The sequence below is a fragment of the Canis lupus genome, chromosome 14, assembly GCF_011100685.1.
Source record: "Canis lupus familiaris isolate Mischka breed German Shepherd chromosome 14, alternate assembly UU_Cfam_GSD_1.0, whole genome shotgun sequence".
Classification (NCBI taxonomy): domain Eukaryota; kingdom Metazoa; phylum Chordata; class Mammalia; order Carnivora; family Canidae; genus Canis; species Canis lupus.
The window spans coordinates 9,990,715-10,279,072 of NC_049235.1; the positions used below are offsets into that span (position 1 = coordinate 9,990,715).

The 288,358-nt window shown below is 34.5% G+C and overlaps 1 protein-coding gene, 1 long non-coding RNA gene and 1 pseudogene across 4 annotated transcripts; all 3 read right to left on the reverse strand.

Moving 5' to 3' along the window:
* Positions 1-18,607: 18,607 nt before the first annotated feature.
* LOC100688839 lies at positions 18,608-23,746 on the reverse strand. The gene is given in 13 exon segments (XM_038557536.1): positions 18,608-18,675; positions 18,678-18,935; positions 18,938-19,091; positions 19,093-19,294; positions 19,296-19,463; positions 19,465-19,618; positions 19,621-19,695; positions 20,366-20,446; positions 20,449-20,765; positions 20,767-20,953; positions 20,956-21,232; positions 21,234-21,459; positions 23,742-23,746. Coding segments are annotated over 13 exon segments (2,172 nt in total).
* Positions 23,747-23,981: 235 nt separating this feature from the next.
* Positions 23,982-25,566, reverse strand: LOC100688913 (annotated as a pseudogene).
* A 38,851-nt stretch (positions 25,567-64,417) lies between these two features.
* On the reverse strand, positions 64,418-228,632 carry LOC111098663. 3 transcript variants are annotated; one of them, XR_005369160.1, is made up of 7 exons: positions 228,354-228,632; positions 91,714-91,774; positions 85,336-85,445; positions 70,593-70,641; positions 69,536-69,617; positions 64,927-64,980; positions 64,418-64,813 (listed from the first exon to the last, which is right to left on the reverse strand). It is a non-coding gene; the product is annotated as an uncharacterized LOC111098663 (long non-coding RNA). The 3 variants fall into 3 exon arrangements; XR_005369158.1 differs by lacking the exon at positions 70,593-70,641; XR_005369159.1 differs by lacking the exons at positions 70,593-70,641; positions 91,714-91,774 and having other exon boundaries at positions 85,336-85,442.
* Positions 228,633-288,358: the final 59,726 nt, after the last annotated feature.

Genomic DNA, 288,358 nt, shown 5'->3' on the forward strand with positions numbered 1-288,358 from the left:
TCTGTCACTGATTGCTAAAATCAATCAATCAATCAATCAATCAAACAAACAAACAAACATTGTAGCATGGCATTTAAGAACTTTGACTTCGGGGGCACCTGGATGGCTCAGTGGTTAAGCATCAGCCTTCAGCTCAGGTCATGAACCCCAGGTCCTGGAATTGAGTCCCGCATCAGGCTTCCTGCATGGAGCCTGATTCTCCTTTTGCCTATATCTCTGCCTCTGTGTGTGTGTGTATGTGTGTGTGTCTCATGGATAAATAAATAAAATCTTTTTTTTAAAGAACTTTGACTTCTGATTTCTATAGATTCTATCCTATACTCTTCCCAACTTAATTATATCCTGATACTATATACATTAAACTTTTTCTAAACACTTTATATATTTTGTGTGTATATTTTTCTCTGCTTTTAATTCCCATTCTCTTTTTATTTTCCTATCTGAAGAATGTTATATGTCTTCCCAATTCCACCATTTCTATGAAGCTGTTCCTTGTCTAGAACAGGTTATGAGAAAAAAAACAGTTCCATACTCCCCTGGTAACTTTGTATATATCACAATTGTGCTACTTGACATACTCTATTTTTTTCATATTTCCTTTCCTTACAAACTGTGAGGTTATTGAGGGTAAGAACTTAAGTCCTATTTGTATATTCTGTGTCTACCACAATGGCAGAGACATAGTAGCATGTTTAGTAAACGATTAAATGAACTCATACCATAAGTTTCTTGATTCTAAGACTAAATATGGAAAACGGAAGTTCCTCTAATTCATGAATTTGTAATTTTTAAAAAAACTTTGTCTCATAAATTTTTTTCAAGAAGCAGATCAATATTTACCATTTCCTCCTATAATCCTAATATATTCTTCATAGAATGACAGTCACAGATGACCTCCCTGAATAGATACTCTTCCAAACCTCAACCCCTCCCATAAAGCTCCTGCACTTAGGGACTCTATACTACATCATGGTGATACGAGGTTTCTAAGTATGGAAGGGAAATTATTAGTTTGATAGATCCTGGAATCTAATATTTTTCATAGGAAATCATACAGGCAATCAGTCTACCATATATGCCACATGATATGCTAACATATTACACAATTTACAACAGTTATATAGTTTCTCCTTGGAATGCTTTCAAGCATCTTAAGCAAGTGTCCCTTATTCCTAGTAATTTATCTACTTGTCTACTTCTAGATCGTCAGATAAATTTATAATAACAACTGGTCTAAGATACCACAGGTGTTTTTATTGGTTGTAAATCTAGTATTAGTTAATTATGCCTCTATATAGGAATCATTAATGTTTCAACAATTTCATAGTGGGACTGTCATTACTTTCTCTTTGGAGAGCAAAGCAAATAACTGTGTCTCTAAAATGTTTTAATGTTTAAGATACTTTTTGCCCTATAGACATTGCTAGAACTAATTGACTTTTCATCATGAGAAATATTTAAAGAGCAAATTTGTTGGGGAGATTTAAGAAGGTATCTTCTAAAGAGAATTAGAGTAAACTATCTGATGGCCTAGACAAAATGGAAAACACACATGAAGCTCACTATCTTGGCCTATATTTCTTTCTTATGTGATTTTCTCGGTATAATGCCTTTTATATTATCGCTGCCAATATTTCTTTAATTATGGCGCTTCCTTATGTAATTTGACTTCTTCTGTTCCTAGGAATATTAACATTTCATTTTCATTTAGGGCATACCTTTAGTGAGATAGCTCAAATGGGAAATCTTTACCTTACACATATATTTGCTATGTAGGATTTTTGTAAAACTGATATTTGACCCACCATTAATAGATAGATACTTAGCAGGATCTATTTCCTTCAGCCTTCTGAGGTACCCTCTTAGATGTGTTAAATGGGTGCATAGAAAGGTTCAGGAGATGAACACTCTCCTGTTGATAGGTCTCCTGATGACACCCTTGACAACAAACATTCAATGCATGTTCTTTTTCAGTATAACTTCCTTATCAGAGTTCTTATGGAAGAGGGAAAACTGATTTGAGAATTATAAAATATATTAAAGTGTAAAAGAGTGAATTGGTTTGTAAAAACTTTTGTAAAAGGCTATTTCAAAATCCAGACTTGTCAAATTACAATATACATACTTCCATGCTACCAGCATGAAACATGGCATTATTAATACCTTCCACAATTTAGTTAGTCCTATTGTCTCTGTGTTAACCAATTGCATTTGTGATCCTGAGGAAGGTTTCAAGTTTTCAAGGAACCCATAGCTTTTTATACCCATCCTATACTAATTTAATTTGGACTCACTTTCAAATCATACTTGCTTCATGATCTTTGGTAGTACTATTTGGAAATTCCTCCATGATGGCCTTTTTCTTTGGCTTTTGACTATTTACGCACTCTATCTTTTGATTCGTGAAATGGCAGTGCCATTCAAAATGTAAGGAAGGATAAAAACTTGCATTGGTTCAAAATTATCGTGATCACTAATATTTGCAGATGAGTAAACAGCATAACAGAATTAGTGTAAAATAAACCTATCCAGATCTTTCATTTTTTATTTTTCTTATGCACAGCACTACTAAATAGTTATTTTCATAATTGAAAAATCATGTCTTTTCAAAGATTTTGCTGTAAGTGTTCAAAGTTGCCTATCTTTTTAAAATCTCCCTTAATATTATTCACCTAAGCAAATACTTCTTCTTTTAAACATAATTGTGACATCTAACATATTTTTCATTCTCAAAAATAGCCATCATAGCTTGCATGAGATCATTTTTCCTTAGCCTTCAGAAGACTTATCTGTGGTAGGCAACATTATTATCTTAGATGAATTAAACAGAAATTGAGAAATCTTATTATTCTAGTACATTTTTTAAAGCATGAGATCTCTTTTCACTTTTTGATCCTTACATAATGGACAAGTATTAATATTCTAATAATAATTATTATTACTTAAAAAGTGGGAGATGTCCCTCTGTAGGAAATTGCTATTTTGTAATATTTCACAAGTAATATTCTGTGTAGAGATTGTCTACAGTACATTTTTTGTTCATGAATTTCATGCTTCTATTATGGGAGTACAACATGTATTTGCTTGTTAATAGCTTTCCAAATATTTAATGTTTCATTTATTCATTCAAAACACAGCTTCCCAAACTTATTAATGTCACACTGAAGCTGAATTGCACTCATCTACATAACTAAAACATTCACCAATATCTGGAATTAGGACTTAAGATATTTTATAACCACAGAAGTTATTTATCATCTATAGCATGAAATGCATTATAACAACTCATAGAATTAAGACTTAGTAGCAGTCGTCTTCATCCTATTTATTCAAATCCCTCCTTCCTTTCCATATATTTCAGGAAGACATCTAATTAGAAACTCTTCCCTTGGATCTAGAATTTCAGACTCATAATATGTAATTTGCTGAGTTAATACTCATGAGGCAAGGAAGGGAAATTCTGACTGCTGGAGTTCTTGACATTCTAGCATGAAGTTAAATACTATAAGATGAATTAATTACTTTTACTATCTAATCACAATCCTCTCTTGTCACTAAAGCAAATTGATTCAAGGGGACAAAGCCACGTTGCTACTTCAGGTCTGCTAAATGCTGTGAAAGATAGACTTGTTGCTAAGTAGAGTCACCTAGGCTAGGGGATCTCAGATACCTCTCTGGAGGAAAAACAGATAATTTCCAGTGAATGCCAGGGCCATAGGAAAAGAATAAAACTTTTTTTTTTTATTTAAATAAAGAAGAATTTTAGCAGTGCAGAAGAGGAAGCCATAAGTCAACCAGGTTACAAAATATAATGCATTAAGGTAGAATCTAATCCATTGTTCATGTCAATAAGTATTACAGAAAGTCCCCATTAATATATTGTCAGTTTTCCTGCTCACCTATCCATTAAGACTTAAAGATATAAAATTACATTTTAGAACTAATAGTTACAATAAAAAACACTGATGAATAAATAATAGGAGAAAATATTTCTGTTCACCACAATTAGAATTTATAGGTCATGGAATTAGTGATAAGGGTAGTAAATCATTATAGCCATTGAGTTAAAACCAAATTTTAATTACTTATAAATTAATACATCAGAAGAAGAATTCTGTTATATATCATAGTATGATCAAAGTGGTATATTTTGTATTGAACAACTTGAATTCTTTAAGTATTACACTCAGAATTTGGTCAACACCAAATGTAATTATCTCAATTAGCAAGTAGGGATTCAGTAGAGACATAAAAGAGCTTAATTTAAGTTTTTTTGAAATAAAAATATGACTATACATTAGATCCAGTCTTAACAAGGAGACTATTAAAAAAGATAAAATTAGATGTAGAAGAAATACCGGTAGACATAGTATTATCAAATATGAGAATGGCAAAATACAAGGAAGTGCATAAAAAACAAGATGAATAGAAAAATGTAAAAAGACAATATTTTAAATTTCACAAAAAGATGGGAAATTATTTTTAACTTTAATAACTTACTTTAATATTTTAATAATTAGGTATGTTAGACATTTATTAATAAACATTTTGTTTAGAAATTATAAATGTGTTTTTATCTTTTCTGGGCTGATGGAATTAAGAGTGGGATAGTTCTAAGAGGATAGGAAATGTACCAAGAACAGAAAGTACTGATCAAGAAAATAGCAACATAAGAGTAGATTTCAATGATGTGTTTCAAATTGATGAATTAGCCATAGTTTCATAAGGAGACCTGCTGTGTGGAATCAATGTCATCCCTATATTCTAAGGCATGAAGTCTCTAGAAGACACTATTCAGTAATTATAATGAGATGTAAGTGAGTTATAACAAACTTACTAGTTGTGTTAGAATGTAGGTATATTCTTCCAATTAACTGACACACAATTCTTCCCTTACTTTTTATGCAAAAAGTATGACTTTCAGTCCCTTTGCATTCAGGTGAAGCCATCTGACTAGTTTTGTGAACTAAGTGGAAGATAAAGTAATGTTTGTCTTCTGGTCTTCTTGACTGAGACAAAATGTCACTATGGACTTGCTAACAAGCCACAATAACCCAGTTTTCTACCCTGCTTGCAGGTGCTACGTACCATCAAAAACTAAGGCCGGATGCCAGAAGTCACAAGCTCCAAACAAGCCCCTGAGACCCAGTTTTTGACTTGTTCCATCCAGTTCAGACACCCTGCCAGCCCTCCAGATGACCTTGAGATCATTATCATATAATTGTCATAACAGAAAACAAACCTACCAGTTCCATAACAGATCCAACTGCATCCATTTAAGGGAAGAAAAGAAGTGAGACTCTAATTCTAAGAAGGCCCTCCTTCCCCCCAAAATCTCTGAGATCAGTTTTATTGCTGGCCCCTTAATTACCCTAATCCCATAAATACCTAAATGAGATCTAATCTGGGGGAAGGTACCTTTAGAGCCTGAGCTCTGCTTCTCCATTCTCTGGCCATTGAATTACCTGCTTGACATCAAATACTGGTTTGTTATCTGGATGTTTGGCGAATGGTACTGTGTAGAAAAAGAACCTACCACTTTGGTAACAAGAAGCTCATCCTCGTCTGGAAGTACATGTTAAGATGTCTCCATCACAAGATGGTAGTGTTCTATCAATCTGGGTCCCTAAATAACATCTTGAACACAGTCCCATTTATGTCACAGATGTTTACCATGAGTAAAAAATAAATATTTATTTATAAGACTATGAAATGTTAGCTTATACTGACTAATAACAGAGTAGGAATCTTTAGTGGTCAAGACTGTACACAATGGAAAGCAAGAAAATAAGAGAAGGGCCAGGGCAAGTGTAATAGGGGGGAAAGGAGGCAAGAGTGTACAGTTCTGAATTATATATGAGCCAGAAACTCCAATATATCATTGGCTTTCTTCTAGGCAGAGGAATAAATGATTACTGGTTCTTTCTGAGGCAAAACCACCAGTGGGAATATAACAACAACAAAAAAAATCAAATGTCTATGATTCTGCAATTAATTCATTTTTTCTCATGTTGATACTTCTGAAATCTCATTATGTCTTACAATAAATGTCATAAAATACAACTGTATCATTGCCTACTTGGTCATTTCATTTAGCAGCACATAGTGCTACATCTTACAATTAGGAATGGCTAAGATTCATTGAAATATGTTAATTTTTGCTACTTTGTCTCCAATTTTTATTAGGGAAGATAGCCTACTGAATATAAAGTTCTGTGACCAAAATAGAGAAGATCCAAACATTGAGGTAATTAACATCAGATTGTAAATGCATAAACACCTATCTATTTAATTTTGAGTTTGCTGAAAACCCCTGCCCAGAAAATGATCATTTTTGTTATCTGTAGTCATAAGAGTACATATATGATGAACTGCTTGGATATTTGTGACTATACCAAATATACAAATTCCACAGTGTAATGATTTATTATGCTTAAAAATATTGATTTTGTGATAGATTGTGTGTGGCAGACATGAACGTACATCAATCCGACTGTCCTTCAAGATTCTCCTTTACTGTCCATTTTCTAGGAACGTGGGTAGTAGGCAGTTTCTAGCTGTTAGCTCTTTTATATTTGGCCTCATTTTTGAGCTAAGGTTAGATTCTTCCAAGGATAACTCCCAGCTAATGACTAAGCAAGGTGGAGCCACAAAGGCCTAGTCATTTCCACCCAAAGCAAGACTTCTCTAATAGACCTTTTTTTTTTCTTTAGAGCTCCTCAATGAGCTGACACAGAGTTCAATGTGTCTGTGTAATGGCACAATGACTCTGCCCAAGTGTATTTCCTCCTTTTTATTTCATAGGTGTTACATCCAATAAAAGTTTGAACTCCTAAAAAGTGTTCCTGTCTATTTCCCAAAGAATTCAACTGGCAAAACATGAATATACAATTTTGATCACAATCAGAAACAAAGTATCTATTATCTTCCACTTTGCAAATTGCTGGCACTTTATATTTTCACATTATTTTTTGTTTCTGAGTTCTGGATGTTACAAGTAATGTGAATAAGGATTACAAGTTTTTAAAAAATAAACTGATACAAATTGTTATTTAAAATGGTGGGTATTGGGATCCCTGGGTGGCGCAGCGGTTTGGCACCTGCCTTTGGCCCAGGGCGTGATCCTGGAGACCCGGGATCAAATCCCACGTCGGGTTCCCTGCATGGAGCTTGCTTCTCCCTCTGCCTGTGTCTCTGCCTCTCTCTCTCTGTGTGTGACTATCATGAATAAATAAATAAAATCTTAAAAAAAAATAAATAAAATGGGTTATCTTAAAAATAAAATAAAATAAAATGTTGGGTATTTGATTATACAACCTAGAATCAAGAGACATATTCTGATATGCATATAGTAAAGTATGCAGTGTACTATCTTTTATATTTAAAAGACTGGAAACTAGCCAACATATGCTACAAAACAACTCCTCCCATGTGTAATTCAGTGTTTATGGGTTAGCTAATTAACCTCTTTGTCAGTGTCCACACTCTAAAAATATGGATAATACAACCAGTATCAAAGTTGCTATGAAGATAAAATGAGATCATTAATACGAAGGGCCTCTGAAAATTTAAGAGAACCCCATGATTTCTCCCATCTGTGTAATGCATGTTTGAATAAAACTAACAAGTAGAAAATACAGCACCACTTGTACTTCTTGTGAACAAAGAACACATTTATGGAACTGGGAATATTCTACAAAACCTTAATGTAGCCTGAGACTCTCTTTGAACAAAACACAATAAGCAACCACTAATTGGTACCTAACATTATAAATTGGCAAATGGGAATTATATGCCTGAACTCCTAATTTTTGCATTCAAGGCCTCCTAAAATTAAGAGTCAATTTATTTTTCTAATTTTATTTCAAGACTACAATAATGTGAATGCTCAAGAGTGCCAAATTACAACCTAAGCCTTTTGTTCGTCAGAAACAAAGTTAATTGTGTGACTACCCTGACCCGCAACTGAGAAACTCAGATATTAGTGGACCTGACAGTCCAGAGGAATAAATAACTACCCATAAGGAACTAACAGTTTATTATCCAAACAATTACTTGATGGGCAATAAAGTAATATTTTTGAATAGGCCTGTCTAATAAAAGATTCTGTGTCAATGAAAATAACCTATCTACCTAATAAGGTAGCCACTATTAAACTTTTTAAAAATAAGTAGTGTAACTTCGGAAACTGAAATTTTAATTATATTTAACTTCAATATAAATTAAATAGACAGGGATATATTTCTAGAATGGCAGAGGAAAGAAATGTGAAAAACCACTTCTCCATAAAATAACAACAAGGGGCAAAAAAGTCACAATCGATATTTTTCAGAACTCTGTTAATTAACTGAAGTTGCAACAATCACATGAGTATTTACTTAAGAAACTTAGCTAAATGTCAGATCAATGAATTGTGCTGTATTTTAATTTGAAATATTACCATCCCCTCTCCTCAGCTCTGAGGTAGCTAGGAAAAACAACATCAACATCAAACCCATAATAACTGTAAAAATAAAGTATAGCTGCAACAAAGAAGTCAGAATATGTTTGATATCCCACAAAGCCCATCCCCAGAAAGTTCACTGTTTAATCTCTCTGGCAGCTCCTTAGTAAAGCAGGGTTCGCTTTTTTTTTTTTTTTATTTGACTGAGGGTTCATACTGAGCAAACAGCCATATCCCCAGAAAGCTTGGTGTAAACAATCAGCAACAATTGTTTTAATATTGCATTAGACTGAGGTAAAAATACCAGTTGGGGCTAAGAATAAATTGATAAAAAAAAAAGAAAACTTAAAAAACTAGGGAATTAGATGTCTGTAGGAGCTTTTGAAAATTTCAATATGTTCCTGGGAACCTGGAAGGCACAAACATATTCACAGATTTCATGCATAGGTGAGGTCTCAGAAAACCTAATCTTTTACCTCAGGCTGACTGTGAGCCCTGTGTAAGCAGGAAGTAAAAGCTAAGGCAGAGTTACAAACTGTTTGATAAAACATTAAAATTGTATTATAACACACAGAGGAAGTCCTGTCAGTCTCAAATAACAATTGGTTTAGTCATTTAAGAAAAATTTCTGTCCAGTTATTAACAGATCTCTAAGATAACTGATTTGAGACTTCAGCTGACACACAATTTAAAGAATATAAGCTTTAGGAAATTAGTACTGGAAGGTCACTAAACAAACATCAAGAGAAGCAAATAGTAATGACAATAAACTCTGAAGAGAGGGAGAATTTGATTTTCAGAGATGCCATGTTATATTACTTAAATTTTAAAATTACTATACTTATAAAAAAGACAGGAAAGTGTGGGAGATACACACAAAAAAGAAATATGTTCAAAGCACTGACGGAAGCCATATTTAAATAATTAAAGGAACATATGGGAATTATGTAGAGAATATCAATAAAAAGAAAAAAAACAAAAATTGTAGAGTGAAAAAATACAATAACTGAAATGAAAAATTCACTAGAGAGTTGCAAGAACAGATATCAGCTGATTGAAGAAGGAATCAGTGAACCTGAAGAAAGGTCAATTGCCATTACTCTGACTGAATACCCATACCCAATGTCCTCACTCCCTTAAAAAAGAAGAGAAAAAATGAACAGAATCTTAGAAAAATATGGGACATAATCAAGTGTACCACTAGGCACACAATGTGAGTTCCAGAAAGGAGGGGGGAGGCAGAAAAGATATTTGAATTAAAAATAGCTGAATAAGTCCCAATTCTAATGGATAGCATTAATCTACATATCCAACATGCTCAACAAATTTCATGTAAGAAAAATTCAAAAAGAAATACACTTGGATGCATCAGAGTAAAACTGTTCAAAGCTTAAAACAATGACTATTAAAAACAGAGAAAGTGATAGATCATATGAAAGGAATCCTCAATAAAATAACTGCAAAGCATTATATATATATATAACATATATTTATATATATTATATATTTATATAAAGATTTTATTTATTTATTCAGGAGAGACACACAGAGAGAGGCAGAGACACAGACAGACGGAGAAGCAGGCTCCACGCAGGGAGCCCGATGCGGGACTTGATCCTGGGACTCCAGGATCACGCCCTGGGTGGAAGGCAGGCGCCAAACCGCTGAGTCACCCAGGGATACCCTGCAAAGTATATTTTCAAACCACAGTGCACTATATACATCCACAATAAGCTATCATAACTAATAAATCAATCCATCAAAGTTTCAGGATGCAAGATTCATATATAAGTATCACTTGTAATTCTACACATCAGCAATGAACAATCAAAAAATGATATTCCAATTTATAATAGCGTCAATAAGAAAAAAATATATACATAACAATAAAGAGGAAAGGAAGCCCAAGATTTTTACATACAAATCTTCCGAAATTAAGGAAAGTAAAGAAAGTCTAAATAAATGGAAGGAAATTCCATGCCCATGGATTGGAATACTTAATAATGTTAAAATGGCCATAATTCCAAAATTGATCTAGAATCAACATAATCCCTGTCAAAATCCTAGGTATATTATGTGTGTGCATGGAAATTGACAAATTGATGCTAGAATTAATATGCAGATACAGGGACCCAGAACAGCAAAAACAATCTTAAAAAATGGAATAAGTTGGGGCAATCATGCATTCCAATTTCAAAAATATTACAAAGCAAAAATAATCAAAAGACAACATGGCAAAAGGAATGACACATAGACGAATAGAGTTGAGAGTCCAGAAAGAAGTTTACATTTATAGTCAATTGAATTTTGAATAGGATAAGACAAATCAATAGGAAAAGATTAGTCTCTTCGAAAAATTATGCTGGCATAATTGAGTCCACAACTGGCATAACTAATTATATTGGCACAATTCAAAAATGAAGTTGGATCCCTAACTTATACAATACAGAAATATCAACTTAAAATCAGTCATAGACTTAATTGTGAGAATCTAAAGTATAAAATTATTAAAAGAAAACAAAGGGGTAGATCTTCATGACCTTGGAATTAACAAAAATAAATAAATTGGATTTCATCAAAAGTAAAAACTTTTGTGTTTCAAAGGACACTGTCAAGAATGTTAAAGACAGTGCACACAATGACAAAAAATATTTTCAAATTATATATCTGATAAGAATATAAAAAGAATTCTTAATATAAAGACAACCCAATTGAAAAATTATCAAATTGTAAATTGACACTTCTCCATGGAAGATACACAAATGGCCAATAATCACATGAGACAATGTTGAACATCACTAGTCGTTAGGGAAATATAAGTGAAAACTAAATGAGAAACCATCTCACACAAACTAGGAAAGCCAAAATTAAAAAGACATAGAATAATGATAATTGGAACTCTAATACATTGCTTGAGGAATGTGGAAAATAGTCTGATAGTTTCTCAAATTGTTAAACTTAAAGTTACCACATGACCCAGCAATTCTACCCTTAGGTATATACCCCCGAGACCTGAAAACCTATGTTCACACAAAAAATTGTGCAAAAATTTTCTTATTAAAGAACATTAAAATGTTCTGTATCAGTCTTAATATTGAAAAAGGAAAAATAGTAAATATGTCCATCAACTGATGAATGGATAAATAAAATGTAGAGTATCATACAATGGAATATTATTTAGCCATAAAAACATGATATACTGATATGCACTACAACACGGATGAACCTTAAAAACGTTTGTTAAATAAAAGAAGCCAGTCACAAGAGGCCACATATTGTATGGTTCCATTTAAACAAAATATTCACAAAAGACAAGTAAAAATAGAAAATAGTTTGCCAGGGGCTGGGGAAAGGGGAAATTAGAGAAAGGCTGCTAATGGGAACAGGTGTTTTTTCGGAGTAATGAAAAATGTTCTAAAATTGATGGTGATCATTGTACAGTTCTGTGATTATACCAAAGACCATACTGAATTTTACATTTTATTTAAAGGAATGAATTTTATGCATGTGAATTATATCTCAATAAAGCTGTTAGTAAAATGAAACATTTAAATAGATACATTGACTCTCTGTTGGACAGAGCTATTATACAGAGGGATGGTTTTGTGGGAAGATGGTAACTTTGACGTCTGTCAGAGAAGATATTTCTGGGGAGATGAAATTCGATCTGCAACCTGAATGATGAACAGGAGATAAATATGTGAAGATCTGGGTAAAGAATGTATAAAAGAAAAAATGTGCAGAAGTAATTAAGACAAAGTGAAAGGCCCTGGCATATTTAAAGGAAAAAAAAAGAAAGCAGTATATCTAAACCAGAACAAAAAAGGGGGAGAGTAATATAAGGTGATATCTGAGATATAAGTGGATGTCAACCATGTGGCTCTTATAGGTATCAGAATTTGATCATTCCAACAAATATCTATTAACCACCTTGTACCAGGCACCTGCCTTAGATGTTTGGGTGATATCACAAAAGAAAGCAGCCAAAAGCTCTTTGCTTCAAGGAATTCACATTCTCATGGAAGGAGAAAGTCACAGGATATCTTTTTAAAATGCAGATTCTGATTCAGTAGGTATTGGGAGAGGGCATTTCTAATAAGCTTCAAGATAAGGGGGCTGGTGCTATTGCTCCACTGCCCAGACTCTGAGTAACAACCAGTCTATAAACAGAGAGAATGCAATTATTAATGAACTCCACTGAGAGTTTACAATCCTGAAAATTTTAGAAGTAGGACTCCCAACCTTTATGCCTCCAGCATTCTTCACCCTATGCTGATTCTACTAACTCGTGTTTAAATTAGAACTAAAAAATATTCAACCAAAATTGGCTTAAGTAGAAACAGAAAATCTATGATTTCCTAGAGCTGAGCTGCTTTCTTGCCCTCTTGAGCTCCAAAGACTCAAAGGATGTCATCATTAACTAGTCTCTTTTGATTCTGATTTCCTTTGTTGTGGGTTTCATTTTCAGGCAGATTTTCTCCACATGGTTTCCCCCCAGCAACACAGGCTTAAATCAAGACAGCTCCAAGTTCATGGAAAGAGAGACTCTCTCCTCTCAATATTTCCAAAGAGCCCCAGGATTAAGTTGCCTGATCAGCCTGCAACAACTGTCTATCCTGGACCAACTACCATTACCAGATGATATGATGCTCTGTTTGGTTATGACAGGGTCAGATAAGCTCCTGTGTGATCAGAGTTGGTTCTAAGTGCCCCTAAACCATATAAAAAGGTATTGGGAAAGGGGATGCCCCAAGAAAATTCTGTTATTGGAAGAGGGAATAGATAATGGTAAGGGAAAAAAAAAGACAACCCCAAATGCTGATTACAACCTAGAATTGTCTGAAATACATCTGGCTCTCAACACCATAGTAACAGAAGAGGAACAGTGACAAACTTCAGTGAGCTTAGATGAGTATCTTTATTACATGAAATGAAAGCCAACCCTAACAAAGAATGGATGAATAAACATGATGTGCTAAAAGAGTAGATGAAATGAAAACAGAACCACAAATAAACATAATATCTAAAATATTTGTAAGAACATTAGGGAGAAGATATTTACATTGTATGTATGTTAACTCAGAAGGAAGAACTAACAGATCAAAGCCAGTGGTTTGAAGTTAGGAAGGAATGGATTTGGATACAACATAAAGAAATCTTTTTACCATGAATTAGAGTTTTCCATTATATTCCCTTCGGTGAAAATATCCTGATTTTTCTGAAGATACTAGAAATTTTATTTTTTATGTAAGATGCTAAAATAGTGATGATTAAACTTTTTGATCACTATGAAGAATCTTTCAGTCTTATATTTAAATTATCACATATAAATTAGGAGAACAAAGAGGTTATTTTATGTGCTAATTTACTGAATTAACACATCAATGTACATCAGCTCTAAGTGTCTTGGATCTGTGTGAAAATCTATATGCACAGGCTAGCTTTTTCACTGGCCTCCACAAGAGGCCCAGTTATATCTGCTCTATGATGAAGAGGTACCAGAGAGAAGTATGATTACATTGCATAGAATTTCACTGGAAGCTCTCTAGTAGAGGTGATTCTTTTCCTGGCCCCAGGCCACTGGATCACTCCATACAATCCTTTCCAGTCTCTTTTTTCCTCCTTTTCTTCAAGCTTTTAAAAAATTTTTTTAAAGCTTTCATTTATTTATTCATGAGGCACACACACACACACACACACACACACACAGAGAGAGAGAGAGAGAGAGAGAGAGAGGCAGAGACACAGGCAGAGGGAGAAGCAGGCTCCATGCAAGGAGCCTGATATGGGACTCAAAACCGGGAATCTGGGATCACACCCTCAGCCAAAGGCAAACACTCAACCGCTAAGCCACCCAGGCATCCCTCAAGTGTTGAATTCAGTGATTTCTCACAACACCCATGGCTCATCACAGCAAATACCCTCCTTAATACTCATCACCCTTTTAGCCCATCCTCCACTTACCTCCCCTCTTGTAACCTTCAGTTTGTTCTAAGAGTCTGTTTTCTGGCTTGCCTTTTTCCCCCCATGTCCATCTGTTTGATTTCTTAAATTCCACATATGAATGAAATCATGTGGTATCTGTCTTTCTCTGGCTGAGTTTCATTTAGCATAATACACTCTGGCTCTATTCACATCATTGCAAATGGCAAGATTTCATTCCTTTTTTTTTTTTTTTAAGATTGATTGATTGATTGATTGATTCATGATAGACATAGAGAGAGAGAGGCAGAGACACAGGCAGAGGGAGAAGCAGGCTCCATTCAGGGAGCCCGACGTGGAACTAGATTCCGGGGCTCCGGGATCGCCCTGGGCTGAAGGCGGCGATAACCGCTGAGCCACCCGGAGTGCCTGCAAGATTTCATTCTTTTCGATAGCTAGGCAATATTCATATATATATATATATATGAATTCATATATATATATTATACATATAATATATATACATATATCACTTCTTTCTCTTTATCAGTCAATGGACATATGGGCTCTTTCCATAATTTGATAATGCTGCTATAAACATCAGGGTGAGGGGGATCCCTGGGTGGCTCAGTGGTTTAGCACCTGCCTTTGGCCCAGGATGTGGTCCTGGAGTCCCGGGATCAAGTCCCACATCAGGCTCCCTGAATGGAGCCTGCTTCTCCCTCTGCCTGTGTCTTCTGCCTCTCTCTGGTGTCTCTCATGATTAAATGAATAAAATCTTTAAAAAAAAAAAAAAAAAACATCAGGGTGCATGTAACCCTTTGAATCTGTATTTTTATATCCTTTGGGTAAATACCTAGTAGTGCAATTGCTGGATTATAGACTAGTTCTATTTTTAACTTTTTGAGGAACTTCCATACTGTTTTCCAGAGTAGCTGAACCAGTTTGCATCCCCATGAACAGTATAAGAGGATATCCATTTCTCTGCATCCTCGCCAACATCTGTTGTTTCTTTTGTTGTTAACTTTAGTCATCATGACAGGTGTGAGGTGATATCTCATTGTAATTTTGATTTGTATTTCCCTGATGATGAATTGAGCATCTTTTATGTGTCTGCTAGACATCAGTATGTCTTTGGAAAAATGTCTGTTCATGTCATCTGCCCATTTTTTAACTGAATTATTTGGTTTTTGGGTGTTGAGTTTTATAAATTCTTTATTCTTTTTTCCTCCTTTCTCCTTTATTACAGTAAGTTCCTCTGCATAAAGTGTGGGAGCCACACTTCTGGCCAGTCCTATAAAGCTTCTGGCCAGTCCTATAAAGCTCATCCCTTTTTACAATGGAATTCCTACCAGCACTAAGAAGATAACATTTTCTTCATATTATCACTGAAGCATGGGAAAAAATGATCATTTTGTTTATTATCTTAAGAGACTCAGAATGAAAGACCCTAAAAACCCTTACCTATCCTTTCAAAGCCTTCTTTATCATCAACCCTTTAATCAATTTATATTTACTGCATTAATTTCTTAGCCATACACATATACTTGCAATTTTTTATGCTATTAATGTCATTAATTGAACTTACTAAATTCTAAATCATTTGTAGGATAATTAAGGAAATCAAATATGCTAAAACAGGAAATCAAGTTGTCAGTGCTCAGTACTTATTATTCCTGAATACTCAATTATATTTGACATTTGGACCATCTCATCTCCTTGGAAACTTCTACTTATCTTCCATTATACTCTGTTGCAGTGGTTCTCAAAATGTGATCTCCAGAATAGCATTACCTGAAAACTTGCTTGATATTCAGTGTATCTGGCCTCTTCCAAAACCTACTAAATCAGAAATTTTGGTGGTGGGCCCAACAATCTGTGGTCTAATAAGGCCTCTAAGTGATTCAGATTCAGTGTAGAGATTTGGTTTGAAAAATAAAATATACAATGTCCCTGACTCTTCCCCCTTCTTCTCCTTCCATTCCTTAATCAAGGGAATTAATCAGAAATTCCATTCCTGACTTCTTGTATAAAGCTCAAAACATGTGTCCTCATGCTAACTCCACAAAAAGAGAAAGGAGAAAGAACACATCTACCAGTCTGTCAACCACTTTCATTATTTTCAGTAAAATTCATTTATACTCCAATGCTTTATTGAACTTGGTTATATATTTTAAATAATTGGTATTATTTCCTAAACTCCTGCCTTCATGTCCACATACAGAAATTTGGTGAAATGTTATGTGCCAAGCAAGATAGGAGAATTACTTTGATTATTAAATTATTTTTTGCATCTACACTATATTTTTGGGAGTGCTAGGTTTTATTTTATCAATAAATTACATTTTTTCAGATCTTTCTTTTGTTGCTAGAGGAGTTGAACTAAATTCATCACACTTCACATAAGACCTCAGAAAGTTCCATTGGCAGTTCTGTGGATTTGGTTCACTTGCCAGAAAAAGAAAAGGAAATGAAGTAATAAAGTGAAACTTTGAAATAAGATTTGGATTTATGAAGGAAACTAGTTTTGAGAAGGTCATAAAAATCTTCTTGGTTCAGTAGAAGACTGATATACAAATGAGAAAATAAATGACATCAGTTTCCTGGTTAAAAGATAAGTCTTGGTGGCATTCTTGACTGACACTTTTCTGTCCCATGCTCCTACATTTTTAAAATTGTCCCTGGCTTCTTCTCTAATTTCCTAACAACAGTTGTGTTTAAAGACTATTTGAAAGAGTTACATCATTTATAAGGGTTCTATTGAGTCTGCATCCCATCAATGTGAGGGATATCAACTTTAAGTTGCAGCCCAGCAGCAAACTCTCTGAAATGAGAGGTGATAAATTTATTCTATATTTTAGTATTTTATTTCCTTAGAAAACTATGATATTTTCATAAGCAAAATGCATATAAAAGTTAAAGCAAAATTTTAAATAAATAATTAGAATGTTCAGTATGCTCTGTTCATGAAAACATGCTATAAAGAAAATGTCCAGAAATATTGCAAGTTTGTTTATAAAAATTAAACAAGCAAAAAATTAAAAAAAACACAGAAAGATTCAGATAACTACTTTGACACTGCATTCAGAGACAATGCATTAGGAGAAAATGCAAAAGGAGAGCACATCTCTTTCACCCATTTCTCAGTGGGAGTCACTCTTAGCTCTAAGGCAAGCAACATGATTATAGTAGCATGGTGTAGAGGTTCTTCCTTCAAGACAAGAGCTAGTGGGAAAAGGGTGCTAGGATTGCTCTGTTTAATAAGAAAAATAACTCAAAGAATCAAAGAGTTAAGAATGATTATGCACTTGTATTAGAGTTCTCCAGAAAAAGAGACCAATAGGATATATATCTAAAATAAAGTTTATTATAAGGAACTGGTATATATGACTATGGTGGCTGCAAAGTGCCATGGTCTCCCTTCTACAATCTGGAGACCCAGGAAAGCTGGTGGTATGGTTCAAAGACCTGAGAACCAGGAGCCAACGGTATAAATTTCAGTCTGAGTCTGAAGGCCTGAGAAGAAGGAGCAGAGAGGGCAGAAGAAGAGTGATTCCCCATCTCATATAGTCAGAGGGAAACATAGAGAAAGGGGGAGATGGAGAGAGATAGAGAGGGAGGGAGACACAGAGGGAGCAAATTCTCTCTTTCCCCACCATTTTTTTTTTTTTCTATTCAGGCCCTCAATAAATTGAAATGGGGAGGTCAATCCACTTTACTCAGACTGCCAATTCAAATTCTAATCTCTTCGAAAATATTCTTACAAATATACTCAGACATAATATTTAGCCAGATACCTGGCCATCCTTTAGCCCCCTCAAGTGACATATAAAATTCTCCATCACAAGTCTATACCTTGTCACGCTGGAACATCTCTTTAAACTATATTTAATCTCTAAATAATGGCAATAATGAGGTCATAGTTCCACCATAGTTCCATAATGCAACTATTCTGCATACAACTAAAATGCCCTAAACCTTCCCTAGAAAAAGACGAAAAATCTGAGTGGTTTATCCTTCTTGATATCTTATAACTTAAATATTAGGATACAGTATTAATAATGCTTAAATACTATGATATAAAATTCAATACATCTTATGTTATATAAAGGGATAAGAGCAAGAAAAAAAGGATATTTTATAACTATCTATTCAAATGTGTTCAGAACAAAATAAAGAGAAATACCCATGATAATTACAACCCTCATTTCTATAACTGGTCATATGGTTGTAGCTAGTATTTTAACATTCTTCCAGTACACATTCCATATTCCCTTTGCCTTCAGAAAGCACCTCAGCTGTTCATGGTTTTTTCCTGGTGAGGTGACCCAAACCTTCATTCTTGACAAGTCTGAGTCAATGGTATTCCCACAGGTACTGGGTTGTAATTTCTACTGACCTTGTTCCCATGGCAAGGTAATACTGAGACAGCCTAAGGGATCTCCTGTACTCCAGTCATACTGTTCCTCACAGTATCTATTGCGGAGTAGTAGTCCAATTTCTCCTTGGTAGTCAGGATAAATCACCCTAGTCAGCAAAGCAACTCTCTTCTTTGCCTGTTAATTCAGAAGATGAGAAGTCCAAAGCAGCTGGGCAGCAGTCCTAACTTCCAGTTTAGTGGAGTCACTGTTATATCTCCTGGTGGAATTATTCTTCGCTCTGGAATCTTTAGAGCAGGAAAGCATATGTTCACAGGAATAGAGAGTAAAAATTTTTCTAGTGAACCTGTTAATCCTGGCTATGGAAGAAACAGTACCATATACTTGTTGCTAATTCAGAATACACAAACCTTTCTGGAGAACACTGCCCAGCCTTGCAAGGTATTGCATCTACCTGGTGTTGTAATAAGTCTTCAAAAGACTTTTCCACTGTTCTATCAAGCCAGCTGCTTCAGGACAGTGAGGAACATGGTAAGACCAGTGAATTCCAAGAGAAAAGCCAACTACCACACCTCTTTTGCTGTGTAGGAGCAATCCTAGGTGGAATACCATGACAATGAATAATGCATTCTGTAAGTCCATGAATGTCAGTTCTGGCAGAAGCATTGCATTCAGAGAATGCAAGTCCATATCCACAGTAAGTCTCTATTCCAGTAAGAAAAACCCTGCCACTTCCACGGTGGAAGCAGTCCAACATAATGAACCTATCATAAGGTAGCTGACTGATCACACTAGGAAATGGTGCCTTTCTGGGGACTCAGTGTTGGTCTCTGCTGCTGGCAGAGTGGGCATTCAGGGACGATCATAGCCATGCGGCCTTGATGAGTGGAAGTCCATATTGCTGAGCCCATGCTTGACCTCCATCCCTGCCACCATGACTTTATTCATGAGCTGAGTGGTATCCACAGACTATGTCATCCTATCCACTTAATTACAATTCTTCCTCTGCTGAGATCACACTTTGGTAAGCATTCACATATAAAACAAATTCTTCATTTTTTCCCTTCCATATATTAGGTATATCCACATACTTATTTTCTAGGTTTTCTTGTAACCAATATTCCAATAACATTCCTTCCAAGTCCCTGACCTTCCAGACAAACCACCAGCCATAGCCAATAAGTTGGTACATAAGCACATGTATGGCTGTTTCTCCCTCCAAGTGGAGTGAACAACCAGGAACGCTACTTGAAGTCCTGCCTGTTGGGAGGATTTACTTTCACCACTTATGCTTCAGGGATATTTCAGGAAAGAGTGGGGTGGTGCTGCAGCTGTCCACTTTTGATTGGTGCCACATATTGTACAGAATAATCGGCAAACCAGTCCAAGGCCTAGCCTTCCTCACAAGGAACTCACCATGAAGCCACAGATGCAGCGTGGGAGAGAGAAGGCAGCATAGCAGGAGTTGGAAAATGGGCATTTGAGCCACTTCCTCACATCATCCTATTTATGCCTTGAGGGTGTGTTTGGGTCCAATCACTTACATTTCACTTCAACTCATGATGGAGTTTGGCTGTGCACACCCAACTCATGGCTTAATGGGTCAAATAAGAATGTATAATGGGTAGCTCAGGCCACATAGTAACTTACTGGTCAATGGTGAAATGTCTAGTCTCAACCAAGGCCCAGTAGCAGCCTAAAGCTGCCTTGCAAATGGAGAATAGTTATCTGAGGATGATTTCAGGGCTTTGCTCCCAAATCCTGTGAACCTGTGCTGTGATTCACTGAAAGGGCCCTACCGAAGGCTCCAAATAGTATCCTTATCTGCCACTGACACGTTAAGCACCACTGGCTCTGCTAGATCATATGGCACAAGTGGCACAGCAATTTGTACAGAATCCTGGACTTGTTTCAGAGCCTTGTCCGATTCTGAGCTCTAATCAAAACTAGCAGCTTTTTGAATCACTCAGTAAATGTACTGGAGTAACACATCCAAATGAAGAATATGCTCTATATAAAATACAGATGCCCAAGAGGCTTTGCACCTCTTTTTTAGTTGTAGGAGGAGCCAGATACAACAATTTACCCTTTACCTTAGAAGGGATATTTCAGCATGCCCCATACCTTTGGACCCCCAGAAATTTCACTGAGGCAGAAGTCCCCTTAATTTTTCTTGCATTTATTTCCTACCATCTGGCTCTCAAATGTTTACCAGTAAGTCTAGAGTAGTTACTACTTGCTCACTAGGTCCAGTAAGTATAATATCATCAATGGAATGGACCCATGTGATAACTTATGCAAAGGCAAAGTGATAAAGATCTGTGCAAACTAAATTATGACATACGGCACAAGAGCTGATGTATAAATGAAATAGGACAGTAAAGGTGTTTTGTTGGCCTTGCCACCTAAAAACAAACTGTTTCTGATGGACCTTATTGACAGGGATGGAAAAAAAGGCACTTGCCAGCTCGATAGCTACATACCAGGTAATCAGGGGGTGTGTTAATTTGCTCAAACAATTAAACCACATCTGTCATAGCTGCTGCAATTGGAGTTACCACCTGGTTCAGGCTATGATAATCCACTGTAACTCTCCAAGATCCATTTGTCTTCTGTACAGACCAAATAGGCAAGTCGAATGCGGATGTGGTGGAAATCATCAACCCCGTAAACTTCAAAGCCCCTTGAAGTGAAGTGTCACTACTCACTGTAATCCTTCCAGGAAAATGGAATTACTTTCATTTACCATATTCCAAGATAGAGGCTGTCCTAAGGATGTCCACTCAGATCACCATAAGAGTCCTAACTGCACAAGTCAGACCAATGTGGGGAGTCTGACGGCTGCTGAGTATATCTATTCTAATTATCCATTCTGAAATGCAGAAGAGAAATCCTCAAAAAGGATTGTGGAACCACTGGGCCCACTGTGACATAGGCCTAAGCTAAAATTACATTGATCACCTGACCTCCATAATGCCTACTTTAATTGGTAGATCACAGTGATGTTTTGGGTCTCCTATAATTAGTGTTAGTGCAGAGCCAGTGCCCAGGAGTCACTGAAATTCCTGATTATTTTCTCTTTCCCATGTACTTTTACCCCAGTAAAAGGTCATAGGTCACTTTGGGAAAAGTTAGGAGAATGATTAACAATATAAATTATTTGTAGTCTACTGGTGTCCTTCCTCAAGGAGACCTGGCTTCTCCTTCATACAAGGGCTTTTATGTCTATAAATGGATTCAAATCAGTAACTGATTGAGTGATTCTGACTTTGTTTTTATGGTTCAAGTTAGGCTTCTGTTCACTTGACCCCGACCTAAAACTTCTCTGCTTATACAGATCAAGTAAGAATTTATTGGGCTTATCTGCTTCACTTCTAGAAACACCATGATCAATTAGCCAGTTGCGCTTCCCTAATGATCCTCCTATGAGTGCCGCCAAGGCCAGTGGGCAGGAGTTGGCCACTTTGAAATAGACACCACAACTGCCTCCCGGAGAACTTTTTTTTTTTTAAACTTATTTTCACAGCTGATAAAGGACAAGTAAGTGTCTGTGCCAGCAAGGTGCAAGGCAGCTAAAAATTCATTTAAAAGGAGAACAAACATTAAGAAGAACAAACAGTTCCTAGAAATTTGTCACCAACTGAGGTATGTGAAGTTCAAAACTGTTCTTCCTTTCTCTTTTCCAGTCTCTTCCTCTCATTGCCTCAATGCTATACATTACTTTTAAAGCTTTTGTCTTTTTTTTTTTTTGAGATTTTATTTATTTATCCAGGATAGACACACACTGAGAGGCAGAGACATAGGCAGAAGGAGAAGCAGGCTCCTTGCAGGCTGCAAGGAGCCTGATGCGGGCCTCAATCACAAGACCCAAGGGATCATGACCAGAGCTGAAGGCAAATGCTGAACCACTGAGACACCCAGTGCCCCAAAGCTTTTGTGTTTATTGAAGAGAATATACCAAAAACTAAAACTTGGTGTTATAGTGAATATGTCTGGAATTGAAAGAAGAGAAAAAAACATAAACCGTATGTAACCCCAAAATTTTATTCGTTGTCATGCCTTCATAAAAATAAGAGCATAATATTTACAACATTCCACAAATTATTATTATTTTTTTCTTGAAATAAAGAATTTTATTTAGAAACTGTTTAAAGTAGAAAAAAACCCTGTCAAGAAAGACCAGGCGGAAAATGGGTTCCCAATAAAATGGAATTTTAGGGCAACAAAAGTCTAAAAGGCCACAAAAGAGAAATAGCACCACTGTTATTTGAACAATAGCTAGTTACTTGCATTTTTTGGCATTGTTAATCACTGAATCTGGGTTTTCCTTTGAATTCCACACAGAGCATGCACTATACAACAATTTTATCATAAAATATCTGCTTTCTACATACATTTTAGGACCAGCTACCACCAGGAACAAATCAATACAAATACATCAGGGGCTGAACAATCTCAGTAGTGGGTGACACACATTTTGCAGAATTCTGCCAAACAAAGGAACTGAATAGGCTAGGGGCAAAGCAATGAGGAAGAGTTAAGGAATTAAATATTTTAAATATTAATAATTAATTCAGACACGGTACTTATCTTCTGCAAAAGAAAATTAACATTTAGTAACATGCTAACGAATTTTATCTCCAAAGAGATTAGTGCACTGGCAAAGTATTCCGATAACAGTGGAGGGCGGTGGACAGCAGGTACCGAAAACAGCCAGCCTTGCAGATCCTAAGGTAGCAATGGCCTTCACTGGTCACTCCCTTTGCCAGAGGTCTGGAAAGAACTTGCGGCGTGACTACCTGCCTGCTGAACTTACACTCTAAGCAGCAAACTTTAAGGAGCCAAAGAGGAGTCCCCAGTGGGCATGGGGAGCAGAGAAGAGAAACATGTTCAACGTAAACTTAAAAGACAGTAAAATGGGACATGACCCCCATTCAAATTCCAGAGATCTGGGCAAGTCCCCAAAAGTAGTTGTTAGATTTAGAAACTGGACATACCTCATTTCCCAAAAACACAATACATAGAAATTTTAGGGGTAACTGGAAAAATCGTCAGAGAAATGTTCAATGAAATTCAAGCTCTTCAACGCAAACATCTCAGGGCTGAAACATGCCCTCTATTCATCCAGGCAACAATGCCTCTTGCTTCTTAGAGGAGAGATACGATTGGTCAAGGACACCAAATGGCTTTACAGAGCAACTTTTTAAACTTCCCTTTTGAGCCAAGGTCTAGACACTTCAAGGATTCAAGCAGCCCTGCAAGGCCTGTGAACAGCAGATTCCAAAGGTCCAGAGGTCTGGGTCCTCCTTCCCAGACACCATATCAAACATGTAAAATCTCCTGTCATGGTACATTTTATATTTTGAAATATGGAAGCATATTTTAAATACTCTTAAGGCATTTATTTATTAAAACGTTCTCTGCCAAGATTTCACATTAGCTTAAAACTCAAATCAGTCTTTACATATCTCTACTGAGGACTCCACCTCAGTGTAGGACATAAAAGCACCTTCTCCAGCAGTGAGTGTTATCAGCATCCACACAGTGAGCCCCATGGTCAGCCTCTCTGTTCCCCAGGTGACCCAACTAAATGCTAATACTGCTCTGCTACAGGGTAAAAGCTCCTAACTCAAACTCATTGGAAAAGGGGTGAAACTTCTGCAAAGTGCACTTTAAGCAGAGGTACTGTTTGCTCATGAAAAGAAACCAGTGAGTCCTCTAAGAATAATAAAAGGGGATATTTTACAGTTAAGCACATGATTTGGAGTGAAGAATTCGGATGTTGCTCTGCTGGTCCAGGCTGTTAATAATACTCTTCTTGTTCCGGGACCCCTGGGTGGCGCAGCGGTTTGGCCCCTGCCTTTGGCCCAGGGCACGATCCTGGAGACCCGGGATCGAGTCCCACGTCGGGCTCCCGGTGCATGGAGCCTGCTCCTCCCTCTGCCTATACTTCTGCCTCTCTCTCTCTCTCTGTGTGTGACTATAATAAATAAATAAAAATTAAAAAAAAAAAAGAAAAATACTGTTCTTGTTCCTCCTGTGGGCCCCCTTCATCAGATATCACAGAGCCTTCATCTGTGGCATAGAGAATGTCCACAATCTTCTGCAATATAGGGTTGTTTTCCCCTTCTTCTCCTGGCAAATCAATTCAATGTTTCTTAGCTTTCCAAAGTAGAAATCTCTCTCTCTTTCTCCAAGTCTTCAATGGTGTTTCAATACATTGACCTGCTGCATCAATTCAGCTGCTTTATCATCCCTGTTGCCCACACCAGGATTTTTTCGCACCACACTCAGGCCAGCCTTAGGGGTTGCAGTAGTTCTGTGCGTTGCAATGGGCCTGTGTGGAACTGCACTGCTAGAGCTGAGAGGTTTCTTCGGTTTGTTCAGAGCTGGAGCAACAAGGGAGGGAGCCACTGCAGTTTCTTGACCTTGTCTGGCAGCTACAGGGTCATAGTCTTTTCCATCATAGTTTGCATCAAAAAACTTCTTGAACCACTGAACAAATTCGAAATTGTCCTGAAACTTTCCTTTTACTAATTGGTCCACAGGAATTATTTTGTCAACATCCATTCTCTTAAAACCTGCTTGTAGTATTTTGAAATTCTGGATGTATTCATGCTCTAGTTTAGCCTGGAATTTCACTTTCTTCAAGGCGATGGAGCCAGGGAATAGCATGTCCATAAACTGACAATAGGCAGCCCCTGAGCACAACTGTTCAATCTTTATCAGATTCAGCTGCAAAGACTCATTGATCCAGGCCAGCGTATCATGTCGACTTAGGTTATCACTGGTGACGGACGTTGAGTATACGTTCACTGCCATCTTCGGCTCCTGGCGGGACCACGTCCACTGCCTGTGCCTGGCTTCGGTTCTGTCTTCGTCTGGTTCAAACCACCCGACCAACATTTCACAGATTATTAAAACGATGTTTTTACTTCAATGAATGGCATTAAAATTGAGTATCTTAAAGTAGTAGATAATTTTACTCCTTTCTTGTATTTGAATCAAATTATTTCCTTAAATGGTGTATTACTTAAATATGTATGACATGCTATTAAGAGGCTTTGGCTCAATGTATTACTTATTTATTTCATTTGTTTAAATTTATAGTATTTATTTTAAGTATAGTTTATATTGTGACATTTTATTTTTATTTTGCTTATTTGGACACTCAAAAATGTAAGTTCTTCTTAAAACAATATCAGTATTTTATCTATTTTTCATCTCAACTATGTTTTACCTGGATGCTTTAGGATACCTGGATATTTATCAAAGATGCACATTGGGAAGAAGATAAGTGTGTGAAGTAAATATGTCCTGTTTATGAGTAATGTTTGCACTAGAAAAATTTTGGGGAAAAAAACTTGACTTTTAAAGTTCTGATTTCCTTGGTTATCAACATTATCATCCTTTACTAAATGTATTTCTTGTGACATATATGTAAAATAACACATTTCTGGCTGTGTTACAAGTTTATAATATAGTTTACTATATTGTTTTACATGTATGCTGTGCATCATTTAAAATATTTTAGTTAAGAACAGATATAAATGTAAAATCTACACTTTTAATAACTAAAAACTGACAATTACTCTATACTCTTCTATTTAGAATTTTGCCTATCATGAGCTTTTATTACTAGTAGGTAAATTTATTAATGGATAGGAAGTTTGGGGTTTTTATTGGGATCTTACTTGCATTTTATTTTGATTTTTTGATGTAATAACAGCACTGTTTTACAAAAAATATGATACCAATCTTCAAAATGTAAGAAAATAGTTAATAAACCCAAACTATACAGAGTATCCATCTCATATCAAAGATATAGAGTCACATAAAAAATTTTTATAAAGTGACTAAATTTAAAAGAAATAAATTCTAGTTATTATTTTTAAAACATGACAAAAACAAAAAATATTTACCTATCTGGATTAATAGTACTATTATTTCCGTCACTTTGCAGGAGCAAAATATTTTTTATGGCTACAGCCATAAAATGAAATAGCATGATTATGTGCAGTTGTGCTTCCTTAGAAATACCTTTTATTAAAATATTTGGCAAGTGAATAGGTTCTGGAGTCAAAGATCTTAACAGACCTGCAGTATGATCAATGAAGAGGGAGTCAAACACAAAAGGCAATGATTATTTATCACTGACATATAACTTTAGATCTGTGAATGCCTTTGAAATATTTTATTTTAAACTTCTTATAAAGAAGTGTTAGGTAGGTCAATATAATTATTTTTGTTGAAAAATGGAACAAACATATGCTCTGGTATTGGCTTCAGGGAAACTCATTTGGCTAGCCAGAGGAAAAACAGGGAAGCAGGGTAAATTGTGCAAAATTCCAACTATAATTCTGCACTGATTTCAATTACCTCATTTTTTTTTTCTCTAAGAAAGATTCAGACAAACCATAGAGACTCTTAATCATAGGAAACAAACTGAGGGTTGCTGGAGGGGGGCGAGGCTGGGGGATGGGGTAACTGGGTAATGTAATGAGCACTGGGCATTATATAAGACTGATGAATCATTGATCTCTACCTCTGAAACTAATAATATAGGATATGTTAATTAATTGAATTTAAATACAAATATAAAAATAAAATGATGCCATCAAAAACAAACAAAAAAAAAAGATTCAGTTTGTCCATAATACAGTGATTTGACAATATTATAAAGCTGAGGCTCACTTAGGAGTTCAGATCCTTTAAAACAATTCTTAACGCATAATTCTCAGTTAGTTGAGTTTTGGTTGATAAAGTTTTGGAATATAGATGAGGTCCAGAGCCAACGACAAAGAAAGAATTCCTGAGATGTCTTTAGTGCAAAATGGTGGTTTTATTAAAGTATGAGGAATGGACCAGTGGGCAGGGTGAGTGGCTGCCCAGGTCTGTGAGGCGTGGTTGATTATATAACTGGGAGTTGGGAGGGGTTTGAGGATAGCGTACTCTCTAAGGAATTTCAGAAGCAAGGTTTCCAGGACCCTGAGGGCTAGCTATTGTTGGGAAAAGGTCACTTATTACCATCTGATAAAACCTGAGTCATGAGACCCTTCAGATGTTTATCAGTGGGCAACCTGCTTAGGGGATGAATGCCAAAACGTAACTTGAGGGTTTAGAGATAAAGGAAGTTTCTAAAGGAATTTTTATTTATTAAAGTAGACTCACAAGATCCTGGGAGTTGGGCTAAGATTCCCTTTTGCCCTTAGTAAAGTATGAACATCGAGGCAGTAGTTGAGTTCCTAGAGGAAGGTCACTCTGCCTGTTTCAAGGACTTGTTAATATGCTTTGTCCTCAGCTAGTCCTCTCTTCCCCCACCAGTAATGTTAGTAAGCCAGCTTTTACCTAAGGCAGTCATTCTCAAAATCTGCATGTTAATAATCATCTGAAGAACTTCGAAAACTTCAATGCCCAAGCTTTGCCCTGGTGTGTCCGTAGACATGAGATCCAAATATGAGTGTTTTTAGAAATATCCCCCAAATGATTCCAATTGCAATCACATTTGATCACTGTTAACAGACACTAGACAAAACACTCACTTGAATCAAGAAGTAAATCACACGGAGTCAGAATCAATCCTTACCTATAAACAGGAAATGCTTTTCCAAATACATGGCTAATCCTACACTTCACCTAACTATAACTGAATCATAGAATGTTAATGTTATACCTGATGTTAGATGTGATTTTATTTTCTTACTGATTATAGCTGACATGGGCTGTGAGTTATCTGTATTTTTCTGTAATAAAGATAATTCTGTTTTTTTCTATGAAAAAACATGATCAAATGATAGAATTTATTTTCTTTCTTCTTTGTTACATTTTCTTTTCCTAAATATTGCTTTCATTTCGTTTTTACACCACATAATTTATTCTGTCTAGGACATCTCCATCCTTTAAGACACTATTTATCCAAATGCAAACTGTGGACAAACTGCATCGGAATAAATAGGATTTAAAAAGCATATTCAGGGCAGCTCCAGGGGCTCAGTGGTTTAGCGATGCCTTCAGCCCAGGGCATGATCCTGGAGACTTAGGAACGAGTCCCACATCAGGTTCCGGGCATGGGGTCTGCTTCTCCTGCCTGTGTCTCTGCCTCTCTCTCTCTCTGTGTGTGTGTGTCTTTCATGAATTTTTTCTTAAAAAAAAAAAAAGGATTAAAAAAAAAAAAAAAGGATTCAGGAGTCCTACCAAAGAACGATTTGAAAGAACTTCTAGAGTAAGACCTCATTTACAATTTATATAAGAGGTGATTTTTATGCACATGAGAACCACCACTTGCAGCATTCCTCATACTCGAAATCTCACTTTGTGCAGAAGAGCAAAATCATTAATAAGAAAGGTTTGAACATAAAATTACTGACCAATATAACTTTCTTTTGTTTTCATCCTTCAGTAGCTCAAGGTAATCCATATATTTTTTTTTCCCCAGGGCTGCCAATCATGGCTGTCTGTCAGCTGATTATATTGCTCCTAGTGTGCTCGTTTTAGTAATAATTGGGATTTTTTTAAGACTTTATTTATTTATTCATGAGAGACAAAGAGAGAATGAGAGAGAGAGAGAGAGAGCAGAGACACAGGCAGAGGGAAAAGCAGGCTCCATGCTGGGAGCCTGACGTGGGACTCGATCCTTGGACTCCAGGATCAGGCCCTGGGCTGAAGGCAGCGCTAAACCGCTGAGCCACCCAGGCTGCCCCAATAATTGGGCTTTTATGCCCACCTGTCTGCTCCCCACTTGTATCCTCTGATGTGTTCAGGTATCAATATTTAGTGTTTGTTATCAGCAAATCTAAACCCTTGTAGCACAATAAAATCAACTGATAAGGTTTTAAAAATTGCTGATGCCTTAGCATGACTTCCTAGATCACAATTAAATTCCTTTGGGATGAAACTCAGGCTCTTTATTTACTTATTTTTAAATCTTTGCTGATTATAATAGGCAGCTATAGATTAAAACCACTGAGCTACTTGTTAGCACAATAGTTTGGACTCCAATTTTATCAGGAACTCCAGTTTTTGGTTGATTATGATTTCAAGCCTCAGATCTAAGGTATAATTACTTAGGAATTAAGGCATGATAGATACGTAGCCTTACCGCACAAATAGTAGCATACTGGAAAGAATAATAACATCTTTCAGTTTGAAAAGTCCTGTTTCCAAGTTGCTATTACATCCATCTTCAGAATTTATTGCCTAGGGGTTGCAGATGGTAGAGTGCTACTTAGAAGAGACACCCTGTTGGGAAAACCACATTGTGGTGCGATTAATAACCAGAGGAGTTTTATCCTCCACACTCTATTAAGTTTTCAGTTGAAAACATCTCTATTGACTTAGGAGGTTAACTAACCTTATTAACTTAATAATATATAAAATACATTTACTTTTTAACAGGTTTTATTTAAACAGATGTTGAAAAATATTTTTACCAGGGGCAAGTCACTGGACACTCAGTCTTATTGTTCTTAAACAAAATATTTCAGTATCCTGTGGTATTGTTTTACCATATCAGATAAGAAAACTGATTCTTCAAAGCAGATATTTCATTATTTTTGTCGACATTCCATCTGACAAATCAGCAGTGACCAAGAAGTATGAAACTTTGCTACAGCAGCATATGCCTTTATATTGTTTCAGATCCTATGGATTTAGAAATTCAAGATTTGCTTCTTAATTACTGCTAAAAGAAATGCATGGATTTTAAGCAGTGTTTTAGATTAGTTTTTAAAAGATCTATGAAGCTATCACTCAAACAAGATGCAGTACATTTCCATTCTTTTTTTTTCTTTTTTCTTTTTTTTTCTTTTTTTTTTAAATTTTTTTCTTTTTTTTCCATTCTTTCCAACAGAAAGATCCTCTGTGCCTCTTTCCTTCCCATGATATTATCTAATTTGAAATACCATGGATAAATTTTGACTTTGGATCCATGCAATATATACTTATTTTTTCTGGCTTTTTTTCTCTTATAAATTTTTTAAGATTAATATCATTAATATCTCAAATAAATTCATAAATAAATAAATCTTAATTTTTTTTGGTCCAGTCCTTCTGGTTCATTAAAGTGGTATTTCATCATTAATGTAATTAATTTAATTAAATTAATTCATGATTGATTTAATATGCATATTGACTGTCTTGAGCATCTTTTCATGTGATTATAAGTTATTTGTAACTTTTGAAGTGTGTATCCATACCTTTTATCCATTTTATATTCAGTTATTAATCATTTTATTATTGATTTGTATATGTTACATATTTGGATAAATGCTCAGTCAGAATACATTTTGGGATATGTCCCTCAGTATTCTGTTTTTTTTTTTTTTTTTTAAGATTTTATTTATTTATTCATGAGAGACACACACACAGAGAGAGAGAGAGAGAGAGAGAGAGAGGCAGAGACACAGGCAGAGGGAGAAGCTGGCTCCATGCAGGGAGCCCGATGTGGGACTCGATCCCAGGTCTCCAGGATCAGGTCCTGGGCTGAAGGTGGCACTAAACCACTGAGCCACCAGGGCTGCCCAGTATTCTGGTTTTGTATTAATTTTATTAATTTTTTTTTGGTGAATAGATATCTAATTTTTTGTTGTTGACTAATTTTTTATTTCATTTTGTTTTATAGTTTATGATTTTTGTTTCCTGTCCAATAAAATATACTCCTTGTTTCCTCTAAAATCTTATGGTATTTTGATGTTTTGAAGGGTTATAGGAGAGCTTCATTTATTTCTAATATGGATATCCAGTATTTCAACATTTGTTAAAAAGATTTTTCTTTCCATATTGGATTTAGAATCTTTGTCAAAATCAGTTTATTGAATATGTGAATATAAGTTTATTGAATTTGAATAAGAATGTCTATTTTTGGACATTCTACTTAATTATACTTCTGTAATTCCATATACCAATATATCACTCTCTTTTTTTAATAGTTTCATAATTCTTGAAATCAAGTAATTATATCCTTAGATTTTTTTTTAAGTTTAAAGAAAGCTGATAAGTTAAAAGAAAGCTGAATTAGTTATTCTATATCCTCATTTTTTCCACATAAGTTACAGAATTACCATGTCTGTTTCTTCAAAACAAGTGACCAGAACTACATATCAATTTGGGAGAAAAGTCACCTTAACAATATCAATTCTTCCAATTCCTAAACTTGATACATTTGATACTTGATTCATTAATTTAGGTCTTTATTAATTTCTCTCAGTAAAGATTTGTAGGTTCTAAGTTAAAGTCATTTCACATTAAAAAGATTTATTCCTAGACATTTGATTTTTATGCTAACATATTTTACATTAAAAATTTCATTCCAATAATATAGAAACAAAATGGATTGCTGTGTACTGTCTTCTGACCTTATTAAACTCCCTTATACATTTTAGTAGTTTGTATAAAGAAAATTTTTATCTTAAACATTGACAATAATGTCTTCTGTGAATGAAAAGATTTGCCTCATGTTTTCTAATATTTACAACTTTCTTTATCTTTCCTTAGTATATGGGTTAAAATCTATAGAAAATGTTTAATAGAGATGGCAAGAGAAAGTATCCTAGCCATCTCCTTGAACTTAGGAGGAAAGTGTTTATGTCCCAACTTTATAGTGTTGTTAAGTGTAGATTTTTTATAAATATCCATTATCAGACTGTCAGGCTTGCTGACAGTTTTGTTATTGTATTATTTTTTACATAACAGTACATAAAAAGTGAATTTTTCAAGGTTTTTGGAGGCAGTTATTGAGATAATTACATAATTTCTCATTTATTCTAATTTGATCTATTTATTACATTTAATTTTCTATAACTAAACCAAACTTAAATTTCTGGGATAACACTGCTTATTTATTTTATTATTGTTGATTTTTATTTGCTAGTATTTTAAGAAATTTTGTATCTATATCCAAGTGGAATAGTGTTTTCTAATGTTTTTCTTGTATTACTTTTCATGTTTTGAGATATGAATTATGCTGGCCTACCTTAGTCTATTCAGGCTCCTATAGCAAAACACCACAGATGAGATTACTTGTGAATAACAGAAATATATTTCTCACAATTCTGGAAATTATAAATCCAAGATCACATGACACCATGGTCAAATGAGGGCACTTTTACAGGCTGCCAGAGTGTGGACTGTCACTGTGTCCTCTCATGTTGGAAGGGGTTATGGAACTCTGTGGGAGCGCTTTTCTAAGAACACCAATTCCATTTGTGAAGGCTCCACCCTCATGACATGCCCTCCCAAAGGCCCAATCTCCTAATATTTGCTGGTGGTTAGGATTTTAGCACATGAACTTTGTGGGAACACCAACAGCCCATAACATGAATTTCCCATTTTTACATTTGTTTGATATTTAGCAATTTGTTCTTTGTTCTTTCTTTTTACCTTCTCATGAGTGAAGTATTCTATTTCATCTCCTATCTTGATATTTTAGCTGTCTTTTTTTTTGGCTGTTTTTAGTGATTTCCATATGTATTTTTAATATATTTTTGTTTTAATTCCAGTATAATTAACAAACAGGATTTTATTACTTTTAGAGGTATAACATACTGATCAACAATTCTATACATTAACTCAGTGCTCATCATGGGAAGTATCTGTTTAATCCCCATCACCTATTTAACACATCCTCTCACCCATTTCCCCCCTTTTGTAAGTGTCACTTTGTTCTCTATAGTTAAGGTTCTGTTTCTTGATTTTACTTTTTTAAACTTTGCTCATTCATTTTATTTCTTAAATTTCACATATGAGTGAAATATGGTATTTTTCTCTCTGACTTATTTCACTTACCATTATACTCTCCAGCTCTATCAATGTCATTAGTAATTGCAAGATTTAATTCTTTTTATGACTAATAATATTCCCTTGCATATATATATATTCCATTGTATATGTACACACACACACACACACACACACACACCACTTCTACTCTCTCCTTTTATCTATCAATGAATACTTGGTTTGCTTTCATAATTTGGCTATTTTAAATAATGCTGCAATAAATATAGGGGTGCACATATCCCTTCCAATTAGTGTTTTTGTATTCTTTAATTAAATACCCAGTAATACCATTACTGGATCATAGGATTTTCTATTTTTAACTGTTTAGGGACCTCCATATTGTCTTCCATAGTGGTTGAACCAGTTTGCATTCTCACCAACAGTGCAAGAGGGTTCTTTTTTCTACACATCCTTACCTATACTTGCTGTTTCTTGTATTTTTGATTTTAGCCATTTGACAGGTAGTGAGGTAATAACTGACTGTGGTTTTGATTTGCATTTCCCTGTAATTAGTGGTGAGGTTGAGCATCTTTTCATTTGTCTGTGGGCCATCTGTATATCTTCTTTGGAGAAGAAGATGTCTGTTCATGTCTTCTACCCATTTTTTTTTTTTTTTTTTTTTTTTTTTTTTTTTTACTTTTTGGTTTTGTGTGAGTGTGTGTTGTATTGTATAAGTTCTTTATATATGTTGGATACTAACCCCATGTGAGTATATGCATTTTTTATGTTACAACACTGTTGCTTCAAACAACATGCTACTACATCCATGGTGTAAAAAACTTATTCAAACTTTTATGCTTATGTTATTTTATTAGTTGTTTTTATGTATGCCATAAATGCTATATTATAATGTTAACACGATTTTTTAATCACTTATTAATCTTTTAAAGAAACTATGAAAAGTAACTATGTTTGCATAATACCAGTTATTTTCCATTTCCTGTGCTCTTCATTCTTTCTTACATATCCAGTATTTCATAATTTTACTTCAGCAAGAAGTACTTCTTTCCACATTCCTCATAGTAAAGATCTATTAAGGAGAAAATCACATAGCTTTCATCAGTCAGAGGACGATTTTGTGAAGATTATTTCACTACAGTTAGAATTCTATTTTTAGAGTTATATTTTCTTTTTTGGTACTTAAAACATTCAAATATTATTCATTATTTCTGGCATGAGTCAGTCTTTATTGTGTCATTTTTCTCCTATATATAAGAAGGTTTTTTTTCTTTTGATTTTATCTTGAAATTTAAGCAATTTAGCTGTGTGTGTGTGTGTGTGTGTGTGTGTGTGTGTTTGCATGTAAGAATGAGCCTATATATTTTATATTTATCTGTTTACATTTTTTGGGGGAATTCACTGAACTTCTTTGGGGTCTGGGTTGATTTTTTAAAATCAGTTTATCAAAGGCTCTTTTAGTCATTCTCTCTAAATATTTATTTTTTCTCCTTGTCTTACTTCTGTCCTTTTGCAACTCCAAATACATATATAGTAGACCACTTGATATTTTCTCTCATATCCTGGATGATGCCCTATTTCTTCTTCCCCTTTTATATTTATATTTCAGTTTGTATATTTTCTCTTCAATAATCCTTTACCCTATTGTATAGAGTCTTAAGTTAAGCACCTTCATTGAATTCCTATTTTCTGATGTATTTGTGTACATGTGTGTATGTGTGTGTATGTGTAATTTAAAAGTTTCTATTTGTTCTTTAATGTAGTTTCCATATCTCTGCTAAAATTCCCATAGCTTTATTCTTTCTAGCTTTCCCACAAAGTTTCTTTTTCATTTTTATTACAATAATTTTAAATTTGGTGTGATAATCCCAACATCTAGGATATCTTAATATCTGTTTGTAATGATCATTGCTACTCTTGACTATGGTCCACATTTTCCTGATTTTTTGTATGTTTATTATAATTTTTTACTACATGCTGGTTTTGTTGCATTATATCAGATAAATTAGATTTTAAACCAGAGTGTAATAAAAGATGAGGAAAAACACTATATCATAATTAAAGGCTCTATACAACAAGAACTAACAATTATAAACATTCATGCCCTTAATATGGGAACAGCCAATTATACTAACCAATTAATAATAAAATTAAAGAAACACATTGATAATAATACAATAAGAGTAAGGGACTTTAATACCCCACTCATTGCAATGGACAAATTATCTAAGTAGAAGATCAATAAGGAAACAAAAGCTTTGAATGACACACTGGATGAGATGGACTTCACAAATATATTCAGAGCATTCCATCCTAAAGCAACAGAATACACATTCTTTTTAAATGCACATGGAGATTCTCCAAAATAGAGCACATATTGGGTCATGAATCATGTCTCATCTGGTACCAAAATATTGTGATCACTGCCCACATATTTTCAGACCACAATTTTATGATACTTGAACTCAATCACAAGAAGAAATTTGAAAAAATCTCAAATATATGGAGGCTAAAGAGCATCCTACAAAAGGATGAATGGGTCAACCAGGAAATTAAAGAATTAAAAAAAAATCATGGAAACAAATGAAAATGATAACACAACTGTTAAAACTGTTGGAATGCAGCAAAGGCAGTCCTAAGAGGGAAGTATATACTAATACAAATCTTTCTCAAGGGTCTCAAATACACAACCAAACTTTATACCTAAAGGAGGTAGAGAAAGAAGAACAAGTAAAGCCTAAAACAATCAGAAGAGAATTAATGAAGATTAGAGCAAAAATCAATGAAATAGGAATCAAAAGAATAGTAGAATGGATGAACAAAACTAGCAGCTGGCTCTTTGAAAGAATTAATAAGATTGATAACCCCCTGGCCAGATCAATCAAAAAGAAAGGACCCAAGTAAATAAAATCATGAATGAAAGAGGAGAGATCACAACCAACAACGCAGAAATACAATTATAAGAACATATTATGAGCAACTATATGCCAACAAATTAGGCAATCTGGAAGAAATAAATTCATTCTTAGAGACATATAAACTACCAAAACTGAAACATGAAGAAATAGAAAACCTAAACAGACACATAACAAGCAAGGAAATTGGAGTAATAATCAAAAATTTCTCAAAAAAACACAAGAGTTCAGGGTTGAATGGCTTCCAAGGGGAAACATTTAAAACATTTAAAAAATGTTTAAACATTTTACCAAACATTTAAAAAAGAATTAACACCTATTCTGAAGCTGTTTCAAAATATAAATGAAAGGAAAAGTTCCAAACTCTTTCTATAAGGCCAGCATTACCTTGATCCCAAAACCAGACAATGACCCCACCAAAAAGAAGAATTACAGGCCAATATCCCTGATGAACATGGACACCAAAATTCTCACCAAGATAGTAGCCAAAAGGATCCAACAGTACATTAAAAGGATTATTCACCACAACCAAATAGGATTTATTCCTGGCCTGCAAGGTCATTCAATATCTGCAAATCAATCAATGTGATACACTACATTAATAAAAGAAAGGATAAGAACCACATGATCCTCTCAATAGATGCATAAAAAACATTTGACAAAGTAGAGCATTCTTCCTTGATTAAAGCTCTTTACAGTATAGGGACACAGGGAACATACCTCAATATCAAAAAAGCCATTTACAGAAAGTCCACGTGAATATCATTATCAATGGGGAAAAACTGAGAACTTTTCCCATAAGGTCAGGAACGTGGCAAGGGATGTTCACTATCTCTACTGTTTTTCAACATATTACTAGAAATCCTAGCCTCAGCAATCAGACAACAAAAAGAAATAAAATGCATCTGAGCCAGCAAAGAAATTGAACACTCACTCTTTCCAGATAACAAGATACTCTATGTGAAAAAGCCAAAAGATGCCATCCCCAAATTGCTAGAAATCATACAGGAATTTCATAAAGTAGCAGGATATAAAATCAATGCACAGAAGTCAGTTGCATTTTATACACTAACAATGAGACAGAAGAAAGAAAAATTAAGAAATTGATACCACTTACAATTGCACCAAAAAAAAAAATGTAAGATCCCTAGGAATAAACCTAACTAAAGAGGCCAAGGATATGTACTTAGAAAACTACAGAACACCCACGAAAGAAATTGGGGAAGATATAAATAAATGGAAAAATGTTCCATACTTATGGATTGGAAGAACAAATATTGTTAAAATGTGTGTGCTACCTAGAGCAATTTGTACATTCAATGTCATCCCTATCATTGGCCATCAAAATGCCATCAACTTTTTTCACAGAGCTGACAAATAATCCTAATATTTGTATGGAACCAAAAAAGATCTTAATAGCCACGGAATTTGAAAATGAAAACCAAAACTGGTGGCATTACAATCCCAGACTTCAAGATCTATTAGACTTCAAGATCTATTACAGAGCATTATGTAATTATCAAGACAGTATGGTACTGGCACAGAAAGAGACATGTAGATCAATGGAAGAGAATAGAGAACCCAGAAACAGACCTTCAATTCTATGATCAACTAATCTTTGACAAAGCAGGAAAGAATACGCAATGGAAAAGAGACAGTCTCTTCAACAAATGGTGTTAGGAAAATTGGACAGCTACATGCAGAAGAATGAAAACGGACCATTTCTTTACATAACAAGGAAAATACAGACCCAAAATGGATGAAAGACCTAAATGTGAGACAGGAATCCATCAAAATCCCAGAGAAGAACACAGACAGCAACATCTAAGACCAAGACTGCAAGGTCTTAGATCTCTCCAAAGGCACCTCTCCAAAGGCAAGGGAAACAAAGGCAAAAATGAGCAATCGGGACTTCATTCAGATAAAAAGTTTTTGCACAGTAAAGGAAACAGCTGACAAAACCAAAAGACAACCAACAGAATGGGAGAAGAGATTTGCAAGTGTTTTATCAGATAATTGGCTAGTATACAAAATTTATAAAGAACTTATCAAACTCAACAACCAAAAAACACATAATCCAATCAAGAAATGAGCAGAAGACATGAACAGACATTTCTCCAAAAAAAGGCATACAAATGGCCAACATATACATGAAAAAATGCTCAACATCACTTGGTATCAGGGAAATACAAATCAAAACCACAAATGTGATACCACCTCACACGGCTCAGAATGGCTAAAATTAACTACTCAGGAAACAAAAGATGTTGGTGAGGATGCAGAGAAAGTGGAACCCTCTTACACTGTTGGTGGGAATGCAAACTGGCACAGCCAATCTGGAAAACAGTATGGAGGTTCCTCAAAAAGATAGAAATTGAGCTACCCTATGACCCAGCAATTACACTACTGGAGATTTACCCCAAAGATACAAATGTAGTGATCCAAAGGGACACCTGCACCCCAACGTTTATAGCAACTATGTCCACAATAGCCAACCTATGGAAAGAGCCCAAATGTCCATTGACAGATGAATGGATAAAGAAGATGTGGTAATATACACTACTGAGCCATCAAAAAGAATGAAATCTTGCCATTTGTAGTGATGTGGTCTCTTATGGGGGACACCTGCATGGCTCAGTGTTTGAGTGTGTGCCTTCAGCTCATGGTGTGCAGAAATCTCACAGAGGAAGACACAGACATGGCCAACATGCACATGAGAAAATGCTCCGCATCCTTTGCCATCAGGGAAATACAAATCAAAACCACAATGAGATACCACCTCACACCAGTGAGAATGGGGGAAATTAACAAGGCAGGAAACCACAAATGTTGGAGAGGATGTGGAGAAAGGGGAACCCTCTTGCACTGTTGGTGGGAATGTGAACTGGTGCAGCCACTCTGGAAAACTGTGTGGAGGTTCCTCAAAGAGTTAAAAATAGATCTGCCCTATGACCCAGCAATTGCACTGCTGGGGATTTACCCCAAAGACACAGATGCAGTGAAACGCCGGGACATCTGCACACCGATGTTTCTAGCAGCAATGTCCACAATAGCCAAACTGTGGAAGGAGCCTCGGTGTCCATCGAAAGATGAATGGATAAAGAAGATGTGGTCTATGTATACAATGGAATATTACTCAGCCATTAGAAATGACAAATACTCACCATTTGCTTCGACATGGATGGACCTGGAGGGTATTATGCTGAGTGAAATAAGTCAATCAGAGAAGGACAAACGTTATATGGTCTCATTTATTTGGGGAATATAAAAAATAGTGAAAGGGAATAAAGGGGAAAGGAGAAGAAATGTGTGGGAAATATCAGAAAGGGAGACAGAACATGAGAGACTCCTAACTCTGGGAAATGAACAAGGGTTGGTAGAAAGGGAGATGGGTGGGGAGTGGGGGTGACTGGGTGATGGGCACTGACGGGGGCACTCGATGGGATGAGCACTGGGTGTTATTCTATATGTTGGCAAATTGAACACCAATAAAAAATAAATAAATAAATAAAAAGAAATGTAACTAGTATTCCTTAGGTGATTAGTGAATATTTTGTAAATAGATACTGAAGAAAATATACAAGATGTTGAGGAAAATTCATACTTAAAAATCTTTTTAAGAGATATATTAAATAGGATATTATTTGAAGAGAAAATTAGATACTTTCTGAACCCTGAAGCTTCATTATCCCTTATTCTTAATATTTAATTTGTTTTCTCATTACCGCTTAAACTTGAAGCTATTCAGGCAGCTAACAGATTCTTTTGTAAAACTATGAACATTATTATTACTTAAGAACTCATTTCAGCAATGCTAAAAATTAGTATGTATTTAATCAACAGGCAATTGAGAAGGATAGTTAAAACTCTTAAATTCAGAAGAAAAATTTGTAACTACTGAAGACATTTCCTTAGATACTGGGTTATTTGAAAATCTTCATTTTGGAAAATAATCATTCAAATTTTTATGAAAAACACATTAAATATATGTGTGTGTCTGTGTGTGTGTCCGTGTGTGTGTCTCTCTGTGTGTATGTATATATATATATATTTTGCAGTGATGTCAGGGCTAAAACCAGGGATAACCATTATGGTTATCTCTATTTGAAAGATAGCATGCTGGGTGTAACTATTACTCTGGATAGATAGTAAAAACTTGTGTAATTATTATTTATTTTATCTTACTAGTTTTGAGGAGGCACAATCTGTTGAGATCAGACCACCAAACCCCTACTGACAGGTTTTTGATGATTTCAGTAAATGGACATGAGAATTTAATGTTTTTTTTGTGGTGCATGTTGGTACCTTTGTAAAGAAAAACTGGGGGAAAATGTCCTGATTTTCTTTATTTCCTTTCAGAATTTTGCAGGAATATTTATTCATATTCCCCTTTAACTGCATTTAAAGAACACAAGAAAGATTTTAGGGTAAGATCAGCTTCAATTCTGTGAAAGAGGAAATACTACATCACAGATATAAAAAACTGCCACTAGGCTACAGGCACAATATTTATACTATTCTGCATATAAAATGACCCTATCTTATGTAGGAATTATATTACTGTCATTGAAGTTGTATTACTGTCATTGAAGCTGACTTTATAATTAATTTCTATTAAACAAGGATCTCTTTTGTTTTGTTTTGTTCTGGAGCTTAATGCAGGCTGAGGTTTGATGAAAAAATGTCCAAATATTTTAGCAGATTATAGCTCACATTTTTTCATCATACTATTTACATGATAATTCAGTAGTATTTTTAAGAAAATAGTTTTCTCAGATAAAATTAATAGACCTGAGGAGAGCCTCAGATGTAGCTATTCATGTTTAAAAGTGGATAATTTATACTTTAAAAAATCAGTGTATCATGTAAGTCTCTCAGTAAGAAGACAAGATATCTCTTAGATTATATCTATACAGAGATTGTTTCACTTATTTCATTCGAGTTAAATGGCAGTTTTAGTTGCATAACTAATTAGTTCAAATTAAGCAACTAATTGGTTATAATAGTAGTTGCCTAAATTGACTAATTAAATACTGAAAAATGAACAATTAATCCTCATGTGTCTTATATGTATTTAATGTATTTAATTCTGGCCACTCCTTTGCTTGTCTTAAAATAAATTTTAGTTTTCTGTTGTAATGAAACAACAACATATTTCAGGCTGCTTTAACTAAATACTACAGACCAGGTGGCTTAAACAACAAAAATTTATGTCTCACAATTCTGGAGGCTGAAAAGTCCAAAGCCAAGATATGAGCATGTTTGGGTTCTGGTGAAAGCTTAGTTTGCAGATAGCTATCTTATTATTGTAGACATACATGGCAAAGAGAGATATCTCTGTCATGTTTCTTATAAAGGCACTAATCCTATTCAGGAAGTCTCTGTATTCATGACCTAATTACTTCCCAGAGGCCCCACCTCCAAATACCATCACCAAGTACCATTAGGGCTTCAACATACGAATTTTGAGGAGACATAAACATTCACTCTATAGCAAATAACTTTTTTAACTGACATAAATTGACATATATTAGTCTAACATTGCCAAGGCAATTATATACTGGTACCTATGAAATACAATGAAGTACTCTTTATATAGTATTGAAGTTGCTTTAATAAATATCCAGACCTTGATATATACTGTGTTATATTACTTTTTAAATTTGGTCTATCCCAATAATTATATTTAATAAAACATTTTACCAGAAGCTAAAAAATAAGAAGCAGCATTTAGGAGAAATCTCATGGTAGGTTAATTTTCAGGTTTAGAAAAACAGAAAATAAGAGATGAAAATTTTACAAATGATATGGAATTTCAGAAAAAATGACTTTAGAGCAAGGATAATGGGAAATAACACATTGCTGATTATCATCATGTTGTATATGACACATTTAGATTGCAAACTTTGTAAAAAAATTGAAGTAAATCAACTAATTTCTAAAACTTCAAAATATACTGTTATATACTATATAATAAAATCAATTAAGTTAGACATAACCACCTCTGCAGATAAGATAATGAGTAATATAAACATAAGTTCTAACGTTCGTGGTAAAAACTGTCCTTTTTATTTCTATATCTTTTTTAATGGATATTGTTAGGCGATAATGTCATTTTTTAGAGATTTGTTAGATTGTATCATTTTCTTACAATATAACTTCCCCTCCCCTGACATAATTCATTATAGGCAGGACTCTTCCCCACCCCACTTCACCATGTCTTTCTTTGCAGGCAGAAATAAGAGAAAAAAGAAAAGAAAAGAAGAGGAGAAGAAAGAGAAGAGAAAGAGAAGAGAAGAGAAGAGAAGAGAAGAGAAGAGAAGAGAAGAGAAGAGAAGAGAAGAGAAGAGAAGAGAAGAAAAAAGAGAAGAGACATCGAGATAGAATTAGATTAGAGGATAGGAATTCTCTTCGCATTGTATATAGTAGTAAGGAGGGATCGCTAGTCTCTCCCCCTCCCTCCCCCACCCCCCTCGACGAGAAAGAAGAGAGGAAAGAAGACAAGAGAAGACAAGAGAAGAGAAATAACAGCATTCCAGTTCTGAGCCAAGGCTTCTTGTGTTCCTGTTCTGTTATATTGAGTTTCTGAATACCAGCAAGAAAAAGGTATGTTTCAGGAGCCATTTCTCCTTTAGTGTAAGGCCCAGAATGAACACAAATAGAGCGCCCTGAATCTAAAGCCTGAAGTCAGGCTGAGTTTATCTCAACCAGCTTCAAAATCTGCCCAAACTGAAGCAGATATCCATATCCATGCATAAAAAAATAAATATGAACTTTCTTTAGCTACCATTTGAGGGTCTTTTATTATGCAGCATTATCAAAGCACAGTCATGGAGGCCCGAGAGATGAGGGCATACTTAGAGCAATGCAAGTGCATAAGTCAAACTTGCTGATATCAAGGGCATGAGTTGGGATGTAATGAGATTAAGTAGAAGAAATAGGTTTAGACACTAGGTTCAGTACTTCTTAATTTATCTTAAAATCAAAGTGATCCACTGAAAGATTTTACTCATATAGGTCAAATAATCACATTTTTGAAAATTTAGAAAGATTGCTTGCTTAAATTTGCAGCAAATGCTGACTGAATTTCCTGAGGAAATCCTCTCAGTCCAACACACTAAATAATTTCTCCATAAAATATGTTACAATTTTTTTATTCCATGGTTGGAATGGCAGGGAAACCAATTACACAAATGTTAAGAAAGCTGTGTAACAAAAAAAAAAAAAAAAAAAAAAAAAAAAAAAAAAAAAAAGGGGGCTCTGACCCTGGCATTTTTCTTGGGGATATTTGGTAGGATAAAGCCTGGGTTTTAAAAGGGGTCTGGCTGGGATCCCTGGGTGGCACAGCGGTTTAGAGCCTGCCTTTGGCCCAGGGCGCGATCCTGGAGACCCGGGATCAAATCCCATGTCGGGCTCCCGGTGCATGGAGCCTGCTTCTCCCTCTGCCTTTGTCTCTGCCTCTCTCTCTCTCTCTCTCTGTGTGACTATCATAAATAAATAAAAACTAAAAAAAAAATAAAAATAAAATAAAAAATAAAAGGGGTCTGGCTTAGAGTACAAGAGAGACAGCTTTAATATTGTCAATATTTTAGGGTCATATTAGAGAGACACTCCACTTCTACCTCTCATGAAACTTGGAACCCCAAAGAATAACATTTTGCAGAGAAAAATCACCCTTTACAGAGTGAGAATATATGCCTTTCTCAAATTCTACTTACAACAGAACAGGCAAAATAAAATAAGCATCCCTTAAGACTATCTAAACATATGCACATATGAACCTGAATCTGGTCCATGAATTCATGCTATCTGTGTGGTTCAAAGCACACTAGTTAATATTTTATTTTAGTGTAGCACCAATTTGGCAGTGCTCATAGGTGCCTGATAGAAACAAATATACTGAGGAAAAGATCCTCAAATGAAAACCTCCAGAAACTCCAACCAATTAAAAATTAAACAATATGACATATTTTAAAAAATCATTAAACATATTAATGAGCCAGAATGCTAAAAATAATAGTGATGATAATTATTAGTTACAGAATATCAGTTTCTTAATAATATTCTTAAAATTTTAAAGAGATATTGGAATCATAATGAAAAGTAATGATTTTATAAAAATTGAACAAGATGATTTTTTTGAAGACAAAATGTCTACGATTTTAATATATAATAAATTAGAAACCCAAAATGGGGAAAGAAGTAACAGATTTGATATTGCTGAATTGTGAATTACTGAATAAAAAAATGTCTCCAAAAAATGCCAGGACTAAACGTCATTACTGGGTAAAGTGAAAATATATATACTATATATTATATTACATATAATAATATGTTCTCTCTGCCTGACTCATCTGTTAACTCTTCTTCCGTCCTCAGACTGGATCTTACAGCATTGGTTCTTTGGTTCTCAAGACTTCAGACTTGGTATGGAACTTAGACCACTGGCTTTCTTGATTCTCCAGCTTGTCAACAGTGGACTGTGGGGCCTCTAGGACTCCATAACAGCATGAGCCAATTCCTTATAATAAATATCTTTGTGTATATGTGTGTTTATGTATGTATGCATATATGCACATACTATGTATGTGTATATAAATAACCTATTGGTTTTGTTTTTCTAGAAAACCCAAATAATGTAGATAGAGGGGAGAAAAAGGACAAAAGGAAGATAGATAAATTATGTCAAATTATTCACATTTTTAAAATATTAACAAGTTTCTGTCTTACTAAATTATCTCAAGAGAGGCTGGAGTTGTTAGAGCCTCCCACAGTGACTCTTATTACTCTCTGATATGTCAATTTTCTCTTTTTCAGGAAGAAGTGATGAATCTTTGAATTCAGTCAAAATACCCAAAAACAAATTGTACATATATAGTCAAATGAATTTTCCTAAAGTGAACACACCTGTGTACTAAGCACTCTGATCAATAAATAGTATTATTACCAGCACACCAAAAACTCTTCTCATACTCATTTCAAACCATTTAACTCCTACCTATTCAAGGTGCACAGTGTCTACCTTTGGTCACCAAAGATAGGTTTTTGTGTTATTGAACTTCCTATAAATGAAACAATAAGGTATATATTGATCTGTTCCTGGTATCTTTTGCTTAACACTCCTTGTATGAGGTTCATATAATTTGTTGTATGCAGTTTTAGTTTGTTCACGTTCCTTTTTTTTTTTTTTTGTAGTTTCAAGTTTTTATTTAAATTCTAATTAGCATACAATGTAGGATTAGTTTCAGGAGTAGAACTTAGTGATTAATCACTTACATACAACAACCCAGTGCTCATCACAACAAGTGCCCCCCTTAATACCCATCAACCATTTAACCCATACCCCACCCCTCCAGCTATGCTCAGTTTGTCTCTATAGTTAAAAGTCTCTTATGATTTGCCCCTTTTTTTTTCTCCCCTGTATTCATTTGTTTGGTTTCTTAAATTCCACATATGAGTGAATCATATAGCATTTGTCTTTCTCTGACTTATTTCACTTCCCATGATAGTCTCTATCTCCTATATTATGGCAAATGGTAAGATTTCATTCTTTTTTATAGCTGAGTAGTATTCCATTGTATAAGCATATTACTTTTTTTTTATCCATGCATCAGTCAATGGACATATGGATTCTTTCCATAATTTGGCTATTGTTGATAGTGCTGTTATAGACATTGGGGTTTTTGTACCCCTTGAAATCAGTGTTTTTGTATCCTTTAGGTAAATGTCTAATAGTATAGTTGCTGAATCATAAGGCAGTGCTATTTTTAACTTTTTAAGGAACCTCCATATTGTTTTCCAGAGGGTTGCCATCAGTTTGCATTCCTACCCTATCTTCACCACCTGTTGTTTCCTGTGATGTTTATTTTAGCCATTCTGGTTATATATCATTGTAGTTTTTATTTGTATTTCCCTGATGATCAGTGATACTGGGCATCTTTCCATATGTCTTTTAGTGATTTGTATGTCTTCTTTGGAAAAATGTCTATTCGTGTCTTCTGCCCATTTTTAATTAGGTTATTTGAGTGTTTTAGGTGTTAAGTTTGATAACTTCTTTATGGATTTTGGATACTAACCCTCTATCATATGTCTTTTCCCATTCCAAAAGTTGCTTTTTAGTTTTGCTGATTGTTTACTTTGCTGTGCAGAAGATTTTTATCTTGATGAAGTCCCAATAGTTCATTTTTGCTTTTGTTTCCCTTGCCTCACGACTCCTACCTAGTAAGACATTGCTAACATCAAAGAGGCTACTCTCTATGTTCTTCTCCAGGATTTTGATGGTTTCCTGTCTCACATTTAGGTTTTTCATCCATTTTGAATTAAAGTTTGTGTATGGTGTAAGAAAGTGGTCCAGTTTCATTCCTCTGTCCAGTTTTCTTGCCACCATTTGTTAAAGAGACTTTTTTTCGATTTGACATTCTTTCCTCCTTTGTTGAAGATTAGCTGACCATATAGTTGTGAGTCCATTTTCTATTCTGTTCCATTGGTCTATGTGTCTATTTTTGTGCCAGTATCATACTGTCCTAATGACTACAGCTTTGTAATACAACTTAAAGTCCAGAACTGTGATATCTCCAGCTCTGTTTTTCTTTTTCAAGATTGCTTTGGCTATTTAAGATCTTTTGTGGTTCCATACAAATTTTAGGATTGTTTGTTCTAGCTTTGTGAAAATGCTGCTGATATTATGATAGAGATTGCATTAAATGTGTAGATTGTTTTTGGTTAGCACAGACATTTTAACAATATTTTTTCTTCTAGTCCATGAGCATTTCTTTGTCACCTCAATGTCTTTCATAAATATTTTATACATTTCAGAGTATATATTTGGTTAGGTTTATTCTTAGGTGTCTTATGGTTTTTGGTGCAATTGTAAATGGGGTTGATTCCTTGATTTCTCTTTCTGTTGCTTCATTATTGGTATATAGAAATGAAACAGATTTCTGTACATTGATTTTGTATCGTATGACACTACTGAATTTTTGTATCAGCTCTAGCAATTTTTTGGTGGACTCTTGGGTTTTCTACATAGAGTGCCAAGTCATCTGCAAATTGTGAAAGTTTCACTTCTTCCTTGACAATTTGGATGCCTTTTATTTCTTTTATTGTCTGATTGCTGATGCTAGGACTTCCAAGTACTTCCAAGTACATTATAAAAGTGGTGAGAGTGAACATCCTGTCTTATTCCCAACCATAGAATAAAAACTCTCAGTTTTTCCCCATTGAGGATGGTACTAACTGTGGTCTTTCATATATGGCCTTTATGATGTTGCAATATGTTCTCTCTAAATCTTCTGTTGAGGATTTTTCGATCTGAGGACTGACAGAACAAATTGTACAACTTGAGGGAGAGAAGAGGCCACATTATGGAATGTAGGAGGTGTGGAGCTGTGGCTTGGGGGAGAAATGGATCATGGGTCCTCGAGAGGAGAGGGAGCCTTGGTCATAGAGAGAAATGATAGAGAGAGAGAGAGAGAACATGAGACAGAGGAACACACAGGGGATTGCACAAGGAAAACATTTCCTTAAAACCACTGACTGGGAAATGAGAGGGGCTGACTTTTGGGAGTTTTTATGAACAGTGGGTATGATAGACTGGAGTTTTAGAAGTCTGCAGTGTAGCTGGTGTAGAGCTCTGAGGGCACTGCAGTGCTCCTGTGGAAAAGGAGGGCAGATAACCCAGAGGGCAGACAGTGCTATCTGCATATCCCCTGGGATGCATTTCAAGAGGTGCTTCCCTATTCTTGAAGCACATCTAAGAGAGGTGGCATTCTCTCTCAGGGGACAAAAGAGCCTTGGGCACTATTTTCTCCCCCACCTCCTAGCATAAGTGCAGAGAAACTGGTTGAGGGTGATTAACCTGGACACTGGCTCTTTGCTATGCTTTACTCCAAACTCCACTTCCATGTGCTTTGGTGCAATTGCCCTTCTAGGACAAACCTATACCAGTCCCAGTGAGGCAAGACCCATCCCCAGAGGACGAGCATGGGTCCTTGCCATCCCAGGTACTTAACATTTGGAGTTTTAAAATTCAGCCAGCCTGCCTGGGATAGAGCCCAAGGTGGACTGTGCTGCCAGGAAGGTGAATGTATCAGACAAACAAGGTGAAGGCAGTGAGCTGAGGGACACCTGGGACACACGAAGGGACACTGTTCACCTTTCTGTGAGGGCTTTCAGGAAAGATGTGAGGAACTCCCCTCTCCAGGGATGAGGGAGCTGGCTGGCACCAACCCCCCCACCCCGCCCTTAGAATACAATAAGCACACTCGGTAAGCAGCACAGAGTGAGCAGTGGCAGGCTAGACCACTTACATCAAACCCTGCCCTCCTGTATTCTGCAGGTGCTACTTTTCTAGGGCAGGTGTGCCTGAGAACCAGAGCAGGGGACCCCTTTCCCAAAAGACCAGCAGAAAACCCCATGCCATGTCTATTAACCATGAGCTCTGCAAAGCTTCATCTCCACTGTAAATACCATCAGGTCTCTTTCAACAAGCAGACCGGAACACCCCTAGTTAAAACTTGCCACACTCTGGTCAAGGTCCAAACACTCCCCACTGCAGGCAAGGAGACACTCTGCAGAGAACTGACCTGAGGAAAAGATCAGCCAAATCACAGCAGCAGAGTGCACACAGCATATATCAGAGACACTTCTTGAAGCACAGGGTCCTGGACAATATATGACCTTTTCTTAATAAAGACATTACTCTCAGGGGCAGGAAATGTAACAGCCTTTCTTAACACAGAGAAGAAAACAAAAACCTAGACAAAATGCCAAGATGGAAACATTCATCCCAAAAGAATGGACAAGAAAAGGTCATGACCAGGGGTGTATCAAAACAGATAGAAGTAATATGAATGATTCAGAATTTAAAGCAACAATCATCTGGCTTGAGAAAAAGCTCAGAGGATACCAGAAAGCCCTTTACAGCAAAGAAAAGAGACCTAAAAACTAGTCAAGCTAAAATGAATAATACAATAACTGAGATTCAAAGGAAGGAAAGAGACATCCAATTCCTGTAGGCACAGAGAACTCTCACCAAAATCAACAAAAGCAGGCTGACATCAAGGCATATTGTAGCAAAATTTGCAGACAACACAAATAAGGAAGGAATCCTAAAAGTAGTTGGGCAAAAGAAATCCCTAACTTACAAGAGAAGACAAATAAGATTAGCAGCAGATCTCTCCACAGAAATTTAGTAGGCAAGAAATCAGTGGCATGATATATCCAACATGCTATATGGGAAAAATATGCAGCCAAGAATACTCTATCCAGCAAAGCTGTCATTCAGATTAGAAGGAAAGATAAAGAGTTTCCCAGACAAACAGAAACTAAAGGAGTTCATGACCACTAAACCAGCCTACAAGAAATATTAACTCTTTGAGTAGGAAAGAAAGACCAAAAGTGACAAAGGAACAGAGAAAATCTACAGAACTAATGACAAAATAATAAAATGGCACTAAATTCATATCTATCAATAATTACTCTGAATATAAATGGATTAAATGCTCTAATCAAAAGACACAGGTATCAGAATGGATTAAAAAATATCAGTTCAATAGTAGAAGGAAGAATAAGTTGGCAGAACAGAGATGCATTAGTCAAATTGTTGAGGAAGTATCTTCATAATGTCGTATCTTAATGTGACCCCATAAGTCAAATTAGCTCATGAATAAAATAACGGAAATAAAAGCTTTACACATAGTAAAAAATACATACAAATAAAAGAATATATAATAAAATATCATGTGAACACAGGCAGAGAACTAGGCCTTTTATTTCCTCCCTTGGACTCCCAATTCCATGCACACTTTTCTTTTGTTCAGGGAGAATAATTTTCTGAACTTTTGTAGACACAGATTATGATAAGAATTAACCAAAATACTTACTTAAGAAAGATCAGAGAATTCAAAGAATTAGTTAAGATATATCAATACTTTTATATGGAACATGGGGTTAGCTTGGATAATGGCAGCCATCTGCCTTGAAAGTAAATTATTTATCCCTTTAGCAATTCATGCATTGCACAATGCAGCAACCTGAAGTATTTACATAACAAACAGAGCAGCAGTTAATAATACACAGTGATTTGCCAGTTTAGACCACTGAATAAGTTTCTAATTACTGTACAATAATTTCAGGGTCACTTCATTCAAATGCAATCAGTCTTAGAGGGAGTTCAAAACATTTCAGAATCTGAAATGATCTTACTAAAAATGCCAGGTAAACATAATAGCAGCATTACTTTGGGGTTAATCCTTTCAATCTACAATCAGGTCTCTTGAGTTTTAAATGCTCTGCTACAGAGATCTACACTCCGCAATCCAGGCAGAAAAAGATAAAGAACAAGAGAAATCTATCAAACGTTTTGGTATGTGATGTAAAACTGGAATTAACATTTATAATATCATCAGACACATGTAATTTTGTTTTCTGAAACAACATTTCAATCTAGAATGTTGCTTCTTGACTAATCTTAAATTACGTTAAAAAAAGAAAACAAGCAGAAACATTAATTGTGAAAGGCACCAAAAAACTAAAATTTTATGTGGCATACTGTAATCATGACAAAGCTCCTAAGTAATTCCAATCTTCCCTTGTTGACATAAAAGGAGTATTGGAAAAGAAGCATACTATACAGCTGAAGACCTTGGAGCTGAAGGATAATTTTCCTTTATTTAAGTTTCCTGGGAAAAGTGTGGACAGTCCAAAGTCTGCTACTTCAAAGGGTGTGATTGAAGGGACAGAGGACAGACAGAATTTTAATGTGACAACTAGGCACTATAGTGGCAGCTTTTTCTTCTGCATCATACAACAGTCTGAAATAAGCACATCCAATTATAGTAAGTGAAATAAACCACCATCAAAAAAAGACAAATAGTGTAGGATTCCATTTGTACATGAGCTACTTAGCAGAGTCAAAATTATAGAGGCCAGGAAGCAGCATGGTAGTTGCCAGGGACATGGGGGAGGGAGAGATGGGGAGGTACTTTAATGGGTGTATAGTTTCAAGATATTTCTAGATGTTGAAACTTCCTAGTTGCAAGTTTTACAACATGGAAGAGTTACAGAGATTGATGGTAGTTACTGTCCCACAACATTATAAACACATTTAGTGCCACTTAACTATACACCTAAAAATAGTTAAGATGGTCAACTTTAGGTATATTTTGACACAATGGAAAAAATAGGAAAAATAAAATAAGTGAGTCCATGAATTAAGCTAGCTTTTTTTCTGATTTCTGGCATCCACATTTCAATAACTGATTGGCTGCTAGTGTGAGCTGAGGGTTGAGGGAGCTGCCTAATCCAAACATGTTATTTAAGGGCACCACAGTGGCAATGTCAAAAGGTGCATATGGTGAAGATGAGGGTCAGACTTACTTATAAACTGGGTACAGTGGTTTAACTTGAGGCAAGAGAAATCGTAGGTACAGACTTAAAAACTGCACATTGTTACGTGAATATGGCACAGCTCAATTGGATGGCTGACGTTCATAAGCAGTCGTGAGTTTTAATGACTGTCCCGGAGATACTTTCCTTACACAATTTACTGAGGTTATGCCATGGAAAAGTGACAAACATCAAGAGGTCTCGTGATTTTTCAGGCATTTTAGCCTTCTATCTCAAGGCAGCAGAAGAATATTTTTCCAACTCCACTGCTTGTTGGGGAACAAAACAGCCAACTAAAGTCAATTCCAAGGCAAGGAATATGTATATATTAACTGTAGATAGCTCTAATTAGGATATGGTGGAATTGGTCTTTACAAAATTTAAGAACATAATAATACATGCCCTTTATCAAAAGCGGATCAATTGATAAACACCAAATTGATGCTTATTACTATATGCACTGGCAAAAATATTTTTGAAATTTCTACTTGCTGCTATAATTTTTAATAGATTTAAACATGATATAAAGTTAATTTAGTTTAAAATTTAGTGCAATTGATATTCTCTCTCCTCTTTAATACCATATTAACTATGATATTCTTCTTAAACCACTGAACTTTATATACTTTGCATCCAATTTATCAGTAAGTTCTCACAACTTTATCCCTTAAATTTTTCTTTCCTTCTTCATTGCTTGTCTAGATTATTATAGTAGATAACTGTCCTCAATGTTTTAACGTTCATTCATTCACACTTGTTATCCAAATAAATACATATTTTAAAAAGTGGGCTGCCATGAACATGCTTAAAATACCTCTTAATTTTGCCATTATTAGGGATTAAAACCAGAATCATTTACATACTCATAAAATGATCATTCATGGTTTAGTTCTGCAGACATCTCTATACTTTTTAAATGCTTTATTACTAGTTTATTTTCCAATGTCCAGGATTTTTTTCTGAAGATATTTTTTCTTCCAAACTTTATTGAGGAAAAACTGACAAATATAATTACATATATTTAAAATGTACATCTTGAAGATTTAATATACATATACATTGTACATGGTTATTCCAAGATCAATATAATAAACACTTCCATTCCCTCATATAGTTAACTCCTTTATTGTCATTTTGACAATGCTTAAAATCTACTCTCAGTAATTTTCACACTCTTCTTATTCACACCTCTTTTGCTCACCCTATTACAGCCACACGTCTTCTACTCCACTCATACCAGCTTCAAGGCCTTCTCACACAGAAGAGCAGTATCTGACATAGTTTATATTTCACAACTAACACACTGTCACCCAATAACATTGTTTAATAAATTGATGAATGAATAAATAAATGAGCACAACATCCCTGGTGTAAAAACTATATATTATATAGTATATATAAGAGACTATAAAAAATTCTTTTGGACAATGTTAGAAAACAAAATTTTTTGCAATAGGCCTTTGTTGAATAATACTGATAGTATGATTTAATATTCATTACAGTAAATTTTTTCTCTTTTGAAAAAAGATAGGCCCATTTTTCCCTGTCATCTGGATTTCATGATGAACGATGATTTGATAAGTATAACGCTACCAGGTCTTTTATATTTCATCTTATTATGCCCATTTTGAAATCCTGTAGACAATTTATTCATATAATTGACAAAAATATATTGAACCCACATTATGCGTTAAGCACTCAACTATGGCATTTTTAAAGATGAAGAACATGATCCTCAACATTTTAGACTTTTCATCTAGTAGATGTAAACAATTATGACAATACAATGTGTTAAAGGATAAACATGTAAGGATGACAGCTATGTAAGGGCTTCTAGAGCTGACAGCTGAGTATGCAGCATACTGCTATGAGGTTTCCGAGGAAGGTGATAACTGACTGGGTAGAGAAGGGTGAGCAGAAGCTTTTCATGCAGAAAGGACAGCAAATGACATTCAAAGCAGAGTAATATCATATATGGATGTCAAAGTGTGTGTCACCATTTTGTAATAGTCAGCTATGAGAGTTCAGAATCTTGAATTTATGAAACCACTAATAGGGGTTGAGAGGAATGACATAATTAGAACCAAATTGTTATGTGATTTATCTACAAGTCACTGTTAACACTAGGATTATGTCTTCTAAGTACTGAGAGTCCATTTCTAAGTGAGAATGAAAAGATCAGATAAAAATTTCAAAGTGCTCAAGTTGTGCATCTCACAGGTGCATAAAACAAAATAAGACAAAATAATTAAGAATTCCCTTGAGAGGCCTATGACAGTATAGAGAGTAGAGTAAGTGTAAAAGAGGGAACTTACAGACACATCTCATTCAGAACTTTTCTTTTCTTGTCTCCTTTCCTCCTTCCTTCTCTCCTCCCTTCCCTCCTTCCTTCTTTCCCCCTTCTCTCTTTTCTTTTATTCAACAAGTATCTACTTCACATTTTCTACATTACCAGTCATTATTTTAAGGATTGGGAATCTAGAATTTACCTTTGGGTGAAGGGAGCAAAAAATAAATGAATAGATAAAGACAGTTCAAAGCTGGGAAGTTATAATCTCTTCGTAACACCTGAGAATGAAAGCTTTGGCGTAAAAGGATTTATTTTAGCCTCATTTCTACCACTATCATGTGACCACATGCAAGTTATTCAATCTCTCTTGAATTCAGCATCCCAAACTATGTAAGGGGGGTGGGGGTATCTGTACTTACACCACGTTTGACTATTAACTGATATTTTATCTTGTGTCTGACACATCTCAAGTGCCCATGTTAGTTACTGAACTAGCTACTCATGTATTTGCTAAAGAAGTAAACTGGAGCAGAATAGAAATAAAACTAGAGAAGTATACATTTTTTTTTAGAGAAGTATACTTTAATAAAAACTAAGAAAATAAAAAACTGGAAGAAGGGTAACTTCACTAAGAAAGAATACTTTTTGCAAACTATTACCTTTCTTGATTTTCCCTTCTTGATTTCTATCTCTTTCCAATTCGAAACTTTCACTCTCCATCTCTTCACATGCTTTCCTTACTATTAATAAATAGAGTAAAAATACTATGAGTTAAAAGTCTTTTCAAAACTTTTCCAACTTCTCAATTCATGTCATTATTTCCTAATAATTACTGACTTCTCTTACTCTTCCAAGAGAAATGGCTCAATTTATTCCATTTTTCTGAAAACTAGAACCCAATTAATCAATTATAAGCAGCAAATTCTTTCAATAAATTTTTGGTTACTTCATTGACTTCTTAAAGACTATTTCTATTGTGCTCTATAAAAACACATATATGCCCAGAATAACATTATTTCAGCAACAAATAAAGTTCTGATTTATGCACACACCTTTAATAAAGGTGCTGTCCTACAATATGTTTTATAAGTTATTTGCTATAACCAGATCAATAGTTGTTAAATACTTCCTCTTCTCTAGAAGACAAAGAATCAGCCTATTAACCAAGAGAACACTTCGCTCCTTGTTTTCCTAGAAGTTCTGAGATGAATATATATTATGTATTAAATATATCTATATTTATTATTTCTTTATATTTTTAAAAGATTTTATTTATTCATTCATGACAGGCACACATACACAGAGAGAGAGAGAGAGAGAGAGAGAGAGGCAGAGACACAGGCAGAGGGAGAAGCAGGCTCCATGCAGGGAGCCTGATGCTGGACTGATCCTTGGTCTCCCGGATCACTCCCGAGGCTGAAGAAGGCGCTAAACCACTGGGCCACGGGGCTGCCCTATATTTATTACTTCATATACAATGGCTATATAATAGCCAATATAATAAAAAATATATATATTTTTTATGTAATTGAGATTTTATGCTTTCATATACACTGACTACATAAACCTGTTTACATCACTGAAATTTATACTTTTGTTTCTTATTTTACTTTTAGAATTACTTTCTAGAAGCCCATAAAAATACTTGCTAAAAAAGTAAATTTTCAATATTTTTAAATGAATGAATCTTCAATGACTTATGCAATGACCATGTACTGAAAACCAAGCTTCTATACTATAATGATATATATGAAGACACTGATCTATTATGAAGCTCATAAACTGTTAGTTCCTGCATATTAGAGTGCAGTATGAATGGGTAAACAAATATACGAATACAGTATATGGTAAAAAGCACACCTATAAAAAAATCTATCTATATAGATAAAAGCCTTATGGGTTTCTGAAGACTAGTGAATACATTAGTTGGATAGAGGTAAGAAGATTATAACATTTGGAAACATATGCCAATATACAACATTTGAAAACACACAGACATGGTACATGGTTTATTGATATTAAATCACAATACATGATCTTTCCTTGAACACATCTTTCCGATGTGTTGTCCCTCATTTCTTCAATATGCTTTGCAAAACTGGAATGAATGTAGTACATTAACACAGCAGTTCTGTAAATCTCAGCAAATGAATCCATGATATATTTCCTTAGACAAAATGTCTCTAATTTTTACTTGAAAAGAAGTTCAACTTTAGCATACTCTAAAAGGCATAATGAGAGTACTTAATCTATAAAGAAATATAATGAGATCATTTATTTTCTATATTGTATGGTCACTATTCACAGAATCTATAAAGCCTTCTTCACTATATACAGTTGCCTTCGAGATACCATATTTTTCAAGTATTTGTTTTTTATTCTTTATGCTGTTAAAATTCCTGAAATATGATATATTAAATTAAAATGTAACTAACTCACTGGCTAACCACACACAGCTTTCTGATAATATTAAAAATAAAAAAAACCTCTTTATTTCCATTAAAAACAAAGCATCTTTTATGTTCAGAGTGGTGTACATGGTACCAGGAGATACATGTTGACTAGGTTAGATACCCCTCATATCCAGAGCAAAAGACATTGCGCTTCTCTCTAGCACCCAAATCAGCTGATTTCTGTAACTAATATTGTTTATTTTCTATCTCCTTCTCTAAAATACATACTTCATGACTGGAAGGTCTGTGTGTTTCTTTTTCCCTCTATTATCCCAACTGCTTAGCAGCACGTTTTTCATACTGAGAAAGTAAATAATTATCTGTTAAAATTTTGATTGGTTTGAAAAAAGAATTGTCCCTGTCCCTGAGAGGAAAGTGCACATGCATGACTGTGTCTTAAGTCTCTAAAAAGGAACTGAATTTTATCAGATTAGGGGTATGGAACCCACTTTTGTATCTGACAATCTTGGTCAGAATGCCAGCACTGTCCAATACAAATATAACTGGTGCCACAAATGTTAGCCATGTGTGTAATTTTAAACTTTCTATTACCACACTAAGAAACTTAAAGAAACAGGTAAAATTAATTTTGATGTATTCTATTTAAACTGATTATGAAATATTATAATTTTGCCATGTAATCAATATAAAATGTTAAGATATTTTACATTTTTTATACTAAGTCTTCGAAATGGAGCATTTTACAATGACACATATCAATTCAAACCAGATACATTTAAAGTACTTAAAAGCAATATATGGCTAATGGCTATCATATTGAATAGTAGAGCTCTATAGTGAAAGGGAGGATATTTAAGTAATTGTGTTCACTTTAGTAGAAAGATCACTAAAACATTTATTTAAGCAAATAAATCTATAAAATTTTTCCAAAATTTGAATTATATTATTGGAAACCTAGAACTCATTTTTCTGAGACTGATTGCTTGAAGTGGAATTACAGCCCTCTTCTGGTGGCTTTGATACCACTTTTCCATTTCTAGAGGGGAAAACTACTATCCTTTGATGCCTTCCTCTGCTATCTTTTTCTTTCTTCATGTTTTCAAATTATTCTTCTTCTTTATTTCTTCCAAAGTAGTTAAATGAAAAGAGAATGAGGAACTCTTGATTTCGGAGATTTAATTATTGCATTTCTGATTTTCACTTTTTATGCCTAGAGAGAAATCATTCTTCACTGAAAGACTTTTTCCTTCATAACTTCTATGACAAGTTTGTTGACATTATAACTATTGTTTGACACATTGTACCCAGAAACACACTTTTAGAACTCTCTTATTCACAAAAGTTGCCCAAACTTATACCTTCAAACAAAAAGAATGAGTTCGTCATGCTGCCTACTCTGATGCTTTTGATTCAACTTTAATTATTTATAGTTCAACATGTTGGATTGTTCGCAGTGCTCTAATCATGCTTCTTCCCAAGAAATATTGGTGTGTAACAATCCCTACTCTTATTTATTTGTGTCCTATAACGATATTTCAGTTATTTTTATGTGTATACTGTATGGTCATAAATCAACAAAGGCTGTTTCCTCAGGGTGTTTGAGCATTGGTTTCCCACACTAGATTTATTCCAGGGGCATCATACAGAGTTTTACAGAATTTGGGCTTTTCACTGTCCCTGCCTCTCTCCTTTCTCTGTTCATTAAATTAGGTTTAGCAAGCTGTGCCAAGCAGAGAGAAGGATTACGTATCTCTCTTCAAAACGGCCCAGTTTTTCAAAAATATTAAAAGGCAAAACTGTAGGCATTTTTAAACGCCCTGAAGTTTAAAAGGATGGTAACCATCATTTCAGTTGGCCTACTTAACATAAACCGTAGCAAGTATCTGTTGTTATAGTCCCGTAAACAGTAAGTAGAATACTAAAATAGCACATATTTTGAAGTACCAAAGCTTTGAAAGAAATACGAATTTTGTTTGGCATTTAATCTCAATGTTATTGATTTTAGGCTAATGTTATCTGATTTCATTCTGTTTTTTGCTCCTCTAAAATTTGCATTTTATAGTTGGCTTTTGAAAAAAAATCACAATTTTAGTGTAAATAAAATTTCCTGTATTTAGGCAACAGAAGTGTGAAATTCAAAGAAATTAGCTTCCAAACTAGTATTAGAAATATTTATTTTGGTCCATGCACAACAAACTCAAATTATCTCTAGCAAATTATGCAACTAGCAATTCTATTTAGCTAAGAAACACAATAGAAAAATTCTAAAATAGTCTCTATTAAATATTTAAATAGGCCCAGCTATGTACAAATAACATTTTTGTCTTTCTTTTATTCTTCACCTCCAGGCTGTCACTATTTTTCTTATGCACAAACACTGAAATTATAATACATTATTTCTGAATCAATAGCATATGTAGTACTTATAATTAAATAATCCTAATTATTTAAAAAAGTAGTAAGTGGAATTTTCAGCTTGGTATTTTAAAATGATAGCTGACAAATATTAATTCTGAGCAGAGAAAGCAAGTCCATTTTCAATGCTGTCATGACATTATCTGTTCTACAGTCTGTTCTAGTAATGCTATCCTAATTCTCATAATCTCCCTAATTATTTTATAGTAACAATTTGATGATATAAGATTATTCTAGGAGTCTATAAGAAAATGATATTTATTTCTTATATAAAAATAGAAGGAACTATTCCGCAGCACTAGAATTACAGTCACAGAAGGTAGCTATACTTGACCAGCTGTTCTATGACACAGTGCAAGAAAGGATCCAAAATAAGCAAATGTGTGTTTGGGGCAAGATTCTTGTGCTGCATCACTGACTGGGGAGTGGAGTAGAGACATATGGAACTGAAAGCAAAAGGGAATGGAATTTTACTTTAATGAATACAATGAATATGTTTATATAAGCCAAAGAGTTTTCAATGTCACTGTATGACTAATGCTGAAGGAAGACTTGTTTTTGTCTATAAATGACATTGGCAGAATTCCTCAAGGCCATTTTATTATGTAAAATAGTACTACTTAGGAAGAACTGGACTTTTCCTAGTAAGAAAAGAGAATAGGCTAAAAACTGTTACTCTTATTCATGAATTAATATATTTTAGCTTCTATCATAAATTTAAGATGTAAACTCACCATTTACTAGCCACCTGACAGCATTTTTTCCAGAGTACAATGTGCACAAAATGTAAGTAGTCACAACTTTACTGATTCCATTCTATTCAGCATTCATTTTAGCAATTAAAATATAGTTGCTTTAATAAGAACTCCACTGTTATGGAGTTACATATTTATGTGGTAGGGTGCCACATAAGACAAACAAGAATGCAGAACAGCCTTGGGTTATTTGAGGAATGGAAAGAGTATCAGCACATGTCCACAAATTGAGAAAATCATCCTCTTGGCATTCAGAAGACAAGGGCGACTTTTGCTTTGAAACATAAATGGTTTTTAAGGGTTTTATATGAATGTCAGGCATTGGTTTCACTATCGTATTATTGTAGAGTTAGTAAAAATATATTACTCAAAGTCTCACAAATCTTAAAATTAGTTGTGCTTTTATACACAAATTTTTGTTGTAAACCGATAGAAATAGAAAGATGCTATTTTCCTCATTCAGGGCTTTACTAACATTAAAGATATTGGAGAAGTCAAGAACTAAAAAATAAATCCTTTCTTAAAGAGCATGTGCTGGTCATGAACTACTACATATATTTTACCCACAAATCCTACTTTCCAGTTGATTATCCAAGATTATTTGTATAGATCAGTTACAAGTAGTAAACTGGCACATTTTGTCATTTTGTGAGGTTAATTTGATGTAAACTTTAAGAGTACAGAGATGGAAATACATCCATCATCAACTGTCTCAAAATTAAATTTAAATGATTGAAAGCCTACTCTATTTCCTAAGGGGGCTAATTCCAAGGCAGGGATAAACTTGACTACTCTCAAAGAATGAAGAGCTCATAATGAGCTCTTGGTCAAACCTGATCAAAGTAAGCAGAATGTTGTAATCATCAGTCTTATCACTGTGAAAAAATGGTACAGATATTTAAAGCTTTATTACTCAAAGTGTAGCTCATGGACCAGCAGCATGGGCAAAAACAAAAAGTGCAGAATCCTAGGCTTCTCACAGAGCTACTAAATTTTAACAATATCTCCAGATAACTAAAGAAGCATTAGTTAAAAGGAAAATGACAGAATAATTATAAAATTCTCAAATTCGCTTTTATGATCCTATGATTTCAGGAAGAAATCTTATCAACTACAGGCCAGCAACAGAAAAAAAAATATTGTAAACATAATAAAAACATAAAACCAAACTGATAAACAAGGAACAAATGAAAAGGCTGAAGCAGAAGTAGAATACACGTTTGGAGAGGTGACATGGATGGTGGTATAAAGTTACAATTCTAAACCCAGTAGAGATTAGAGGTTCACTGTTTAGGTGAACAAGGCCTATGTCACTTCATGTGTAACAAAGCGCCTGAACTAGATTTCAGAAGAAAATGATGCTTTGGCTGTCTAAATGGAGTCTGAAAAATAAATTTGTAAAATAAAATATGCATTTAACATATATAAGTCAATATTTCCTGTAGGGGCACCTGGATGAGTCAGTAGGTTAAGCCTCAAATTCTTGTTTTTGGCTCAGGTCATGATCTCAGAGTCATGTGATGGAGCTCCACATGGGGCTGTACACTCAGTGGGAGTCTGCTTGAGATTCTCTCTCTCCCTGTACCTCACCCACGCATGAGCATACACACACACACTCTCTCTCTCAGATAAATAAATCTTTAAAAAAATCAATCAATTAATCAATATTTTATGTAAAACAGAGACTGCGTAAAATTATTTTATGTTTAACTAATAGAAAACTATAGGCAGTAACAAGGAATATGGGAGGTAGTATTTTAGTGAGTAGTTTAAGCATGCCAAGGTCATTGTTTTTTTGTTTTTTTTTTTTTTGTGAGGAAGACAGATATGCTGAACAACTTTAATTATTTTAGGAGTGATATACAATGTTAGAACGTAAAGTTAACCACTACAAAGAAAATTAATTTATCAAATGAAAAATACATTATGACATGAATGGAAGGTCAGAAATGAGAAAGTATAAAGTTAAGACAACTTATAACAAATAGAAAACACAAGCATGGTGCAATACAGTTTAAATATATCAATTTTCCCTAACATGGATTAAATTTACCCAAAATGTATAAAATCAAATAAAATAAAAAAGTGCAAGGACACACTAAAATTATGTGACTCAAAACTCCAAGAACATAACAGATAAACACTAAAAAAAAGAAATCTCTAAAAGAAGTACTGCTATCAGAAGAGATAGAGAAAAAGTAAAAGTATTAATGAAAGCAAAGTCATGGTTTACTATATAATGAAAAAAGAAACAAGTTTTCAAAATTAAAGATAAAAACTAAGATGTTACATTAACCTAATAACAAAGCTTGAACTCTATAACAAAAATTTAAGAAGAATATCAAGGAGAAACAAACTCACCCATAATTTAACAGTGACATTGTAATATAACACAGTGATCATGAGATTAAAAAATAAATTTAAAAATCATAAGAATATATAAGATTTCAACAAACAAGTTAATAACTTTTATCTATACACATTTAGAGAGCTACCCTAAACATAACAGTGATCAATTGTCAATAGCACACGAATCTTTTACAAAAAAATGAGTATGTTTAAGGCCAGAAAGTCTTTAGCATTTCCATATAGTAATACCATTAGTAAAGTTTTCTAATAATAACAAATCAGAAGTAATAAAAATAAATAGATGGTTTTAACACTACATTTAAAACTCAGGGAGGGGGCAGCCTGGGTGGCTCAGCGGTTTAGTGCTGCCTTTAGCCCAGGGCGTGATCCTGGAGACCCAGGATCAGTCCCACGTCAGGCTCACTGCAGGGAGCCTGCCAGTGCCTCTCTCTCTCTCTCTCTCTCTCTCTGTCTCTCTGTGTCTCATGATTAAATGAATAAAATCTTAAAAAAAAAAAAAAAAAACAACCTCAGGGAGGTTTATGCTTCGATCTAAATTCCAGTTAGTTAATATACAATAGAATAGGGATGCCTGGGTGGCTCAGTGGTTGAGCATCTGCCTTGGCTCAGGGCGTGATCCTGGAGTCCCGGGATCAAGTCTCACATCGGGCTCCCTGCATGGAACCTGCTTCTCCCTCTGCCTGTGTCTCTGCCTCTCACTCTGTCTCTTATGAATAAATAAATAAAATCTTTATTATCATTCCACTATATATATATATATATATATAGTGGAATATTAGTTTCAGGTGTACTGCATAGAGATTCAACACTTCCATACAATATCCAGTGCTCATCCCAGTGAGTGTACTCCTTAATCCACATCACTTATTTAACCCATTTTAATACTTAATTTATTAGTAACAATAAAGAATCCTGAGGATTACATATATAAAAAAAAATCTGAAGTGTGAAGAGAAGAAAGACCAGCTAAGGACATCAGTACACAAGAAACAGCACAGTAGTGAGTTCCCTGGGGTTTCCTTTTATCTCTTGGAGCTGAAGAAGGTGGCAATCTGGAAATATCAACTGAGTATAGACCCAAAACAAGAACATAAAATCTGTGTTATAGTTAGGCGAAGGATAAGATAAAGGGGCATCTACCAAAATAAAAAAAAAAAAACAAACTTTTCAATGATAGCTATTTTCCTCATCTCAAACACCATCAAAAAAAAAACAAAAAAACAAAAAAACAAAAAACAAAAAACAAAAACAAACCAAAAAAAAACTCTGTGACATCTAACTTGTCTAATTTATTAATATACTGTTGTTGACACTGCTCCCTTTCCCTTATAATCTTTCTATTTCTGTAATGCCAGGACCAATGTTCTGTCTTTCATTTTCTATTTTAATAATTTTTCTATTAGTATTTTTTCTATTTAGTAAATCTTTTTTTCTTGGTCAGTCTAAAGATTTGTCAAATCTGCTAATATTTCTTTAATCAGTATAGTTTTTATTGCAAATCTGTTAATATTTTGAAGAGCTCTCTTTGATTTTCATTATTTTCTCTATCATTATTTTCCTCTTTGTTTTATTTACTTCCATTCTAGTTTTTCTCATTTCCTTTCCTATGTTTGCTTTGTGTATAATTTACTCTTTTCCTTTCTGTTTTCTTCATGTGGAAGTTTAGATCATTGATTTAAAATCTTTTTCCCTTTTATAATATGGGGATGTTGTTTAGTTACATATTTTTCAATTCTCAATTTTGCTTCATGTATGTTGTGGTCTGTCCCTATATACATATATGGCTATAATTGTTACATATTCTTTAAATTAATTGTTACATTTTCTTAATGGTTTACACCATTTGCCTTTATGAAATGTCCTTTCTTTCCCTAGTATTAATATTTTCTTAATATCTATTTCATCTGATGTTAGGATAACCACTCCAGCCCTCTATGAATCTAAAGCTATTTCTTATACATAAGATACAGTGAATAAGATTTTTAAAAACCAATTCTACCAATCTCTGGCTTTATGTAGATGCTTATTTTAAGCAGACATTGTCTAGTATATCATTCCAATTCCTGTGTTATTTCTTCTCTACATTTTTTAGACTTTCTTTCTTAGTAATTGCCCTTGGGATCCCAATTAGCTTCCAACATTTAAAACAACATCATTTAATTAATACCAACTTACTTTTATTAGTACACAGAATCTTCTTCCAATACAGTTCCTTTCCTTCCACCCTCCTTTGTAAAACTATTTGTCACACTAATTACATCTTTATACATCATAGCCCATCAATATAGACTTATAGTTACTGCTTTATACAGTTATCTTTTCAATGAGAATAGAGAAGCTAAGAGTTTCAAAGAATACTATATATATTCTATCATTAATACTTACTTGTGCCATCATCTTTACCACTCTCTTTATTTCTCCATGCAGATGTGAGTCATCATCTATTGTCCATTCAGTTCAGCCTGAAAAACTCCCATTAGTATTTCTAGGGGGGCAGATCTGCTAACACTGGATTCTCTTAGTTTTTATTTGTCAGTTAATATCTTTATCATTCTTTTATTTTTGAATAGTAGTTTTAATGGAATAGATTTCTTGGTTGATAGTTCTCTTTATTTACTTATTTTTATTATTTTATTTTATGTTTTAAAACAATACTTTAAATATGTCATCTCCCGGCCTTCTGTTATCTCCTTGCCTAAGGATGTATCTCCAATGGGATGCACATTCTTCATAAGCTGGTTTTGCAGCAAAAAATAGTTATAAAATCTTGGAGAGAATCTTAAGTGAGAGCTAAGGAAAATGAACAAAAGCAGAAAGATTTTAGGAAAGGGGGAATAATAAAAAATTTCATATAAAAATTATAAATTACATAAACATGAAACATAATAGGGATGATAACTTACTTCTTATCAAATGTCACATAGGTTGAAAGATAGTGAAATAATATGTTTGCAGTCCTGAAATAAAAAGATAATAAGTGTGTCAATGCAGAATTCTGTATTCAGTGATATTCTTGAAAAATAATAAAAATAATAAATTAAGAGTTACTTGAAAGGATTAAAGGGGGAAACAACCCCAGCTCACAAACTACCAAGAATAATGTCTGTTCATAACAGCCAGATTAGAAAACCTTGCATTCCATCGGATACTGGCATACTCAGATGGGTTTTGTCTCAGATGGGAGGGCAAATAAATCTTAGATAAAATAATCCACTGGTCCCACTGAGAAGCTTACAAGCAAGACCTAAAAGCTTTAAGTTGCTTTTGAGGAAGTTAACAGCATCCCAGGACAAACTCAAGAATGTTTATAGCATGTAGATATATCTAGCACCCATAAGGAAAATCTACATTGTCTGGTATCCTGCTAAAAACCATCAAGTAGGCAAAGAAACAGACAATAGGACTCATTATTATAAAAAGAAAATAACAAGAATTGACCTTAGTATGATACAGCTGATATAATTAATAGAAAAGGATATTTAAAGTTAGAATATCTATATTCCATTTGTAAGAAAAGGAATGTATGCTTTTTAAACTAGCAGAAAACAACTGAAAAATAAAATTTAAAAGTTTCATTTACAATAGAAAAATGAAATAAAATACTCAGGAATAATTCACTAAAGCCATGCAATATCTCTACAGTGAAATCTACAGAACACTGCCAACTCAAAGAACATTAAAATTGAACATATCTTGTTATATTTGGGGAAAATCAATTGTATCGATTAAAGGTAATAACTGTCAAAATTACTACAGATATTTTTGGAGAAATTAATGATAATTCTAAAATTTTATAGATATATAAATACCCAGTAGAGCCAAAGTGGTTGTGAAAAAGAAGTACCCAGTGGTCTGATTACACTACCCAATTTCAAGGCATAATATTAAAGTACAATTAGCAAACAGTATGATATTGGTGAAAGAATAGACATACAGATTAATGGAACAGAAGAGAATTCAGAAATAGACTAGGCCCAACAATATATTTTCAATTAATTTTCAACAAAGTTGTCAAGGCAATTCAATGGCAAAAGAAAAAGCTTTTCAAAAAATTTTGCTAGAACCATTTGGTTATACATCTAGGAGAAAACGAACATATAGAAAAATTAACTTAAAATGGATCAGACCCTAAATTTGAAAGCTAAAATCCTAAAAAACTTCCTGAAGAAAACATAAAAGAACATCTTTGTGACATTGGGTAGACAAAGATTTCTTAGGAAAGAGACAGAAATGCAAGTCATAATTGAAAAACTGAGAAATTGGAGTCTCTTAAAATAGGAATATTTTATCTTCAAAAGATGCTATTATGGAAACAAAAATGCAAGCCACCAAATGGGAGCAGTTTCAGTACATATATGTGACATATCTGTAGCCAGATATATCAAGAAATCTTATGAATTATATGAAGGTAAACAAACTTTCTTAAAAAGTATAAATATTTTGACAGGTAAGTTGGCCAATAAACACATGAAAATGTGTTTAACATCACTTTCATCAGGGGGATATAAACCAAAATCATAAGGGACTCCACACCATTACACATTTATAAGAATGGCTAAAATGATAAGTATATTTGTCAAAGTTTTGTAGTAGGTGTGATGCTGCTGAAATGTAACGCATTGCTGGTAGGAACTTAAAATGGTACAACCACTTTGGAAAAATATTTGGAAGTCTCATAATATATTAAGCATATGTTTGCCATAATTTCCAGGCTTTTACCTCTATGTGTTTATTCAAAATAAATAGAAATATTTTTCAACATAAAGACATGTACATATGCCTAAAACTGTTCCACTTTTAGTAATGAAGGACCTGAGTGCTAAGAAATTCCCAATCCTGGGCAAACTGGGATTTGTTTTTGTCACCCATAATATAGCTATCACAGTAAATAAATAAAATAAAGATGAAAGTTTGATGAGTAATGTATTTTCAAAGTGCCTCTCTCTACATTTACAAAGGAGCAAAAATAAGTTTTCATTGTAGAAGTCTAGCAGACCCTACATTAATCAAATGATCAAAGTGAACATCATCAATCATGGTACAAATGGAAATCTTGTGCCACTTGATAGGATACAATGAAAACTACATAGCACATATATGTGACATTCTCGCCTGCATATAATCGTAAGGGAATATCAAGCAAATTCAAATTTAGAGACATTCTTTAAAATAATTAGGCTGCGATTTTCAAAAGTATTAAGCTACTGAAAGTCAAGGAAAGCCTGAGAAACTGTTACAAAATAAAGATTAAAGAAATATGGCATTTAAATTCAGGATGTGATTCTTAAGTGTACAGTTTTCCTACTAACAAACATTAGTGAGGCAATTGATAAAATGGAACAGGTTGTAAAGATCGGGTGATAGCAGTGTTATCGATGTAAATTTCCTTATTATATTGGTCCCACTGTGGTGATGTAGGAGAATGTCCTTTTATTTGTAGAAAATATACCCTGAAGTATTCAGGAATGGTGAGCATAAGGTTAGTGATTTACTATCAAATAATTTGGGAATAATTTTTCTATACTCTACCTCTTGTTTTTTTAAGTTTGTGATTGTTTAGATATACAAGAGAAAACTTAAAATCTTCTAAATGAAAAAAATAACACTATATCTAAGGCTTGTAAAAAGTTACAGTTTAAGAGAAGATGAATGATCAGAAGCTATCTCTCTCTAATGATGAATTCCTCTAGTACACAAAACTTGCTAAAGAATAGTCTGGGGCTGCTAGTATGAGAAAAAAAGGTATCTCAAGCTCAAAACAATATGAAATGTTAAATACAGTAAAGCAACTAAAACAAAAATATATTGACCATCAAAGTTTCTTCAAAGTACTTCCATTTTCATATATAAACTTGTGAAATACAGTTTTATAATTTAAAAACTAAATGTATGGAAACTAATCCAATAATATTTACACTCTTTTAAAGGTTATTGATTAAACTTAATATTAAATTTCACATGTTCCCACTTTAGTAAAGTATTCCACTTCATACAAAATAATTTTTTTAGCATTTATGTATAATTATTACAATTTGGATAACTAATATATTTTTCCTAACCACAGATAACATCCCTTATGAAAAGATTATCACAATTTCAAGTGTATTTAACCTCTGTGAAGTAAACACAGTGATGTGGAAATTCACTTAGGTCCCAAAAACATTCCAGAAGTGAATCAACAGTAGCACTGGCACAAATTATTTTCTCTAAGTTATACACTAAAATATTTTGAAAAACTAGGAAAAATTAAATGAATTCCATGAGAATATTGTAATTTTCCTTATTTTTAACTACATTTCAAAGGAAGAATGGGTGATTTGAGGAAGGAGAGCTCACCTTCATTAGAAAGCCAAATTAAAAGTTCAAGGATGGCAATAAAAAAGGTCTTTGCCATTGAATATGATTTGCATTTTCTTCTACATAAATAGAATAAAATTTAGGGGGAATAATAAAGAATAAAAAGAAAGTGAGTGAAAGAAAAAAGAAAAGCCATTCAATCGGGGCTTCTGGAAGATAGATACATTGTATGAGAAGCCCAAGGGCAATTTAAATTCTTCCAGCATAGCTTCCTGGGGACCCTGCCAATAGGAAAATGCTACAGCTAGAAAAACTGCCTTCACAGCTTGACATCAGAACTCAGTGAGAGCCACTAGAGATTCAATGGTGACCTGAGGTCCTGACCTTCCCAACAAAATAAGAAGGAAAATTTAGGGGGAAAGACTATGGGTTGATACACATGGTCCTCACAAGTCATTCCACATGGATATATCAAAGGTATTATACCCTTGACATATTAGACACAATTACAGAAGTTTAGAAGACAGTCTATTTTATACAAATTGGCTTAAATCTTTAGAATTCATACTTTATTAGGTACCTCCAATATTAATATCCTATATTGTAGTAAAGAAATAATACATTCATATTATTTTATCTTTTCAATATGTTTTAAGTTTAACCACTACACTAGTACTCTCCAGGATCCTTTGTCAATTACCATTTTGTTAATATTAATTTCCCTCAATTAATTATGTTTCATTTTGTTTAGAGTAAAATAGTTCTGTGTTTTCATTTCCAGAAGTTATTTAAAGTCCCAGTATTTCCTTTAATGGGTTCCTGCAACACCTCTTAGAGTATTTGGCATTAAAGGGGCACTCAGTTCTGTTTATTGGTAAAGTTAAAACAACTACTACATGAAGGGACTTATATTCTTAAGATATAAAAAGTTATTTGAAATTTTTTCCCTAATCATCTGGACTTTCCCAGAGGTGGGATATACCAACAAAAAGACAGATGAATTTAGGAGTGCTTCCTATCTAAAACACATAGATTATTATATTTTATTCTATCACTATTATAATGCAGATTTCTGTAAACACAAAATTACCGAAAATAAATGGAAAGAAACAAGTACTACTCATCCTATAGCTTTTATGAAATAGAATTGGTTTTGTTGAATGTATTTTGAAATACAGCTATACAGTATGCATGCTTATCTAGAGAAGGACTTACCGAACCAAAGTTAAGGAAAACAGTATACAAGGTAGAAGCATCCTCAGAAGGTTGGGGAGAGCAGATGTAGAAGAAAAGAAGGCTATGAAAGGAAAATGGCAGAGAATAGCGTTAAGTGAAAGGCAAGTGAAAACTTTACCAATAAAAACAATTTTCTAAGTTTTCAAATTTTCATTATCAAATTTTCACAAAGTAATGATTTGTCATATCTCTCTGCCTTTCATTTCAGTCTCCCTTAGGTATCTGTCCTCCACCGTGGCTTTGGCTTTTTAATAGATCTGTTGGATGATATATTAAATCAGATAAAAGAACCCATACTGTCAAATAGATGTTGGTGTTTAAAAGCTATTGTTGGGAAGGAGAGGTGGAAATACTGAAAATACCAGAAGACTACTTGGGATGTTACTGATATTCTGAATTAAGATACCTCCGATATATATATACACACACAGTGACGCTACATGCTGAATAGTCTCTGTATCCATGCTTCTTATTTCACTCTCCTAGGACTCAAGGGACCACTGAAGCATGAGATGGATGATGTACATGAACATACTTTGCTGCAGAGATTCGATGTGAGGTGTTTAGAAATAGGATGAAAATTAATTGACTATTTGGAACTCTAATTATCTATAATGTTTTATCCCAAAGATACTACTTTTGTCATGATTTTACCAACAAATACATTTATATTAGTATTCTAAAAATTATTTTCTATTTTGAATGGTTTGAAATAAATTTCAATGACTTTTGGTCCTTACTCTTCTGATTCCGAACCAAAAGATAAAAGAGGCAGTATTTAGCATATACATCCCAAGTGCATTTTTATTACAATTGGTAAGATAACTGAATGTGGTTATATGCAAGATGCTTGCAAAATAAACAGAACTACATATAGCTAGCAATTACATTAAAGAAACTAGACTGTTGTGTTTAATCGGTTATGTAAGAGATATATTTTCTAATGAAAAATTGCTAGAGCCAGCATCAAGACATTTATGAATATAAAAATAGCAAATAAAATATCTTTCAAAAACAAGCAATTGTTCCAACTTACTCTTTGCGGTAAATTTGTTGTGATATGTTGTTGAGTAAGGATAAACAAGCTAGCAAATGGGAAAACATATATTTTACTAAATGTCACTTGCATGAATTAAACTTTCACAAATACCCTAATAAACCAATTCAATTAGGACGAGTTTCACATGTTTACAATTCACTTGAGGTACAACTAGATGGCCCTCTTAGGAACAAAAATGTCACATTTTGATCATTTTATGGTAGATATTTAAAAGTATCAGACCTATAAAAATTGTCTTCAGTTCTTTTGCTTCATTGACTTTATAAAACACAGCTTACATAATAGTTTAGTAATTAAGTTATTTAAAATTGAAGTTTAGTGTAAATTTGAATAATATATAATTATCTATGCTATAATCTACATTATTTGATAGTCTTCATTTTGTTTTTAAAAAATTACAACTTTTAAATTATAAAAACGATTCTTTTAATGTTTGTTAGGTACTTTTAAGGCTATTTAATTTGAGATAATTATAGATTCATATTCAGTTCTAAGAAGTAATACAGAAAAGATACATCCTGCTTAGCTAGAATAAGATAATGCAACCAGGAAACTGCACTGATACAATCTACCATCCATGTTTGCATTCACCAATTTTAATTTATGTGTACATATGTGTGTTTTTGTATTCAGTTATGTGCCATTTTATTTTACATATAGAATCATATGACTGCCACCACATTCAATATAAGAACAGCTTCATCACAAAGATACCTTGTGCTACCCTTTTAGAGCCACATCCACCTCTCTCCTTCTTCTCCCTAACCCCTACCAATTACTAATTTTGTTCTACAGCTCTATAATCCTATAATTTCAAGAATGTTATATAAATTTAATCACATAATTATATACAGTATTTTGAGATTGGCCTATTTTACTCAGCTTAGTTCTCTTGAAATTCAAACAAGTTTTGTGTTACCAATACTTTTTTTTCCAAGTAGAATTCTATAGTATGGATTTATAGCAGATCATTTAACCATTCACCTAATGAAGGACATTTGGGTTGCTTTCATTTTGGGGATATTATAAATAGAGCTACTATGAGCATGTGTTTATAGGTTTTGTATAAATGTAAGTTCTTAGGTGTCTGGGATAAATGCCCAGTATTAAATTCACTAGGCCACATGGTCATTATATGTTTGTTTGTTTAAAGACTTTATTTATTCATGAGAGAGAGAGAAAACACAAGCAGGAGAATGAGCAGAGGGAGGAGAAGTAGGCTTCCATTGGATCCCAGGAACCCAGAACCATGACCTGAGCTGAAGGCAGATGCTTAACCAACTGAAACACCGAGGGGTCCCATTATATGTTTAATTGTTTAAGAAACTATTATAATCTTCCAGAGTAGATATGCTATTTTACCATTCTCACCAGTAGTATATATAAGTGATCCAATTTCTCTGAAACTTCATCAGAATTCAGTATTATTATTCTTTATTTTTAGCCATTCTGACAGGTAGTGATATCTATGTTTTTAATTTGTTTTTCCCTAATGGTATATGATGTTTAACATCCTTTCATCTATATATTTACTATCTGTATACTTCACAGTTAAATATTTATTCATGTATTTTGCTCATTTTTAATTGGATTTTTTCACATTTTTCTATTGAGTTTTAGGAATTCTTCATATATTCTAGATACTAGTCCTTTGTCAGAAATGTGGTTTGCAAACATTTTCTCCAAGACTGTAGTTTGTCTATTAATCCCTTTAAGAGAGTTTTTCATAGAGTGAAAGTTGTGAATTTCAAAAAGGGAAATTTATCAATTTTTCATTTGTAAAAATCATGTATTTGAGGTTGGGTCTAAGAACTCATTGTCTAGGCTTAAATTTTCTTTTTTCGCTTTTTGTAAATGTTCTATATTTTCATGCTTACCTTTAAGTCCATGATCAATTTTGAGTTAATTTTGTTATAAAGTGTGCGGTTTAGTCTGAGGTTCTTTTTTAGGGAATGGAATACATTCTATGGATGTCTAATTATTCCAATACCTTTGGTTGAAAGTGCTATTTTTCCTCCATTGAATGGACTGCTATTTCATCTTAGTAAAAAATCAGTAGAGCATATTTGTGCAGAACTACTTCTGGGTTTTCCATTTTTTTCTGTTGATCTAACCCAATGATCTATATGTGCCTCTTCTGATACCAAAATACCTTAATTACTCTAACTATAGAATATACTTTAACAAAGAACACATGTGCTGAGATTTTAATAAAAATTGCATTAAGCCTATAGATCCATTTGGAAAGAATGGATAGTTTGCTAATGTTGAGTCTTCTAATCCATGAACATATTTCCTTCCATTTATTTAGGTCCTCTTTGATTTCTTTCATAAGGATTTTGTAATCTTCAACATATAGATCCTAAATGTTTTATTAGATTTATATCCAAGCATTTCATTTTCATGGGATCAATCGTAAATGGTATTTTCTTCTTAATTTTGGTATCCATATATTCATCGTTAGTGTACAGAAATGAGATTGATTTTGTGTTAATCTTGTATCCTGGGAGCCTGCTGAATTTACTTGGTTGTAGGAGTTCCTCTGTATATTACTCGGGGTTTTCTATGTAGACTATCACATCCTTTGCAAACGAGAATAGTTTTATTTCACCTTTGCAATTTGTATATCTTTTATGCTTTTTCTTGCCTTGCTTATTGTGCTGGTTAGAATTTCTGGAACCATTTTGAATAAGTATGGTGAATGCAAGTATTGTCTTGTTCCCAATCTTAAAGGGAAAGCATTCAATTTTTCAGAATTAAGCATGCTGTTGCTGAAGGTTTTTACATGTGCTGTTTTCCAAGTCGAGAAAGTCCCCTTCAATTCCTAGTACCCAGAGTTTTTAGTCATGAATGGGTATTGAATTTGGTCAAATACTTTTTTTCTACATCTACTAATTTTACCAAATAATTTTTTAGACTATTAATAAATCCCACTTGGTTATATTATATAATTCTTTTTATGTATTGTAGGATTTGATTTGCTAATTATATTGTTGACAATTTTTCCTCTGTGTTCATGAGAAATAATTGGTTTTTAATTTTCTGTTCTCATAATTAATCTCATTTTAGTTTTAGGGTAATCCTAGCCTCATCAAATGATTTACAATTTCTTCTGAAAAGTAATATGGAGAATTGATAATTTCCTCCTCAAATGTTAGTAAAACTCACTACTGAGACCATCCGGGGCTTAGTATTTTCTTTTTTGGAAGATTATTAATGATTGTTTATTAATATATTTAGACGAATTAATATTATCCATTTCTCATTGCATGAATTTTGGTAGACCATTTCGTATCTTTAAGGAATTGGCCTATTTAATTTAAATTATGAAATTTCTGGGCATAGAGTTTCTCATTTTATTTTAATTTTAATGTCTGTAGGATTAATAGCAGTAATCTCTTTCGTTTCTGATATTAGGTGTGTGAGAGAGAGAGAGGGAGAGAGAGAGAGAAAGAGAGAGAGATAAAGACAGAGAGATCTATGGAGAAGACTGGCTAGAGGTTCATTATTAATTTTATTTATTATTTCAAAGAAGTATCTTTTGGTTTTATTCATTTTCTCTACTGTTTTCTTGTTTTCAATTTTACTGAGTTGTTACTCTATTATATTCTTCATTCTGCCTACTTTGGGTTTATTTTGCTCTTCTTTTTCTGCTTTCTTAAGTAGGAACTTAGATTATTGACTTGAGACCTATTGTAAACATATAGTCCTATAAATATCCTTCTCAGTACTGAGTTAATTGCATTAGAAATATTTTGATATATTTTCAATTTCTCTCAGTACTATATTCCCATTATTTTAAAAAGGAAATAATTGCACCATCAAAAAAAAAAACTACTATAATGGGTGATACAGTTACTAAATACAAAAAGAAATTCTCCCTTTCTTCTCAAAAATAGTTAATGGTGAGGCAGCCTGAAAGCTTCACCCTAGTCATGTAAAAATGAATTGCCATATAAGCATGTATATAATGCTATTTTAATAGGAGGGCCAATATAAAAGTTTTGTTTAACATTTCCTATATTAATGGTTGTTATTCCAGGTAGTGAGAGTGAAGTGGTTTTTTTGGGGGGGAGGTTGAGTGGAGTATGTCCATTCTACCTAAGCAGTCAGAAACTGAGGAAACAATAGGGGGTACAAAAGTCACATGACTATATTGTGAGTAAATATAGTCAAATTTCAATTGATCAATTCAACTTTATAAGCTCCCATTCTGAAAGGCGAACAGGTGTTGCATATAAGATTAGTGTAAATTCAGAGTAAGAGCCCAATCACCGCCACAAAGTCTACATATGTCCACGTTCTTAGTGTGCAAACACTTTGGTAAAGGTTATGTGTTTCTTTAGAAAGACCAGGAAAAAGATTTACCTGACTCAATAGAGAACTTTGGTCTAGCCCAATGGTATTAATTTATTCACTTATGCAACTTGCATTACAAGTGGGCTTGGGATGAATTGTTGACAATGAGACATATGAGAAGCCTTTTGAGAGTCTCCTATATAAAGTATTTCTCCTTGATAAAAAGATAGGGTCCTTGTATTCTGACTTGTATGCTAAAACTTGAAGACATGATACACAGTAAGGAGGCTTTTGTAGCTGCTGCTGCTGCTGTTTTGTTTTGTGTTTTGTTTTTTTGTCACTAGATAGCCATGAGAGACAGAATAATTGACAGAGGCCTACAGAATTTAGCTACTCTGTGTGGTCTGTTTCTAGACTTTATGTTAAATGAAATAATTAAATGTTCTTATTGTTAACATAACTTCCACTGACACGTCATATTGCTAGAAGCTTAAAGCATATAAACTGATACATATTAGCAATTCTTTTGCTCTTTTTCAACTTTAACCTTTCTTAAAAGAAAAATTATGAAAAATAATGTCATATCATAATTTAATAAAAAAATTTACAACTTAAGATAATGAATATGCTATTAAATATAAGATGCAATCAAGACAGCAGATGGAACATATAGAACTATATCCTATTTTACCCTGAACTCTGACAACCAAAAAAATCAGTTGGAAATAAAAGCTCTACAAAACAAAAATACATGGCACTCTCATCCCATAATGATTTTCTAGGAAAATACATGCACTCAATTTATTTGAGAAAATCTTAGTATGCCAAATACCATGGGAAAACTGAAAACCTACTAAAACTGATTTATCAGTTTACCTATTAGAAATGGAATTCATAGGATTCATAGTATTTTCGTATCTTTCCCAGAAGTTTCCAAAAAGTTTCCCATCATTTCCCACTCCAACACAGCAAAGACCAGATTCATATTATGGGTCTTTGGGACCTATTATTTAGCCTTTCATTGTCTTCTACTATAGGCCATAGCATTCCTTCTGTCAAAAACACAACTGACCATTTTGACATTACTAATGCCAGTAATAGTCCCATCTCAGGGCATTCACATTTGTTATTTCCACTACCTGGAATAATCTTTCCCATCATAACATCTTGCTTCACTTCCTCAATTCTTAGAGGTCTTCATTAAAATTTCACTTTCTTAATGAATTTGATTATGGTTATCCTATCTTTATGTGTACCTAACCCTAATCATCTCCCCTTTACTATTTGTTACTTTATATTTCCCAAGATAAAGCCTACAAGGTTTTTAGTTGCCTTATTTACTAATTTAATTCCTACTAATTCATGAATTCCATGAAGGCAGATAATTCACTGCTATATTCCCACAATTCTTTTTTTTTTTTTTTTTATTCCCACAGTTCTAAAACTGTTACTAGAACACAGTCCTGTTCAACAATTAAATAAGCAAATTAACTCATCATCTGTCCTAATGGTTAAGAATGAACCACCTGGTGCCAGACATTTGGGTTCAAATCTTTGTTCAGCCAATTTGTAGCTGTGTGATATAGGGAAACTTATTAAACTTCTCTGTGGTTTAATTCATTTATCTATAAGATTAAGAAAACAGTCATATTTATCACAAAGGAAGATATCAAGAAAAATTTTCAACAGTGCTTGGCATACAGGAAGTGCTAGAATGTTAGTTATTATATTTTTTCTGTTGTTTTATTGCCATATAAAGACTAGAAATATCATTGAAAATTTATTTACTAAATTATGTATATTAGTTAATTGGGGGGCCTGGTGGTAAAAGACATATTTTACCTATTTCTGTGTTGTTCAGGTAAAAATAACTATAAAAATGTATGTATCTGTATATAATGTTTCTATATATCATACAGATACATGTATTTACCTAGCTGTTGCTTATTTCCTTTTCCTTAGGAACAATTATTCTGTTAATTCCATTCATTACTTCCCACCCAGAAGTGATTACAGATATATTATTTTTCACATCTTCTATGGACCACTGGTGAGGTTGATTTATGATTCCTTTACTGCCCCAAAGGTCCAACTCTAACATCTGAGAGTTTTATTCCTTGGGGCTTTCCTTCTCAACTTCCCAGGCAGCCTGCTCCTCATTTGCTCCACAGCCGTGGGTGGCACTTCTTTTAAGAATATAGACCCATAGCTATCAAAACCAGCAATATCCTCAATGAAATTTTGAAGCTCTCATAGATTCACTTAGTGTTTTCCCCTCAAGAAATCCATGATATTTCTACTTTAATCAGCATGTAAATTCCTTTACTAAATCCTTGTCATGACTGAAAATCATTTGTTTTATTTCAGTAATCTCAAGAGAACTAAGAGGAAAGTAATGTAAATGTTTTGGAAGATAGTTTTTGTTTCTTATTATAAGAATAACAAATAATTATTGAAAACTCTGGGGTAAAAACACAAAGATAGAAATAAAGAACACTCAAAATACCATTTAAAAATATAAATTGTACAACAATAAACATGTATATTATCTTAAGATTTTTACATATCCCTGTGCATTATCCTTACTATATATGTATATGTATGTATATACACAAACATTTATAAATATATATGTGTACATATATATCTTATGTGTTTGCATTTCTATTTTTTTGTTAAAGATTTTATTTATTATTTATTCATGATAGACACAGAAAGAGAGAGGCAGAGACAGGCAGAGGGAGAAGCAGGCTCCATGCCAGGAGCCCGATGTGGGACTCGATCCGGGGACTCCAGGATCACGCCCTGGGCCAAAGGCAGGCGCTGAACCGCTGAGTCACCCAGGGATCCCTGCATTTCTATTTTTAAATCTACATGTGTATATGCATACATATAAACACTACGTAGGCATGAAGATAAACACCCTAATATTGTAAATTTACTCTCTAAAATAAATGTACCATTTTACATGCTCAAAAAACTATAAAAATGGCCATATTCATTTCACTCTCATTATTTTCTCACTCTTCTCTCTTCTCCTTTTTTCTCCTCCCTGTTTCTCTCTCATTTTAACTAAAAAGAGAATAACATAAATCACATTAAACTATATTTTTAAAACTGTAACTTAAAATTATCAAGTTTTCAGCTATTTGTAATTTTTTTTTAATTTTGTGAAAAGCATTTATATCCTACTTTATATCAAATTAGTAGCTTCATATGGTTTTATTTCAATTTTCTTTAATGATACTGTTTGGACTGAATACTGTCTTCCCCACTTCAAACTTATATGTTGAAAACTTAATCTCCAGGCCATTAGCGTGTGATTATATCTGGAGATAGGGTCTTTTTGAAAGAGGTGATTAAGTTAAAATGCAGTCATTAGAGTGGGCCTTAATCCAACATAACTGGTATTGAAAGGAAGACATAAACATGAACAGAGGTAAAAGCATGTGAAGATACAGAGAGAAGATGAACATCTAGAAGCCAAAGAGAGAAGCCTTAGAAGAAACTAACCCTGAAAACACCCTGGTTTTGGACTTCCTCTCCAGAATTGTGAGAAAATAAATTTTGTTGTTTAAGCCACCCTGTCTGTGGTACTTTTTAATGATAGCCCTGGAATTCTAATACAGGTGTTAGTCACCTTTTTCCTCAATGCATGCTGGAAATATATTTTCTAGTTTGTCATTTGTTCTTTGTAAGTAAACCTTTTTGAAATATGACTTAATGCCATAAAAGTACAATACCATAATTGTACAGACTCATGAATTTTCTCAAAAGGCCTGGACCTGGGTAGCCACTCTGACATCAGGAATCGGATCATTAACACTCAGAATCCACTCTTATTCTTCCTCTGATCACTACCTACCTCCCAAGGTAAAGAACACTCTATTAACTAGACATGAGTCACAAGGCATGTGTATGTTCAGCTTTAGTAGATATTGCCAACCAGTTTTCCAAAGGCCAAGAAAATATAGCCACATATGAGATCTCCTTTTGCTTTATACGCATGCTAAAACTAGGTAATATCAGTCTTTGTTCTAGCCTTTTCTTCATTCCAGCCATTCTACTTTGTCTGTAGTGATGGAGCTTTAAATCTCCTTCTTCTGCTGAGTATGAGACTGGGCATTTTTTTCAAATGCTTTTTTGATGAATTCTACTCCCTTTTGTATGGCACCCTTGTCCATCAGTGTTAGCCATGTTTTTATTGTTTCACTTGTCTTTTTCTTACTGATTATAATAGTTATTAATATAATTGGAAATATACATCATTTGCTATCTGAATATATTACACACTACCATATTTCACTTGCCATCAAAAGTTTTAATGTCTTTAAATAAACAGAACTATTTTATGTAGCCATTTTAATCATATATTTCTTTTATGGTTAATATTCTTTATACCTTCTTTAAGAAATCTTTGGCCTATCATAAGGTCAACAAATTGTTCTCCTGTGTTTATCTTCTAGAGGGTGCTGTTTTGGTTTATGTCTGTTTTGTTTTTAAATCTTTAAAGCATATAGCATTTTTTTTTTTTTGCATCTAGCATTTTTAATTTTACAACTCAAGATTTTTTTTTTCAGGTATTCAACTCATCCAGTATCATTTATAATTTTTTTCTTCACTGCTTTGTAGTTTCATCTGTGTCATCAACTACAACCACATGGTCATAATTCTTTTTCTGGGCTTTCTATGCTCTCATTAATCTATTCCAGAAAAAAACCCAAGTTGATGAATATTCTGTTTTTCACTATCTGAAAAGATCTTTACTTTGTTCTTATTTTTGAAACATGGTTTCCTAGGTTTAAATTTGAAGACTAGTAGTTATTTTCAGACTTTCAAAGATGTCAGCCCATTTTCTTTTGGCTCCCTTTGTCTCTTTTGAGAAGTCCACAGTAAGCTTTATTGTCCCTAATCAGAGATAATGTTTTCATTAGGTTGACTATTATGACTATTATTCATTGAACTGTAAATGTATTTTCCCAATTTGGAAAATTTTAGGAAGGAAAGAAAGTAGAATTCAACATGACACCAGAGAGGGGCACCTGGGTGGCTAGGTGGTTGAGCTGCCTTTGGCTCAGATCATGTTCTGAGGGGTCTTGGGGTCGGGCTCTCCGCAGGGAGCCTGCTTCTCCCTCTGCCTGTCTCTCCCTCTCTCTCTGTGACTCTCATGAATAAATAAATGAAATCTTAAAAAAAAAATGACAGACAGCAGACAAAAACAAAAATACACAATCCAGTATCAGTATTATTTATATAAACTATGATAGTCATAACTCAGGTAGGTTTTCTTTACATTATTGGAATTTTTAGTTTTTCCTGATTCTGGCTGAATGCCTCATTCGCTCCATAGACCTCTGATTTTACTTAATCTAAAATTCTTTCTTTTTTAAAAAATTTATTCATGAGAGACAGAGAGACAGAGAGCGAAAGAGAGAGGCAGAGACACAGGCAGAGACAGAAGCAGGCTCCATGCAGGGAGCCTGACGTGGGACTCAATCCCGGGACTCCAGGATCACACCCTGGGCTGAAGGCAGCACTAAACCACTGAGCCACCCGGGCTGCCCTCTAAAATTCTTTCAACCATCAACTGTCTGTTGTTTTACTTTCTGTATTTTCCATGTTTGACTTTCTTTGTTCCACAATAGGTGTTTTCTATTGGTCCATTTTCCAATTCACTATTCATCTTAGCTCTATTATTTCTGGTGTTAAATTCATCTATTGAGCTCTTAATTATAGGTATTTTATTGTTCAACTCTAGAATTATCACTGTATTTTTTATAGAGCCCAGTTCTCTGGAACTCTAGTTTTCTGGAATCATGTATTTTGCTAAATATAATAATAACTACAGGGGTTTTTAAGTTTGAATTTTTATAGGTTACATGTGACTAACAATGTAGATCTCTTTCTATTTTTTGTTGATTCTGTTTCTTTTATGCATAGTGATTTTTCATTAAATGCCAAATATTTTGTTTGCACAATTTAAAAATCTCTAGATAATCTTATCCACATTTGGAAAGTTTATTTTAGTTAATGACTATCAATAAGTTTTGATGTAGACTACCTTAAATTAAATCAGAAACTGAAACAAAGCTGCGTTTTTAGGTCTTTTTCTGATTTGCTTTTATTTCTAGGCTCTATCCCTTCACTTGTACAACAAGGTGAGGGTCTGGAATGTTGACAAGTGCTCTATATCCTGAGGAGGTCCTGAAATATATTTTTATCTCTAGAAATATGTGCCTGCCAGAAACTGTGCTTACCTTAATCTGTCTGCATGCTTTTTAACCTTTCATCCTGTAGCGTCTATGTATGTGCAAGTGACTCAAAGATAGGAGTGCAGTGTATGAGGCTTACTTCTCTATGCTTCATTTCTCTTAAGGATCCTGATTCTTTAAGGCATGGTTACCTTGCCATCTCAGAACTCAAAACTGTTCTCTCTTCAGTCTTAGGAGATTATCAAAATATTTCCCAACTCCTACTCTCTGTAACTGTCTTCTCAACTTCTCAGCCATGTGCTACATATTCTTTGAGAACTGGCAAATAGTTTTATAGGAAATACAGCTAAGATGTCAGGCTTACTGGGACGCCTGGGGGGCTCAGTGGTTGAGCGTGTGCCTTCTGCTCAGGTCGTGGTCTCAGCATCCTGGGATCTAGTCTCACATCGGGCTCAAGGAGCCTGCTTCTCCCTCTGCCTGTGTTTCTGCCTCTATCTCTCTGTGTCTCATGAATGAATGAATGAATGAATGAATGAATGAATAAATAAATAAATAAATAATAAACTCTTTAAAAAATATGTGAGGCTTACCACAGAGATTATCTTTTCTTAATAAGATCTTTGCCCATAATATTCTCACTGCCTTGGTAATTCTTAGATGCCTTTAATACTATGAAATTAGTAATGACCTCATAAACATAATTATAAAATATAAAATAATATATTGGATTTTATTAATCATATTGATTTAAAATTTCTGATGTTTAAGAAAGAATGGTTCAAACATTAAAATCAAGTTGACTTTATTCTTATAATCCACATAATTTTCAAAATCGTACCAATTTTTGTTGTGACTTTTAGTTTTTATTGATAATTTCTTGTAATTTGTAAAAAAAAATTTAAATATTTAAAAATCTTATCATTAAAGTTTTCTTAGTCCTTAACCAAATATTTCTTGACTGAAATTCCCGTTTGTGTGTATGCAGCCTTACTTGCTTTAGATGTCTACTGACTGCCATTCTAAAATTTTGATTGGTTGCTTTTTGGGTCAAATGTATAGCTTCACCTTACGCTTATTTTTTATTTTTCCACCTTAGGTTAGTTCTACCTTTTCCTGAAATTTGTACTTTTCTCTTTTGTGTGATTTTTGTTTATTTGCTGTAGTAATTTTATAAATGTAAAGAGTAGTCCTATCATATCACAAAACAGGATGAGGAAATAAGATTTCCTACTCCTAAAATATCTTGAACTTCCTAACATATAATTGGCAAGTTATTAGGATACAGGATTCAAGTTTCAACACCATTTTTAAACAATTTTAATTATAGTGTAGTTAGAATAGAGTCATATTATTTTCAGGTATACAATATAGTGATCCAACAGTTCCATGAATTACTCAGTGCTCATCAAGATAAGTGTACTTCAGTGCCTGGGTGGCTTAGTTGGTTAAGCATCTGACTCTTAAGTTTGATCAGGTCATGATTTCAGGGTCCTGAGATTGAGTACTACATCGGGCTCTGTGCTCAGCATGGAGCCTGCTTGTCCCTCTCCCTCTGCTCCTCTCTGTGCTCTCTCATAAATAAATAAATAAATAAATAAATAAATAAATAAATAAATAAATAAAATCAATCTTAAAAAAAAAAGATGAGTGTACTTTTCCCTTTACCTATTTCACCCATTCCTCTACCCACCTCCCTTCTCATAACATTTACTTCTCTAAAGTTAAGAGTCTGAATTTTGGTTTGTGTTTCTCTCATTTTTTCCCCTTTGTTCATTTTGTTTATTTTCTTAAATTCCACATATGACTGAAATCACATGGTACTGGTCTTTTTCTGACTGGGTTGTTCTGCTTAGCAGTATACTCTGTAGATCTATCCATATCTTGCAAATGTCAAGATTTCATTCTTTTTATGGCTAAAAAGACATTGTGCATCTCTTTGTGTACATACGTGCATGATATATATATCATACGTATATATATATCAGGCCTATTTATATATGTTAGGCATCTTTTCATGTGTTTGTTGGCCATTTGTATATCTTCTTTGGAGAAATATCTGTTCATGTCTTCTGCCCATTTTTTAATTTCCCAACACCATTTGTTGAAGAGATTGTCTTTTTCTCATTGCATATACTTGTTTCCTTTGTTGAAGATTAGTTGACCATATAATTGTGGGTTTATTTCTGGGCTTTCTGTTCTGTTACATTAATCTATGTGTTTAGCATAATTTTTGTCTCGAAGTTAAAATGTTATAATTTCTGACATTTTTCCCCATGAATTTAGATCTCTCTTTTCCTCTCCAGATGTTATGATCTTCTCTTTTCCTAATTCATTATTTTTACTGTATTGTATATGGTTATACCTAGGAGAGACTCTTGTTTCATAAATTATATTAAATATAGAAAAAGAAGCTTTTTAAAATCTTAAGGGTTTGTTTTCAGCTTTGTTCAATATTCATTTATTTTGTCATTTCATTAAAACTATGAGAAATGAACAAAGAGTAGTGGAAGGGGAAGTGGATGGGGGCATGGGGGAACTGGGTGATGGGCAATGAGGAGGGCACTTGGTGGGATGAGCACTGGGTGTTATACTATATGCTGGCAAATCAAACTTCAATTAAAAAAAAACCTATGGTATCATAATAAACACCTAATAAGCTCTTACTTGGGACTATTATGGATGCATACTGCTTTACACTCTTTTTTTTTTTTACAATTATTTTAATTGAATTATAGAAAAGATATGAGTTAATTTCCTCCTCAAGAAGGTACTTTAAGGGCAGCCCAGGTGGCTCAGCAGTTTAGCGCCACCTTAGTCCCATGCTGGGCTCCCTGCATGCAACCTACTTCTCCCTCTGCTTGTGTCTCTGCCTTTCTCTCTCTTTCTGTGTCTTTCATGAATAAATAAATAAAATATTTAAATTAAAAAGAAAGAAGGATAAAAAAAATCTTTAAAAAAGAAAGAAGATACTTTAAAATGAGAACAAATGAAATAAAAATATCCAATACATAAATAACTTAGAGAAACACATGCTCACATATCAGATACTATTCAAGTAAGCCATTTCAGTCTCTAAGATAGCTTCTATTACCTTCATCAATATATCTGTAAATATTATTTCAAATACTACAAAAATTTTATATTAGTTCCCTAATATTGCCATATTGGGCTTGCAAAAGTTCAAAATTATATTTAATAAGCTTACACAAATTGTCAAAACATCGAGAGATCTCTGTTACTTATTGTCTTAACATGTTTATAATAATTAAACATTTATGAGTTAAAATATCAAAAACACATTTTCATTTTATGAAAACAAATTTATAAATTTCCTTTTTTTAGGAAAGATTGTACTTACTAATTACTATTTGTACTTCTAGTAGACATATTCATTTCCTAGAGCTGTCATAACAAATACCACAAAGTGGGTTGCTTAAAACAACAAAAATTCATTGTTTTACAGCCTTGGATTCTAAAAGTTCAAAATCAAAGTGTCATCAGAGCCATGAAACCTATGGGAAAGAATGCCTTTCCTCAGCTAGCTCTGGTTTTTGTCAACAGTCCTTGGCATTCCATGGTTTGTAGATGGATCATTCTAATCTCTGCCTCTCATTGTCATAGCGGCATATTTTCTTTTTGTGTCTCTGTGTCTGTGTCTCTTCTCTTATAAATGTGGAGGTCATACTAGATTAAGGACTCATTTTTTTTAAAAGATTTTATTTTTAAGCAATGTCTACACTCAATGTGGGGCTCAATCTCCACTCTGAGATCAAGAATCATACACTCCACTTCTAAGCTAGCCAGGCGCCCCTAAGGACCCATTCTTAAGATAAATTCATCTCAACTAATTACATTTGCAATAACTCTATTTCCAAACAAGGTCACATTCTGAAGTCCTGAGAGTTAGGCTTCAATGTATGGGGCTGGCGGCTAGAGGTATAGGAGCATAATTCAACTCATAACACAAGGAAAAACTGTGGGCAGCCTGGGTGGTTCAAGGGGTTAGCGCTGCCTTCAGCCCAGGGTGTGATCCTGGAGACCTGGGATCGAGTCCTGCATCGGGTTCCTTAAATGGAGCCTGCTTCTCTCTCTGCCTATGTCTCTGCCTTTCTCTCTTTGGGTCTCTTATGAATACATAAATAAAATATTTTTTAAAAAGAAAAAAAACTGTATAATATTTTAGTAATCTCAAAAATGACATGGTGTACCTGGCTAGATCAGTTGGTTGAGGGTCCAACTCTTCATCTCAGCACAGGTCTTGATTTTAGGGTTCTGAATTCAGGCCCTGCCTTGGATTCCACATGGGGCATGAAGCCTACTTAAAAATAAATCACAGGAAATACAATTAATTATGTAAAACCAAAATTACCAAACAGTAGAATCTCAAAATCTTGCACTGTCTCAAATAGCTAAGCTAAATTGGAACCCTTTTAGTTTACTATCTTTACCATACAATGTGATCAAGGATTGCAGATTAATAAATTACTGCAGTTTTAGTAATTAGATAGAACTAAAACTTCATGTTGAAAACAGAGCAAAGAGACACTCCAGGTATCCTGAACATTTGCCATTCTGTAGCCTATTAGTGTAAAATTATTATAACTATGTTGTCCATAAAGTATATAAATCAAAGATATTAAAAAGAAGTACCTGGTTAAAGATAATTCAGCAAAACAGTATTTGACTTTTATGAATCTCAACTTGATTTTATTCTCTTTACCTTCCCTTTTCCCTTTATTCTTTTGTCTAGATGGGTCTCAAATTTCTGTTGGTAAGTACCACATAAGTATATTGTGAAATTTCTGGGTTCAACACACAGAGATTCTTTTTTTTTTATAAATTTATTTTTTATTGGTGTTCAATTTGCCAATATATAGCATAACACCCAGTGCTACCCATCAAGTGCACCCCTCAGTGCCCATCACCCAGACACCCCCACCCCTTGCCCACCTCCCTTTCTACCACCCCTTGTTCGTTTCCCAGAGTTAGGAGTCTCTCATGTTCTGTCTCCCTTTCTGATATTTCCCACTCATTTTTTCTCCTTTCCCCTTTATACCCTTTCACTATTTTTTATATTCCCCAAATGAATGAGACCATATAGTGTTTGTCCTTTTCCAATTGACTAATTTCACTCAGCATAATACCCTCCAGGTCCATCCACATCGAAGCAAATGGTGAGTATTTGTTGTTTCTAATGGCTGAGTAATATTCCATGGACACATAGACCACATCGTCTTTATCCATTCATCTTTTGATGGATACCGAGGCTCCTTCCACAGTTTGCCTATTGTGGACATTGCTGCTATAAATATCGGGGTGCAGGTGTCGCGGCATTTCACTGCATCTGTGTCTTTGGGGTAAATCCCCAGCAGTGCAATTGCTGGGTCTTGGGCAGATCTATTTTTAACTCTTTGAGGAACCTCCACACAGTTTTCCAGAGTGGCTGCACCAGTTCACATTCCCACCAACAGTGCAAGAGGGTTCCCCTTTCTCCACATCCTCTCCAACATTTGTGGTTTCCTGCCTTGTTAATTTCCCCCATTCTCACTGGTGTGAGGTGGTATCTCATTGTGGTTTTGATTTGTATTTCCCTGATGGCAAGGGATGCGGAGCATTTTCTCATGTGCATGTTGGCCATGTCTATGTCTTCTGTGAGAGTTCTGTTCATGTCTTTTGCCCATTTCATGATTGGATTGTTTGTTTCTTTGGTGTTGAGCTTAAGAAGTTCTTTATAGATCTTGGAAACTAGCCCTTTATCTGATACGTCATTTGCAAATATCTTCTCCCATTTTGTAGGTTGTCTTTTAGTTTTGTTGACTGTATCCTTTGCTGTGCAAAAGCTTCTTATCTTGATGAAGTCCCAATAGTTCATTTTTGCTTTTGTTTCTCTTGCCTTCATGGATCTATCTTGCAAGAAGTTACTGTGGCCAAGTTCAAAAAGGGTGTTGCCTGTGTTCTCTTCTAGGATTTTGATGGAATCTTGTCTCACATTTAGATCTTTCATCCATTTTGAGTTGACCTTTGTGTATGGTACAAGAGAGTGGTCTAGTTTCATTCTTCTGCATATGGATGTCCAATTTTCCCAGCACCATTTATTGAAGAGACCGTCTTTTTTCCAGTGGATAGTTTTTCCTCCTTTATCGAATATTAGTTGAGCATAAAGTTGAGGGTCCACTTCTGGGTTCTCTATTCTGTTCCATTGATCTATGTGTCTGTTTTTGTGCCAGTACCACACTGTCTTGATGACCACAGCTTTGTAGTACAACCTGAAATCTGGCATTGAGATGCCCCCAGCTATGGTTTGCTTTTTTAATATTCCCCTGGCTCTTCGGGGTCTTTTCTGATTCCACACAAATCTTAAAATAATTTGTTCTAACTCTCTGAAGAAAGTCCATGGTATTTTGATAGGGATTGTATTAAACGAACACACAGACATTCTGAAAGAATAATAGATCTAGAATGTGATACAAGTATTTACATCTCTAACTTTCATTCCTCCTCTACCTCTATGATTCTAATCCTGGTGTATCACACATTATACTTTGAGAAATGCTACTTTTTTGTTAGTAGGAGTTAAACAGTATTTTTAAGGTCCTATATTCTTTTAAATTTTGAAAACTTTTTATAAACTTATAGATTTTTTCAGTTGATTTTAGTTTTTGATACTAGAATTTTGATCTACCTATGAGATTTCTTGAGGTTAATAAAAACTCCCTGAACTAAAAAGATCAAGTGTACATAGATTATCAAATGGGTGGGCCTCCTTCAGTTATATGCACAACAAGCTTCATTCATTCTTATTACTACTTTTAAGACTACATTGTGAAATATCCCTTTCCATAACTGGATGATATGGAAGGTAAATCCTATAGTTTCCCAGGCAGAACTGAGCATTAGGACTGTTCCTTCATTATGTATTAATAATCCCAGTGATGTAAATCCAAACTTCAATTTAAAGTTTCTCCCACTTCCCCCTATTCAGCTCAGACCAGTCAGGGACATCTGCAATAGAGAAGCTGGATGCAGTCTGCCCTTTTCCTGTTTTCAAGTTGTTTTGTGCTTTACTCTTCTACTCATTATGTTGTTACAAACTCCTCCACACTTGGCTGATGAAGGAGATGAAGTAAGGAGACAGAGAGGTGTCTGTTGGCTCTTTCAGTTCTTATAGTTCACCATCCAATGGCTTCTACTGTTGGGGTCTCTCTACCTCAATGGGTGCCTCTTTCTGAAACAGTATTTGAAAGTGACTCTAGCTTTTCTGACTTTACTCATCTCTTGCCCCATTTCTAGAATTTGAGGATGCTCCTACTAGGTCTCTAACCTTTCTCTGCTAAACACCTTTAGCCAGACTCCCTTTTTTGTCTTTTCCAGATAAAACTGAAAAGTGGGGTCTGTATTCCTTTAAGTCTAAGAGACTTGGAACAATTTATTTCAAGAATTTTCTTTTTTTTTAAGATTTTATTTATTTATTCATGAGAGAGAGAGAGAGAGAGAGAGAGAGAGAGAGGCAGAAACACAGGCACAGGGAGAAGCAGGTTCCATGCAGGGAGTCTAATGTGGGACTCGATCCCGGGTCTCCCAGGATCACACCCTGGGCGAAGGCAGGTGCTAAACCACTGAGCCACCCAGGGATCCCTATTTCAAGAATTTTCTTACCCATTCCACTTTTGTAGCAATGCAAGTGGAATTAAGCTATTTTACAGATCAGCAATAATTGTTTCCAGGGTTAAGATATTATTCTGCACTACTGGTAAATACTCCCTTGAAGCACCTCACCTGCCTTTCCCACAGAGGTATAATGATGCATACATCATTCTGACAATTCTCCAAGGGATTCTCACTCAATCTCTCTTATCAACTTCATGTTTTTCAAAGATATAGGCTAACTATTGGTTGAAGAAGTGTCTTTGATTTGTTTTTGAAACAAAACAATGCAAAAACTAATGCAAATAGTTTAGCACCTCCTATTTGAACTCTGGAAAATTTGATGTCGCCCCCCCCACCCCACCCCAGTTGACCTGGCTCTTCCAGGAATCTGTCAAGTTGTACTCTCCTATTTAACATCCAAGTATAGGGGATTCATCTAAACTACACAGTCTGTTAAGAAGTATTAATAGAATAAAGTGTACAGATTACCCAAAATGTCTATGTTCTGATACTTTGAGCTGCATCTCCTGCCTATTGGAGGTCCTAAGCTGCATATGTTTCTCTCAATCTTATTTAAAGGGCATAAAATTAGTAATTGTATGTGGGAATGACAATTGAAAAGAGTAACTCTAAATCTGGGGTAAAGAGCCAATGGAAAAAAGTAGAGGAGTCAAATTATGAAACTGAAAGAGTGACCACAAAACCAATAGCATGTGAGCCAAGAAAGCCGAACAGGTAAGATGGAAGAAGATATGGAACAATTCCAAGGAAATGTGGTGGCTTTTAGTCACCTGCAAGGTGCCTCTACAGGTAGCTAAATCCAGCTTTGTGAGTTTTTCAAGATTTTCAGGTTTTTTTTTTCTTTTTCCTTTCTTGTTTGAGAAAATTTGTGTATGCTTAATTATTTATTTTCCATAGCATCTTAAAACAAAACCTTAATTTATTATTTCCATCATATCAAATCTTTTAAAATGTGCTCATCTCTCTAAATACCAAGGTACAAAGAACTGAAACAGCATTTATATGATTCTATTGCTTAAACACACCACCTATTTTAGGGACATGGTATTAAGTGAAGAGTTTCCATTTTTGCCATACATTTATTTTTATTTTTATTTATTTATTCATGAGAGGCAGAGAGAGAGAGAGTGGCAGAGACACAGGCAGAAGGAGAAGCAGGCTTAATGCTGGAACCTGACGTGGGACTCCATCCCTGGTTTCCAGGATCACACCCTGGGCTGAAGGTGGCACTGAACCACTGAACCACCCAGGCTGTCCTCTGCAGTACATTTTAAAGTAATTTACAAATTTATTTTAGACTGAGGGAAAAAAAGAAGACTTTCATAACATTGCCCTTCTTATTAAGCTACTTTTTGGTTTGGCAAACTTAAAAAAATAATATATTTTCTCTCCACTTTGCAAAACTGTTTTAATCTCGTGACTTTTAAGGCTATTTAAAAATTTGATAGTGTATTGTTTGCTCTGACTGAGTTTAATTAACACATTTTCTTCTATGTCAAGCAATCTCTCTGCTGGAAAGCAACTTTTTCATTAGTGACTCCAAGTCTTTCCTAATTACAAACAGTGCCTCTCTATATAGCTATATCTATGTATATCTGTTTTCTCTCAATTTCAGTTATCCATATGTATTTCTTTGAATCCCACTTCTCCCCTCAAATTGATTTTTATATTATATTCAACTTGATCTTATATTTCTACTATAGTTGAAACCAGGAACAGTATAATCAACACTCCAAATACTTCAAAGAGATTTTTAATATTTCTGAAGACTTTAATTGTAAACATCAGATGGATCTTATAGCGAATACTTGAGGCATCATTACTGATGGAGGAGGGAAGAACTGAACTCTTAGTTCAGAGCTACTTTGAGTAGAGAAAGACCATTCCCAATCATCATGCAGGAAATTAACTTGGGGATTGTTAACTTTCATCTGTGTTCATAAATTTATCAGTAATTACTTACATAACTTCCAGACTAGAGTTCCAGAGGAGGTCTAGGTTGGAGTGTGTTTGACAATCTACTCTAATGGAAAGGAAGAGAGAGATTACTTTTCTATTTATTTATCTCTGATTTTTGTAAAGGAGCAAAATATACCAATTCTTGGTTAGGTTTGGTTCTGAAACCAAGGATGTGCTATGTAAAATTTTTCTTAGAGCTCTCTTTCTGAGAAATGGAAGCTTAATAACATGCTGAAGATTATCAGTATTCCCAATTCCTTCCAATGACAATTCAACTATTCAACTAAAGACCATATTTAAAGGCTATATTTGACACAGTAAAGAAAGCCTATCTCCTGAGAAATGCAAATTAAGATTGCAAAGGAAGACAGCTGCCATGTATCACTGTATGATGGGGCTTGACATGGTAGTAGTAAACTCAAGAATCCAGCGGAAAGGGCTACTTTATGCATGAAATGAGATATTCCTAGTACTCTCTGAATAGTCCAGTAAATTACACTGAGTTTAGGAAATTTCTTCAGTTTGTCTAGGAAGATTTTATTTTTTTATTTTTTTTGAGAATTTTTTTAATTTTTTATTTATTTATGATAGTCACACACACACACACACACAGAGGCAGAGACACAGGCAGAGGGAGAAGGGAGGCTCCATGCACCGGGAGCCCGATGTGAGATTCCATCCCAGGTCTCCAGGATCGCGCCCTGGGCCAAAGGCAGGCGCCAAACCGCTGCGCCACCCAGGGATCCCTGTCTAGGAAGATTTTAATTCTTCTTGGATGTTTCCCCACCCCATTTGTCTTCTAATGCAGACTATCCTCAAACTAGCCTCCTAATGTCAACTGTTTTCAAATGGAAGGGAATGGTCTATCTGCTCTCAAAATGCAACAACTCAGAGAACTCAGTATTCCCTCTTCCACTATTAAAATAAAAGCTTCCATCACTTTTCAGATACCAACTTACTGTGAAAGAGACTGTTCTTTTTGCTACTTCGTCTGCCAGTCAGTCACCCTGGATTTGGTACCTGAGAAAATACACGATGCTAACAATCATCATTGATCTGGTCATGTATATTTGGGGGGCAAATAAAAAATGAATTTACACTGAGCCTTTCCAATAGAATCAATTTAAAGTAGTGATAGATCAAAATAAACCCTAACAGTTCCAACTTAAACACTTAATAAATGAAAGAAGACTTTTAAAAATTCAATTTTAAGTGAAAATTTAAACACTGAGCAGTTTTTGAAAAGGGTAATATAAAACTAGAAAGTTATACATTAAAAATAAATTTAAAACTATGTTTTATCACAAGTCATAAGATAAATACTGTAGAAAACTATAAGTAAAACTTGAAAAGAAAAAAAAGTAAAAATTATTAAAGTAAGATATACTTGAAATAGATCCAGGATATCAATATTCAAATTACAGCATCTACAAAAAGGGAATAATGGATTTGACATATATACATATATATAATATTTGGAAATTATTTCTCTAAATCAAAAGAAGCTACAATTGTACACTTTCCCCCAAAAGATTTCTCTGTATGCTAAGCAATTATTTTTCAAAATAAAGGTGTATCCCAAACCTATTTCCTCCTTAAATATTTTAACCTTTTGAATGAAGAGAATATTATACAAATATTCAGAGAGAAGAGTTTATTTATAAATAAAAATAATGAATTATAGGGATCCCTGGGTGGCACAGCGGTTTAGTGCCTCTCTTTGGCCCAGGGCACGATCCTGGAGACCCGGTATCGAATTCCACGTTGGGCTCCCAGTGCATGGAGCCAGCTTCTCCCTCTGCCTACGTCTCTGCCTCTCTCTCTCTCTCTGTGTGTGACTATCATAAGTAAATAAAAATTTTAAAAAAACTTTAAAAAAATAATGAATTATAATTGCATCATATTTTTCTTTAGCCTGCCAAAATACTATTCATGAGTGTGGGCAAAAGAATGCCATTTCACTATGCACAGATTCAAATTATATCATACCCATCTAGTATAACTGGTAAGTTGCCAATGGAAAGTATGTACATATATTGATGCAATAACAAATATATAAAACTGGGACAAGCTTGACATGTTCTTTTTTTTTTTTTTTTAAGCTTGACATGTTCTAAGAAAAATTAAGAGTTCTTAAGAGTTCTGTTGTGTGACGCTGCAGGACTGTAAGAAAGGACATTGGTCTGAAAGTAGAGGGAGATATGAGATGAGGCCCAGGAGTTACAGAGACAGTGTTGAAAGTCTCTTAGGCCGTGCTCAGAATCAAGGATTTATTATAAACATTAATAACTATTACTGCTTTTTTAGCTCAGCTGCCAATAAAGTTTGGCTTTTTACCTCATCTGTGTTTATCATACTTTCTCTGTTCCACAATATACACCACTGGCCAAATATTCTGTATGCAAGCTAATACAAATGCAATGAAACGCCGGGACACCTGCACCCCGATGTTTATAGCAGCAATGGCCACGATAGCCAAACTGTGGAAGGAGCCTCGGTGTCCAACGAAAGATGAATGGATAAAGAAGATGTGGTTTATGTATACAATGGAATATTACTCAGCTATTAGAAATGACAAATACCCACCATTTGCTTTAACGTGGATGGAACTGGAGGGTATTATGCTGAGTGAAGTAAGTCAGTCGGAGAAGGACAAACATTATATGTTCTCATTCATTTGGGGAATATAAATAATAGTGAAAGGGAATATAAGGGAAGAGAGAAGAAATGTGTGGGAAATATCAGAAGGGGAGACAGAACGTAAAGACTGCTAACTCTGGGAAACGAACTAGGGGTGGTAGAAGGGGAGGAGGGCGGAAGGTGGGAGTGAATGGGTGACGGGCACTGGGGGTTATTCTGTATGTTAGTAAATTGAACACCAATAAAAAATAAATTTAAAAAAAAATAAAAAAATAAAAAAAATAATAAAAAAAATAAAAATAAATAAAAAAAAAAAAGCTTCACCGTGATAAATATTGTGGGTGGATAAGTATAAAATTTTCAGCTACAACTAAAAAGTGGGGATGCAGTTTGGCAAAAAGCACCTATTCTCGAGTCAGTGGGATGCTTTCTGGACAATTAACTTACTGTATTGCTAGGGAAAAAGTGGGACAACTAGCCTTCACTTCAAAGTGTTTGGCTGGGGGCGCCTGGGTGGTTCAGTCAGTTTAAATATCTGCCTTCCACCCAGGTCATATCCCAGGGTCTTGGGATCAAGCCCTGCCTCACATCAGGCTCCTTGCTCAGAAGGGAAAAAAAAAAGCGCTGTTAGGTCACTTATCTCTGTCTTAATTTTCAGAGACATTAGTAAAGTTTAGGTTAGTAAGTTTAACTTCTGGATGGGGATGTGGATTTTACCACGCACAATCACCTGTGTGATAGAAAATTACTCCAAACTAGGAAGTGTATTTTAGATATAGGGGAGCCAAAAATGCTAAGTTTTTTATCAAGGTGTATATTTAAAAAGAACTATATAAGAAGTGTGACACAAAATGACTGACACATTTAACATGTGACACTCAGGCCTCTATCAGATAAATGGTATTAAGCAGGATGAACAAAAACAAAACAAAACCAAAAAACTGTAAGGAAGAACCTTTAGGATTTAAGAAATACATGTGGTGGATGAAAGAGGTAAGTGAGTCAAGCAGAAAGAATCCTGAACTAAAGAAAGGGTTGGGTCATGAGGATTTGCTTTTCATGCCTGATTGGATTTAAGTAAATCACTCAGGGCCACAGTATGTACTTCTGTGTAATGGATGTACTGCTGAAGATGGCTTCTGTGATTCCATATTTCTAAGCTGGAGAAAAAGGGAGATTGGTGATAATCTATACCCAAAGAGGTTAAGAGGGAAAAAGAATTGGGTGACATTATGAAATTGGTTTTTAACATGTGATCTTTGAATTGATAGTGAGGTATATCAAGTCAAATGCCTTGGGGCAGCTGTGCTGAAAATTCAGCTTAAATAAAGAATGACATAGGAGTTGACTTCACTTCTAAGCCAGCCAAACAAGGGTCCCTTGGTTGGAACACTAAGAACCAAGTAGTATTTTACATATCATTAATATTAAAGAAGAAGAATAAATAGATGTTTAATTAGGTACCTTATTTAGCTAGATCTGTTAATATTACCAGAACACATATTAGTTTCCAATTTGTATAACATAGGCTTTTATTATAGATTTGTTAGAATAAAGGAAAATGCCATTAGTAAAAATGCTTTCACTGGTTCTAGGATCTGGGTTCCCAAGTCAAAGTTTAGCATGCTCTAGAACAGTGCCAGTCAGATTTGAGCCAAAACATCTAAAGGAAAGCTCAACAAAAAGGACAGGTTTGCCAATAAGAGAAAAATGAATGTCACAGTTCTGGCTTAGATGAGCATTCATATGTACAGTACATAAATGCAAAAATTAACTTAACAAGCTGAGGGGTAAATGCAGTATTTAAATGTGACATTGCCATCATGCAAGTTTAAACTATATTGTACATCTGAAACTAATACTATACTATATATTAATTAACTAGAATTTAAATAAAAACTTAAAGAATAAAGTAGAGCTGATGTTACCTAGAAAAACAAAGAAATGGTCTAGACACAGTAAGGTATTTACATCAGAGACATACTTATTATTACCTTGATAATTATCACACAGAACACTGCATACTTCTAAGAATATATAAGGAAGACAGAGTAAAAATTTTGACTAGCTTGAGAGGGCACAGTTCATTATATACATTAACACTAAGGGTACATTATCAGAAGTCATTGAATGAGTAACAACTGATCATAGTACCATATAATTTTAGTACTTATGGACATATCCAGATTTAATGCAGAAAGTCAAATATATGAAACTGGATTTTGAAACAGAAAATTTTTATATTCACCTCAATGAAGAGTTTATTTTTTACATAATGGAAGCATTATCAGTTCATTTCTATTCACCTCAATGAAGAGTTTATTTTTTACTATAATGGAAGCATTTATCAGTTCATTTCGTTTAATTAGTAGTTTTTGTCAGCCTTCACTTATTTAAATACACACTGTAAAAACAGAGACCTTACCTGCCATTTTCACAATTGTGCTATCAGTAACAAGACTATTACTTGGCATTTAGTAGAAGCTCAATAAATGTTGACTGACTGACTCAATGGATAAATAAACTTCATTTTTTTCAGCAATTTTATTTAAAAGAATAAATATCAATTTTATGTTTGTTATAATAATTTGAGGTACCTTTTTACGAACACATTTAGTTTATAACTTTGGTGTATGGCACATAGTAGGAAATCAATAAGAGCTAATTCTCTCTTCTTCCATTCCTCTAAACACACACACTATGCAAAAGAGCACACTCAGTTATATTTTTGCATTGAACATTACATTAATATCTGTAATTAGGTAAATGAGAAAAATTTTAAGTTACACACTTAAAGTTATAAGTTTTAAGTTATATGTATACGAAAAATACATATTGGCAAAGCATTGTTTTATTACTTTTGTCAAATTGATTTCTAACATAACTGTATCTTTTGTTATCCATGTAATATAATGGATGAAAATATGGGATTCACAATTTAGGCATGTCAAATTAAACTGAACATTGAAGTACTACATGATATATAGGTTTTCTACTATACATAATTTTAAGTGTAAGCCTTTATGTCAAGTCAATGTTTTCTCTATTTATCTAGACCCCAAAATGTTTTTTTCTATTCATTTTAATCATTATGAGAGTTATGCAATTCTTAGTTGATCCCTCAAACACTAAAACATTTAAGACCTATGTCTTGCACTTCAGCTTCTGTAGAGAATTGTTTATTACAAACAGCTGAGTGGCAATTGATTAGCCTTTTCTGTATTTTATCTCAAAAAATATTACTTAATTCTTTCCTCCATAGGACTTAGTCATGTATACAATATTATACCATATCACAATATGCTGTTCTGAGATGATAATATCATATTATACTATATATGTCTATAAAATCTGTCACTGTGCATACCTATTGCATAGTAGGTAAAGTTTAGGTGTCTTTAACAAGAATAGGTTATGCACTGTCTACAATAATCTCGCATTTTAATTGAAATAATTGAAATTATGGTAGTCCAGATTTACAATGACTCTCTTCACATTGAAAGTCTTTGTTTTCCAAGGGCTAGTATCCAAGATCTATAAAGAACTTATTAAACTCAACAACAAAGAAACAATCCAGTCATGAAATGGGCAAAAGACATGAATAATAATTTCACCAAAGAAGACATAAACATGGCCAACAAGTACATGAGAAAATGCTCCACATCACTTGCCATCAGGGAAATACAAATCAAAACCACAATGAGATACCACCTCACACCAGTGAGAATGGGGAACATTAACAAGACAAGAAACAACAAATGTTGGAGAGGATGTGGAGAAAGGGGAACCCTCTTGCACTGTTGGTGGGAATGTGAGCTGGTATAGTCACTCTGTAAACCTGTGTGGAGGTTCCTCAGAGTTAAAAATAGAGCTACCGTATGGCCCAGAAATTGCACTGCTGCGGATTTACCCCAAAGATACAGATGCAGTGAAAAGCTGAGACACCTGCACCCCGATGTTCATAGCAGCAATGTCCACAATAGACAAACTGTGGAAGGAACCTCGATGTCCTTTGACAGATGAATGTATAAAGAAGATGTGGTCTGTATATACAATGGAATATTACTGAGCCATTAGAAATAACAAATACCTACCATTTGCTTCAACGTGGATGGAATTGGAAGGTATTATGCTGAGTGAAGTAAGTCAATCAGAGAAGGACAATCCTCATATGGTTTCACTCATATGTGGAATATAAGAAATAGTAAAAGGAATTATAAGGGAAAGGAGGGAAAATTAGTGGGAAAAAATAGAGAGGATGACAAAACATGAGAGACTCCTAACTCTGGGAAATGAACAAAAGGTAGTGGAAGGGGAGGTGGGCGGGGGGATGGGGTGCTGGGTGACGAGCACTAAGGGGGGCACTTGACGGAATGAGCACTGGGTGATATATTATGTGTTGGCAAATTGAACTCCAGTAAATATATATATATATATATATATATATATATATATATATATATATATGTCTTTGTTTTCCATACCCTCAACAGTAATATGGTTTCATTTTAGTATTGGTTTATTTGATAGCACTGAATGAGATGAGATTTGTTTTTATATTTCACATTCTCATTTAATGCATTCCTACAACACAGCTGGGAACAGTTACAGTCATAAACTCAAATGATTGTGTGGTTTCTAAAATGAAGGAAAACTAATATAACTGATAGAGCACAGTTTTTAAATCAAAAGTTAAAATGTTAGGAAAGATTTGTGGTTCATTTATAGCTTTAGGCCAGTATGATCATACTCATCTGCCCCAGTAAAATTAGTTCAGTTGAGTATAATTCAATTACTATGTTTAAAGACAGGTAGCTCTCAGGAGACCGTGAAAAACATTTGTTGCAAATGTATTTTATGGTGTGTGAAATAGTTTGTGTTTCTTGCAGCATGTATAGGAAGTAAATAATTTTCCATTTGGCAGATGAACCAAAAAGCTCAAAGATGTGTGGATAAACAATAGGAAGCAGGGTGAGATTTAGATTTCAATATTATTTTTTGTATTTTTAGTTTATTTTGTATGATTGTGTGTGTGTGTGTGCCTCTGCATTGTGCATGTGTAAATGTTTAACTGATCAGACTCTGAAGGCAAAGTGGCAGGTTTTCACAATCATTTGCATCTTCAATCAAATAAAAAATATAAATATGCAAAATAATACAAAACATATAAATAAAAGTAGAAAATTAATCACCATCTGTAGTAATATATTCATTTTATATAAATATTTCATAGGAAATTTAAAAACCCAGTAGTTATAATTGATTGTTTACAATATAACATATAAGGAATGAATGTTACAAAACTACACAGCAAGTCTATAATTACCACCGATTGCAAGTATTAAAGGTAAATGTCTACATGTAAAACCAGTTCCTTCAGGTACATACAAGGTGAATGAATGAAATATTTGGTACATTTCTCTACAGTCCCTCTCTTGATGTGCATAGGCATTCCAATTTGAAACAAAGTATTAACTGTTTTTGAGATATCATTATTTACATTACCTTGCTTAGTTTAGATAGTTAATTTTTAAAAGTTCTATTGTTTTTTTCTAGCCTTTAAAACCATAAATTGACATATATACTTGTATTTGAAGACAGAAGCCTCACACTAGGATGCAAAATACATTCCATATGCATATAAAATTATCAATTTTGTTCAAAATTGGTGTTATGAATTATACAACTATAAAACTCTTGTTGTGTGCTTACTTCCACTTTAAATAAAGGGCATACAGATTTCAGCTCATCAAGATAAATAAATGAATACATACATACATACATAAATACAAATAGAAAACGGAATCTTGGTCTCTAAGTTTAGAGCAAATTTTAATGTATTTTGTTTTAATATTGAGGTGATGTAAAATGCAATGGTCATTGAAAATACAAGCAATACAAGCAGGAAGAATGATCCTGCCCACCATATATGAAAATATTCCTTTAAGGAACAAACACCATTTATTTGTGCTCTTCTTACTAGAAAAAAGAACTTACTAGAAGAAAGATTCAGCTGAATTTTCTCATTCATCATGAAGTGACATTTTGCTTTCATTTCCTATAACCCAAGCTGATACTTTAATATCTGCCCATTTTATTATCTAACTGGTGTAAGGACCTCAAAAAAATTCTAAAAAGCCAATACATTTCTGCCAGCTGTGATCTGTGTTAATGTGAAAAGAATACACTGAAGTATCAGATGGCATCTCTCCCCTAAGCAGTACACATGCAAGGCTGCTCTCACAAATATGCAGAGATACACTTTCACAAATGATGTTATTAAAGATGTGGCCCCTGGGCATCAGCTAGTAAGCCTGACTTTGTTCTCTGATGTATTTGTATACATTTTAAAAATAAAGACTTAAATATATATACAAAAGGGGCAACATATTAAACCATAATTAGTGGACATGTTAGATGAAAATTAGTAATACTTATCGGATCATATATTTTAAATCACTGTGATATCCGATTATTTCACTAGCTCTGATCATTTTGCTTTAATATTTCTCTCGTACAGGGGAAAAAAAAGAGCAGGATGGGGGTGGACATAAAGAAATATCCAACAAATAGAATTATGAGAATGAACTTACTTCCCTGAAATATTATTGTGTCATCCTGTCTCTCTATGTTAAAAGAACAATTGTAACACCCTCTCAAAACCTAGAGTCAACAACCCTCAAAGCCATGAATTCAAAGTGACGTCTAAAGGAGAGGGCAAGTGAAGAGATCCACCTCTGGGCATCAGACAAAAGCTGGGAAAATGGTATCAGAGCAGCAGAAGGTCATGTATACAACCCTTAAGCCCTAAGGTTAGTGAGCTTCTCTGTTCATCTCAACTGTGGGGTAATACTTTACCTCAGCTAGTTTTAACTCAGGCAGATATTACCACAGCATCCAGTAGTACTGGTCTGCCATTTCTCAAATAATCCTATCATACAGCTAATGAAAGAACAAAAAATAGAGTGTAATTTAAAAAGTAACACCTATCAGTTCACTAAAGGAGGATCAGTAGCCCGAAGGAGGGAGATCCAGCTGATATCATAAAATCAGTGGCTTGTACAGAATGGATAAAATGGTAACTTTTTAAGCATATTATAATAAAAACTCCCAGTAACATAAAATTACAGTGCAAAAAACTTTCCAGTATTGAAAAAAAAGAAAAATGGCTTTTTACATGAAAAGATTAAATTAAAAAACTAAAAAAAAAAAAAAAATAGAATGCAACTGCTGAAACCTAAATTAATGTTCTGAAAGAGCAAGTGGAAATATTCTCTGACAATAACAAGATCACTAAATTCCAAGATGGCAGGTACCCATCTAAGTACCTCTCATTACGTTAAGCACCTAAAACAGTACCCAGCACATGGAAAGGGGCTTAGGAAACGTTTGCTAATGAAGACATAATCAACACATAATGAGTTGGAAATTAAGAATAAAAAAGATTAGAGAAAACATAATCAAAGAAGACAGGTGATCTAGAAGGAGAAAATCATTAGCTTATGATATAATAAATATAGAAATAGTAAGACAAACTCCCTGACAGTGAGATGTCCCCTGTGCGTGTGTATGTGCATATACATATATACATACATGCACATATATAGGCATATACATATATGAGTGTATCTTAGAAAAAAAAACAGAAATGGCAGAGTAATATGTACAATGTAATTCCATTTTTAAAAGACAAAAAATAGCTATGTACCATGAAATAATCTAAAATATTTTAAATGAGTTGATGCGTGTATGAACTTGAAGAAGATACATAAGCATAACAGCAGACATTGATTAATGTTTACATCAGAGGAATGGGATGGGGTACAAGAAAGGCAGTTTTTATTTCTTTCTATTCTTTCTGAATATTTTATTTTATTCATTATTAAACTTTCTCATAGATTAATTCAAAAGAACTACACACTACATATGAAAAGCAAGTAAGGCTAGCAGATCTTAGCCGCTGTGAGTCTAATATAATATAATATTTATATATAATATTATAATATTAATATAATAATATAATATATTATAATTATATATATATATATATATATATAAAATTTGTTTGAGAATGCAGACTCTTGGCGTTAAACTGCTTGGACTGAAATTCTGGTCTTTCCATAAAAAGCCACAAAGCCATAAGAACATTCTCCTCTCTTCCTTTTTTGAAATCTGTAAAATGAAGATGAAAGTAATGATTCATAAGGTTATTGTGAGGATTTATGAATTAACATATGCGAATAATTTCAAAGACTAGAGAAACATAAGATCTTCAGAGCTCTTGGCTGGTATTATTGTCTCACTCAAAACTTAAACCAAGCAGACCACAGGGCATTTTAGCCACATCTAAAGTCCCTGGAAACCCCAGCACATTTGAAAGTCAGAAAGATAGGTGAACTCAGTTTTACAAAAGAATCTTCTCTGCTAAGTTTTCTCAGTCATTCTGGACTTGCAAGGCAAGCTGACTTCTTTCTTATTGTCCCCAGACTGATAGGATAATTTGAAACTAACTCTTTGCTCAAGGCCTGTCAGCAGTCTGGCCACTTCCCTAGGTATCAGTGCATGCCAGGGCCCCTGCAGGGGACAGAGATAGAGGAGGAAACCACTAACCCAGTGTGTTTTGGCAGAAAGGAATATTTCCTAATACCACTCTCCAGGCTCCTTAAATCCAACAATGTTGCTGAAGATAATTCTAAAGATGAAGTACAAATATTCTTGGGCCAGGTTGCAATTTATATTTTCCTACTAATGGGTTTCAGAGCTTTCCTTGAGAGCAGTTTTGCAAAGGTATAAAATATGACTCAAGTGAGAATAAAAGTTTATAACTGGAAAGCCAGTGATAACTATTTTGCAATTTGGCATCAATCAGCACTGCCCTCACATACAAAATGAGCAAATATTCATTAATATCTTCCTTCATCCATTTGGTAAGATCAGTTACTGATTACCTTATATGTCATCTTCTCACAGGTTTTGGTCATTTTAGAAGTTATAAAATTTGATGATAGCTTTGATTCAAGGTAAGAAAGAGAGATTTTCTGAATTTTGGTCCAACTCTTAAAATCATAACCATGATAGATATCTTGTATTGCTCATGATTTTGGATTTTGATATTAATGTTCACTTAACTTTTATTTGTTGACTGCCAAAGCTTTTATTTCTCTTTTGATTTAACATGAAGTATATTTGTTTACAAATTAGTATATTTATGTTTATATACATGTGTGTGCATGTGTATGTGTATAACTCAGTTTACCATGAATATCCTATATCTCTCTTTACCTATATATTGACCTTTCTGTATTTGGTGGCTGCCTGCTACTTTTTTTTGTGGCTCAGCATAATTTGTTTAAATCTGCATTAAAGGACATTAATATAATAAAAAATATTGTAATTTACATGCTCTTTCATATTTTTTAGTCAACTTATATTCTCTTAGAATAAACTTCAAATATAGAATTCTGGATCAAGAACTTATTATTATTATTTTTTTTTAGGGTTTTGGTACCTAATGACAAAATTTTGCGGTGTATTGCATACAGGCATAATGATATTTGTAATTAGTTACTTTAAACTTATCAAGTGAAAAGATAGGAAAAAACTACATCAGATTATTGTTTTTCTTTGCATTTTTTGATTACTAGTATCTGTGAGTATATTTTTCATATCATGTCTAGCATCTACTTCTTTTTCAAATTTTGTCTAAGCTATTTTATCTACAGTACTTTGGGGGCTTTCTTACTGATGCATAAAGATATATTTTTTAAAGATTTTATTTATTTATTCATGATAGACACAGAAAGAGAAAGAGAAAGAGAGAGAGAGAGGCAGAGACACAGGCAGAGGGAGAAGCAGGCTCTGTGCAGGGAGCCAGATGTGGGACTCCATCCTGGGACTCCAGGATTACAAAGCTTCAAAGGCAGGCGCTAAACTGCTGAGCCACCCAGGGATCCCCATGTAAAGATATTTTTTAAATAAAAGTATTAATACTTTATCATCTTAGATTATACCTCCTCCAACTTTGTTATTTGTCTTTATTTTAATGGGTTCCCTTTTAGTAACTCAAAAGTTTTACATTTTATATAGTATGCATTTTACTGTCTCAGGAATTCCCTACCATATATTACATAAACAACAGATAATGTCAATGGAAAGATATTTCCTTTGTATCAGGCATGCAAAACACTATTTTATTCAGTATTCTGCAATAACTGTCATTAGACTCATGTTTTAAAAAATTACATTTATGGCAAAACATGTCTCAAAGGTTCTAATTACTCTTCAAAGTTGTAGAGAAAAAAACATTCCGATATGCCATTCATTCACATGCATCAGGAATTTCTCCAAGTCACTAGAGTTTCATAAGCTTTATCTAATTAAACACTACTACTTTTTTTTTTCCTCCCTAGAGAGAGAAGGCACATTTATTAGCCTTTGTTGAGGAGGAAGAAACTGCAGCATAATGCAGTTTTGCTGAATGATCCCCGTCATTCCATAGACCAGGAGAAAAAACCAACCTCTCTCTCAGACTGTTCTAACTTGCCCAGCCTCTTATTTGGCCTTTCCTACTGGCAGCTTGGATTTTAGTTATCACTCAACTCCTTAGATTCTGAGGGTCAATAAGTATCCATGTGTATTCCAGAGTACATATGAAATTGGGAGCTAACCGTATGGTCAATAAATGCAATATTTCTGAGTAGACTGAGAGAACACAACACAAATGACCCCAGGACACAGGAGGTAAAGTAAAATAATTACAAAATGCTGAGATGGAAGCCATTCCTTAGTATGAACATAAGTAAAATTCTTAACATTGTCAAGAACCCAAGTGTGAAAATTGTAAGAGAGCTGTCAGAATAAATGCTGGGTGCAGTTCCAGAGAGGGCACTGAGATGCATCAAATACAATCCTTCCTTGAAGTTACTCCTCTTAATGAAATCTCACCTACTGAATACTTAATTGTACAGAAGACTGTGCTAGAAAGAATCTGATTGCAACATTGGAGGTTTAACACAAATCCAACATATGAAAGAATGAATGTGAACAAGAAAAAGAAAGAAGGTCTCAAATTATTTTTGCATCTCTGTAAACTGCCAACTGGCATGGAAGAAGTACTAGCTGTGAGTTTTTATAATTAAACCCCCCACAACATGGTTCCCGGGAAGTATAAGACAAGTCAATACAAAACATGGGATGTTTATCTAAATTGTCCCTTCATTTCGGCTGTATACCCCCAACTGATTATAACACAGTATTCCCTGTAACGATAATAATCATCTTGTATTTCAAAGCATTAAAGCTCCTTTGATGTTTTTCCGTATTGCCTTGATGTGCAAGTTGGGCAAGTTTCACAGGTTCAGTCTGGATCATCCCTGGAGATACCTGGTCACTTGTACAAGTTCAGGAGTTAAGCTGTTGCACTTACTCAATCTTACAATGAATATACAAGAAATTAAAAATCAAACAGAGTTCTCATGAGTGTCATGGACTAGTGCAAAAGGAGGCCAGACATGCTAGACCTCACTTGAAAATTGGTGGCTTCTAAAGGGTAGTAGCTCCAATAAAGTTAGTGAAAGGTTCTAGGTAGCCTGGGAGATTGGAAGCACCACATAATGAACTTTGGGATAACTCCTTATGCACCTCTCATTTTTTATTAAAACAAACACAACAAAGAAACAAATTAACAAACACTTGGGGGACTAATGGAAAAACTTTGTTTTTTGCCTTGGCTCACTGATTTTTTTCCTCATTTTCTTTATTTTTTATTTGAATCAGCATCTTGAACATTTGTTGTCCCACAATTCATTTTAGCACATTTATCACACCTCTAGTCAATGTTCTATTCTCCCTTTTATTTAAGTAAGCCATTCATGGCCCATCTCATTGAACACATTCATATATGTTGTAGGACAGACACATTGGTACTCTGGAATTAACAATTTGCTAATGAATGACCCTAAGAAAATTGTTTAAACATTCTGTGCTTCAGTTTTCTCAGTTGTAAAACTGCATACCACCACCTAATTCACAGGGATTTTAAGAGATTTTAATGAAAAATAAATATGTAACACATATATAAGCTACAGCATACCAGGAACTATTATTCTATGCACTTTCCATATGTTGACTCATTTGCTACTAACCTTTATCATAATCCCCGAAAGACAGTGTTATCCCTATTTCACAGATGAAGACACTGCTCTATATAGTGGCAAACAAATATACAAGTGTTGCAGAACTATACAGTTGTGGCGTTTAGATCTAAGTATAAATAGCACATTTCCATAATCTTAGCCCATAATCTTAACTTCTATCCCATGCTTACATACAGAAAGTCAATAACGGTTAGCTCCCAATTTCATCAATCCTAAATATAAAAGAAAAATAAAAACTGAAGGAGAAAATATAAGTGATCCAGTGGTATTCCATCCAAGCAGACCATCTAGAGAATGTTTGTTCTACTGATTTTTATCTTTCAGGTAATCTTTATAGTGTTCTGACTGGCTGTTCTTCCTGTTCTTAATCAGGAATGAAAAGAAGCAGAACATGACCATTGATATAAGCCACTCTATGTTCTGCATGACTCCTGGCCATCCATCCCTTCCAGGTTCTATCCACTACTATCTCAGGGAAGAGCTGTCTCTCTGTCAAAGTTTACCAAATCAAAGGCATTACTCAAAAATAAATCATCCCTCAATTCTCTAGTGATCTGACATATTTCTGATAGAATGACTCCAGCACAATATATTTGAAAGTCTCATAACCAGGATATTCCATCATCGTTCTTCCAAAGCATCAAGTCTCAGTAAGAGTGAGTGAAAATAAGAAAGAGATATAAAGACTTCTATTATATCATCTCCCAAACACCAATTAAATATTGGTTCAGAGATCTTTTGGGGATGATAAATTTGTTTAATATAAAAATAATGTTATTTTTATGGGTCAGATTTTTGTGCTTCCTGCATGTTTATCATATATTGTTAATACCAAATGCAAGAATAAACCATCATTAAGGTTCCTTTGATTTCTTAACTACAGGAATTCTGTACCAACCAAGTAAGCTAAATCATGTCATATAATAAAACAAACACAGAAGAACAATGGCTAACAACACATGCTTTTACCCATGTCACATGCCAACTATGGTTTGGCTGCAACCCTGTTCAGCCAGAGTTCAGTCAAGCACCCTGTTCCTCTTCACTCTAGAATGGAGTCTTAAGAAGCAGCCCCTATCTGGGACAATATTAGGCTGCATTAGAAGGAAAAGAACAAAACGGCATCACAAATTGACTCTTTAAGCTTCTCTCAAAAGTGGGGTGTCCTATCTGTTCACACCATTGGCCAAGGAAAGTTACACTGCTAAAGAAGTCTGCCAAAGAAATCGGGAGTACTACGCTTGCATAGAGAGGGCTACTGAATGCTTGGTGGAAAAATAATATCCAACTCTTCTTTCCAAACATGTACACCTATAGAATTAGGGAAGATGCTTTTAGAAAGCATTGCCAGGTCAGTGTTAGGAGAATCTACCCTATTATACAAAAAAAGAACATTCAGGCACACAGGGTTCTAAACTATCTTTATTTCAATGAAAAATATATAAATCCAAGAAGTGGCGTATATGTTGAATTCAATGTGTATCCCATAATATCAAAAGAAATGTCCATAATCACCTTCCTTGAGATACTAAATGTCTGCCCATTTACTTTTTCCTCTTTAACGTCAGAAATACAGCAGAGTTGTTACACTCTACTTCAAGTAGTATTTTGTTACATAGCCCAAAGAAGAAAGTGCCTACAACTCAGATTTCTGGCCTTTTTCTTCCTAGAGCTTTAGTCATCCACATTGTTATGCTAGATGTGACAGGAAGGGGATAGAGAGTGCCTTAGCGAAGTGCCTTATTCTAGTTGCTATTGCTGAATAACAAGCCACCACAAAATTTGCTGGCATACAAATTCATTTTACTAGGCTACAGATTCTGTGGGTTAGGAATTAATTATAAAAAGGTTCAGATGGAAGTTCTTGCTTGGGGGTCTCTCTGTGGCTGTAATCAGCTAGTGGCTGGGACTGTAATTATCTAAATATTTTACCTTGTTTGCTGTGATAGTCCTTTGGAGTCCTGAAACTCCATGTAAAAAATTCTATCCTGAGGCCACCATGGTCTGAGGAAGCTCAGACTACATGCAGGTGCTATAGTTTGCTCAAGCTAATTCCCAGATAATTGCCATTTTGGTTTATTCACATGGATTGCCCATGATTCTAGACCTCAGCTGGAATTTCAGTTGAGGCTATTTACTAAAGCACTTCTAAGTGGCCATTCCATGTGGCCTGAGCTTCCTCACAGCATGGCAGCCTCAGAGCAGTTGAACTTCATATATGGTGGCTCCAGGCACAAGCAACCCAAGCAGAAGAATAAAGGTCCATTAAGTTTTATATCCTAGTTTTGGAAGCCATGAAACATAACTTCTCTTGAATTGTTTTGGTTACAAATGAAGTACCTAAGCTTCCCAGATACAAAGGACGGGACATGGGCATACCACTTAATGAGAGAAATGCTAAAAAATCTGTGTGTTTTTTTTTTAATCTCCACATAGCTATAAATTGTACAGGTATAAGGAAATATAACAAATTATCTCTTATTGTCCTATGAAAAGATGATTTATTCTATTTTTATTCTATTATGCCTTTGCCAAAAAAATACAACTAAGCATATCCTGTCTTCCATGACAACACAGTCTACAGAACTTTTTGCTACTCACTGCCTTATTCAGTCTTGTGTTTGGTTTTTGGTTTTTGTTTGTTTGTTTGTTTTTCCTGACTCTGACTTTTCTATCTTTACTCTAAATGTCAAACTGTCTAGGGCTTGGCCCTGGGCTCTCTTTTCTTCACTATAACAGAGTGAACACATTCAGTCTCACAGCCTGAAAGACTAGGTAAATACCAATTAAGCACAAATATATTATTCTAGACATGATAACTATCTTGAAATCTAGATTCACAAATCCAATTGCCTATTTAAAATCCCAACTTGTATAAAAGCATATTAAACTGAACAAGCCTAAGGAACATTGAATTCCCGATCTCAAACATGTGCCCTATCAGTCAGTATATTCCATCACTTCCCATCGAAATTGTCAAAACTATAACTTTTTTCTCTTTGTTGCTACTTGAACACATACTATACTACTAGAGTTTTGCTTAAGTTTTGGTGACAGTCATTTTTGCCGATGTTTATCCCTTACAGATGAATGCACAGAAATTGTAGGTTCAAAGTCTACATGGTGCATTGGATCTATTGTTACATAAAGTCAGTAGGGAATTACGAACAAGATACTAGCAAACTACTAATACTCAGTAACTTTCTCTCTAAGCATGTAATAAGGAATATGCTTCTCTCACTTTCTCCTTCTCCCTCCTTCTGTAACACACACATACACATACACACACGCTAAACTTTCATATAATCTTTTCTCATAATGGGTTCATTGAAATAAGTAAATATAAAAGAGACAAAGAAGAAAAAAAAGACATGCCATTTGCCTAAAGAAAGTCAGTGTTAACTATTTTATTTTTAAAAAGATTTATTTATTTTAGAGAGAGAGTGAGCAGGGGGAGGGGCAGAGAGAGGGAGGGAAACTCCAGCAGACTCCCTGCTGAACACAGAGCCCAAAGCAATGTGGGGTTCAATCTCATGACCTGAGATCATGACCTGAGACAAAATCAAGAGCTGAATACTCAACTGACTGAGCTACGTAGGCACCACAGTGTTAACCATTTTAATAAAAATTTAGAAATACAGATTCTTAAAAATTAGAAAGGACTGACATCAAAAACTTGGCTGCTAACTCAAAAGCTACTCTTCTTGGTGGCTTGGAGAGTTTCCCTTTATTTGTTCTGTGGTTTTCTTACCACTTAATCATCTATCCATGTAACAAGTGGGTGGCTATGGAATGATGTAAGCCATCCTGGAAATCCTGTTCTCCTTACCTGTTACTATTTTGGGTACACATGTCATGTAATTTTAGTTAATAAGACGAAGATTACCGAAAAGCTTCTAGGGAAGAATCTCTTAGGTTTTCAGTCAGAAACATTAGGAAAATCTCCCCTTTCTAACTCTTCAGAGTAAGGAAGTGGTGCCCAGAAATATGACATTATACTGAATTATGAGGAAATCTATCTTAAAAGAAAAACAAGCAAACAACAAGAAACACCTCAAGATGCAAATAAAACAGATGGAAAAACCTAGGTTGTCTTTGGTAATATCACTGAGTCATCAAATTAACCAGCCATAAAATCATCCTTTCCCTATGTTTCTAGTCATAAGAAAAATAAATTACTTACTGATTTAACTGTTTTTGTTGGGTTTTCTGTTAATTAAGCTGAAAGTATTCTAATTTATTTAGGACCTTAGAGATTAACTAGCCTAGCCTACATACACAAAGCTAAAAATATTAAGTTACTTGTTACAAACCACTCAGGTCTTCTTTCACCTCTCTTCTACCACTTTTCTTCTCCTTTCCCTATTCTCCCCTTCCTCTATCATCTCTTCATTCTTTATCTCTTTCTCACACAACCCCCCACATACACACATTAACCATGTATGTGATGTGCACACATACAGTCTTTACTCAATTCTACTTTCATCTTGACCAGAGGAAGCCCAAACCTGAGTGCACAGTTGATTCAATATCAAGTTAATCTACCCATAAGATGTTTAAGAATTGTTTTTATATTATAAATTCTAGAAATTTTAGATAATGAGGTGATAAAAAGTACTTGGATTTTTCATGTAAAAAATTATTCTGAATATATTAACTTCAGTTCAGGATTTAATACATGCAATAAAACAGAATCTGTACATAAAATATATTCCGAAAAATGGGAGCCATTGAATAGGTTCTGTTTTATAGCTATTCATTTCTAATAAAAAAGAATCCTATGGGCTTAATAAACACACAAAATATTATTGGATCATAAAGTGGATAATTAGTTTTGTGATTTTAAAGTGCTGTGTTTGCATGTGAAAACTAATTACTGATTATATTCAGCCTTGAGTTGAATATTTTTTTTCACATGCTATTCTCATGGTTTGTAATACCCAGAGGTATTTCCCTGGCATCCAGATTTCAAGCATTCAGTCATTAAATAAGTTTATTATCATTATCTATCTATCTATCTATCTATCATCTATCTATTGTTTTCCTCTCAAGTATAATCACCAGTAAACATAATTTCAAATCTTTAAGAAATATCTTATGTTTATTCTTTGCCAAAATTATACAACATGGAGTCTAATTTAACTTTGATGTATGATACATTAGCTGTAGTGTTTTAATTAATACTAGTAGAATTTTGGAAATCACATCTCAGAGCATTCAGTTAGTTGAGTTTAAATTCTACTTGTGTGTCCTGGGTCAATTATGAACACAAGCACAAACACTTGAATAAAAAATTAAAAAATAATTTACTTGTATATTATTTCTAACAACAATGGGAAAAACATGAAATTAACCAAATAAATAAATATGCTTGATTTACCAAAAAATAAATCCACACAAAATGCCATTTGCAAAATGGGCATTTGTTTTATGCAATACATATTAGTCTTCAAAAGCTAGAGTTATCCTGCCTATAGCCATGTTCTCCCCAAGGAACCACCTGATAAAAGAATGACACCACAATTTCTGTGTCTTCTTCATTATTTATCACTAGTAAAAAATAGAACAAAAATGAGTCTCACTGTCTCTCCCATTCTTTCTCTTAAATCTCCTTGGGGTCTCCCTGGTTGGATATTTCACCTAGGACGTTGGCCAATTTTCACTTCAATGATACAATATTTCAGGTAAAGAGGGAAAAAGGAAGGAGGGAGTGGAGAGACAGAGAAAGGAATAGTTTTCCAGTATTAATGTCACTACCTTGGGATATAACTTTACCTTAGGCAAATGTGTCTGTGGCCTTTTAATTCTTTCCACCCTATCTAACAACCAATCCCTCTTACACTTTTGCTTTTGCTTATTATCCAGTGTTCTACTCTCTCATTTTCTCCAGAGCTTTTCTTCTAATTTCACACCCAGGAAATATATGATGATTCTACAATCATTTATTCATTAATAAATATGCAACACAGGGGATCCCTGGGTGGTGCAGCGGTTTGGCGCCTGCCTTTAGCCCAGGGCGTGATCCTGGAGACCCGGGATCGAATCCCACATCGGGCTCCCGGTGCATGGAGCCTGCTTCTCCCTCTGCCTGTGTCTCTGCCTCTCTATCTGTCATAAATAAATAAAATATTAAAAATAAATAAATAAATAAATAAATAAATATGCAACACAGAGTACATTATACAGCTTCATTCTGAAGGAGCAGACTCTGAAATTTTAAGTAATGGTCATCTGAAAAGATGATATTACAGGTGCAACAAGTATCAGAGAGAGCTCCCCTGTTCCTCTGTTTCAATTCTGTCTTCTTTTTTCACCCAAACATGTATTCTTCACCCATCTCTACTTACACTTTTATACTTTACTATCAATGTCAAGTGTGCTTTGAGAGTTATTTATTTTTATAATATTTGATTTTTTAATGCAAAATAAGCTATGTTTTAAAACAGCAGACCTAGGTGATTCTGACAAATGGCATTTCACAATAGTACTTGGTACACAAAATTCTATACTTAAAAAGTTGTAGTTCAACATCTAACTTTTTTATTCTCACTCCTCTTTCTCCTTTTAATGCCCACACAGATCTTTTATATTTAAGACCACAGGCATTTCTAAGGTGCCTGGGTGGCTCAGTTGCTTAAGGGTCTGCTTCAGCTCAGGTCATGATCTCAGGGTCCTGAGATCAAGCCCTGTATCTCAACCCATCAGGCTCCCGGCTCAGCAGGAAGTCTGCTTCTCCCTCTGCTCTTCCTCTCTCACCCACAATCCTGCTCCTATTCTTTTTCTCACTCTGTCTCTCTCAAATAAAATCTTAAAAAAAAGACTACAGCCATCTCTGTTACAAGTTGTTATCATTTATCTTTTTAAGGTAGAATAATTCATTTCAACCAAAAGATCATGCAGTCCTAGGTATCTTGCTAGGCAGCTGAGCAGAGAATGGCTAATGATGTCTACACTGCTATTTGGAACCCACGATGTCACATTAACACAGAAGTGGTACTGACAGGAAAAATAATAGAAAATATGACAACTAAACATTCTAATACTTGAAAAGGATACCAATCTCTATATTTTCAGGAAATACACTCTAATTTTGAAAACTGCCTCTCTGACTCCAAATGGATATTACACAAATATTCCATCCAACTTGCCCCCATCACACACACACACACACACACACACACACACAAGTCAAAGATTTTTATACAATTAACAAATAAAAAGTCCTGGCAACTGAGCAGAGATTGACCTCTGAAAAAAATCATGTAGATTATTATCAATGCAGTTAAGATAACACCAAAAATACCGAGAAGACTATTACTCAGTTGTGAATGAAGCCAAAAATCTTAAGAAAAATACATGAAATTGCTTCTCTCTTCAGTTTGCCCCTCTACTAGAGCACAGCCTTCACTTTGAGATGCCACATAGACAAACTGAAGACTTAAATGGGCTGTTATGAAATGACTAAAAGCTGGATGAAAAAATTGAATGACAGCCTAATAATCAGTCAAGACAACCTTTAAGATATTATATCCTAACATTTCTCCTAATGTAAATAATAAAGACATACTTATGTGGGTTTCCATCCCATATCAAGTCCCTAATTTAGTGAAGTCAATATTTAAATAGTGATTAAACTTTTTAAAGTTTATGGTTGGAAGTTTTCAATAAACTTTATTTAAACAATTAAAAAAATGAACCACTCTATGTATTTTAAAACTTTGGCACCACTGAGAATAGGTCTCGCAATGTTTATGACCTGATAGACAAAAAATATATAAATTAATTAACATAGTTTCCAGGGGTAAAATATCTCAATCTGATCAATCTCTGTGTTTAGTGAATCCTTAATTTCTTATAATTGTTTTTTATTTCCTGATAGGAATGTAGCAGTCTTTAAAATTAATCATTTGGAAGAAACTCAGAAAATATGAAGGTATAAATATTTTTCTCACAATGATATGGTTATAATTAGTACTGAAAAAAATGAATTAAAATTCCTTGATTTCTTCCAAAGTAGAGGTTCTTTCACATAACAAAATAAGAAAGGATTTGAAATCTTAGGAAAACTCATAAATGAAAAATTTGATAGATTTGATGATATCTAAATAAGACAACTCTGTAATACAAAAGACAACATTTAAGCTGCAAACTCTGAGAAACCTATTTGCAATAAATGTGAGAATTTCTTGAAGAATAAACAATGACTCTTACAAATCCAATAAAAAGTACAAGCAACCCAATGAATAGATAGTTCATAGAAGAAATCTGAATCTTCTAACAGTTTTTAATAAACTCTTTTACCCACCCATAGTTGTTACTGTTTTTTTTTTTAGTTGTTACTGTTTGTGTGTGTGTGTGTGTGTTTGTGTGAGTGTGTTTAAAGATTTATTTATTTGTGAGAGAAAAAGAATGAGTAAGAGGGGCAGAGGGAGAGAGAATCTCAAGCAGAACCTGTGGTGGGCACAGAGCCCAACATGGGACTCCATTTCATGACCTTGATATCACAACCTGAGCCTAAACCAAGAGTCAGTTGTTCAACCAACTGCACCACCCAGGCACCCCAAAGCACCCATGGTTTTAAACAAGGCTCCCAGGCCATAGATGCCAAATTCACCATCTAAAGCATTTTAACAGGTGAAACGGATTGAGGAGTGCACTTGTGATGAGCACTGGGTATTGTGTGGAAGTGCTGAATCCATAAATTGCACTCCTGAAACTAATATTACACTGTACGTTAACCAGAATTTAAATAACCTCTTAAAAAAAGAAACTACATTGTAAAAATAAATACATACATACATACATACTAAATAAGTGTGAAGTTATGAAAATGATGTCTTGAAAATAAGTGTGAAGGAAAACAGGCACTCGTGCCCTTTACACTATCACTCACAACAAGGTTAGAAAGACCTTGAAAAAAGGGAAAGGGGAAATTAGCACTGATTTGCTGAAAGTGGTGCCGTGGGATTTAAGCCTACAGAGCACTTTCATAATTGAGGAAAACCAATCCCTAGGAAGGAGAAAGAGTGTCTGGCTAGCTGTTTTGACAGCTGTTGCCAAAATGGGAATTGCTTCAGGGAGAGCCTGAAATTCCAAATTTTGTTAGGGTGAAAACATGAATTTAAGTGTTGGAACTGAGATGGTCACTGAGAGGAACACTGTACACCAACAAAGAGACTACATTAGATGTGCCACCCAGAATTAAGAGCTGAGTCAAGTCATAAGCTGCCCATCAAAGGAAATATTATCAAGGATAACTGAAGATGAGAGATGCTTAGCAGCAGCAATATGTCTCTCAGGAAACCAGAAGGCACATCACGAGACAGATTTAAACAACCACCAAATCCATGAAGTTGTATTTGCATGAACTGTATTTCTTATTTTCCTTCCTCTATTATGAAGCTTAAGTACTGATGTGAGAGTGTTTTGAAAGAAAAGAATAAAATTATGTTACTGATACACTGCTCTGGATTCCAATTTTTCATAAATGTAACAAACATGAAATAAATATTAACTTTACTAATAATTAAAGATAGTTATATTAAATTGATAATAAAACCTTATTTCATAAACATCAAATTTGCAAGAAAACTATAGTCTTATGATATCAAGTATTGACAAGTGTCCCGAGAAGTGATAACTCACATACTACCATTGGTCATATAAAATGTTAGCACAAGTGTACATTAGCAGCTAGCAAAATTCATATCTGTACCCAAAATCTAGACTAAGCAATTCTGCAATGTATATACATGCTGCTGGAATATATTCTATGTTTTAAAAGGGAGATATTTTATAAAAATTCTTTTTATAGTCCTCTTTGGAAACAAAAGGCTCATGTATGGAATGGTTATGGTTAAAATTAATATGTTAGATACATGCATATCTATTTTAACAAAACATAGAAATACAATATTGGGTAAAACATTTGCCAAAATATGTAAAAACTTAAACTAATTATGAAATTTTAAAACAGAAATAATGTTTACTATGCTCAAGAATCCATATATGTGAATGTAGGTAAAAGTATAAAGGTATACAATGTATTGTATTGTATCGTATTATAAAGGTATACAATATATTTATGACAGTTTCTCCTGTGTTGGTCAAAAGTATCTTTGACTGTATTTATTCTGGCTAACTGGATTAGGAGACATTTTAAATTATTTTTTAAGTCTAAAACTCCAAATGTTAATATGCTTATCACATGTTATATTCTTACCACCATATCACAATATAGATGCAATATATTATTCTTAGGTACAAGAATTTTATATTTTAGGAATAAAGATCTAAGACTCTATAAGTAACAAGTGAGGTTAATATTCAATGATTTTAAAATCATTTTATTTTATCTATCCTTTTTTATTGAAAAGGTATAATCTTTGTCATGTCAATACAATACACTAAACTGTATATTTTGAGATACGATTTGAGTGTGTGTGTGTTTGTGTGTGTATGTGTTTTAGAGGTATGTATTGGAAGTAACTATCTTCACCCATCACTACTTTTGGAGCCATTATCCATCTTTGATTAGTCCTATTAACCAGTATTAGAGATGGAAAATATAATAAATATAAAACCTATATTTGCATTTTTAAAACATTTTATTTATTTATTCATGAGAGACGCAGAAAAAGAGAGAAGCAGAGACATAGGCAGAGGGAGAAGCAGGCTCCAGGCAGGAAGCCCGATGTGGGACTCGATCCCTAGTCTCCAGAATCACGCCCAGGGCCGAAGGCGGCACTAAACCACTGAGCCACCTGGGCCTCCCCGATCTTTGCATTTTTTAGGACAATAAAATTTTCCTTGTTTTTCAGTGAAGCAATCAAAACCTATCCTTTGTAAATCAGTAATACAATTAAAACTACAGTTTGTATGTTCTTAATTTACTATTGTTTCAGACAGATTAACTATAAAGAGACAATGGTTTCTTATTCTAATTCCACTGGTATAGAAAATGAATCATTCAGAACCACAGTAGTGCCAAATTAGCCCAAAAAGAGAACATCAACAGTCTACTGATCAAACAGATTTCAGTGCTATTGATCAAATTTCAATGGAGAAAGAGCAAGTGACTAATAGAACTCTGGCTTTTTTTCCTGTACCTTTTTATTTGCCTTACAAAATGATTTGTAAGCTAGGACTAAAGTAACATAAGTAATGAAATCTAAGTCATTAAATTAAAGTAAGTATATCATAAATAAACTCCATGTATCTCTCCTTCTCATTCTCTGATTCATTTCCTTTTAGTGTAATGTTCCTATCTGAACCTCATCTATTTCAAAGTGTCCCAAATGATCATCACTATCACTAATATTCTTTCGTATATGCCATGTAATTTTGACCTCTATAGTCAAATACCTGGTTAGCACTCAGATTTCACACTGTACACATAAATTACACATCAATTGTAAGATCAATTAGCAAAATAAAGTCAGAGTCTGCTTGATTAGAACCATCCTTACCTACAGTGGGACTACATGGATATTTCATCTTGTCTCCCAAAAAAAATTATTGCCATACTTGCTGGTAACTAAAATAAGAAACTTAATTAACCTCATGATACATTTCAGCCAGTATCATAATAAATGTATCATAATATCATAACACAACAAATCATTTAAAGAAGTAATCATTTATAAAATGTTAAGCTAAGCAAAACCACTCTCTACATAGAAACATATTTCCCTATCAAATTGTAGATTATCCACTTTTCAATTACATCCTGTTAAAAGCAATATATTTCTTTATAATGAGACGATTTTAAAAAGGAATATTTTGATGTTTCTCTTTATATCACCTATTGCCCTTTTATTCTTCTGGTAGACCACCTCCATTCACACATTAATTGTGAAAATTTGCTCTCCAATTTTTGACACCAATGATATATTGCTTATATTAATAGGCATTCTTCCCAACACCCGGTATCCAAGCCTCATACATAAGTCAGGTGCCAAAATTACATAAATACATTTTTGGAAAGACAAATAGAATTGTCCACTGAATTACTCCAGGAGCTCTCTGGTCGATTGCCAATGAACAAGTCAGAACCAAATACTTCTCAACTTTCCTACGCAACATTCTTACTCAGACTTCTCCTCTACTTTGAAGACTACTTTTATGGAAAATCCATATATGTGAAGAATGGCAGAGAGTGAGATCTCAAACCATGAAGTCTTAGCCTCACTCCAAGCCAAGTACATGTTACTAGAAGATGCTGAAACACCTAGTGAACACATGCTTCCAGCTGCTGCAGAACTTCTGCTTTCACAGTTCTAGCCTATGCTCTCTAACTTTTGCATGTTATTTGCTAAATCACTTTAAAAAAAATATATATCCCCAAATCATGGCCTGCCATTTGCTTGGCATCCCGTGGAACAAACTGGGTAAAGGTAAATCTTCCCAGTTTTAAATTCCTAATTATTAGCCTCACACCAAAAGAGACCTGTAAAAATCATTCTAAGTCAAAAGAACTTTTGAAATTTTCCAGATGAAAATTACTCAGATTTGCTTTTATCAATAATATTTAGGACATCCATTTTAATCATCCCATAAAGGAATATATAAGGATTTTGGAATATGAAAAACTTAGATTTATATCCCAGCCCTCTTACTAATAGTTTGACCTTTATAAAATCACTTAACATTTCTGAATTATTAAATACTCATCTTAGAATAAGAATGATAAAGATAATCTCACAAAGTCATTTTAAGGGTTAAATGAGATAATATACTTGGGATTTCTGTATATAGCCATTTCACAAGGATTGGTAGTTTTTCTTCTGCAAGTTGGAATTAATTAGAGCTGGTTTAACTGTTGCCATCTCATCTCATATGGTACCTAAAAAATGAAAGTCAAATAGAACTCCTGTGCCTCATTTCTTTTTTCCATACCCATGTGATTTACCATCTCTGCCAAGGGCACTTTCTGTGTGACAATCTGAATTACTGACCACACAGAAAAGGACTGAATAGTACTAGGGGCCAAATTCTGCCATCTGATATGCACTGAAGCTTAGCTCTGAAAAGGAGAATAAGTTAAACTTTCCACAAACTGACAGCAGCATTTTTACATGATTCATGATCTGCCAATACTCCATCTTCCATAAAACTGTTTCTTTACAACTATATTCTAAGAATTCCTAATAGTAGTTGTCAGACAAGAACTTCCTCTTAGATTTTCTTCATAAACCTATTTAGTGATTCCCTTTTTATATTTAAGGAGGGAGTGGTTGAAACAGGGTATTTTTTAAAAAAAAAATCCATATATAAATTTGGAATGCAATTTTGTATTTATAGTCAAATATATACCTTAATTTATCGCACCTCATTTACCTGAAATAATAAAATCAGTTATCTCACTTTCTAACTACAGTATCATTTAATTCCATCCCTCTCACTCAGCTTCTCCCCATAAATGAGTTTTTTAGTCTCACAAACACCTTAATATTTTTTCTCCACCTATCAGCCCCATTGAAGCTAATTTTCTTCCTCCCCAGTCTGTATTCCATGATCTATTATTCTTTAGTCAATCACCAGGCAAAAACTTGAGCCTTGGTTGAATTCCACTGTTACTTTCAACCAAACCTCCATTTAAGCAGATCAGAAATATTCTGCAACCCTGGAACCAACTCCTTTGAACCCCAATGGCACTTTCAAGGCCCCATTGGCATTTCACTCTCACAGTGCTCTAAGAATTGTTTTAAATTCATATCATGGAAAATTCCAAATATATTCAAAGTAAACCAAATATCATGATGAACCCCAATACACCTATTATCCCCATTAACAAACATCAATGATCTGCCACGCTGTTTCTTCTAAACTTTGCACTCAGCAGGCCCCCATTTCTCAGTTCTTTTTTTTTTTTTTAAGATTTTATTTATTCATGAGAGACACACAAACACAGAGAGAGAGAGAGAGAGAGAGAGAGGCAGAGACACAGGTAGAGGGAGAAGCAGACTCCATGCAGGGAGCCTGATGTGGGATTCGATCCTGGATCTCCAGGATCATTCCCTGGGCCGAAGGCTGCACTAAACCGCTTAGCCACCCAGGCTGCACTAAACCGCTTAGCCACCCAGTTCTGTAAATGAAATTTCCTTATATTAAAAAACACGAATCTTAACAATTCAATTTTGATAAATGGATACCCCTGTAATCCACACCCCTATCAAGATATAAAATATTTCTTTCAAAACAGAATGTTCTCTCATGTCCCTTCCACTCAATCCCCTCTCTACAGAGGTAACTATTCTGAATTTTTTTCTCCCACCATTAGTTTTACATAGATTAGATCAGATCAGCACTAGTTTTCTAATGAAAGACTAGTATCTTTCAATTAGCATTATAACTGTTAGAGTCATCCATATTATTGTCTTTATGTTCATTCCCTCTTATTATATATGTTTCATTTAATAAATATACTATAATTTGTATATACATTCCTCAGTTGATGGCATTTAAGTTGTTTCCAATGCACAGCTATTATAAATAAAGCTGCTATGAGCATTCTTGTACAAATCTTTTGGACATGTGCATTCATTTTCAGCGGGTGGGTAAATATGTACAAGTGCAATGGCTTGGTCAAAAAATAAGCATATGTTTAACTGGCTTTCTAATCTGACTACACGTAAAGACAACAACTGACTCTATTTCTAACAGAACAATGAGAGTCTGTGGCATGATCTGGCAATAAAAATATACAAAATATATCCACTATATATTCCTAATCAAACACTTAAAAGAGGCAAGGATCTGAGTGATCATCCATGTGATACTTCAGGAGTATTTTTTGGTAAACCAATGGATAGCATAAGGTTGGCTAGTTTTCCCTAATGTCACTGGACAAAGTGGGGAACAAAAACACTCCAAACTCCCAGCACAAGCACTACACAAATGACCTTACAGTGTCTATATCTGCGTTCAAAGAGATATTTTATCTCCTATGGCCAAAGAGCTGAGATGGATGAATTCAAACTCAGAATATCATCCTGTGAGTGTCTGAACTGCAATAAAAACTGAATTCCCAGACTCACAGGGTGTTAACTGGGAAAGAATGGGAACCTCAAAGTTAGAATGGGAATGGCTTTATTATTGTTTATTTGTAGTAGTTCTTGAAATCAAGTAACATAAGTCCTCCAACTTTTGGTCTTCTTTTCCAAAATTATTTAGACACTTCTTAGTCCTCTGCACATCCATATAAATTCAGAATTATTTTGTCAATTTCTTCCAAAAAAGAAGCCTTATGTGATCATAATTTGCATTATGTTGAATCCATAGGAAAATGTGGGGGCAACTGATAGCCTTAGAAATATCAAATCTCCCAATTGATAAAAATTATAAAGCTCTGCATTAGAGATTTATAAGTTCTCTGAGCAAGGTGTTATAATTTCCGTGTAGAGTTCTTGCATTCTATAAGATTTATTGCTAAGTGGGCTTTTTTGATACTACACTACTTAAATTTTATTTATATTTATTTAAATTTTGTTTTTATATTTGCTGCTAAAATGTAAAAATAAAATATTTTTTACCTAATTAGTCCTGGATATTTATTTTCAAGTAGTTTAGTTTGTTAGTTTGCATGGGATGCCACACCAAATAAACAAAATTCCTGTGGCTTAAAAAAAAGGAATTTATTTCTCATGGGTTTTGAGGCTATAAAAGAGACAAAGAAAGCAAATTCTCTGATATCTCTTACAAGAACACTAATCTCACCCTCATAACTTCATCTAAACCTTATTACTTCCCAAAGGTCCCATCATCAAATACATCATGTTGAGGATTAAGGCTTCAATGCATAAATTTTAGGATATATATATAATTTAATCCATAGCACTTAAAATTTTCTATTAGACAATTATGCTTTATCTATTTTTTTAAAGATTTTATTTATTTATTCATGAGAGACACAGAAAGACAGGCAGAGAAACAGCGTCGGTCCATTTAGGGAGCCCAATGTGGGATTCGATCCTGGGACTCCAGGATCACGCCCTGGGTTGAAGGCAGGTGCTCAACTGCTGAGCCACCCAGGCATCCCAACAATTATGCTTTAATTAGAAATGCTTTAGTTCTTTCTTTCTAATCTTTATGACCTTTATTTTTCTTGCCTTACTACAATGGCTAGAACCCCCAATACAATGTAGAATAGAGGTGATAAGATAACTATCTTTGCCTTGTTGCTGACATCAAGAGTAGAGCATTCAATTTCATACCATTTAGAATGACCAACTCTTAAATCTATTATTCTAAAATTCTTTCTGATCCATATATCTCTATCATCAAGTAATCACATATTCTACTTCACTGAGAAAATAGAAGCCAAGAACAATGAATTAGTGTACTCTATTCTCCATGACTACAAATACATGTTTTGTTTTGTTTTTTACTGCCTTTACTCCTACTTTCCACTACAATGAGGGGTTTCCCTTATACAGTCCAAATTCGCATACCCTTCCTTTTCTCAAGACTGACTCTTTTGGTTATTCATTCTACTTCAATGGTTTTCTTTCTTCTGGTTTCTGGTGATCTTCTAACATCTAAAAATCTTCAATTATCTCTTCCTCAATATTTCATAAACAAGAATAAGGGAACTATTTCAATTTGTTTCCCTTCAGATATTTGCTATATTTTCTTGCCAATAGCATTCAGATTTCTTCAAAATGACATCAATATTACTCTCTTACCTCTGCTTACCCCTCCTGACCTGTATTTGTAATTATTTACTAAACATACAATTAGTTCCAAGGTACTTCAGCCATAATCTTGTTTAAATTGAATTAATCATTTTTATCCAAACTAGTTCCCACAGCCACACCCTAACTCAAGTATTCAAAATTGAAACCCAAATTATCGTAGCATCTCTTTTCCTAATCATTCCTTCCCCATGTTAAGAAAAAATCAGTTAAGCATCATAATCATACCTCAGAAATATCTTCCAATTTCCTTATAATTATTTTACTTTATACTATGTTCTCTAGTTCATATTACATTTTTTAAAAAGTAACTTAACTAGTCTTCTTTCTTCCAAGATATCTCTGGAAAAAGAGTCTAGGTGCCTACTCAAAAATATATTCCCCACTTCCTATTTTATGACATATCCTCACTTTATCTCAGTTTGGCAATTTGTCTGCTCTTCCATTCAGCTTGAGATGTCATGTGACAAATTTCTGGCCAAAGTGAGGTAAGAAAAAGTTGTAGGAAAGCTTCTAGGAAGTCTTGCTGATGAGTTCACTCTTCTTCTTCCATGATGCTTCAAAGGAGGTTATAATGGCAAGAATTTCAATAACCATCTTGGATTAGGACATCAAGAACCTGGGTGGCTCAGTCAGTTAAGCATCTAACTCTCAATTTCAGCTCAGGTTGTGATCTCAGGGTCCCGTCTCGGCTCTATGCTCAGCAGGAAGTCTGCTTGAAATTCTCTCTCTCCATTTCCCTCTGTCCCTCCACCACTCCTCTCTCTCTCTCAAATAAATAAATATATCTTTTTAAAAAGTCTTCATTATTAAAAAAAAAAAAAAGAACCATACTGCAGCATGCCAGACCAGGAAGTTGTAGACTGGGTATCTGCTGTTTTAATAAAATTCCCATAAAACCTCTGTTATAAAATGTTTTAAAATAAAACAATCTTCAGGGTTGCCTGGCTAGCTCAGTCAGTTAAGTGTCTGTCTACCGTTGACTCAGGTCATGATTCTGAAGTCCTGTGATCGGGCCCCGCATTGGGCTCCATGATCAGCAGGAAGCCTGCTTCTCCCTCTGCCCTTCACACTGCTTGTGCGCTCTCTCTCAAATAAATAATTTAAAAAAATTAAATACAATAAATAAAACAATACATGTGATATAGGCCACTGTGGTCTGGTCCCTGTTACATATGCTGTACTAAATATTAATCACTATATCCATTAAACTCTATATGCCATATGATAGACTAGAATAATCTCACCATGCCACTCTTCCTATTAGAATCTCTAAAAGGCTTCTAATTACCATTAGATTAGAATCCAAACATCTAATGATATAGAGAACATTTTTTAATCTGGAAACTGATCTGTCATCTGGCACCATTTTTGGAGGCAATTCTCCCTTTATTTTTAAATACAACAATATTTCATTGCTTAAAGCCTTCTAGTGTTTTGTGTTTTTTAACATTTGGGTCTTTAAATGATATTCTCTCAGCCTTTCTTCTTTATCCAAGATTTTTTAACGCCTAATTCCCCTTTAGGGTATAGTTTAAACATTACTTCATTTAAGAATCAATCCTTTCTTGATCGATCAAAGTTGTGCTGAGTGTTCCTCCTGTGTACCACCAAGTGAGTGTTTATCCCTACCAGAGTTATTATGAACCTGAATTAAAATTTCCTGTTCTTCTCTTTCTCTTTCTGATAGAAAACACTTTAAAAGATGCTTAAAGAAGGTGTTATGTCTGATTCACCATCCTCCCCATTTTTAAGATAGAACATTTAATATACTTAATATATTTTGTATTAATTTTTAATTAATAAATAAATAAGTTAATTTTTTGTTAAATTTTAGTTAAAAATAGAGATGTAGCAAAGCTTCTAGTTTCATTTCATTATTTATTTAACGTCATCAGGCCTTTCAAGTTTACAAGATATTTGCTCTAGAAGAGTTAACAGAACTGCAGATAAGCAAGATTTTTAAATAGAACAACTGTTATATTTCAGAACAAAGCATTCAAATTGTTCAAACTTTTGAACATTAAGAGATTTTTGTTGCCTTTCAGTAGGATATTTTCACTTCATATGCATGCACCTTAACATCTGTGCCATTTTGTTTTGAATGTTTGACAGAGAAATTATTCAACAGGTACCCCAGCTGTCAAAGCATGCCATTTGTGATGCTTCGACAAGCAGCACAGTCTCTTCAAACTATATTGCACCTGAGTAAGGAAATCTCCACTGGGAACTACTGCCTTAAATGTTTCAAAGCATACATAGGACACTTACACTTTTCAACATCAGGTCTCCGTATTCCTGCAAAATTGTTCTCTGTTGAATGCCCCCTTCTTATTTTTCACCTATGGTGACAGTAATATGATTGATAATGCTTACTGACTTCTCAAAGGCCTCTAAATTCTGTCGTATCATTGACGTTTCACTTAGCTTTAATGCCTTACTTGTCAGTTATTTGTAATATGCATTAATTATTTCTTTATGTAATCGTGACCTGCTTCTGAGAGGTTTCATGTGCTTGATGTACAGTTTTTTTGATGTACAAAAAAAATGAATAGTAGAGGTAGAAGAGAGTGATGAAAAAATATATGAAAACAGTTTAAAGTATTTCTGGGAAGCATACTCCAAACCTTTGCCATATAATATAGTTTCTTCATATACTGTATGCATTTCATTATTTTATGGAAAATATATTCCAAATAATATTGTACCATTTAAGATGTGAGACAAGGTAATAGTAACTCATTTTCTATTTGTCTAAACCTATTATTTCTCCTCTATTACTTGTCTCCATTGGCTATTCCTTATTCTTCCTATCCTAAACAAGAATAACTTGACATGGTCCTCAAGATCACCTTCTCAAGTTCACACATTCATCTAACCTATTAAATCTGTTGTATTTACTCATTTGGACAATTTTTAAGTACCTGACACATACTAGACTTTGATATATGATGAGGTGGAAGAATAAGATAAATATGCATAATCCCTGACATCTGGATCATATGGTCTAGTTTGAGAGACAGGCAGACATTAATCAAGTAATCCCGGGCAGCCCCGGTGGCTCAGCGGTTTAGCGCCGCCTGCAGCCCAGGGCGTGATCCTGGAGACCGGGATCGAGTCCCGCGTCGGGCTTCCTGCATGGAGCCCGCTTCTCCCTCTCTCTCTCTCTCTCTCTCTCTCTCTCTCAATGAATAAATAAATAAATCTTTTTTAAAAAGTAATCTCAAAAAATAATTGAAGTTATATGACAAGTATATGAAGGAGAGGTCCTTAATGTTCTAAGTGCACTTAATAAAACTCCACTTAGGAAGTGTTTCATTGTTCCCCAAACTTAAGGGATAATAATGCATGAGCAGATGAAGAAGGTTTGGAGTATATCAGGAGAGGGAAGAACATATGCAAAAGGTTTAGTGGTCAAAGGGATGCTTTAGGTTTGAGATAGCATGAGAAGGCAGAGTTTTGGCTGGCAAACTGGTATGAAAACTGAGATTGCCAACTTTTTAAAGAAATATTTTATTTGCTTATTTGAGAGAGAGAGAATGAATGAGAGGGAGGCAGAACACAAGCAGAGGGAGGGACAGAAGGAGAAGGAGGGAAAGTAGAATCCTCACTGAGCAGGGAGCCTGATGCAGGGCTCAACCCCAGGACCCTGGGATCACGAACTGAGTCGAAGACACAAGTTCAACCAACTCAGCCACCCAGGCGCCTTGAGATCAGAAACTTTCAAAATGAATCTTAAAAAGTTTAGTAGGGACTTTTCTATGTCAAACTTTGTAAGACATATTAAGAAATCCGATTTTAGCATAAGATATTTAAAACCAATAATTTGCTTTAAGCAGAAAATGGAAAATAAGGAACTAATACGATCAGGTTTGTGACCTGAAAGGTAATCACTTAGCTGTGTAAAGACTAGAAAGGAGTAGCCATTTCAGATGTTACTGAGAAGAGATGATCTCTCTGACACAAACACACAAAAATGGTGTTAAATATAAATAAAGATCTAATTGTATAGCTTGGGGAAAAATGGGAAAGGACAAGGTTTAATAGGGTGAACAGTCATAAAACTTCTAGACATATTGATTTTAAGAGGCCTCAGAGAAGGCCAACAGCTGATGTCAAATAGTCATATATATAGTTCTGTGCTTAAAAATTCTGGGCTGGAGATATAAATATGAGTTAACTGTAAACAAGAGATAATTAAAACCAAGATGCAGATTAATTTGCTCAAGTATGAAAGGAGACCTAATTTTGGGATGCGATAACCTTTAGCACACAATGTCTGGGAAGAGAACAATGAAATTAGAAAACAAAACTGGGCAACCTGGGTGGCTCAACAGTTTAGCACCACCTTCAGCCCAGGGTGTGATCCTAGAGACCCGGGATCGAGTCTCACATCGGGCTCCCAGCATGGAGCCTGCTTCTCCTTCTGCCTGTGTCTCTGACTTTCTCTCCTCTCTCTCTCTCTCTCTCTCTCTCTCTCTCAAGAATAAATAAAATCTTAAAAAAAGAAAGAAAACAAAGCCAGAAATAAATAGAAACAAAATCAGAGAATCATATCATAATAGACAAAAGAAAGAGTATTTCAAAAGAGACAAGCTGACCAAGAGAAACGAAAGCATGTATCTAAACAAAAACTAGGGACACTTGGGTGGCTCAGTAGTTGCGCATCTGCCTTTGACTCAGGTCATAATCCTGGAATTCTGGGATCAAGTCCCACGTCAGGCTCCCCACAGAAAGCCTGCTTCTCCTCTGCACATGTCTCCGCCTCTCTCTGTGCCCCTCATGAATAAATAAAAACTAGTATACAAATGTTCATGGCAACATCATAGTCAAAAACTAGAACCCACCCTAATGACCATCAATTAGTGAAAGGTTAAACACATCATGAAATACCACTTAGCAATAAAAAGTAAGAAACTAATGATATATGTATGCAATAATATGGATAAAAATGAAAGGTATGGTTGCTAAATAAAAGAAGGCAGTGACAAAATACTAAACTCCAGAAAAAGAGAAAATGATAATGAAATAAAGAATATTAATGCTTCTCTGGAGCTCTAAGCAGGAGGAGAAAAAAAAGGAAAACTGACTGCAAAGGGTCAGAAGGAATCTTTTTAGAATTATGGAAATATTCCATATCTTGATTACAGTGGAGATTACATGGTGAATTTATATTAGGTAAGCTACACCTTGATACCATTAGACAACCAAGGAAGTTGTGAGTCAAGAAAATCAAATGCTATAGATATGCAAGTTATAATGGAAACTGAAAAATCTTTCAGTTAAACACTATAGAGGTAGTTTTAATCTGAATTGAAAGATTGTACTAGGGATGCCTGGGTGGCTTAGCGGTTGAGCGCCTGCCTTCGGCTCAGGGTGTGATCCCAGAGTGGCGAGATGTAGTCCCACATCGGGCTCCCTGCAGGGAGCCTGCTTCTTCCTCTGCCTGTGTCTCTGCCTCTCTCTCTCTCTCTCTCTGTGTCTCATGAATAAATAAATAAAATCTTAAAAAAATGTGCTAAAAGTTAAATCAGAGTGATTATCTGTAATGACTGAAGTAATCGACTAAAGAAACAAAATTAGTAACTTTTCTAAAACTTAAGACAATTGACCTAATTCAAAGATTTATCTCTTCATCCTTAGTCAATTCCCAAATAAACACCTTTTGTTGTGATGACTATAAAAACCTATTTCAAAGAAACAAACATTTAACTTGTGATTACATGAATGCAATCATATATGTTAACATTTCCAAAGCACAGTTAAGTATCATTATTATACTCAGTATTTTGTCCTATAAAATATAATTTGCAGTAACTAAGCTATTTTCTAACTTGAAAACTATCTATTTTTCTAAAAGTTAAAATTAACTGTAAGGGAAAAGACTGTTAAGGGTACTTTAAATATTTGTCATTGCATAGTATGTGTATTTGTATTTGCCATGAGAAGTTACAAATGTCAGTTTATACATTAGGACATGGACAAAGCACACTTTCACACCACCATCCTCATACATATACCAAGAGGAAAAAAGAAAAGCACAGAGCCTATGCCAAAATTACAGTATAAAACTATGTGGTACACATATCATTGATCATATATAATATCATATTAGACAAACCAGGATAAAATATTTGAGTTTATTTTATTGGCAAGTTTTCTTATTTTAATGCAGTAAATAGTAATAATCTCACTTATGCTAGAAAAGCCTTAAGTGGAGAGGAACCAATGAAATTCTAGCCTTATTCTGACTGACAAGAACCATGTGCACAACATGAAGAAGTGAGGCAGTCACTGTGCACAGCTGTGCTTCTTCTTTTTTTTTTTTTTTTTTATTTATTTATGATAGTCACACAGAGAGAGAGAGAGAGAGAGGCAGAGACATAGGCAGAAGGAGAAGCAGGCTCCATGCACCGGGAGCCCGACGTGGGATTCGATCCCGGGTCTCCAGGATCGGGCCCTGGGCCAAAGGCAGGCGCCAAACCGCTGCGCCACCCAGGGATCCCCAGCTGTGCTTCTTCTAAGACTGAAGTGATTTAGGACATCATGTCTCAATACATCCCCCATAATAGGAAGCAATGCACATAAAAAATGAATGCTAGATAACATTAGGGCTCTGGCCCTAGAGCCTTTTGTTGTTGTTTCATTTTCTTTTGCTTTGCTTTGTTTTGTTTCCATCACCCATATTCACACTGATGACTAAAGATGGACATGGAAACGGTCACAATCCACTACTTTAAAATTAGAAGTGGGAAATTAGTGCTTTGGCAACTGCATCCATGTGCCATGGATGTGTTTTAGCTTTTTCCTATTCTTGGTATTGGTTGGAATTTATAGACAGTCTAGGGCGATTAGCAGTCTGACTATGAATTAGGTAAGCTCATATCTAACAACATGTGTTATGAAACAACTCGAACTGTTTGCTAGGGTTATCACTTTAAGAGGAAGAATAACCTTAATAATACTAGAGCAACAATTTTACATAGATATCCTTAGGTACTTTGAAAATTTTAATTTAACTGATAGTTATAATCAAACACCTAATCCCATCAAAAGACACAAGGTATCAGAATAGATTTAAAAAAATGAGACCCATCTATATACTGCCTATAAGAGACTCATTTTACCTAAAGATACCTGAGAATTGAAAATGAGAGGATGGAGAACCATTTATCATGCTAATGGGCATCAAAAGAAAGCTGGAGCAGCTGTACTTATATCTGCCAAAGTAGATTTTAAACCAAAGATTATAACAAAAGATGAAGAAGGGCACTATATCATAATAAAGGGGTCTATTCAAAAAGAAGATCTAACAATTATATATATTTATGGTTCCAACTGGGAGCACCCAAATATATAAATCAATTAATAACAACATAAAGAAACTCATTGATGATAATACAATAAAATAGGGCAGGACTTTAACACTCCATTTACATCAATAAACACATCATCTAAGCATGCAATCAACAAGAAAGCAATGGTTTTTGAATGACACATTGACCAGATGGACTTAGCACATATATTCAGAACTTTTCATCCTAAACAGAATACACATTTGTTTTGAGTTCACATGGAGCATTCTCCAGAATAGATCACATACTAGGTCACAAATCAGGCCTCAACAAGTACAAAAAGATTGAGATTATACCATACATATTTTCAGACCACAATCCTATGAAACATGAAGGGAACCACAAGAAAAAAATTTGGAAAGAGCACAAATACATGGAGGTTAAAGAATATCCTACAAAAGAATGAATGGTTTAAACCAGGAAATTAAAGAAGAAATTAAAAAAAAAAAACCATGGAAACAACAACAAAAAAAGAAAATATGAAAGTCCAAAATATTTGAGATATATAAAAATCTGTCATTAAGGGGGAAGTATATAGCAATATAGGCCTACCTAAAGAAGCAAGAAAAGTCTTAAATATTCAACCTAACCTTACACCAAAACGAGGTAGAAAAGGAACAGCAAATAAAGCCTAAAGCCAGAAGAAGAAGAATAAAGATTAGAGCAGAAATAAATGATATAGAAACAAACAAACAACCAGATCAATGAAAATAGCAGCTGGTTCTTTGAAAGAATTAATAAGATTGCTAGACTCCTAGTTAAACTTATCGAAAGAGAGAGAGAGAGAGAAAGATCTCAAATAAATAAATTCATGAGTGAGAGAGGAGATTCACAACCAATACCACAGAAATACAAACATTTATAAGAGAATGTCATGAAAAATTATGTGCCAAAAAAATTTTTAAAAAAAAGAAAAATTATGTGCCAACAAATTGGGCAATCTGGAAGAAATGGATACATTCCTAGAAACACATAAATTACCAAAAGTGAAACAGGAAGAAATAAAAGATTTAAACAGACCCATAACCAGCAGAGAAATTGAATCAGTAATCAAAAATCTCCTAACAAATAAAAGTCCAGGGCCAGATGGCTTCTCAGAAGAATTCTACCAAATATTTAAAGAAGACTTAATACTTACTCTTCTCCAACTGTTCCATAAAATAGAAATGGAAGGAAAACTTCCAAACTCACTATATGAGGCCAACATAACCCTGATTCCAAAACCAGACAAAGATGCCACTGCAAGGGAGAATTACAGGCCAATTTCCCTGATGAACATGATTGCAAAAATTCTCAACATGATACTAATAAATTGAATCCAACAATACATTAAAAGAATTATTCACCCTGATCAAGTGGGATTTATTCCAGGGCTGTAGGGGTGATTCAATATTCACAAATCAATAAATATGATACACAACGTTAATAAAAGAAAGGATAAGAACCACATGATCCTCTCAATAGATGCAGAAAAAGCATTTGACAAAATACAATATATATTGATAAAACAGTTTTTAACCATATGATAAAAACTCTCAATAAAGTAGGGATAGAGGGAACATACTTCAACATTACAAAGTCCACATATGAAAGACCCACAGTCAATATTGTCCTCAATGTAAAAAAAACAAAACAAAACCAAAAACAAAAAAACAGAAAGCTTTCCCTGTATAGTCAGGAACATGACAGTGATGTACACTCTCACCATTGTTAGTTAACATAGTACTGGAAGTCCTAGTCTCTGCAATCAGACAACAAAAAGAAATAGGCATCCAAATCAGCAATGAAGAAGTCAAAATTTCACTATTCACAGACACTAAGATGCTCTGTGTAGAAAACCCAAAAGACTCCACCAAAACATTTCTAGAACTGATATCCAAATTCAGTAAAGTTGCAGCTTACAAAATCAATGTACAGAAATCTGCTGCATTTCCTTACACTAATAATTAAGCAGCCAAAAGAGAAATCAAGAATTGATTCCATTTACAAGTGCACCAAACCCATAAGATAACATAGAAATAAACCTACCCAAAGAGATAAAAGGTCTATAACTCTGAAAACCACAGAACAGTTATGAAAGAAATTGAAGACAACACAAAGAAATGGAAAAAACAGGTCATGCTCACAAATTGGAGGAACATTGTTAAAATGTCTATACTATCCAAAGCAATCTACACATTTAACACAATCTCTATTAAAATACCACCAAAAATTTTCACAGAGCTAGAATAAATAATCATAGAATGTGTATGGAATCGCAAAAGACCCCTAATAACCAAAGCAATCTTGAAAAAAGGAAAGCAAAGCTGGAGGCATCACAATTCTGGATTTCAAGCTAAATTACAAAGCTGTAGTCATCAAGACAGAGTAGTACTGGCACAAAAACAGACTCACTGATCAGTGGAAAATAATAGAAAACTCCTGAAATGGACCCACAACTCGATGGTCAACTAATTTGACAAAGCAGGAAAGACCATCTAATGGAAAAAAGACAGTCTCTTCAACAAATGGTATTGGGAAAACTGTATAGCAACATGCAGAAGAATGAAACTTGGCAACTTTCTTACACTATACACAAAAATAAATTCAAAATGGATTAAAGACCTACATATTAAAAATGAAATCATCAAACTTCTAGAGGAGAACACAGATAGCAACCTCTTTGCCTCCGCCACAGTAGCTTCTTTCTAGACAAGTCTCTGAAGGCAAAGGAAACAAAAGCAAAAATGAACTATTGGAACTTTATCAAGATAAAAAGCTTCTGCACAACCAAGTAAACAATCAGCAAAACTAAGAGACAACCTATGGATAGAAAAAGATATTTGTAAATGACTTATCTGATTAAGGATTAGTATTCAAAATCCATAAAGAATTTATCAAACTCAATACTCAAAAACCAAATAATCCAGTTAAGAAGTGGGCAGAAGACATGAATAGACATTTTTCCAAAGAAGACATACAGAGGCTAACAGACACATGAAAAGATGGTCAACATCACTCATCATCAGAGAAATACAAAACAAAACTACAATGAGATATCACCTCACACCTGTCAGAATGGATAAAATTAACAACACAGGAAACAACAGATGTTGGTGAGGATGGAAATGAAAGGGGAACACTCTTATACTTTGGTAAGAACATAAACTGATGCAGCCTCTCTAGAAAACATTATGGAGGTTCCTAAAGGTTAAAAATGGAACTAACCTACAACCCAGCAATTGCTCTACTAGGTATTTACCCAAAGGATACAAAACTACTGATTCAAAGGGGTACATGCACTCTGATGTCTATAGTAGCATTATCAACAATAGCCAAATTATGGAAAGAGCCCAAATGTATACTGGCTGATGACTGGATAAGGAAGATGTTTTATATACGTATATATATGTATATATTCATATATATAATTCCATAATACATATATATGTGTAGATATATCATGAAATATTACTCAGCCATCAAAAAGAATGCAATCTTGTCATTTGCAACAACATGGATGGAGCTAGCAAGTATTACGCTAAGTGAAACAAGTTAGAGAAAGACAAATACCATATTATTTCCCTGAAATGAGGAATTTAAGAAATAAAACAGAGATCATAGGAGAAAGGGGTGAAAAAAGGGAGGAGGGAAAACCATATGAAACAAATTGAGGGTTGATGGAGTGGGGGTTGTTCAGGATTTGGGCTAAATAGGTGTTGGGTATTGAGGAGGGCACTTGTTTGATGAGCCCTGGATGTTATATGTAAGCAATGAATACTAAATTCTATTCCTGAAACCAATATTACACCACATGTTAACTAACTAGAATTTAAATAAAAACTTGACACAAACCATAGAGATACCTAAATACCTAAAACAGTTTAGTGTACAAATACACTTCAAATCCATAGGTGCTTTTAAGTCTTTAATATATCCAGAATTTAAGTATCTACATCAAAACATTTAAAATTAGTTTGGAATATTTTACGTATTTCATTTGAAAATGCATCATTTCTCTCTAAATAAAAAATTGTATATAAAAATAAATTCTTTCTGAATATAATATTCATTTTGGCAATCAATTTTAGAAAGATGTTTTCTTCATCTCAATCCTGTATCAATGAAGAAACTGAGGTACATACGAAGCATGATGGATGCTGAAAAACCTATATTTTCCTATCCATTCCATAATTAAACTTTCATTAGCTAGGCTTCTGATTATGTAATTTAAGTATTTATTTTAGGGGTATCATTGGCCCACAGCCTATCCACAAGAGCCAGAAAATCAAGTTTCAGAGGCAATATTATCAATATCATACAAAAATCTAACCAAGTGAAAATACCAGAGCCTTGAGCCATAGAAATCAGATACTTTCACCTGTACCCTACACTGGGCACTAAATTCTACTTCTTGAGAAATGCTGCCAATGGTGCTAGAAACTGGTAGAGCTATTATGACTCAATAGCAAAATCAAATGCTGTGTGATCCAGCCTTCCTTGTGTCTTTAGATCCAGATTCATCATCCAGAGCAGATCTGTCTGACCACTGAAGCATATATGTAATGCTCAGGCTAAAACTTCTAGGGAAACTGGGAAAAAAAATGAATGTAGATATTTCAGCTTCTACAGTGAGGAAGGAGACTGGCAATAAAAGATGGAAGATTCCTCTAATATGGGAAAGTATTTCAGATGTCGATGTGCCAATTGAAAAAAAGAAAATGACTCTAGACATTAGTAGTCCATAAGCAAAGACTATATTCTCTCTATGCACTGACAATTACTTCTGTTTGTTCAAAGAGTTTCTGGTATAATACATAGGCATTAATTAATGCTCATGGGTTATAACCCACTTGGCACTCTTTAATTATGAGTCAGCCCTTCATGATTTAGGACTACATTACTTAAAAATTGTGAGGGTCTAAATCTTACTAGTGTGGCAGATGGATGTTCATTACAATGTAAAAGCTTCAGTATGATCAGTCAAAGGCAAAAATTAGACAGGAATTTCAAGTACATATTTCCATAAAACCTTCAGGTTAATATCTCAAAACAGTAAAAAAGACATGGACTTTTCTGACAAGGCTTGGTGCTCATTGTCAAACTCTGGGAGAGAATGAGAGGACTACTTGAAGGATTGTTTTTATAAATGGACTTCAAAGGGTGCCTGGGTGGCTCAATCAGTTAAGGATCTGCCTTTGGTTCAGGTCATGATCCCAGGACCCTGGGATTGAGCCCCACATTGGGCTCCCTGCTCAGTGGTTAGACTGATTCTCCCTGAGATCATGACCTGAACATAAACAAGAGTCAGATGCTTAACTGACTATGCCACCCAGGCGCCCTAGAAAAAGAAGTTTATTGAAAATTCCCAAAAGGAAAGTATAAAAGCATAGTGTGGTATATGTCCCTTTCACCTTAACATCTCAGGTAGATTCCATAATTTTGATTTATATTGTGACTTCTATTTGCTTTTCATTCTCCTCTTATTCAGTTCACGTGTACTCGGCCCCCAAATCTTTAGAATACAGAGTTAGGATATCATAGCATGAACTACCCTTAAAACATCCTCTATTCCCTCCCCCCAGGAATATCTTCTCCAATGTGATGTGCAGGGTAAGGGAAGAAGAAGAGGGTTAAGTTGACTGATATAAATGTTGACCTTTCTCTGTTGGATGTCTGTGTTAGAGCCAAAAATTTCAGGTCACTGATGTCAACACTTTTAGGAGTTCATCCACCAAGAGGCTACATAAAGTTGTGCAGGCTATGATATGCAGAAAATACACTCAGTATTTCATGGGAGTAGAGGGAGATTGATATCCAGTCTGTGTTCTGGTCAACAAGTGTTTGGGCTGTACCTACTCAGAGGGGTGCCTTCTCTAGTTACAAAGTCCTCTTATGAACTACCAGTGAAGCCTCAGTGGGACTTCCTCACATTTTCTTTCTTGATCTGGGAAACCTGCTTTAACTCTACCTTTTGCACACCTTGCTTGGCTTCTTACCCTTGAAGTACACATTCCAACCTTTGACTACTGAGGTCTTCTCACTCAGTCCTCTAAAATGGGAAAAACAGCAAAAGAATTCAAATTCACTTTTTTTCGCTTTGTCCACTTGATCCCTGGGATATTCACATCCCCTTGCCACTGCAAACAGTGGAGTGCAAACTAAGCAATGATGAAACTTCTTTCTTTGTTTATTCCTCTCAAATTTTTACTTAATAGGTTCACCTGGAATCTCACTTGGGATCTCAAAAACTCCCTTTGGTGAAGATACTCACAATTTTAAAATACTTTATAACTCCTCTGTTCACTAGATCAAGGGTTAAAAGTATGGAAAGAACCCCTTTCCTTTTTTTTTTTTTTATATAAAGGAAGAAAAACAGGTGTGATCTCTCACCACAAGAATGCAACTCCTCCCATAGCTAAAGATACCCATAAATCCCTTCCTACTCCTCTACCAGTCATTTGCTTACACCGACAGGGAGGAAACTGGAAGGCACAATTATAGATTTTGCTATCACTAATTCTTCTATCTCTGAGATACATCTCTTTTATCTCTGAGATAAGGAGTCTGTACATATTGGTTAACAGTTTTCTTCATACTTAGCTTTGAGCCATAGAATTCAAGGTGAAGACAATAGGAAAGTCCCAAATTAACAGGAAAAAAAATCCTTATTGAATAGATAAGTACACAGTAAATACTTAATGTTCATGGAAACTGAATATGAATATTTTTAGCTTATAGAATCCATTCTTTTTATTTGTTTATAATATTAATTATGGATATTCAGTGTCTAATTTCTATTAAAAGCATACAATATAAAGTTATCTGTCAATTACAACTCAATAAAAAAATAGAGAAAAAGCATTCAAGGCAAATAACACAGGCTTATATTTTCTCCAAAAGTAAACTCTGAATTATGTAATTTTGGGGCTTAAAGTTAGTCCAGACATTACTTAGTCCATGTACTTATCCCCAAGCCCCTGAATCTATTGATCATTAGAAAGGTTGAGAGGAGGAGCCTATCCCAACGGTTTTAAAATAGGTTATTTCAATTAGAATGAGTACAGCTTGGAATGAGACAGAGATCTATATATCTACATCTCTCTGTCCTGGCTTCTATATTATTTGATTTCTGAAAATTTATTTTACTTCTTTGAGCCTCAGCAATTAAGGTATAAGTTTATAGAAGCAATGAAATAGTACCTGTGGTTTGTGTTACATATCGTAGTTTACAAAATGTCTTTATATGTATTCTCAGTTATCATGTTATTTAATCCTTTATACAATCCCATGAGGCATTTCTACAGTTTCTATGCCACTGCTGTATTACACCACTCTTCATGTACTTCCTCAGTGTGCTTCATTAGAATATGAACATAACACATCACTGCACATTTATCAAGGCATGACCATGTACTCTATCATTTATGCATGTGAACTCTATCATTTAATATCCAACAAATATGTTACAGCAAATGCCCAGTTATGACTAGCCATTAGATAAACTGCTCTTATTTACTTAAACTATTCTTCCCACTAATAAAACTAAACCAAATGCCTTTGTACCTAGTACTGAAACTTTTAACAGTCTAACATTACACTGACAGATTTTATTATACTGTAAATTTTACTCAATTATTTCATACATCTCTATCTCAATACCAAATTTATTATAAATCTCTTGTTGGCAGAAATGCTAAAAAATAGTGCAAATTAAGATACAGTATGTTAACATAAAGAAATAATTGGACTGTGGGACAGAACGCCTGAGATCTGGTTGTAGATCCATTACTTTGTTACCATGTGGCCTTTGATTAGTCCTAGAGCCTAGAGCCTTGCTCTATTTGCCCACCAATGCCATCGTATTACATATCTAATTAGCGCCGGAGTTTCTGGGCTGCATTTAATTTTTCTGTGTCACAGTTAATTTATCTGTAATACAAGGAAATGATATATTGAAGACAAGATCATAAATAATGAAATGTAGATACTGAATGTAAGATATCTAACGTGGTGACTATCACATGAAAAATGCTTAGGTGATATGTTCCTTTTTTATCTGGTTGTCTATCTCCTACAATGTCTAGGCACATTAAAAATAGCTTTTTCAGGCAGTCCGGGTGGCTCAGCAGTTTAGGGCCACCTTCAGCCCAGGGCAAGATCCTGGACTCCTGGGATCGAGTCCCACTTCGGGCTTCCTGCATGGAGCCTGCTTCTCCCTCTGCCTGTGTCTCTGCCTCTCTCTCTCTCTCTGCCAAGTTTCTCATGAATAAATAAAATCTTTAAAAATAGCTTTTTCTATTTACCTGGTCGATAGTCTCACTTTCTATTGAAACAATATTAAGAAATACTATTAAACTATCAAAAGGTTATATATATTTATAAATATATATGTATACATATATATACATATATTTAATACATTGCACTTACTATTAATAAATAAACACAATTGCTTAGCCATGTTTTACAAACACTGTTTGATATGCTCCACACTTCACAGGAAGGCAGTATCCATTTGTTAGAAAAAATTACTTATGCTCTGACAACAGATTGACAATACCCATATAATCAATTAATTTTATGACCAGCCCTCAAGATATAAAACATGACATACAATAAACTAAGCAGAAGTAAGACTGTTGTCTTGAAAAAATATATATGACCTGAGAACAACAGAAAAAATAATACACAACAAAAGAATTATGCTACTTAATTGTGTTGCAATGACGTTGGTTTTAAAGACCATTTGTAGTCCGGGATATGGTGAGCAAATAAATTGGCTTTTGTTTCCATTGCTTAAGGTTGAATGATATTGAAGCTATAGCTAGAAAAATGATGAAAGGAAAAATTAATGAACATAAATTAAAAATTCTTCTTATGTCTTTACTGATAAGATATCTTCTCTAACATGTTTCTATTTCCCTTCCCTGCCCACCTAGAAGCACCTAGAAGCAACAGAGTTCTGCACTTTTGCCTGGTCTGTCCTACCCACGCTATTGTATCTTTGCACATGTGACATTGGGGTCTGGGAGATGACAGTATCTAACTGGGCTAACAGAATTGATCATGAGTTGAAAAAAAGACAGAGAGAACTCAGCAAGGAAGAATGAGAGAGTTTGGAAGAGAGGTATCTGTAGCCAGGGGCACTATTTTATAATAGAACACAATAACCGTTTATAGAGTAGGTATCCTTAGGAACTTCACACTAAAATCAATATGCCAGCTGTGAAATACAGCTCTGCTGCAGGCAATTTTTTTTTTCAAGAAAAAAAAAAATCTTAACAGATTTAACAAAAATAGAAAGCATATGAGTGAATTTATCCCCCGAGATTGAATGGTTCCTGGGAACAGAATGTAGCAAGAAAATCACTAGCTGCCCATTATGCTATGCTTTAAGCATAAAAGGAAGCATGGCAGGAGGCATGGCAAGATGGACTGTCTCCTCTAGGATGGTCTGAACTCATCAGTAAAAGCCCCATGTGCTTAGGCTTACCTCTGAGTTCCACCCCACCTTTACTCTTATATACACACACACTCCCTTCATGGGGTTAATATTAGATGACTCTTTGGGTTTTAAGATATTTACCTAATTCTAAAAGGACCAGGCACTTTTATGGGTTTTCTTTAAATAGAACTGCTTGTGTTTCTTTATATCCTTTGCAAGGTTGACTGTATGAATACATTTTCTCAGTTTAGATTTCATTAGGGATGGTACTGCCTTTTAGATCCAGTTGGAGGTACTAGAGAAATGGAAGGCATCACACACCATTGACAGAAGTATAACTAATGGCCCTATCTCAGAATTTCTGTCTCAGGGTTGATAAATGTAAGCTAGTAAGCCTGACAAAAGTGAGCAAAGTTCTTACAGAATTAACAACCAGGCAGTCAGTATTCCAAAGTGAGGAAACGACATCCCTCCAAAACTGTCTAGATGGTTTTTTGTATGTGAATAGATTCTGAGATGATAGCAATGATAACCAACAATTTTGAACTCAAACTATGTATATGTCAGATACTTTAAGTATGTTATGCAGGCTCTCTTTAAATATATAACCTAATCCTGAAAGGTAAATGCTATTAGTATTTCCTTTCTACAGTAGAAAGTAGAGGTATAATGCCTTCTAAAATGAAAGAGTAAAATGATCCCTCTTGTTCCATTGAAAAGACTGGAAGCTGAAAACATTGTATATATAAACAGTGTGAACAGGGTCTGGAGCCATGAGAGAAATGAAAAAGTAGAATGAGAACTTAAGGGAAATGCTTACAAATTCTCCCTAAAATAAACCTGAATAGGAAATAAAAGGATTATTTCACAGTGGAAGATAAACACAAAGAATCATTATTTTCCTACAGCCTTCTCTCATAACATAGATATCTGATGAAATAATACATTTATGGATGAAGAATTGTTTCAAGATTTAGTCTTAAAATTTAGCTTAGAATCATAGGTATTACAGTATCCCACAGAATATCATTTGTTGATACTTTCATGAATCACTTATTTGAATAAATTTTATTTTTGACACTCTTTTACAATCAATTAGAGATGGGTTTCTAAATGACCCACATGCAGTAACAGCCTGCTGTAAGTTATTTTTTTTTTACTTTCTTAATAAATAACAAAACAGGAACATAACAAAACCTGCATATGAGCTAAAAAAAAAAAAAAAAGACACCACAGGACTTAAGAGTTACATATACTTCAGTTTGCAACAGGAGTTGGTTACCACTCCTAAAAATTTACACCTAGCAGTTTTATATATTAATTTATGCACCTGCCTAGTGTTTAAATACTCCCATGGGTTAAAAAGACATTTTTACTCTAACATAAAAGTGCTGGTCTGATTTGATGAAGGAAGAAGAAGGCAGGGTTGTGTGAAGAACAGTGTCACTTTGTTTTGACACACAACTCAGCTTGTTCTTAGCTAGCCTAGGGGGCTCTGTCTTCTGAGAAAGAATTATTAGCCCAGGTGATAGGAAGTAAATTCAGAATACCTTAGAATTCTTGTGACCTGAAGTCTCATTCAGAAACCACCCAGAGCAAGTTGAAAGGGGTTAACCTTTGCTTAGTGAAGTGGGAGCCCTGACTGCTTTCCTGAGATTCAGGTTGCATTGATACCCATTGATGCTTCCAATGATCTTTCCTAGATTTCAATCTCCTATCCCAAGGAAGCACTGCTGAGGATGCAATCATCAGAAAACCAGGAGAAATTAGTTTTCCCACATTCCTCATGATTTTTTTTTTCCCGAAGTCACATTGGGGCTTTGGTTTCTTTTTTTAATTTTTTTTTTACATTTTCTAAAATTTAAATTCAATTTGCCAACATATAGTATAACACCTAGTGCTTATCCCATCAAGAGCCCTCCTCATTGCCTGTCACCCAGTTACCTCATCCCTGCACCCATTTCCACTTCCGCAACCCTTTGTTTGTTTCCCAGAATTAGGAGTCTCTCATGATTTGTTTCCCTCTCTAATTTTCCCACTAAGTTCCCCTCCTTTCCCTTATAATCCCTTTCACTATTTCTTATATTCCCCATATGAGTGAAACCATATGATGATTGTCCTCTGATTTACTTCATTCAGCATAATATCCTCCAGTTCCATCCATGTTGAAATAAATGGTGGGTATTCGTCTCTTCTGATGGCTGAGTAATATTCCATTGTATATACAGACTACATCTTCTTTCCCCAGTCATCTGTTGAAGGACATCGAGGCTCCTTCCACAGTTTGGCTATTGTAGACATTGCTGCTATGAACTTTGGGGTGCAGGAGTCCCGGTGTTTCATTACATCAGTATCTTTGGGGTAAATCCCTCGTAGTGCAATTGCTGGGTCATAGGGTAGCTCTATTTTTAACTCTTTTAGGAACCTCCACACAGTTTTCCAGAGTGGCTGTACCAGCTCACATTCCCACCAACAGTGCAAGAGGGTTCCCCTTTCTCCACATCCTCTCCAACATTTGTTGTTTCCTGTCTTGTTAATGTTCACCATTCTCACTCATGTGAAGTGGTATCTCATTGTGGTTTTGATTTGTATTTCCCTTTTGGCAAGTGATTCAGAGCATTTTCTCATGTGCTTGTTGGCCATGTGTACGTCTACTTTGGAGAAATTTTCTGCCCATTTCATGATTGGATTTTTTGTTTCTTGGGTGTTGAATTTGATAAGTTTTTTATAGATCTTAGATACTAGCCCTTTATCTGATATGTCATTTGCAAATATCTTCTCCCATTCTGTGGGTTGTCTTTTAGTTTTGTTGACTGTTTCTTTAGCTGTACAGAAACTTTTTATCTTAAGTCCCAATAGTTCATTTTTGCTTTTGTTTCCCTTGCTTTCATAGATATATCTTGCAAGAAGTTACTGTGGCCAAGTTCAAAAAGGTTGAGGGCTTTGCTTTCAGTTGCTGATAAACATAGGGGACATACAGTTATATAGATCCATTACAGACATATGCAATATATGCAATATATTGATACATGTAATATATTGGTATATGCCAAGTATATGAGAATGTCACAACCTCAGGTTACATATGCTTCAGTACTATGCTTCTGAAATCACAAACATCTGACTAAAGATGAGAAAATGGTCTTGTACTTCCTTCACTTCCCAAAGAAGCAGACACCAAAATATGTGCACCCTCACATTGCCCTTCCAGCCAAGTGTGGGAACTTAAAACATAACAAAATCCAATTTTCTAACACATTTTTTACATATATGTTAAAGGATGGTTTAACAAAACTCAAATATACAATCTAAAGAAAATAAAACAACACTACAGTCTGAAAAAAGGAATATGAATAACTCCAAGTCATACACTTTCCTTCATTTCCCACTACATTAAATGTAGGAAAGTAAAGTCTCAAATTAGTTCTACCTGAATTGTTAGGAAAGTATGACACACATCCTGGCCCACCTGCATAAGATTTCTATGACCAAATCATAGTGACCAATATCCACTGAGCATATTACTTATTTTCCAGTCTATGTAGCCACCCATTATCAACATATGTCTCTTATTTGATTTTCAATGGTAAGAATATCTTTTCTGGGTCATTTATTTTCTATCAAGAGCTCATCAATTAGTTGGCCGGCAGACTCTATACTTGGTAAAGGAACACCATTACTGAGTTAGATTCATGATCCATAAAAAACAGTATTTACTGCCAAAATCAGCTTCAAAAGACCCTCAATGAGCAACCAATGCTGTCCTTTCTTGAAAAGTATCATAAGGCTTCAGATCAACCAAGCTTCTCCTAAGAGCCTTTCTAAGCTGGGTCAACCATACAGTTGTTGAGTCCTTCTAGAATTCTTTAATTTTCTTTGTCAGTACCTATTCTCTCTCTTTTTTTTTTTTTTTTGTCAGTACCTATTCTTGAAGCAATGCATGATTCTTCACACAAAACACACAAATAAAACAAAGTATGCAACTAAATTTTAGTTGTAATAATGTCTCTGTCTTCTTGTATAGAAGGGAGTGTCCTATTTAAGAATGGTAATATTGAAGAGTACTTATATCCCCAAAGAGACTTCAACTTTTATAGAAGCCACTAGCCCATCTTGTTTCCTTTTTCTTTTTTTTAAGATTTTATTTATTTATTTGTTCATGAGACACATAGAGAGAGGCAGAGACACAGGCAGAGGGAGAAGCAGGCTCCTCACAGGGAACCTGATGTGGGTGGGACTCGATCCTGGAACTCCAGGATCACACCCTGAGCCAAAGGCAGACACTCAACCACTGAGCCAGCCAGGCGTCCCCCATCTTGTTTCCTTGCTGTGACTCAGTCTCTGTCTTAAATACCTTTTTTTTTTTTTTTTTTAGGAATTCCACAAACTACCTTAATACCTAGCTCTTCTTCAAAGAAAATATGTTTCCCTTTGTTCCAGTCTTCCAAGGCCTTTGGCTTGAGTTGGCTTCTCTTTTGGTTCTCTTCCTTTCAACTATGTTCTTCTATCTTCTCCGTGGCTTCTAAATTGGAGAAGTCTTTTGACTCTGTCTCTGCTAATGCTTTGTCTGGTTTTCAGGGATCCTTCACAAGAAGTGTTCTTCTTAACCACCATATTGGAAAAATTCATGTTCATATGGAATTAGCTTTTCCCGTACCACCATTCATTTTAATGGGTTACTACTTAATTTTGAGTAGTAACATGTAGCATGCATAATAAAGAGATGTTTCAACATTAAGATAAGTTTTGTAATAATAGTGATCTTGACTATGAAGTTGGAGACTGATGATAAATCAATTTGTGAAAACAATATTCTCATTAATGAAGTGGAAGTATATTATTGTATTATTTTGTAATGCATGGACCTGAAAAACAGAATGACCTCTACGCCCATGTGGAGATGTTAACACCTCTAATCCTCAGTTTCTTAATCTGTGAAACAGGAGTAATTGTGTTATCTCTCAGGGCCATTAGTGTGTTCTCCATGCTTAGTATCTGACACAAAATAGCATTTAAGTCAGATTAGCAAAGAGTATTAGTAATCTCAGCACAGAGAAACTACATTTAGAAATACATTTTAATACATTTAAAAGTAATAATGCCTAAAACACATCTGTTGATTTAATCAAACGAATACATTGAAAGACATTGTGAACCACTAAAATGTGAGACAATTTTTATTAAGCAAGTTTATTAAGTTTTTATTAAGTAATCGAATCACTATTGATTAATCTAAGAAAATTAAGGGATGCCTGGATGGCTCAGTGGGTAAGTGTTTGCCTTGGACTCAGATCATGATCCTAGGGGCCTGGGGCTGAGCCAGCATTGGGCTCCCTGCTCATCGGGGAGTCTGCTTCTCCCTCTCCCCATCCCTCCCTCCTCTCATGCACTCTCTCTCTCTCTCTAATAAATAAAATCTTAAAAAAAAAAATAATAAATTAAAAAATAAAATTGAGAACGTTTTCTCATGAGAGGATCTAAGTAAATCAGAATGTGCAGCATCTTTGGCTGAATCATTTTTCAGCAGTAGTTGCCCAAGCATTTTATATCCATGGTTAGAAAACCCTACCTTATGAAAATCTTGTAACTATGAAATAAAAAAAGATTATCATAGGACTAAAAAGTTAAAAAAAAGCTTTATATCTAAAGATTTATGCCTTTATGATACCTCTTATTATAAGTCATTGCATGTGTAACAGTGTCACCAAAATTGCAATCCTTATTGGCCTTGACAGCTAAATACCAATGTGTCCCTTTGGGATCTATTATAATTCCATTTAAAACTTGTAAGGTGCTTATAAGCAGATCTTAGTTTAACAGCATGTTTTTTTTTAAGTGACTTCCTCTGAGTTTTGCTTGAAGTTATAATTTATGAATTTAGTGATTGTTTGGTCTTTATAAACCCAAGAAAACACAAAGAGAAACAGAGACTGAAAGAGATGCAATAGAGACAGAGACAGACATAAATCACTAAAGACTGGTTTCAAAATCTTCCTGGAATATAATTGGGGAAAAACAGTTATTCCTAAAAGAGGAATGAGGCTGAGATAAAAGTGAATGCAGCTGTAGAACTGAGGGAAGGTACCTATTCCTTTTTGCCGCCCCAACTCTATGATTCTCCATGATAGCCATGGTGAAGGACAGAACACCCAAGTAAGTGAAGGGAGAATATATTTAGTCGACTTTAAAATATTCCTATAAATGATGGCACTAAATACAGAAGATATAAATACATTTTGAAGATATTCAAAATTCCTTTCACTGTGTAACAAGGCTTTTGGCTATTGTCCGAATCTGAGAAATGTCATTGAGCTAACCTTAGTTAATAAGTTCCACAGTTTTTTTCAAACTGGTCAGGAGACTTCAACAGTTAGGAAGACAAAAATAATATAGGCCATGATTTTTTTATGTAAATTGAATAAAATTCACTTTTTTTTGATGTACGGTTGTATGAATTTTGACAAGTGCAGTCGTATTTTCTACTGCTACCATCAAGATATAAAATTCCCTCATGTTGTTCCTTTGTACTACACCTGCCCCCTTACTCTCAGTCCAGAAAATATTCTTCTGTTTGTCATCCCTATAGTTTTGCCTTTTACAGAAGACATGATGAGTTTTAATTACACAGCTTTTATTACATAGAGATGATCAGTATTTAATGAGATAAAATAATATTTTTCACAAGTGCTGAGTTGCCTTTGGAGGAAAATCTTTCCTTTGTAGCTGTGATTTTTTTTCTTAGGTTAAAGTTGAAAAAACTTTATCAAGTATTAATTATTCTTTAAGGTAAAAGAATCCTCTAACTCTGCAATAGAAGATTGGTGGGGGGTGGAGGGCTACTGAAAGAAACCATTAAAACCTAAAGGAAACAAAGGCCAGTGAGCTGTTCATGCCTTATAGGCCCTTTACCAGCTTACTATGAATTCCACCTTTCCTTATTTTAAAGAAGAAAAAGGACTAGAGGAAGTAAAAAATAAGAGAAAGCACACTAAAAATACAGAACACTGTGTGTTCATTCACTGATACAACAAGAATTTAGTGAAGCATTTATTATATAATGGCAAGAATTTCTCTAATTGCTTGGAAGAAAGCAAAGAACTTAGAGAAATAGATCTCTTCTCTCATCTACTTTATATTCTACTGGAAAAACAAGGCAATACATATGTAGTCAAATAACTTAAGTATAATTATAGATCACCTTATATACTATTATATAGGCTCAGGATCCTTTAAAAACTTATTAATAAAAGTATTTGAGGACAGTTAGTTTATCTGGGGAATGAGCCCAGGAACATCAGTATGTGATTGGGGAATTGAGTTAGGGAAGAAAAGGTAGGCAATAAATAATCATCAAGAAGCTCAATCCTTGGGAACTCTGGGAGAATGTCTAGAATGGCCCTCAGATTTGTTCTAAACATGAAATAGCTAGTGTTTCTACCCATTTCTGCATATTTTTCTTCAAATGTTTTACTCTTCTTTATGTTGAAGAATTTCTACTAATCTATATGTTTTTGGTCATTTGTTATTTTTTCTGTTATTTCAAGTCTATCACTGAATCCATTTAGCAGATTTTCATTTCTTTTCTTTTTCTTAAAGACTTATTTATTCATTCATTCATTCATTCATGAAAGACACAGAAAGAGAGGCAGAGACATAAGCAGAGGGAGAAGCAGGCTCCCTGCAGGGAACCTGATGTGGGACTCCATCCCAGGACCCCCAGGATCATGCCCTGAGCCAAAGGCAGATGCCCAACTGCTGAGCCACTCAGGTGCCCCTCATTTCAACTCCAATTCAGTACTTTTCAACTCTGGGATTTCCATTTTTCATTTCTAAATCTCCCTTGAGCTTCCCTATTTGCTAAGCCACACTAAACATTTTTTTCTTTAAATTTTCAAACACAGTGTCACTCAGTACTTTAAGTATATTTACGATTGCTTTGGTATCATTGTCTGCCTAATCCAAAATTCAGCTTACTCAAGGTAATTGTCTATTGCCTTTTTTTCTTAGTACTGGCCACTTATTTTACATTATTCTATTTTATATTTTAGTGGTCAGCCAGTTTTCTATCCCAGGTAGGTTTGGATGGCTTATGTATGGACCACGCAATTCAACAATGTTCCCATTAAACTTCTGGGAGGCCTGCCACTTGCTCCAACTGTGATTGCACCTATGGCTAACATAATGTTTCTACTCTGTTTCCCATAAGCCGGTAAATTTTACTGATAATGTCACCAATAGAAGTTCCACTTATTGTTCTAAATAGAATACTCTCTTTACCAACATGATTGCTGATTTTCATGACTTATTCACATAATTATTGCCTCAGATGGGTGGAGTTGATTGCAGCAGTAACAGGAAAGAATAGCACAGACTTTGGTGCTTTTCCAAAACTGCTGACAGTTTCTATAAATGCATGCCACTCAATTCGTTTGATTGATCATTTCCAGAGAACACAGTAAAGCTGTTTTCAATTATTTTGCCCAATTTTATATTATTATTCAATTATTTTGCCCAATATTATATATTGGGCTTTCAAACATACAAGTTTTTACAGTCTTTTTGAACCAGAACTAGTATTGTCAGAAAGTTACTATCTACCTCTTGAGTAAATAAAACTTTCAAACCAAGATGAAATATTATGGCTAGTTAACTTTGCCCCCCATAGATTTTCATAACGGTTAATTTTTGCACACTTTTTAATGTTATTTTTGTATAAAGTATAACATCTTATCCATCTGACTCAATTAGCATATCTTTGATGTAGTTGATCCATGTACTACTTTGCAGGTTGCTAAGATTGTTTAGATCAGGGGTTGGTTGGCATTTTCTGATAAAAGCCAAACAGTAAATATTTTAGGCTTTGTAGGCAAAAACAGAAAAATGAGTAACTATTCTCTATCAAAAGCTGACAGTGTTTTTAAAAATGTAAAGATTGGGGGAGGGGGCAAGATGGCGGAATAGTAGGGTCCCCAAGTCACCTGTCCCCACCAAATTATAACTTTCAAATCATACCGAATACCTACGAATTCGGCCTGAGATTTAAAGAGAGAACAGCTGGAATGTTACAGTGAGAAGAGTTCACGCTTCTATCAAGTACAACTTGGTTTTGGCCACTCTGCACTGAGCAAAATGACTAGAAGGAAAACCTCACCTCAAAAGAAAGAATCAGAAATAGTCCTCTCTCCCACAGAGTTACAAAATTTGGATTACAATTCAATTTCAGAAAGCCAATTCAGAAGCACAAATATAAAGCTACAGGTGGCTCTAGAAAAAGCATAAAGGATTCAAGAGACTTCATGACTGCAGAATTTAGATCTAATCAGGCAGAAATTAAAAATCAATTAAATGAAGATGCAATCCAAGCTAGAGGTCCTAACAACGAGGGTTAACGAGGTAGAAGAATGAGTGAGTGACATAGAAGACAAGTTGATGGCAAGGAGGGAAACTGTGGAAAAAAGAAAAAGAATTAAAAGATCATGAGGATAGGTTAAGGGAAATAAATGACAGCCTCAGAAGGAAAAATCTACAGTTAATTGGGGTTCCCAAGGGCACTGAAAAGGACAGAGGTCCAGAATATGTATCTGAACAAATCATAGCTGAGAACTTTCCTAACCTGGGAAGGGAAACAGGCATCCAGATCCAGGAAATAGAGAGACTCCCCCCCTAAAATCAATTTAAAAAAATGCTCAACACCTCGACATTTAATAATGAAACTTGCAAATTCCAAAGATAAAGAGAAGATCCTTAACGCAGCAAAAGACAAGAAATCACTGACTTTTATAGGGAGAAATATTAGATTAACAGCAGACCTCTCCACAGAGAACTGGCAGGTCAGGAAGGGCTGGCAAGATATATTCAGGGTCCTAAAGGAGAAGAACATGCAGCCAAGAATACTTTATCCAGCAAGGCTCTCATTCAGAATAGAAGGAGAGATAAAGAGCTTCCAAGATAGGCAGAAACTGAAAGAATATGTAACCACCAAGCCAGCTCTGCAAGAAATACTAAGGGGAATCTGTAATATAAAGAGGAGGTCCAAGGGAACAATCCAAAAAAACAGGGACTGAATAGGTATCATGATGGCACTAAATTCATATCTCTCAATAGTTAACTCTGAACGTGAACGGGTTTAAAGACCCCATCAAAAGGCACAGGGTTACAGACTGGATAAAAAAGCAAGACCCATCTATTTGCTATCTACAAGAGACTCATTCTAGACATAAGGACACCTACAGCCTAAAAATAAAAGGTTGGAGAACCATTTACCATTCAGATGGTCCTCAAAAGAAAGCAGGGATAGCCATCCTTATATCAGATAAATTAAAGTTTATCCAAAGACTGTAGTAAGAGATGAAGAGGGACACTCTATCATACTTAAAGGATCTATCCAACAAGAGGACCTAACAATCATGAATATTTATGCCCCGAATGTGGGAGCTGCCAAGTATATCAATCAAATAACCAAAGTTAAGACATACTTGGATAATAATACACTAATACTGGGAGACTTGAATGTAAGCTTTCTACAATCGACAGGTCTTATAAGCACAACAACTCCAAAGAAACAAGAGCTTTAAATGATACACTGGACCAGATGGATTTCACAGATATTTACAGAACTTTACATCCAAATGCAACTGACTACACTTTCTTCTCAAATGCACATGGAACTTTCTCAAGAATAGACCACATACTGGATCACAAATCAGGTCTTAACCGATGCCAAAAGATTGGGATCATCCCCTGCATATTTTCAGACCATAAGGCTTTGAAATTAGAACCAAATCACAAGAAGTTTGGAAGGATTTCAAACACATGGAGGTTAAGGACAATCCTGCTAAAAGATGAAAAGGTCAACCAGGAAATTAGGGAAGAATGAAAAAGATTCACGGAAACTAATGTGAATGAAGATACAACCGTTCAAAATTTTTGGGATACAGCAAAAGCAGTCCTGAGGGGGAAATGCATCGCAATAAAAGCCGCCATCAAAAAACTGGAAAGAACTCAAATACAAAAGCTAATCTAGCACCTAAAGGAGCTGGAGAAAAAACAGCAAACATATCCTACACCCAGCAGAAGAAGAGAGTTAATAAAGATTCGAGCAGAACTCAATGAAATAGAGACCAGAAGAACTGGGGAACAGATTAACAAAACCAAGAGTTGGTTGTTTGAAAGAATTAATAAGATAGATAAACCATTAGCCAGCCTTATTAAAGAGAAGAAAGAAAAGACTCAAATTTATAAAATCATGAATGAGAAAGGAGAGATCCCCACCAATACCAAGGAAATATCTTCATACTTATTATGAGCAGCTATTCGTCAATAAATTAGGCAATCTAGAAGAAATGGATGCATTTCTGGAAAACCACAAATTACCAAAACTGGAACAGGAAGGAATAGAAAACCTGAATAGGTCAATAACCAGGGAGGAAATTGAAGCAGTCATCAAAAACCTCCCAAGACACCAAAGTCCAGGGCCAGATGATTTCCCAGTGGAATTCCATCAAACGTTTAAAGAAGAAACCATACCTATTCTACTAAAGCTGTTCAGAAAGATAGAAAGAGATGGAATAGTTCCAAAGTCATTCTATGAGGCCAGCATCACCTTAATTCCAAAACCAGACAAAGTCCCCAACAAAAAGGAGAATTATAGATCAATATACCTGATGAACATGGATGCAAAACTTCTCAACAAGATACTAGCCAATAGGATCCAACAATGCATTAAAGATTATTCACCATGACCAAGTGGGATTTATCCCTGGGGTGCAAGGCTGGTTCAACACTCGTAAAGTGTTGAACTTAAAGTGTTAATCAACATGACAGATTCTATCCACAAGAGAAAAAACAAGAACCATATAATCCTCTCAATAGGTGCAGATAAAGTACTTGACAAAATACAGCATCCATTCCTGATCCAAACTCTTCAGAGTGTAGGGATACAGGGAACATTCCTCAGCATCTTAAAAGCCATCTACGAAAAGCCCACAGCAAATATCATTCTCAATAGGGAAACACTGGGAGCCTTTCCCCTAAGATCAGGAACAAGACAGGGATGTCCACTCTCACCACTGCTATTCAACATAGTACTAGAAGTCCTAGCCTCAGCAATCAGGGAAGAAAAAGAAATAAAAGGCATTCAAATTGGCAAAGAAGAAGTCAAACTCTCCCTCTTCGCCCATGACATGATACCTTACATAGAAAACCCAAAAGACTCCACCCCAAGATAGCTAGAACTCATACAGCAATTTGGCAGTGTGGCAGGATACAAAATCAATGCCGAGAAATCAGTGGCATATATATACACTAACAATGAGACTGAAGAAAGAGAAATTAAGGAGCCAATCCCATTTATAATTGCCCCCAAAAGTATAAGATACCTAGGAACAAATCTAACCAAAGAGGTAAAGGATCTATACCCTAAAAACTACAGAACACTTCTGAAAGAAATTGAGGAAAACACAAAGAGAAGGAAAAATATTCCATGCTCATGGATTGGCAGAATTAATATTGTGAAAATGTCAATGCTACCCAGGGCAATTTACACATTTAATGCAATCTATATCAAAATACCATAGACTTTCTTCAGAGAGTTGGAACAGATGATCTTAAGATTTGCGTGGAATCAGAAAAGACCCCGAAAGGCCAGGGGAATATTAAAAAAGAAAACCGGAGCTGGGGGCATCAAAATGCCAGATTTCAGGTTGTACTACAAAGCTGTGATCATCAAGACATTGTGGTACTATCACAGAACTAGACACATAGATCAGTGGAACAGAATAGAGAACCCAGAAATTGACCCTCAACTTTATGGTCAACTAATATTCGACAAAGCAGGAAAGACTATCCACTGGGGGGGGGGGGGGGGGGAAACAGTGTCTTCAATAAATGGTGCTGGAAAACTTGGACTTCCACATGCAGACAAATGAAACGGTACCATTCTCTTACACCATACACAAAGATAAACTCAAAATGGATGAAAGATCTAAATGTGAGACAAGATTCCATCAAAATCCTGGAGGAGAACACAGGCAACACCCTTTTTGAACTTGGCCACAGCCACTTCTTGCAAGATACATCTATGAAGGCAAGGGAAACAAAAGCAAAAATGAACTATTGGGACTTCATCAAGATAAGAAGCTTTTGCACAGCAAAAGAAACAGTCAACAAACCTAAAAGACAATCTACAGAATGGGAGAAGATATTTGCAAATGACATATCAGATAAAGGCCTAGTATCCATGATCTTTAACTTATTAAACTCAACAGAAAGAAATAATCCAATCATGAAATGGGCAAAAGAATGAACAGAGATCTCACAGAGGCCAACAAGCACATGAGAAAATGCTCCGCATCACTTGCCATCAGAGAAATACAAATCAAAATGACAATGAGATACCACCTCACACCAGTGAGAATGGGGAAAATTAACAAGGCAGGAAACAACAAATGTTGGAGAGCATGTGGAGAAAGGGGAACCCTCTTGCACTGTTGGTGGGAATGTGAACTGGTGCAGCCACTCTGGAAAACTGTGTGGAGGTTCCTCAAAGAGTTAAAAATAGATCTGCCCTATGACCCAGAAATTGCACGGCTGGGGATTTACCCCTAAGACACAGATGCAGTGAAATGCCGGGACACCTGCACCCCGACGTTTACAGCAGCAATGTCCACAATAGCCAAACTGTGGAAGGAGCCTCGGTGTCCATCATAAGATGAATGGATAAAGAAGATGTGTTTAGGGATTCCTGGGTGGCGCTGCAGTTTAGCGCCTGCCTTTGGCCCAGGGCGCGATCCTGGAGACCCGGGATCGAATCCCACGTCGGGCTCCCGGTGCATGGAGCCTGCTTCTCCCTCTGCCTATGTCTCTGCCTCTCTCTCTCTGTGCGTGACTATCATAAATAAATAAAAATTTTAAAAAAGATGTGTTTATGTATATAATAGAGTATTACTCAGCCATTAGAAATGACAAATACCCACCATTTGCTTCGACGTGGATGGACCTGGAGGGTATTATGCTGAGTGAAATAAGTCAATCAGAGAAGGCAAACATTATATGGTTTCATTCATTTGGGGAATATAAAAAATAGTGAAAGGGAATAAAGGGGAAAGGAGAGAAAATGAGTGGAAAATATCAGAGAGGGAGACAGAACATGAGAGACACCTAACTCTGGGAAATTAACAAGGGGTGATGGAAAGGGAGGTGGGTGGGGGGTGGGGGTGACTGGGTGACAGGCACTGAGGGGAGCACTTGATGGGATGAGTACTGTGTGTTATGCTAGATGTTGGAAAATTGAACTCCAATAAAAAAATAAAAAAATAAAAATGTAAAGATTACTCTTCACACACATATGCTACAAAAAAAGGTGTCAGGCGATAGTTGGCTGTCCTCTGAACTAGATCTCTTTCAAATATACTATGACAACAGGCAAAAAAGTCAATACAGTCCTGGTGCAAAATAATAAACCTATAATTTTTTTTCCTGAATATGAACTGTTTCTGATTCTCTTTTCTGATCAGCATTCCCCAATCAGTAACTACATACCATTTGCCAAATATGTCAAGTTGCTCTAACAAAGATATCATATCTGGCATGGCAGTGCAATTGAGGCTACTACTTGATAGAGTACATAGTAGCTACTTTGTCCTCCCAGAGCTATCTTATTTCTACAGGGACCAGACTTATGTATTAAATGGAGATATAATTGGAGGTTTGATGGGGACTACCACCCTATATCTTTTAGATCCTTAAGTATGTCACTAATCTCCTCTATGTTCCTCTCTACAATATTATTTTTTTATTTATTATCTTGGCCAGGGAAGAGGGATAGTTTTAGAGGTTCCTGCATGGCCTTCCCAATCATGATAGCCCATCTCCACAACTTAGCGTTATTCTAGGTACCAAGTGTATCAATCACAAGTATACATTCTGGGACTGCATAAATACTACCATGTGGGTATATATACCTTTTGGATGCTCCATAAGCTTAACATAGGCCAGGATTCAATCTATTAACTGAAACTCACAAGCTTTCATTGTATTAGGTAGTCATTATGACATCTGGTTCTCTGTTTTTGATTTTGTTTTGGGGTGGGTTTTTTTAAGATTTTATTTTTTTGAGAGAGACAGAAGACAGAGAGGAGCGTGCACAATAGGTGGGGAGGGAGAAGCAGGCTGCCCAATGCAGGGCTCAATCCCAGGACCCTGGGATCATAACCTGAACTGAAGGCAGACGCTTAACCAACTGATCCAGCCAGGCTCCCTGATTCTCTGGGTTTCAATTTAGACACATCTGTGTCTAAAATGTCCCTGAAATGTATGAGTATTTCTCTTTTTCCAGTATACAGTTGTCCAACTTAATGTCTGTTAATACCTTCAGGAAAAAAAAAAAAAAAAACAGGGAATCATTACCATTTACAATTAATGTGGTATTACAGGTTCCTTTTTCTTGGAGATGAGGCTTCTTCCTCATTCATTGAGTTCCAAGTGTGAAAACTATCTCAGGAAAGGAAACTGGAAAGAGATAGTAATACTTTATTGGAGTAACTACCCTCAGGCTCCTGATATCCTGTCATTGATATTGCCCTATAGTATAAGATTAGGTATACCCCTGTTGATTGGCCATCTCTTTTTTCCCTTGACTACTGTGTTCTATCAATAATCTTCATAACTTTCTATGAGCCTGCCCTCTCGGCTAGCACTTTGAACCTTTCTTTCTCTATATAATTTGTCCATAAAGCTTTAGTTAATTAAACATGGACTTTAGTTAATTAAACATGGACTCCTGGACTCTGAAGATTTCAAGTTCTACTATTCTCATTACTTTCAGTGAGCCCAGTTAGGTCATGGCCTCTGCTACCACCAGCCCTGGATTATGAAGAAAAGCTAGCAGGGAATACTTTAAGTGATGCTTACATGAGCCCCTCTCACTAGTTTTCTACCAGTCATTCCTCAAGTCCTGATGCCACATGTCAAACTTCTGCCAATTAATCAGTGTAGGTCTGTCTGGCTATCTCTCCTCCCCAGTTAGGTATACTGCCTGAAGTCCTGGGCATTAGAAGATTCTTGCTCCTTCAGAGCCACATTCTGAATGGATCTAAATTATGGCAGTATTTCTCTTTTGCCTGATGCTAACATATCATGCATACCTACTATAAATCAGGTTTAACCTATCTTTCTCTGTCAATCTTACAATAACATATAGACTGAAGAATGGAGAAAAATACAGCAGGAGTAAGTATTATGGAAGATGGTAACAAAGGTCCATGTCTTTTTTTCACTTATCAGGAGGCCGTCATCGTGTTTTTTACCTATTATAGCAATCCAACATAAGAACCCCAGCATGAGACCTCAACTAGCCCAAGTAATCTCGAAAAAGAAAAACAAAAGTGGAGGTATCACAATTCAACTTCAAGTTATATTACAAAGTAGTAGTAATTAAAACAGCACAGTACTGGAATAAAAACAGATAACACTGATGGAATAGAATATAAAACTCAGAAATAAACCCATAATTATATGGACAATTAATATTCATCAAAGGAGGAATGAATATATAATGGGAAAAAAGATAGTCTCTTTAACAAATGATGTTGGGAAAACTGAACAGCTACATGAAAAAGAATGAAATTGTATGACTTTCTTTAACTATATACAAAAATAAACTCAAAATGGATTGAAGACTTAAATGTGATGCCTGAAACTAAAAACCTAGAAAAGGTAATTTTTCTGACATCAGTCATAGTAATATTTTTCTAGATACATCTCCTGATACAAGGGAAATAAAAGCAAAAATGAACTATTGAAACTATATCAAAATAAAAAGTTTCTGCATAGCAAAAGAAACAATAAACAAAACTAAAAGACAACCTACAGAATGGGAGAAGATATTTACATAAGACATATATGATAAAGAGTTAGTGCCCGAAATATATGAAGAAATGATGCAATTCAAGACCCCAAAACCAAAAAACCCAATTTAAAATAGTCAGAAGACATGAACAGACATTTCTTCAAAGAAGACATACATGGCCAACAGACATGAAAAGATATTCAACATCAGTCATCATCAGGGAAATGCAAATTAAAACTATAATGAGATATCACCTCACACCTGTCAGAATGGCTAAAATCAACAACACCAGAAACAAGCGTTGGTGAGATGTGGAGAAAAAGAGAAACTCATGCACTGTTAGTAGAATTAGCTGGTGCCGCCACTGTGGAAGAAAGCATGGAGGTTCCTCAAAAAATTAAAAATAGAACTAATTGATGATCCAAGAATAAGACTACTGGGTATTTACCCCAAAAGTCCAAAAATACTAATTCGAAGGTATTCATGCACTCCTGTTTTTTGCAGCATTATTTACAATAGCCAAACTATGGAAGCAGCCTAAGTGTCCATTGATAGATAAATGGATAAAGAAGATGTGGGGTGTGTGCGTGTGTGTGTGGGGTGTCTGTGTATACATATACATATATAAAAGAGAGTATTATTCAGCGGTAAAGAAGAATGAAATCTTGTCATTTGCAATAACATAGAACTAAAGTATAATACTGAGCAACATAAGTTAATCAGAAAAGGAAAAATACCGTTTGATCTCATTCAGATATGAAACTTAAGAAACAAAACAAGTAAAGGAAAAAAAGAGAGACAAACCAAGAAACAGACTCTTAACTATAGAGAATAAATTGATGGTTACCAGAAGGAAAGCAGGTAAGGGGCGGGTGAAATATCTATTTCTCCATTATCTAATGGAGATTAAAGACTACACTCACAATAATTAATAAATAAATAAACAAACAAATAAATAAATAAATCTTCAAAAATGTTTTTAAAAATCTCAGCATGAGTACTGTTCTTTGGGATTATTTTTGAAACGAAGAACTTGATAGGAATTCAGGGTATAACTGGAGAACATAAACTACTTGAGTATTAAAATAAACTCACTTTAACATAGGGAATTGGTTGTATATATTATGGAAACATTGAGAAGCCAAGCAAGGGACATAGAAGTCTATCCATCAATAATCCCAATTATCTGAACTGTCACTGAGCTTAGATTTTTTTTAAATCTATTTGTCGGAATATTACACAGGCTTATTTATTAGAAAAACTTTTTGAAGTGGGCTTCCTGATAATATTTCAAGATTTTATAGATTTTTATGTGTCTCATAAAGCAATGACTCAAAATTTTTTTTCTGTGGAATTCCATTGGAAAACATATTTACTTTTCAGATAGGTTTCTTCTTTATAAATGTCTAATCCCAATTATCAGTTTATGTTTAACTCTAAAAAAAAAAAAAAAAAAAAAAAACTCCCAGAATTGGGAGTTTAACTCTAAAAAATAACTTACAAAATTGACTCTCTGACAAAATCATTCTGAAGAAAACTGGTGTTAGCTAACTAATGGAAAGGAAAAAAATAAACTATTCATCTCAAACTCCTATTTTCCATGTCTCAGTTATTTGCATACTACTTTAAATTCCAATTTAGCATACCATTTGCAAAATTGGCTATTTGGACCTTTTTACATTCAAACGTGTTGTAAGCTATTATTAATGCATTTACAGCACACTAGCTAGCAATGGCACCTTGATAAATTGTAATCGGCATTAGCTAATTTTCTTTTGTAAGAGCTGTAACTTCTACAAACCTACGGATATTGATCATTAGCACAATGATCCATGTCACAAGCATCTCCATTTATCATGACCTCATTTTCATTAATGGCATTAGAAAACACTTTAATTCACTTCCTCAAGTCAACAGGATGTGATAGAGCTCTGTAAATAAATTCAAGGTTTTAGGGGAAAATGAGAAGCATTTTATATCTATCTACCCTTATACAGAAAATCTTATGTATTATATGAGGCATCATTCATAAAGTATCACAATGTGTGCTGGATACTTAAAGAAGCCATTTCGACTTTTAAAATTGATGGTTCCTTCTTTAAAAAAAAAAAAAAAAAAGATTTTGGGCAGCCCGAGTCACTCAGTGGTTTAGCAACATCTTCAGCCCAGGGCGTGATCCTGGAGACCCGGGATCGAGTCCCACATCAGGCTCCCTGCATGGAGCCTTTTTCTCCCTCAGCCATGTCTCTGCCTCTCTCTCTCTCTCTTTCATGAATAAATAAATAAAATATTTTTTAAAATAGCTTTAAAAAAAGAGATTTTACTTATTTATTTGACACAGCATGCATAAGCAGTGGAAGAGGGAGAAGCATGCTCCTCTCTGAAGGGGGAGCCCACTATGGGACTCAAACCCAGGACCCTGAGATGATGACCTGAGCTGAAGGTAGATGCTTAATGGACTGAGCCATCTAGGCACCCCTAGTGGTTCTGTCTTAATAGTACCTGCAAATACAACATATTTTTTCCAAATGTAAACTGACTGTAAAGCACGTGTCACAACTTGAAATACTCTTTCCAATCAAGAATATTAAAAAATCAATATTAAGAATTTTATTGGGGGACACCTGGGTGGCTCAGTTGGTTAAAGTTCTTGACTCTTGATTTCGGCTCAGGTCATGATCTAAGGGTTATGAGGTCAAACTCTACATCAGGCTCTATGTTGGTTGTGGAGCCTGCTTAATATTCTCTCTATCTCTTCCTCTGCCCATTCCTCTTTTCTCTCCCCTCTCCCTAAATAAATAAATAAATAAATAAATAAATAAATAAATAAATCTTAAATAAAAGATTTTTTTTTCATAAAAAGTGTTTTTTTCATCATGGGTAATCCCAGAATGTTAAATTGCTTCAGTACATACATCTCAGATGTCTATAGAGAGGAAGGTTTCTGCTAAAAATATTAGAATAGCGAATGATTATTTCCTTTCACCACTGAAGAAAATGGAGGAAAATAGAATATGGTTTATGGTGAAAAACAAATTAGAAGCCCAAATCTAGGTATACATCAGAACTATAATATTTTATTCCTACCACAGTACTTATTACTATGTGGTATATTGTTAGCAAAAGCTGATGAAAATACTATGCTATGATAGCCTGATAACTAAGATACAGTTTATACCCAAAAGGAATCACAGTTACAGAGAGAGGTTTTAAAATGAATATGTTCACATGCATTCACTTTTGTAGACATCTTTATTTTACCTGTCTTCCATCTAGAATATTTATGGAAATTTAGTTCATGGTTCACTACACCTTGAAATTGCTTAAATGCCACAACTGACCTGACAGATTCCAAGATCGGAAAAGCAGAAATGGAAAAGAGAAATGTGTGATACATAAGACGATATGCTGAATGTCTGACTAGAAAATTCTCTACAGCTTCCCTATTCAGATAACATTGGTACAGGCAGCATTGACATTAGGTAATTCTTACATCTTCACATATTCTTACCTTTTATCCAAAAGTAACTGCTATTGAATTACTATAATAATAATAACAGGTAGACTAAAAACATTTTCCACTGGTTACTGCTATTGAATTACTATAATAATAATAACAGGTAGACTAAAAACATTTTTCATACATGCAGCTGTGTACTATACTGGACAGGCTCTGTACAATGATAGTTAATTGCATGGCTTCTAGTGGCAGACTAAGTTCAACTACTCAGATGACTTTGAGTAAGTTACTTATTTTCTATTGACTTTATTTTTCTCAAATGCAAAATGAAGATAGTGATAGGCTTACCTAATAGGTTTGTCATGGAGATTACATGAGTTAATATACATGAAGCCCTTAAGAAATGACTAGAATGTAAAAGGAACACTGAGTGTACAAACATTACTACTTTCTCTTCCTGAATCCCTGGGAAACTACATGAATGAGGTTTGCTTCTATTGATCAAAAGAAAGCAGTACCTTAGATCATGAATCCATCAGGATGCCCTGTAAAGAGAAATGTTACATAGACAAGGTGTTTATGTAGTGACTTTTCAGGGTTTTCTAGTGAAATGATTTGTTTCATAATGAATCTTCTCTGATTCATGAGACCCAACTTTATTTCAGATGACAAATTAGATCTAGGGAAAAACTAGGGTGTTCTAACTTTTCATGAAATCCATGGTCCTAAGTATATCCAATGATTACTGAACTACATTTGTTTGGTTTTAGGGGCAGGGTATGGGCATAGTGATATAGTGATAAAAACAGTTTTAAAACTCTATTTTATTCAGGAACATGCACAATAGCATAAAATTCAGCAGTTTCTTGAAAAGATTAAACATGAGTAAATCATGATATGTGGTCACTTTTTCTCAAACATGTGGAGCATCTCCTAAGATGGGGGTACAGTATTTTGTTTTTACATGATTAGAATTTCCTGAGTTGTGTTTAATTGGCTCTAATACAATTTAGCAAACATAACCCATATTGGATTTCAATTATTTTTTTAGAAAATAAGCTAACTTATCCTCATTAATAAAGTCATTTCTCTTGTCATAATATTCTGTCAAAGAACAGTATTTGGCTCCCTTTAACCTCCATATGGCACCGGATTTATTTAAAACCTCTTAGTAAATACCATTCACTTAAATATATCAATTTCAGAAAACTGAATTGCATTGCCATATTTACATTGGACATTTACTTTTAGATTGGCAATATAAGCCATTATGTTCAATAATGGCTCCTTCATAAAACTTCATGTTAGCTATCTACATTTCATTTTGAACATCAAAGTTGTGGCTACATGTGTGCACACATGTGCATCCATACTCCTAGTACATCATTTTCACATTCTACCTTGACATATTGCTTTGGGGTGATGGTATAACACAAGAGAATTACAGCATTAACTAATTCACTCCAGGTCTGCAAACTGCTCATTTTGGGAGTGGCAAACTTTCTATAAAAGAAAGGTACTAGGCCCTTATATTGTCATATTTGTATGTATATTATACAAGGAAAAACACAGTTAACACTACAAGTAGATATTCCATAACAAATTCTCTAACATTGCCTACATTCTCTAAACTGAATATCTATAGCAAGTTCTCAGAAAATTGCTCAAATTCTCCAACATTCATCACATACTACAATTTTTCTCAATTTGTCTTGCTATTTCTGAACAGCAGAGATTTTTAATATTTCTTCCCTTTCCTTCATCCCTTCTTTTCTTTCTTTCTTGAAAGAAACTGGCTTTACTCAGTTTATTTTCCAGACCATCCTCACTAAGTCTGAGCTTGAATAAACAGAATGTTGTTAAGTTTTTGCTTTTCACTGTAGCCCATAAAGCATGTAATACTGTGATAACAGGAATGATACCCCCCCAAAGTTGTGCACATCTTAAATTCCCAAACCTGTGAATATGTTACCTTACATGGTAAAGGGACTTTGTAGATGTGGTTAACTTAAGGATCTTGAGATGGGAAGATAATCCTGGATGATATGCATAGGTCCTATGTAATCACAACTGTTATTTTAAGAGTAAGGCAGGAGAATAAAAATCAGAGAAAGAAGATGTAGGGATAGAAGGAAATGTCAGTGACGTGGGAAAATGCTATAGTACCGGCTTTGAAGATGGAGGAAGGGATCACAAGCCAAGAAATGTATGATGGCCTTCTAGAAGCTGGGAAAGATCAGGAAACAGATTCTCCCCTAGAGCTTCCAGAAAGAATACAGTCATGACCCATTTTAGACTTCTGACCTCCATAACCATAATAAATTTACATTGTTTTATGCCACAAGTTTGTAGTAATGTGTTACAGCAAGTCATGATTACAGACGTATAGGAGCATTGAGCACTTGGTGATTACTTTCTAAGCTTTCTTCTCCTTTTTCCCTATTGTAATCACATGCATACTTCATAACATTTAATATCTTCCTACTTCCCTATCTCCCCAGTCTCTGACATCTCAAAGAATCATATTTTTCTGGGACCATGAAGCTCCTCCAACTCCATGAATTCCTTTATTTACTTATAAATGGTAGAGAGGTGAGAAACACCAAAAGAATACTAAAGATTACTAACAAATTAAGACTGAAATAAATTTTAAGAATATATAAAATAGCAAAAGCATATCTGTACAACCCATACATAGCTTTAATTGAAATTTGAAAAAAAAAAAAAGAAATTTGACAAGGCAGGAGGCACATGTGACAGCATTTTCTTAAAAGGTATAATCATTAGTCATATTTTCTGATTTTTAGATATGTTCACAGAAGCAGCTAGTACCCAGTGTTGATTAATGCACTGTGAAATTTGATTACAACAATACTAAAGTTTTGAATCTAAAAAAGGGACATTATATTTATTATAGTATGTGATAATATATACAATAATAATAGTACTAATAATAGCATTTAAAAATAAATTCTGAGCACATACTTCATGACAGTGGTGTTCATATGTTATCTCATTTACTTCTCTTCACAAATGTTTGAGGTAGGTACTATTAGTGACCTTTACAAAAGAAGGAACTGAAGCACAATAACTTGCCTAAAGTCAAATTCACTTAAATTTTGAATGTCCTTGGATATCGATGACAATTTAATTATTACAATATGTTTGTAGAGCTGCTCATTTTATTTCTGAAAAGCTATTAATATATCTAACCCTTAGCCCAAACTAAAAGGTGTTAATTTAAAATTCTTACTTTTAAAGCAATAGGGTCAGAAGTATATAATTTGTTTATACAGTAATTGTGTATTTTAACTATCTCCTTCATTCCTAATGACAAAGCTTGTTTTCAATTTAATATAACATATCATGTTCTTTTATTGTCAGTAAATGACATTTAACAGAATGTGGTAAAGATGGAATTGACATAGCCTAGGGGAAGGGGAGGCAAAGGAAGTATTTAAACCTGCTTCTTTCTAAGTAAAAATAAACAACTAAACATTTTATTTTGAGACATTTTATCTAAATTACAGTAGTTTGCTACTAATTTATTATTGATTTATGATATAATATATGACTAAACTATCTATATTATGATTGAATAGACATATCAGATTACGTGAGGGAAACCACTCCCATATATCCCCCTTCCTGCAGGCTCCTATTCCCACTTTGCCTGTTCATTGACATTACCTACCGTGGCTGCCAAGCAAGCACATTTCCACAGAGAATTTGTCATCTGTTTTTGTTACTGTTTTGCCTGCTGCTTTTACTGGCTTGGCAGCCATGCTAGACACTGACTTCCAGTTATATTTTTATGATAACTGAAAAAAAAAAGTTGTAAACTATCAGTTCTCATCCATCACTGTATTATCATGAACCACTCTAGCCATGGACTTCATCTAATCCATTCTCCAGCCTTCAGGCAGGATTATATTAAAAAAAAAAAAAAAGAGGCACACCAAGATCTGTTGGATATTTAATCTGTTTCAAAAGCCCTAAGGAAAGACTACTGAGATCTTGGCATTCCTGTAAATGCCATATGCCAATTTGATTGTTTTGATTATTTTATGATCTTGGTAAATATTACTTGTATTGGTTTTTAGTCACTGGTGCTAGAAATAGGTAGGATGAAAAGGATAAATACACTTAAACAAAGAACACAATTCTGAATACAATCAGGTTACTATCTGGTTTTGAAGTAAAATCATGTAACAGCTTAAAAAAGATATTGTAAGTCATCAAAAATAGCAGGAAAGAAAAGGATAAATTGGAGTCACCAATGTCAAATATTAAACAGTTTTAAATAGAATTGTGAGAAGTACTACACATACAATTTATCCATGAGTTTTCAAAGGATAGATAAAATTCTGTCAAACTATATTATAATCTTTAAAATAAAAAAGGTACTAGTGTCCTAATTCATTGCCTAATAAATCCTGATTACTATAAACAGTTAAACATATGTTTGACTACACATACACTGAAGTCATGCTGCCATACAGTGGTTAGTGTTACAATTATGCAAATATACATAATATGTGGTCAAACTGCCTGTAGTAGATTGCCTAGATGGCCTCAAAACTTTAATCATCCCTTTATCTATATATTTATCTATATATTTTCTCATGTGATTTTAGTCCTTCCCACTAAGTGAGTGGTATTTGATGCCCCACACCTTGACCTTGGGTTCAACAATGTGACTTGGGTGTCCAAAGGAACGTTATTGGGTAGCAAAAGCATGCAATTGGGCTAGACCCTTGCAATTCTGACATCTTTATGATAAGACTTTTTCTGGATAGTTTCTGCTCTTCAGCTAGGGCCAGAGAATGAATACACATACAACACATGCAGAGGACATGTGTGCCCCAGACTCAGAAAAAGTCCACCCAGATCCATCCCTTGAATCACAGGAATGTAGTCATATCCAACTGGCCTTTGCTGATCCACAAACTCGTAAACCGAATGAATTAATGTGACTGAGTTCACAGTGGGGCATTAATGTAGCAATGTGTACCCAATATACTGCCTTCCCAATATTTCTGTTTATTACCTGAGTAGCTAATATCTTAATACCTAGCTTGCACTTTTAGGTATTGTTAAATACATGAATGAACTAAAATATTACACAAAAATTCCAGAATATTAGTATTAGTGTATATACTCCTTTAGAAGCAAATTTCTAATTATGATCTAGCAGTATACATTAGAAAAATATTAAGTGTTAATTTTTTATGTGTTCTGCTTAAATTATTAAAGACCATTTATATTCACATCTATGTTTAAAAAAAATCCTATGATTATGTGTAGTTAGGGTACTATGTTCAAAAGTTTATTTGAAGAAATTATTTTTGTCTTGCTATTATTTAGTTATGTCATCAATTTGATTTTTAGCTAATTTCATTAGTTCCTTTTGTAGTTAATTTTAGAATGTGTATTTTGGGTCCTGTTTAAGAAATCTTTTCCTGAGCTCACAGGAATATTGTCCTGTATTATCCTTTAGAGGATCTATTGATTTGCTTTCACATTTTGATCAACAATCCTCTTCAAGTTGATTTTTGAGAACAGTTTTAGGTAAGGGTCAAATTTAATGTTTCTTTCCAAACAACCTCCACACAAATTATTTAAAAGACTGTGTTTTCCACTACTCAGAAATGTCACATCTGCTTTAAACTGGTGTCCCTATATCTAGGTAAAAGCATAGAGGATTTTCAATGATTTTATCTGCTTATATTCGAACTACGAATACTCTTAATTACTGTACATTTATGATTGAATTTGTTTCTATATAGATCCATTCAAAAAACAGAAAAATTTATTATGAAGCATTGTTAACAAATTAAGGGGTGAACAGGATTCCAAGGGGTCCAGAAAATATCAACTGCCAAAAGCAGTTTGTAATTAAGAAGAGAGAAAAAAAGAAGGCAGTGGGAAAAAGTGGTAGGATATGAGTTGATCATTGCTGGTCCTTGGGGGCTGCTGGAGTGTGTGCCAATGATTCTGCTGCACTCTGGTTAGTTAACTGGCCTGTAGGGAAAAAGAACAAAACACAAGAACTCACTACCACCGCCAGTCAGGGAAACACCTTCTCCTGTGCTGACCTGCAGTGTCCCTTCAGCACCCAATATTATCGAATTCTAATATGGAGTCAGCTGGCAAAGGAGAAACATTTACAAGCTCCAGCTCCAGTATCGCAAATTAGGGAAAAGATGGGTGGATTTGGTGCTGAGAGACAATAAATGGAAAATGAACACAACTTTGATAGCTAATAGAATAATTCCTCCAAACCTATTGAACCTTGTTTTGGGTATATCTGGACTTTTGCCATTTTCATATAGCTTTTAAAATCCAATAGCAAGTGTTCATATTTTATCAAACTTTTGAATTTTAATTAAGAACTCTAAAAATAGCGATCAGTTTGGAGAGAACTGACATGTTTACAAACTTGAACTTTCTAATTAATGAACATGATATTCCAGCCTTTACTTATCTTTGATTTCACTCAACTTATTTAATTTTGTGTGTGTATATGTGTATCTTATGTTAGATTTATTCTTAGATATTTTAATTATAATTTTTTATAATTAGAAAATTAGATTTTTTTTGTATATAGAAATAAAACTTAATGTGGCAATCTGTTTAATCAACTTAATAGTTTATCTGAAGACTATTTTGTCTATTTGGACTATTTTCCAAATCCATAGCCATATCATCTTGGGATGATGGCAAGTCTATCTCCTTTCTATTTAGTAATTGTCATTACATATTTTTCTTGCTTTATTGCACTGGCTAGGAAGTGTACAGCGTTAAATATTCTAGTGACAGAAGATACCCTATATTTTGTTCCCTATCTCAACATTTCAACATTTTAAAATTCACTATGATTTCTTATAATTGCATCTTTTATCAGATTAACAAATTTCTTCTACTCCAGATTTACTAAAGACTTTTATCTCAAATAGTCCTTAATTTGATACAACAGTTTTCTTGTTTTCCTAAAATGGCCATCCCTTTTATCATTTAATAAAGTGAATTAATTTGATTTATTTCCAAATATTAAATGAACCTTCCAAATATTAAATGAACCTTCTACTCCTGGAATAAAAACCAACTTGATAGTAATTATTCATCCCACATAGAGGAAGGTACAATTTACCAAAAAGTAATTTAAGGTTTTTTAATCTAAATTTTAAAATGAGATTGGTCTTTTAGTTGGTTTTATATTAATTTAATTTTTATTGAGTGAATATATATTCAGTAAAGTGCAGAGATTTTAGAGAGAGTTTCTTTGTGATTTTTCATGACAATATTCCATACACCAAACAGAAGTATTCACTATTTTGATTTTTATTCCATTGATCCATCTTCTCTATTCTTTATCATTATATAAATAAAATAATAATATATATACTCGTATCTGCTGACTTTTATCTAGCATAATTTTTAAATGGTGTCACATGTTGTACACATTAATTGTTCACTCTATTCTATCGCTAAATAGCATCCCATTGTATGAATGTAACAAAATATATTTATTCATTTTCCAATAAGGTGGATTATTTATCTATGTGCCTATCTACTGTCTATTGCATCACAAATAAAATATGAGTGGACACTACTATGTAGGTCTTTTGTGAAGATCTATTCTGAGCGTGGGTCAGCAACTATCAGTGGAATTTCTTATCTAAAGGAAGTAGTAGGTCTACCATTATTAAAAACAAAACTGTGAATCTACGCAACATAATAGTAAATAATAAAGTATATTTTATACTTTCAGTTGCAGCATATGACACAAATATTTACTTTGCACCCTAATATTTAGAGTTATTGGGCTTTCTAATTTTAGCCACTCTAAGGCAGTCCATGGTAGTATTTCATTTCCATTTTAATCTGCATTTTTTCTGATGGCTAATAATATTGAATATCATCTCACATTGTTGTATATCCATAGGTCCTTGTAGACACTGCACGTTCAAGTCTTTTTTCCATTTTAACTGAACCATTTTTATTTTTATATTGATTTGTAGGTATATTTTTATACTCTGAATTTGAATATTTTTTCAAATATATTGTGAACATTATCTCCCAGTCTATGACTTGATTTCTCATTTTAAGCACTATCTTTTGAGGAACAGAAACTTCTAAATTTTATGAAGCCTAGGTCATCATTTATTTTATTTTATGTCTTAAGTAATCTACTTTCTTTCAGTCTACAAATCTTTGCCCCACCCTCAGTCACAAACACATTCTTTTATCTTTTCTCTCAAGAGCTTTTAAGTTTCATCTCTTACTAAACTTGTTTCTTTTGCTTAAAGTTCTTAGAATTTCTTGGAAACTGTATATTTACAGTTTTCATCAAATTTGGATAATTTGTAATGGCTATTACTTCAAATAATATTTGTTTGCCTCCTCAAAAAAATCTGGGCACTCCAATTACATGTATACCAAATTGCCTAAAATTGTCGCACACTTTACTGGGGGGTTTTTTCCAGTATGTTTTCATTTGTGTGATTCATTTTCATAATTGCTCTAGACGTGTTTTCAATTCACTAATATTTTCTTCTGCAATGTCTAATCTGGTATTAATTTCATACAGTATATTTTGTATTTTAAGCACTGTATCTGATCTCCAGAGGGCATGGCTTTTTTTTATCTTCCATTAATCTTCAACTACCAAATCCTTTTCCTAGATCAGCGTTCAGGAAACTACAGTTCATAGAATGAACACAGTCTGTAGCCTCTTTTTCAAAGAAAGTTGTGTTGGAACACAGCCATATTTATTTGTTTATATATTACCAATAGTTGCTTTCATGCTACAACAGCAAACGTGAATGGACTGTGACAGAAACACTATGGCCTACAAAGGTTAATTATTTTATCAGGCTCTTGACAGGAAAAAGTTTGCTGATCCCTGCTTTAGATCCTTGAACATGCGAAATATTGTTGTAACAACTGTTTCAATTTTCTCCTACCAATTCTACTATCTGTGTAATTTCTGGTTTTGATTAATTATTCTTATTATGGTTCAAATTATTTTGTTTCTTTGCATGCATGACAATTATTGAATGAATGACAATTATTGAATGAATCCTACACATTAAGGCTTTACTTAGTTTGGTGCTAGTTATTTTTGTTTTCTTATAAATATTTTTGAGATTTGTTCTGAGAAATAGTTTAGTTAGTTATGAACAGTTTTATTTCTTCAGGTTTGTTTCTTTCAGACTTTACTTTATGGAGCAGTATATCATTGAATCAAGTTGCCTAAGTTGCCAAGTTCAACTTAGGCAAAACTTTTCTGAGTACTCCGCCTGATGCTTATGAATATGTGGATTTCCATTCCTGGCTGGTAGAAAATGTAACTATCCTTACCCCTCTGAGAACAGCATGTATTTTCCCTATTCTTTCTGATAGATCCTTGGTTTTTATACTTCCACTGATACTGCTGAGAAGTTGGTTGTTCTTTTGAAGATAATCTGCCTTTGTTCTTTGTACTTTTAAGATACTCCTTTGTCTTAATCAGAAGTTAAATCAAGAATTGTCTAGGTGTGCTTTTGCAGATCAGATTCCTTGTGTTCTTGTAATTCTTAAATCTGCAGTTTGATGTCATTCGTTGGATTCAGAAAATCTTAGCTCTTATCATTTTGAATTTCCTCTGGAACAAGACTCTTAATACTTTTTGTGACAGAGACACCCTTGACACTCTTAGGAATCTCTAAACCTTTTCTCAGATTAATCTTTTAAAATGTACATTACAAATTACATCATTATAGAGGGTATTAATTACACTGAAATAATTATCAACATATTATCAAAATTATGATATACTCATATATTCTGTATAAATAATGTTCTTTATTATACAATTTAACAAAATCTAGCTGTGGTTCTAGTAACTAAATAAAATAACGATGAGCATCAATATTATCTAGAGACATCTCCAACAGCACTAACGATATAAACACACTGATGTTTTCTATTGGCAAATCTCAGGCATTGCAAATAACATGATTGGGCGTTACCTATATTCTTTATGAAAGAAAATTTTAAATTTGAGCTAGAAATTACTGAAAACAAATATCCAATTTTTCCCTACCTTTATCAGTTTCCTAGGTAGAGCGGCAGTAATGAAATACCACAACCTACATGGCTTAAAACTATGTATTTATTGTTTCACAGTTCTGGAGAACAGAATCCTAAAAATGTTGGGAGACATACTCCCTCTAAAGACTCTAGTGAAGAATCTGTTCCAGGCCTCACTCTTAGCTTCCAGGAGTTTCATGCATTCTTGGGCTCTATTTTGTTTTTCCTTTCCTTCTGTTCTCTGCTATTTTCCTGTTTTCTTCTGTTTGTTTTTTATCATCAATATTATATATTTTGTACAACTGTCAAGTAAATATATCCAACAAAAATATATTTAATTAATATTTTATATTGTTTTATCACTCTTATCATACTCATGTCTACATAAGTATCAATTTTATTTATTTCTTTTGTTAATAAACATATATTAATTACCGAGTGCTAGAATAGTTTAAACATTCAGTCTTGCTTTAATATATTTAAATTTTAATATTTTGTAGCACAAATATATATTTCAAAAAATTATTACTAGAGGCAATTTTTTTTAATTTATTTATGATAGTCACAGAGAGAGAGAGAGAGAGAGAGGCAGAGACACAGGACAGAGGGATAAGCAGGCTCCATGCACCTGGGAGCCCGACGTGGGATTCGATCCCGGGTCTCCAGGATCGCGCCCTGGGCCAAAGGCAGGCGCCAAACCACTGCGCCACCCAGGGATCCCACTAGAGGCAATTTTAAATACCAAGACCATAGTAATCAGTGCATTAACAATTTGATAACAAGTGGAGAGCCAGTATCTGGAAATATATATTATAGGAAATATGCTTAGTTTTTCAAAGAAAAGAATTATTTGTTTTAATTGGAAAACAGTTGTATAGCTTTGTACTTCTTACACATAGAAATTGGTGTAAGACAACATAGGAAGAGGGAGAAGATATAGCTAGAAAATAGAGGAAATAGATCTTTAGCTTCATCTTGGCAGTTTTTCTTTATGACATTCAGAAGACAGCCAGCATGGTAACACAGAGCCATATAATATAAAGAAAAGTCAGGCTGCAATAAGAAAGCCAATAGAAATTAAAAGATTACCAGTGATTAGTCAGGTCATTTGAATGTCTTTTGATCACAAAGATGCCCGAGGCTTCAGAATCTGGATATGCTGAAGAAGGAAATCTAGCTCTGAGATGCAGTTTTGAATTTTAAAAATTTTGAATTTTAAAACATGATATTCTCAAATTTGCGAGTTGAAATTTGTGAGAGCTAGAATGGTTAGTTGAAATAATAAATTTTGAAAACTGTCAGTTTCTATCTAGGCACTTATTATTAAAATCTTACTTATTATACACTCTCTATGTTTGAATGTTTTACTGATTATTTGGTTTGATCATTGTCAAGCTCCTTCCTCTGCCTTTCTTCCCTTAAAAAATGTTCAATGACACACAGGAATAGAGAAAAGTGACATAATAAATTTTTGTGTATCTATCAAGAGTAACAACAATTATCAACATTCTATCATTCTATTATTTACAGTACATATCATGCTATTTTTTAAGGTTTTCAAAGTGATTTTTTAGACATTAATTTTACTATAAACATTTTAAAGGCATTTTTAATAGGGAAAGACTTTTTATTTTTGTGAGGGTTTTATAGTATATAGGTACGTCAAAAGTAATCAATTTCCATACTTTCAAAGGTGAAATTTATTTGCCAATAATGCTGCAATAAAGGTGTCCACAAGAAAGATTCTGCCTAAATTTCTATCTAGGTATTATGTACATTTTGCAATTATAAATAAGATGTATTTAAATTTGGTTTTTCCTCATATATAAAACATCTGTTATTTTTAGATCAATTACTTATCCAACAACTATGCTATTATACTCCCTGATGATTTTTAATATCTGTTGAGTGTTCTGAAATTTGTGTATAATGGTAGCTTCATTTTTTCTGTAATCTTTATAATACTTGTCCTTTTTAACTTGCCTTGATTCACTAGCTAGGATTTCCAATAAAATATTGAATAGAATAGTAGAAAATGTTGACTTTTTCCTTTTATTTTTTTAATTTTTATTTTTTTTTACTTTTTCCTTAATTCAGTGGGACAAGCTTAACATTTATCATTATATGTAGGTTTTTCCCAGATATACTTTATCAACTGAAAAATAAATTTTGTACTGTTCCTCATTTGTTTATAGTTTTTACAATTTTTTTTAGCTTATGTAGTTTTTAAGAAAGAGTATGTGTTGAATTTTGTCAAAAAATCATCCCCTATTGAAAATATATTTTTCTTTTTGTTATCCTGGACTGTGAATAAAATGTATTTATTAATTTCTAATGTTAAATGAAACAGGCTTTCCTAAAAGAAACCTCACTTTGTCATAATGTAAAATTGTTTTTATATACTGATGACTTCAATTTACTTTTGCATCTATATTTATGAAAGATAAATACATAAATACAATCTTGCTTTTTTTTTTTTGCTTGTTTTTCTTTTCAGGATTTGCTATTAAAATTATGCTGCATTCATAAAACTAGTTTGGTAATGTTCCATTTTTTTCTATTCCCTACATTATTTTCGTATGAGTTGTATTTTCTTATACATGGAAAATTTGAACAACAGAGCTATTTAGAACTAGAGTATTCATAAGAATTTTCTTTCATATTAACTTATTTTATAGATATAGGAAATTCAGTACTTTTGTTCTTTTTTCAGTTTCAGGTGTATTTTTCAAGGCTTTTGTCAATCTCACAAACTATATCAAATTAATTCATATGACATTTAAGGGCTTTATAAATTTACTACTGTTATGTCTTCTTTATAAACTTGCAATTTTATTATTATGAAGTAATATGTTTATCTTTCCTTACATATTCTACCTTCAATTTATTTTATTTTATTTTTTTTAAGATTTTATTAATTTATTCGTGAGAGACATAGAGAGAGAGGCAGAGAGACAGGCAGAGGGAGAAGCAGGCTCCACGCAAGGAGCCCGACCCGGGACTCAATCCCAGGACCCAGGATCACGCCCTGGGCTGAAGGCAGGCGCTAAACTGTTGAGCCACCCAGGGATCCCCTAAATAAAATCTTAAAAAAAAAAAAAAAAAAAAAAGGAAATTGTTTGAGACTGAAGGAACTGGTGACAGCAAGAAGTAGAAAATATTTATGATTGTTTTCTGTTTTATTCCTTAGTAACATTTTTTCCCCTGGAGACTTGGAGTATTTTTTTTAATCTCTCTTTAAAGTCTACTAATTTTATCAGGATAAATCTCCAAGGTGGCCACTGTAGGTCAATCTCCTAACTTTATGACCAGCTTTTTCAAAATGAAAATGTAGTAGGTCTTTTATTTCTGAAATGGTCTCTTGATGTATACTTCTCAATATTATTTATTTCATTATTTTGTCTTTTTCTTTGTAGGGACCAATGCATGTATGTTTGGACATTCTGTGTCTATCTGCTATATTTACTACTCCCTTTCTTCTAATGGTATTTGCTTCTTTTTATTTCTTCTCTTATTTATCTTCTTGCCTTTACTAAATAACTTTATGATTTCAGTTGAATAAAGACTATTTGTGTGTGTACCCTATAATTTATTCTTCATTTGTGAAATGATTTTGTATTTTTCCAATGTCTTTCATGTGTCCGTCAACTCTTATTTCCTATTTTACTTTGTTATCCATTTCTGGTCTGAGTTTTTGAATGTCTTACTTGAAGAAGTTCCTTTAATATATTCATCCACATGATTGTTTAAGGATGTTTAATTCAGACTAATATGTTCCCCAGGTTTTTCAGTGTGTGTGTGTGTGTGTGTGTGTGTGTGTGTGTGTGTTTAAGAGTAAGTCATTAGCTAAAATCTTGTCATTATCATTTTATGTTTTCTTCTTCTGGTGGCTTATGTGTTTTGCAAGCAGTTTTCTGTCCATTGGGCAAGATCTCTTATTTTACAAAATTAGCAAAATATCAAATAAGGATTAGAAGTTTGGGTTGCCAATTAGATTATTTACTTTAAGTTCCCTTCTTCTGTTGTTACAGAGAAGTGTAGTTTCCATAATAGCAGTTTTATTTTGGGGGTAAAATCACTGTGTCTTTTACTTCTGTGCTTCTTTTTCTTCTCTTTCTTCCACCTTATTCTTCTCTAAAAGACTTATTTTCCTCTTGCTTCCCTCCTTTACATTCACCACCAGCCATCTGTGGAACACTTCCAAAATTCCTTTTGCTCCATAAGCCATGAATTTCTAACATTATCATCCCACCCAAAGTTCTTTTTTGATCTCAGGGCTTAGCCTTTTTTTCAATAGGTAGGATTTGCTCTTCCTAAGAGTGTATTTCTCTCTGTCCCAATAAGGTTTTGTTCTCTCCCACAAGTCAGATTTTTAAGCTGAGCCACTCAGGCATCATGATCCTGAGTTTTATATCCATATTCCTGAATGGTGTATCACAAAATCATTAAATAATGAAATATTCAAGCTCAGTGAAGCCCAAAGAGAAAACGCAAACCATACCAAGGCACATTACAATCAAATTGCTGAAAACCTAATAATAAAGAAAAAATTAAAAGCAGCTTGGTAAGAAAATTTCATTACAAACAGAGTAACAAAGACAAGACTAATGTCTTCTCAGGGCACCTGGGTGGCTCAGTGGTTGAGCATTTGCCTTTGGTTCAGTACGTGATCCCTGGGTCTTGGGATGGAGTTCTGCATCAGATTCCCCCTGGGGAGCCTGCTTCCTCCTCTGCCTATGTCTCTGCCTTTCTCTCTATGTCTCTCATGAATAAATAGATAAAATCTTGAAAAAAGAAAAATAATAATGACTTCTCATCTGAAACAATGGGAATCGACAACAGGTGAACTGAACCCATAGCCTTTATGCTCTATTACTGTGTTCCACCCAAGTAATCTAATCAGCTTCAGTCCAGTATCACTAAAATATCTAGATTTGTTTTAAAGTTGGTGGATTCTGTTCTCATAGTTACGAATTAAAGATACAAATCTGAAAAATGGAATAAGATGTATTGGAGATACAGTGGTCTCAATGGATCTCAAAAGTGGTATTTTTCCCACAATTCTGTGTTTATATTTCATTGTTTTATGAGTCCAGAAAAGTAATATTATTAATTTCATTTCAATGATAAGGAAACCAAACCCAAGAATGGAACAAAACTTGCCAACAAGATAAGTGGAAAACACTATAGAAGTTAGATATTTTAATCACAGAACATTTAGAAAATACAGAATGTTCTAAAAAGATAATATTTAACATATCAGTTCTGTGCCCAGGAGTAAATATGGTCACTATTGTTTTCCTCCAAACTTTTTAAAATGTAGTTCTACTGAATTTATGTATCTGTAAGATAACATAACTCTTAACATTTATAATATAAATCAGAATTCATGCTATTCAAAGAATATTTCTTATATAATGGATTTTTTTAATTTTTAATTTTCTAAAGCAAATGTTTATCCATTTGTAACCAAGCACATAGTTTAATGTTCAGTACAATTATATATTCATTATAATAAGTAACTTTTGAAATTATAAATTTAAAAAGCTCTATACCTTATAAATGGAAAAATGGATTGAAACCCAAATCTCTTTATCTCTTTGATTCCAGATCCTGTGATCATAATCATTAATGTTATACTTTAATTAAAGAGTACCTGGTAGATACTATGCATGATTCTTGGAATAACAGCAAACAATATGCCACATTTTACAAACAATGTAAAATGTCAGGGATGGCTAAAAGTAAACTAGAAATAATTCACTGTTACATATGTAAAGACATGTATTAATAAAGATTTACTCTTCTCCACTTTCTGTCATTGAACAGTTTTTCCAGTAAATCAGCTAGCACCAACTATGATTAAAAGATACAATTAAACGATTGTGATGAGATTATAACCTTTCTAAAGAGACAAGTTGTACTTTGATATCTTTCTTCTAGAATAAGAGAAGAAAACAATTATCTCTTAATTTTTTACAAATGTGGTGGATTTCCTAGGATGATTATCTATTCCAATTTTAAAATGTATATGGTGCATTTCCTAAAATTATTTCCATTGGCTCTTTCTAGCATGTTTTTGAAGTAGATAACTTGTTCTAATTTTCTTGGCATATATTCAAATTCATATGCAGAATTTCTTTTGTGAAGTCATTCAGAGGATATAAGCTAGAACAATGTGTTCAACTAAACAATATTATCTCTGCTTCACAGATGACAGAACTGAGACAGAAAAGTAAAATGACGCGTTCAATGCCACAGAATTAGTCACTGGCAAAATCGGGATTAGAACTCACTGTCCATGAGTTCCAAGACAGAATGTTGGCAAAACTTTTCCCATATTTGACTAGAGGTATTTGTTAGCTTTGAAAACTCCAAAACAAACGTAAATTTATTTATAATATTAGTGTGGAAATAAGACAAACATCTTACTTAGAAATAAGCATGATACATAGATTTTCATCATGGTAGAAATAGATTTGAATGCAACACGTAATCCATGGTGTATCCAACTTATGTAAAATTTAAATGTACTATAAGTAAAATTGTGTCTATTATTAAATCCTCACTTTTTCATTTTTATTAAAGTGTAGTCTATTTAGTTAGGACCAATTTCTAGTGTTCAATATTTCAGATCTGAAAGTAATAGCTTCATAATGTTCTTTTTTATATATGTATTGAAATATGTAAACAGTTTATATTCTCTTGAAAATAAAGTCTTAAATACAAAGCTTCCACATTGATCCCCAGCTTGGTTCCCCAAACACTAATGACTATGTTTCTCACTCACATAACATTTCATGGTCTGAGACTATGACAGTGCAAGGAGAGTTCAAATTCCTCCAAACTACTACTTCCTGAAACAGTGGTACTCAGAATAATTTTGGGACCCCTGGGAGTTCTGGGGACATTCATGAGATCAGTGTGGTCAAAACTATTTTCATATTATTAAGATAGTTTTGCCTTTTTTACTCTTATTCTCACATGAGTATCGACAGAGGCTACATAACATTTAATAACATTATTGTTTTGATGGCTAATGTAATACATGCTTGTGAATTCTCATGCCTTAAATTCTCTTTCAATTTTAATTTCTAATATGATAAATACCAACAGGTATTACTATATGAACAAAACTTCTTTGAAGGACTTGATAATTTTAAGACTGGAAAGGCAACTTTAGAGCAAAAAGTTTAAAACTACTGTTCTAAAGGAAATTGGAAATTAGCAGTGGAAACAGATGCACAAACAAGTAATTGCAGGGGATTATAATGCATGCTAATTTGGTGTTATATACAGAATTCAATGAAGATACTAAGTGGGACTAATTCTTCTGAAATCTGGAGAAATTTATTAAAAAACGTAATACTTGATCTTGACCATTTTGACTACCAAGAGCCTCAGTTTTGAGGGACTCCATTGCATTTATGTGATCATTCATGTGATCAGAGCTGACATGGCAAGGTTTTGGAACTTGGAGCAGTACAAGTAGGGTTCTGTTGCACAATTTCCTGAAGGTGTGGCTTCTTGTTACTGCAACAACAGCAGTGTGGAAACAGAATTTATCAAAGCTTTCCACTGTAGAAGATGACTTCCCAGTTTCAAAAGAGGGAATAACTCTCTGGTGGCCACATTTGAGGTTCATCTTTGAGAATTCTGAAAAGCTCCGTTAGGTTTATTTAGGTTTTCAAATAATCCTGTAAGCCACTTAAATAACCTGAAATAAACTTCTCTATAAACTAGTCACAATGTATACGTTTGACTTCATCTGAATTCTAGCCATTAAGCCATGTCTTTTCAGTCAGGAGAGAATTTCCCATGGCAGAAAGAGCTAAAATTTGTTAAGAAAGTCTGTGTGCAGGGCACCTGGTTGGCTCAGTCAGTAAAGTGTCTGACTCTTCATTTTGGCTCAGGTCATGATCTCAGGTCATGGAATCTAGCCCCATGCTGGGCTCCCAGTCAGTGGGGAGTCTTCTTGAGATTCTCCCCCCTTGCCCTTCCTGCTCCACTATAAAATAAATCTTAAATTTAAAAAAGGAAGTATTGTGCTCAGGGAATGGTGAGAAATCTAGTCTAACTAACACCTAGCAAGCAAGGCTATAAATGACAGGAAATGGGAGAAATGTGGGTAAGGTGCAGTGTGAAAGGACTTAAATGTCAAGTTGAATAATTTACACATTATCCTTGGGGGTATGTATTCTTACAACTGCTTAAAAGTGTTATAAAATACAGATTCCCATGCCTCACTCCAGACATGTGATGATAAAAAGTTATTTTGGTTTTTTTTGTTTTGTTTTTTTTCTAATCAAAGCTTCCCACATATTTCTGGTTAAGTTTTTTACCTGGACTTAGGTTTTGACCTAGACTTTACTATAAATAGTACAGCAGAGTAAATAATCATTTTTAAACTGATGTTCTACCAATGAAATTGTTTCTTGTATACTGATTCTATATCCAGCCAAATTGCTAAATTACTTAAAAATTATTGTGCTTTCCTATGTATTTGAGCATTTCACTGGTGAAAATGATTGTACTATAACTTTTCTAATCCCTTTAACTCTTATTTTTTGTCTTATTTTATAAGACAGCATATAAAATACATTTTATGATTATTGATCAGAATTAATAATGGCATATTTACCTTGTTCTTGATCATAAAAGTTCCAATAATTAAAGTATTTGATAATTTGATTTCTTTCTCCTGACTTCTGATATTTTTTTAAAAGATTTTATTTATTTATTTGACATAGAGAAAGAGCACACAAGCAGGGGAAGCAGGAGAGAGAGAAGCAGGCTCCCTGCTAAGCAGGAGTCCCAAAGCAGGACTCAATCCCAGGACCCTGAAATCATGACCTGAGCTGAAGTCAGAGGCTTAACAGACTGAGCCACCCAGGCGCCCAACCCTCCTGATTTCTGGTATTACACAAATATCATGACTACAGGATAAAATGAAGAATTAAGGTCAAATTTGTGATAAACCCACAGATGGACTTTAAGGAAAAAAAATCTAACAAAAGATGTGCAAGAACACTATTGAGGAAAGTTGAAGACATTATTAGGGGTCCTGCAAAAGACCTGCCTTATTTCTGTGTGGTTTTGATCATCTGAGGGCTGGCTCATATTTGGCTAAATTAAAACTCTGGAATTCTGAGGAAAATGGACTTAGGATGATATATCCAGAGAAAATTTTTATTTGCAACTTCTAAGCACCAAAGGGCAACACCAGCCTTGAATCACATTAAGGTTTCGGCCTGGGTTTTTTCTTTAAAGAAAATAAACCAGCAAAATCAGCAAGAACAGTTCACTGATTACACATTCTCAGAGGATTCTATTATTCTTTTCTATGAACAAAAGAAGAAACATATTTACTTATTGAGATCTTTGCAGAAAGGCTGATTTTCCACACATACCCTCCCAATGAGGTGCAGTCATCTATAGGAAAGTGTTTCTTTACAGCCCAGATCTGCTTAGTTTGTATAAAGCCTGATATTCGAACTCCCAGTGGTTATTATTCTTGCAGAGGGTGATTTAGCATTTACATTGAAGAAGCTCTTATTGCTATACTCTACCCTTCAATTAAGCTTTAAAAAGAATGTCTCTATGCTCTCTGATTGACTTGTGATTGACGTTCTCCTGGCATCTACTTTAAAAATACATGTTTATTATACTCTGACTACGTGTAGAATATACTAGGTGAACTGGAGAAACTGGTTGTTCTGTAGCTTATAATCTACTCAGTGGAATGCACTACTCATGTCTGAAGAAATATCATAAAGTCATACGTGAACAGATGAATATTGATATAAATGTTATCTAATAGTTTATGCAAATACAACAGGAAAAAGTGAAGGTATAATCAAACTGCAATGCAATTAACTAGGGACAACGATCCAGTGAAACAAAAGATCAAACTTGTTTTTAAGAAAGGCAATGAATGGGATCCCTGGGTGGCGCAGCGGTTTGGCGCCTGCCTTTGGCCCAGGGCGCGATCCTGGAGACCCGGGATCGAATCCCACGTCGGGCTCCCGGTGCATGGAGCCTGCTTCTCCTTCTGCCTATGTCTCTGCCTCTCTCTCTCTCTCTCTCTCTGTGTGACTATCATAAATAAATAAAAATTAAAAAAAAAAAAAAAAGGCAATGAATGTAAGATTTTTTTTAAAAATTATTATTTTTTGGGCAGCCCAGGTGGCTCAGCGGTTTAGCGCCACCTTCAGCCCAGGGTGTGATCCTGGAGACCCAGGATCGAGTCCCACAAAGGGCTCCCTGCATGGAGCCTGCTTTTCTCCCTCTGCCTATGTCTCTGCCTCTCTCTCTCTCTCTCTCTATGTTTCTCAGGAATAAATAAATAAATAATCTTAATAAAATTATTTAAAAAAATTATTATTTTCCAGGATCCTCATTGTTAAAGTGCTGTTTTCCCAATATCTCCAGCTACTATAAAGATGCCTGGATGCTCACAGAGGAGATTCTACTTCATTCCATTGCTTTGTTAATATACTTTGCTATATTTGTTTTACCATTTTATCTCATTTGTTGGGCTCTGTGATTATTTACTTCTGAAATTACTTCAAACACATGAACACAAAAAATGATTGATTTAAAACATGGAATTTGGCAAGTGATTATACATAATGTGCTCTAATTACCTGCAGTGGAGCTTTTATCCTATGAATTTTTCATAAGGATAAAAAGTGCATGGTAAGTAATTAATGGATGATTTTTTTTTCATTTAAACAGTGAATATGTTTGTAACTTATAGATTAAGACAATTGTTCTGGTTGACTAAACTTATAATACATTTTCAAATGTCATGTAAACACCTCATTAAAACTATTACAATATCCTAAGTAAATCCTGTGAATTTTTTCAAACAACTATAATTATTTTTACCAATGGGCTGTTAAAAATCTAAATGAGATTAGAATTTTTCTATTCTATATGCTCACATTATAAATTTTCCCAAATATATAAATAACAATTCCATACATATATAATAATATGGAATTGTAAACCCTAACCAACTGAAATCAAGCTCTCTTTGGTCCAGAACTAGAATTTTTTTTTCATTTCATTCATTAAAGAGACTTTAAATACATTTCACCTACTTTTAAGAAAATTTTTGATAACTTACTGATATATTAGAAGTATCAAATTGGGAGTAATGAAAGGAGAAGAAACAAGAGGAGGAAGAGGAGGGGGGAAGTGAGGTGAGGAAAAAAGAGATTACAACTTCCAGGCATGGCTCACTTTGTTTAGAACCTGGTATACTGAGCAAGCCAGTGTTTGAAGTCTACATACACCTTGACTTACATAAGCAGTAGAGGAAGGATATGTTATAAATAATATAATTAAATGTCTCTAGTTGTTAACTGTTCCACAAGTTCTACTGGTCTTGTAGTGATATCATAACAAAGTATCACAAATGCTTAAATAACAGAAATAGATTCTCTCATGCTTCTAGAGGCCAGAAGTTTGCAAAGGAGGTGAGGGCAAGGCCATGCTCTCTCTGAAGGCTCTGCAGAGAAATAAATAGTTCCCTAGTATAAAACAAGTTTACAATGAAGCAGGACAATTTCCAATGGGTTTCAAGATCTGAGTATAATTCTCTGTGGCATAGTCTGCACCAATAGTCCTACAGGCCCAACCTCCTAGCTGTGTTGACCCCGACTGTGCCCTCTGAATCTTTATCTGGCACTGTGACACAGAAATCATTATTTTCTTTTCTTGACTAGTGCATGTTTGTAGCTGAGGAATTCTGTAAGTCAATTTCCTGTGTATGGAATCCCAGAAGTCTCACACTTTTCTTTCATTTTGCCCTCTCTGGGCCCCCTTCAGTCCAAAGTACAAATGTGTCTGCTTACAACATTCTCAAAAAATCACATTAGTCTTCTGTGGATTTCAAGGGGATAGATGCTATTACACAAGAAAATGTTCCACAGATCCTTCCTAGGTAACCCCATCTCTATCCTTGCTTATCCAGAGATGGTTGATTGACTCCATGAAACAGAGAACTAATCTCTTTAGCATATGATTTTCCAATCACAACCTTGGCCCTGATTCCAGTGTACACACTATCTGGAAAGCCTGAGAATTTCCCAAATCATCAAGTGCTGGTTCCTTTATGCATTACAATTCCTTCTTCCATTCACTTCTTTCCTCTCACCTTTTACTATAAGCATCAAAGAGAACCTAGACTGCACCTTCCATATTTTGCTTGAAATCTCTTCAGCTAAATATCCAAGTTCAATGCTGGCAAGTTCTACATTACATACAACTGAACACAATTCAGCCAGGATTTTTGTCACCTTATAACAAGAATCACCTTCCCTCCATTGTCCAATAGCATGATAAACAATCACTTCTTATTTCCTTTAATTTTACATTTCTCCCAACATTCTGTTCATGACAATATGTGTTTTATCCAGGACAACAGAAGCTTTGTCTATCACCCTTTTCACTTCCTTCTAACTCTTCAAAGGAATCATCTCTAACATTCATATTTCTCTTTAAGATAATATAAGCTTCTTCTATCATGTGCATAAAATATCTTCAAGATTCTACTCATTACTCAATTCCAAAGCCGCATATATGAGGCCAGCTGACTATACATGGTAAGTACATCTACAAAATGCCTTCACAGCAATGACTAGATTAGTGTTTGATTAAATAACTGGGTACTATATATAGTCTAGCCAAGTCAACACATAAAATTAATCATCCTAATGACCATGCCATAAAATAAAATACCTATTTATTTTATCCCATCTCTACTGTACTCTTTGTGTTGCCAATATGTCATGGTTGTCAAAGTAACCATGATCTGACCAGACTGACATTTGCTATTATCTATCTATTTATATAAATAATAAATTAATAAGTGGTAGCCACTATTTGGAATAGATTTTAATCACAAAATAAGCCATTATCAAAAAAAGCTTCGGATTTCAAATTAATAGAGGTAATACTCTTTTCTTTAAAGAATATTTATTTTTTAGCTAGAGAATGTGAATGCATATGAGTGAGGGGAAGGGTAGAGGGAGAGAACCTCAAGCAGATTCCCCACTGAGCATGGAGCCCCATGTGGGGATTGATCTAATTGACCCATGAGATCATGACCAGAGCCAAAACCAAGAGTCAGACTCTTAAACAAACTGAGCCATTCAGGTGCCCTAGAGATAATATTCTTGAGAATACTTATTAGAACTTGTGACTTTCTTTGATAAGGTATTTTGATAGTATATGTTAAGTAGACAGAATAGAAAATATAGATATACAAAAAGTAAATAAATGGTACATAATCAATAAATCTAAACACAAAAGCAGAAAAGAAACTGGACAGAAGGTGAATTTTGCAGTAAGTTTCAGTGAGACTACTGTGGAAGGGATATATTGGGAAGATGAGATTATTTAAGAGGAGAACCAATTGAGAGAAATGCACCAAAAAATGCTAGACAGAAAAGAAGCAGCGATCTAAAACAGCAAATTCAGCATATAGATAGAAGGTGACCAGAAAAAGTAGTTGCTAAATTTGGGGGAGAGTGAATTGGCTGGGAAGGAACAATAAGAAATTAATGGAAAATTGGAGGAGAAAAATACAAAGTAAGTGAGCTGAAAGAATCAGTTGAGAAAAGACCCTTCAAGTCACTATATTATTTACCTAGAAATCAATATAAAGTGTTTTGAGCTGAAGCCCCCAAGGAGATTTGTATGACCAAATTGGCCATTTCTATGATCTGCCCTGTCAAAATCAGCCAGTTATAAACTTAGGGTATGAAAAAATTGTTAAGTCTGCTTCTGAAAGTTTGTCTGACAGAGATTTGTTATTGGATCAAAGCCTACAGAGACACATTAATCCAGGAGTATAGTTTTATATTGAAATGAAAATAAAGTATATCAGCAATCATTCAGTCCATCATTGCAATTGACAATTACTGAATTAAATGCCCTATGCTTAACAATAATAAAGACTTACTAGTAACATTCAATCATTTTATTCAGGCCAACCCTATCTGTTCCTATAGTTAGAGGCTGGTTTTGATATGTCCCAAACTCATAATATATAACCATATTTATCACCTCAAGAAAAGGCACAGCAACAACTTTAATTGAATTAATTTTCCCATCTCTGGAATTACATATTTAAAAGAAACTGGCATTAGCATGTGTATTAGTATGCTTGGGCTGTCATAACAGAAGCACAGACTGAGTGGCTCAAAAAAATAAATTCATTTTCTTACAGTTCTGGATTCTGGATGTCCAAGATCAAGTTGCCAACTGGATTGGTTTCTGATGAGAACTCTCTTTGTGGCTTGCAGGTAGCACCTTCTTACTATATCCTCACATAACCTTCCCTCTGAGTACATGCACTCCTTGTGTCTCTTCCTGTTTGCACGTGGCCACCAGGCCTGCTGGATCAGGGCCCCACCCTTTTGACTTCATTTAACCTTAACTATCTCCTTAAATTCCTAATCTCCAGAGATAGCCTTGATGGGTTCTAGGGTTTAAACATATTAATGGGGGGGGGGGAGGCAGAGGGCACATTTCAGTCCATACCAACATAAATGACATAAAATATACGGAGTTATTTATGTTAATGGCACATGTCTGTTTAGTTGTGATAATAAAGCTCTTTAGATTAAGAGTAAATTCAGCCTCTTTCTGGCACTCAGTATTAGCAACAGATTTTCTCCCCTAGCAAATGGATTCATTTCTTCTAAAGTCTTCCTGTAAGTCAGTGGATTGTTAAGCAAACCTGCTTCTATGAGAAACATTATGCTAAAAAAATTACATCCTTACCAAATGAAATTATACTCCAGCTGCAAGAAGTGCCATCACCAAATGATCTGAGAAATCTAAGCATAATTTCAGACATAAGTTAATTCTAATGGAATAACTTTCCTTTCTTACATGCAAGCTGATAATTCTTTTGTAAAAATGTCTACTTGATTACTACAAGAAACCATATGTTTAATATGTTGGCATAATAATTCATGAGAACAAATACAGTAGAGAAAACTTCTTGTAATACTTGGAGTCCTTCTCCTATCATAATTCTTCCTTTTATTTTTGGAATTGGTAGAAGCTTTGGCTATGCAGACATAACTATGCAAATGACATTTCATGGCTTCAGTGGGTCTTTTGAATGTTTGCCCAAGTGGAATTTAGGCCTGAGGCATCCATCACCTCTAAGGTACAATCAAATTTGAATGTGGATTTCTGGAAGGGGGAGTGTTAAGAAGTCCAATAGGCTTCGTGGTATAAATGGATTTGAAGCAGCAGGAGAAAAGAGCTGCTGAATTGCCTGAAGGCTCAGTGAAGGCTTTAAGTATTTTCATTTTCAGAAGAATATCCTGAAACTAAAGCTATCATCAGCGTATTAAAATTATCACATTCTCCTACTTTTCTTCCCATATTCTTAATCTGCAATAGAGAAGCAATAATAAATAATTCTTAGAGCCATGGAGTTTATGGGGAAATCTTGTGGGAGCTTATTTTTGAGTACCCAAGCATTGTTTTCCTTGGCACAAAATACACAAAAATCATTCTGCAGGATAAACCATTAAGGATTCATGTATATTATCTTAACTAATGCTGGATTGCCCTGTATAACATCCTCTAAAATGTATCTATTATGTCTAATTTAAATTCTGCAACCTTCCTCTATTTTTTCAGTATCACTGATGCAGAGACCTGTGGATAGCATCTGTTACAAATCCTTTTTCCTTCAGACAAACTGGAATCTTGGTATATTTCAAGTCTCAGGTTCTTCTGAACATAGCCATATATGCATCTTTTAGAAAAGCTTTGAAGTGTCTTCTTGTATAAGGGAACAATATTTATGTTACTATTCCAAGAGAACACTCCTACCTGACATTCTTAATGATATGTAAGTCAGAGAAAAAGTCTTTTATGACTTGCAAAAGGACATTGTGGCTAAATATCCATATGCATTACAATTTTGATACCAGAACAAAAGAAGTTCTAATATCAGGATTTAATGACTGGTTACCTTCCTTATGTAAAGAAAAGGGCACCAGACAAGAACGGTGACTAAGACAACTGTTTTATCCCCACATCCTTACTGTCCTCAATGAGATCTAAAGATATCTGAGTAACTGGTGATTCCATTACTCCCAATTTAAAGTTTATATGCTTTAGACACTAGTTTATAACATGGAATTAGGCTTTGGTTTCACCAGAAGGTAGAAATGACATTATATCAAGGAAATATTTGGTGACAAAAAGCACATGATGAATTCTAGTTCTAGTTTATTATATTGATTGATACATTTATTTATTTGTGATAATTATAAGTTATCTCTACATGCCAGGTAGTATTCTAGATACTGGGGATACAAATACAACCCATTACACACATGTTTTCAAGAAAAAAACAATAACTGGATCTCAAGTAAGAGGATTTGACAGCACCATTTGTCATATATCCTTCATTCTCAGCACTTAGAGTGATCACCTGAGTTTGATAATTGGCTTTATCCAAAAGAAAAATAAACTCATATCTTTAGAACAAGAGGTAATTTTGCAACTTGGAAGGAAGTGCTCATCTAAGTTAGGCTCCTACCATTCATTAGTTCTACAGAAACTGGGAGATAGAATGGCTGGCTATCTTCCTTGATTCCACACCAGACACTGTTCCCAACACCTTGAAACAGACATTCCTGGACCTTTAAAGCTGGCCAAGAAACTATTTTGCTTTTTCACAAATGTATATACATTTCAAAGAGATTGAACTTAACATTACAAGTTTTCTAAAGTAAATGCTTTAAGAAAAGTGAAGGGAGAAAATATTTTCTCTTATTTTTAACAGGGAGAATTAAGCTTCTTATTTTTAATGTATATTTGCCCTTAGACTCTCCTCCCTGTCTTACTATAAAATAATAAGATCACAGTTTTCTAATTATCTTCATTGCTCTTTTTACCTTTCTCAGGGTAAGCTGTAGACATCCAAATATCCAGCAAGTCCACTGAAATTAAAGATACAGTTTCTTTGAAGTTTATGATAAAATAAGTTTATGATAAAATAAGTTTATGATAAAACATATCTTTTGTTATCTATTTTATTCTTTTAGCTTTTGTTTCCTGGAGTAAACAGTGATTTATAGATTTCTCCTCACTTCCTGGAGAAAACTTCAGGGTTAAGAAAAAACCTTCTGCCCCAAAAGAAATTTTATTAGTATTATCTATATTGTAACACTGCCTTGTAACTGAAAAAAAAGATATTACCTCTTCAGATACTGAACCTTTTATGGTCTCCCTCTCTTTCTTTCTATAGAGAGAAAAGTGTTGGACAAGGGTCCTGATACAATGTCCAAAGGTAGAAAAAGGAAAAAGACAGAAAAGTATCATCTTTTTCTTAATGGAATTTCTGGGGGTTATTTCCACTCAGCAGTTAATTGGTAATACCACCTAAGTCAGAATATTATAAGATACAAACCTTAGTCCATTTTGTAAAATAATTTTCAAGTCTCAGAATTAAAGAACTAAAGTCTTCTATTATTTATCAAATGATCCATGCTTCAAATGTAGTTATGGGGAAGTCAATTTAAGGGAGGAAAAGAGAAATAATTAATCAGGGGTTAAAGTGTATAGAAAAAAAAAAGCCATCTTTCTAATCTTAATCATTTAAAGATTTATTAGGTAAATAAATCAAAACCATTTGCCAGTGTTGTCCTCTTCTGAGTACTCTAGAAAGTCTGTGGAGCGATCCTTAATTTTCAGCACAAATCATCTACCTCTGAGCTCACCTGTCTTACTACCCACACTCCATAGCTTTACTCTCCCTGCTCCAGCCATCCCAATCACTTCCCCATTCCTGTAATTCAGCAGTTATGCCCCAGATTGAACCTTTGTACTGCTTTCCTCTTTGACAGGAAGATTCAAAACCCACCCTCCATCTCCATACAGCTATTCACAGAGCTCACTCTTTTCCTTCCATTAGCTTTCTCCTCATATGTAATCTTATCAGACAGGTTTTATCTGACCACTCTATATAAATAGCACCTTCTCCTTTACTGCTAGAATTTCTTCCATCTAATTTATTTGTAGTTGATAGCACTCGTCTTTCCTCATACTTTCCCCAATAGACAATACCTGACACATGTAAGGGCAAAACTGTAAATGCACTCAGTCACCCCTCTCTCATAACCTCTATTCAACCCTCTTCTACTCACTAGTGTTACACAATCATCTCAGCAGATTTGGACTTAAAGTCTTCTTCCCCTTCTTCTCACATTATTACATATTTTCATTTTCCTATAGTATTGTGTGTATAATTATCCCTTAGCATATGGCCAATGAAGGCAAAAACTCCTCTGTACCTCTTTAAATCCTAAAGTTCAATTGCTAACAAACTGCCTGGTACATAACATGTACCAGATAATCAGTTGCTAAATATTAGTATTTGTCCATATAACATATATAAATTTTTAAACCTGTATTTCCTATGAAGTGGAAATATTTTACAACAAAGCAAATTAAAAATATATATATGTATATATTGGAGAGTGAATTAATTAACTTTCCTAGAAGACTATTGGAATTTGAATAGTGGAATTTATTGCCCTATCCCAAAGATGAATTAGGCTCATAAAACTATTCTTCAAGTTACTTGAGAACATGGAGGTCTTTAGATTTTTCTTAGGTAACACCATATAGACAGCCTGCTTGTCTGTTTTCTAATGATAATAGATCTATTATGCTTCTAACTAAGGGGCCCTTTTGAAATAGAACCAATTTTCTCTAGACTATCCTTTCTTGTTTGAGATTATTCTGTAAACCTGCAGGATTTGTCACGGATGACATGGTTTTCTTTCCTTTTCCTTTTTCTCTTTGGATGTTGTCACAGTAACCTGGATCAACACTTTTCACTTCATGGAAAGAAAGAGAGAGCGAGAAAGAGATTCAATATCTAAAGAGGCAATATCTTTCAATTCCAAGTCGCTGTTGCAACATAGATAACATTGATAAAATTGTTTTGGGGCAGAGCTCTTCTTCTTAACCTCGAAGTCTTCTCTGGGAGGGGGAAAAGCTATAAATCTCTTATTTACTACAGAAAAATATAAGCTAAAATAATTAAATAATAATAGATTCATTTTATATCAAACACCATATATGGTATCGCTGAAACAACTGAAAGAAATAATAAAAAGATGAATCATTATTTTCAATTATTCAGTATTAAAAGACACACCCCTATGGATCACTTCATGTAAGAACTATATTAATAGAATATTTTAAAAACCTAAAACTTTCATATTATATAATATCTGGATTATCTATTATTTTATATGGCAAAGTTGAGGGTATTCTCTCTATGTCAATTGAAAAAGATAGATTATGGACTCTTCATTAAAACCACTCAAGTCTCTTTGGATTATTTTTTTCCGATCAAATGTTGTTAAATGATAGTTATGTTAAAACCCCCAAAATAGATAAATGGACAGATGCATGGAAATGCCATCCTTGGTGTGTGAATTTATGTAAATTTAGTGATTTTAGTTATTCAAATATTCTGAAAATGTGTTGTGCACTGCAAACAGTTTTAAGTCTAGCAAAGGAAATCTGGTTATTACCTGATTATCAATAATAAGTCTGGTTTCTTTCAGTAAAGTCTTATGGGATTATATCTACTCCGGCATACAACAGAAAATACGATAGTGTAGCAGAAGACCTCCACTGTGGAAGTACATGACTTTCCTCTAGTCATGGCCCTATCTAGTCTCTAAATTAACTGACCTATTGCCAAACAGCCATTCTCTCTAAGATTCATAAAATGTTTGTTATCAGGAATTAAACACTACATCAAATAAATAGGAAAAGCCCTGTAATTGTAATGCGCTATTAAATACAACCATTTGTTTTTGTCTCTCCTTTGAGGTTGGTTACCCAAATCTATGTACCAATGTAGAAGCTGAACAGGATTATAGTCACTCTCCAAAACCTCTTAAGAGTCTGTCCCTAAACCTAGTTTTTTACTCCAAATAATAAAACAATTTACCTGATGATTCAAAAGTAATTTCTTCTCCGTAAGACTAAGAGAGGCCTAGCGCAGAATCTGTTATACAGGCTTTATAACAGAGATAGAATTAATGGAATTCAATTTTATTACATTTTGTTATATGGAATTCATTTTTTATTAGACGCAAAATTAAGCACATTCTAATTGACACATCTTGTGAATTTCATAGGATGTCAGATTGACTACCTGCATTTTCATAAATGGGTTTTCTTAATCTATTTGGATTGCTATAACTAAATACCACTGGGTAACTTATTATAAAGAAGAGAAACTTATTGTTCAGAGTTTCGAAAGATGGAAGTCTGATATCAGGGTGCCAGCATGGTTGTGTGAGGAATTTTTTGGGTTTTACAGACTTTTCATTGTACCCTCATGTGGCACAAGGAACTACAGATCTCTCTAAAGCTTCTTTTATAAGGCACTAATCCTATTTATGAGATTCTACACTTATAATATAGCACCTCCCCAAAGCCCCACATCCTAATATGATCACCTTTGAGAGTTGGGATTTTCACATATAAATTTGGAAGATGCACATTGAGAACACAGCATGGGTATACAGCAAAGCGAAGGAAAGTCATAAAGACATTAAATCAGATAGTGGCAAACACAGGAAGAGTTCATACTCTGGTCCCTTACTTTATCATTTAAACTGACAGTGAAATATATTCTGTTGACAGCAGTTTTAGGAATCTATGTATAATTCTATCACAGAGAAATCGAGATTCCTTTACTTCATTGTGAGAATGGAGAAACACATAACACACACATAAAGGCTCATAATGTTATTATATGGAAAGTACTCAAAAAAAAGATTCATATATTGTACTATAACATCTGTGGTACTGGAATTAGAATGAGATAATGAAATAACATTAACAGACTAATCTGAATTAAATTGTGGGGTGCAAGATGTGTGCAAGTCTCATACTGATCATGGCCTATCTTATTGCCTTTCCCGTAAAGCCTTACTGAAGGATCCCTTTGAGCTCATAGAAGTGAGATCAATCCCAAAATCCCTCCATCTATTCCACTAGAATCAAAATGCTGGCTATTTTTTCCCTCTGATTCATGCATTCTAAATCTACATGTAATATGATAATTTGGATGCTTTTTAAATGGGTGCTGATGTGAAAGTGCTAGGCTTACAATACAAAACATCAGGGTTAATAGAGTCAGAATGATTCATCTCTTAAAAGGCAACATGTCCCATTGTTCAGCTGCAAAAAATGTAGATTGGCAGTTTCATTACTTTCCCTAGGAATTCTCTTCCTTTAAAAAACCAATTAATGTTGTCATTCTTTGGTCTAAGTTAAACTTACTTGCTTCCCAAAGAAGGTACAATAAGAACTCCCGTAGACAGATAATTACTATAGTACCTGGGCAAGGCTTGATCTACTTTTTTGTTTTTTCTTGGAAGACACTAAGTTTGTTTTGTTTATTCTGGCCTCTGGTTTTAAAATCTATTAAAGACATATTTACAAAGATTTATATTCACATGATACTCTTCTCCAAAACATCAGCAAATCTCTCTTCGTGAAGGTCATTCCCTGATCACGAATTGAAGGATTTTATAAATATTCCAGAGACATAGGCCACAGGCAAGATACCAAGGAAAAAACAAAACAAAATAAAACAGGCTAACCTATCAAAGGTTTGGTATAGAAAATAAATCTGTCACATACACTACTTCATGTTCAGCCAGAAGGGTGCAATTAATTCTTATTAAATCCAAAATTGAACATACACATCTTCAGCATGCCATCTACCCACTTCACTTTACCTAATTAATGAAAGGATTCTGTTCAGATATTTGTAATGCATGTGTAAATTAAGAATATGGTAGATTCAGGACCTCATAACTTTCTAAATAAAGGGACAATTATTTTACACCATAAATTCAAATCCCCATCAACAGAAAGTCTTCCTAAAATTAAGGCAAAAAATTAACTAATCATAAGAAAACAAGTGGCAAAAAGAAGACAGCTGAGTTATATGTGGTAACACTAGAATTTGTAAGAGAATGCATGATAAGTCTAAACTATTTTGCATAGGTCATTGTAATCCAACTGTTCCTCAGTAGTAAAAAATAAAGGAAAGAGCTCCATGATGTTCTAATCCTAGACTAATAATGCTATTTTGAAATCTTTTTATTTATTCATAACTGCCTCTGTTTAAGAACTGGGCTATATATACAATTTTAGGGTAGTTTATGTCACATTTTAAAAACAATATTAAAACCCTTTCAACATTTTGAAAAGATTTATATATTTGTTTTTAATTAGTTAATTTTTGTGAGCATGTATATACATAAATATCTATATGTAGTTACATAATTTTATCATATATCTAAAATATGCTTGACTAGATTGACAGCTGTCTTGCATTCTACTAAATATATATATATATATATATATATATATATATATATATATATATATTCAATGTGTACAGAGACATCTTCTCTATTCCCTGGAACATAGGCACCTGAGGTCCTCCATCCATTAGATGTCCAAAAGTCCTTGAATCTAAGAGTTATTTGGGAGTTCTTGGATGGTAGAACAAGGGGCTGGCCTTCCCTGAAAGGTCATTGTTGACCTGAAGTATGGGATAAGCCTTCAAGTCTATGCAAAATAGTCCCTTGCCCTAAGTACTAGCTTCAGTGCTTCTGGGGCCACAAACATCAGAATGTAAAAGCAAGTTGCCTCAAATCAAGAGGACCATCTAAAGCATTGGAATTCGTAATTCCAAGTAATTTTTTTTCTCATAATTTCTTCTGAGTTATGACCCCTTCTTTTATTCCTTCAATTAATAAAGTAAAGCTCATTTTGTTTGCTTATATAAAATAGGAATGTTTGTCCCATCAGGAAAGTGCTGTTCATATTACAGTTTATCTTCCTTCACTAATATTAATAATGCCCTTGAAATTAAAAACACAAAGCATACTCTGGAATGGAAGGAGCAAAGTATTACTAGTTCTTTCAGGATGAGTCAATTTTCCTCTTACAAAAGAATGGAACAGGGAGTTTCTGGTCACATTTATAAAAACAAAATAAATTAAACATATATAAATTGAGTCGTGAGCAAATCACCAAACCAGTTGATATTTTCTTTGTTAAGATATACAATTATAACTGTATATTTAGATTGATCAGTCAGTCCAAAGTAAGGAGAGCTATAAAACAAGGGGTAAAGTATTCAAGGGAATTTATAAAAGTTGAGGACCCAGCCTGGGTTACTCAACCAACCAATATGTACCAAGCATTCAATAGATTAACTAGATTTTTATTTAATAAAAATAGATTATCTAGATTTTTATTTAATAAAAATGTACATAGGGGTTGCCTAGGTGGCTCAGTTGGTTAAGCTTCTGCCTTCAGTTCAGATCATGATCTCAGGGTCCTGGAATCAAGCCCTGCATCGGGCTCCCTGCTCAGCATGGAACCTGCTTATTGTCTTCCCTCTGTCCCTGCTCATATGCTCTCTCTCTTACTCATTATGCCTCTTAAGTAAATAAATAAAATCTTTTAAAACATGTGCATGGAAAAGCTAGCTATAATGCAAACATCATATAGGTTAAAATGAATACAGAAGAAAGACACTGGATCAGCTTGAATTAAAATAATTTGCTGTGATGAAGCAAAAGAGACTAGATTTTCTAAAGAGAAGCACTATGGGGCAAAAAAATATCCAATTATTGAAAAGGGAAGATAGTATATTCAGTTTAATCAGCATTGAAAGTAAAGGCGGTTATGAATTGAGCTTTTAACTCACATAGAAAGTAATTTTAGTAGCTAAAGTATCTTGAAAGACAAAGGAAAATGATCTATGTGGAAATCCTGAGAACAAATATGAGAGTTATTTAAGTAGTGTCTAGTGAAAACACGGCAAACTGTGATATGTGAACCTGTAAACTAGATTTTGGTAATAGAGAAACTGCCATAACATTCATCATGGGACTTAGAATACAACCAAAAGGGAAACCCTTTGATTAAAGGTAATTCTTTCTCTATCTTTCAGCCTCATCTAGTTTCCAACTGTTTGTAAATCTCATGTGAACACAAAACTCTCTTCTCTTATCTTTTCATTCTTCTTTGCTCTTGCTTTGCTTTTAAAAATGTTTTAGCTCAGCTTCACAACAAAAATAAAATGTTGAATTCCACAAAGGCTTTGTGGATTTTTAAAAATAAAAATGCCATTAAAGTAAATAAACAGTAGGCTCTTATGTAAGAGAACTCAGACTCAATAAATGAGATAATGTAATCAAAAATAAAGAGATCAGCTTTTGGATTCTGCCCAGGATGTAGAGAACTAGAAAAAACATTCCTTCTCAACTTACAGTAACACCAAAACTTTTTTTTAATTTATTATTTTTTTACCACCAAAACTTAAACCAAAGTTTTTGACTCCTCTTGAGTGTATCAGAGAGCTGAAGTCACAGGGCAAGCAACTACCTATAAATCTAATGAGACGGACTCCTGCAGGGAAAGATGGAAAGATGGAACAGAAGCATTTGCTAACCTGAAATAAACTAAATTAGCTATAAAAGTTAATAAGTGAGTGGACACTGAGTGAGGACTGGCGTGAGTGTGTGGAGTCTCTGGACGTCACAGAGATAGGAAGACTTTACATCCTTGTGTAGGCTCTTCTCCATTATTCACACTATACAACCATAAAGGAAGAAGAAAATGAGGAAGAAGGAGGGGGAGGAGGAAGGAGAAAGGGAGGGAAAGGATGAAGAGGAAAAGAAGAAGACAAAGATGAAGACAAGGTCACTGGTGAGAGCTCTGAGAAAGTATCTCTCGTGATATGTGACTTGGGGAGGAGAACAATCTGTGTATGAGAGGCAGGAGACTTGACCTGAAACCTCCTTATCTCCATTAGAAAACTAAAGCCTTATTCTATAAAAGGAAGGGCAACAAATACTGCCACCCTTAGGATATTAGAGAAAACTCACTGCAGATGAGGTATCAGAGAAGAAAAATCCCTGCAGGAGAGGCAGGAATATATTCTGGGTGTGCAACCAGAAGTGAAAAGATGCAGGGCCAGCAAGAAGGCTGCTCCTCCGGGACACAGAGAGACAGTGCCTATCTAAGACTGAAGCTTCACAGACACAATGGAGAATGCTCCTCTGTTCAGCCACCACCAGACTGGCAAGTGTCTGTGACAACTCAACAGCAAAAAATTGCTGAGAGAGTTGCAAGAGTGTAGAGACTGACCCCAACTGAGGCAAAGCATGAAGGGAAGGCCTACACTGACAGGAGAGCCGACACAGATACAAACCCCCTATCACACCACTCAGGCCACAAAAACAAAGTACTGTAAAGGAATTTGAAATCTCTGGTGCACTTAATGCAACCACTGCAACTATAAATTTAAGCTCAGCCTAACTTCTGATAACATTAATTTAAACCCCACACCAAAGGCCCAGCAGAAGAGATAGGCCCATTTCTAGGCATCAATTCTACCATTCTCCTTTGTTTTACATAACACGTATGGCTTTCAACCAAAGAAAGTATGAGTTATCTTAGAAGCAAGGAAAAAAAAAAAAAAAAACAACACACTGCCAAGGAACAAATACATAACAGAGCCAGGATGAAATATGACATGAAGGCTAGATCTACCCCACAAGGGATTGAAAGTAACGATGATTAGTATGCAAAAGACTATTGGAATAGGTTGAAAACATGCAACATTAGATGAGCAATTTTAGCAGAAATATAAAACTATCAAGTACAATCAACTGCTAGAAACACAAAGCAAAATAACATAAATGAAGAATGCCTTTGAAAGGCTCACCAGCAATTTTAATACATCTGTGAGTAGAATCAGCAAATTTCATATAGGTTAATAGAAATTACTCAGACTAAAACATGAAGAGAGAAAAATGCTAATAAAACAGAGCAGAGTATCTAAGAGCTATTGTACAATATCAGAGAGTCTACTATAAGTGTAATTGAAATCCCAGAAGACTGAAAGAATGTAGTGAAAGAAGTATTTTAAGAAATAGTAGCTTAAAATCTTTTAAATTAGAAACAGCAAACACATGTCCAAAAAGCTCAGAAAACATAAAGAATAAATACCAATAAAATAACATTTGGGACTTGCAATTTCAGCTTTGACATCTGGAGAGCTTAGAAGTTGTCACTCCCATTCTTAGAGCAAGAGAATGCTCAAAGAACTAAAAATCAATAACTTTTCTTAGATACAGCAGAGAACTAAGATTGTGGAGCAAATTGGCACCCTGACACCTGGAAAGACGGACAAATCCAGAGAGTCACATCTGAGATTTACTTACCTGAAAAAGAAACTACTGCAGCCACAAACCGGTAAAAATATCTCAAAGGTAATACTGATACATTGTGGGAGGCTGAGTGTGCACTAGTGTGAGAATGTGAAACTTCTGGGGGCACAGTATTAGGGGTAAACTTGAGAAAAATGTTCATGGGTTTTACCTCCCAGGTTCCTATTAGGTTTTGAAGGTGAAAATTCAAGCAAGATCCCCACATGGCTCCAGCAGAGGGAAGAGGACAGTGATCACTCAAATACATGAAATACACGAAATATTTATTTCAAATATGTGAAATACACCTCAAAACAAAGGCTGCTCTCCAGGGAAAAAGAGATTTTAGCAGAGCTTTATCCAGCCAGGGCATTTACCACACTCCAGCGCCTTCTAGCATTCTTGTCTCAGCTAAGCTGTGTGTAGGGAGGATGCTAAACCACGGGGAAATATTGTGAAGGCCATTGCCCTAAGTCTTTTACTCACTAAATGACTGAAATTAAATCATAAGATATTATAGAATGTTTCCCTCCCCTCACACTTACTTAGAAAGGCCCAAATTTAAGAGAGGAGACATAAACAAAGACATTAGATGCATTTGTAGCCTCTGGTATCTACACCTAGAATACACAGTAAACACGGTCAACTTCTAGTCAGATTAACGTTATCCTATACCACATTTTTAAATATTTAAAAATATAGTGAAAATATATTAAAAGTTCAGATTTTCTTAAAATCAAAGCATTAAGATTTTGCTTTAAGATTATAAGCAGCCTGTAGAAATCTAAATGGCCCCCAAATTTCATTTCCCCAGAATCGTATGAGAATTACAAATAATTAAAAATTATTTTTTCTGAGATGCCTGGGTGGCTCAGGGATTGAGCATTTGCCTTTGGCTCAGGGTGTGATCCCGGAGTTTCAGGATCAAGTCCCACATCAGGTTCCCTGCATGGAGCCTGCTTCTCCCTCTGCCTGTGTCTCTGTCTCTGTCTCTCTCTCTCTCTCTCTCTGTGTCTCTAATAAATAAATAAAATATTTTTTTTAAAAAGTTATAAGGCATGCCAAAGTCTAAAGACGCAAAGCAAGTATTAAAATTTGACTCAGATATAACACAGATATTGGAGATTTAAAGTAACTGTGATTAATATGTTGTAGACTACAATGGGAAAAGAATCAATTGCCACATAAAAATAGGCAGGCAATGTAAGCAGAGAGATAGAAACTAAGAATTAAAAGTTAGACATAATAAACCCTGTGACAGAAATGAAAAGAGTCTGCCTCAGCAGACTGGACATGGAAGTAAAAAAAAAAAAAAAAAAAAAAAATCTATGAGCCTGAAACTTCTCAAACTGAAAAGAAAAAAAAAAAAAAGAAAAAGAAAAAGAAATAAACACCCTGTCTCACATGCACACACCAGAACAGAATATCCATGAAATATGGGACAAACAGGCCAAAAAAGGTACCTAAAATTATAAGAGAAAATACTTCTATTTGGCCAAAGGAACTAGAAAATGGATGCCCTTATGATGTAAAGTTGGTGTAGGGAATTCCTGTTACCTTTCTCTTTTTGCTTGACAACCAAAGCAGATCCCTTTAAAGGAATGTTTCACAACAAGGGGAGGTGAAAACACCATACTTTTAGCCAGAGAACCAGGAGAAGGGTCTTAGGTACCAAAGAATCTGAGGAATCCTGAGAAGAGAAGGGAAATAGAAAAAGAGAGCTCTTAAATTTGTGTGTGAAGTCTTGAGCCACTTCTGAGTACAAGTGTGTAGAGCTGAGTTATTGTGTCACCCTAAACACGCTGACGGCTTGCTAATGGAGACAAAAACAATGGAACAAATCTCAAGCCTAGACTTGCTTGCTTGAAACAGGAGTCACTAGGTGGTGGAAAGCTGGGCAACCTAATGTCTCATCTACGTTTCCCACTGCTCCTTCTCCACTTGTGCCTTCTCTGCTGATTGGGATGAGCAGTGAAGGGTTGTCTGATTGAGCACTTGTAGTGTGTTTAGATTTCATTTCTTACTGTTCTTCACTGCATATTTGCTGGTGTTCTTAAACACTCCGGTTTCAAGCTGTAACAGTTAATTAGTAGCCAGCCTTAATGTGTAGCATATTACACAGGTTTTAATTTCAGATTCTAAGCTGATACCATTATGTTAACCTCTCTGAAAGCACAGGGGTCTCCATGTGCTCCAAACACTAATCTGTTATATTACCAGTGAAGCTATGATATTGGCCAGATTCCTTGTCAAGGAAGTAAGGTAGGAAGGGGGGAAAGGGGATTGAGAAAGGAAGAGCAAGGGAGGGAGAAGATGCCAGCCATCTTCTTTCCTTCCTTCATTCCTTTCTTCCTTCCTTCCTGTTCCCCTGCCTACCTTTCTGCTGCCTGCCTCCCTCCAGAAAGTATTTAATAGGCATACACAAAGCAAACTATTTTAAATAATCTTTTAATAATAATATTTTAATAATGTTATTAATGATGTCTCTAAAATATCACTCAATGAAACATGCATCAATAACACTCAATATTTGAATTCTATTATTATAATAATAGTCATTATGTCCAGAAATGTACACAAAATTTGTACTTATGATGCCAGTTGAGTATTCCAAAATGTAATTAGGCCCATAACAAAATACGTTCCATAAATTTCTCTGCAACGCTAATAAAATTGTTGCTCCAGATCAAATTTCATAAAAGCCTCCAAAATCAACCATGAATCCAGTATCCATGAGAAGATGTAACTGCATATAATTGTAATTTTGTTAAGGTCTTAATAGACCTGAGAAAGGTCCCTGGGTTTCAGCAGTAGAAAGATTACTGGTACTCCACAGTGAACAACAGAAGAATGAAATAGACCAAAGTCCTCAAATCTGGTATTGCTACAACTTGTAGGTAAGAAACCAAAAATTCATTCCACTGAACCATAGAAACCCCTCCTCCTGCTCTAGAAACAGGTTGCTGGCTAGCACAGTCCACCTCTATCAACTGGGGATCTATAGATAAAATCCTTCATTTTCTATATTTCTATCAAAACACCAAGAAAACTATTTTGCAATGTAGCACTTATGGGAAATGTTATAAGGAGGTTTAAAAATTGTTTTGGAGCTTGGATGTACAGTTCACATGTCAATTTTGAAAACTATGTATATATAGATAGATATATTAGATTAAAATGTTGATGCATAGAACTCAATAAGTAGTGTCATTCGCTGTCTTGGGGAGCAGGCGTTAAGGAACACAGAATGTTTGGGAAAAACAGTGTCAGGACTACCAAACAGTTATTGTAGGTATCTGGACTTCCCAGTTTAGTATTTATATATATATATTCAATATATATATTGAATTCCTGAATATATATACATATAAATATGTCTCTCCATTTGCACTGACTCCACTTCATTTCATTTCATTCAGATTTTCATTATGTCTTGCTCTAGGTTGTAGCCCCATCAATATATGTATCACACTTCCACCAGAATAATCTTTTTTAAAATATCAAATGGATTATTTCATTCCTTTTAAATAATTCTTTACTGCTCTTAGGATAAAATTCAAACTCCTTATCATGGCATTCAAAACCCACTCAAAATGTGCCTTTCTTTCTTTCAACATCAAATGTGCCTCATGTTTCAGACATGCTAAATTTATTAAATTTTCCTGAATTCATCATATTTTTTAACATCTCTGTGACTTTCCTTATGTAGAATCATCTTATTCCCTTTTCACTTAGTTGGCTCCTTGAATATAAGGAAAAAGGTGTTCCATGATAACATCTCTTGACTGGAATAAGTATTCCTGCAGCATCTTGTAAAATTTTTTAATTCAACTTGTTATAAATGTCTTTCAATTCCCAATGCCCCTACTACATGTAGAATAAAAAGACTAGTAAAATACAATTCCTAATCCCAAGGACCTTGTATTCATTTGAGGAAAATGTTAAGATATCTGAACAAATAGTGCATATGTAAAGATACATAGTAATTTTCATTAAGAGTGCTTTTTGTACCAATTTTTATAAAACCTAACTTCTAAATCTCTTAAAAGCAACCTTTCTCTCAGCAAGTCTGTGTCAATATCCTCTTAAGTGACCACCAAAACTTAATCTCATATCCCTTTAATGTGTTATCAACACTGCTGGCCGACTGATGTTTCTAAAATATAGATTGGGTTCTATAACTTTCCAGCTTAAAAGCTTTTAGTGGCACCATGTCGTCTATGGGATAAAATCCAAACTAGGTGACATTGCCTTCATGGCCTATTAAAATCCAACTCTAAATTACCTTACATACTTTATCTCCTACAAATCCCACTCTAATTAGCAACAAAACATCATTGTTTGAACCTACTATGACTTCTAACTCCTTGCCTCTTCATGTTATTCATTTCTCTGGAATACCATTTCCACTTGAAGAATCAATACTAACAAAACTATAATTTCCTCTCAAACTTTCCTTTATTTACCTCCCTTGATATCATTATTCAATATTGTATAATCACAAAAATATACTAAATACTCATGCAATAACAATGTTATGTTGTATTTTCATTTTAGAATATGTAGCTCTGTATTTTACTAGAGATCCCTCAAATGCACAGACTGTGTTTATTCATCTTTGTATTTCCAAGGGCTTAACACAGAATAGTTTACAAGGAGTTAATACACATTTTAAAGTGAATGAATGAATGAATGAATGAATGAATGAAATGAATTACACATACTCATATAAAGACACATAATTTTATCCATTTTGATTTTTTATATTGAAATGTATTGTTCACTCATATATCATCAAATATGTATTATACATAAAATGAGTATATTATCTGAATATGTACAATTAAAATAATAAGGATATTCATGTAGTTGTCATCAGAATATGGATACTTTGGTTTAAGGAAATGTTATACAGCATTCCATGGTATAAATCTGATATTATATAAGCCCTGGTATGGTGGTAGTACTGGCAAAAGCATTGAATCAGGAAAGGTAAACCCATTTATGGACTAGAAGATAATTCCAATAAGGATAGACTACTACTATCCCCAAAAAGTTTGGACAAAATTGTTGTAATCATAGGACCAAGTGGTTAACTGGTCCCATTAGTGACTTTGCTCTACGGAGTGCTCCATGTTCATCTCCAATATTGCCAGATTGAGCATGCAGCAGTAGCAATAAATAGACCTGACACAGAGAAAGGGTAACCCTGCTGTTGGACCATCCTCTTCATGGGTCCAATATTCAAGCACAGGTGTGAGAAGAGGGAAGGAGTAAGAAGAAATTCTGGCTAATATCCTTAAGAAAAGTCCTCTTACTCTCCTGTCATTAAGAGGTTCCTCTAGGTTCGATGTGCTGACATAGTTAATGTAAGACCCAAATTCTCATGCTTTTTTCCTACACCAATGATCCATCCAGGTGCCTCTTCTATACAGTTCTTATTATTTCTTCACTGCATCTCAATCTGGTTCTTTGCAGACTCCTGACCAACGGTCCAGCCATTTGTGACTGCTCAAGCATCTGTGTATATTAAAGTAGATCCCACCTACCTACGTGTTGTTCACAGCTATTTAGACTGGAAGAATTTCTTCTAACCAATGTCTTTAGGGCCATCTTTGAGCTAGGAAAGCACAAGTTTAGTTCGATTCGCAGCAACACATCAGGTTAGTTTCCTCATTTATGGAAACTCCCACAAAGCCATACATATGGACTAAGGGAGAATCACTTCTTCCAGGGCCTATGTAAAGCAATAATATATCTTCATATAAAATACTCTTCCTTCTGGACATACTAAGGTCCAAATGTAAATGCACCACTTCAAGCATACACTAAATTATACTGCGCACACTTAACCTCATTGTAGAGACCTGCTCTGGTTGCATAGTCAACAGATGTTCTGCATGTAGGCATTCAATTTCTACTGGGTTCTGCAGCAGATAAGGCATCTGTTTTGAGAGAGCATGTAGTCCTCTGCTGCAAATGACATGACCCTGAGATACATGCAAGAAGTTTAGCCTAACCTGGATACCTATGACACCACTCAATTTAAGACTCATGTGATCCAAGCAAGTCAATCAGTTGGCACTCTTTTACGATGGTTCCAAGTGTGAGAAACCCACCAAGTCCTGTGACTCTATCTTAGTGGTAAGATGTATGAGGAATAATAACTTGTCTTTTACTTCAGAAAGTGAATCCTCATTGAAGTGTCAAGCCTATTTAACTTTCCAGGATTTCATTCTCCATTCCTGGGATGCATAAGACTTAGAGGGTATCTAGAATACTTGCTGAACACTAGGTACAATTAGCATAATAAAATCTATATGGTGAACTGTTGTGATGCTCCATAAAATTATAAGAGACGTCCAGAATATCAAAAGAATTTCGTGTTTTAGGAGCAAGAGAGTTACAGTAGCCCTAGTACAAAACTATGAATGAATACTGGTTCTTTTCCCTTAATAAAAGATGTTGCTTTGCTACTTTTTTGATAGCTACTGAAAAGAATGCATCTTTTGCATTAATGCTAACATCCAAGTACCAGAATTTATGTTCTTCTTTTCTAGAAACATATCTGGCAAAAAGAGTTTCAAATGCAGTATCACTATTTAGGTTTATAGTAATCCACTATTATCCACCATAGTTTACCTGTGTTTTGAAAGGGCCATACAGATGGACTGAATGAAGGTATCACAGAAAAAAAAACAAAACAACTCTGAATTTTAGGGTATCACTAACTTCTGTAATTCTTCCTGGTATATGGTAGCCTTGATACTTCACTATCTTGGACTGGAGAGTGACTAGGAGGATGCAGGGAAATTCTTTGGTCTTTCCTTCTATAACAGCTTTCCCTCAACAGATCAGAAACTAACAGGATTCTAAATATATCCAGTTTAGTGTCCCATTTTTTGAAGAATATTTTATAATCTCGATAAAATATTTTATTATTTCTTTTACTTTACACATGATCCTTTATCAAAAAATCCTTTATTTATTTATATAATTTTTAAACAATTTTACTTAAGTACAATTTAGATGCAATAAAATTTACCCATTTTAATTCAATGATTATTGTTTGTAAATTTACAGAGATTTCCATTCAATTAGTGTTTTTATCTCCAGGCCCACACAAACACTAATCTACTTTCTACCTTTCTAATTTGCCTTTTCTGGGTAACTAATATAAATATTCACATAATTTTATACTAAGGATTTCTTATGTTAATGAATCTAAATTTAGACTCAAGATTTTAAGAATTCATATGTTTCTGTAGTTTTACACCCAACTGTGGAAGTGAGCATCAAGACTTCAACTAGCTTCAAGGATGCAGAAATACAATAAAGGGTGTCATAAATGAATTTAACCCAGTTAGGGTTCTCACAGCATAGTTTAATTGCTCAACACCTCAGGACTGTGCTTTAAAGAGTTCACCATGTGTTTGCTTTTGTCACCAGTTATATAGTATGTTGCTTTGATAATGAGTGCTAAACTCAGAAGTACTCAACTGTTATTTTCTTCCTCATCGATTTTTTAATCTCAAGGTGACCCAGTCTGATGTATGCCTATACCTGTTATACAAAGTTGCCAATATATCCTAGCAGGCAATACTAAAGGTAATAAAAGTTGCAAGTCATCTATCTAAAACTACCTGGATAATGAAAGCTCATTTCAGGGAGCTGAATAGATAAGATATTGATTCTGGTGAAAGACAATGTATGCTCAACTCATGGCCTGGTAATAGAGGGAATGGAATTAGAGAGGCTGGCTGTCACCACAAATAACCTGAATCTCCTCATGAACTAAAATGGTTTCTAAATCTGTAAAACTTTCAACTTGGAGGAACTTAAAAAATATAGCACTGTCAAGTAAAGCAGAATGGATGCAGAAGATTTCATTATTTAATTACTACCTAGATAGTTGATGCAGCTCTTCAATTAGAGTGGCCCAAGTTACTATTGTGCATCACATATTAAATTGAGGAAACTTTTCCTTTTCCTTATTTTGTTAAAGTTGAATTTTTTTTATTTGTTTTACTTTTAGTGCTTTATGTCCCTAGGCATTGTTCTGTTAGGGAACTCAGTATTGAATAGTGAATGAAACAGAAAAAGCACCTGACTACAGAACTTTGTATCTAAGTGAAAGTGACAAAAAAAAAAAAAAAAAAAGTAAAAAGCTAATTGCACTATATGATGTTTAGTAGTAAAACACTAACAATGTAAGGAGAGAGTATTAGAAAAGTAAGGATACCTTTTCTGGATATGGTTGTCAGGGAAGGCCTGTATGAAGATGATACCTGAGCAGAGAAATAAATGAAGTGAAAGTATAGCCATATGAATTTCTGGACATGACTAGACATGAGCTTTGTAACCTGAGGGGAACTCAGTTGTAAAATCTCAGAAAAATGTGATAGGCAAAAAAAAAAAAAAATGTTCAGAATTTTTTAACAAAAGTATGAACAGTCAGACATGAAGTCTGAGTTATCCAGGGACCAGGGTCAACTAGGGCTTTATAGGGACCTTAGTGTTGTTCTAAACATGATTGGAAAGCCATGCAGAGATTCTGAGCAGAAGAATGATAGCTATTTCTTAAAGAAATAGTCTAGCTGTAGAGAAGAGTTGCAAAGAAAAGAATTATAGAGACTAGGTGAGAGAGTCCTGGATTAGTTCAAATAAAAGATAAAATGGCTGGCTCAGCTTAGAATGTTAGTGAATACAGCTGAAATAAGTATATCCAATCTGGTGAATAATTCAAAATAAATTATAAAGAATTTATGTGTTAGATATAGTATTTGAGAAGAGTCAAAAGTGATTACAATATCTTCCATCTGAGCAATCCATGGATGGGTAGTCCCATACACTTAGAAAAGACCGTGTAATTAAAAAAAAAAATCCTGGAGAGGACATGAGAATCATGAGTTTGGACTTGGATATGTTAGGTCCCAACAAAACTAAAAGGTAACCTATGGAATGGGAGAAGATAATTTGCAAATGACTTATCAAATAAAGGGCCAGTATCCAAATACTATAAAGAATTTGTCAAATTTAACACTCAAAAAATAAAAAATCCAGTCAAGAAATGGGCAAAAGACATGAACAGATATTTCTCCAAAGACATACTGCTGGCTAATAGCTGTGAAAAGATGCTCAGCATCACTCATCATCAGGCAAATACAAATCAAGACTACAATGAGATATTACCTCAACATATGTCAGAATGGCTAAAATTAACAATTCTGGGAAACAGAAGATGTTGCTGAGGATGTGAAGAAAGGGGAACACTCTTACACTGTTGGTGAGAACACAAACTGGTGCAGCCTACTCTGGAAAACAGTATGGAGGTTTCTCAAAGTTATAAAATGGAACTAACCTATGACAGCAATTACACTACTAGGTATCTATCCAAAGGATACAAAAATACTGATTAAAAGTGCTACAGGCACCCTGACATTTATAGCAGCATTATCAACAATAGCTAAATTATGGAAAGAGCCTAAATGTCCATCAATTGATGAATGGATAAAGAAAATGTTGTGTGTACACACACACACACACACACACACACACACTGAAATATTAGTCATCAAAAATAATGAAATCTTGTCTTTTGCAATGACGTGGATGTAACTAGAGTATACTATGCTAAGTGAAACAAGTCAGTCAGAGAAAGACAAATACCATGCAATTTCACTCATGGAATTTAAGAAACAAAGCAGTTGAACATAGGGGAAAGGAGGAAAAAAAGGGAGGTAAACCACAACAGACAAACTGAGGGTTGAGGCAGTGGCAGTAAGTGGGGGATGGGCTGAATGGGTGAAGGGTATTAAGAAGGGCACATGGATTCCTGGAACATTACAGAATTTCTAAAACAGAAAGAGGAAAAAAAGAATCAAAGGCAGCATTGATCCCTAGCAGTGAATCCAAGACACAAAACTCTTTTAAGAATAAGAGAGTGATCAGCAGTGTCAATTGTTCTGAAAGTTCAATTAAACAAGATGTGAATTTTCACAGATTAACTGAGATAACATACAACTCCATCTCAGTGGGGTAACACAAAAGTTTACTTCTCATACATGCAGAAAGTCAATGTGCACTAGCAGAGGGCAGAAACAGTGAGGACTTGTACCATGCAGTCATTTGCATGCTGGGGCTTTTGTGGCTACAGAAAATAATAATTGTTATAGGAACAGTCACCTTTTGGTAGAGGGACATAGCCAATCTTTGGCGATCTAGCAAGAAAGTAAAGAGAAATAAATATCTCTACCCCTACCTCACCCTGTCACTTCTCTCTCATCCCTTGAGTAGATTAAACTCAATTGGAAACTGAGTCAAGGAAGGTATTGATGCAGTTCATAAATTTAAGAAATGCAGAAGAATGTCAAGAGTAGATTTGGTGGGGCAAATATAAAATAGTTATACACCACTGTTTTAATTGCTCGAATTAAGAAAGAAATATTGATAATGTGTCTATTTGTTTTGCTTTTTGCACAAACACACATCATAACATGCCCAATATGAATTTGGAGTCAGCTTCTCAATTTGCACTCACAAAAATTGTGATATGGTTATAAATGTAATTTCTTTGTATTTATAGATTTCATAAATGATATCTTTGTGATACTGTACACTCACATCTACAGACTTTATTTCATTATTTATTCAGATCTTCTTTTATGATATTTAACAATATTTTGTAATTTCTTACCTAGAAATAATGCACATTCTTTCATAGATTTGTTTCTATACATCTATCTTATAGATCTGTTTTGCTTTCAGGCAGAATATTTTTCAAATTATATCTTCCAATTGGTTATTGCTAGGATCAATAGGATCAATAGGATCACTAAGGTTTTCATATATCTTTTATGTCTGACAGAATGGTATTATCATTGAGCTCTATTTATATATTTCATCTCTTCTTCCAAATATTTTTTCAAAAAAATTAATCTGACATTTGTAAAATGTTTTTATTTTGTATACTGTTTTCTGCTCTCATATAATTTGAACACATTTTCTCTATCCCATTCTTGCTTCACATGACAGTTCTCTGACTAGAGCTGTAGATTTAGTTTAAATACTTTGTACAACGTTGGGCAAATTCTAATTTCTTATTTGTTTACTGAGTGCTTCTTTGTTTTAATGAAAAGTATTGAATTTTATCTTTGTTTCCAGTTTTTTTTTTTTTAATTTTTATTTATTTATGATAGTTACACACAGAGAGAGAGAGAGAGAGGCGCAGAGACACAGGCAGAGGGAGAAGCAGGCTCCATGCACCGGGAGCCTGACGTGGGATTCGATCCCAGGTCTCCAGGATCGCGCCCTGGGCCAAAGGCAGGCGCTAAACCGCTGCGCCACCCAGGGATCCCTGTTTCCAGTTTTTATTTAAATTCTCATTAACAGGGCAGCCCCCGTGGCGCAGCGGTTTAGCGCTGCCTGCAGCCCAGGGCGTGATCCTGGAGACCCTGGATCGAGTCCCACCTTGGGCTCTCTGCATGGAGACTGCTTCTCCCTCTGCCTGTGTCTCTGCCTCTCTCTCTCTCTCTCTGTGTCTCTATGAATAAATAAATAAAATCTTAAAAAAAAATAAAATCATTAACAAAAATAAATTCTCATTAACATACACTGTAACATTGGTTTCAAGAGAATTTAGTGATTCATCACATACAGATAACACCCAGCATTCATCACAATTGCCCTCCTTAATAGCCCCTCCTACACCAGGCTCCCCTGCAGCAACCACCCTGATGTTTATAGTAGCATTATCAACAATAATCAAATTATGGAAAGAGCCCAAATATCCAATGACTGATGAATGGATAAAGAAGATGTGTTACATATACACAATGGAATATTACTCCACCATAAAAAGAATGTTGAATTTTAAGTAAGGATTCACTTTTTTAATACTATTTTATTTTTTTCTTTTACACTTGGATGTGGTAAATCTTCCACGTAAGGTTGATTTATGCAGCTATTTATTTAATTTACATTGTTTATGTTGATTAGTTGTCAATTATATTATTCTAATGAAATGACTGAATTTTTCCTATTTACAAAAGATACATTTTGAAGTCCTGTAGTTCCATCTGCTCTTCAAATTTTAATAAAATCACTCTCATGAATATCTGAGCTTCTTATACATTCCTTTTTTGTGAAGAAAGGAAGAATTGACAAAGTAAAATTTCAATTCTATCAGTGGATATTGTTTTATTCAGGTATTATATCTAACCTTCATTAAAAATGGAAAATAAATTGGGTATTTAAAAAATGTATTTGTCCCTCAATTTTCCATAATCTCCCCTTCATTTCAACTGGTAAAGTTTTATACCTTTTACTCTCTTTCACTGTACTTTTTTCCCCCATTCATTTTTTAAACTATAACTTTTACTTGTGTTGCTTCAGTAATTATTCTTAAATATGTATGTTTGTATCTATATATATTATAGGCAGTAAAATTAACATTATACATTAAAGTCGGTCTTCTGGTTCTAGATTTGAGTCACAGGCATCAACATGAACCCATATGGTGTTACTAGAAAGTGTTGATACATATACAGACACTGAAATAAACATAAATGTGAGTGCATGCATGGTTTAATATACATAGGTTTCTTAGTTCTCTCCATTAGGGGGGCCTGCAAGCACTCCTGTGGCACTTCTAATACTCAGATCTTGGTTTCTATATTTCATTTACTAGAGAAAGGAGCCAGAGTTCATTGAAGAAGTGGTTAATTACAGAGCTTTGGTAGGGCAAATACACTACAAGCTTGGGATATGTTGCAGTGACAGAAGGGAGTTCATAGTTTATGTTTTCACGTAAAAAAATTAAAGAAAACTTCTAACTTTATACTCAAGTATTTTGGTTTCAAGGTATTTTATCAAAGTAAAAAAAAAAGGCAGAAGTTGGTTAACATCTACAAAGGAAAAATGTAACCCACAAATTATGATTTTGACAGTTTTGATATTACTTTAACATTTTAAATTCGTATTTTTTAAGTCACAATGCTGTTAAACTGAAGTTTATTTAGCTTACATTTTCAAGATTTCTTGGTATAAAATTCTTAATAATTAAAATGACTTAGAACTTGAGCACAGAATAGCAATTTACACTTCTAAACTGATGTGTGTAAAAGAAAAAGATAATTATTTCCAGGCACGTGCCCTCTTCCTGTGCCATCCTTCAGAAAGAAATCAGCCCCTTTGCTGAGCATTTTATTCACCTAATCAATCTGGTGGCTTAGCAAAAACACAAAATGCTAAACCAATGGTAACTGCAGTAGGAGAAAGCATTTTTCAAATAGAAAAGAAAGATGATGTATAATATAGGAGGGGGCAGGACTTGTGAGCCAAGAATTGAGAAATTTCAGAAGACTATTAAATTGGAAATTTAGAGTTGGTATTAAGGTTCAGATAATCTTCTCTGAAAGAAAGTATGAGAGGGATATGCAAATCATTGATTCTAAGAAATATTTTGGTAACCACTATCCCACATACAAATACCCACACACATACATTTGGGGGTTTCTGAAAAGCCTGAGTAAAATTCTAAAGGTGTTTACTTCTGACATAGTTATTTCTTTAATTAGGTGGTGGGTTTTATCAAAGTATTGCACCTATATCTCCCACAAAATATTAGTTTAGAGTAGACTATAAGCCATGACCATAAATTAATGGATTTGTTGAGGTACTCCAAATGTATGATTATGTTTAGTTATGCAATATACATATAGTTCAGTTAGGTAATCAGAGGAGTCTTACCAAGGAAGGGGAAAGTGATACCATAAATTCATATTCTGATTTTGCTTTTGCTCTTTTCAATTAGGAATTAGAAAAGCCAAAAGCCACTTACTCATTAAGATTTACATAGTCATGGAGAGAGAATTTAGAGTACATAAGTTTCCAGAATATTATAATGCAGCAATAGTCATGCTAATTATCTCATGCTTACTTCCCCTTTCTTGCTACTACTTCTTTTATCATTGATTCCTTAACACTCCAGTTTAATTTTACTGATGGTCCTTCAAATCACTGGAAATTTGAGTATTCTTTTAGTTAATATAGTCTCATGCTTATCATGTAGTTTCTTTCACCACTCAAAGTAAGTTATACTATGTTTAGAAGGCCTTTCATAAGATGGTCATGTGTTGCCCATTCTGACTTCACATTTAAGTCACTAATAATCCTTTTTTCATTTGCCACATGCTCCTATTCCCCTTCTTCCTTTTTCCAATTGAGATGTGGAAAGTTTGAACAACTTTCATGCCTAAATGTCATGTTACAAAAATATTAATAGAGGACAACAGTAAAATAGGTAGTGGGGGGGGCGGGGGGGTGTTGGGGAGAAAATATTGTGGGAAAGCCCTAAGGAAGTTGATAAGAAAGCTAACTTAAAGGACACTCTGAAACAGAGCCTAATAAGATATATTAATAGTACCTATATTTGTGAGTGAAGAACCAAAGGAGACCACTTATGTAAAACTATTGCATGATCGCATGGAAATGTCTCCCTAATCATTATCCTAAAATAACTCTCTAACTATTTGTCTAAGTTTCTGAATTTCACCACTGACTCTCAAATATTTTTTCCTTCAATAATTACTTCTTAAATGGAGGGTTATAACATAAGCTTTTATGAGTGTGTGATTTAATGTGATTGAAAGTGAGAATATTAATGAAAATATTTTAATTCCAAATATACACACAATAAAATATGATTATGACGTGAACCCTAGCTTCAGAAAACTTAACTTGCATTAATAGAGTATAAAGAAAGAGTACTTAAAAGGATATAACCAATCTATTTAAAAAGCACAAACACAAATTGATTAAAGTGTTAATAAGATGCTAAGGAAGGATTCAATGAGAAAAAAAGCATTTGAAGTCAGCCTTTAAGGGTGAAAAGAGCTCTATTATGGGATAAACTGAATTCATTGCTTCTACTAAAATTAGAGAGAGAGAGAGGGAGAGAGAGAGAAACAAAGACTTGATTTTAGAGAGAAACTGTTAGATGTGATGTGCCCTTTCACTTTTGATTTAGTAAAGGTGCTAGCTAAATCATTAATGTACAATTCCTTCATAATGACAAGTAAAGAAAAACGTGTAGGTAGCTTTAGTAAAATAAGCTCAGAGCTATTATATGTCAAGAGTCAAATTCATGTAAGTTAGTAAGGAATAAAACCAGCCACAGTTTTGCTGGCTTAAAGGTAAGCTTTTGGCTTCTATTTTCTAACAAGAATGGTTAGCAAATCCAACTAGTTTGTATAAACTCAAAACATTTTAATTTTGGTTGAACCCTAAGATCAAATTTTCAGGCTATCTAGAACATGTTGATTCAACACAGGTCATACCTTGTCCAGAAACCCTATCTCAAATAGTGGAATTCAGTGGTTGAAATAAGCAGTATTTACACATTTTAACAGATCTTTTTTTTTTTTTTTTTTTTCACTAGCAAGTAGCTCCAGGTAGTATGTTAAGAGACCATCTGACTTCTATATGATTTCTATTCCAAAGCTAAAATGTGTTCCTGAAGGTGATCTAGAAAAAATTGGTGTAATGAATTACATAATTCATGCAGGATATATTTGTGTAAATCTTCTGAATAGAAGTTGCTACAGGAACTATTAAGAAATAAGGATAACCCAAACAATTAATTTAAATAACCTAGTAGAAAAGTTAGGCACTCTGTGACTTCATGTATTCATTCATATTTTCTGCTGTCAAGAATTCAAAGGCATTTTATGAATACATATGTGAACTCTCTGACCTACGTTTATCTGAACTGCAATATGAATAAACACTTTGGTATACAAAGGAAAAATAGCATTCAGAAAAAAGGTTACAGATAAAAATATTAGAAAGAAAAATATAATCTTTTTTTTAATTTTTACTTATTTATTCATGAGACACACAGAGAGGGAGAGAAGCAGAGACACAGGCAGAGGGAAGAGCAGGCTCCATGCAGGGAGCCCGATGTGGGACTCAATCCCAGGACTCCGGGATCACACCCTGAGCCAAAGTCAGATGCTCAACTGCTGAGCCACCCAGGCATCCCAGAAAAAAATAATTTGTAATTATTTGTAATGCTCATATGATTCTGGGGAAATGAAATTTAGGGGCCATTTAGATTTCTAAAGTCTGCTTACAATCTTAAAGCAAAATCTTAATGCTATTGATTTTAAGAAAATCTGAACTTTTAATATATTCTCACTGTATTTTTAAATATTTAAAATTACTTGCAATAGAATTTTAGTATGTAGTTAAGAGATATTAGGGATTATTTTAAAACATCTATCAAATCGCTACATTTGAAAATGAGTCATATTTAATAAAATATTTCTGTAAAGTAAAATGTTAGAGGCATTAATTTTCTTATAAGGAATATTCAAAAAGCAATTGAAATACTATGATAACATATGAATAAATTTTGGTATTTTACATTGTTTCTGTACTGTAGCAAACATCCCTAAAATTCAAAGAAAGAAATCATTTTTATTATCATGCTATGACTACAGATATTTATAGCTCACATAAAATACATTTCTCTCAATTTATAGAGACTAAAAAACATATCAACTTTTTAGTTTGGACTGATACAATTATTTTCACCTAGAATACAATAAAAGATACTTTATTTGAGTTCTAAACATAATGGATTTATGTAAAATATTTTATTTACCTAATTCATAATATATATTAAGCAACTTTTCCTTACTGATGTGACATTAAACTTGTCTGATTATAGCAGCTGCATTGGGGATAAAATGAAGCAAGAAGTCTGGATTATAGTTTTAATCAAATATAAACTTTATTTTTGAATAGATGACATAATCCCTTTTTATAACTTAAATAAACTTCCGACCTTTATTCATTTTACAACACAAATTATTTATACCATAGTGAGTTGAATATAAGAATATGGAGAGAAAAACAACTCAAAATGTATGTTTGACAATAGTGTATTTTAATGAATTTAGTGATATACAAAGTAAGATAATTGCTTGTTACTACAAAGAGTTATTTTGATATAAAGAACCAACTACACAAAATTATAGTTTTATGTGTATTTTAGTCAAGAAATCATCTTGACAAGTTTAATCTTATCAAGGGTTAAAATAGATATATTACAAATTGATATAAAGACCTATATTTCATATAGAAGTAATATACAGGGATGCCTGGGTAGCTCAGCGATTGAGCATCTGACTTTGGCTCAGAGCATGATCCCAGGTCTGGGGATTGAGTCCCACATCAGGGTTCCTGCAAGAAGTCTGCTTCTCTCTCTGCCTATGTCTCTGCCTCTCTCTTCTAATGAATAAATAAATAAATATTTTTTTAAAAAGAAGTAATATACAAAACACGTGTGTTCATACAATCTAGGATTTACTGATAAATTATATGAAGCCATCAAAAATACGTATATTTGAACCTCATTATTTTTGCTTTCTTTCTTTTTTTTAATGTATATTTTTTTACTGGAGTTCGATTTGCCAATATATAGTATAACACCAGTGCTCATTCCATCAAGTGCCCCCCTCAGTGTCTGTCACCCAGTCACCCCATCCCCCTGCCAACTTCCCTTTTCACAATGCCTTCTTCATTTTCCAGAATTAGGAGTCTCTCATGTTTTGTCATCCTTTCTGATTTTTCCCACTCATTTTCTCTCCTTTCCTCTATAATCCCTTTCACTATTTTTTATATTCCCCATATGAGTGAACCCATATAATAATTGTCCTTCTCCGATCGACTTACTTCACTCAGCATTATACCCTCCAGTTCCATCCACGTCGAAGCAAATGGTGGGTATTTGTTATTTCTAATGGCTGAGTAATATTCCATTGTATGTATAGACCACATCTTCTTCACTCATTCATCTTTCGATGGACACCAAGGCTCCATCCACTGTTTGGCTATTGTGGACATTGCTGCTATAAACATTGGGGTGCAGGTGTCTCGGCTTTTCATTGCACCTGTATCTTTGGGGTAAATCCCCAGCAGTGCAATTTCAGGGTCATAGGGTAGCTGTATTTTTAACTCTTTGAGGAATCTCCACACAGTTTTCCAGAGTGGCTGTACCAGCTCACATTCCCACCAACAGTGCAAGAGGGTTCCCCTTTCTCCACATCCTCTCCAACCTTTGTTGTTTCCTGTCTTGTTAATTTCACCATTCTCACTGGTGTGAGGTCGTATCTCATTGTGGTTTTGATTTGTATTTCCCTTTTGGCAAGTGATGCAGAGCATTTTCTCACGTGCTTGTTGGCCATGTGTAAGTCTTCTTTGGTGAAATTTCTGTTCATGTCTTTTGCCCATTTCGTGATTGGATTATTTGTTTCTTTGCTGTTGAGTTTAGTAAGTTCTTTATAGATCTTAGATACTAGCCCTTTATCTCATATGTCATTTGCAAATATCTTCTCCCATTCTGTTGGTTGTCTTTTAGTTTTGTTGTTTCTTTTGCTGAGCAGCTTTTTATCCTGGGCAATTTACATGTTCAATGTAATCCCTATCAAAATACCATGGACTTTTTTCAGAGAGTTGGAACAAATAGTCTTAAGATTTGTGTGGATTCAGAAAAAAAACCAAATAGCCAGAGGAATATTGAAAAAGAAAATCACAGCCAAAGGCATCACAATGCTGGATTTCAAGTTGTACTACAAAGCTGTGGTCATCAAGACAATGTGATACTGGCACAAAAACAGACACATAGATCAGTGGAACAGAATAGAGAACCCAGAAATGGGCTCTCAACTCTATGGTCAACTAATATTCGACAAAGCAGGAAAGACTATCCACTAGAAAAAGGATAGTCTCTTCAATAAATGGTGCTGGGAAAATTAGACAGCCACATGCAGAAGAATGAAACTGGACCATTTTTTTACACCATACACAAAGATAAACTCAACATGGATGAAAGATCTAAATGTGAGACAAGAATCCATCAAAATCCTAGAGGAGAACACAGGCAACACCCTTTTTGAACTTGGCCACAGCAACTTCTTGCAAGATACGTCTATGAAGGCAAGGGAAACCAAAGCACAAATGAACTATTGGGACTTAAGATATTTTTGCTTTCATTTAATTATTATTTTATTTTATGTTCTCTTCAGAAGAAAGAGCCATTAGGGTAAAAATTTATTATAGTGCTTACTATGGATAAATACATCTATTTTATAATGTTTTAAAGTGTAGATCTAAACATTTATCTGTATTTATTTTTTATTTTTTTTCATTTATCCGTATTTAATAGCCATGCATTATTGAATCCAAATTTCGTTTTTATCTTATTATATAGTAAATGCTGTTGGAAGTCACCTAAAGATTTTTCTTTTTTTGGAATTATGTGGCGAATAAGCAAACATATAGATATTCTACTATTGTTTTTTATATCAAAAGCACAAACTTATCCGGCCCCTTCCAGAATTAGTACCAAATCAGAAGTTAGAAAACATCTGCTGGGATGCCTGGGTGGCTCAGTGGTTGAGCGTCTGCCTTTGGCTCAGAGTGTGGGATGGAGTCCCACATCTGGCTCCCTGCATGGAGCCTGCTTCTCCTCCCTCTGCCTGTGTCTCTGCCTCTCTTTTTGTGTCTCTCATGAATAAATAAATAAAATCTTAAAAAAAGAAAAAAGAAAACATCTGCCTACCACACTCCCCGGTCCACCATCTTGACACTTTTGTCCTTTATACTGAATATCTCACAGCTCTCCTGAGGTAACAGCATAGGAATGATGCTTTATTTGATCCTATTTTTTAACAGACATCAGTGTTTATCACTGTGTCTGTTGTGATAAAACTTTGCTGGCAATAATAGGACAAATAAGGTAAAGCAATAGGTAAGCAAGGTTCAGTGCTACGAAATACAATAAATAGAAGTGAATTTAAAAAGGGAGGAAATTAAGTAACAGACAACAAGATATTTATTGGTTTCAAACAAATAAAATGCTATGCTGAGATCAGTAGTATGTCAAAAAGAATATAGAAATCAAGATTTACTTTCATTTCTGATCTGAAATGAAAAAACAACTATGCAAAACTTACCAGCTGCCTGAGAACTATTTTCTCATTTCTTCCTTAAAATTATCAAAACCCATATCAACCATATTTGGCTATTTCTCTTTCTCCTTAAAAAACTGTTGCCCCCATTCCATCTTACTGTTCTGTTGGTCTCCATTCATTAACCATAAAAAGAATATTCATCCTGGTGATTCAATTTCTAGGATGGCCATCCCCATATCGTTCACTACATATATCTCTATCTGATCCCAGTTGTCACACTTAACATTTTATCAATCTCGGTCTCTTGCAACATGCTTCTAGGATTCAAAATCTGTCTTCATCAAACCCCCCACACGATATTCTCAAAAATCTCTACTTTTGTTTTCTTTATATCTTGTCATTACAAGTAATATCTAGCCATATAACAAGGACATAATGTTCTCTACTTTTGTTTTCTTTATATCTTGTCATTACAAGTAATATCTAGCCATATAACAAGGACATAATGTTCCCTTGTAGTCCACTCAAATTTAGGCTAAAGGAAACCACTTTTTCCCCTTCACATACATCAGAATCTACAGAAGTTTTTTATATGTTACATGATACTCTTGTTCCCCTACTTTTTCCTACTGTGACTTTTTCTTTTTTATCTTCTTCCTCCTTCATAAAGGTCAGATCTTTGAAAATATGTTGCTGTCTTCAACTAAAACGTCTTCTCTTTGACCACCACTTTTGGTATCTTTTTTTGGTTATATCAGTAACCATGTAAATGATAAATTGAAAACTTGTTTTTCAGTTTCTTAGTTTCTTGGTTTCCTATTCCTCAAGCAAATTTTCCTTAATCTAATTTCAATCACCCATTCATATCTTTATTAGGTTGAGTTTATCTTCAATATATCAATAATCAATATATTATTAATACATTATAAATTACATTTAAATGCTGTATAGTTATATTAATATAAATTGTTAATATTAATAGCAGCACTATCCCTCAAACAATACTTTTTTAAAAGATTTATTTATTTTGGGAGAGAGAGTATGGGGCGGGGAGACAGAGAAAGATGGAGACAGAATTTCAAGTAGACTCCCCTACTGAACACAGAGCCTGGTGCGGGGCTCAATCCCACGATCATGAGATCATGACATGAGCAAAAAACAAGTGTCAGATGCTTAACCAATGGAGCCACCCTGCTACCCCTCAAATTGCACTTTTCAACACCCCATTTTCTGACCACCATCTCTCATCTTTCCAGTTCACTTACTCCAGTACGCTCATGCCAACAGCTAACCAACCTCTCTCACACTGTCAAACCATTACCACATGGTTATACATCCTTGCAAACATCCCTAACTTCCTTGGTCTTTCTTCTACTATTGTGTTGACCAGCAAAAAAATGTCAAACCTCTTTGATCCAAACTGTAGGCTTACCCCATGTTTATAATCAAGCAACTGAGTACTTCTGGAGAATATCAAACTACACTGACCATACTAGCTTGCTTCAAATTTGTAGCCACCAATCTCAAATAAGCATTAAAGACTGACAATCACACTGCTACACGGAAATTGCTTTTTTTCATTTTTTGATATAGCAATTTCCCAATCTTTCTCCTGAAAGGTCCAATCTATAGCTCAATCATACTTTATGGACAAAAAGATGTTATTAGATACAAGTGATTTTATTATTTCTACCACCAAATCTGTATCTACCTGTGCTGGTCTTCCTTTCTGTTCTGTGATCACAAAAAGTATTTATGTTCGTATCATTATTTATATGCAGAATCCTATCCTTTCCATCAAAAGAAACTATTCCGTGTAATTCTCTCCATCTTTAGTATATTAGCACTTTCCTTTTATTCTACTGCAGTACTTTGTGGGTATACAGACTTGCTTAGATATCATCCAATTTTTTAAAAACACACATTATTTATCACATAGCAGAATTCGGTTGCCTCCTCATGTCTCAGTTCAATTCCCTTAAAAAGTTGTCCATATTGCTGTCTGCCCTTTTCCATCTCCTATTCTCTTCTAAACCACTCCATTCATATTCTTTTTTCTGCAACACAATGAAACTGGTCTTAAAAATGACACTTTACCAATATCGTGTTTTGTCTAATGGTGAATTTTCAGTCCTCATCTCAGAAGCATTTTGCACTCCTGACTACTCCCTTCATTATCTTTAAAACACACACATGCACGCACACATCCCTCTCGATGCAATGACATGACATTTATCTGGCTTCCCTCCAACATACCTAACAGTCCTTCTCAGCTACTTCGTGACTCTTCAATTCTTAAATGCTTGAGCTCCTCCAAGGTTTTCTCTTCAACCCTTTCCTCTATGTTCTTCTTAGGTTTTCCATAGCTTTATATTTTAATATTTTATGTATTTACTCTTTTGTTTATGCATAAATATGATTATCATGGCAATTTTCAAGCATAGATAAAAGATTCATAAATCTTTTTTTATAATCCAGATTCATAATGGCCAATAAAGGATGAATCTTGGTTCATTTATCATGCCTATTATCTACCCACACAAAGCTGGACCATTTTAAACCAGGCATATGTCATTTCTCCCTTCAATAATTCAGAGGTTTTTGTTTGAAGTATTGCCATAAAAGTTATTTTTCTTATATCTTGTCAGTGTTAAAATCTCTGATTATCCAATTTCAATAACTATTTTTTTATATTTGCTTTTTTAAAAAATCAAGATCATAATAAATCCTATGGATTGAGCTTTATTTACATGTCTTTTAGATTTTTAATCTAGAATAGCTCTTTCTCCTTTTTTCCCCAATTCTCTTCTTAAGGAAACTAGTTTTTAGTCCTATAGAATTTCTAACATCTTCTATTTGGCTAATTGCATCCCCAATTCTTTCTGTAAACTCAACTAGACCAAGAGATATAATGAGATTCATGTTAAATTTTTAGAAAGGAACATTTCATATGTGGTGCTATTTATTTTTAGTTGCTATGCATTTCAAATAAAGAGAATATCATGTCTATCTTTTTAGACAGTTAAAGTTGATCAATTTCAGATCATATCCAAACATTATAAGGTTTTCTTTCAACTTTTTCACCCAGTCATTTTAGCAGTCATTGAAGATAATTTCTTATCATTTGTTCCCAATATCTACATGTTTCTAAAGGTTATCTGCATGCTGATGACTGATTTCATATTTATAGCTTTAGCCATCTTCATTTATACCCAACTATCTACAAACCTTCTCTGCTTGGAGGTATAACTTTGTCAAAGAGAAACATTAGGTCTTGGATTTAACCAAGTCTTCTCACTTCAGTAAATGCAAATATCAGGCAGTGAGTTCCTTTTCCCATAAACTTAGGAATACTCTTTGATTCTTCTGCTTCTCACATAATCTATCTTTTATATAATCTATTATTTTTTAAAGGATTTTATTTATTTATTCATGAGAGACAGAGAGAGGCAGAGACACAGGCAGAGGGAGGAGAAGCAGGCTCCATGCAGGGAGCCCCATGTGGGATTCGATCCCAGGACTGAGGATCACACCCTGAGCGTAGAAAGCAGACACTCAACCGCTGTGCCACCCAGGCGTCACTAATCTATCTATTATTATATCCTATTTGCTTTAGTTTCCAACTATGTTCTGATTACAAACAAATCATGTGTATCTTGCTACCATACTTACCCATTTTATTATAATTTCACTCCTAATTTAATACAACAGTCTTCTAATTACTATTTCTGCTACCATTATTTTCTCCCATATATCAGCCAAAGTAATCCTTTTAAAATCCTTTTAATTGTTTAAAAAATAGACTGTATTCTTTCCCTATAAAACCCCCCAAAACATTTATTTCAATCAGCATAAAATCTAACTCATTATTATGGCCAATCATATTCTACCTAACAGAGTGCCTAACTCTAACCTCTCTAACTTCCCTTCTGCACACTCTATCTACACACATCCTTACCCTGCTCATAGAATACAGTGGCTCTGTTCCCATCCAACAGTTTTCTACCTGCTAGTTTCTATATTTAGAATACTCTTCTTAATAGCCTCAAATGATCCCTTCACATCATTTTAGTGTAAGCTCAATAAATCTTTCCTGAATACGTCAGCCACACCAGCAACCCCACTAACCCCTAGTCAATTTCTATCATATTACCATAATACATTTGCATAGCAATTATCATTACCTGAGTTTGTCTTATAAGCTGATTAATTCATATATTGCGTATTTGCTTTCCCCAAATGAAATATATGCTCCACCTGGTTAAAGGACACTAATTTTCATCCCTGAACCTAAAACAGTGCCAGACACATAGTTTACAGTCAGGACTCAATAACTAATCATTGGGTGACTTGAAATAAAAAAAAATCAATTCAAATTATCTGCAAAGAAAATCTTCTAATGATCCAAAAATTATACAATATGATAAACTTGATTAAAATTAAGCTAAAAACCACTCAAATTAAACCCAAAGGTGTTAAACAAAGGATATTTCAGTATTAGATATGATAAAGTCTGAAAAAGAAACATCTAAAAATAGTAAAAGTGCTTCAAAACAAAATTATTTTAAAATCACAGGATTAAGAAAGGACTTCGAGAAAAGTGAAAACTTCCCAAAGTGTATTTTTGCGAACAGGTTCTCTTTATGTTATTTTACAAATCAAACATGACATCAAATATATCATAGCATGAAATATTTCTTCATAACAATTATGCCCCAAGTTAAACACATAAATATACCTATTTTATTAAATATATCTTATTATACACAGTTTAATAAATATAAGGCAAAAACTAAAGTTATAACCTATATTTCATTGTATGTAAGGTTAAGTGTTACTTTTAATTTTTCAAATATTTAATGTAAAGTCCCAATTCAAGCTTATTGTTACTAATTACTATGGCATTTCATCCCTTTTTATTTTGCCCCTTTCTAGTACCAATTATCTGAAAATAGTGAAAACTACCTGCACATCTTTTATATTTCAAATTTAATTAAAATTAAATCTATCTTAAAAGTTTTTTTTGCCCAAGATGAAGTCCAATAGATAAAAATGTCAGAAACCATGCCAGGCACATAGAATGTGTTCAGTAAATGTGTTTCCTTCACTCTTGAATAAATACACTGAAGTTGTAAATGAGGAAGGAGAAAGCATATTGAATTTATCTTAGTGGCACTGTTATAATTAGGCTTCATCCCATACCCTGGTTTTAATTGTGTGTCACATAACATAGCTCCATGTCCGCAAATAGAAGAGGCTTCTTTATATGCACTTCTACCACTGAGTTCACAGCTGACACAGCATAGCCTTGGAAATGGTACCTATACCTACTCTGCTACTTAGAAGTTGTTGAACACTGGTGCCCTTTGGAGCAAAATGCCTTAAATTATTTTAATGTGTCTTATTACTTTTAAAATGAAGCTCATCATCATCATATTTCACAACTCTGTGACAAGGTTGTTATGTAGCTCATATGAAATTACAGACATAATGTGTGCATTTTTATATTGCTGTTATTGATTAGTAATATTAAAAAATAATTTACCAGAAGGGAATGGCCAGTTTTCCAATATCCCATTCCAAGTCTAATTTTGAGGTAATATATAATGCTGAAGGGCATCTCTTTGTAACCGTAAAGCTTAATTTTTCCTTAATTTACCTAAGTTTTGCTTACCCCTAATTATGTTGAGGAAAGGTTTGTTTTCTCACTTAACTATCTAGCTCATCTGGATTCTGAATTATATTATATACCCAGCATATCAATACTACATTAGAAAAGGTATACTATGAAATAGTAATTTTTAAAACATCATTTTAAATGAGTGACTAAATATTAGGGCGCTTAGTTTTATGATTGTTGAAGATACTGTACCACCAGACTGGGGAATGTGTTTCTGAAAAATTAATTGCTTCCAGGCCAGATTGTGAGTTTCCATAGTAACCAGATCATATATTGAGAAGTAAAAAATTTAATTTTTTATAATAATGTTTTTCAGTTTATTTTCTAGAATGGTTCTTGAGTAGATCATGTATCCATCAAGGAACTGCAGCTGGAATAAACATTTACCTACCAGCTTATAGTTTCATTGGCATACCTAAAGCACCCTTTTGGTATAAAACACATTTCTTCTCAGATTAATTAAGATCAGTAACCAAGCTATTGATCAGACTGCCTCATGCTGATTCATATGGTTTGTCATACTCAGAATATGACTGTTAACTAATATTAGAGTTAAAACAAAAATAGATTAACACATAACCAAAGTTTTTTTTTTTTTTTTTAATTTGGCTAAAGTTCCATATGTTGTTTACTACTGAATGTTGGGTACTTGTTTCTTGGTAATACTTCCAGAAACTTCACATTTAGTTAAAATCGGATCTAGAACACTATTCCACATCAAATTATACTTCTTTTACCGTCATAAATATACTCAAAAGAAAGTTTGACATCTAAAAATATAACACTGTCCTCCATTTTCAATAAGCGATATAATTCATTTAAAAATATGCAACCATCCAAAAGAAGTATACTTCCTTGTGAACTTTGCACAAAAATAACTTATACTAAAATTCAAAACAAAACATTTTTCTTTCTCCACAAGCATATGGAGTCACTATGTGAATGCTATCAAATTACAATAATTTTTGTGTTCTTTATATGCAAAGAGAAGACCTGTAGGTCATTTTTTTTTTCCCTAGGCCCCTTTACTTTATTGGAAAAAGAGACTGTAATAAACATCCGAGTGTCTGGATTCCGTGGCAGTGCCCAGGGCAGTGCCAGGCACAGAATAGTTCCATTAAGGCTAAAAAGGGATCTCAGGCTTGAGGGCCTCAGAAACTCCCTGATTCTCTGAAGGAGCATTCTGCCAAAATGGAACAAAAGCTCCTAATCGCAGTTCAGGAAAATCCCAGCTATCTCCGGTTACCTCAAGGGTGGGCTGCAATTTCACAAATTTAATTTTAATCCATGGTCACATTCAAAACCTCTTCATGCATGACACTGCGCTGGCAGGATAGGGGACATGGGGCTTACATCATGATGTTCAAAAATGCGGACGCCAAAATTTGAGAAAAGACCCGTTCGCCAGAAAACAAATCATTTTCTTCACAGCCTGAATTGCAACCCGGGAGACCTGGAATGGGGGCTCAACCAAATGGCCATGAGAGGTGCCCCGAGGCAACTGAAGGTCAGAGTTCAGCAGGGCAGCTCAGCAGCGGAGCTCAGCAGCGGAGCTCAGCAGCGGACCTCCGTCCTCCTGCCCAGCCCCAGCCCCAGCCCCAGCCCCAGCCGCGCAGCCCCAGCCCCAGCCCCAGCCCCAGCCCCAGCCGCAGGCGCCCGCTGCCGTCGCTCTGCCTCCACCCGAAGCTCAGCCGTGCGGGCGCGGGATCCGACACTCCCCACCCCCCCAGCGCTCTGCTCGTCCAGAAGCGCGGCTCACGTGCCAGTCACGTGGCGGAGGCAGGGCGGGGCCCCGCGGTACACCCCCTACGGCGCCCCCAGCGGGCCCCCCCCTCGGCCCCGGGGTCCCCGCCCCCCCGCGACACCCCCTCCCCCTCCCGCGCTGGTCTGGGAAGGTAGGCCCTTGGTCTCAGATTGTCTCAGATTTGCCAATGTGGGGCTTTATCCGGACTCTGGCCTTGTTTCGTTGCAGTCTCTTCTGGCCTGTGTCTCCGCTTCCAGTCAGGTCCCTCCTGCACCCAACGGGGCCTGGGGCTCCGCGCGGTGCGCGTCTGCGGGGCTGTCCGCGGAGGATCGGGGATCGCGGCCCTGCGCCCCCCCCCGCCCCCCCCAGCTGCGCTCACCGTCGCGGGGCCCAGAGCTCGGCGCCGCCCACCTGTCCCGCCCTCCGCTCTGGCAGCAACGTGGCTGTGGGTGGTCGCGGGGCACAGACAGCAAACAAGAACTGATTTTCCTGAGGCGGTCCTCGGGGGGCCTGCTACACCTCAATCTTACCTCTCCCTACAATTTTTGAAGTTATGAACCCAACACAAATTTTTTAAAAATGACAATATAGAAGAAAGCATTAGCCTAAGTGACTAAGCTGTTTACCAGGTGCGATGCACCCTCGGGCACTTCCTCCGACAACTCGGGTTCTCTGCCCAACTTCCAGTAGTAGAGCCGCTCAGTGTCTTTCCTCCTCCTCTGCACCTTGGGCGGTATCACTCCCTAATTCTTCTTTTTTTTTTTAATCACTCCCTAATTCTACGGGCGAGGAAATAAAGTCTTCATTTACTACGTGATTTACCCAAATTCACACTTCATTAAAAATTGATTCCTTATGTGATAACCAAATAATTCTGTTTAATTTCAGTTTGTGGAAAAGAATATCTAAATGGGGAACAACACAAAGGAAACAGTCGAAATCGAATGCAATATAGACTGAAGTCTCTAAATCCACCTGCTGTGTGCTCCCAATGTTCGTTGAGGAACATTTCATAAGGTTTACCACTGATAAATTTGTTTTGTTCAAATTTCAGAGCTCGTATAAGTTCATATCTATCTTTTATCTTGAGTCAGCACTGCCCAAGGAAGCCAGATCATCCCTTTGACCCTGAAAATTGACAGTGTTTTTCAAAGTCAGGATCCATTGACTTAATCGGACTGATTTGTTGTCACCACTTTGAAGTAAAGTATGTATGTATGATGTCAGTGTGTGTGAGTTTGTGTGTGTATCCATGAATTAACCTTACAAAAGCTGGGAGATAGAAAAGTTAAAAGAAAGTTGAACTCTAAGCCATTGTATCCAAAGGAAATTGAACAATATCTCCCAAAATATTGTCCATAATTTTATTCTGAAATTATTGTTGCTTAATTATAAGACTTTTGTATAAAAATATGATTTTCAAAATTAGAGTGTAAGAGTCTGCGTTGTTAGATAGCTTGGTATAGGGGCACCTGGGTGGCTCAGTGGTGGAGCCTCTGCCTTCAGCTCAGGTTATGATCCCTGGGCCCTGGGATCAAGTCCTGCATCAGGCTCCCCACAGGGAGCCTACTTCTCCCTCTGCCTATGTCTCTGCCTTTCTCTGTGTGTCTCTCATGAATAAATAAATAAAATCTTTAAAAAAAATGGTATAAATTGAGGCAGGACACGGTATGGGGAAGAAATAACAAAAGTCCAAAACAATGACAGCTTTCCTGTGGTGGGATACCCACATAGAAAGCATTCAACTACCTGGTAATAGGAAGGCTTTGAGTGGCAAGTGAAACATAATCACCAGATTCTGGCATCATACAGTAGGCAGAAAGATGAACCCATATTTAATGCATTTAAAGGAAAATTCACTGACGAATAACAGGTTTTGCAAGTGTGACGAATTATGACTTCTGGTTGTTTACAGTCGGAAGAAATAGAAACAGATATTCAGATTGGGTCACACAGAAGAAACCCAGTCAAGATAGGTAAATTCCGCAACAGATTTCCTGCTTTATAGAAGAGAACTTAGTATTTGAATACCTATATCCAGAGATACAGAAAAAATAGAGAAAGCATTTAAAACAAAGGTTTTAACAGGAGCCCTTCAGGCACATGGCAAGGAAAATGGCTCAGTTTTAGAATCTAGTCCAGCCAGACCCGCCCACCAGTTGGGCTGACTTGATGATGAACCATTTAATCGGGCTTTGTGAGGACACAATAGCACTAAGTCTGCAACAATGAATAATAGGAAAACTGTAAAATATACCTGTATATTCTCTTTTGTTACTGATGGGTGATGAAAGTCAGAAAGATGCCTGCAACCTTCTGAAGGTGGGAAATGAGCGAGTGCAAGGAAGTAAGGGAGGGATGGCCAATGGTTTGGAATGGTTGGTAAAATGATTAACCCCTTTTTAAAGTAAATTAGAAATAATCATTGTGATGGAGCTGGTCTGTGAGTTGTCATCAAATGTGAAATTGCGGGCATTGGTATGAAAGGCAGCATCATGCAATGAAATAGGAACTAATTGTGGTAGGCCAAGTCATAAGTGTAAATGGAATAAGCAGAGAGAAACCAAGTGAGATATAAACGAGGGTGTATAATAGGACTGAAAAGAGTTTAATGCATATGTGAAGTAATAGACCCTGGAGAAATTCTCTGAGTTTGTAGATACTACATGGGCAAAGCCTCCTTATATCCTTGCTGCTCTGTAATAAGCAGCTTCTGCTGATTTTGCCTATATCCACACAGGCTCAGGAAATGGGAAATAGCTGTTAAAGGTATAGACCTAATTAGATAGGAATTGAAATGACTTTCTCTTGAGATAAGATATTTTAAAAGCCTGAAGCACTTGGGTGGCTCAGTTGGTAAGTGTCTGACTCTTGATTTTAGCTTGGGTCATGATCTCAGGGCCATGAGCTCAAGCCCTGCATTGGGCTCTGAGCTGGGTGTGGAATCTGCTTAATATTCTCTCTCTCCTTCTCCTCCTCCCTATTCATTCTCTGTCTCTCTCTGCGTCTCTCTCTTCTCAAAATAATAAAAATAAAAAGTCTTCAATAACTTGACCCTGAGGGGCAAGAATGTGTGATACTTTTACACATTTTACACATTCTACAGCTTGTCTGTAGGACTTTATTTGCACTGTGGTGATAGGATCAAACTAAAAAACCAAGATATTCCAAAAGTGTAATATACTATAGCCTAATAATGCTCTCCACATTCAAGGAATTTCAATCCCAGGAGAAGGCTTAACTCTGACATAGCAGAGTAGGAATGCAGGAGATTTATGTGGAGAGAAAATCAGATGAGCTACTCTTGTGGATCTTTCCCAGTACCCCCAGATAATGTTGCTATGTAGCAGCTGTAAAGATGAATGGTATACTTGGCAGAAAACAGAGTGACTGGCAAAATACTGGAGCATATGGAAATATGCCGGGAGCATACTGGGCCATATGGATATGGGAAAAAGGTGCCTTTTATGAGATGTTTCAGAAACCCATTTTTGAAGCTAAAGGTCTCTAATTGGAGCTACATAAGTGGTAGGAGGATAAATCAGGAAAAAAATTACTTTGCTATTATTTTGTGACATGACTTTAGTCCCAGGCTGAGAGATTTGAAAAATTACCTGTTATGAGACATATAATCTGTAATCTTCAATAACTGGTAATATAGAAGGAAATATTGATGTATGAATGTAATTAGAATATATCATGGAAATTGTTAATGGATACAAGCAGAAATGTGCAGAGAAATAGAGCTGGTATAAGGGAGGAAGCATTTGGCTCCATTTCGGGAATGAGAGTTGAGAAAAGGCTTCATAGTGGAGTGATAAACATAGCTATATGATTATTCCATAGATTAAAATTGGATCTCAAACTGAATTATTTTTAATTCTAAATATTTATTTATGTATTCCTTCCTTCCTGGCTTACTTCCTTCTTTCCTATAATCCCTAGGTATATTCATGGAACCAGTCATCCAGTAAAGCTTCTAAACCAGAAGTCTGGGCATCATCTTAAACTTACTCTTTTCCCTGATCCCAGTTATCCATTTGGCTGATCACCATTACCTTGTAATTTCTCCCTTTTATTTTTTCAGATATTCTCTTTCTCTAGCCCACTACCACTACCACTGATTTCAGGTCTTCATTATCTCTTGAATGTAGTCTGTTGAGAGCTACCTAGTTGAAGACCTTTCTCCAGCCTTTCCTTTTTCCTACCAGTTTCTCCACCTAAACACCAAGGTGGTCTCTCAGTGTAGCCCAACCATATATGTCCTCTTCTTAAAAACATTTCAGGCTGCTCAACTACTACTGTCCATCTTCTTCCCATCTTGTCATTCTCTTCATTTAAACCATATGAGATAATTATATTAAATCCCTTATGATTTTCTGAATACGCCAGTCTAGTTGACTTGTGACTGCCTTCTTTATGCCATTCTGTCAACCAGGAATGCCCCAAGCCCATTCTCATCTATCTTCTGGTGATACTTTACTAAACCTAGTTATATTTCTTACTCCAAAAAGTCATCTGTGCCTCCATACAGATAATTTGCTGTTTCCCTCTTTATTCTACATTGACATCTTAAATATCACCTGATGCATTATTAATCACTGATTATCAAAATTATCCTGCATATAATTTCCTTCAAAATAACCAAATATTTCAATATAGATCTAGTGACTCTAAAATAAAAATAAAGTACTATGAAAACTTTATACTTTTATCCTGGTTGATATAATTTTACCAGTTCAATTCCCATCATTAAATAAAAGTAATTTTTCAGATCTGCATATACTTTCTCAGGAATTCCTTAGGAGGAAAAAGACATTAAAATTCTGGATTTTTTAAAAGAAATAATTTGATATTCTGTAAAGTGAATGGAAATAGGTCTGCCAGACCCAGGAATCTGTGGTTTTTAGTTCCAGCTCTGGTAGTCACCAAATATTTATGTGGACGTGTTCAAGTCATTTCACTTGTGTTTACCTCATTCTTATTATCAATAAAGTGTTGAACAACATGAACATTAAAACTATTTTGCTCTAACTTTATATGATTCCCATAGGGTTGGCAGATTTGCAAGACCAAGGTGAAACCCAAGTAGGGATTTGGAATTATGAAGCCTGTCCCAGTTACCTATTGCTGCAAAACAAACTGCTAGTGTCTTAAAATAATCTTTTTGTCTTGCTAACAAATTTATGGATTCAGAATTTGAATTTGATTCAGAACTCACCTGGTGGTTTGATCACTGATCTATAGGACCATATGAAGTAGATAGGGCTGGAGTTTTCACTTCAAAGAGGACTTCTTCACTCATATACCCAGCACTTTAAAGATCTGACCCCTTCTCATCTTCTTTTTCTCTTACTCTGGCATCACACTATTCATGGCCTCTTTTCATGTGCTTTGGCTTCTCAAAAGTAAAGTTTTCAGTCTTCCTACATGGTTGTTAGTTTTCTCCAGAACAAGTGCTCCAAGAGATTCAGATACAAGGCTTTTTGTAACCTAATCAAGTCTGAGAACATCATATTATTACATCATCACATTGTCTGACTGTATTGGCCGAGCAAGCTATCGAGACCAGTTTGGAATTAAACTACACCTCTCATATGGAAGAATAACAAAGAATTTATGGTCATTATTAATCTACCAACAAGGCGAATTCCAACAGTGCCATTGTTTTTTCTATCTCTGTTATATTTTTCAGTTATTTTATTTCTCAGGAGTCTGGAAGTCCTGAGTTGAAATCATTTATTTTATTCTTAAGAGTGCCAGGCAGGGCAGCCTGGGTGGCTAAGTGGTTTAGCACCGCCTTCGGCCCAGGGTGTGATCCTGGAGACCCGGGATCAAGTCCCACATCAGGCTCCCTGCATGGAGCCTGCTTCTTGCTCTGCCTGTGTCTCTGCCTCTCTCTCTCTCTCTCTCTCTCTCTCTCAATCTTTCTCTCTCTCTCTCTCTCATGAATAAATAAAAAAATCTTAAAAAAAAAAGAGTGCCATGCAAAACAGTTAAAACAAAAAAAAAAAAAGTAGTGAAGTAGCATGACATAGAGATGTTCAACAATAATACGAGTGAGTAATGTGTATGGAATGTTTTTGATTATATATATGACCTTTTTGCTCTCTTTTATAACGTGGAAATATGTGCACACCCACAGCAAGCTACTGATGCTCTCAGTATCACTAAATATTAACTTATCTGTTTATGCATTTGTTGAAACAGACAATATTTCAACGTTACACTTTATTGCACTCCATCAGATTAGAAGGATTGTAAATAGCTGTGTTTTGAAATATATGAGAAGAGAAGCATATCAAATATCAAGAAGAATATTCTTCAAATAATAATATCCTCTGTGGTCACTGCTTAACCTTCAAAGATATAGCTGAATTTTCTACGAATTGTGGTGTTTTGTTTTGTTTTGTTTTGTTTTGTTTTTTGTGCATCTCTTACTTGATGACATAACACAATGCAATACATGCCATAGGTATTTTCTGGTCATTTGGGTTTGCTCAAATATTTATATTTCATGGTTATTGGTGTTCCTGAAGTAACTGCAGAAATTCCTGGATATACCGACACCATACTAGGGCTGCAGTTTTGCACAATATGGTCCTCCAACTTATATTGTGATTATTCATTGCCTGAGTTTGGACACAGAAGAAATAAGGGACAGACATCTCTGGATGCAGTTGACCTGGTCATTCTCCTGTTGGGTTTACAGAATTTATTCTACCAACTAAAACTTTAAGGAGATGCAAATATATGAGCAGAATTAAACCAAATAATGGAAAAACCTTGGGAACTTGAGACTGAAAACTTTTGTTATGATCCACTATATTTATATGCTGCACCTGGCACTTCTGTTGTTTCACAAGAATGGTGTTGACCTTTTAACATTCATGTTGTTAGTAGGGGAATTGATATGCTAGAAGGGATCAATCATTAAGTTATTTCTAGAACCATCATGTTATTGTCCATGAAAATAAACCACCATGATAATTGGTGGTTGAGAATACAATCTATTATTCTCATAAATATTTCCGTAGATTTTTCAAAGTTTTAAACGCATTATGCTTAAAAACATAGAAATCATCATAGTTTCACTAAAGCTTTTTGCTTTAAGTCAGGGATAGATGTAGTCTGATATAAGGAACTTGAATTTAAAGTAGAAGTAGTGAAATCCAAAATGAGTTAATAAGCCAAGCAGAAATTTCCTTATTTGCAAAATGAGAGTGAAAAGACATCCCAAGATATTTGTGGGAAGAACTTGATGTTGACAAAATAAACAAATAAATAAATAATTTTAAAATATATATATATAACAAAAAACATATGTAACAAAATATATATACTTAAACATATAGATGTATGTATGTGCATATATTTATACAAAATGCTTGTATATATATAAAGATGAACAGATATTTATATTTGTGAATGTAAAAGAGAAACTAACATAATACTGGCATTTAAAAAATTGTATCAAGAAAGTAGAATAAGAGCAAAAACAATCCTACCAACTATTATTATCACTAATATTTCAGAAGATAGAGGCTGACTCAAAACAAATATCAGAAAGATAAAAATCAATATTTGATAGCAGTTCATGAATATATTACTGTATTGCCCTCATGTTATTCAGTTCACTGTGGGCCCATGAAATCTATGAAAGGACAGGGACTACAAAAAAAGTATTTTGGAATTAGTGGATTAAATTTTTTTTTTTTTAGTGGATTAAATTAATTGAACAAAGCATCAGAGCTATTTAGTAAAGGAGTGAGTATTAGAATTTCATTGTTTCTAGAGTCCTGTATTTTTTTTAAAATTATAGCTTTTGGTTCTTACAATGGACATGAAGTATCATCACAGCTAAGACTTAACTATATGTTACATGAGAAATATAGACTACAATGTATTATTTTATGATTAGCAAGAAAGAAGAGTAAGATTAAATTGATATTTTATGTGAATCCACTTGATGCTCATGAAACTACCAATCATGAAACGATAAATGAAGATTTATATTGTTGGACTTTATTTAGGGAGCAATTTGATTCATTCTTATGAATGTATTAATTCTATTTCATTGTCTCCATATTCCATCCCTATTACTTAAAATAGCAGTGTGCTGCCTATACAAATTAAAATCAGCTGCAAACAAAAGTTTTGTTTGTGTTTGCTTGTGTTTGCATCATAAACTGTGTTGGAATTTGAAAGTGAATGCAGAAGTCAATATTTTTTAATACCCAACAATTAGAGGAGCAGTTAGTGGAAGGAGGAAAATTCAGAGAATTGGGGAAGGGGAGAGTGTTTGTTTGTCTATGGATTTTGAATTTTAAAACTTTTTAAGTTCTCATGTTTTGTTTTTATGCTACAGTTATTTTTCTGCAGTATGCTCTTTCTCTTCATACCTTTGCTCACTACTTTTCTTGTTTCTAAGTTCTACTTTTTAAAAATACTATTTATGTTAAACTTGTCATCCAAGATAAAAGGAAGCCTTATGTACTATCATTTTCTTTTCCAACTCTTTGCCAGAGCAATTTACTAAACTTATCCAAAGCTTGGGTTGTGCTTTTTTGAGGAATTTTTTGTATTTTACATATAAATAAGTTATATAGATAGATACCATAAATATTTTATATATAAATACTTATATCTTTATATTAAATGTAAATATAATTCATATTGTACTTCAGGGTATCTCAAAACCTTTGTACAGACAATGGAGTTATTTCTTTTAAAACAGAAAAAACAGCTGTAGGGACAAGGATTTAATGAGATTCTGTTATCCTTGATTCACACTTTTGAAGCTACTAAATCCTAAGGACAGTTTACTTTCTACACTGGATATGTAACTACCAGTTATGATCAAATAACATATACCTGCATCCATCTCTGAGAGTCTCACATATTTAAGAATGAAAGGCCAAAGAGACCACTTTGGACTTTTCAAAATAGTTTAATTATCAGTCTGTTAAAAAGTTTCCTCCAATATTACAGAACATGATATTTCCCATCATGAAGCACAACAGCAGCCTTTGACAGATATTCTATCACTTGCCTCCCTCTTAACATGGGTCACACGTGTATTCACAGTATGCATATTTTGTAAGGTCTTAGAGAAAATTCACACTGTTGTAAATGAGAACTGAAATAATAGCCTTGAGATCTTCTCAAACTTTATAAAATTTTTTTTTAAACTTTATAAAATTTTTTAAAAATTTTATTCAAACTATTAACCATAGATAATTTCAACATATATGTATAAATATATACAGATATATGAAAATATATTTCTTGTTTAAACAATTAGGAAGATCAAAAACACAAGGCAAAAGAAAGTGTTAATAACCCCTCTAACAATCAGTGGCTTTTTACTATTGCAAAATTTCTCAGAAAATTTCTTGAAAATGTGAAATCAAAAACGCAATATCAAAATATAAGGATAAAATATTTGTAAGTGTAATACACTTTTTAAGGGCCATTCATCTGCATACAAATGAGCTCTTAGAACTTTATTCTAATTTTGAGCCAAAACTAAAAATAAAATTTTGAAGCTGTAATTCTACCAAACTCAATATTGAATATTCTAACTTAGTAAACTTGAAATCTCACAACATTTTATTCTCCTAATTGCTTAGAGAAACAAATGACTTTGCTATTCTTTGTTCATGCTGATAAATTTAACTCTATGAGAAAGGAGTTTATTAGTCCACCTCTCAACCACTTGTCCCAAGATGTGCTGACTTAACATGGCCATAGGCACTGCACCAGTACTTTTTATTTTATATTTATTATATATATATTTTTATTAGAGTTCGATTTGCCAACATATAGCATAACACCCAGTGCTCATCCCATCAAGTGCCCCCCTCAGTGATGTCACCCAGTCCCCCAACCCCCCGACCACCTCCCTTTCCACCACCCCTTGTTTGTTTCCCAGAGTTAGGAGTCTCTCATGTTCTGTCACCCTCACTGATTTTTTCACTCATTTTCCCTCCTTTCTCTTTTATTCCCTTTCACTATTTTTTATATTCCCCAAATGAATGAGACCATATAATGTTTGCCTTCTCTGATTGACTTACTTCACTCAGCATAATAACCTCCAGTTCCATCCACGTTGAACAAATGGTGGGTATTTGTTGTTTCTAATGGCTGAGTAATATTCCATTGTATACATAGACCACATCTTCTTTATCCATTCATCTTTCGATGGACACCGAGACTCCTTCCACAGTTTGGCTATTGTGGACATTGCTGCTATAAACATCGGGGTACAGGTGTCCCAGTATTTCATTACACCTGTATCTGTGGGGTAAATCCCCAACAGTGCAATTGCTGGGTCATAGGGCAGATCTATTTTTAACTCTTTGAGGAACCCCCACACAGTTTTCCAGAGTGGCTGTACCAGCTCACATTCCCACCAACAGCGTAAGAGGGTTCCCCTTTCTCCACATCCTCTCCAACATTTTTTGTTTCCTGTCCTGTTAATTTCCCCATTCTCACTGGTGTGAGGTGGTATCTTATTGTGGTTTTGATTTGTATTTCCCTGATGGTAAGGGATGCGCAGCATTTTCTCATGTGCTTTTTGGCCATGTCTATGTCTTCTTTAGTGAACTTTCTGTTCATGTCTTTTGCCAATTTCATGATTGGATTGTTTGTTTCTTTGCTGTTGAGTTTAATAAGTTCTTTATAGATCTTGGATAATAGCCCGTTATCTGATATGTCATTTGCAAATATCTTCTCCCATTCTGTAGGTTGTCTTTTAGTTTTGTTGACTGTTTCTTTTGCTGTGCAGAAGCTTTTTATGTTGATTAAGTCCCAATAATTCATTTTTGCTTTTGTTTCTCTTGCCTTCATAGATGTATCTTGGAAGAAGTTGCTGTGGCCAAGTTCAAAAAGGGTGTTGCCTGTGTTCTCCTCTAGGATTTTGATGGATTCTTGTCTCACATTTAGATCTTTCATCCATTTTGAGTTTATCTTTGTGTATGGTGTAAGAGAATGGTCTAGTTTCCTTCTTATGCACGTGGCTGTCTAATTTTCCCAGCACCATTTATTGAAGAGACTATCCTTTTTCTAGTGGATAGTCCTTCCTGCTTTGTAGAATATTAGTAGACCACAGAGTTGAGGGTCAATTTCTGGGTTCTCTATTCTGTTCCACTGATCTATGTGTCTGGTTTTGTGCCAATACACTGTCTTGATGACCACAGCTTTGTAGTACAACTTGAAATCTGGCATTGTGATGCCCCCAGCTATGGTGTTCTTCTTCAATATTTCACTGGCTACTCGGGGTCTTTTCTGATTCCACACAAATCTTAAAATAATTTGTTCTAACTCTCTGAAGAAAGTCCATGGTATTTTGATAGCGATTGCATTAAATGTGTAAATTGCCCTGGGTAGTATTGAAATTTTCCCAATATCAATTCAAAGAACCAACTTGTGGTTTTATTGATCTGTTCTACAGTTCTTGTCTCTATTTCATTGAGTTCTGCTCAAATCTTTATTAACTCTCTTCTTCTGCTTGGTGTAGGTTTTATGTGCTATTCTTTCTCCAGTTCCCTTAGGTGCAAGGTTAGTTTGTGTATTGAGTTTTTTTCCAGTTTTTTGAGGGATGCTTGTATTGCGATGTATTTCCCTCTTAGGACTGCTTTTGCTGTATCCCAAAGATTTTGAACAGTTTTATCTTCATTCTCATTAGTTTCCATGAAACTTTTTAATTCTTCTCTAATTTCCTGGTTGACCCTTTCATCTCTTAGCAGGATGCTCCTTAACCTCCATATGTTTGAATTTCTTCCAGATGTCTTCTTGTGATTGAGTTCAAGTTTCAAAGCATTATGGTCTGAAAATATGCGGGGGACAATCCCAATCTTTTGATATCGGTTGAGACCTGATTTGTGGCCCAGTATGTGGTCTATTCTGGAGAAAGTTCCATGTGCATTGAGTAGAATGTGTATTCACTTGCGTTTGGATGTAAAGTTCTATAAATATCTGTAAAATCCATCTGGTCCAGTGTATCATTTAAAGCTCTTGATATTGTGCTTAGAAGATCTGTCATTTGCAGAAAGTGCCATGTTGAAGTCTCCCAGTATTAGTGTATTATTGTCCAAGTATATCTTTACTTTGGTTATTAATCAATTGATATACTTGGCAGCTCCCATATAGGGCCATAAATATTCATGATTGTCAGGTCCTCTTGTTGGATAGATACTTTAAGTATGATAGAGTGTCCCTCTTCATCTCTTACTACAGTCTTTGGGATAAACTTTAATTTATCTGATATGAGGATTGCTACCCCTACTTTCTTTTGAGGACCATTTGAATGGTAAATGGTTCTCCAACTTTCATTTTCAGGCTGTGGGTGTCCTTAGGTCTAAAATGAGTCTCTTGTAGACAGCATATAGATGGGTCTTGCTTTTTTTATCCAGTCTGAAACCCTGTGTCTTTTGGTGGGATCGTTAAGCTCATTCACATTCAGAGTAACTATTGAAAGATATGAATTTAGTGTCATATAATACCTATTCAGTCCCTGTTTTGTGGATTATTTCTTTGGTTCTTGCAGAGCTGGTTTGGTGGTCACATATTCTTTCAGTTTCTGCCTATCTTGGAAGCTCTTTATCTCTCCTTCTATTCTGAATGAGAGTGTTGCTGGATAGAGTATTCTTGGCTGCATGTTCTTCTCCTTGTACCCTGAATATATCTTGCCAGCCCTTCCTGACCTGCCAGGTGTCTGTGGAGAGGTCTGCTGTTAATCTCATATTTCTCCCCATATAAGTTAAGAATCTCTTATCTCTTGCTGCTTTAAGGATTTTCTCTTTATCTTTGGAATTTGCAAGTTTCACTATTAATTGTCAAAGTGTTGAATGTTTTTTATTGATTTTAGGGGGGAATCTCTCTATCTCCCGGATCTGAATGCCTGTTTCCCTCCCCAAGTTAGGGAAGTTCAGCTATGATTTGTTCAAATACACTTTCTGGTCCTCTGTCCCTTTCGGTGCCCTCTGGAACCCCAATTAAACATAGATTTTTTTTTCCTTCTGAGGCTGTCATTTATTTCTTTTAACCTTTCCTCATGGTCTTTTAATTGGTTTTCTCTTTTTTCCTCAGCTTCCTTCCTTGCCTTCAACTTATCTTCTATGTCACTCACTTTTTCTTCTACCTCATTAACCGTCGTCGTTGGGGCCTCCAGTTTGGATTGCATCTCATTTAATTGATTTTTAATTTTGGCCTGATTAGATCTAAGTTCTGCAGTCATGAAATCTCTTCATTCCTCTATGCTTTTTTACAGAGCCACCAGTAGCTTTATAATTGTGCTTCTGAATTGGCTTTCTGATATTGAATTGTAATCCAAATTCTGTAACTCTGTGGCAGAGACTACTGTTTCTGATTCTTTCTAGTCATTTTGCTCAGTGTAGAGAGGCTAAAAACAAGTTGTACTGGAAAAAGGAAGAAAAATAAAGGAGGAGTTCCTCTAGTTCTATATACTGTAAATCCCTTGACTTCCCCTGGAACTTTCCAGTGCTGCTCTGCCCAGAACTTGCTCTTCCCCCGTCCTTCAAGCTGGTCTTCTGGGGGAGGGGCCTGCTGTGCTGATTTTCTGGTGTGTGCACCTGGGGGAGCTTCCCCACCCCCTGCCAATTGCATGGCTCTGTGGGAGCTCTTTATCCTGTGAGGCCCTTGTTCCCTGGCGGCCCTGCTCCGTCCCACACACAGGGTGACACAAGGAGGAACGACAGCACTGGCAGTGTCCAGGTCCCCAGCGCTAGAGTCAGCTCCCCCAGTAATTACCGCAGTCTCCGAGTCCGCACTGGCTTGGATGCTCCAGGGGTAAGGGTGCTGACCTGAACAGCTTGGGGCCACCTGGTGGCAGGAGCATCCTCGCTGCCCTGGGCCTTCCCCGCCTCCGCTTGTACCCGGGGAATGTAGGATCCCAGCTGTGTCCCCCGGAGCGCTCCGGGCCGCGGCTCTGAAGGCAGCAGGTGCAGCCCCTCTGCCTGGAGCCCCGCCGGGGGCACCTTCACTGAGATAAGCCTGTGGTCTGTGGGGCCTCTCCCCGGGTGCGCTCCCTCTGTTAGTGACTCTGGGAACCTGGAGGCCCCACTGCCCCTCCTGTGGTTCTGCCCGAGTTCCCTGCTGAGCACCTTTCCATCCGGGAAGAATCCGGCGCGATTTTTAATATTCCGCTCCTCCGGGGCTGGGTTTTCCTACCCTGGAGGCTTTCACCGCCGGGCTTTAGCCCAGCTCCTCAGGGCCCCTCCCCCACTGGATTCTTTTTTATTTTTTTCCCCCCCTTCCTACCTTGTTAGAAGCGCAAACTCCTCTCTGTAGTGCTCCGGCTGTTCTCTCTTTAAATCTCAAGTCGAATTCATAGGTTTTCAGGATGATTTGAAAGTTATATGGGTAACTCGGTGGAGACAGGTGACTTGGGGACCCTACTCCTCTGCCATCTTGCTCCTCCCCTCCCCCGTACTTTTTAGAAGAATTGATGTGAGCTGTAGCAGATCAGTCATTCAAATATCTGATTAGAACTTTTGCTATAGGGACATGTAGATGTTTAGGAAAGATCATGTAACTTATAAACATTCAAATGCATTACATCATATCTGGATTAACACTTAAACATCATATAGATATTTTTTAGATTTTATTTATTTATTTATTCATGAGAGATGCAGAGAGAGAGAGAGAAGCAGAGACACAGGCAGAGGCAGAAGCAGTCTCCATGCAGGGAGCCTGATGTGGGACTCCATCCTGGGACTCCAGCATCACTCCCTGGGCCAAAGGCAGGTGCTAAACCACTGAGCCACCCAGGGATCCCCATCATCATATATTTTTCAATGTATCTTTTTGTTTGTTTCACTTAAAGCAGCTTCTATTCTTAGGAGAAATAGTTAAGAAAGGCTTCTTACTAATCTTTGTAAACAAATGTCAGATTTGTAAATTTGTAAAATTTGTAAAAATTTATAAACAAAGGTCAGAGATGATCATGCTTGGAAAAATAATTAAATAATATTATTTTCTGGTATGTTCTTTGCACTATAATTGAAGAACATAGAAAAGACAGGCTGAGCACTAAAATGATAGGAATTTATTCAAAGTTTAGAACCAAAAAGTTATTTCATAAACAGAATTATACTGAAATTGGGTCATGGTAATATTATTTTATTATTGTTGATTAAAACATAATTATGTTAATGTTCATGTATATCAGTAAATATGATAAAGAATCAATATTGATAATTATATATTACAATGCTTCCAACTTTCTTTACAAAGTTGAAGACAATAATAAAAAAAAGAAATGATGTGATCTTGCCCTGCTTAAAATATATGAGAAGTTATTTTCAAAACACTAAGTCTAGGAGAATTGTGCCAGAAAAATGGCAGAATAAGCAGCTCCTTAAAACTACTGCCTTCCACAGAAACACAGAAAACTAAGCAGAAATTGTCAAAATCAAGTTTTTCAGAACTCTGGAGAGCCGTCAAAGATTTATATCATCCAAGCTAATAGTGGACAAGAAAAGATAACTTTGAAAATGGCATGGAAGTTTGTGGTATTTTTACTTGCCAATATTCCATCCTCTGAATGGCTCATCAGTGATCTTAAAAACCATGGCCTACATTCCCAGTTTTGGACCCTGGTACCTGGTTTTGGAATAAGCAGAAAAGAGATTCACAAACTATTGTATTTTTCCATTTTAATCTACCAGCTAGGGTATCTGAAAGACTAATGTAAGACACTCATCTCTGTTCAACCTGATATGGAATTTACTCAGGTATAAAAGCAGCAGACATTGCTTGAAAAAAATTTCAGGTTCACAAAAATCCTACACCCTCTGGGGCAAAAGATATCTCAAGCCTAGAAGGAAAAATTAGATTCTTTGGAAAATTACATCATTCAAAAATCACCCATGTATATATACTAAAGAATTTAGAAATATCTGTGCATGCCCAGGGTACATTTTTATAAAAGGCCTGAGAATACCCTAAACTTTCACCTCTGGCTTATCTATAGTTCCAGTGCAGGTAAGAAGTGAAAGCTAAGCAGAGTTATAAACAGTCTGCCTGTGTGTTAAAGGACTGCCCCAACATAAAGCTGTTCTGCAGACTGGTAGAGGTCATTTTGTTTTTGTGTGTGTGTTTGTTTATATCTCTCAACATTCAAGGAATTGTCTGTAAAAATAATAGCCGGCACAAGCTAAAACAAAACAAAACAAAGCAAGCAAACAAACAAACAACAACAACAAAAAAGAGACCACGCATGGTAACAAATAAATTCTTTGCAACAATTTGGAATATATTTAGTAACTATTCTACATGATTTTAGCTTAAACAACATTAACAAAAAGCAAATCCTGGAAAGGTAAATCTTATTTTCAGAGTTATAATATTATAATATTTAAATATCTAATTTTCAACAACAAAATCGTATGGCATACAAACAGGAAAGTATGACCCACTCACGAAAAAAAAAAATTAACAAAAAAACCACCCCTGAGGAAGCCCACTATTGAAATTACTGGACAAAGATTTATCAACTGGCTTAAATATACTAAAAAATCTAGAGGAAACCATGCATAAAAAAAAAAGGTAACCAGGGAAAAGTGATGTGAAAATATCATAAAGAAAAAAATTAAAATGTCATAAGGGGATAAAAAATATAAAAGAACTAAATAAAAATTCTAAAGATGAAAATATAACTGAAAAGAAAAAGTCACTAATGGTATTCAACAGCAGATTTGAACAGAAAAAGAAAGAATTAGTCATTTTGAAAAAAAGATAATTGGGGATGCCTGGGTGGCTCAGTGGTTGAGCATCTGCCTTTGGCTCCAGATGTGATCCCATGGTCCTAGGATCGAGTCCCACATCTGGCTCCCTGCATGGAGTCTGCTTCTCCCTCTGCCTATGTCTCTGCTTCTCTCTCTGTCTCTTATGAATAGACAAAATCTTTAAAAAAAAGAAAAAAGAAAAGAAAAGGAATGAAAGAAAGAAAGAAAGAAAAGAAAAAAAGAAAAGAAAAGAAACGAGAAAAAAGAAAAAAGAAAAGAAGACAATTGGGGCACCTGGGTGGCACAGTTAGTTGGCTAGACATCCTACTCTTGGTTTCAACTGAGGTTGTGATCTCATGGGTCATGGGATCCAGCCCGTTGTCAGGCTCAGCAGTCAGCTTGGGTTTATCTCTTCCTTTCCCTCTGCTCCTTTCATCAATACACATTGTTTCTCTCTCTCTCTAAAATAATTTTTTTAGAAAAACAACAATTGGAATTATTAGGTCTAGGGAGAAAAACAGTGAAAAAAAATGAACAGAGCCTAAGAGAACTGTGGAACACTATTAAACCAATCCACATATGCATTGTGGTGTCTCAGAAGAAAGAAAATGAAAGAATATATGAAGAAACAATGGCTGAAAACTTTCCAATTTGATGAAAGGCATGAGTATACACATCTAAGAAGCTCAGTAAACTCTGAATAGATTCAGAGATTCACACCAAGATACTTATAAAATGTAGAAAGCCAAGGAAAATAATCCTGAAAACAAGTAAAAATTTATTGTGCAGAAGGATCCTCAGTAAGGTAAACAGCTGATTTCTTATTAGAAATGATGGAGAACAAAAGGCACTGGGATGACATATTTAAAGTGCTGAAAAAAAAAATAACTCTCAACCAAAAATTCTATGTCTAGAAAGAATGTCCTTCAAAACTCAAGGATAAATGTTTTAATTAATTAATTTGAGAGAGAGAGAGAGAAGAAGTGCACGAGCAGGAAGAAGGGCAAAGAGAGAGGGAGAGAAAAAGAGTCAGGCTTCTTGCTGAATGCAGAGCCTGATGCAGCACTCAATCTAGCGACTCTGAGACCATGACCTGAGCCAAAATCCAGAGTTGGGACACTCAACTGACTGAGCTACTCAGGTGCCCCAAAGATAAATTTTTAAAAATCAAGAAAAAATAAGGTATTTCCAGATAATATCTGGTATAATTCATTACCAGCAGTACATTCCTACCTGAAATGCCAAAGGGAGTACTTTAGGTTGATAAGAAAAGGACACCAGACAATAACTGGAAGCTAAACGAGGTTATAAAAATCTCTACTAAAGGCAACTATATGGGCATATATAAAACCCATTACTACTGACAATATTTTTGTTTGTTGAATCCACTTTATATTTTCTACATGATTAAAAAATAAATTTATAAAAATAATCTGTTATTGTGCACCCAATCTATACAGATAAAATTTGTGACAACAACATAAGGAGGGTACAGAACTGTGTAGGAGCAAAGTAGCTCTTCTCCTAATACTAGAAAGAAGACAAAGATGCCCACTTTCAGCACTGCTATTCAATATTAGCAGTGGAAATCCCATTTAGAATGGTTAGGCAATAAAAAGAAGTATAATGCATCCATACTTGAATTAATAAAATTACCTCTATCCACAGATTCCATGATTCTCTATGTAGAAAATCCTAAGAAATTCACAAAGAAAGCAACTAGAGCTAATAATAAATACAGAAAAATTGAAGCATGCAAGATCAACATGCAAAATCAATTGTTTTTAAAGACCAGCAATGAATAATCCAAAAGGAAATTAAGAAAATTTAATTTATGATACATCCAAAGAATAAAATATTTAGGAAAAAATTTACTAAGTAGGTGAAAGATTTATTCAATGAAAGCCAGAAAATATTATTGCAAGAAATTAAAGACTTAAATAAATGGGAATCCATTCTCTATTCGTGAATTGCAAGACAATATTTTTAAGATGTCAATACTTCCTAAAGTTATCTACAGATTCAGTGCAGTATTTATCAAAGTTACAATAGCCCTTTTTTCCAGATACAGAAAAACTAGTCTTCAAATTCTTTTGATTTTCTTGGAGCCCTTAATAGCCAAAACAAACTTGACCAAGAACAATAAACATGTTACTCTTTTCAGTTTCAAAACTCACTACAAATTTACAGTAATCAAAACAATGTGATACTGGCTAATTATAGACATGTAGACCAATGGAATAGAATTAGATTACAGGTATAAACCAATACATCCGTGGCCAATTTTTTTGACAGGGATGAGAAGACTACTTGATGGGGAAAGATAGTCTCTTCAACCGTGCTTCTGGGACAGCTGGATATTCACACGCATAAGAATGAAGTTAAATTCCTACTTCATACCATACACAAAAATTAATTCAAGTTGATCAGAGACCTAAATATAAAAGCCAAATCCATAAAACTCTTTAAAGAAAATATAGGAGTACATTTTCATGATCTTAGACTTGACAATGGATTCTTAGCTAGAACACCAAAGGTATGAACAATGGAAGATAAAATAGATACTTTAGACTTTATCAACATTAAAACCTTTGTACATCAAGTAACATTATCAAGCAAGTGAAAAGATAGTCTGCAGAATAAGAGAAAATACTATCAATTCACATATCTGTAAAAGGACAAGTATTCCAAATATATAAAGAACACTTAGAACAACAGAGACAAACTGCCCAATTAAAAAACAGGCAAAAGACTTGAATAGACATTTTTCCATTTAAATTATTTAAGTGACCAACAAGTACATGAAAACATGGTCAATGTAATTGTTTATTAGAGAAATGCAAATCAAAACCACAAAGAGGTATGACTTCACACTCTCTAGTATACAATAATTATAAAAATGGAAAATAATAACTGTTGATGAGCATGTGAAGAAATTAGAGCCTTTGTATGTTACTGGTCAGAATTGAAAATGGCTCAGCTGTTTTGAAAAAGTTTAACAATTTCCCCAAAAGTGAAACTTAGAACTACCACTTCACCCTGCAATTCCATTCCTAGATAGTTGAAAACAGGTACTCAAACAAGTAAATGCAAATGCATGTTCATAGCAGTAATATTCACAATAGCCAAAAGGTAAAAATAGCCAGTGTTCATCAACTGATGAATGGATAAATAATATAGGGTATACATATACAAATGAATATTCATCAGCCATAAAAACCTGAAATTCAGATACATTCTACAACATGAATGAACCTTGAAAACATTTTGCAAAGCGAAAGAAGCCAGACACAAATATCACATATTATATGATTCTACTTATAATGCACTATCCAGAATAGAATAATTCATAGAGATAAAACACAGATTGGTGGTTGGCAAGAACTGGGGACAAGGGGAAATTGGGAGAAATTACTTGATGAGTTAGGGGTTTCACTTTGGAATAATGGAAATTTTTGGGAATTAGATAGAGGTGGTAGTTACACAGCATCATGTATATACTAAGTGCCACTGAATTGTCCACTTTAAAGTGATAATTTTATGTTGTATAATTTCAACTCAGTAAATTATTTGAAAACAAATAAGAATGATTAAATAACTGCCAGTACTGGCATCATATTTTAATTCAGGAGTGGGAAAACTACATCACTTGTGCCAAATCAAGCTCACCACCTGTTTTTGCACAGCCTTTGAGCTAAGAAAGGCTTTTACATTTTTAAATGGATGAAAAATAAAGAATATAAAATTCCATTAAAAATACTAATATGATTTCAACCCTATTAAACTTAGAGAGCTTTTGCTATTGTCTGTTCTTTGGATATTGAAAAAAGATGAAAACAAGTCTTCCATTTCTATATGAATCTGTTGCTGCCATTTTATGAAGAAAATGATGTATTGATTGGATCCAATTAAGGTAACACAGTCTAGCAGAAAGTATTAAAGAAAAGCATTTGGAGCCCTGGGTTCTAATTATAGCTCTGACAAATATTAGTAATGTGAACTTTGACAACATAACCTATTTAACCCAGTTTTTCATCTGTAAAATGAAAATTCCAGCAATATTTCAAGTTTTTTGTGAAAGTTAAAGATAAGATATGTAGGATTTATGTCACATAGTAGACTTACAATACAATGATAATTTTCAGTCATGAATGAGACAGATAATTTTTCTTCTAGATTAAAAAAAAATAATTTCTGGAGCACCTGACTGGCTCAGTTGGTGAAACATGCAATCTCAAAGTTGTGGACTGAAGCCTCTTGTTGGGTGTACAGATTACTTTAAAAAATAAAATTATAAATAAATAAATAAATAAATAAATAAATAAATAAATAAAATTGAACAGAAAGTACACAGTTCCCACATACCCCTTGCCAATACATACATGAATTCCTTTTCTAAATCACATAATAGAAAAATATTGAAATAATTATAGAAAATTTAGTTTAGCTTTCTTTTATAACCTAGGGCCCTGTTCTTTCTCTAGCACCCCAAGACTCAATATTACTTTGCCACTAGTAATTCTAGATGAGGGTGAGCATCTTTAGCCTGCAGGTAGGATCCAATAATGTTTCTTCTGGCTCCAAGGATCATCACACTGTGGGTATGCATTGGCTCCCTTAATGATTCTTTAATCAGGAACAAGGTAAACCAGTTGTGTTTTAATCCCCTCATACATAGGTTTGCAGAGGTTGCAATGGAAAGATAAAGGAAACTTTCTTTTTTTCTTTACACTTGACTTTGAGTTTCTTTCTCGTGAAATTTGTAGTTGTGTAATTTCTGAGGTCTTAGTCCTTTGGTAAGCAACTAATAATCTTTCTTGGAAGATTCCTGGACTTGCTGTGATTTTGATATCATATCGATCTTGTCATAACCATCCATTCTCTAGACTAGTCCACTTTCTGCTTCATGTATCATGCTTTTCCAGGCCAGATTTGACTCATTCTTTCTTGTGACCATTTCTATTTACTTTAGTGTCATTTCCACCACAAACACATAGGACATTATCATCATTGTCTAAACTTAAAATGCATAATATTTAGTGAAGAAAAAGAATAAGTATTATAATAAATGCCTTTTGAATATTATGTAATTTAAATCCTCAAAACCCTATGAAGTACATAATATTAGCACCATGTTACAGGTAAGAAAATTAAGAATTTGACACAAAAACATAAGACCTAATAATAATGAATAGTGCTTGCAGTATTAAAACTAGTTCTACTTGAAGCTCATGCTATCATTCCTTAAAGTTTATAGTCATAATAAAAATAACTTACTCTTGGCCTAGAGATACATCTAAATATTTATTTAGATAAGTAGTAGCAACGTAATAATAACAAACTTATATAAGAACCAAAGTAGGAGATTCTATGTTCTTTTGGTTTGAAATCTCAGTGCTTCTCATATCACTTACCTCAGTTGATCACTCATCCTGCCAGCACCATTTAATCTCTGATCTCTCATGACAAAATATAGATTGAAAACCTCCTTATAAATAGTTGATGGAGGGCAGCCCAGGTGGCTCAGCAGTTTAGCACTGCCTTAAGCCCAGGGCCTGATCCTGGAGACCTGGGATTGAGTCCCATGTCGGGCTCCCTGCATGGAACCTGCTTCTCCTTCTGCCTGTATCTCTGCTGCCTCCCCGCCCCGTGTCTCTCATGAATAAATAAATAAAACCTTTTAAATAAATAAATAAATAAATAGTTGATGGAGACGTAGATGGAGAGATGGGAGTGTTTTATAAATCCAGTTTTATTTAAAAATATATAGGTAGGGATCTCTGGGTGGCGCAGGGGTTTAGCGCCTGCCTTTGGCCCAGGGCGTGATCCTGGAGACTGGGGATCGAATCCCACGTCGGGCTCCCGGTGCATGGAGCCTGCTTCTCCCTCTGCCTGTGTCTCTGCCTCTCTCTCTCTCTCTCTCTGTGACTATCATAAATAAATAAAAATTAAAAAAAATAAAAAATATATAGGGAGCCTAAATATATAAATCTAAGGGGAAAGTAATTTAAAAATAATAATAGCTGTTTTACCTTTTTGTAGCCTTTGCTTGGTTTTATTACATTGCATTGGCTGGCGGAAGTTCAACTGTTTTTTGTAAACTGTTTATTGGTTTGTGTGTTTTACCTTGAAGTAGTTCAAGATTTGTCAACCTTGGCACTATTGTTATTTGGGGCTATATAATTCCTCTTTAGTGGGGAAGGACGGTCCTGTGTATTGTCAAATGTTAACAACACCCTGGCCTCTATACACTAGAGTCTGTTAGTACTCTCACTTTCAGTAATGACACCCCAAAAATGCCTTAAGACATTATCAAATGTCGCTAGAGGCTTAAATAGCCCCCAGTTGAGAACCGCTGGTCTAATCAATTGTTCTGCATGCCTAATTGCCCAGTCACCATATTCAATGAGTTTTGAATATTTGTCTGAATCTGGTAAGTTTTATCTTTCATAAACTTTGGAGATTATTTGTGGTACAGCCATGACCTGAATCTAAGCATTTTTATTTTGTCTTTCTGATTTTTATATGCAAATGTTTTCTTTGTTCTATCTTGCTGTAGTTTTGATTTTTTCCCCCCTGAGAGATTTTTTCTGCTCCATCTTGAAATTGAATTTTTCTAAATATACCAAATGTAGGAAATGGAAGACTACAAAATTTTTCTCTTGCAAAAATACCTCACTCTATTGATAAGGATATAGAAATCCAAAAAGATTAATTCATTTGTTGATGCTAGCTGGACACTGAAGCCTCTCCATCCATATGTTAAAATATATTTTATTCAATATTTGAGACTCTGAATAGAATTTTAAAATCTTCCTCCTTTGATTCTACTATAGTTACCTCTTGGAATTAAACTTCATGTAAACATATGAAATAAATTGAGAAAGTTTAGTGTTTTGGGACCTGAAAAGGAGAAAGTGGGAATTACCTACTCTAATTTTCTCTCCAGGACACCTTTCTCCAGACATTCTGGATAGCAGAGAAGCAGTCAAAGTGAACAGAGTCAGGCAAGTGGATAATTGAATGAGTCTGTCATGATTGAGTGTCTGGGGAATTGAGAGGAGTACAGGAACCCAGCCTACAACAATGAAGAGGGAATCCTAATGATGAAGAAGGTGGCAAGGATAGAAGTAAAGAACATTGTATGATATGCTTTGGAAGAGAAAAGTAACATCTATTGACAGCATACCAAAGCAGATATTTCCTGTGATTATCTTTAGAGTTACCATTTTCTGTGATTATCTGTAAAGATATTAAAATAGAATAGTTAGAAATATGAGATTTATAGGTGGCCATACCTGAATTCAAGTCCCAAATCTGCCACTTATTAATGAAAAGACTTGAGCAAAAAATTTTAACTCAGATTAACCTCAGTTTACTCATCTGGAAAATAGGAGTTAACTATCTGCACATAAGTTTTAATTTGTCAGTTAAATGTGGTATTGTAAAGTGCTTGGCACTAAAAATTCTCAGTGCTAAGCAATTTTTTTTTGCAAGCTGAAATTATTGATATTAGGGAGGCTGTATGTTGAACTTATGATAGTTCAACTTATAACTTGTTTTGTCTTTGTGATGGTTCAAAAGCAATAACATTCATTGTAAACTGTACTTTGAGTTTTGAACTTTTCCTGTGCTAGTGATATGTGGGATGGTCCTCTCCTTTGATACTAAACAGCAGCAACCACAGGTCCCAGTCAGCTGCATGATCAAGAGGGTAAATAGCAGTTACACTTAAAACCATTCTGTACTCTTAGAACCATTTTGTTTTTCACTTTCAGCACAGTATTCAATAAATTACGTAAAATATTCAACACTTCATTATAAAATAGGTGTTAGATGATTTTGCCAATTAGTAGGTTAATGTAAGTGTTCTGAGTTTAAGCTAGGCTAGGCTAGGGACACCTGGGTGGCTTGGTGGTTAAGCATCTGTCTTTGGCTCAGGGTGTGATCCTGGGATCTGGGATCAAGTCCTGCATCGGGCTTCTTGAGGGAAGCCTGCTTCTCCTTTTGCCTGTGCCTCTGTCTCTCTCTCTTTCTGTGTCTCTCATGAATAAATAAATAAAATCTTAAAAAAAAAAAAGATATACTAGGCTGCTAGGTTAGGTGTCTTAAATGCATTTTTGATTTACAATATTTTCAGTTGAAAATATTGGGTTATTGAGATGTAACCCCATCATAAGTTGAGGGAGTTCTCTGTATGAATGTGAGACTGTTTGAATATGTTCTTTAAATTTTTCAGACCCATTTGCATTCTAAAATCAGCTCTTTCCTGCTGATGGAAATGCTTAGTTTATCAATTAACATTATAATAATTGCCCTTCCTGCTGTAAAAGTGCAGATTCAGTAAATAATGACCCAGGAACAGATGTCAGGGAATGTACTAAATTTTCTAAACTGATTTCTTTGATTCAATCAGCTACTATTAATTAGACTATGTAAATAAACTCTAAATTCTAATTTCAACAAAATTGGATACTATACTAGTTCTAGTTTGTATTTTTTGGAAACACAACTGTCCTCAAACAATGATCTATTTGACTGCTTTTATCAAAACCAAATAAGTTAATCTAGGCATAAGCCTATATAGTGAAAAAAAAAAAGGATCATACGATATAATTTATCTTTGTCAAAAACTGTTGTGGCCCAATGTAAAATAACTAAATAATATGTTATCTTGAAATCATTAGCAAATTCTTAATCAAACATTGATGTACCAATAATTTGTTATTCTTCTACCTTTCTGTTTATTAGTTTTGAAGATTTTTTTAAAGTACCTTTTTTAGATTTTTTAAAATTTATTTATTAGAGACACAGAGAGAGAGAGAGAGAGAGAGATACAAGCAGAGGGAGAAGCAGTCTCCACGCCTGATGTGGGACTCGATCCCGGGTCTCCAGGATCATGCCCCGGCCAAAGGCGGTGCTAAACCACTAAGCCACAGGGGCTGCCCAGTTTTGAAGGTTTAATCACAAAAGACATTTAGAAAGAAATAATAGGAGTCCAATTAGAATTGTTAAATATGAAATTTGTATTTATTATCTACTATGTTTCTGGAATGTATTAATTTTTCATATGTATACTTTATTGATTGTATGATATTATTCATATTATTTTATTTGAATGCAAAGAATAGATTCAGAAAGCTAATTGACGTATTCAAAGTCACATAGCTGTAAGTATGGTAAATCATGAAGCTAGAATTCCTAGATCTTGTTTTTTTTTAAGATTTTATTTATTTATTCACGAGAGACAGAGAGAGAGAGAAAGACAGAGACACAGGCACAAGGAGAAGCAGGCTTCCCTCAAGAAGCCCAATGCAGAACTCTGCTACCTCCTTTACTTTATTCAAAAATAAACTTTCTTAAACTTATGAAATTTTCAGTTTGCTTTGTTGTTAATACATCAAAATTCAATCCTTGCCATATAATGTCAATATAAAAATTAAGTTATTGGCTATAGTAGTAATAGTAGCTAAAATTTACAGAGCAATTAATAGGTGCCAGGTTCTATGCTATGTGTTTTGATATGCACTATTTGATTTAATATTTATAATTACCATTTGAAGAAGTAATTGTTTTTGTCCACATCTTGCAGATAAAAAAAATATGTCTTAAGGAGGCAAATATATTTTGCTTTTTAAAAAATGTTTATTTATTTATTTGATGGGGAAGGAGTGGGAGAGGGAGAGAGTCTCCCAAGCAGATGGAGCCTGACCTGGGGCTCCATCCCAGGATCCTGAGATCATGACCTAAGCTGAAACCAAGAGTCCAACTCTCAACCAAATGCACACCCAGTAAGCCAAAGGAAGCAAATATGTTACACACACCTGGCAAATAGCAATAGCAAATGGAATTCAAATTCAAGTATATGCCATTCTAAAGCTATTTATCACTATAGTATTTGCCTCTTGGTATCATGAAGTTATATATAATTTAATAATTCTTATGATGGGAAAAACATATTACAAGAACTGAGAAAAATTTTCAGACTTGAAATAACATAAATAACCTGACGTAATTGCTAATAAATTAAAATTTCTCAAACCAAGATTTTATGGGCTTCATATTTGTTTTCAACTCAAGGTTCAGACTAATGAAATATGAAAGTTTTAAGATACTCTTAGATAGCTAGCATGGTCCAATAGTTTGAAATTTTGCTCATCTATAAATATGTGAGTACAAAATTATATACAGCTATGTATCTCATACTGTCTAGATAACTGAGCTATGATATTCACCTGAACAGTATGTCCTTCTTTGCTTTCCTGTTTTTAGTTAAGCTGCTTTTATCCCCAGAATGTTCCTTGTCTTCTCCAAGCACAAGCTTTTTAATAGAGTATTTAAAAAGGGTCTGGCAATAAATAAATAAATGAATAAATAAATAAATAAATAAATAAATAAATAAATAAATAAATGGGTCTGGCTCTAATGGCTCACTCTAGGAGGTAGCTTTGTGTAATGGTTAAGAAAGGAAATCTGGAGCAAGATTGAGTTCAGACTTGTTTCTAAGTATGTGATTTTATTTGACATTTTAACCTATTTATACCTCAGCTTTATCATCTGTAATATTGGAACAATAATATGTTTCACAGGAAGTGGTTATAAGAATTAAATGAGTAATATTTGAAAAATATGTAGAATGATGTCTGGAACAAAGTAAGAATTATATGAGTATTGAATAAATAAATAAATAAATAAATAAATAAATAAATAAATAAATAAAAACGGCCACCTGGGTGGCTCTGTCTGTTGAGTGGCTCACTTCTGCTCAGATCATGATTTTTGGGTCCTGGGATCAGCCCTCCGTTGGGCTTGTACTCATCAAGGTATCTACTTTTCCCTCTCCCTCTTTCCCACCCCCTGTTCATGTGTGTATCCATGCTGTCCCTCAAGTAAAATCCTTGAAAAAATTAAATAAAAATAAATAAAGCTTTCACCAATAACCCTAATTGGAAGTGTTCTCTCCTGTTTGCTGATATATTTGATTCAAATCTTAAGGCACTAACCACTTTGCCTTCTCTTATAATTATTTATTTGCATACCTTTTCACTTACAGTAGATTTTAAGCTTCTTAAGAAGAAAGACTATTTCTTCCATTGCCTCAGGATATTGTTCAATAAGACTCATACATAAGTAAATCAATGACTCTCTAGAGGCAGGTGAGTGATTTCCTTCCATTTCCTTCCATCTGAGAGAACATTGCTGATGTCAACCTTAAAAATAAAATAGCCAGTTATTTTACTAGCAAAATGAGTTTATTTGGAAACAGCAGAAAAATCGCAGTTCAGGACATGAAAGCTATGGGGAACCATAGGCAAATCCAGATAGACAAAGGGAGGAGGAAATTGGGGAGACTTGTTTTGGATAAAAGTTCATTAGAGAAGAAAAAGAGTGTGAGGTGTGACAATTTCTTACTGGCTGTGAGCTGTAGTTAGTGAGTTGTTGCTGGCACTGAGATAATCTTTCTACTTTTTCCTAAAAGCAGGAGGTGAAATTTCCATGTGAAAAATGTTCTCCTCTGTCAAGATAATTTTTATCTTCTTTCTTCCTGCTGGTTATGCAGGCTGCAGCAATGGTACCTGCATGAGAACTTCCCTTCAGGGCTTCTCAAATCCATTTTAAATGAGGTTTCTTTTATTTTCACACTGATAATTATAATACCATTATACGATTCGGTCACACTGAGATGGCAGTTAACACTGGTAGAAATTGTTCTGATGTTCTGATATGATCAGATTCTGATATGATCATTTGGCGCCCTTTATGTATGTGGTAAGTAAAAACAATGTTCCTATGAAGTTGTCTGTGTCCTAATCCCCAGAATCTATGGATATGTTACCTGACTGGGGAAAGAGAACTCTGCAGATGTGATTAAATTAAGAATTTTTAGATGGAGAGATTATTCTGGATTTTCCAAGTATGTCCAGTATAATCACCCAGGTGGCTGGTGCCACTGTTGGAAATGGGGGACATGAACCAAGAGATGTGGGATAGCTTTTAGAGGCTGGAACAGGAGTGGAATGGATTCTCCCTTAGGGCCTCCAAAAGGATCGCAGTGCTGCTGACAGGTTGCTCTCAAGGCCTCTGACCTCCAGAACTGTTGGTCAACTTTTGTTATTTTAAGCTTGTATTATTTTAAATCACTAAGTTTGTGGTTACCACAGCCATTGCAAGCTAATAAAATCTACTTCCAGCAATGAAAGATAATGAAAAAAGATTAATACAGGGAAGAAGGAAGAAAGGAAGGAAGGAGAAGGATTGCTTTACTACAGATAAGCTCTCTGGGGCTGGTAGGGCCAAAAACTAAATAGAATTAAGCAAATAATCATGGGCAGAAACTAGGTTGAGTTGTTGAGGACATAATTTCAAACAAATATGTTAATTATTTTATTGGAAGTTGGTGGACATTTATATGAAAATTACATTATCATGAACCAGTTATGGTAATAAAAACAGACATTCTATACATACCTAAATTCTTTTAAAAATGAAGTCATCACAAACCAAATGCAGAGTTTCTTTTTGTAAACCCCGTCTTGAAAATGGTGAGTAAAATTTTTAAAGCTTATTCTCTCATAGGTGATAATTTTTAATTGTTTCCACTCATTCCCTTCCTTTGCCCTTCATCTCCTCTCCCTGATTCTACTTCCAACCCACAGCAATTGTATTTAGGGCAATGGTGAAGGTGCAAACAGAAGGATAACAGAGGGGATGATACTGTCAGTCTCATTTTAAAAAAGAGACTAGAGAAGTGTTGAACAGAAGCTTTAATAGCATCCCTGGCAGTAACCACTCCTGTTCTCTGTGTATTTTGAATCAGATTTAATTTGAATTAAATAGAAATAAAAACTCTTTACTATTGCACCCTAATGACTGTAATTTTCTCTCAAGCTGTTACTTACAGACACAGTATGCTGCACCTTGGAAAGAACATTCTTATCTCTTTTTAGTAAGTCTGAGATTAATATCTTTACTTTAAACACTAACTTATTTTTGAAGGATGAACTTAAATATTGCAAATTATTAGGACATATAGACCCTTCTAGATTTTTCACAAAAGCCAACTTAGATGGCTTCAGGTTTTTTTTACAATAATTCTATCCAGCCCAGTGATACCACCCAGTTTGTCTTTTTTAGGGCTGTAATACTCCTGTCAGGAGCTCTGTGGGGAGCATTTAACTCCCCACATAGCTATAACCCTGATTGCCAGAGCCAAAATGTCTCCAATATGACTTCAAGTAGCTCAAGTCTCTGGTGCCAGATGGCATGCAGATTTGTCCCTTACAGATACAGATGTCACTGTGCCCAGAGTTTGTTAGAGTGTCTACATCTACTCCTGCTGGAATATAATTTGGTAGAAAAACTCTTTGGCCTACTCGCCAATGATATATAGAATATAGATAGACTCATTTCCAGATGACAGCCCTAAAATATGCACCCTTCTATTAATTAGAATAACAAAGAACCAAAATCCAAAACTGGGGATAAACGTATTTTGAAGCTAGATGGAAGGGAAATTAGCTAAAAAAGTAGAATTATTACTAAACAGAAATTTCATTGAATGTGAGATCTAATTTGTCTTCCCCTCATTGTAAAAGCTGCAAAAGAGAAAAACAAACTGTACATAACAAATGGGCTAGAGGAATCTGTTTGCATCCATGTATCATTTCTTTGATATTCAAAAGTCTGAAATGAATGGAAGGAATATCAATATTAATAAAAGTTAACTGAACTACATAATAGTTATTAGAATGAATAGCTGAATCTAAACCCTATGTTCTACAAGTTTTTTATATTCTACCCTATAAGTTTTATACATATATACACACATATATATATGTGTGTGTGTATATATATATGTGTGTGTATATATATGACAATTATATCCATTTTTATATATATGACATTTACATATATCCATTAAATGTCCATATATGACATTTTATATATATCCATTTTTTATATATATGACATTATATCCATTTTTAAGGACTTCTGCTCCAAATCTACCTCATAGAATAGTGAAGTAAGATTATTTTTCTGTTTCTATGTACTCTTAAATCTTTTCATGAACTGATTATTCAATTGATTATATTTTCGAAGATTTGAAGACAATTTTAGCCTGAGATGAGTGTACTCAGGAAGGTAAGTCTGCTTTAAAATTAAATTATTTATTCTACAGCTCAAATAAAAGATTTAAATTGTGATTTAAAATTGCTATATGAGTATACACTTTGTTGGAAAGTGTGTAAAATTGGAGAGTATTTTATATACTCAATTTTAGGAGTGAGATGTAAGTCTATGTAGATGCCTAATGAATATTTTCTATGTTTCTTTAATTGCTGTAGATGTGCTGGACTTCAATATGGACAAATAAGACCATATAGTGCTTTGATTTTGCCAGAGTTTTATAATTTGATGGCTGATCAAATTAGTGATATACCACCAAAATATTTTTTTAGAAATCATCCTATAAGGAACCCAACAACCATATCCTATACCTAAGCCAATAGATTGGTTTGTAGGCATCTCTTTGTAGAACTGATGTGCTAGTTCAAATTTGAAGTTAAATATTTAGTGTCTAGGAAAGAGGAAAAAATGACTGTTGCATGTAAACCCTAAATAAAATATCAAAGTAGAATTAATTGAATAAAAGGGAGTAATTCAGTAAAATTTAAGAATTTGTAAGCAAACTGTTCCAGTATTTAAGAGTAAAGTACTATACTGCATCAATGATGCAAGTGATCTACAATGAATAAAGTACAATTTTTTAAAACAACAATACTGACATAATATGTTACAATTAAGGACTAAAAAGGTTAAAATATTTACCTAAGGTTATTCTGCTGATGAATGAAATGGAAAAACTAAGATTTGAGACTAGTTCCGTGTGACTTAAGGCAAATTATTTGATCTCATAGTAAAGTTGTGGGAACTCTTCTAGCCCTAATTTACTATTCTGTAAATTATAGAGAATAAACCTGGAGGAGTTGATAGACATGAGTATAGTGTCTTTCATATCAAGTACTCAATGATTTTTAGCTATGATGATGTTGTTGATGATGGTGATTAGCATCATAGGTATCTTTTTTTTTTTTTTTTGAGACTTTATTATTTATTTAGAGAGAACACAGAGAGAGGGGGAGAACCAGACTCCTCGCTGAACAGAGAACCCGATTCTGGGCTCAATCTCAGGATCCTGAGATCCTGACCTGAATAGAAGGCAGATGCTTAACACCAGAGCCCCAGTATCATAGGTATTTAATAACAAATTATCTTGTCTATTTGATTTCAATATACCCTTTTTCCCATTTTGAAATGTCATATTTTAATGGGCTTGTAAAATATTCACTGATTTTTTTTCTTCTTCAGCTGTTACACTGTTTGTTTTTTTTTTTTTTTTGCTTTCTCTGTTCCATTACTACATGTATTTTGCTGACTTGTGGACTGCTTATGATACTAGACAAATGTCCAGCTACTGCCTCTCTCATTAGGACTTGGACAACTCTGGCTGCAAATACTTATAAATTTATATTGTACCTTTACATTGTACCTTTACTCCCTAAGCTTTCTTACTTTTATTTCTCATTTTAGTGTCCTATATTTCAGTACAGTACAGCTTTAATGCATGGTCTCTTTATTGTTCCCTGGTGAAAATTGACTTTTGCTAAGTCCATCCTTCAGTTCTCATCAAGTAATCTTATAACTGTGAGTTATACTCATGAGTTTATGCATATAAAAGAGAAGGTTGTACTAATCTAAAGCAAACAAATTGATCTTGTTATCAACAATTGCATAATAGAGACTTATTATTCTCCAGTTTGCCTGCTGTCTTGCAAGGAGCCATCATTAATATAAAACAAGTTCAAGGCATGATGCTTGCTATCAAGAAATTGGATTAACTAGTTCAGTTCTTTTACCTTACCAGAGTTACAGTGTTCCTTCACTACTGCCATCACCATTAATGAAAACACTAGAATATTTTCTTTTAAAAAAAATGTGGAAAAAGTTTTAAAATCATGGGATACCTGGCTCAGCAGCTGGGTGCCTGCCTTTGGCCCAGGGCATGATCCTGGAGTCGTGGAATCAAGTCCCGCTTAGGGCTCTTCCTGTGTCTCTGCCTCTCTCTCTCTCTGTGTTTCTCATGAATAAATAAATAAAATATTTTTTAAAAAAGTTTTAAAAGCAAAAACAGGATTCAATTTTTATAAATCCAACTAGTCAATATGCTGTGTTTATTACATAGAGAGAACTGATCCCATGTTTCAGAAATCCCATTTGTCATTTGATTATAAGGTCATGATTTGTAGTGAATGCTCTTGTATGTAGGAGCTCCAGCCCCCGTATCCCACCCATCTTCTGCTATCTCAAGAAAAACCACACTTTCACATTCTGTCAAAAAATGGAAAAGAGGGCCTCCATTATTTTTGAACCATCAATTTATAATCAATATAGAAGAGTATCTTTATTTCTCACTCTGTGTCCCTCTCCATCTTCTGTGTAATCTCTACTGTATTCATATTCAAGGTTTATGGAGACAGTTGTAGTAAATCACTAATGGTCATGTTTTCCTGTGCCTCTTAAAATCTTGTAATTCTGACTCAGATCTCCATCGCTCATAGTAAAGTTCCACACATCTATATTGTCATTTAAACAAATAAGAGTTTATAGACTGTAATGCAGACTGGGAAGAAATGTCAACCAGTAATGCCAACCTTGTGGGAAAAATCCTTTTTGAATAGTTATTTCTGGAAAACAGAATTTACATGTTAGCTTTTTCTTTTGCCTTAAAGTAGTAAATGCAAAACATTTGAAAGTAGTGATATTTGTAATTTGTTGCATTATTGGTTTTAGTTTTGAGGAAAACACTGTATATAAGGGGCCTTTGTGAAGTTCAGTGACAGTGAAAATCCTTCCTTTTGTTGTAGATTTTCTCTCAGTGAGAAGATACTACATAATCTCAAAAATTTTACAAAATTAAGGAGAAACATAACCAAATAAATTGATAAAATAAGAGTGACATGTCATAAACTAAGAAATAAAATTTACTTCAGTAAAATTTATTTTCTTAACTTTTACTTTACTGCACCTGAAATTCATGCATAAATTCATATATATATTCAATATGTACCTTGAGGCAGGCAAAGTTGACAAAAACAGGCAGCACTAACAATACCAATGTATAAAACATCATGGCATCATCATGGCATAGGTATCTCATATTCCAAGCCTCCCCCTAAAAAGATATCTAATTGAAATGAAGGCATTTTTGCTTACTCAGTGTGTTTATTAGTAGCTTATATAGTTTTTATAAAATATGTTGCTCAGGGGCACCTGGGTGGCTCAGTGGTTGAGTGTCTGCCTTTGGTTCAGGTCATGATCCTGGGGTCCTGGGATCCTGTCCCGCATAGGGCTCCTCACTGGGAGCCTTCTTCTCCCTCTGCCTGTGTCTTTGCCTCTCTCTCTGTGTCTCTCATGAATAAGTAAATAAAACCTTAAAAAAAGGAAAAGAACTCCTGTAGCTCCCTAGCAAAACAAAACAAGCCAAACAAACTCAATTTAAAAATGGATAAAGGAAATGAATAGACATTTTCCCAAAGAGCTGCATGAGAAAATGCTTGACATCACTTATCATCAGGGAAGTGCAAATCAGAACCACAGTGAAGTGTCACTTTACACATGTTAGAGTGGCTATCATCAAAAAGACAAGAAATAACCAGTGTTGTGGAGGGTGTGGAGAAAAGGGAATGCCTTACACTGTTGGCAGGAATGTAAATCGGTGTACCTACTATGGAAAACAGTATGGAGGTTCCTAAAAAAATTAAAACTAGAACTACCATAAGATTCAGTAATCCCACTTCTGGGTATGTATCCAAAGGAAATGTAAACAGAATCTTGAAGAGGTATCTGTGCCACTGTGTTCATTGCAGCTTTATTCACAATAGCCAAGATATAGAAACAACCGAAGTGTCCATCAGTGACAAATGAATCAAGAACATGTACATATATAATACAGAATATTATGTAGTTATGAGAAAATATGTGTTTTTCAGCAACTTGGATGAACCTTGAGGCATTATGATAAGTGAGCTAAATCAGACAGATAAGTGCTATATGATTTTATCTCTATGTGAAGTCTAAAAAGCTGAACTTAAAGAGACAAAGTAGCAAAGTGGTTATTAGGGGCTGAGTGATGGAGGGAATGGGGAGATATTGGTCAAAGAGTGCTAACTTTCAGTTATAAGATTAACAAGTTCTGGGATTCTAATGTGCAGCATGGTGATTATAGCTAATAACACTGTACTATATATCTGAAAATTGCTAAGAGAGTAGATCTTTTTTTTTTAATTTATTTTTTATTGGTGTTCAATTTACTAACATACAGAATAACACCCAGTGCCCGTCACCCATTCACTCCCACCCCCCGCCCTCCTCCCCTTCTACCACCCCTAGTTCGTTTCCCAGAGTTAGCAGTCTTTACGTTCTGTCTCCCTTTCTGATATTTCCCACACATTTCTAAGAGAGTAGATCTTAATTGTTCTCACCACACACACACACACCCACCCACACACACACACACACACACACAGAAGGTAAATATGTAAGGAGATAGAAATGTTATTTAATGCTATGGTGGCATTTTATAATACATAAATGTATCGAATTAACACATTGTACATCTTAACCACACAATGTTGTATATCAGTTATATTGCAATGAAGCTGTAAAAGTAATGAGAAATAGATATAAGTAAATATTAATGGAAGACTTTAGGAAGTACTTTGCAATCATCAATTTGTTATGCCATCATATTATTTTCTTGAAGATAGGAAAATGACTCAGCAATGTATTGCCTTTTTAAGGGTATAGCTATACCCTTAAAGTACTACCTTGTTGCTTTATCTCATGGTCCAGTTTGTTATTAGAGAAATGATAACTACAACGCATAATCGGATCTGTGCTTAAACATGAAATGTCCTATCACATGATGCTGTCAATTGGATATAGACTTTCCTGATGTGTGAAAGGACGCTGTTGGAACATATTCTGTCTGCTTTTGTTACAGTGTTTAGGTTAGATGACTCAATGATGTAGGCAGTTTCATCAAAACCTCATCAAGATGGCTGCTAAAAAACTTGTATTTCCTTTATATGCTAAATTCAACTCTAGAGAAAATTAGGATAGTTTCCTGACTACTGATAGGTGGTAAGACTTAGAAACTAATTTGGGTCAATAAGCATCCAAAATAGAACTACAATTTAAGGGAACATTTTAAGGGAATGACATTTCAGTTTCTAAGGAAAAAAAGTATGAGTGAAAACATGCATGTAGAAATACTTGAAAGTTGTTTTTAGTCTGGAATGGAAGGTCCTGTGTCAGAGCTACCTTTACCTTCTACCCATAACTTGCTGCCAGAACTGGGCACTAATTTTCCCAGATTCATTTTCAGTGTATGGTGTTGGGCTAGAGTTTGTCAATAAGAAGAGTGTAGGTGAAATTTAGAAGCCATTACTCGTGGGAGCCAAGACATGACAGCCAACACATGCTCCAGAAATCACCCTCTGTGACAGTGACACAAATGTAGCAGCTTCTGAGCCTTCTCACAAGTTCCACCTTTACCTGCTCCAGTCTGAAGACCAGTCCAGACCTTTTATCCAACATGTCCTTCTACATTTGTTTAAGTTGGCATTCCTCCATGAAACTCTTCCCCCCAAAATTGTAGTGGCTCTATTTCCTTAAGTATATCAAAATTAATAAAATTTTTGGCACCAGAATTCTGTGAAGAAAGACTTAAGGTTGGGAATCTGGAATTGATTCTCTGATCAATTAGGTTTAAAGGTATTAATGATCCCATTGCCAGTGGTAATTAGGACACAATGAAAGTCAATATTTTAAAAAATGCTTGAGATAGAAGGTCTTTAGGGTCCAAGGCTTAAGGAGATAGGAATATGGAGTGGATATTGTATGCCACCTGTTTTCTTGCCCCCTAACTGACCACTTGAGAGGATCCAGAGAAGGATCCCTTCAGCACAGCTTTGAAAGTTATATTATGGGCACTATCCCACCCAAGGCTGCCATAGCAAATTACCACAAATATAATGGTTTAAAACAACATAAATTCATTCTTTCACAGTTATGGGATTAAAAATCTAAAATCAAACTATTGACAGGGCCATATTCTCTCTCTGAAAGCACTAGGAAGAATCCTTCCTTACGTCTTCTGGTTTCTGATAATTACCTAGTAGCCACTCAAGGTACCTGTAGCCCATGCAACTTCCTCCAGGACTTGTGAGTAGTAAACTTTTCCATTTCAATTTCTTTTGTGGTACATTATTGACCAATGACTTAACCATCCAGCAACTTGTGCTCCTCTTAACCAATGTTAATTTAAGAATCATAACAAATTGTTAGGAAGATTTTTCATACCAGTATGTGTTTGTCCCTTCCTTTTTTCCTCGTATCATGCAGCACAGAGTATGTTATAAAAATTTGGCAACATGAATTCCAAAACTTTTATACTGTGAAAATAATTTGCTATATTCTATACAAAGTTTATCATATCTTCAGTACATATTGTTAAAAGGATTTTTTTAAAAAAGAAAATCTTTTCATATTTTACTGCACCAATACATAATATATCATGGACAAATCATGTCCACTAAAACAGGTACTAGTAAGGTTTAATGTAAGGTATCAAATTCAGTCATCTGCCTATTTTTTGTAAATGAAATTTGTAGGAGCACAACCACACCCATTCTTTTATATTTTGTTATGGCTGCTTTTGCATAATTGCAAATTTGAATAGCTGCAACAAAGAATATGGCCCACAAATCTGAAAAAGTTTATTATTTGGCTCTTTACAGAAAAAAATGTCCTACTTTACAGAAAAAAATATAATTGCATATAATAAAATATCTCATTATACGTGGTCTACATATAACGTATGTGCTAGTATTTCACAACTATTAAAATCAAAACATGGCTTCATTATAGCTTTCTTTTCTCATTTTCAAGAGATTGTAAATTTGCCTTTGAAATTGATTTGTCATTGTCCCACAATCTTCATCTAATTACTATAGTTCAGACAGTAGTTGTAGACAAATGTTTGTTGAATACTTAGTTCATTCATTTAATCAGAAATTTGTCAGCTGTAATGTTGTAGGTAAATGTTTGCTGAATATTTATTCAGTTCGTTCATTTAATCAGAAATTTGTCAACTCTAATATATGGTTGAAATGTTAGTATTAATTATATACTGAAGTGTTAATTATAGTTTTGAAACTGTACCATTAACACTAGCATAAGCGTATTAATTGCGAATATTCTTGATGAATCTGTTGACAAAAATTTGAGGATAGAAGCTGTTGAGTCAAGAAGAGTCTTGATGCTAGCAAAATAAAATCAAAGATACTATCTTGCTTACAAACAGGGGTTTGAGGCTGAGATCTATTCAGAAAGTGGAAGAAAGCACATCTTCAGACACTTGGGCTCTTTCCTTGAAACAAATAAAACAAACCATTACATAGAGCAAGATATCCAAGGAACATAAGTAGCAAGAATTCAGGTGACATACTACAAATGAGAAAAGTTTTCAATAGAAATACTGGTGAAATTTAAAACTCTAGATAAATAGGAAAATAGAGGCAAGCATCGGTTCACCCTGATTGAGTCATGTTTCCAGCCTAGACCAAACAGGCTGAAAACATTAGAGTGACATTCCTTATCTGTTTTTTAATGTGTTTGTTTTTAATGCAGATTTACTAATTCTAGATATTTGGAAGTAGAATTTGGGATTTGTAGTTTAAGAGAAAATAGTCATTTTGATAATCATGTGGGTTTAAGAATCACTGAACTAAGGTAGAATGAGTTTAAAAATTTTGTCACAAATATTTGGAGTTTGGTATCAAGCCTCTCTTGTCCTAAGTCTAATATTCTCATAGTGATTTTAATTCTGACAATTCTTCTCTCATGTTTTCCTTGGTTTGAATTCTTGTCTTAGTAATGTGTTTGATGCTTGGTCCATTTGTAAATTCTTGTTTGCTTTTGTCTTTTATCTTTTCTCCTCATAAACTTTCCAATTTCTAGATGCCAGTGTGGCAGTGGGACCATGTTTGGCTGGAGATAAACTCTGACAGAGGCTGCTGGCATGACTTCTGAGTCACTTCTGTCCTTGAGTTTCCTTGTCATTAACCCACTCCTTTCGGCTATTTATTCTTGTTTGCCATGCCCTTTTGGTTGTTTTGTAGAACTGGTTCATTCAACCAAGAATCTCCACAAAGAAAGTCTGAGTTCCTCACAAGCTAAATTTATATAATTTCTTCTGACAACTGCCAAGCCCACCCTTTCCTCCCTTTTTCCTATAACAATTGAACCAAAAGTTCTTAATATTCCACCTGGAATTCTAATTTCAATTGGAAAAATATTGATTATTCAAATGCCACTGATTAATGTCATTTCTAAATGTGTCATATATTTTGATAGAAGCATAAACAAAGTAATGAGAGATTAATTATTTTTGTCTTCCAAGGGAAAAGTTCACAGAGAAGGTGACATTTGACTTGGTTCTTTTTTTTTTTTTTAAGATTTTATTTATTTATTCATGAGAGACATAGAGAGAGAGGCAGAGACGTAGGCAGAGAGAGAAGCAGGCTCCATGCAGGGAGCCTGATGAGGAACTCGATCTTGGGACTCCAGGATCATGCCCTGTACCAAAGGCAGGCACTCAACTGCTGAGCCACCCAGGCGTCCCTGACCTGGTTTTTAAAGAAGATCAACAATAACAATATCACAAGTTTGAGGAAGGATTTTTTAAATAGAGTGATAGAAAGACCAAGATGAAGTAAATGTAGAAGTCACAGAAGTTCATGGCACATTTAAGAATGTCAACAAATAATATATAATGGTAGAAGTAAAAGAGGAAAAGAGTAGATTGCAACCAGAAAAAAAAAAAAAAGCCATACAAATAAATTTTAAATGTTCAGAGCCAGTAGATAGCTAGCAGCATATATTGATTTGAGAAATGACATTATCATATTTTCATTTTGGAAGGTGACTAGAAAATAAAAGTTAATTTTTAAATTATTGTACTTCCAGTAGTCCTCACCTTTTCATGGCAGTTTATTCTGGTTTTGTTTAGTTAGTATTCATTCCTTCCCCTTCACTCAACCTCGGTAATGACTTAAAGCTCTTTAATTTACTGATCTCACACTGGTATTCCAAAATTTTCTTGTTGCTTTCTCATTATGAGAGCATTATGCTCTCATAGTTTTGAGAGCTATATATCTAAAATTTTGTTTCATAGTTATTCTAATATGCACTCTTCATCTGTCTATCGATTGTTCTTTTGCTGGTTCCCTTCTGATCATTACAAGTCTTGACTTGAGGTCACTCAATGAGGGGCAGGCAGATATTTGCTCAAGAATAATCTTGGAAACTGATAAAAGAGTGTGGTAAATGTGAAGAATTTGGCCATTACACAAAATGGTATTCTCTAATGTATTCACCTGCAATTTATTGCTTTATTTCCTCAATTCAGGAAATGTATTTCCCTTTTTTTATTTATTTACTTTTAAAAAAATATTTGTTTATTTCAGAGAGCAAGAGAGAATACAAGTGGGGGCTGCAGACGGAGAGAGAATCCTACGCAAACTCCACGCTGAGTTTGACTGAGCTGCTGATACTGACCCAGGGCTCAATCTCATGACCATGAGATCCTGGCCTGACCTGAAACTAAGAGTCAGATGCTCAACTGAACACAACATCCAGGTGCCCCACCCTTCTTTTAGAGTGAACAGGATGTCATGACTCATATTACTGTCCCTTGTCACTAATGTCTGATTTAATGTTACCTCTTTTCAGCTGATTCTGATCAGTGGAAGAGCTTCCTACTCTTCCATAATTCTAAAATTTGTTCTTTCCTAAAGAACAAAAAGAAGAGGAAGGCAGAGACTGGAGTTATGCCATCACAAACTAGGGGATGTCTGGGACTAGCAGAACCTGGAAGACACCAGGAAGGATCATTCACTAGAGGATTTGCAGGGAGCATGGGCCTACCAACACCTTGCTTTAGGACTTCTAGGCTTAAGAACTATGAAAATGTGTTCCTGATGTTTTAAACCACTAAATCTGTGGTATCTTGTTATGATGGTCTTAGAAAACTAATGGACTCTCTCTTGTTTTTCTCCTGAAAAATTTTATTTATCCTGGATCCAGATGAAATTTCATTTCTTCATTGGAGACTTTTCTGAGTCTACCAATGCATGGATAATGAACTTCCCTAGCCCCTGTACTTTCATTGTCTTCTTGAACACTCTTTGGCCAAACTAATTACTTTGTAATATTTTTAGGTATTTGTATGTTGGCCTCTATTCTGAACTTCAATTCTTTTGTGGGTTAGATAATATTAAAAGACCCAGATATTTTTCATCCAACTTTGATTAATATTAGCGTTGATACCTGAGGCCACAAATGTCAAGCTAATATTTGGTGATAAAATTTTAATAATACTATTTAAGATGCTGTTCACACAAGTGCTTTTGATCATGCAAAGCAGTGGATTGTCCATTACCTTCATTTACAAAGAGAGATAATTAAGACTATCAAATATTTACATGGCAGTTATCATGAAAATTAAGTGAAATCTATACCTATTCTGTATCTTTCTTCTTCTTAATTTTTTTTTCTAAAAAGAGAGAAAGATCTTTTCCCTAGTATTAAAAAGATTGAATACTTCTAAGGTCAATTGTAACCTTGAGATTTTGAATGTTTGTTTTAGGAAAGAACAACTTTTAGAATTAGAAAAAGCTGTTAATTCAAAATGACGAGCTTTGTTTGGCAAGAGGTTGATTTTCTCACTACTCCTGTGAAAATAACCTGCTGATTCTGACCTCATTCATCTGGTTCTGATTAACTTAACTATTCCAAAGAAGTATTAGAGTTCTCCTGAGAAACAGAACTAATGGGTTATAGAAAGGTATATAGAAAAAGAATTATTATAAGATGTTGAAATACCTAGAAATAATATTTTGTCAGTGATCTGGGCATCCCTTAGCCCAGTCAAGTGAACACATAAAATTGAATTTTACATAAGGACTATTCGTGTTTCATAATGCTTTGTTTTCCAAGCAAAGTAAATATGACTAACAAATTCAGCTTTAAAGTAAAATAGTTAACAGTGATTTTTATTCATCATACTGTAAAGTTTTGTAGAATAGTACACACTTGAGGCATACTGGATTGTTAGCAAATAAATTCTGAATGAATGTACAAAAGACCATATGGATATAAGAAACATAAAAGACTAGTGAAAAAGAAAGACCATTCTTTTTTTTTTTTTTTTTTTTTAATTTATTTATGATAGGCACACAGTGAGAGAGAGAGGCAGAGACACAGGCAGAGGGAGAAGCAGGCTCCATGCACCGGGAGCCCGATGTGGGATTCGATCCCGGGTCTCCAGGATCACGCCCTGGGCCAAAGGCAGGCGCCAAACCGCTGCGCCACCCAGGGATCCCAAGACCATTCTTTTTGGGCAAGCAGAAATAGATTTAAACTGCTAATAATGATTTAACTTTTATTTAGGATTTATAATTCATATTTATATAATTCAGTGATTTTTTTGATACCAAAATGTTGCCCCAACATTGGAGGCTGAAAATGTATTCAAGTCTTTCAGTAATCTAAAAGAAGCTGTTAATATCCAGAATATGAAGGATAATAAATTCCTCTACTTTGAAGCCTAATTTTCTATGATAAATATTAATCCAGTGTCAGACTATGCAACAACTGACTTTAGTAGATGCATGAGAGAAAATTCAGTCTAAAAAAAATAAAGCATTCATCAAAATATCCACTCAAGACTAATGTTGAATGTCAACATTAGCTAATTCTCCTTGGCACTGGTAGCTTGCAGGCTAGTATACTTTTATTTTTGCTATGCCAGGGTCATTACACATCATACTTCAGTCCTCAGATTTAAAATGTCATAGAAGAATATACCAATTAGTCTGATTTTGCTCAAGTGTTCAAAAATACCATTAGAGTTCTTGGATACAATGATTTGTAATTCCCTCTACAACAGCATGGTTGGTGTCAAGAGTGGAACAATCTCCCCAAATTAGAGGGTGCTATGCTATTCCAGGGTCAGGAATTGAGCAAATTCATCCATCTGAGAATTTTAACTAGAAACTTGTTATCATTTAACAAAAAGAAAGCTAGTATGTTAGACTTTATAAAATTCCTAATAACATAGAGTGACCAAAATTTTTTTAAAAGTTCTCTGTGTATGTGTGTGTGTGTGAGAGAGAGAGAGAGAGAGAGAGAGAGAAAATTTCATGTCTTGCTGGTTCTGAAAAGAAGTATTTTTGCTTCTTTTGTGTTTGTTAGTTTTTAGAAAATAGATATTAAAGATCTCTTGTAATAAAAGATTACATAAATATTTTAGAATGCTTAATTCCTTCAAATGGACTTCCAGAAATGTGGGGAAAATCCTAGCATGGGAATGTAAGTATTCATGTTTGCTTCAATGTGGATTGACTCCTATATGCCTGAGGAGATCATCTATTTCATGGTGTGTACCAATTTGGGAAATATACAGATTTGTTGAATGGGGAAGAGTTCACTTGCCTAGTTATCTAAGGCAACAGAATTAATGCTGAAAATTAATTGTGTGACAGTTCTTGCAGCCAGATGTTCTCACATTTCAATTTTTATATAAGTAAATAGGCCATTGTGAATTATAACACAATATAATTCTTGTGGACAGACCACTAGCCCCTGAAATAAAAAGTTTATTCCAGGATGAATGCAATATGCATATAAAATAGAATAGAAATGAAAAATCAGTTAGATTTACAAGGAAATTCTACAAGCAGAGGCACTGAAATATTTCCTTAAAACTCTATCCATTCTACTATATTTACCTTTTTTTATTTTAGTAAAAAAATAAGATTAAATTTACCACTTTAGTCATTTTTAAGTGTACAATTCAGTAATGATAAGTATATTTACATTGCTGTGTAACAGATCTCTAGACTATTTAGCTTTTGTGTCTAGTAAGGGTTATAACTCTGGAAAATTAGAATTGTGTTTTTGAAATTTAGAATGAACATAAGAAAATTCAACAGACTTTTGTCCTAGGATATGATCCCAACTGTGAGACTACTCTGAATTTTTGGAGCTCAACTCATTCCTCCTTGCTATGGATATTAGGTGCCCAGAACTGTAAAGGAACACACTCAAAGGAGGTTTAACCCTTAGTTTATAAGGTTAAGTGATAAGTAAAGGAGTAGAAAAGAGGGAGTGTTTCAGTTGATTAGAGAAGTTAATGAAGCAGAGTTCTTGATTTTTTACACTTTGTTATATTCTGTCCCAAAGTAATAGATAGTATGTAATGCTAATTCAGATCCTCTATTTTGAAAAGCACACCAGCGTTTATAGTGTAATGGAAAAACTGATATAAATGATTTTTTTTTATTTTCTTAAATAGCTTTTTCGGTTTGAGGTATCCTCATTGCCAACAGATTTAATTCATATCAGAGGGCCAGCCTTAAATGGCTCCTCTCCAAAAACATAGAAGATGCAGTTGTGTATTATTCCAGTCAAGACATAAGATGTATCTCTCGCTGCAAAAGCAAGCTTGTCACTAGAAGCTACAGACAGATCATGAGTCAACCAATTTCATACCATGTATTTCATGGGATCTTCCTTTTATATGGGTTTGAAGGAGTCAGGGAGTTTATGTCTTCTTTACCTATATCCATTAACTCAGAAAGAAAAGACAAAAATATACATTTTCTTAAGAAAAAGCAGAGAAAAAAAAATAAAAAAAAAAAAGAAAAAGCAGAGAAGTCAGAAGTTAGACAATTTTTAAAATATAATTTTTATTGAAATAAATTTATACACAATAAAACTTACCAACTTTAATGTACAGTTTTCTGAGTGTTGACAAACATATTTAGACATGTAACCATCACCGCAATCATGACTATTTCCATCACCCCAAAAAAATCTGCCCCTTGTGCCCTTTGGCAGTCCTGCTAGCTACTGTCTTTGGGCAACCACTCACTTGCTTTCTGTCAGTAGTTTTGCCTCTTCTAGAATTTTAAATGAATGGAGTCACTTTACTACATAATCTTTTGCATCAGCTTTTCATTATGCCTTTGAGATTCATCCATATCATGTGTGTATTGGTAGGTTGTTCCATTTTATTTCCGACTATCTTTAATTTGTATAGAAACAATCCAATTTGTTGATTCATTTAGCATTCACTGGTCGATGGACTTTTGAGTTGTCTCCAGTTTTTTTTTTTTTCCCCAATGAAGAAAGCTTTCATAGAAATCTCAATACAAGCTCTTTATATGAACATACCTTTTGTTTTTCAACTAATCTGAGAGTCAACTAATCTCAGAGTCAACTGAGAGTCAAATAGTATATGCACATATACCTTTACATGAAAATGCCAAACTGTTTTCAAAAGTGACTGTAACATTTTGCATTCTTAGAAGCAGTGCATGAGAGCTTCAATTGCTGCAAGGTCAACAATACTTAGTATAATCAGCAACATTCATTTTAGCTATGGTTATATGTGTGCACTATAATCCTCATTGTGGTTTTAATTTGCATTTTCCTAATGACTATTTTTATGTGCTTTGTTTCCATCTATATATCTTCTTTGGTAGTGTTTGTTCAAATGTTTTGCCCAATTTTTACTGGAATGTATGTCTTATTAAACTTACTGAGTTGTAAAATTTTTTACATATCCTAAATTTTAGTATGCAGGTATTTTGGTTTTTTTTTAAGATTTTAAAAATTTATTTATTTATAAGAGACACAGAGAGAGGCAGAGACATAGGCAGAGGCAGAAACAGGCTTCCCACGGGGAGCCTAATGCAGGACTTGATCCCAGGCCCCAGGATCATGACCTGAGCCAAAGGCAGACACTCAACCACTGAGCCACCCAGGTGCCCTGCGTGCATATATTTTGCAAATACTTTGTCCTAGTCAATGACTTGTCTTTTAATTTTTTTAAGAGTGTCTCTTTTTGGCAATTTTTGACACTTTAAAATTTTATTCCTCAGTACTTTATGTTCGGCTTCCTCTGGTTTTAACATTTTACATAACCATGGTACATTTATTAAAACAAGAATAGCAGGGGCTCTTAACTGAGGATTGTTGAACAATAATCTTAAAGTAGTCAAGAAAATATTGAATATTATGTTCCCACTGACCCCAATCCAGAAAAGAGGCAGAAAAATAAATGTCAATCACTTAAGTAGTTTTCTAGAAACATAATATGCTGGTAAGAGTATTAGGTTTCTTTTGTTACAGTGAACAAAAAAAGAAGAAGGTTCTTAGGAAATGTAAGGAATCCAATAAGTATTAGTAACAATAGAATGAGTATTATAGTGGGGACAGGATTTGATAAGCACAGATGAACAAAAGGTGGGTAAAAGGATATTGCTCAAGAGAGAATGGAAAAAGTTATATTGCTTAGACAGTTTCTAAGACAGATGATTACATGAAGACTAAATGTACCAAATGTCTTTAATACAGAGACCATAACAACTTTATAAAATCTTTAAGACTATGAAATTATCTTTTTAGCTTCAGGACAGAGACTTCGATATCCTGTGGTGTCAATAACCAACCCAAAGCTGGGGAGCCTGAGGCTTAATGTGGAGTAACAACTGACAGCAATAGAGAGTTCAGCGATAGAAACTATAACCATTCTGGAGCCTTTTAAGATGATATTAGTGTAATATTACCTAAAAGGAAAGAGAACAACTTCTAGAGTTAACTATTCCCATTTATACACTTCCTTCAGTCCAAACATCCGACTTCTTCCTAAAAGCACACTTACTAGTCAATTCTATTTAGCAGTATAGGGAACTAGGATGTAGAGATATGACCCTGCCCAGAAAGAACTCAGATTGAGGAGGGTGTGTGTGTGTGGGCACCTGCACCAGCATACTTTCTGGCAACTGAGCTCTATTATAGGTGAAAATAAAAAAGCTAGAGAACAAAATGTTTCAAAACTATGTTTCTCCTTTTATCTAATTCAAAAATAAAGCACAGTTTGCAAAACAAACTAGGAGTTTAGAATCGCTGTAACACTATTAACTAAACTACACACTTTAGTCTGATTTCACAGCTTTCCTGCTGTCCTTTTTCTGCTCCAAGACCTAATTCAGAATACCATGTGACATTTAGTCATCACCCTGGTCTCTTTCAGTTGTGACAATTATCCAGTGTTTCCTTTTTTTTTTTTTTTTTTTTTTATGTCTTTAGCTCTTTCGCAGAGTATTGATCAGGTGTTTTGTGCAGTGTCCCTCACTTGGAGTTTATTTGATGTTTTCTCCTGAATAGATTGAAGTTATGTATTATTGTAAATATCACTGAGGTGATGTGCTCTTCTCATACTAGGAGTGCATGGTATCAACATGATTTATTACTGGTGATGTTAGCCTTGATCAGTTGATTAAGGTAATGTGTACTAGGACTCTCCACCATTAGGTTAATATTTTTTCCTTTCTGTTCTCTATTAATCAGAAGTGATTCACTAGACAAACCCAATTCAGGAGGTGAAGTGTTGAATTCCACCTCCTGGTGGGAGGATAATGAAAGAATGTGTGGACATATGCTAAAACCTCCAAAGTAATTAATGACTATTTGGGGGAAGATACATTGAGGTTATGCAAAGATCATGTTTCTCCTTAGAGTTTTGGTCGCTAATCACGGAACTTATCTATGAATTTTGCCTGCAGCAATTATTACTGAGGTGTCCCAGTGATGAATATCTGTCACCATTTATTCTATTGCTATGACTTGGAATTATTCTGTAAAGAATATTTGTCCCTTCTCCCCTCCTTATTTATTTAGTCAATTGTTCATTTATATCAGTATGAGCTCATAGACATTTATTGCATTTTTATTTATAATCCAATTCTGATTATTGTTATTATTATTATTTAAATTGTACCAGACTTGGTCATTGGAAACTCTTTCAGGTAGATACAACATCTTTTTGACCCGATCCTTTTTTTTTTTTACTTTTTAAAAGCAACAATAATAAAGTATGGTGTACATTACAACAATAGTATAGTATTGGCTCAACATTTTCTTCCTTTTTATATTTTTCCTTTTTATATTCCTGGACAGAATGCTCCAGTCCAGGCTCATGTTGTATTTTCCCTCCTTTAATGGTAGACTCAGCCATTTCTTCAGGGGTTCCTGAGTTCTCTTACTGAAGAATGAAGGTTAGAATCTAAGATATGGAAGCTGGGTGTACTCATTGCTACTGGAGTGTCACTGTTTCTGGCCTTCTTAGTAAACAGATCTAGGAAACTGCACATACATACATATATGTCTTCCTTCATCTATTAATCATATACCTATCTTTATCTCTGTTTCTGTGTATCATCTCTATTTCTATCACTATCTCTATATAATAAAGATGGGGCCATACTGCTATATCTGATTTTAATACACTGCCACTGAGTTTAACTGAACTTTCACCCTTGCTAATCTGTAATTTTTTTCTGCCAGGAAGGAATCTGTTTGTCATGATTTATGATTCATTTTTATGTGTTCAAGCCCAGAATAAATGTAAATTATTTGCTGAATTGCTAACCTGCAACCTATGAAAAAATACAACAAGAGTATAACTTTTGGATTTTTATGTACAATTTCTTGGGTTTTTAGTCTTATGATATTCAATTAAAACAATGTTTTCCAAAGTCATTAGACTAGCCACGTTCTTCTCCACTCCTTTTAGTGAATTGACTTCTTTCTCATAATTAAATGTTTGTGTTTATATTCTTTGTCACTTGTATATTCTTTGTTCTGAGTTTTGCTTCATCTGATAAAGGTACATTATGCATATCTTTTAACAGAGTAATTATATAGAGATACTATATAACAAGAAGTAAATCTGAATAAAATACTAAGGATATACACAATAAGAAAATATGATGGAAAGTATGAAAATACTGAGATTCATGGAGGATGGGATATGGTCCATAAAGTTCTAATTATAGTTATGAAGGAGACAATAGTTTTAATGGGAGAAAAGCAAATAACATGTGAAAGTATTCCAGAGTGGGAAGAACATAAATCCTCAGTACAGAAAACATAATGAAACTAAAATAGGTTAAATGAATATAAGCCCACAATCAGAACAACTGTAATGAAAAAGCAGAACTCAGAAGACAAAGAAAAAAATACTAAAACCAACCAGAGGCAGGAAAATACAGGCTATGTACAAAAGAATGTCAGTTAGGCTACAGATGTTTTAGTAAACAGCCAGAACACGGTGGAAAAATATCTCTACAATTTTGAAAGCAAACGTGTGTCAGGATAGAATCTTAAACCCAAATGAGCTACAGTGTATGTGTAGTATGTGAAATAGTTTATGTGAGGTAATAACAGAAATCACAAAATCTAAAAATAATACAAAAACAAACATGTTACATCTCAAAGTATGTGGATGCAGATCACATGGATTCCTGTGATTAACACCTAAAGGGAATTTTATAAACTGAAATGACCAATTAGCTAATAATGATTAAATGTTAAAATCCTAAGCATTCAAAATTTTAAAATATTATATAAGCAGTATTGAATGTATAGTATAACAACAAACTATTTGAAGATTCTACTTTTTAAATTTTCAAACTACCTTTAGAGGAAGATATTATTAATAATCTCATTTTGCAAAGGAGGAATCTGAGGCTCAGAGAGATTACATAACATGAACAAGGACACAGAACTTGGTAAATGCAGAGTGAAGGTTCAAATAAGTAGACTAGCTGCAAAGATCATAATCTTAGTCAATAATGTGTTTTCTATGTTGGTGAAAGAACAGTAAAGTAAGCCTCTTAATGGTAAAACAAAACAGGAAAAATATAGGTAAGGGCAGAAATTAATAAAATATGGAATACAGACTCAGATATAATAAATATAACAATAGTCAAATATTATAATACTCAATTACCATATGCCTTAAATTTTAAATTCTTGATGAAATAAACACCTCTTGGGAAAACATGACTCATTTAAATTGAGTCAAAAAGAAATAGAAAGCCTGAATAGACCTACACAATTTAGTAAGCAAGTAAAATGTAACATGAAACACACACATATGCCCACATAGACAAAGCACACTATAAGAAATGTATATAATGGAATATTACTCAGCCATTAGAAAGGACGAATACCCAGCATTTGCTTCAATGTGGATGGAACTGGAAGGTATTATGCTAAGTGACGTAAGTCAATTGGAGAAGAGCAATCATTATATGGTTTAACTCATATGAGGAATATAAGAAATAGTGAAAGGGATTATAAGGGAAAGGAGGGAAAATGAGTGGGAAAAATTAGAGAGGATGACAAAACATGAGAGACTCCTAACTCTGGGAAATGAACAAAGGGTAGTGGAAGGGGGAGGCAGGCAGGGGTAACTGGGTGACAGACAATGAGGAGGGCACTTGATGGGATGAGCACTGGGTGTTATATGTTGGCAAATCGAATTTCAATTAAAAAAATAATAAAAATAATAAAAGAAGTACCTGAAATAAAAAAAGAAATTTTAGAAACAATTTTATCAAAAAATTATAGGAATAATATATTACAAAAACTTCCAGGGGAAAAAAGCAATGCACTTTATGAGGCTTATAACCTGGATAATGATTGAGAAACATACAAATGAGAAAAGAACATTACAGAGAGTTCTTACAAATGAATAAATGCAAACATTTTTTAAATTTTTAGCTATTTCAATTTAATAATGCAATAAGATACATAAAATGATGAATGGAATATATTCAAGAATATTTAAATATTAGAAATCTAGTGATGAAATACAGCACATGGATGTTGAATAGCACCTTGACCTTATTCACTAGTTGCCATCAGCCCCCTGTTTGTGATAACAAAATAATGTCTAGATATTATTGCCAATGTCTCGTGGGGTGTAGAATCACCCCCAGCTTAGAATTGCTGGTAATTATGAAAATCTAAGAGAATCTTCAGATATTACTTATACATTCCAGTTAATCAAGTTTGATGATGTAAGATTGTTGTTCAATGAATATAAAGTTGCAGTTATACAATGGGTAAGTTCTGCTAGAGATCTGCTGCATAACCTATAGTAACAATACAGTATTGTGCACTTAAAATTTTAAGAGAGTAGATCTTAAATGTTTTTACCACAAAAACAAAAAGATAAACAAAAACCAAACAAACAAAATCCCCGAAGTGATGCAAAGAAACCTTTGGAGGTAAGAGATATATTGACTACCTTGATTATGGTGACAGAGTCAACGCTTATATGTATAAGGCCTAACTCATCCAATTGTAAACATTAAATATGTTAAGGTTTTTTTTTTGTATATCAGTTATATCTCCATAAGCCTTAAAAAAAAAACATACATTTACACAATGTTCATAGCAGCTTTATTTGTAAGAGCCCATCTGGAAATCGCCCAGATTTGGTAAATGGTCAGTGGTAAATGGTTAAACAAACTGTGGTACTGCCGTGCAATGGAATACTGCTCAGATAAAAAAAAAAAAAAAAAAAAAAGTAAGGAACTATTGATATATAACAATCTGTATGGATCTCTGCGTTATGCTGAGAAAAAAAGCCAAATTCAAAAAGTTACATACCATATAGTTGAATTTATATATCTTTCTTAAAATGACAGTTAAAAAATGGAGAACAGATCAACTGTGGCTATGCTTCCCTAACAAGCAAGAGGAAGGTATGTCTTTCAAAAGATATCTCAAGAGCGTTCCTTTGTAGTGACAGAACAGTTCTGTGTCAGCACCATGATGGTCATTTTATAAATCTTTTTTTTTCTTATATCTTGTTTTATTTAAATTCAATTTAGTTAACATTTATTGTCTTACTAGTTTCAGGGGTAGAGTTCAGTGATTCATCGTTGCATATAACACCCAGTGCTCATTACATCCCAAGTCCTCCTTAATGCCATCACCCAGTTACCCAACTCCCCACCCACTTCCCCTTCAGCAACCCTCAGTTTGTTTCCTATGGTTAAGAGTCTCTCATGGTTTGTCTTCTTCTCTGATTTTGTCTTTTTATTTTCCCCTCCTTTCCTCTATTATCCTCTGTTTTGTTTCTTAAAATTCACATATGAGTGAAACCATATGATAGTTGTCTTAGTTTTATGAATCTAAACAGTGGATAAAAAAGTATGAAGCTATACACAAAGATGTACAAAATTGAATTCATGCAAAAATTTTTACTTTTTAAATTTTTTATGCAAAAACTCTTAGAAGAGATTTTCAGTGATTTACACAATGCTAAGCAAGACACAAGTGAGAGATATAAATATATCAATCATTTAAGTGGAACTCAAATAATCAAAGCTATACAGTGTCCTGTAGTTTTTATTTATGAATATTAAAGTTTGACTGTTTGATTTTAAAATCATTATAAAGTCTCCTCCTTATTAAAATTATTCTAATTCTGTCTCTACTTTTAGGGATTTTTATTGTTTTAAATTAATTTCTATTAATATCGACACCGGGTCATTTGGAAGAAAAATACTTATGATAGATTTTCATGGTTCAGTTTACTCTTTATTTTTAGTGCCCTTCTCTGTCTTGAGGAAAGCTTTTTGTCCCCCTAAGTTCAAACCATTGATACAAGATTATGCTTTTTGTTTTCTTTTCAGTTGCATTTTTCAGATATATCTTTCTTTCAGATACATCTTTGATCACTCTTTTTCTTTCAGACATCTTGCTTTCAGTTATAACTATGTCTTATATTTAACAAATATCTGTTTTTTTCCCTTTGAATGGCTGATTACAAATGTGTGTGGAGTATGTGTAGGAATGTGTCTATGTATATATACCTGTTCTCATATGCTTGGCTTTAATTATATCACCTCATTGTGTATTATATTTGCACTATTTAATTCTTCCCTTTAATCTTTCTTTAAAGTATTTGATTTGCATTGCAAAACAAAACAATTGTTTTCTGTATGTGTGTTTCCCTTCTGAATTTGGAGGGGACTTATAATCAGGACTTAGTTCTCTTGTGATCATATTATTGCTTTACATGTACTACCAGCCTTTCTATAATGCTATATTTTAGTTATTTTGTGCGAATGATAAGGACAACATAATAATTAATATTTTCTGTTTTCTCCTCCTTCCTATCCTAATTCTAGTTTTGTTTGGCCTTACTGTTTTTTGTATTTCTCTGCATTAGAATATTCAAAGGTGGGGTGTGAAAGGAGGGCCTTTTAAAATACAGTGTTTTCTAGATCTCAGCCCCAAAGATTCTGATTGTCTGAGTTGGAGCCTGTGTGTTATTATTTATAAAATTTATGGTAATGCTAATATGTAGCTAATGTTGAAAAACAGTCAATGGATAATTGTCAGAGCTTTAATTAAAATGCATCTTTGTCAGTCTCTATTCTTGGATATGGCTCTGCTGCTCTTGCAAGTAGGAAATCTCTCTAGTTTACAATGAATCCTGGACAGCAAAAGGTAGTTCATTTGTATATGTGTGTGTGTGCATCTGTGTATTTCTGTGCAGACTTTTTTTTTTAGTATGATTTAGCCATTAATACTTGTCAAATGACAACAATTGGCAAGTCCAGGGCATTTTGCGACTCTGCTTCTTCCTTATCTTGAAACCCCTGAAACTTTTTGTAGTAGTTTGGGCATTTGCTTATGAAGATACCACCAACCTAGACCCTGTCTCTCGACACTACTAAAAAAGTTTTAAGGAGGCTATCACAGCAAGTTCATGCAGCCCAGACTTGGAATTTCAAGCATAAACTCTTTGATTTTGCCTACTTTGGAGGCTTGTTTGGTTTACTTGATCTGAAAGATCTGCTAATTTTGTGTCCTCTGTGGTTGTCTTTTTTACCACTAGTACATGTGGTTGCTCTTTTCATATAGTGTATTAGAGTTATAGATCTGTGCTGCTTCAATAAAGATGTGTATGTGTGTGCGTATGTGCATGCATTGTTTTTGAGAGAGAGAGAGAGAGAATGGAGGGGAGCAGAAGAAGGAGAGGGGGAGAGAGAGAATCATAAGCCTAGGTTGATTTCAGGATCCTGAGATCATGACCTGGACCAAAATCAAGAGTCAGCTGCTTAACTGACTGAGACACCCAGGCACACCTTAACTGTTTACTATTTTAATAAAAGATACAAATAAATCTTAAAAGTGCTATTCAAACTTATTTCTTCAATAATATTTTTTTACAATTTTTATTTACATTCCAATTTACACACTGCAGTATTAGTTTCAGGTGTGTAATTTAGTGATTCATCACTTAGATATAAGACCAGGTGCTCATCACAAGTGTACTCCTTAATTCCCACCCCCTACTTCACCCATTCCCCTAACTGCCTCCTTTCTGGTAATCATCAGTCTGTTCTCTATAGTTGAGTCTGTTTCCTGATTTGCCTTTCTCTCTCCTTTTTTCCCCAATGATCCTTTATTTTGTTCCTTAAATTCCACGTGAGTGAAATCATATGGTATTTGTCCTTTCTGACTTATTTCACTTAGCATAATACTAAGTTCTATCTTATTGCAAATGGCAAGATTTCATCCTTTTTTATGGCTGAATAATATTCCATTATATAGAGAGATATACATATCCATGGATATATATCACATTTTCTTTATCCATTAATCTGTTGATGGAAATTTGGGCTGTTTCCTACTTTGGCTATTGTAGATAATGTTGCTATAAACATCAGGGTGCACATATCCCTTTGCATTAGAATTTTTATATTCTTTGGGTAAATACTTAGTGGTGCAATTGCTAGATCATAAGATAGTTCTCTTTTTAACTTTTTGAGGAAACTCCATACTGTTTTCCACAGTGGCTTCACCAGTTTGCATCCCCACCAACAGTGTGAGAATGTTTCCTTTTTACTAAATCCTCTCTCATACCTGTTGCTTCTTGTATTGTTAATTTTAGCCATTCTGAAGGATGTGAGGTAGTATCTCATTTTTAGTTTTGGTTTGTATTTCCCTGATGATGGGTGATGTTGATTATCTTTTTATGACATATCTTGGCCATCAGCATATGTCTTCTTTGGAGAAATGTCTACCCATGCCTTCTGCCCATTTTTTTTAGTTGGATTATTTGTTTCTTGGAAGTTGAGTTTTATAAGTTCTGTATATATTTTGGATACTAATCCTTTATCAGATATGCTATTTGCAAATATATTTCTCTCATTCTGTAAGTCACCTTTTAGTTTTCTAATTTCCTTTGCTGCAGAGAAGCTTTTTATTTTGATGAAACCCCAATAGTTTATTTTTGCTTTTGTTTCCCTTGCCTCTGGAGACATATCTAGAAAGAAGTCACTAAGGTAAATGTCAAAGAAGTTGCTACCCATGTTCTCCTCTAGGTTTTTAATGATTTCCAGTGTCACATTTAGGTCTTTCATCCATTTTGAATATATTTTTGTCTATGGTGAAAAAAATGTAGTTGTTTGATTTTTTTTGCATGTGGCTATCCAGTTTTCCCAACACCATTTGTTAAAGACACTGTTTTTTCTCTTTGGATATTATTTTCTGCTTTGTTAAAGATTAATTGATCATATAGTTGTAGGTTCATTTCTGCGTTTTCTATCCTATTTTTGTGCCAGTACCATACTGTTTTGATTACTATAGATTTGTAATATAATTTGAAGTTTGGAATTGTGATGCCTCCAGCTTTTCTTTTCTTTTCTTTTTCAGGGTTGTTTTGGCTGTTTGGGGTCTTTAGTGGTTCCATACAAATTTTAGATTTGTTCATCCTGGCTATGTGAAAAATGCTGCTGGTATTTGTATTAAGATAGCATTAAATGTGTAGATTGCTTTGGGTGGTATAGGCATTTTAACAACATTTTTTTCAACAATAATTTGATTATATCCAGGAAAATTGCAAAGTATCTATTTTTTTCCCAATAAATATTCTTAACTTTGTATGGAGATAGATAGATAGATAGATAGATAGATAGATAGATAGATGATAGATAATTATCATTTTCACTGAAAATTCACTAAAAAGGCACCAAGAAGAATGTTCACTAAGAACTTGAGCCAAGATTTTCTAAAGACAAAGATATGTTATATTGTTTTCTAGTAGTACCAAGGTAATGTAAAGCAAGTCAGAGAAGACAGAAGATGAGGAAGAAACTATGAGTCTATGGGTATATGATACTGCCCTGGGCTGCAGGTTTTCCTTTGGTTTACCCATGTAATAGACATTATAATGCAGAAACCACCTTTACCTGCAAGTGTCACAGGCATCTTGAATCAATAGCTGTAACACCTATCTCAAAATCCACTAAGTGAGATTAATTAATCTCTCTTAATTCTATATTTAAAAACCACCCTATAGACTAAGCCAGAAATGTTGGCAGTACCTCTTTTCTTCATGTAAACTATGATTCTACATCCTACATCCTTTACTCTGCTCTCTTCTATTTGTACCCACTGCCACTATCCTATATTGTGGTTATGCCATTTAACAGTTGCAAAGAGCCTCATCACTAAAATTCTTGCTTGGAATTTTCAATTGTCTGACATATATACCGTATACTCTTCAGAGTAATTTGAAAATGCAAATCTGATCACCTCTTTCTAGTATCTACTTATTGATTTTGTGATAAACTAAAGCTTAATATTTTTCATTAGGAAGTTCATTATTAGGTGAGCTGTACTTACTCTTCCATCTGTATCTGTATCCCTTTTTTTAAAAAAATATTTTATTTATTTATTCATGAGAGAGAGAGGCAGAGACACAAGCAGAGGGAGAAGCAGGCTCCATGCAGGGAGCCCAACGTGGGACTCCATTCTGGGTCTCCAGGATCAGGCACTGGGCTGAAGGCAGTGCTAAACCACTGAGCCACCAGGGCTGCCCTGTATCATGCAGGTGTACTACCTATAGCAATATAGAGGATGTTCAACTTCTCGAAAGTGCAAATATCTCTTTCAACCTTTAACTTATAACTATAGATATTAGGCTTAGGACAAAAATAATGTAAATGTTATAAACTATGGATCAAAAATCTACTGTGAAATTAATAATTATAAGCAACATCTGGACCAGTTAGTCAAAAAAAATGGAATTGATATTATTTGCCAATTATATTTATATTAATTCTACATGTATTACATTATTAATTAAATTTCAAATCTATTATGGCAATATTTGTGATTCAAACATATTGAGGAAGGTGGAAGGTATATTACTTAGATGACAAAAAATATACCAGCATTATACAGGGAAGGTATTGCCTTGGGGCTTTCCACCTCAATAAGAAAGTCTAAATAGAAAGATACCACTAAAACAAGAGTGAATTGGAAAAAAAATATAGAGGAAAGCATCAGTCATCAGATTTAAAGATAACCAAAAATTTCAGGAAGGCAAAAGGCAAAAGGAATAGAAGAAACTGAATTCCTGGCAATTTTTTGATTTGTAGCTACATATTTTACCTTGTTGGGTGCTAGATTTTTTTCATTTCTAATAATATTCTTGAGTTTTATTCTGGGAAGCAGTTAAATTATTTGGGAACAGTTTGTTAATTTTGTGTCATGCTTTTAAGCTTTGTTAGCATTTAGTGTAGCACTAATTTTGTCTCCCTGCTGATGCACAATGCTCAGGAATCTACAAGTCCCAAGTTTTCACACACTGGCTGATGAGAACAGGAATTATTCTGGCCCTGTGTGTGATCTCTAGTTATTGTTTCATCTATCTTTCCAAGCTTCAGGGAGTATCTATGTGCCTTTTTTAAAAAATTAAGCTTTTAATTTTGAGATAACTGTAGATTCATAAGCAGTTGGAAGATATAATACAAAGAGAGCCCATGTATATCCTTTATCCAGTCTTGCCCAATGGTTTCAGTGATAACATTTGGCAAAGCTATAGTACAGTATCTTACAGTAGGATATCCAGGTTGTTGCATGTTCTTTTTTGTTGCACATTTCAATAGTTTAACTTTTTTATCACTGAATAGTATTCCACTGCATGAATGAACAACAGCTTTTTAAAACTATTCCCCTGCTAAAGGACATCTGGGTTGATTATTCCTCTTTTTGACTATTACAAACAAATCTGCCATGAATAATTATATATGAGGCTTTTGGGTAAACATAGGTTTTCATTTTTCTGGGATATATATGTCCAGGAATGTAATTGGTAGGTCACATGTGAGTTATAAGCTTAGTTATTTTAAGAAATGGACAGATTGTTTTTCAGAATTGCTGTGCTGTTTTTTATATTCCCACCAGCGATGTTTGAGTGATTCAGTAGAAACTGGATCAGTAGAAAGCACATCCTCACCAGCTTTTCATACTGACAGACATTTTTAAATTTTAGTCATTCTGTTAGGTATGTAATGACAGTTATTATGGTTTTAATTTTAATTTCCCTAATGGCTGATGATGCTGAATATCTTTTCATGTGCTAACTTGCCATCTGTGTATCTTCTTTGATGAAATGTTTCTTTAAGTCTTTTACATATGTTTGTATCTTTATTTTTGTGTTTTGAGAGCTCTTTCTTTGTTCTAGATACTAGTCCTTTATTAAATACATTGTTTGCCAATATTTTCTCCTACGCTGTGGGCTTATCTGTACATTCCCTTACCAATTCTTTCACAGAGTAAAAGTTTTAGTTTTTGACATCTAATTTATCTGATTTTATCTTTATAGGTCAAACTTTTGCTCTTAAGCTTGAGAACTCTCTGTCTAGACCTAGACGTTGAAAATTTTTCCTGTTTTTCTTTTCTACAAGTTTTATATTTTATTGTTTCATCCATGATCCATTTTGAGTTAATTTTTGTGTATTGTCTGAGACTTAGGTCAGGGTTCATTCTTTGCCTATATATTTCCAGATTCTCCAACACTGTGTTGAAAGGCTATCCTTCCTCTTTGAATTGTTTTTGTCATTGAATGGAAAGTTAGAATGATGTTCAAAGAGCTGTGAAGATATATTTTTTAATTACTTCTTTCTTTTATGTGAAAAAAAAACAGGGCTTACCTGATATATGGTGAAAACTTGAGATGTGATCCTCTCATTAGATTCAGAGAAAGCATTTGACAAAATACAGCATCCATTCCTGATCCAAACTCTTCAGAGTGTAGGGATAGAGAGAACATTCCTCAACATTTTAAAAGCCATCTACGAAAAGCCCACAGCAAATATCATTCTCAAGGGGGAAGCACTGGGAGCCTTTCCCCTAAGATCAGGAACAAGACAGGGATGTCCACTCTCACCACTGCTATCCAACATGGTACTGGAAGGCCTAGCCTCAGCAATCAGACAACAAAAAGACATCAAAGGCATTCAAATTGGCAAAGAAGAAGTCAAACTCTCCCTCTTTGCCGATGACATGAAAACCCAAAAGTCTCCACCCCAAGATTGCTAGAACTCATACAGCAATTTGGTAGCATGGCAGGATACAAAATCAATGCCCAGAAAACAATGGCATTCCTATACACTAACAATGAGACTGAAGAAAGAGAAATTAAGGAGTCAATCCCATTTACAATTGCACCCAAAAGCATAAGATACCTAGGAATAAACCTAACCAAAGAGGTAAAGGATCTATACCCTAAAAACTATAGAACACTTCTGAAAGAAATTGAGGAAGACACAAAGAGACGGAAAAGATTCCATGCTCACGGATTGGCAGAATTAATATTGTGAAAATGTCAGTGTTACCCAGGGCAATTTACACGTTTAATGCAATCCCTATCAAAATACCATGGACTTTCTTCAGAGAGTCAGAACAAATTATTTTAATATTTGTGTGGAATCAGAAAAGACCCTGAATAGCCAGGGGATTTTTAAAAAAGAAAACCATATCTGGGGGCATCACAATGCCAGATTTCAGGTTGTACTACAAAGCTGTGGTCATCTAGACAGTGTATTGGCACAAAACCAGACACATAGATCAGTGGAACAGAATAGAGAACCCAGAAATTGACCCTCAACTCTATGGTCTACTAATATTCTACAAAGCAGGAAGGACTATCCACTAGAAAAAGGATAGTCTCTTCAATAAATGGTGCTGGGAAAATTAGACAGCCACGTGCATAAGAAGGAAACTAGACCATTCTCTTACACCATACACAAAGATAAACTCAAAATGGATGAAAGATCTAAATGTGAGACAAGAATCCATCAAAATCCTAGAGGAGAACACAGGCAACACCCTTTTTGAACTTGGCCACAGTAACTTCTTGCAAGATACATCCACGAAGGCAAAAGAAACAAAGCAAAAATGAACTATTGGGACTTCATCAAGATAAGAAACTTTTGCACAGCAAAGGATACAGTCAATAAAACTAAAAGACAACCTACAGAATGGGAGAAGATATTTGCAAATGACCTATCAGATAAAGGGCTAGTTTCCAAGATCTATAAAGAACTTCTTAAACTCAACACCAAAGAAACAATCCAATCATGAAATAGGCAAAAGACATGAACAGAAATTTCACAGAGGAAGACATAGACATGGCCAACATGCACATGAGAAAATGCTCTGCATCACTGGCCATCAGGGAAATACAAATCAAAACCACAATGAGATACCACCTCACACCAGTGAGCATGGGGAAAATTAACAAGGCAGGAAACCACAAATGTTGGAGAGGATGCGGAGAAAAGGGAATCCTCTTACACTGTTGGTGGGAATGTGAACTGGTGCAGCCACTCTGGAAAACTGTGTGGAGGTTCCTCAAAGAGTTAAAAATAGACCTGCCCTACGACCCAGCAATTGCACTGTTGGGGATTTACCCCAAAGATACAGATGCAATGACACGCCGGGACACCTGCACCCCGATGTTTCTAGCAGCAATGTCCACAATAGCCAAACTGTGGAAGGAGCCTCGGTGTCCATCGAAAGATGAGTGGATAAAGAAGATGTGGTCTATGTATACAATGGAATATTCCTCAGCCATTAGAAATGACAAATACCCACCATTTGCTTCAATGTGGATGGACCTGGAGGGTATTATGCTGAGTGAAGTAAGTCAATTGGAGCAGGACAGTGTATGTTCTCATTCATTTGGGTAATATAACTAATAGTGAAAGGGAATAGAAGGGAAGGGAGAAGAAATGTGTGGGAAATATCAGAAAGGGAGACAGAACATAAAGACTCCTAACTCTGGGAAACGAACTAGGGGTGGTGGAAGGGGAGGAGGGCGGAGGGGGGGTAGGGGTGAATGGGTGACGGGCAGTGAGGGGGGCACTTAACGGGATGAGCACTGGGTGTTATACTGTATGTTGGTAAATTGAACACCAATAAAAAATTAATTTATTAAAAAAAAACAAAAAAAAACTTGAGATGTAAGTTAGAGAGAAAAATAAATAAATAAAACAAAATGACTATGAAGACACAAAGGAACTAGAAAAGAAGAAATCTAAAAGAGGAGGAGGACACAAGGGAGGAGGGGTAGAAAATAAAAAGAAAAATATCTCAAAATTAGCCTCTCATAGACTATTGAAAACATAATGTAATCCATGATATAAGAACAAGATGTTATGAAACAGAGAATAAACATTTTTTGAATTTAAAAATAATTGCTATATGTCTTTTAAAAAGGCATCAATAGGATAGTTTTGTGAAATGAGAAAAGTAAAATCCAATTTTAACACCACACTTTTTAATTATAGTCAGATTTCATTATAATTTCATTATACCTAATGAACACATTGTCAGAAATCACATTCACAGTTATATCACCTGATGATGAAATGTGGCTCAGACTAGCTTCTTTGTAATGAATTAAAGTAAAAAGTGCTTTGATCTCAAGAAGAAAAGCAGTGCTGGGATATAACCTTCATCTTCTAAGCTCCAGAACTATTAGAGGGATCATTGTATTTTGCTGGGCTATTTGTGAATTTATTTATTTTTTAAGTGCGTTGACAGATTTTAGAATTTTGAAGTGAGGAGTAAGATCAAAAGGTAATGGCATTTTTATAGGAAGTCAAAGAAGTCAAATCTAGAGTTCAGTTTACATTTGCCCTTTTATTTACCAAAAATCCAAAAAATGTCATATCATATAATCATAAGCCAACAAAGCACTGTTTATGGAGAAAACTGCCACTCCGAGATTGACAGATAAATCTTGTGTTGTACAGGATTTTGCTTTTAGTTAATTTCCTTGTCGCTCAATTAATAAAGTCATGTTAAAATAGGGGTCCATATGTAAATTTTAATAATGATATTCAAGTAGGAAAGAGTCTACCTGTACTAAAATGTATTTTATTGCATTCAGGGCAACCAACAATTTCCAATGATACAGAGTGTGTTATATGTAAAATACCTGGTCATAATCCCAGTTCTGCCACCAACTGATTATGATCTTGAGAAAGTACTCAACTATTGCTTTTAAAATAAAGGTATTTTTTATATTTGACATTTTAATGGAAGGTTGTTGTAGAGATAACATCTGAAATATGTATATATTACAGTGATGAGTATTGTGATCCCTGTCAGAATTTGTAAACCCTTTAAAGAGTTTACATCCAAAATCCTGGATGATGGGTTTTCCATAACTATCAGTTACAGTATTAGTAGCCTTGAAGATATCTTTTTTGTCTTAGAACACAATGTGGCTCAAAAATCTATATAATTTCATGATTATTTTCAAATATCATTAAATCTTCATACACAGATCCATATGCTCTGTTTTGTTATCCACACAAGTATTCATTAGTATAGTTCTAACAGAGGAACATAACCTATTGCTTTTAGAGCCAATGAATTCTACAAAGAAAATAAAAGTAGCTGTTCCTTTTCCTAATCATGTAGGCTCTTTTCAGTTTTATTTTCTATAAAATTACAGTGTGAAAAAATATGTATATATATTTTATATATATAAATATAATATAATATAAATATTTAAATAAAATATAATATAAAATTTAAATATAAAATATAATATAATATAAATATGTATATATATTTTATATATGTATGTATTTTTATGTAATTATATATATTATGTATATATTTTTATATATATAACCCCTCAATAAATTATTTTGTATTGTAAGTGTTCATATATATATTTACCCTAATATTTACCTTTTATGATAGTTTTTATTCTTTTCTGAATTTCCATGTTTTTTTATTTTTTAAAAAGATTCTTATTTATTTATTTGAGAGAGAAAGAAAGCATGAGCAGACAGGGGGGCAGAGGGAGAAGCAGACCTCCTGTTGAGCAGAGAACTCAACCTGCGGCTTGATCCCAGGACCCTGAGATCATGATCTGAGCTGAAGGCAGATGCTTAACCGACTGAGCCACCCAGGGGCCCCATCAATTTCCATGTTTTTTCCCTACAATCATTTTCCTTTTGCCTGAAGAACTCATTTTAGGATTTCTTTTAATATTGGGTGGTAGCTAGGAGTTGAGAGTAAGGGAAAGTGGGGAATTGATAATAAGTGGGCATAAAGTTTCAATTAAGCAAGACAATTTCTAAAAATATGCTGTCCAATATTGTGTGTTACATAGGCTTAAAGCTTTGTTAGCATTCATCTATTGGCAACAAACTATTTTATTTACTTTTTTTAATTTGGAAAAAGGATTTTTTTTCCTTCACATTTGAAGGAAATTTTAATTAGGTCTAGAAGGTTGTCAATAGCATTTTAGCATTTTAAAGGTGTTACTTTATCAGTTGCTAGTTTAATTTCATACCTTTGAAGAAAGCATATTATTTTCCTCCCCTTGACTGCTTTTAAAATATTTCTTTTGTTATCTTGGTTTTCAGCAATTTCACTAAGATGTGTTTACGTGTGGCTTTCTTCTTATTTATTTACTTGGGTTTTGTAGAATGTCTTTGTTCTCTGGCTTGATCACTTTTGTCAGTTTTGGAAAGTTCTTCCTTCTACTTCTGTTCTCCAGTCTGGGACACAAGTTGTGTTATGTTAAACATATCAATGTGTCTTTTATGTTTCTCTCCAAAGATAATTTACACCATCATTTTTCAGGCTCAAAGGAGCAAATTGCCTCAGTCCCATTTAAGACAGAGCTGCTGGGCTTATGTATTTGAGTTTCTTTTTTTTCTTCCTTACTCCATCCCTTCCATCCTCTTCCTCATCTTTCTTCCCTTGCTCCTTTCTGTTTCTCTTTCTCTCTCATAATTATATATATATATAATATATATGCATATGCATATGTTTTTCATCGTTTCCCTCTTCTTGGATTTACCTTCACTCCTATCTCTTAGCCCTTCATTAGTTGCAAATGTGTGTTCTAGAATTTGTACAGGATCTCTCTAATGATTTCTGGATCTTAATTTTTGTGTTTCCAATACAAGGGACTATTATCCCAATTCTCTTTTCTGCATTTCAGATTATCTCTACTTGGCTTCTTAGTCTCTTACGCTTGACAAATGTTTTTTGTTTTTTGTTTCCTTTTTCTTTTTTTTAATTTAAATTTAATTATTAGAATATAGTGCTTTATTAGTTTCAGAGGTAGATTTCAGTGATTTATCAGTCTTATATAATACTCAGTGCCCATTACATCCAAATGGAAGTCCTCCTTAAGGCCTATCACCCAGTTACCCTATCCTCCAACAGACCAAATGTGTTTTTCTCTGGGAAGACTTTTTTTTAAACTTTTCTTAGTTGTAAACTTTTAGTTTGTCTATATTGTAGCTCTCTAAACTTGATAATACTTGCTTCAATTCAAACAATGACGTATAAACCTGTCAACAATATCTGGCATTCACAAAATGAGTAGTTGAGTAGTAGTATTTTGTTGTTGTTGTTTATAAACCCCTTAATCCTTCAGAAACCATCACAAATCCAAATCATGTTCTCAATGGTAACTTTGTGCTGGAATCTCATATATAGTAGATAAAAGAGCTTTAAGATTATATGCTACAAAATGCCTCCCCAGAGCATAAGAAACAGCAGGTGTTAAAGAACAAAGCATAAGCTGCCCAGATTTTGCATTGCATTATGTGAAAATGGTCTCTACAGATGTTTCTCTTCAGTATCAGTGTGTTTATTGTCATATCATTTGGTTTCTATTTATTATTGCTCAAGTTGTATAATATCAGGCCTTTCTTATTCTCAGAAGATATTTTTCTAGAATTATATTTTTAAAAATGCATGATGGCAGCATTAGCTAAGTCCTGAATATTCTGTGATCTTCTATAAAGCAAATAACTACACTTGATTTCCATGGGAATTCTTTTTCATGTTCTGTGGCCTATATGAACAAATGGATAATTCTGAATAATGTGCACCATATTAAATTGTGTTTTGTAGTTTTCAACCTTATTATTCAGAAATGTATCATTCAGTAAACACAAGAAGTCTTTTTTTAATTTTTAAGTTCCAATATAATTAACATACAGTGTTATATTAGTTTCAGGTGTATAATATTGTGATTCAACAATTATATATATTCCTCAGTGCTTATTGTGACAAGTTCATTCTTGATTAAGAATGAACTTCACTTATTTCACTCATCCCCCATCCCTCT